The following is a 288,358-nucleotide window of genomic DNA, read 5'->3' on the forward strand; positions in this document are numbered from 1 at the left end:
ATTATGTTCTGATTCTTGATGCAGACATGCAGAGAAAAGTAGGCAGGCAGAATTCTAATCTATGCCTTAATTTCTGTGTGAGCATAGAAAGTTCCTTAAAGCATCACATTACGTTTTTCTTAGCATGCAGGTTGTATAAATGCTAGAGGACTAAGTGTTTTGCTGAGAAATGGCAGTAAGAACCTAGCTAAGGAATAGATTTTCAGGTTGTGCAGAACTGATACAGAAGAAGCAAAAACAAGGAGACATGGCAAAAGAGAAAGGGATTTTGGGGTTCTGGAGCACAAAAGCAGGAGGAGGAACCTCTGAAAAGCTGAATTAGCCTTTGCACCTTTCTAGATCAAGAATCATTATAATGGGGGGGGAGTAATAGGTAGAGAAAAGACATCTGTCTCTAAATGGGACTCTCTGAGACACCTATAAATTCAGAAGGGGCTCATGTTAATATGTGTCCATCCACAGACATTCTAAGTGACCAATCACTGTCATTAGAGCACCTTTAAGAATGGGAGGGAGGGGACAACATTCTTCTCTAATTTCCCTAACATTTATTTACATTCTTGAAAGAGAGAATAGTTAATTTTGCTTTTTAAATTTTTTGTATTGATATTGTTGATGATGATAATTATATTTTGAAAATATTTATGCTCATTGTTCAGAAGAAATTTTTATATAGCTTCTTGACATGAGAGTGGTTTGCTCAAATAAAAGGTGTGAGTTGGGGCTTCCCTGGTGGCGCAGTGGTTGAGAGTCCGCCTGCCGATGCAGGGGACACGGGTTCGTGCCCCGGTCCGGGAGGATCCCACATGCCGCGGAGCGGCTGGGCCCGTGAGCCATGGCCGCTGAGCCTGCACGTCTGGAGCCTGTGCTCCGCAACGGGAGACACCACAACAGTGAGAGGCCCGCGTACCACAAAAAAAAAAAGGTGTGAGTTGAATTGCTTTGCTTTACAAAATCAGGAGATATTTGATATTTGAAGAGGAAAATTCTGGAGGGAAAGTAGAACTGGAGAGGCTGGACTCTGTCAGGGGGAAGAGAAAGAAATTTCCAACTGCAATGCAGTCCAAGAGGACTAGGGGAACATAAAACGTTGAGGATATTTTGTGTGGAACCTTATGTTCTGTACAATGTGGCCTCTTACAAATTTGTAGCACAGGCTTCAGTGCCTGCTGTGTTTGGGTTTCTTGCAGAAACAAGTGAAAGTACAGAGTTGCCTCTGGTTATCAGTTGTTCTAGGATCAAAACAGATCCTGCACATGTGATTTTAGGAAGTCGCTGGCTGATGTTGTCTTATATACCCATCTGAGTGATAGCTGAACCCCAGCAAGCAGAAAATCAGACTTTTTTTCAGAATCATTACAAATCAATTAATTTCTTCTTGCGTTAGTGCAATGTTTGCTCATAAATAAGAATATTCAAAACTTCCAGCAAACGTATAATTGCTAGTATTTATTGCTTTCATAATGTCAAAATGTAGCACTCTTTGTTGGTGGAAGAAAATGCCAGACTTCAGAGAGGAAAGGGGAAAGGAATGGATCAACCGTGGGAATGTTAGTGATCAGAAAACTGGAGGAGGAAACGAGAAAAAAGCTTCAGAAAACCTTGAGGGAATGAATTTGGTCATTTTCCAGTTGAGCCTTGGACAAGAAAGTGGAAGGTGGGGAGAAATCTGAGAACAGAGTTCACACACTGAGGAGTCAGATAGGAATGGGGGATAAAGAGCGAATGGCGTCTTCTCTAGTCTGTAAAGAAAGGTGTGGGTATCGAAGGACTTCCCATGAATCCAGGTTGCAACCAGCCAGATAAGAGGGGTGGGGCTCTGTGAAGGAAGGGTCACTGTGACAGACTGAATAAACAAAATGTAGCTAGTTAATGTAAAAGAAAAATTGTCCCCAACCTCGTCTGCAGCAGAAATTTTGCCTAGTGAAAGGAAAGAGCTTAGCATTCTTGAAACATGCTTAAGTGGTTTTCTGATAAAATTTCATGGGTTTGGACTTGCTTGAGTCAACACCCTCATCGACTGTCCCCTATCAGCCAGGAGTTGAACAGTGGTTAGCTGACGTTCTCTTTCTATAGTGTTTCTAATCAGAGTAAATGTTTGAACTGACCTCCTAGAGGCTTTCCTGTTGCAATATTGTAATAAATCTTTGACTCATAAACACACCAGTCCCCCCCTTACCCATGGTTTCACTTTACGAAGTTTCAGTTACCCTCAGTCCACTGCGGTCTGAAAATGTTAAATGGAAAATTCCAGAAATGAACAATGTATACGTTTTAAAGTTCCTATTATTCTGAGTAGCGTGATGAAATCTAACGCCATCCGCTCCATCCCACCTGGGACGTGAACCACCCCTTTGTTCAGCGTAACCTGCCTGTTAGTCACTTAGTAGCCCTCTCGGTTATCAGATGGACTGGTGCTGTATCACAGTGCTTGTGTTCAAGTAACTCTTATGTTACTTCATGATGACCCCAAAGTGCAAGAGTAGTGATCCTGGCAAGATGCCAAAGAGAAGTCTTAAGGGTGAAAAGGTGAAAGTTCTTCACTTAATAAAGAAAGAAAAAAAAATCGTATGCTGAGGTTGCTAAGATCTGTGGTAAGAACAAATCTTCTGTCTGTGAAATTGTGCAGAATGAAAAATAAATTGGTGCTAGGTTTGCTGTCGTACCTCCGTCTGCAAAAGCTATGGCCAAGGTGCAGGATAAGTGCTTAGTTAAGATGGAAAAGGCATTAAATTTGCACAATAAGATTTTTTTTTGAGAGAGAGAGAGAGATCACTTTCACATAACTTTTATTACAGTATATTATTATCATTGTTCTGTTTTGTTATTTGTTTTTGTTATTAATCTCTTCTGGTGCCTACTGTATAAATTAAACTTTATCATAGGTATGTCTGTACAGGAAAAAACAAATATAGGGTTTGGTACTATCTGTCATTTTTAGCATCCACTGGGGGTCATGGAAGGTATCCCCTGCAGATAAGGGTGGTGTACTGTAGTCTAAAGATTTTTTCTTTAACATTAGAATCATTTAATAAACATGACTGCTGTATCTCAGAAGCTGAGAGGCTAGTGTTACTATGGTTCTGCTAGTGAGAAAGAGAACAACTACAAAATGAATGAATGCAAGACTCATCACCATCTATGCGCTACCTGCCCTGATACATTTCTGTGGCACCATAGCGACACTATGTAGTGGTCACTGTGTACATAGTGGACACTATGCATATGTAGTTGTCACTGCGTACATAGTGGCCGCTGTGTACGTAGTGGTCACTGCGTATGTGGTGGACACTGTGTATGTAGTGGTCATTGTGTACGTGGTGGACACTGTGTATGTGGTGGACACTGTGTATGTAGTGGACACTGTGTATTTAGTGGTCACTGTGTTGTGTCGCTCAGATTCTGTCAGGATGGGAGAACCTATGCGCTCCGCTTCTGGGAGTATCACCAGCTGCTTCAGGAATTGCCTTCAGCTAAAGAAGAGTTCCTCTCCAAGGTCACCCTCAGCTTTCCATTATCCTGAGGGCAGTCCACAACCAAAGGCATGTTGATATTGAGATCTGAAGGCCTGGACCTTCACCCCATCTTGGGGTAATTCTAAAGGGCCGCCTGGGTTCTCAGTATCCTCACGGGCCGAGTCTTTGGATGAGACTGCACCCCAACCCAATACTGCCCTCTGTCTGTCAGTTTCAACCCCTGGTGTTGATCCTGAGACTCTGTCCTAATATAGTCCTGTGCTGGTCTGTCTCTCTCTGAGTCTGTTTTCCAAAACCTCTTCTGTAACAGGCAGAAACAGCAGAACCTGGTGGGTAGATTTTATTCCAGACCAGGGCTTTTGTTGCTTCTCCAGGAACCAGCCTGGCCCAAACCGTCCACCCCCACCCCCAAAAGAAGTTTTTGAGTCTAAAATTCTCCCTTAGTGAACAGAGATAGCTGGGGGATAAGTTTGTGGGGATCCTTGTGCTTTCTGTCCTCAGAAATCTGGGTTCAGTGGCTAATCAGGAAATGAAATGTTGGAAAAGCCAGTGAATCAGAAACAGAGATGGAGAGTCTCAAATCTTGGCATGGGAAGTAGGGTCAGATCATGAGTATGAACTAAGGGTTAGCGTGGGATTGTGAATTTATAAGCCAGTGTATTCAAAACTCAAGTATGTATAAGTAATGCCAAGACTATTAAACAAGAAATGACAAAACTCTTGAATCTTTTCCTTCCTCTTGGAGATAATCAGAGCCATCTGTTCCACCATTTTTAAAGCTGCTTCAAAATAATTATATTCAGACCTTACCTAAAATTGTACTTTATTAAAAAAAAAGAGTTAAATGTAACAACACTCTCTATTGTTGGGTCACTCTGTTCATTCAACAGCATTTTATCGAATAAGCATTCCTGCCTGCCATGTCTGTATGTGTAAGCTGAGTGCTAGGTCAACACTATAAATTGGCTTTTTAGGAGAAAGGGAAACTAAAGGGAAAAGAAGTGCATTGTTTACATGTTAAAGAAAGACAGAATAAGAGGAAGAATTTGTGATTTAAGATATTTTTGGTCAGGTTCAGGGCCAGCATCTAAGGTGCCTCACTATTCACTCTGTGCCGATTAAACAATACTGACGGCAGACTCAGGTTTCAGGATATATATATATATTTACCATCACTGCTATCTTAGCTACAACCAGAATAGCTACCTTAATCAAGCAAGAAATGGCACATTTTACATTTTAATTGGGTAGAAGTAATACATCAACAGGCTAACACCTTAGTTGGGCCGAGCTTGTCTGATAAACTCATTTCTATTTACACCCTCTGCCAAAGGAGCAGAAGGTGCTCAAATGCAAAGAAAGGGAGAAGCCCCAGGCATTCTGACTGTCATATATTTACTGTTCACAAATTCATCCTCATAAACCTATACGGAAAGTAGTCTTATAACATTTTTCAGATGGGAAAGCCAAGACTAGCCTCCGAGCTAGTGAGGTAGCTCTGAGGTAGGCCAGGGTATAAAGCAGAGGCCCAACTGTCTCCATGGGGTGCCTCGGTTATGGGCAGCTCAAGGTAAAGAGAGGATCCCTAAAAATGGAGGCCAGAATGATTGAACAGATGTGGTAAGGGGTTAGCGAAAGAAAGCTCTGAGGAAGGCAAGATGGTACTGTGGAAGGAGGGATGAATGCACAGTGGAATGTACTAGCTGAATAATCACGGGCGCCCTGAAATTCTTTGAGTCTTGGTTTTCTTTATGTCTAAAGGACTAGTAATGCCTACATCAGAGGTAGGTTCTGAAGATTAAATAAAATGTGTGTGTAAAACATGAAGCAGTACCTGGCCCATGGCAGGTCCTCTCCATCCTTTTCAGTTTTCTTCCCTTCCTCTGCTTCACAATTTTGCCCAGAAGTGGTCTTAATTCTAACAGAAGGGGATAGGAAGTCAAAGTTAGTTAAGACAGAGCTCACGAGCAAGGGGAGAATAACAGCAGTCATTCTTTTCAGTTAAAGTTCTGATTCGAACCCAATCTACATTTTATGTCAAAAGGTTATGGGACATTTCAGGCCTGAATACTCAAACCTGCTTTTAGGAAATTCCCAATATTAGAAAAAAAATGTGTAAAATTCCTTTGACAATTTCCACAGTGGGACTTTCAAATGTTTCCCAATAACTAAAGCCTACAAGATGCCCTTTCCCCGGCACATTTTTTGCTTCCCAGGAGCTCACAAGATTGCAGCCATATTGGTGCCTGTTCTTAAATCCCTTCATTTTCACCCCACAATCTCATGTGGACTAGCCTCTTTTCTTTCTCCTTTCCAATGTCAACGCTTTTAGTCCTTTTAGGTCCATCTCTTTGAAGGAAGAGCCATCTCATTCACTTTTATAGCTCCAGCAGTCCAGACATAGTGCCATGGACACAATTTGCACTTAAAAGAAGTTACTGACAAAATAGGTGGACTTGGAGGTCTCAATCCAGTGTATTCATATTTTCAAAGTCAGAGCACGACTGGAAATCCCCTGGCGGTCCAGGGGTTAGGACTCCATGCTTTCACTGTTTTAGGGCCTGGGTTTAATCCCTGGCTGGGGAACTAAGATCCCACAGCCAAGCGGTCAAAAAAAAAAAAAAAAAGAAAAAAACGACAAAGTCAGAGCAGGAGAATTAGGACATAGATGTTGAAATGCAGGGAAATAGTCATTTTTCAAGTTTTGGTGACTTCCAAACATGCTCTTTAGATTCAAAAGAGAAGGCCTCAAGGGAAACAGGGACAGAATTCAAGCCCTAATCATAGACTAGAACGAGAACAGAGAAAGAGGCTGACAGCTTAGACCACCTGGTAGATGAGGGTCAACTGGGCTGAAGGGGAAGGCTTTGGAGTATGACCTGTCACCTAGAGTTTCATAACTCTTCCTTTAGAGACTCCAATATATCACGCTCTCCCTTTACTCCCTCTGGTCCTACTTCTGTATTTTTCTCTCTCCGTGTGTCTCACAATCAATATTTTCTGAAGAAAGATGATTAGGCTAGTTGCTATCTGTACTGAACACATTTCCACATCTGGATACCTCAAAGTATAAAGGCCACCCCATGATTCTTTTAGATCTGACTGTTAACCCTGGTCTAATTCGTGTAGCCAAGGTACATAAGATACTAACATTGGTAGCCAGTGTTGAAAGAAATATTTGTGGCTGATTTCTGGAGGGGACCATTGGTCAGCTAGAATTTAGTTGCCTTACCTGTATGCCTTATGAACCCCTGTGTTGAAATTAAACTAGAGTTACCAGATTTAACCAAAAAAAATATAGAATCCCAAGATAAATTTGAATTTCATATTAACAGCAAATAATACTGAATGCAATATGTGGGACATACTTATACGTGCTCCGATGGTTGCTTGAGTTCCAGGCATAGTGTCTATATTCTAAACAGCAGAAAAGAGGAAGGAAGCAAAGGGCCCGACCATTCCTGTTAAGGCCACTTCCCTGAAGTAACACCTGAAACTTAGCCTACTGGTGAGAATTCAGTTGCATGGTCACTTCTAACTACAAGGAAGGCTGGGAAAGCAGTCTTTATAATGGACAGCCATGGGCTCAGTTAAAAATCGAGGCCTGTTACTGAGAAGGAGGGGGAAGCAGACATGGAGGGTCAACTAGTCATCTCTGTCAGAGAAGTGATGGGAATAAAGGCATGTTTTGGAGGTAAAATAAATTGAACTGGATTGAATATCATGATGCTGATATTGGGCTACAAAAGCAAAAGAGGAATAAAAGAGGTCTTTAGATTTTATTTCAACCAGGTCAGTTTACAGCATGGAGCCCCCTTTTAGCAGAAGTGGAAAACACAAAAGAAACATATATTCAAAATTTATTAAGTGAATACCATAAAGCATTCTAGGTAAGATACCATAGGGAGATGACACAGTCGCTAACCAAATCTAGTAGGTGACAGTGTAGTATTCTTCCTTCCACCTACATAAGGCACTGTGATTAACTGCAGGTGTTTTCTGTTATTATTGTTATAAAATAAAATGTTTAGCATGGTGCTTGGCACATGGTAAATGTTCAACAAATTGATTAACGCTGAACATTTTAACCTCTGTTTTCAAAGAGGAGAGTCATCCAGGAGATCAAATGGAAAACTAAAGTATAAAAGTTGAGGATTCTCGTGAAAATTAGTGAGAGGCACTTTTTGCAGTGGGTACAGAAAGGCACGGCATGGATACCATCCTGCATGCTGGCTCTGCTGGCCAGGTAGTGATGGAAACCAATTTGCTTTTTCTTGGAGGAGACAGAATAGCTGTTGGCTCACTGTACCCTGATTTCCTGGAAAACTGAATCTATGACAGGAGAAAGGAAAGGCAGTAGAAAACCCTGGAATAAAAGTCAGATGAAGAAACTCATAAACATTAGAATTCTCATGCTTGCCCAGCCATTCACAGCTTTAAGGCCAAGGACAGCAACACAGCAGTAATTCAGTTCTGGAGCATGGACCAAGGGCCAGGCACATGCAAAGTACTTCCAACTACAGTACCTCAACTCCAGCGTCGGGGGCCAGGGTGACAGGAGGTGGAGAGTAGTTGCAGACAAAGTTGTCTAAGAGATGATTCTCACCTTCTATAGCAGGCCAGACAGACATAGACAGAAATAACTCAGATAGAGAGGGAAAATGTGATGGAGTCAAAAGCAGAGACAGTGTTAAAAGTACAGAGGAGGGAGAGATTAATTACAAGAGTAAGGAATAATTTCTAGAAGGAAGTGGTATTTGAACTGGGCATTGACAGGTAGGTAGCATTTTAGTATTTAGGGGAGAGAGGAAACTTTTTCAGGCAGAGAGAATGTCATAAGCCAAGGTGTGAAAGGGCTGATTGTGAGGGACACTGTGGCTCAAGCTTTCTTGTATATGGAACTGTCCTAGCCATGGGATGGAGACAAATTGTGGAGACTTCTCATCGCAGGATGAAGATTTATCTTTATCACAAAGGCAACCAGTAAGAGTTTCGAACAGGGTCAGAGCTGGATAGGTCTGTGCTTTAGGGACGTGGCAATGGAGAGGATGGGCTGGAAAACTCAAAGGTCGGAGGTACGGAGACCAGTTGTGAAGCTGCTGTAATAGTCTTGAGAACTGCGCAAATAAAATCTTGCATAAAGGAAAGAACACAGTGGCACTGGAATACCCTTGGTTAGAATGGTTTTGGGTTTTTTTTGTTTCTTTTTGCCGTACGTGGGCCTCTCAGGTTGCGGAGCACAGGCTCCCGGACGCGCAGGCTCAGCGGCCATGGCTCACGGGCCCAGCCGCTCCGCGGCATGTGGGGTCCTCCCAGACCGGGGCACGAACCCGTGTCCCCTGCATCGGCAGGCGGACTCTCAACCACTGCGCCACCAGGGAAGCCCTAGAATGTTTTTTAATTACTTATCAACCGAAGAACCAGGGTAAGTTACCTTAACCTGAGCCTCATTATATGTTCTCTAATACATTGCTAAAACTTACGTTCCAAGTTTGGTGTGGAGAGTAAATACACACGTGCGAAGTAATGTGAATGGTCATTACTCAGGAAAAGACATTTTCAAAGTTTCTCCCTCATCCTTTCTAAGGACAACCTGCGGGGCTTGTACCACTTATGTCGTAGTACCTTAGCGTCGTTTTGCAATAGCTCGTTTCCTCTGTCTTCTCTCTTCCTGGATGGTGTGTCCCATGGGGACTCCCGGAGGGTCCCGGCCCAGCTCTGGGCCCTGTCTTGCCGGCCTCTGGGACTGGCCTCGGCGACCAGCAGGCGCGGGGGCGAGCAAGGAAGCGCGGCGTGGAAGGGGGGGCGCGGGCGCGCGAAGGGCAGCGCGGGCGCGCGGGCAGCCCGCCGGCTGGGGGCGGGGAGGAAGGGGCTGCCGAAGAGGTCGCCGGGGCCAGGGCGCAGCGGGCACAGTCCCAACCCTCTTCGAGGGCCAGCGCGGTCGCGGGGCGCGGGCGAGGGGATGACGGACCCGAACGACTCATTTCCAACTCCGAACTGAAATCCCCTTCCCTCAGGCCTTCAGCGGCTCGAGCTCGGGAAATCCTAGCCCCTTTCCCCCTCTTCTCTAGCCCTTCTTCCTGCCCCGGGGGCGGGGGGGCGGGGGTGGGCGGCGCGCAGTTTTCCAGAGGCGGCCGGGCGGGAGGCGGTGGCCGAGCGGGGCGGTGCGCATGGGTGGGGGGGGGAGGGGTGGGCCGGGGGAGGGGAGTCCGGGAACTTTGAGACTCGGCCCCGGGGGCCCTCGGTGACATTTCAGGCGGCGCCTCGCCAGGCCAGCCTCCCGGGACCCTCTGCCGGCTGCAGACTCGCCGGCCGCGCAGCTCGGAGAGACACCCCGGGCCGCCCCCCGCGGCCGCGCGCTATCCGGACGGTGGAAGACGTGGCCGCGGGCATGGGCAGCTTCTCGCTGGGGCCGTGGCTGCCGCGGCCTCTCAGCCCCCCGGGCCTGGTCCTCGCTGCGGCCCTGCTGCTGCTGGTACTGTATCTGCACGCCCGGCGCACCAGGTAAGCGCCCAGCCGCCCGGCCGAGCAGCCTCGCGCCTGGGTCACGCATGCGTCGTGGGCCCCGCCACCGCGCGCGACCCAGATGGTCCAGGGAGCCCCTTCCATGATTGCGGGCGCCGGCGTCTCTGGGGGTCGTGTGTAAAGACAAAGGCTCCGTCTGCCTCTTTCCCAGGCACACGCACACGTATGCAAGCGTGGGGACCAATTCGATTTGCTGCTCGGGCTCGGTTGTAGTCTGCCCTAGGTTTGCATTATACGTTATGCATCACGCATGGCTTCCAGACACGCTTTGGTGCCTTGTTACCGTGAGTTGATGCTTTGTGGCCTAGCATTCATAGAGTATTTCAGGAGCGGAATTTTCTTTCTTTTCATTCCACTAAAAGTGAAATGTTTTAGGAAAATGCCAGTGTAAGGTATGAGCAGTACCCCTGGGTGCCTGTCAGTGCCTCAGTTTACCACTGGTCCGCATCTGGAAAAATGCACCTCATGGGATTTTTGTGAAGACTTAATAAACTTATAATGTGTATTTTATACATTTACTCCGTTATTTTCATTAGAACAGAATAAACAACATATTAACACCAAAACCCAGAAGTGTGTCACTTCATTATCTGATTTGAAATGTGGAAGGAGAAACAAGAGAAGTTCAACATAAAAGCACTCACTTTGAAATCACTCATTTGTCTTTTCTAACCGGGTCACTTTTCATACTATCAGGTTCTTCTTCATAGCTTTTTTTTCTTTTTTCCTCCCTTGTTTTTTGTTTTTGTCTGATCATCTGGGTGGAGTGTGTGGTGTCATTCCCTGAGGTAGGGCAGGTTTGGAGGGACGTGTTAGATAAATAGTGAAGTCTGTGTTTCTGGTGCTCAGTGGCGAGGTCCGGGGAGGATATTTAATTATGAAAGTCACAAATATGAAAATGGAACATAAAATCATGAGTATAGATTGGTCACCTTGTGAAAAAGTTTGATGGAAAAGTAAGGGGCCCGGGCCACTCTCCTTGTTGAAGAGTCTGGCAGAAGAAGAAGGACCACCAAAGGAGACTGAGAAGGAGGGGCCAGTGGCATGGGAAGAAAACCAAGTGAATGTGGTGTCCCAGAAGCTAGGTAAGGACATATTTAAACAAGTAGGGGGAGTTACCTGTGTCAGATGCTGCTGAGAAGTCTAGTGTGTTGAGGACAAAGGACCATCAGAGTTGACAAGATGCCGAATTGGTAAGAGTGAAGCTGAGAGTTAATGGGCATGGTAGCCTGTTTGAAGTGGATTGAAGTGCTGTCTGTCCTACAGTAGCTAAGATTTTATATTCAGACAAGAGTGCAATGTAGTATTGTTTCATATCTCTTAAGCCAGTAATTCCAGTAATTTTATTTAAAGAAATTGCTCCTGGTGAAATAATTGTGAAGGTCCTTAAAGATTTCACCAGCTCAGTGCTCATCGGGGCTGCTTATAATAGTGAAACATTAGAAAAAAACCCTAGATTTCTGAAAAATATTGGTTTAGTTAAAGAAATTCTAGCATATCCGAGTAGTAGAAAGTTATGTAGCCATAAAAAACTATAATGTAGACTATATGAAGACATAGAAAGCCATATTCAAGATACATTAAGTGAAAAAAATTTAAAAACACCGTTCGTATGCATGGTGTCCATGACCTCCAGCCAAAGACTGCTAGGAACACACCTGTAGTGGAACAAGTTGAGTTATTGTTTATGGCAACTAGAAGGAACACACGCCATTCATTCTGGGTAAAAGAGTGTAGAAAGGACCTATTTATGGCATTTGGGTTTGTGTTATGTGATTTGGGGGAAGGTTCCAAGAAGCAAGCTTTTGCTCTGTTGGTAAGAAACTCTCAGAAAGCTGGGGCTGGTCTATGACTGGAAACCTTAATCTCCTCTATGAGGCAAGAGGAATGCTTTGAGGCTGAATCAGCAATTAGTAAGTAAGCAACAGACTCTAGAATTAGTAAGGTTTGGGGGATATTTGGTCATTTTATTGACTTAGTATTCATGATTTTTGTCAGTATTTAGACATGATTATGGATTGATCTCGTTTTTGACTTTATAATAGTCACAGAGTGGCTTTCTTTGATCACTTAAATGTTTGTTATTAAGAATGGCTTAATGTTTGTGCAATTGTTTCTGTTCATCAGAAGAGCGAAGTGTGGTAGCTACTGTCAACTGAAGAGAAATACAGAACCTAAAAGTTGTGAGTTATGTTGTATCCCGGAACCTTACTGAAGACTATATAGCCCAGAAGACAGCCTCTCAGGTAGCTCTGAGGAACTGTTCCGAAGAGGCAAGGGAGGCGCCAGGATATATAGGAGTTTTTGCTGAAAAAAAAACATCATACAGTTGAACATCAAAAGATTACTGCTGATCACAAAAAAACAGACATTTCAAGTTAACGATTTTAGTGCTTTTCTACCTATGGGAAGGTGCAAGAGTCCAGGCTCATTGAAATGATTTCTTATATATGTATCTTCACTACCTGGGGCCAGCATCCTGTTTTTCTCCATCCTGAATTCCCCCCAGAGTGCCCCACACGGTCAGGGGTGGCTACAGTGGCGGGTGGCTAGACAGCATTTTGTTTACTAGAATGGCAGGCAACACTTTTTGTCCGCATTAGGAGTGCCAAGCAGGCATCTCGATGTCGGGGGTTGTGTTTATCTTTCTTAAAAATATAAAAGGCTGCAAGGATATACCACAGACATTTGAGGGGGGGGCAAATTTACATACAGTGAACTGTGTAGATTTTAAATGTACCATTCGATTAGTTTTCATACATGTAGACACCCGTGTAACCGTCACCCCAGTCAAGAAATAGAATATTTTCTCACACCTCTTTCTAGTTAGTCCCCACCCCTGAGCTCTGATTTAGTTTTGCCTGTTCTTGAACTTCTTATAAATGGGATTATGCAGTATCTTCTTTTGTGTATGGCTTTCTTCTGTCAACAAAATGATTTTGAGATTCACCCATGTTGTTGCATATATCAGTAATTCATTCATTCTGTTTCATTGCAGAGTAGTTTATGTTCTCTCTATATATAAACTGTGGTATATACATGTATATATCTACTATATATATATATATATACTACATTTATTATGTATGTGTGTGTGTATGTGTTCACTACAAGTTGGTCATCTTAAAAGTCCTTTTAATGGACTTTTAGTTATTTCCAGTCCGGGACCATTACAAATAAAGCATATGTAGACATTCTTTTACAAGACTCTTTGTGGACATATATTTAGTTCCTTCTTGGGTTAAAATCCTGAAACCTATGAGAAGGTTGATGGATCATAGGGTAAAGACTTACACTCACACCCATTTTGGAAAATGCCATGTTTCCAATGTAATTGTACTTTTGTAACACTTCCACCAGTACATACTATATGAGAGTTCCAGTTGCTCGCTATTTTCACCTATGTCTGATGTGGCCAGTCTGTTAGTTTATAAACCCTATCTTTCTAGATTCTGAATTTTATTGTCTTCCCCTGAAGAGTGTTGCATTTTGTTTTAGTGTGCAGATGTATTTCTGGCCGATTCTCTTGAACTTGGGGGAAGCTTAGTTTTATCCTTTATAAAGATGAGTCTATGGAAAGCTCAAGATATTTACCAAGCTTCTTCTCTTTGATGGGATTCAAACCCTAAACTCCTGTCTCCCCAGCAGTGGGCAGCAGCAGAAATCTCTGCTCAGTTCTTTGAATATTGCAGCTGATGCTTTCCACAGGGCTCTTTGAAGTCTCCTCCACAGATGCACACTTCCAGGTTTGGCCAACAATTTGAAGGGTGTCTATATGCATGTTTTTCTAGGTTTCTCTTCTTGACTTCCAGCCACTTCAGTATCTCAAACTCTGACACCTCAGTCAGTAATATTGTAGCTTTTTGCTTGAGTTCCAGCTGTCTCTCCCCCTTGCAGACGGGTCAGAGGAAATACTGTCTACCCTGGACTTAATTCATTATGGGTCTGTTCTTTAAGGGTTGACTCCCCTTCAGTATCTGCCTTCTTTTGCTTGTTCTCTAGTGCATTTAAATCATTTTTTGTTTGTTTGTTTTGTCTTTTGCTATCTGTGAAAACGTTAGGTTATTTCAAGCTACCTCACCATTACTGGAACCCAAACCCAGACTTCTAACAGTGATTATATCTAGGTGATATCTTTTTTGTGAAATGATTATTATTTCCTTTTTCATGCTTATATTTTTAAATTGTCATAATACATACGTATTTCTTTCATAAGACAAAAAGAATGATACATTTAAAATAAAACTTTGATAAATTCTTTTAAAATGTTTTTAATCATTTTTTTCTTTTTAGAAGAACCAGCATTCGGGGTCAGTGTAGTAATAGGATTCTAACTTAGAAGATAAGATTTGGGTGGTGCTAGGAAACCCAGTTCATTTCCAGAAAGTCATGATATATATATGATATATATATATGTGGATATATATATAAAATATGAAATATGTTTTTGTCCAATAATTAGATACATGTTTTTAAAAAATCACTGTTTACTAATAATAGACTTAAATACAGATACATACTTTCCAATTTATTTTAGAAGACAACATCATATAAAAGCAGAGTCTGTAGCAAGGCAGAGTTGAAAACAAACACATCTCTACTATTCTTTCCCTACCTCCCCATCCCCTGTAAAAAGGACAAAAATCAGCCCTACCAAAACAATAGAAAATAAATATAAAATAGTTAAATTATTTTAAATAAATGAAATAAAAATTGGCACTAAATATTATACTTCCTGAAGAGCACACTTAAAACAGAATTAAAAGTTTATAATGAATAGGGGAAAGTGTTTACAGAAAGTATCATGGGGAAAGGACAATAGCACACAGTTTTTAAGCTTACAGCTCGGGATATGAGAAGTCTGAAATGGGCCTTACTGGCTTCAGTTAAGGTGTTGGTAGGGTTGCATTCCTTTTGGTGGGTCCAGGAGCGAATCCATTTCCTTGCCTCTTCCAGCTTCTTGAGGTCACCAGAACTCCAATCTCTGTTTCAGACTGTGACACTCCTCTTTCTTTTTTTTTAAAGATGTTGGGGGTAGGAGTTTATTAATTTATTAATTTATTTTATTTATTTTTGCTGTGTTGGGTCTTTGTTTCTGTGCAAGGGCTTTCTCTAGTTGTGGCAAGCGGGGGCCACTCTTCATTGCGGTGCGCGGGCCTCTCACTATCACAGTCGTAGAGAATGGACTTGAGGACACGGGGAGGGGGAAGGGTAAGCTGGGATGAAGTAAGAGAGTGGTATTGACATATATACACTATCTAATGTAAAATAGATAGCTAGTGGGAAGCAGCTGCATAGCACAGGGAGATCAGCTCCATGCTTTGTGACCACCTAGAGGGGTGGGATAAGGCGGGTGGGAGGGAGACGCAAGAGGTAGGGCATATGGGAATATACGTATGCATATAGCTGATTCACTTTGTTATACAGCAGAAAGTAACACAACACTGTAAAGAAATTATACTCCAATAAAGTTGTTAAATAAATAAATAAATGATTTGAACCCAGGAGAGGACACCTCACAAATGACATCTTCTGGATGACATCAAAGAGAGTCCCCCTCCTTCGGAGATTCAGAGGGTCCACATTCTGTGACCTCTGAATAATCTCTCCGTCATCTTCCTTAATAGAAAATGGAATTAACAGCGACCATACAAGGTAGATACGAGAAGCAAAGTGCATGAGAAACGTGAACACGTTTTGTAAAGTGTGAAGTCACTTGAAAGACAGTTGGCTTGCACAATTAGGCTTCCTTGGTTCTTCCCAAAGATCCTTTTCTCTTAGTTGCTGTTTAGGGGGAAAAAAAGTGGGATGAGTTTCCTTCCCTCTTTCATCCTTCTCCCCCAACACACAAATCCCCACACCTCCAACATGCTGTAATTGGTAAGAAATAAGATTTACATGTTTTTAAGATGAATTTTAGTCAATGTAAAAATTCAATCAGTGATTTTTTTTGAGTTATGAATTGTCAGGGTTATGTAGGTAACACGTTGTTTTGAAATGTTGGTTTGTTGACATAACGGTATCACACAAGTCAATTTTCTTCTTTCTAATCACTTAATTACTCCCCAAGGCGGCCCCTGGTGCCCCAGGTCCCTCACATTGTTACCATTGCCTAGAAAGCGAGAGGAACTAGGTTGTCATCACTATTGGATGTTTTTCTTCTTTCTTCCCTTTTTCTTATAAGAAAATGTAGGATAAGGATGTGGGCAGCTGAAAGCAAAGTCATTATCTATTCAGAAGAATGCTGATTTAACAGGTGGATTTTTATGTTTTTACATAGGAGGTGATAGGGACATCTCCAGGCACATTTGTGACTCTTGATTAAATGACTGATCAATTCCTGCAGGGTGCTACACTTACCTTTACTAAGCTGCGGAGTTTGGATTGGTCTTGTTACCATTTGAGACATTTCAGGCTGCATCACTGTTTTATTTTGTAACTTAAAAAAAAAAAGTTCCTGAAGATAGAGAGTATTCCCACTATGTAATTAGTGGAACAGGTAAGTTTTGAAAAACACATACGTTGCTGTTTAGTTGTGTGTCATTCAAAGTGACGATCCTGGAGATTAAGTTTTTCACACTTAATCTCCAGAACCTGTGAATAAGTCACTCTGCAAAGTGGAATGAAGGTTGCTCATCAGCTAACCTTAAAATGGGGGGTGATACCAAACTATGGGGTGGACCCAATGTAATCACACACTAAACCTGGAAGAGGGAGGCAGGAGAGGAGGTCAGTTGACTGTTGCTGGCTCTGGAGATGGATTAAGGAGTGCCAAGGCCAAAGAATGCAGGCAGGCTCTCGAAGCTGGGTAAACAAGGAAACAGATTCCCCTCTAGAGCCTCCAGAAAGAAATCTCGCCCTGCTTACACCTTGATCTTAGCCTAGGGAGAGCCATTTTGGACTACTGGCCGACAGAACCACCCGATAGTAAACTAGTATTGTCTAAACCACAGATTTGTGGTAATTCGTTACAGTGGCCACAGAAAGCTAACACAACAGCCGGATCCCCCGTACTCTTTGCATTAAACTATACAGCCTCTTGCAAGAAGTTTCAGAGAGCAGAAAAGACTGGGACTGGAATCACTTTGCTGGTGGCCCACGAGGAGCAGGATAGAAGGCAAACATTTGTACATACTCAGTGTCTATGCTAATACATAATAATTGGAGAATTTTGGGTCCCAAGGTGCGCAGAGTACCACGAGCTATTCATTGATGTCTCTCTTCCTTAGCCATCAATTCACAAGTAAGGTTTGAATGTTTGTTATGTATCCATGTAACTCTGTGCATCTTTAAAATCTTTTGGAAAATGTGATGTGGGCTGCAGGCATTGAGGTGCATCCCTGCTTACTGCTACCCACAGCCTGGAGGAGAAAGCCCAGGGTGGCTCTGAGGAGTGCAAGGGGTCCGCGGTAACAGGACGCTGTACTTCACTGATTTCCCCAAAATCAGGTGAGCAGAGAGAATCATCAGCTGCAGAGGAAAGATTAACGGCTTCTTAGAGAAGAATATTTTTGTACTTTATCCAAAGTAAAACCCCACTGAAACGACTTCAGGTTACTGTTCTGTGAAAGACAAAGGACAAAGTTATAGAATGCCCCTTTGCTGAATAAGAGAAGGTGACATCTATTATATCGTGCATTTTTATAGCTGAAGCGCTCATTTTATGGCTTTGGCATTTTTTTTCAACATAGAAGGATTTGGGATGGGATCATTTTTTTGTCTATAGGAAAGTGGAAAGATTAATTAAGTCTGTAATTGCTTAATACAAAAATTAATAGAAATTTTAATAAAAGTACAATCATAACAGGATTTAAATCCATTGTCATTTCTCCTCATAACTTTATCCTAAATAGTTGATAATAATGAAGAAGAGACTATAAAAGCTTGACTTCAGTTTTAGCACTAGCACAATACCTGGCCCTGAGTAGGTCCTCAGTGAATACTTGTTATAAGAATGAAGGATGAATGAATGGGTTTGGTGCAGTAATTGTTATCTATTTCCAATATGAATATTTTAGAATTGTAGATATTGATATCAAAATATACAAACTGTATGCAAAAATGTCATACATATCAATTTTCTGCCACTTTGATTAGAAAGTGAAGATTTCATAAGCAAATGCTTACCTATCATGAATATTTACAAGTGGAGAGCATATATTGGTTCAATGATTATTCTTTAGTATAAACCTGACTGAAAACATAGCATCTGGAGTGCAGTCAATTCCTAAAATTCCTGCTTCTGAAAATTCAGAGTTTAAAAATACGTATTGTTAACTTTCAGCTTTAGGTTCTGGATTTGTATAACTGGGCTTACGTTTCTGCTCCCTGGTGTGGGTGGACAGTGTGCTTTGTTGAACAGATCAGAGCTCCTTTGTGAAAGGACTGAGCCTGGTATTGGTTAATCACATAGATTCACACACATTCGTCTTTGGTACCCTGAACACTAATAATGGTGGGATGATTACTGATAAATATTAGAGACCAGCATTGCTCTGGTGAAAGCATTGCTTTGTATTAGCTGTCCCTTAGGACTGTGGTCCCCCAACCCCTTTATCCCAGAAGACAGGTGGCTTGTTGTTTGGTCATGTCTAGTGGTGACACTGTGTTTTGGCAGTGCTGTACTTTGGGGGCAGGATGTGAAGGGATTAACATTTTTGGATGATGGATAGTTACCTGGATTAGCTACTACGATATTGTTGACTTTTCAGTCTATTTTTGTGTGTTGAGTATGAAGTCCTACAGAATTGTTTTTGACTTGTAATAATGGCGGCCAATACTTTTGAGCGCTTCCTATGTGCCCGCAAGACACTGAGGCAAGTACTTTATAGCCATTATTAGATTTAATTGATTGAATCCTCCCTCAAAATAACTTTCCTCATTTTACAGAGGTAAAAAAGTAAGTCTTGTTTAAATAATATTCCCAAAGTCATACAACTGGAATACTGTGCAGTTATGGTTCAGATCCACAGTGCTTGACTTCAAGTCCGGCCATTTAACATTTGTGTTTGTTGTTTTACTTTTTAAGTTTTCTTGCAATAATGTTCTGGCATATGCCCTTACCCTTGTCTGAAAACGAAAGTATTGAAATCTAATATGACTTTAAAGCATTTCTAGTAGAAATTTAACTAAGCTATGAATACGTACATTTGGGCTTTTAAAAGAAGGATATGTTAAGACCGAAAAAAGCAGGCAGTACTAGCCTGCTGTCGTCTCCTTCTGACACTAGATGGTACGAAAGTGATTTGTTGGGCAGTGTGAGAAAACACCTGTTTTTCCTCATTCCATTTACTGGCGCTTGCACCCACTCACTTTAATGGCTTAGCAGAGGATTTGAGGTTCACCATGTGTCCACACTGTCCTTTGTTCAGATACAGTAGAGAACAGGACGGATCATGCCGGACCCTGTCTGTTTCTCTCTCTCTTCCTCTTTTAACATACACAAAGCTGTATATGTTAATGTATACGATTTGATGAATTTGGAGATAAGTATACATGAATGAAACCATCACCACCACCTGTGCCGTAAACATATCCATCGCCCGCAAAAGTTTTCCCACCCTCTTTATTATTGTTATTAAGGACACTTCATATCTACCCTCTTAGCAAATCTGTAAGTGTGTAATACAGTATAAACTAGAGGCACTATGGTGTACAATAGATCAGTAGGACTTATTCATATGGTATTACTGAAATTTTGTTATCTTTTGACTAATACCTCTCTGTTTTCCTCTCCCCACCCCCTGTTAACCACTGTTCTACTCTCTTCTGTGACTGTTTGAGATTCTTCATATGAGTGATATGACATAGTATTTGTCCTCCCGTGTCTGGCTTATCTGACTTAGCATGATTTCTTCTAGGTTCATTCATGTTGTCACAAGGGCAGGATTTCCTTCTTAAGGCTGAATACTATTCCATTATAAGCATAAACCACATTTTCTTTATCCATTTGCCCATCGATGGACATTTAGGTGGCTTCTGTGTCTTGGGCTATTATGAATAATGCTTTAATGAGCATGGGAGTGCAGATATCTCTTTGGGACCCTTATTTCAATTTTTGGGGATATATACCCAGAAGTGGAATTGTGGGATCATATGGTAGCTCTATTTGTAGTCTTTGAGGAACTTCCATACTGTTTTTTATCATGGCTGCACCAGTTTACATCCCCACCAGCAGAGTACAAGAGTTCCCTTTTCTCTTTTCTCCACATCCTTGCCAACACTTGGCTTTTTTTTTTTTTAATATATATGTAATAGAGGTGTGAGGTTATATCTCATTCTGGTTTTGATTTGCATTGCTCTGATGATTAGTGATGTTGAGCACCTTTTCATATACCTGTTGGACATTTGTATGTCTTCTTTAGTAGAATGTCTATTCAGTTCCTTTGCCCATTTTTAAATCAAGTTATTTGGTGTTTTGCTATTGAGTTGTCAGAGTTCTTTATAGATTTTGAATATTAATTCTTTATCAGATGTATGGTTTGCAGATGTTTTCTCCCATTCTGTAGGTTGCTTCTTCATTTTATCAGTTGTTTCCTTTGCTGTGCAGAAGCTTTTTAGTTTGGCATAATCCCACTTGTTTATTTCTGCTTTTGTTGCCTGTGCTTTTGGTGTCCTATCCAAGAAATCATTGTCAAGAAGCTTTTCCTCTGTGTTTTCTTCTAGGGAAGACTACCTCTTGACACAAAGACTAATGAGCAGGTTGAGTGTCACACCTTAATCTTCTAGAAAACTTGTAAAAATTGATTCAAGATCACTGTTTTCCAAAGGAAAATCATGTTGAGGGAACCTGGAATCAAAGGGAAGGGATACTTTCACCCTCTGGGAATCAATTAAAGATAATTGAGTGTGTTTCCCATTTTAACAATTTTTCCTAAATGGATTCTGCAACTTGTGTGTCACTGCTGCAGTTATTATTGCACTTAGAGAAGCAGCATTAAATATTGTGTGAAAAAGTGTTACAGACAGTTCAAATATTACTTGATGTAGCAAAATGTAGGTGTTTCTGATATATCTCTTGAATGCTTTCAGGTCTATAGTGAACTTTCAATCTTGCTTTGGATTTTAGTGATGTTTTCCACACGGACAAAGAATCTCAGTCCTGTGTGCAGGATGTGTAACTTTGCCCTTATTTCTTTGTAGGCATACATGCAACTTCTTTCACTATGCATGCAGTGTATGTGTGTGTGAATATATAAATGTATAAATATATGTGTGTATATATGTGTATATATTTCAAACTAGTTCTACCCTTTTTGCTTGTCAGTGTGTTATACCATATGGTATAGAGCATCACGCCAAAAGATAAAAATATTCCTAGAACATATGAAATCACCAGTCAACTGAAGAAGGGTGAAGACGTTTGACCACAGCATTTGTGACTCTGATGCATTTGTGGGCCACAGCATAATGGCTTAATACCCCATTTCTAAAAACAGGACGTATTTTGAAGTTAAAGTGGCTCTTACTTTTTAAGGGAAGGAATCCAAAAGTAAAGTCTTTAAAATTTTTATTTTTCTAAAGGCATTGATTCAAATAAGTGTTTTCTTTCTATGTTGAAATTCTCCATATGTATTTACAGAACTTTCCCCTCTTATTTTAATCTCTAGATTTACCGTACAGGGAGACATTGGAGATGGAACCCACTCCATTGGTGGATGGAGTCCTTTGGTTGTAAATAACACAACCACTACACAGTTTTTTTTGGGTGGGATGTTTCAACCAAAAAAGAAAGGTACAGAAGATCAAATCCTACAGTATTCCTAGGGACCATGGAATAAAGTCATAATAACAATGTGACTCAAGGCTGTTTAAGCCCCAGCAGTAAGCAATAAAGGCTCTGCAGATGGTCTACGATAATGCCTTATTGTGCTACTCAGACTTTACTCATTTTACATCTCAAGTAGATTCAGGTTCCTTTGTGCCATATTGAATATTGTATTCAACTACTTAATTAAACAAAAATAGGGGAAAAACTTCAGCAGTTAATTTCCTAGCCAAGGATTGAATATATTTTTTACTAGAGAGATAAACTATCACATAAAATAGAGGAGGCGCCATTGCCATGAAATTTCTGGGTAGCAGTTCTGTAAATAGTTCTCATGTTATTTGATGAAGATCCAATCTTAATTTCTCATCTCTTCACTGATTATGATACTTATTCTTTTGTATTTAATCAGCTGTTCTAGTTGTCTTTTTTTTACAAAATGGCCCTACCTGGGCTTGATTTTTACAGGGGGATCTATAATAGAATAGTCTTGCTAGACTGCATCTTAGCAATGCCATTCTTCATTTTATGATTTATGTTTGCATTCTGCAGTATCGTAGTTAACTTCTTGGACAGTGGTTGCCTTACCTTGAGACAAACATAGATCTCGAAAATGTTCAAGCAAAAGTCTTATTGCTGAAACATCTACATATTTTATTTGTTCTTGTGCTTTTCCCTGTGTTCACTAGAGATCTACTATAGAGCAGTTTCTTTAGTCCCAAATATAAGTTAATAAATTTGAGTAGATAGGTACAGATGTTCTTAATTACATTGCTTTGGAAGATATATGAAAATTGCCTTCCACTTTATAGGCAACTATAATTTTTTTTTTTTTTTTGCGGTACGCGGGCCTCTCACTGTTGTGGCCTCTCACGTTACGGAGCACAGGCTGCAGACGCGCAGGCTCAGTGGCCATGGCTCACGGGCCCAGCCGCTGCGGCATGTGGGATCATCCCGGACCGGGGCACGAACCCATGTCCCCCTCATCGGCAGGTGGACTCTCAACCACTGCGCCACCAGGGAAGCCCCGGCAACTATAATATTTTTAAAGGGCTAGTCTTTGCTCTTCTAGAAGCCAAAGTGACCGATTCACGTCAGTTTTCTCAATCTGCTTTAGTGGGACTAAGATAACTCAATCCCTCTTTGAAACTCTATATTTGTACTCTTTTAAGACAGTCATATTTGAGAAGAAATTCTGGCCAAATAGAACCAAAAGCTTAAATAATGTCTGTTTTTGGACTTTAAAAATTGTTACTGTCTTATAAAAAAGAACACATAACTGGAGTCTCAAGCAGTGTGTTTCTATGATAGGGTAAGAGGGCCTTTAAGTATTTTAGGGTGACTCAGGTTTGTAGGACATCTCATGACCTGTGTAATAAATTCAGAATAATGCTAGGTTACTTAATCAGTTAAAATCGATCATTCTTTGTCAACAACTTTGAACAATGACAGTTTTCTAACTGTATTTGAGATATACATAGATTTATTTTCAAATACACCCCCTTCCTTAGAACTGATTATTATCAATAAAGGAAAAACCAGGGAAGAAACATGCAGGGGTGTTGTTTCCGTCTGTCACAGGATGACTTTATTTATTTATTTATTTGTAACATCTTTATTGGAGTGTAATTGGTTTACAATGGTGTGTTAGTTTCTGCTCTATAACAAAATGAATCAGCTATACGTATACCTATATCCCATATCGCCTCTCTCTTGCGTCTCCCTCCCACCCTCCCTATCCCGCCTCTCTAGGGGGGTCACAAAGCACTGAGCTGATCTCCCTGTAACAAGATGACTTTAGAAAATGACTAGAATTTTGGCTACGTCCAAAGCATGCTTTTCGCAGGGTCTCTGAAGCCCTGGTGGGATCAAGTGGAGAAGAATCCACAGCAGCGCGTGCTTTCCATTTTCAGCTGCTATTTCCAAACTTTCATTAGGATGGTACAGTTAGAACATGTACTAAGTATACGAAGTATGTAGTATGTACGTACTTACAATATGTATCCCTATTCAAAGAGAACAAGGACCATGATATTTATGAAATCAGCAATAAAAATGAAACTCACCCAGAAGAAGAAATGGCATGATAACATTCCTCACTGTCTCTGAGCCTCAGTATTCTCATCTATAAATAAGGAAATCAGACTAGATAATCCCTAAGGAAATGATGTGATTCTACCAGGACACTGACATTCTCAAATTAAGCCCCCAAACTACATATATTTCAGCTCTACAGAAGGTACCACTTCTCAAACACAGCGAGTCTCTTTCTGACTCCATGACCATACCCTTCTTTCTGCTCTTTTAGCCCCAGTGTAACACCTCCATCTCTCTGGAGATTTTCCAGATCTTTCCCACGCAGAGTTCACTGTCTCCTCCTTAGCCTCTCCCAGCACCTCAGAATTCACCTCACAATGTATCATAATTATCTGTGAATATGCATCGCTCCTCAGTCAGTGTGTCAGCAACTAGTATGAGAATCAGTCTGCTTTTCATTCATCTCTGTGTCCTTAGCACCTAGAAAAAAAAGTGTCTGGTGCATTGTAGGCAGCCAATAAGTAATACATTAATAATTTAAAAATAGGACTTAGAGGATCATTGCTCATCATAATATGGAATTAAAAGGCTGTGGACGATTTTCTTTGTAGTCATGACTGGTTCACAAAATGCTGAGAAACCTGACATACAGTGTTGACTATGAAGGGCATGACCCATGATTTCACCTGAGTCAGAGCTAAGCCAGTTACTGGGAATTCCCCTTTGACATTTATAAAGTATAAGAATAGTTTCAGGGCTCAACATAGAAGCATCACAAGACTCTGAATCCCAGAGTAAGTTCAGGGCCATGAAAACCATATCATTCCTGAAGACTCAAAGAAACACTGTGTCTGAAAATTAGAGCAAGAGAGTTGTTTGAATGGGATTGAATAAGGACATTTGGAAATTGAAGCATGTCCCCATAACCCAGAGCAGAGACAAGAAGGCCATCTCAAGAAAAGTCAGCTGAAACTCTTGGCACAAAAATGAAACAGAAGAGAGTGAGGTACTTGACCATTTATTTTTGTTCAGAATACTTCAGATTGGCAATATGGCAGAATGACTAGGGCTTTAGAACCAGAGAGATAAGGAGTTTAAATACTAGCTCTGCTACTTATTTGAGGTAAGACTTTTCACAAGTTATTTTACCTCTGGAGATAGGAGTAGTTTTGGAGGCAGGCAGATGAGTTTGGAAAGGTTTCATTGCTCAGACACTTGAAGGAAAGCAAGTGTTCACTATTCAGCCAATAGTTGTTGACCTCCTACAGTATGGAAAACCCTGAGTAGAAAGCAGAATAAGATACCATTTTGTCTCCAAGGAGTTTATAGTTGAGTTAGGAAGACATGTCCAAATAGGTCCCAGTCTTTAAATTTCACACTTTCCTACTCCATTAATTCCATATTACTTAACACCTATATTTGTCATTGTGTACACTCTTGTTTCTTCCACATGACCTTACGGCTGTGATTTGCACTGGGAGGAAAAGTTGACGCTGCTAGGGTCAACTGTGACTACTGATATGAATTTCTCAACAATCACCAAGGCAAAGAAATGGATTTTCCACCCAAATCCCTGTTCTTAACTCAGGAGTCTTCCCTTTCATGTGTTCTTTTCAGTTCAACTCAACAAAGATGTATTGGCTACGTACAGAGATGAAAGTTTCTGTCCTCAAGGAACCCAGAAATCTATAGAAATATACAAATAATCCAGCAGTTCCATTACACCGTGTGATAGGTAATCAGGATAGAACTAAGCCACAGAAAAGCAAGCGTTGATGATGGGGCTAGGTTAGAGAAATTCTTAGAGTAAAAACTACTGGACTTGGTATTGGATTGCACGTGGCTAGAAGGAAGGAGAAGGGGAGGGTGGAAGGATGACCCTTAGGGTGCTGGTCTGAGTGACTGTAACTGGGTCACTTGACAGGATAGAGACTGTTGAGGAGGACAGGGTTTGGGGCTAAGGGGAGGAGTCCACTGTATTGGACATTGTGGATGTGCAGTATCTGGGATACCGTGTGGTAGTATTATCTTTGGCAGTTGTATCCATGGACATGATTTTTTTCTTCAGTTCTACCTTCATGATTTTTATTGGTAGAAGGGACAGAATGACCGGTAGGTTAGTAGAAATAGCTGTCAGGTCAGGACAATTCTCCCAGCTGTCACATCTTCACCAGCATCTCATGTGACATATAAATGTTATCTGCGGGCAGTCAGATAGCTGAGTCTTAAGTTCAGGAGAGACGTCTGATTGTAGAGATAAATGTGCAGGTCACTGGCATATAGATAAGAGAATGAAGGCAATGTGAGTAGATGAGATTAAAGGGGGAGTGTAGAAATGAAAGAGCAGAGGACCAAGGACTGAGCTTGGGCACTCCCACATTCAGAATTTAGGCAAAAGAGGACTGAGAAGGGACAATGAGTGAGGTAGAGGAAGACCTTGAGTGTGGCATCCAAGTGAAGAACGCACAAGTGACGGGAAGACAGCCTGGCGAACTCTGTCGGATGCTGCTGACGAGTAAGATGAGGACCAAGAGGTGACTTGAATTTATTGATACTGAAATTGGTGCTGATCTCAGCGGGAGAAGTTTCTTTGGGGTGGTAGAGCTGAGAACTTGTTTGGAGGAGGCTTAGTGGAAAATGGAAGGAGTGAAATTGAAGGCAGTGACTGCAGATAATCTTCAAAAAGTTTTGTTGGGGAAGGAATCAAATGGGACAGTAGCTGGTGGGGCACATTCAATTAAGGGCAAGTTGTTTGGGGTTATTGTTTTAGATTTATATAAGAGAAATGACAACATGTTTGAATACAAATGGGAATGATCCTATAGAAAGAGAAAATGATGATATAGACCAGAAAGGTGAGAATTTCCAGAGAGAATTCCTTGTGTTAATGAGAGGGATAGTGTATTAGTCAGGGTTCTAGAGAGAAGCACAACCAGTAAGATGAGTGTGTGTGTGTGTGTGTGTGTGTATGTGTGTGGTGTATAATATATATTTTCTATGTAATATATAGAATATATACTATATATATATATAATATATATATGCAGAGGGGTCAAAGGGGAATGCTCTGAGGGCATCACGCCCCTGCTTCCTATCACTCCCGGGGCCAGTTTCACTCCTGACTTTAGTTATGTGAGCACATTCCCCTTTAGCCGAAGCAGGTTGGGTTTCTGTCACTTGAAGTTGAAAAAGTCCTGCCAGTTGAGCAGGAAACATAAAGGAAAAAGGGGAAGGACCCAACTGACAAAAATTCTACTCTCCAAACAAATGATTCTTAATTCCCAGTGTATCAGAATTATCAGAATTAAAGTGTATCAGTTTTTTTAAAAAATGATACTCAGATCCCATCCCTGAGATTCTGATTCATTTGGTTTTCAAAAGTGCCCATAAAATCCAATCTTCAAGCTGGGTAGAGAACGATAGTTCTAAATCCTCTCAACTAAGGTCTTTAGTGACAGCTTCAAATTATTTAGATGCTGCAAATTAATCTTTGAATTAAATGATCAATTAATTTTTGGATTACGTCTACCTGCCACTGGGAGATTTATGGGGGAAAGAAGAGGTGTTCAGATTTCCCCTGGATACATTTTATAGCTCTAGGACCCAGCCACGTGTGGAGCCCGAGGAGACCAGTGCTGGCCTGTGGGGTCCTGCACAGCATAGGAGTGACCCCAGGGGGCCGGGCACCGTGTGGACAAAGGTGTGGCCGCCCCTCTCCAGGAGCTCACCCTGGGGTTTTTATTTGTGTTATTGTTTCATGTTTATTGTGAGGAGTATATTGGTTTTAGATTTATGGTTCAGTAGTTTTATTCTTTATGGTAGTTGAACACTTTATTGCAAATTAAGGCTCCTTAAATAATTGCTGTGTAAAGTATGCGCTTTTAATAGACATTTACAACAGGGCAGTAGAATATACTAGAAAGAGCTTTGGTCTGTGTGTCAGCAGAGCTGTGCTCGAGTTCTCTTCCCATCCTATCTCAGCTCTGAAATTCAGGGCAAGTTTCTCACCCTTTTTGTGCCTGAGGGTCCCCATCTGTGAACTGAGGGGCTCTAAGATCCACTTCAACCCTAAAACTCTATGACCTAAGCCATAGTTTTTTTCCCCAATTTATACGTTGCGATACAGAAGTGTTATATTTTTTTTGGTTTTATGACACTGTTGGCCTCACCTGTGGCTTATTTTCACTCCTTGTGATTGGAGTATCGCATGGTGGCCAGTGGAAAACGTGAATGGTCTTGACGACAGTCTGCTTTCCAACTTTCCAATGTGGTTTTTAGGGATGCATTGTGGTGAAAAGGGAGGGCGTCTGTTCACAGAACAGTCATTGACCATACTAAACAATAAAGATGGGGTGAAGAAGAATGGGAGGAACACTGGTTCTTGCTGGACTTCTGAAAGGAAGGAGAGAGCACTGTTTCCGTGTTGTTCTGGGAAGACTTCAGGGAGGAGGTGGTGATTGGCCCAGTGTTACAGGATGAGCTGGATCTCAGTCTTCAGGGAGAACAAGACTTTCCCTTGTGTGCTAGGCTGGGGTGGTGGGATGACAGTGAAGGCATGGGCCAGCCAGGATGGATGATATTTGAGGGATGGAGGGAACAGATCAATTTGCCTTGGAGGAACAGAAGGAAAGACTGGAAATACAGAAAGTGCAAACTGCATGCCAGCAGTTGACACTATGGTGAAATGCAATGGATGGAACACATTCGAGTATTAACATTTAAATCTTTTTTTAATTTTTTATTTTACATCGGAGTATAGTTGATTAACAATGTTGTGTTAGTTTCATGTGTACAGCAAAGTGGTTCAGTTATACATATACATGTATCTATTCTTTTTCACATTCAGGTATTAATATTTAAATCTTTTTATGAAAGGTTGAACAATTAAAATGTAATGGGAAATGGAGACTTAGCAGGGGTTAAAATAGTCTTTAGAGAAAGGGAATGGCGTTTGTACGTCCCTCGGAGGACAGGCAGAGGATGATGTGAAGGTAGTCTGCTTCTGGGCTCTCTACTTTTGTATGTACGTCATAAACTTTTAATCTAACAGTGATATGCCTGAGAAGTGCTTGGGTGCCGAGAAGTCTATCCTCACTTCTCTTTTACAATCTTCCAACCCTTACTGAATCGTACCATTGTCTCAAGGTATAAAAACCTCTTTGGGGCTTCCCTGGTGGCGCAGTGGTTGAGAGTCCACCTGCCGATGCAGGGGACTCGGGTTCGTGCCCTGGTCCGGGAAGATCCCACATGCCGCGGAGCGGCTGGGCCCGTGAGCCATGGCCGCTGAGCCTGCGCGTCCGGAGCCTGTGCTCCGCGGCGGGAGAGGCCACAACGGTGAGAGGCCCGCGTACCGCAAAAAAAAAAAAAAAAAAAAACCTCTTTGGTGGAGCGAAGAAAGTGAAGATTCAAAGTGTTTGTATTTGTCAAGACTGCTTTAATCAAGGCGCCGTACCACCCCCTCCCATGCATTTCTTACGGGATTCGATTCCAATTTGACTTTTTAAATTTAATAATGTATTAAAATGTGCAAGGCATTTAATTTGTTTTGTTCAATTGAGTGCTGCTAAAGATTTTATAATTTAATGATAGTTTAACCCAGAAGAACATGTTTAACAGAGTATGATGGTCATGATCATTAAAAACAATATTTAAAATTTTAATATACATAATACTTTTTGCAGAAATGTATAATGGGGTGACATGAAAAAAACTGGTGTGTAGCTAATACTTCCGTGCAACTAACCTCATATAGTCTGTAGTCTGTTTTGGAAAATCCACCAGGCATTAGAACCAGTCAGAGGCAGGTGATTCTTTTATTGAGGAATTTGTTTTGATTTGGTTTGATTTTTCACATGGTCAAGTCAGGCATTTGGTTATATCTAAAGTCAAACAAATCTTTGAATTCAAGCATAGCCAATTATATAATCTTAGATAAATTACCTAACTTCTCTGGGCCTCAGTTTTCTCCTACATAAATTGGGGATAATAAGACATATCACAGTTTTGACTTGGGGAGTAAATGAGATATGGTGTTAAATGCTTAGTACAGTTTCAGGTACATGGAATAGTCTCAGTCAGTGGATTCGCTTTCGCTCTCTCATTATATGTAGGAAACTCAAGCTGATTGCAGATCAATCATTAATTTAAATATGGCTTTAAAAAGTAACCTCACTTGGAAAATTATCACAGAAAAAAAAGGTGAATCCATTAGTTTTTTTAAAAAATAAACTAAAGATTGGAAACGCATCAGAAGAGCAAATTACAAAATAATTGCTCCTGGAAATATAAATAATACCTCTACTTCTCCTCTGCTATTTTAGATTTTTGTACATTGTTAATATCTGTCTATCTATCTACTTGCCTATCTACCTACCAGTTTCTTAATGTAAGAAATACCCGAAAAACATTTATTATTCACTAGTAATTATAACAGTGAATAGTAAAGTGGGGAGGGAAGTTTTTGGAGGGAAGAATACTGTGGAGTCTTTTGGTTAATTTAGGCTCATAAGATTAATGCATACAACAGTTCTCTGAAAGATGATTGGAAGGATTTGCACTTTTACATGAATGACGGCCACCAAAACTAGTTTCCTCTCAAAAAGGATATGAACTATTAAAATAGATGCCTTTAATACTGTGCAAACTTGTGCTATAGTAAACAGTTGGTAGACCTGATCACTGCGTCATTTAACCAAGGTTTCAAATGCAGTATGAAAATAAGTGAAGTAATGTACTTTTTAACCTATTTGTGTTATCTTCTCGAGCTAATTCCACCCAAGTATTAGTAATTCATTGTCTTAACTTCCTGGCGTGTAAGTTATTATCAGTGTTACAGAAATTCTAGAAATTTGGGGGGAGGCTAATGATTTGGTTAATATAAGTAAAATTGACAATTAAACATGTAGCTGAAGAGGTGTCTGAAAAGAAAATCAATACGATCACTCATGAACAGGTAAGTTTATTCTCATATCGTATCGAAAATAATTGTAATACATCCCGAGTGACCCTTTCCAGACTTCTGTAGCTTTACAAATCATTCTTTAAATAGATAAAATTGCAACTATAATATTCTTCTTGATGCGCTAAAAAATCTACTGTGGTAGGTTTTTGAGCTGTAATTAGGATAACTACCATACTGTGTGACTCTCCATAAGCTGAATGTATATGTTCTGTGCTATCATTTATAACAGTTTGTGCAAACTAAAGAAATTTTCACATTTGAAAAATTTGGAAAGCAGTTCAGAATCTCAACTTTGGAACATGCCTGTCTTTCTCATTTCCCGCCTTCCTCATAAGCCCTGCATTTCTTCTCACCGTGGAAAATGCATAGGAACGAAAGGGTTGAAGACAGTACTGTACACAGTTCACACGAGGTCTTGTGAAGAAGATGGGACCACATCTTCAACCATATGGAGTGCTGGAATTTTTGGGAACAGCCCAAAATGGTAATCTGAAGTCTTATTTAGGAAACAAAACTTGTGTGACTAGAAATAGACCAATCTCTAAATATATTCTGGGTTATGTGCATTCGGGTAGAAACCACATGTCACTAAGTAGGGTTCTAGGTGGTCAACAGAGGGCAGGCATATTTTTTTACCTGAAAAAATGTGTCCACCAGTCCAGGAACTGATTCTACTCTTTTCTAATTTGATCATTTCAAGTCTTTTCTAACCTAGTGACAAATCTGTACTTATATATACATATTTTTAAATATTGTCAATCCCTTTGAGGAAGTGAGTGTTCATTTTAAGACAATTTTGATCATGAATTTTGACTTCAGAAATCTCGTTTCTACATTTTAATTTTTTAAATCATCATACCAAATATTCTGTGAAGTATTGATCCTCTCTTGGGCTTACACAGCTGAAAATAAAGTTGTAAACTATTGGGATTTTTATATTTTTTCCCCAAATAATCCATGTTACCTATGATATGTAGCTATGATAAGGTGGGTTCAGATCTCTAGACTTTCAGTCATTAGTATCTTTCTCATTTATTAGCTGCTTCCTCTTAAAGCAAATGATTGAACCACTCTGAAATTGTGTCCATGTTCATAAAATAAAGATTTTTGTATTTCATGATCTCTCAGACCTATTTCGGGTCTGAATTTCCATTTTCATAGAAGTCTGATATTCTTTACTCATATTATAGTTTGATCATTTTCCATATTTTTTCTTACAATTCATTGACCTGTCAGCCTCTGTTTGCTAGTTCTTATAATTTGGCATATGGTTGTTCTTTGTTGCTGACTTTTTTTTTTTTTCTAGTACATTTCTTGTGCAGTTGGTGGATAAAAAGGGAACCCACCGGGATTTATTTTTGTAAAATAATGTAAAAAGTATAGATATTTGGAGATGTAAATGATTGTAAACAGCATGAAGCCCATCCATCAGAAAGAAGAAAAGGAATAAAATATACTTTTTACAGCTGTAAAATATGGAGATGGGGTTTACTTGCCAAGTCTACACAGCGAGTCACTGTGTCTGTACTTCCCTGCTCATTGTATTTTAAGATAAAAGCAAGGAAGAACAGAATTACATTTATTGAGTATCAAATATGTGTCAAATGTATTCTTAGGTGCTTCCATATATTATGTTATTAAATATTAAAGAAGTAAAAATTCTTTATAACACTGTGAAAAGAAATTATTATGCCCATTTTATAGAGGAGAAAAATGAAATCCACAAAAGTTAGGAAAGTTATTTCAAGGCTACAGCAGAATTGTTCTGGATCTTGATTTTGGTTTAGAAGCAGGATCTATGAATTCAGAAATGAGCAGGTTGATGACCTCTCACATTTTATCACGTAGACCCCCTTTTAGCCGTGACATCAGCAGTAATGTTTGTATTCTGATTAATCACTCGTTGTGACATTTAAGAATAAATTTTGGGGGACTTCCCTGGTGGCGCAGTGGTTAAGAATCCGCCTGCCAGTGCAGGGGACACGGGGTCGAGCCCCGGTCCGGGAAGATCCCACATGCCGCGGAGCAACTAAGCCCGTGCACCACAACTACTGAGCCTGCGCTCTAAAGCCCACGAGCCACAACTACTGAAGCCCACAGGCCTAGAGCCCGTGCTCCGCAACAAGAGAAGCCACCACGATGAGAAGCCAGCACACCCCCGCTCACCGCAACTAGAGAAAAGCCTGTGCACAGCAACGAAGACCCAACACAGCCAAAAATAAAAAGAGAGAATAAATCTTTGATTCTGCTGAGCTACAGCAATTCCAGATTTCTGTAGTCAGGGCTCCAGTCCCTCCCTCCATCACTGGGTCTGCCCAGGCTGGGAGGTCACCCTAAGACTTACTGAACTTCCTCCACCTTCCCACCAAGGTGCTTTGGTGAATTCCTTGGTCAGCACTGGGGCTTGTCTTCCTAGAGATGGTCAGGATGGCCTGATGCCCCAGATGGGAGGCAACATAGTGTGACAGAGCAGGGACTGAGGGTTCTGCCTTTAATCTGGTAGGTGACATTGATCTCTTAGCCTCATTGTTTTAAAATGTGGGTTTGTTTTAGTATTATTCAGGTGTGGTGAATAATACCACACCGGGGTGGGGGTGGGCACACAGGGAAGCAACCAGCATTGGTCAGAGGTAGAGAGAGCAAGGGAAAAGCATGAGGAAGAGAGTTTATTGTGGTTTCAGAGGAAACAACAGCAAGGCAGGGCAAGCAGGCTTAGGATTGGCTAGTTTAGAATGATTTCAGCAGGCTCCGGGGCATAGGGGCTGTTGCTAGTTGTCTGGTGCCCAGCCCTGGAGTGATTAGGGCAGGGGGATAGTCACCCAGATTGTGAAAATCCAAGATAAAAGAGGTGGTTAGAGCTGTGGGCTCGAGTAATTGGTTTGCACATGAGAGTTATGCTTGCAGGTGAGCTGTCTATTATCTCTAGGAATTGGCTACCCCAGAGAGAGGCAGTCCCTTCAGTGTCAGCAAGTCCCTAGAAGTCAAAGCATCAAAAATACAGAGTAAAAAGACATGCTTTATACACTCACTAACCTTAGAATTCTTCATTTGAAATAAACACCAATATAAGTAATTATATCATTACTAATGTAATGTTTGTAATAATACTAATATTATTACTGGAAGCAGTACTGTGGTCTATTCATTATTTCATTGTATTCTCGCTACAATGAGGAATGATGTATAGATTATTATATACTTTTTACAGCTGTAAAATATGGAGATGGGGTTTGCTTGCCAAGTCTACACAGCGAGTCACTGTGTCTGTACTTCTCTGCTCATTGTATTTTAAGATAAAAGCAAGGAAGAACAGAATTACATTTATTGAGTATCGAATATGTGTCAAATGTATTCTTAGGTGCTTCCGTATATTATGTTACTAAATATTAAAGAAGTAAAAATTCTTTATAACACTGTGAAAAGAAATTATTATGCCCATTTTATAGGGGAGAAAAATGAAATCCACAAAAGTTAGGAAAGTTATTTCAAGGCTACATAACTAATACGTGGCAGAACTGAGATCTGCCCTGGCTGAGTCTGCAGGACCGAGGTAGCAAATGAATCTTCTCTCGAGCATCAGTTCCAATTAATTGATGGAGGCTACCTGAAGCGGTGTGGAGAAGGGTTTTGAAGCTGAGTCTGGGCTCCTTGGGAAAGAGCAGCACATTGAGTTAGTGACCTTTGTCACAGGAGTGTGGCGAGAGAGCAGCACCCAGCCATTTATTTCTCATCCTTGAAGTAAACTCTGCTTCATGTCCCTTTCAACTTCACGAACCTATTATTCTAGATAACCATGGAAATAGGTAATGTCAGCTTGCATTCCCCTGAAAGCAGAACCTGAGACAGAGGCTTGTGTGCAGGTAGTTAATTTAAGAGTGTGACCCAGGGGGCAGTTGCAAAGGGCGGGGAAGGAGGGAAAGCCAGGACAAGGGTGTGATTTGCAGCTGCCACCATTTGTACCGAACTTGGTGTGACCTCCTCAGAAGCATCATGAGGACTCTCCCCATGGGAGGATCATAGGGGCAAGAAGCATTCAGCATAGTCTCCCACGCTTTACTGGACCGGGGCAGTTCTGGGAGTGTTAGCTCCTCCGTACTGCCAGGTGGCACATGTGTGGGTGTTCAGGGGGCTTCTAGGATGTCCTCTGCTCTAGTCATGTAAGGTCAGGGGTAGAAAGCAAGAACGGGCAGTGCAGCTCGGTGAAATACTGTTGAGATGCACACCCAGTGAGGCGGGGAAAGCCTGCACTGAACTTGGTCAGCTCAGTCGTGGCTGGTGTGAGCAGAGGACTGAGAGGATGTTGAAGTGGTGCCGAGGTGAACACTGACCATGGTTGATGTCTGTAACTCCCTCGGGCCTGGGGAGACTCCAGGACCTTTATAAAGGCTATAATTATGCTAGGAAAGTACTAATACCCTGTTGTCTTAAGTACTTCCTGAATTTTCGCTCTCTCTATCCTTTTCCTGACTGATAGGAAGTTGGGCTTATAAATATCAGTCTGTTTATAAGAGAGCAAGTATGTTGAGCATTAGTAATTCTGTTTTGTTGACCTATCTATTATGTGTCAGCCTCTGTACTAGACTCCATAAGCCCACTCATCCTTTTTTTTTTTTTTAACATCTTAGTGGAGTATAACTGCTTTACAATGATGTGTTAGTTTCTGCTTTATAACAAGGTGAATCAGCTATACATATACATATATCCCCATATCTCCTCCCTCTTGCGTCTCCCTCCCACCCTCCCCATCCCACCCCTCTAGGTGGACACAAAGCACCGAGCTAATCTCCCTGTGCTATGCGGCTGCTTCCCCAAGCTGTCTGTTTTACATTTGGTAGTGTATACATGTCCATGCCACTCTCTCACTTCGTCCCAGCTTACCCTGCCCACTCTCCGTGTCGTCAAGTCCATTCTCTACATCTGCGGCTTTATTCCTGTCCTGCCCCTAGGTTCTTCAGAACCTTTTTTTTTTTTTTTTAGATTCCGTATATATGTGTTAGCATATGGTATTTGTTTTTCTCTTGACTTACGTCACTCTGTATGAGAGACTCTAGGTTCATCCACCTCACTACAAATAACTCATATTTGTTTCTTTCTATGGCTAATGTTCCATTGTATATATGTGCCACATCTTCTTTATCCATTCATCTGTCGATGGACACCCAGGTTGCTTCCATGTCCTGGCTATTGTAAATAGAGCTGCAATGAACATGGTGGTACATGACTCTTTTTGAATTATGGTTTTCTCAGGGTTTATGCCCAGTAGTGGTATTGCTGGGTCATATGGTAGTTCTCTTTTTAGTTTTCTAAGGAACCTCCATACTGTTCTCCATAGTGGCCGTATCAATTTACATTCCCACCAACAGTGCAAGAGGGTTCCCTTTTCTCTACACCCTCTCCAGCATTTAGAGTTTGTAGATTTTTTGGATGATGGCCATTCTGACCAGTGTGAGGTGATACCTCATTGTAACTTTGATTTGCATTTCTCTAATGATTAGTGATGTTGAGCATCCTTTCATGTGTTTGTTGGCAACCTGTATATCTTCCTTAGAGAAATGTCTATTTAGGTCTTCTGCCCATTTTTGGATTGGGTTTTTTGTTATTTTGTTATTGAGCTGCATGAGCTGCTTGTAAATTTTGGAGATTAATCCTTTGTCAGTTGCTTCGTTTGCAACCCTCCCATTCTGAGGGTTGTCTTTTCGTCTTGTTTATATTCTCCTTTGCTGAGCAAAAGCTTTTAAGTTTCATTAGATCACACATGTTTATTTTTGTGTTTATTTCCATTTCTCCAGGAGGTGGGTCAAAAAGGATCTTGCTGTGCTTTATGTCATAGACTGTTCTGCCTAAGTTTTCTTCTAAGAGTTTTATAGTGTCTGGCTTTACATTTAGGTCTTTAATCCATTTTGAGTTTATTTTTGTGTATGGTGTTAGGTAGTGTTCTAATTTCATTATTTTACATGCAACTGTCCAGTTTTCCCAGCACCACTTATTGAAGAGGCTGTCTTTTCTCCATTGTATATTCTTGCCTCCTTTATCAAAGATAAGGTGACCATATGTGTATGGGTTTATCTCATGGCTTTCTATCCTGTTCCATTGATCTATATTTCTGTTTTTGTGCCAGTAGCATACTGTCTTGATTACTGTAGCTTTGTAGTATACTCTGAAGGCAGGGAGCCTGATTTCCTCCAGCTCCGTTTTTCTTTCTCAAGATTGCTTTGGCTGTTCGGGATCTTTTGTGTTTCCATACAGATTGTGAAATTTTTTGTTCTAGTTCTGTGAAAAATGCCACTGGTAGTTCGATAGGGATTGCATTGAATCTGTAGATTGCTTTGGGTAGTATAGTCATTTTCACAATGTTGATTCTTCCTTTCCAAGAACATGGTATATCTCTCCATCTATTGGTATCATCTTCAATTTCTTTCATCAGTGTCTTATAGTTTTCTGTATATAGGTCTTTTGTCTCCTTAGGTAGGTTTATTCCTAGATATTTTATTATTTTTGTTGCAGTGGTAAATGGGAGTGTTTCCTTAATTTCACTCTCAGATTTTTCATCATTAGTGTATAGGAATGCAAGAGATTTCTGTGCATTAATTTTGTATCCTGCTACTTTACCAAATCTATTGATTAGCTCTGGTAGTTTTCTGGTAGCATCTTTAGGATTCTCTATGTATAGTATCATGTCATCTGCAAACAGTGACAGTTTTACTTCTTCTTTTCTGATTTGGATTCCTTTGATTTTTTTTCTGCTCTGATTGCTGTGACTAAAACTTCCAAAACTACGTTGGGTAATAGTGGTGAGAGCGGACAACGTTGTTTTGTTGCTGATCTTAGTGGAAATGGTTTCAGTTTTTCACCATTGAGAACGATGTTGCCTGTGGGTTTGTCATATATGGCCTTTATTATGTTGAGGTAAGTTCCCTCTATGCCTACTTTCTCGAGGGTTTTTATCATAAATCGGTATTGAATTATGTCAGAAGTTTTTCCTGCATGTATTGAGATGATCATATGGTTTTTCTCCTTCAGTTTGTTAATATGGTTTATCACATTGATTGACTTGCATATATTTACGAATCCTTGCATTCCTGGAGTAAATCTCACTTGATCGTGGTGTATGATCCTTTTAATGTGCTGTTGGATTCTGTTTGTTAGTATTTTGTTGAGGATTTTTGCATCTATGTTCATCAGAGATAGTGGCCTGCAGTTTTCTTTCTTAGTGACATCTTTGTCTGGTTTTGGTATCAAGGTGATGGTGGCCTCATAGAATGAGTTTGGGAGTGTTCCTCCACCTGCTCTATTTTGGAAGAGTTTGAGAAGGATAGGTGTTAGCTCTTCTCTAAATGTTTGACAGAACTCGCCTGTGAAGCCATCTGCTGCTGGGCTTTTGCTTGGTGGTAGATTTTTAATCACAGTTTCAATTTCAGTGCTTGTGATTGGTCTGTTTATATTTTCTATTTCTTCCTGGTTCAGTCTCGGAAGGTTGTGCTCTTCGAAGAATTTGTCCATTTCTTCCAGGTTGTCCATTTTATTGGCATATAGTTGCTTGTAGTAATCTCTCATGATCCTTTTTATTTCTGCAGGGTCAGTTGTTACTTCTCCTTTTTCACTTCTAATTCTGTCGGTTTGTGTCTTCTCCCTTTTTTTCTTGATGAGTCTGGCTAATGGTTTATCAATTTTGTTTATCTTCTCAAAGAACCAGCTTTTAGTTTTACTGATCTTTGGTATTGTTTCTTTCATTTCTTTTTCATTTATTTCTGATCTGATCTTTATGATTTCTTTCCTTCTGCTAACGTTGAGGTTTTTTTGTTCTTCTTTCTCTAACTGCTTTAGGTGTAAGGTTAGGTTGTTTATTGAGATAGGATTGTATTGCTGTAAACTTCCCTCTTAGAACTGCTTTTGCTGCATCCCATAGGTTTTGGGTCATTGTCATTTGTTTCTAGGTGTCTTTTGATTTCCTCTTTGATTTCTTCAGTGATCTCTTGGTTATTTATTAGTGTATTGTTTAGCCTCCATGTGTTTGTAGTTATTACAGTTTTTTCCCTGTAATCGATATCTAGTCTCATAGCATTGTGGTCAGAAAAGATACTTGATATGATTTCAATTTTCTTAAATTTACCAGGGCTTGATTTTTGACCCAAGATACGGTCTATCCTGGAGAATGTTCCATGAGCCCCTGAGAAGAAAGTGTATTCTGTTGTTTTTGGATGGAATGTACTATAAATATCAATTACATCCATCTTGTTTAATGTGTCATTTAAAGCTTGTGTTTCCTTATTGATTTTCAGTTTGGATGATCTGTCCATTGGTGAAAGTGGGGTGTTAAAGTCCCCTACTATGAATGTGTTACTGTTGATTTCCTCTTTTATGGCTGTTAGCATCTGCCTTATGTATTGAGGTGCTTCTGTGTTGGGTGCCTAAATTTTTCAATTGTTATATCTTCTTCTTGGATTGATCCCTTGATCATTATGTAGTGTCCTTCTTTGTCTCTTGTAATAGTCTTTGTGTTAAAGTCCATTTTGTCTGATAGGAGAATTGCTACTCCAGGGTTCTTTTGATTTCCATTTGCATGGAATATATTTTTCCATCCCCTCACTTTCAGTCTGTAGGTGTCCCTGGGTCTGAAGTGGGTGTCTTGTAGACAGCATATATACGGGTCTTGTTTTTGTACCCATACAGCCAATCTATGTCTTTTGGCTGGAACATTTAATCCATTCACATTTAAGGTAGTTATCGATATGTATGTTCCTATTACCATTTTCTTAATTGTTTTGGGTTTGTTATTGTAAGTCTTTTCCTTCTCTTGTGTTTCCTGCCTAGAGAAGTTCCTTTAGCATTTGTTGTAAGGCTGGTTTGGTGGTGCTGAATTCTCTTAGCTTTTGTTTGTCTGTAAAGGTTTTAATTTCTCCATTGAATCTGAAAGAGATTTTTGCTGGGTAGAGTAATCTTGGTTGTACGTTTTCCCTTTCATCACTTTAAATGTGTCCTGCAACTCACCTCTGGCTTGCAGAGTTTCTGCTGAAAGATCAGCTGTTAACCTTATGGGGATTCCCTTGTGTATTATTTGTTGCTTTTTCCTTGCTGCTTTTAATATTTTTTCTTTGTATTTAATTTTTGATAGTTTGATTAACATGTGTCTTGGCGTGTTTCTCCTTGGATTTATCCTGTATGGGACTCTCTGCACTTCCTGGACTTGATTGACTATTTCCTTTCCCATATTAGGGAAGTTTTCAACTATAATCTCTTCAAATATTTTCTCAGTCTGTTTCTTTTTCTCTTTTTCTTCTGGGACCCCTATAATTCTAATGTTGGCACGTTTAATGTTATCCCAGAAGTCTCTGAGACTGTCCTCACTTCTTTTCATTCTTTTTTCTTTATTCTGCTCTGCGGTAGTTATTTCTAGTGTTTTATCTTCCAGGTGACTTATGTGTTCTTCTGCCTCAGTTATTCTGCTGTGGATTCCTTCTACGGAATTTTTAATTTCATTTATTGTGTTGTTCATCATTGTTTGTTTGCTCTTTAGTTCTTCTAGGTGCTTGTTAAACATTTCTTATATTGTCTCCATACTATTTCCAAGATTTTGGATAATCTTAACTATCGTTACTCTGAATTCTTTTTCAGGTAGACTGCCTATTTCCTCTTCGTTTGTTTGGTCTGGTGGGTTTTTACCTTGCTCCTTCATCTGCTGTGTATTTCTCTGTCTTCTCATTTTGCTTAACTAACTATGTTTGGGGTCTCCTTTTCGCAGGCTGCAGGTTCGTAGTTCCCGTTGATTTTGGTGTCTGCCCCCAGTGGCTACTGTTGGTTCAGTGGGTTGTGTAGGCTTCCTGGTGGAGGGGACTGGTGTCTGTGTTCTGGTGGATGAGGCTGGATCTCGTCTTTGTGGTGGGCAGGACCACGTTGGGTGGTGTGTTTTGGGGTGTCTGTGACCTTATTCTGATTTAGGGCAGCCTCTCTGCTAATGGGTGGGGTTACATTCCTGTCTTGCTAGTTGTTTGGCATGGGGTGTCCAGCCCTGCAGCTTGCTGGTTGTTGAGTGGAGCTGGGTGTTGGCATTGCGATGGAGATCTCTGGGAGAGCTTTTGCCGTTTGATATTATATGGAGCCAGGATGTCTCTGGTGGACCAACGTCCTGAATTCGGCTCTCCTACCTCAGAGGCTCAGGCCTGACCCCCGGCCGGAGCACCAAGGCGCTGTTAGCCACGGGGCATCAGTTTTTAGCAGTTCTTGGACTCTCCATGCAGCCGTGGAGCACTACAAACCTGTTTTTCATAGGCAGCAATGGCACTTTGTGAGAAATACCCAAACTCCTTCACTGAGACCTGCTAGCGTTGGAGGGTCTCCTGCAGAGGCGGGGGGTGGCTGTGGCTCAGTGCGGGGACAAGGACACTGGCAGCAAAAGTTCTGGGAAGTATGCCTTGGTGTGAGCCCTCCCAGAGTCCAAGCCTACTCAATCTTACCCACCATATTGTGGAGTAGATATTAATCCCCTGCCTTGCACAGGAGGAAACTGAGCCTAAGAGCTGAGCTGAATTGCCTAAGGCCACTTCTACAGAGCTGAAATTCAGACCCACCTCCAGCTGATTCCTAATCCCATACTCATTTCACTCTGTGGGTTGTCTGATGGGCAAAAGCAGGAAGGTCTTGGCTCTCATTTGACCAGTTCTTGGGCTCTCATCATGGGACTCTACAAAATGAACTGACTTCTGGGACTTGGGCCTCTCAGCATCCTCCAGGTGAGTCAACTGGGGACCTGCCCGGTCTCCACGCTAAGTGCTGGAAATGCCCACTGCGTCTCTGACTCAGAGATGCCTTTCTGCGCCCGTGACTCTTTAAACCGCCTGGGTGAGCCCAAACTGAAGCTGAAAGTTCCTAGAAGCTGTACCTTTTTTCCCCAGAAGTGCTATAAGGCCACATTTTCTCTAGTACTCAAAACCATAACTTTAAATAGCATGTCAACACTTACCAAGAAAATTAGCATCAACCTCTCCGCATCTCAGTTTTCTCATTTATGAAAGAAGGATGTGCATTTCACGTTCTCTATGGTGGCTTCCAAGATAGATTTTATGGACTGCAGCTCCCCTGAAGCACATTACGAGGAGCTGGAAGCAGGGGTGTGGCTGCACCAGGAAACTGTTTCCTCGGTATGTGGTGCAGAGTAAATCCTGAACCTGCGCTTGCCAGATGACAGTGAAATGAAAAATGGACAGGCCACCTTTCCTCTGTGTTTCTTTCCTCTACTCCTGGATAGGTCTTCATGCTATCCCAGCATCTATCAATTCTGCTTCCAAAACAAACCTCGTGCTGAAAAAATGGTTGGACATTTAACTGTGCCTTCGTGTGCAGGATCTCCAGTCAGTGTATTCTCCTCCCCAGGTGCCTTTGCCTATCGAGAGTCATACTTAATTTTGAAATTAAAGAAATTTCATCCTTCAGCCAGTTTCATTGTTGAGGGACAGGGCTCTTCTGAGGCCCTAGAATCGCCCCATTGGACATAAAATCCAAATCGCCCCATTGGTACATATCATGGACCAGGAAAGAGTGCTTTCCATTAAGGGCAAGAGGGGAAAAATGAGGAAGAGGAGAGAAGAGTTGGACATGAAGCCACCACAGGTACCACTGGGAAGCCAGACACTCCTTGCTGTGGCTGCAGCTGGAAACGCACCAGGTTGAGGACTCGTTGGGCAGGCGGTGAGGCGACTGGTCAGAACAGGAGGTGCCCTGCAAGCCCGGTCCAGCCCAACCTCTGCCTCTTTGTTGTACGGTTTACGACCTCGGAATGGTGTTTACAGATGAACATGTGCAGCTGATCTGAGGATGAAGAAGGCTAACTTTGAAAATCAATTAAGTGAAATGTGACTCCCCCCCAAAAGAATTCCATTCCTTTCTTTAGTTGGCTTGTATTATGACAACAAAGCAACAAAAAGTGTACTAAATTATTATTATCATATTTTAAACTTCATCAATGAGAAATACGTGGAAATTCTGTCCCACTCTTAGCATATAAATACCTGCGTAATATAATTGATTGTGTCTCTTGACCCATGAAGCTTAAAATATTTACTCTCTGGCTCTTTACAGAAAATGTTTTCCAGCCCCTCTTTAACAAGAAAAGAAACCAGACAATAGGGAGATTAATAGATATGGGAGAGGATAAAAGGGAAACGGAGCAAAGTGAAACAATGTTACAAATAAAATGGAACAAGTAGAATGTTCCTTCTCTAATCATGTGAAGCACTTACATGGGATCTTAAGGAGTGGCCAGCTTCCCCTACCCCAGCAAAAAATTATCTTCTCTGTGTGTATCTTAAAACACAAACACGGCATGCATGTGTGCACTTACACACACATACACACACACACGGACACTATTGCAGTGGGCCTGCTGTGAAGGAGATGTGACCGTGAGCCTGGATCCCAGCTCTGCCACTGAAGTCACCCTGTGATCTGGTGAGCTATTTATCCCTCTCGCCTCATCACTGTTCCCTAAAGTTGCCAGTGGAACTTGCAATCATTGAAGCAGCGGCTCCTCCTACTTCTCAGTCCCCTGAAAGCCTCATCTCTGGTTTCCAGGATGCTGCTCTCATGATCCTTTCCTAAGTCCTCTTCTGTTCTGAAATCCTCTGCATAAAAACGGGCCTTGCACAAGATTCAGCGCTCAGCTGTCTGCCCTCCCTTCATTACACTTTCCCTCAAAGCTCTAGTTCCTTCTCGAATCTGATCATATCACTCCTTTCCTCACCCCAGCGACGGTCCGTGGCACACAGGGCGTTACATCTGCACGTCCAGCCCTGCAGCCCTGACAGATGCGTGCTGCCTGCCTGCCATGCACCAGCCTCCCAAACTACATGCCTCCTGGTCCAGGCCCCAGTCTGCTTGCAGCTTCGTCTGCCCAAATCCACAGCTCTCTCCTCTCACCTTTGCTGCGCTAACTTCTAGTCCTTCGGGGCCCCGTCTGCCTTGACCCTCTGCCTGTTCAATCGATTCTGTTAAGCATTTAAAGCATTGTTTTAAAGTTAATGTATCAGACCATCTTTTCAAGCACTTCAGGTGACCGTCAGGGCAGTCAGACTCTGGTGCTAAGACAGACGCTGAGACCTCTCGCGGATCGTAAACATTAAAAGGATCAGTACCTCAAGTCTGCGCAAGTATCCCAATCCTAAAAATATTCCAGTACTACAAAAGGGCTCCTGCGCTTTTCGCACAGGCTTTTTATAACTTAATCAGGCCATGCGTGTCAGGCCCCTGCTTCACTGTTCCTGGCTTCCTGGTTTTCTCCGAAGAGAGTGCACGTCCTAGCTGGGGTGGCAGGGCCCTCACAGAAGCCTCTTCCCATCCTTGGCGTCCCCCTCCTCCACAAAGCCCCAGGTCGTGCACGGGGCACCAGCCACACTGGTCCCTTGGCTGTCCCAAGCATTTGCCCCTTGCACCCTTGCTCTTTTTTTTTTGTTTGCGGTACGCGGGCCTCTCACTGCTGTGGCCTCTCCCGTTGCGGAGCACAGGCTCCGGACGCGCAGGCTCAGCGGCCATGGCTCACGGGCCCAGCCGCTCTGCGGCATGTGGGATCTTCCCGGACTGGGGCACGAACCCGTGTCCCCTGCATCGGCAGGCGAACTCCCAACCACTGCGCCACCAGGGAAGCCCCACCCTTGCTCTTTTGACTAGAGCTCGGCCCCCGCTTTCTCATGACGAGTTCAGGCTTGTCCTCCAACGTGCAGCTCAAATGTCATCTCCTCAGCAAGGCCTTTCCTTGTCACCCCATCTAAAGCTGTCCTCTCCCCCTGTTGAATGAATCCATTGGGTTTCCTTTATGGACTTATCACAGTCTGAAACCTTCTGGTTCGTGGATTCTTACTCCTGTCTCTTTATAGTGACTAGAATCTGAGCTTCGTGAGAGCAGGAATCGTATCGATTTTGCCATTACGAAGCCCCCCCTCAGTTGACATTTATTCCTTGAGAATGAACGTGCAACAGTCAGTGCAAAAGGTCTCATTCACAGGGAATGGGTTGCTTTCCCTCAAAGCAAATGTTAAGCTTTGGTGCGACAGGGTTACATGTTTGGGTTTCAGAGAAATTCTGTATATATTGGCTTAGGATCGAGAGGAAGCCAGGTTTGTTTGCAGAGCTGTGGGAGCTGATGCGAGGATGCTAAATAACTATTGGCGTAGTGCTTCAGACTTCAACAAAGCAAAATAAATATTTTGTAGGCCATCAATAGACTAAAATCAAGAACAGCTCTAAATAGTGGGTATTTGGCATTGATTTTTTTGTTGTTTTGAAAAATCGCTGCAATGTTTTTATGAGAAATTCCTGTCAGTCTTTCCAAATCTGAGTCCATCATCTTCATTTTTAAGAGTATTAACTATTTAAAGAGAACCCTTGAATTCTGGTACCTTCTGAACAAAAGTCTTCTCTTTAAATCTTCAATGGAAAATAACATTTCAAACACTGGAAGACCTTAGTAATTTGTATTTGACCTTTACTTTTTGTTCACTCTGTTAACTTTTCCAGATTATTAATTGTGCATGTGCTGTCTGTAGGTTCTCTCAGATTTCTGCTCATCTGTTTAACATGTAACAGAAGTAGCATATGCATAGTGAATTTTCCAGAGCTTTCATAATCCTTGGCTAGAAAACCTAAATCAAGGTTTTTGGTAAGAAGACATTGAGGGGTACATTTAAAATATAGAACTTTCTCAGATTTTACTTTCTTCCTACATTGCAAGAGGAACTATAACAAAAATTACACACACACACACACACACACACACACACATATATTTACATATAGGGTCAAAGTTTCTTACATATATATAGACTTATATATATAGACTTACATATATAGAAAAAGACATAAGGTTTTGCAGTTTCCCTTCAAACACTGTACTGTATAATTTCACACAGAGAACATTAGAAAAAACATTCTCTCCTTGAGTCCCATTCTGTATCTCTTACCACCTACCTCAGCTCTACATAATATCCCATATGTCTTTCCTCATTACCAGCATATTTTAAAGTCATTAGAACTCTGTGGGTGGCAGAGATACATTGGAGAACAGCTCATAATTAATATAAACCTCTTGAGGGAACTTTAGAGTTTATCTTGATATATACATATACGTATACTTACACACACAATTTGTTTTAACAGAAAGTTGGACATGACATTTAACTATGAAAATCGATTCAGAAGTATGTAGCCTTGCTTGGAAGTAAACTTCCTTTACATAGTTTTTACATAATCTCAGCTGTGTACCATGCGTGATCTAGCTAGAGCACTGATTTGCTTAAGGGACCTAGAACTTAATGATTTTTTTTTTTTTTTCTGGTATACATCATGGATCAGGTAGTGGCATCTGCTGGCAATGAGTGATATTGCTTTCTAATTCTATAGGCGGCCTGGCTTTTCATAACAGTACATCCCTGGAAAGCAGATCGTGGTGTTGTTTTTTTTAGAACAAACATATACATGAAAGGATAAGTAACAAAACAGAGTGGCGATGATCATTTACATATGGGCTGGTATGTGGCATATGGAAGGAAGAAAATGAACTTTTGTTGTGAATTTACTGTGCCCATGTGGTGGTGTGTTCTTCCCCGTGCTGTCAGAGAGGTTAAGAGATCAGAAAGGTCGAGGAGCATGCCCAAGTTCATAGGCTGGATTCTAGTAAAATCTATTCCTGTGGGAAATAGTTAAGATGACCTAGTTTTTGAGGCAAAAAAGAAAAGGCTATTCAGACAAGAAGGATTTGGATAGCAATGAACAGTCTCATATACTGCCAGTTGTAGTGTATATTGCTTCCATTTCTTTTGGAAGGACAGTTTTCCTGTATGTGTTGAAAGCCTAAAGAATGTCCATTCCGTTTGACTAAGCAATTCCAATTCTCGTCATTTATCCTAAGAAAATAATCACAGAGGTGCTTAAACATTTATTAATATACATGGTTATTGCATCTACATCTCTCTCTATATATAAATATATATACTACATATTATAGCATTTACTATAATCATGAAAAAGAAATGATCTAAATAACAACCAGTAACAAAGGGTTATTAACATAAATTATAGTATATCCCTATAAAAGAATTATATTCATCCATTAAAAGTGTGTTGTATAGGAATATTATTGACATGAAAAAGTGTTTATGTCGTATTATTAAGTAAAAAAGCTGGTTTATGAGGCTGTACGATGCCATTTTCCAAATAAAACTCTATATATGTACATGTGAGTTGTGCAGGCTTCTAAGGAAGATTTAGCAAAATACCGACGGTGGTTATCTCTGATAAGATGACAGATCACATTTATTTTCTTCTTTTCCTCATCTCTCTTTCATAAATTTTCTTCAATGAAAACACATCATTTTAAAAATTCAGAACAGTTAATATTTTAAGAGAATTAAGAATGCGGTAACAGGAAGCAACCAGGGGACTGAGAATACAGAGAGACCCAACTGGGATTAAACTGGAGAGGGACTCGTGCCTGCAGCAGGAAGTTAATGGGAAGTGAGGTTAGCAGCAAAGATATCCGGCATCGATAGGGGGATGGTTTCCTGGCTGTTGTAAAGGGAGGGGCAAGAGGTGCATGTACAGGTGCACAGGTAGCATTGGTGACGTTTAAATGGCAGCATGGTGGCTGGAGAGTAGCCCCGAGATAGAAATCACTTTTGTCCTAGAGAAGTTGGGGAACCAGCAAGAGAGCAAAAGACAAGAATTAGGGTTGGCTCTGGGAAGAGGAGGTAAAGCCAGGGCAGAGGGAGAGGCAGGTCCAACTCAGTATTAAGTTATTGAACAACTGTCCCAGGACTGTACACTTCCCCTTGATCATGCTCCGGGCAAGCTTTGTTCCCTCTTCGCGCCGCCCCCCCCCCCCCCCCCCCGCCCACGCTAAAGACTTAGAGAATCATTTGTCTGCAGATGGAAGAAGCATCATATCTAGTGTACTAAAGGTTGCTTAAGGCTATTAATGTACTTGGAAGGAGTTGGAAAACATACAAATAAAACTAAGCCAACAGATGGAACCAATATCTTTTTTTTCCCCACTTAATTTTTCCCGAGGAAGCAAAGGTGATTAAATTCATTCCTTTGACTTCAAACACGCCCTTAAATTGGGATCATTTGCAACATCTCGGTGTTTCAAACCTTGCAAAAGGTTTTGTTTGTGAAGTTTGGGAAAGAAAAAGACCATTGGATTTGGGTCAGTGGATCTCGATCCTGTTGTGTGACCATGCCTGACTGGGAACGTCACGTCAACCTTTTAGATCTCAGTCCTGCAAGGGGAGATAAAGGTGGAGGATCCTGGCAACCCCGAAACCCCAGGACTCTTTGACTTGAAACTTTGCTCTTCTTTCCATACCCATATCTTCTCTCATATCTACCCACCCCAGCCCCTAAATAAAAGAGCCATAAAAGAGAAACATCTATCACAGAAGGTCAGACTGAGGGGAAAGCTGGCTCTTTTCTCTTTTTCGGGAGTATCCTTAGCTAAAAACCCAGGAGCATCTTAGCATTGTTATTCATCTATTCATTCAAGAGATGCTGAACACCTGGTTTTGTCTCACATGGTGTGCTGGGTCTTAGGTAAACAAAAATTAAAAAGATACCCCTCCTGCTGTCAAGGAACTTTCTGTATTGTGGAGGATTTTCAAATTTTCCTGCTGTATATTCCCCTAGATATTTTGAACTTCCTCCCTCTTCTCCTCCCCCTTCCACCCACACTGCTTTTCTTAAGACGTATTATGATGGAAGTTGATTGCATTTACGGATAGTATGGAGGTAGAGAAATGTGGAAAACCAGTGGCCCGATGCAGGAGATAATCCCATATACAGGCAATTACAAATTGCCGTCATACGATCTCTGACAGGGTGATATTGTTTGGGCCGTAGAAACACAGCCGTATGAACATACTGACCTCCTGTCTCCAATCCTATTTCCAGGAGTTTCTTACGTAACCTGCTTCAGGGCTCAATTAACAAGTAATACAAATCTATTTAATAAATTGCTCTAAAATCCATTCTTTCAGTTCCCTACTGCCTCTACCTTAATCCTGTTTTCTATCATCGTTTACCTGGATTACTATAGCACCTCCTACCTCAGGTCCTTGCCCGCTTTGAACCCATTTTTCACATTATAGCCAGAGTGATCTTCATAAAACACAAATCTGATGACGTCTCTCTCCTGCTTTTATACATGTAAAGTCTAAACCCTCAGTGCAAGTTGGGTGAACCTCCTCTGTGCGTTCATCTCTGTACGTCATTCAGTGCTGTAATTGTGTATGTAGTTATCCTTGACCACACAGAAAACTCTCTGAAGGTGGAGACTAGTTTATTCATCAGTTAATGCATGCGCCAAGAACTGTGCCTGGCACAGAGTAAGTGCTGGACAGTATCTGTTAGGTGAATGGAGGATGTCATTGAAATCATTGGCGTAGATAACATCTGGATTAGGAGCTGCTCGGTAAGGGTTTTGTTGAATGAATAGATAGATAATGAAGGTTCGTAGACTAAGATCAAACGTAGACAGTAGAACCGGAAGAACACTAACATTTCACTGCAAGGCAGAGAAGGGTCAACTGTGAGAGTGATTGAAAAGACGGGAGGAAACCTAGGAGAGAACGTTGTGGGGAGGTGGGGCAGGGGGGAGTGCCGAGAAGCGAGAGTCTCAATAAACGCTTCGTTGTATTTCTAGGGCCCGACACAGGGGCAGGTGAAGGAACCGGTTAGATGAATGATGATCAACAGATTCAGATTCTGCAGCAAAGCTGAAAACCACAGGGGCTGAGAAGTGCTCACTGGATCCGGCAGTTAGGGGATCTTTGGTCATCGGTGGGATAATTACAGTTTCAGTGGAGTGTTTGGTGCAGAATCCCGGGGTGGCAGTGGAGCTGAGGAGGGAGAGATGGCAGGGAGAGACCACTCTTAGAAGGAAAGGGAAGGAGACATATGGGCAGTAGCTGCCTCAACTCTGGCTGCACTTCGGAGGCTCGAGAAACATCGCGTAGACCCCAGAAGAGTAGTTGGTGAGAGGGGGGCAAGCACAGATCCTGAGGTTACGGAGGTGCTGCTTCCACAGCAAAGCACAGAGGGTCACGGGCCAGGCCACGACCTAAATATTTCCTCTTTCAACTTATCAGCTTTGCTGTTGGGTGACTTAATAGCAGCAGGCTTTCTTCTGCTGTACGTTTTCTTTATATTTCTCTAGTCATGATAATGATGATGGTCGTGATAATAACAATAATGATAAGCCAGGAACCGTGTGAAGTGCTTCTATGAGTACTCTCTAATTTAATCCAGCTAATAGCTCAATGATATAGATAAAATTATTCTCCTCATTTTGAGGATTAGTAAATTTAGTTGAATAAAAGAATATTTTCTATGAACTTCCAGTCAGGTCAATGACAAAACAATTCTTTTTGTAAACTTGTTCTGTACTCAAATTTGAAGAACAAAATCTTTCATAAAGTGAAGATATGCTGTAATGTTGTAGATTTCTAGATGCAGATTGGGATTAAATACATTCCACAGAAAGCAGTTGATAACGAGTATGTCAGAAGGTCCTTTTAATCCCTTTTGTGTCCTTAGAGAGTTATCATATAAACAAATGACATTTAGAAAAAATAAATAGCATTGGGTATATCTTCTTAAGTAATGAAAAAAATTAATTTTAAATTATTTACTATCCTGTTTCTAGTAATTTACTAGAAACTAGGTCATCTTAACTATTTCCCACAGGAATAGATTTTACTTGAATCCAGCCTCTGAACTTTGAAATGAAAGTATTTCTCCTGGCTATTGGGTAAAAATTTTCTTGCTCTTAATCCTTACTATAAAAATACAGAAGGAAAATAGTATTGGGATGAGAGCTCACATATAAAATATAGTTATTGTTTCTTTCAAAGTACCAGAATCCAAATGCATTTAGAATCAATACTTGAGTCTTCACAGCCATTGCAACTAAGTGACTACAAAATATATTTTAATATATTCTATAAATGAGTGATGATAACACACAAGAATGACAGCGTCTCTTGTGTTTTTCCCTATGCAGTTCTCAGAATGGATTTTTCTTGTGGTAAAACAAAACCAGGGACAAAATGCATCGTTTTAAAGTAACCTTAAAGGCTTGTTTTAAATAGTCAGCAGAAGCTAGGGAGGTCAATGCTGGGGGATCTAAGCTACATTATTAATCTACCTTTTTGTGTTGCAAAATTACTACATATAACAGACATGAAGGTCTACACTGCAATTTTAACAAAAGACCTTGGCTATACTGCCTTAAGAAAGGGATTTCATTCTCACCTCGTAAATACCTACTTCTTTCTTTTTAATTCAACTGAGGTTCAGCAAGAGAATTTAAACATATTTGAAAATTTTAGTGGAGAGAAACACTCCTTCATATCAAATAGATTAAAAAACACGCAGGGGCTTTCACTAAACTGGCCATGAATGCTGAAACCATCTGTTTTTCTGGACGTTGTCAGGGTGAGTGTGGTAGAGGCAGCTGTTTGAAAAGCTCCGCTTTGGATGATGAACCAGCCCATTGTTTCTAAGCAATTCACTTGCATTCAGAGGCTCTACCCAAGCATACTGTAGAGCAATCAGAATCAAACTATTGTTTCTACCAATCATATTGATCTGAAAGGAACGTGGTGGGATGACCCCATTGTCGATGCAAATAGTTGTTCTGAACAGCTGTATGCTGGCCAATATGTACCTCAGCAGGAAACAGGCTTGGAGGCTAGAGGGCTCCCTGCACCCTACTGGGGAAGAAAAAAGATTATACCAGATTGAACTGCAGTTTAAGGGGACTGGGGGGAATGAAGACACAGGTCTGTTGGTATTAGTGGCAATTTTCTCTCACAAAAACATGGTTGACATTAACTCTATGGTGGTAAAGCTACTTGTGTATTAAAGCTTGCTGCACACTAGAAATCTAAAATCTCCATAAAATTAGGTAACGACTTAAAACTAGCACAAAAAGTGATTTGCTTTCGTTGCAAGTGTCAAGTCCTTTAGTTTTGCAAATTAGAACACTGCTTCAAATTTAATAATTGACTTACAACTCAGAAAAATGTAGAAACAATCTTGATATTGCAGTATTTGCATCAGTATTAAAAAGGACATTTTGATCAATGCAGAGAGCAAATGGAAGCACACAAAAGGAAAATTATACTGGCTAGTTTTTAAAAATAACCTGAATGCTATGTTTTATCCATTAACATTTCAGCTTTTTGATTGCCCTTGTCAGTTCATTGCATGCATGCTAATATCTTCTCATATAAAATTTAATCTGTTGAACTAAATGAAGGAATTAGTATCTGAAAGACATCTTTCATTAAGCAATTAACGAATCTCTCCAACAAATCTACAAAAGCATATGTGTTTATATTTAATAGTTATTTGTATGATCAGCCAGTTATAAGACATGCATATGTTTTGTCTTAGTCGTGATATTACTACACCTAAGCTTATTGTCATAGTACTGTGGAGTCCTAATAAAAATGTGGCTAGAGTTGGTTATTTGCTTAAAAAAAAAAAAAACATATATATACCTGTAGTTTATTGACCTTTAAAATTCCTCTGGGGTTCATTATAGAGCAGTGACAATTCCCTCAAGCAGAGCTATTTGATTGTGGATGAAATTTTGCTTTCTGTTGCAGCTAAAACCAGAAATAACAGGGTAAATTTAAGACAATTCATAGGTTTGTAGGATATGTTTGAAAAACGGCTCAACACCATATGTACCAAACAACTTCTATTGTCAAATATAGGGGCTGTTATAAGACTTTAATTTGAGTCTTTCTTAAGACGATAAAAGAAAATATCTGATTATCCATATTTTTAATTTAATTTTTTTTCTTTTTATAAGTTATTTTTATTTTTTTTAAATATCTTTATTGGAGTTTAATTGCTTTACAACGTTTTGTTAGTTTCTGCTGCATAACAAAGTGAATCAGCTATACGTATACATATATCACCATATCCCCTCCCTCTTGCGACTCCCTCCCACCCTCCCTATCGCAGCCCTCTAGGTTGTCACAAAGCACTGATGTGATCTCCCTGTGCTATGCAGTTGCTTCCCACTAGCTAGCTGTTTTACATTTGGTAGTGTATGTATGTCAATGCCGCTCTCTCACTTCATCCCAGCTTACCCCTACCCTTCCCCATGTCCTCAAGTCCATTCTCTACGTTGGTGTCTTTATTCCTGTCCTGCCCCTAGGTTCTTCAGAACCATTTTTTTTTTAGATTGGAAGAATCAACATTGTGAAAATGACTATACTACCCAAAGCAATCTACAGATTAAATGCAATCCCTATCAAATTACCAATGGCATTTTTCACAAAGCTAGAACAAAAAATTTCACAATTTGTATGGAAACACAAAAGACCCCAAATAGCCAAAGCAATCTTGAGAAAGAAAAACGGAGCTGGAGGAATCAGGCTCTGTGACTTCGGACTATACTACAAAGCTACAGTAATCAAGACAGTATGGTACTGGTACAAAAACAGAAATATAGATCAATGGAACAGGATAGAATACCCAGGGATAAACCCATGCACATATGGTCACCTTATCTTTGACAAAGGAGACAAGAATATACAATGGAGAAAAGACAGCCTCTTCAATAAGTGGTGCTGGGAAAACTGGACAGCTACATGTAAAAGAATGAAATTAGAACACTTTCTAACACCATCCACAAAAATAAACTCAAAATGGATTAAAGACCTAAATTTAACGCCAGAGACTATAAAACTCTTAGAGGAAAACATAGGCAGAACACTCTATGACATAAATCACAGCAAGATCCTTTTTGACCCACCTCCTGGAGAAATGGAAATAAAAGCAAAAATAAACAAATGGGACCTAATGAAACTTAAAAGCTTTTGCACAACAAAGGAAGCCATAAACAAGACGAAATGACAACCCTCAGAATGGGAGAAAATATTTACAAACGAAGCAACTGACAAAGGATTAATCTCCAAAATTTACAAGCAGCTCATGCAGTTCAACATCAAAAAAACAAACAATCCAATCCAAAAATGGGCAGAAGACCTAAATAGACATTTCTCCAAAGAAGATATACAGGTTGCCAACAAACACATGAAAGGATGCTCAACATCACTAATCATTAGAGAAATGCAAATCCAAACTACAATGAGGTATCACCTCACACTGGTCAGAATGGCCATCATCAAAAAATCTACAAACACTAAATACTGGAGAGGGTGTGGAGAAAAGGGAACCCTCTTGCACTGTTGGTGGGAATGTAAATGGATGCACCCACTATGGAGAACAGTATGGAGGTTCTTTAAAAAACTAAAAATAGAACCACCATATGACCCAGTAATACCACTACTGGGCACATACCTAAGAAAGCCATAATTCAAAAAGAGTCATGTACCACAATGTTCATTGCAGCTCTATTTACAATAGCCAGGACATGGAAGCAATCTAAATATCCATCGACAGATGAATAGATAAGAAGATGTGGCACATATACACAGTGGAATATTACTCAGCCATAAAAAGAACGAAATTGAGTTATTTGTAGTGAGGTGGATGGACCTAGAGTCTGTCATACAGAGTGAAGTAAGTCAGAAAGAGAAAAACATAATTTTAATTAAAACACTTTAATTGGCAGCCTACCCTGCTTCTCTTGAATCTATTTGGTTGTCTTGTCGTCACTGTGAGTATGATATGGGGTGGAGCCTACAGAACGTTCCATCATGGCAAATTCAGTCCACCACTAGGTTGGTAGGCCTGTGTATGTGAAAGAAAAATATTAAAAGCTATTTTTCAACTAAATCTCTGATATTTATTTGAATTGACCTATATGTGTGGGTGGAATGGCTATGAAATATCTGTAAAATAAACTTCATTGGTTCAAACTTCTTAAATGTTTTATATGTACAATTAATAGACCCAGACACTATTTCATTATTCTAACACTCAGCTGATTATATTTCCCATCTACTTTTAGGAGAATGAGACCAATTATAATTTTTTAAGCCAATAAAATGGGTTTATTCCAAAAAGCAATTTCCAACTTATATTCCTAGCATGAATAAACATTTGACTATTTTTCCCATGCATATCTGTAGAAATAACTATAACTGTGGTAGGTGATACTCTAAATGATGACCTGAAGTACCATAATGACATGTCAACTACCAAAAAATAATTACATAATATTCATGATACTGTACTTAATAGCTAATTATTATTGGATTTTACCATGGGGAAGTTCAGTTTCTTTATATGGAAAGAAACAACTTACTGCTCAAAACTAATAAAATGAAAAGGATTTTAGAATGTGCTGTGGGCTGAATTGTGTTGCCCCCACAAATTCATGTATTGAAGCCCTGACACCCAGTACCTTGGAATGTGATTATATTTGGAGATAGAGCCTTTAAAGAGGTCAAGTTAGATGGGGTCATATAGGTGGGCCCTAATCCAATCTGAGTGGTATTCTCATAAGAAAAGGAATTTGGACACACAAAGAGACACCAGGATGGGTATGCACAGAGCAAAGACCATGTGAGGACACAGCCAGAAGGCGGCCATCTGTAAACCAAGGAGAGAGGCCACAGATGAAAGCAAACCTGCCAACACCTTTGAGGTAGGTTTTTGTATTTTAGTACAGAAAGGAAGCAGAGGCTTAAAGAGGTTCAGATTTTCCAAGGGTCCCACAACTAATAACTGGGAAACTTGGGGAGATTTTTCTCTACTTTATTTGATTTTTTATTGAAGTACAGTTGACTTACAATGTTGTGTTATTTCTGGTGTACAACAAAGTGATTCAGTATATACATTCTTTTTCATATTCTTTTCCATTATAATTTATTACAAGATATTGAATATAATTCCCTATGCTATACAGTAGGACCTTGTTGTTTATCTATCTTATGTATAGTAGTTTGTATCTGCTAATCCCAAACTCCTAATTTATCCTTCTCCTACCTCCTTTTGCCTTTGGTAACCATAAGTTTGTTTTCTATGTCTGTGACTCTGTTTCTGTTTTGTAAGTAATTTCATTTGTATCATATTTTAGAGTCCACGTATAAGTGATATCATATGATACTTGTTTTTCTCTGTCTGATTTACTTCATTTAGGTTGATAGTCTCTAGGTCCATCCATGTTGCTGCAAATGGCATTATTTCATTCTTTTTTATGGCTGAGTAGTATTCCATTGTATATATGTACATTTCTTGTTTATCCATTCATCTGTCAGTGGACATTTAGGTTGCTTTCGTGTCTTGGCTATTGTGAATAGTGCTGCTATGAACATTGGGGTGCATGTATCTTTTTGTATGAGTCTTCTCTGGATATATGCCCAGGAGTGGGATTGCTGGATCATATGGTAACTCTATTTTCAGTTTTTTAAGGAACCTCCATACTGTTTCCCATAGTGGCTACACCAATTTATATTCCTACCAACAGTGTAGGAGGGGTCCCTTTTCTCTACATCTGTCCAGCATTTATTATTTGTAGACTTTTTAATGATGACCATTCTGACCAGAGTGAGGTGATACCTTGTTGTAGTTTTGATTTGCATTTCTCTAATAATTAGTGATGTTGAGCATCTTTTCATGGCCATCTGTATGTCTTCTTTGGAGAAGTATCTATTTGGTCTTCTGCCCATTTTTTGATTGGATGTTTCTTTTGTTAATTGAGTTGTATGAGCTATTTGTATATTTTGGAAATTAAGCCCTTGTTGGTCACATCGTTTGCAAATATTTTCTCCCAGTCTGTAGGTTGTCTTTCTGTTTTGTTTATGGTTTCCCTCGCTGTGCAAAAGTTTATAAGTTTAATTTGGTTCTATTTGTTTATTTTCACTTTTATTTCTATTACCTTGGGAGAATGACCTAAGAAAACATTGCTATGATTTATGTCAGAGAATAAAACTTGGTTTTGAACCCATGTTTATATGTCTTCAAAGCCTTTCTCTTAACCATCATGCAGCTTCCTCTCTCAAGCAAGTAAAGAAGTGTACCAATATCATTTAGAAAGAATTTCAGCAATAAATGTAGAAGTATGCTCTCTAAATTTTTAACCCTCATAAATAAAAAAGTTAGTTAACAAAAATGGTCTATTAGCCAAGAATTTCACTAATAGAAGTTAATAGTACATATTAAATAACTCATCTTTGGTAATTTTATTTCCATTAGTGAATTTACTGGAAAAAACTCCACGTGTATTGATTCTCTAGATCTTAACAAGATAAATAAAATTTCTCCAGGAGATGCTAACAGGAAGAGTTTAAGTTTATAAGAAATATGTGTTAGAGATAGAATATCACAAAATAAATAATTTAGAAATTAATAACATGATTTTAATGCACTCAGTGTGTTCATAGGGAAGTTCAACTTCTTTCTAGTGAAAAGAAACAGTTTACTGCTCCAAGCTAATAAAATGAAAAATATATTTTTATCTGAAACCATGCTATTTACTCTTGTTTTTCTTTTTTATTGGGCTGAACCGTATGATTCAGGGATTAGATAGAAGTTGAAGCTGAGAAAACAATAGAATGATCTACTTGATATTTGCTCATAAATTCTTGCAGGGGGGCAGTAATTTATTTTTAAAAACTGTGGACATAATGGTACATTTTCTTTTTGTCCTTTTCCATCCTGTCATAAGCTGGTATCTTAATACTTGTCGTAAAGAAAAACATCCAGTAAACCTATAGACCTGCTTTTTATTTTTGAAACATATAAAGAGTGCTTATTGTAAGTTGTGCAAAAGTGGTCTATTAAATTAAAGGTTTGAGAATAGATCATGGAAATGAGAAAGGATGCTTCCCACACTCGTGAGCACATAGAGCATTAAGAATAATACCAACAAAATTCCAGAACAAGTAGCCAAAGTTGGATTCCCCTCATCCGTTCCTATGGAATTCTTAGCTCCTTGATTATGGGTTCAGTGATTGGCTTTTCCTAAATGATCAGCTTCTGGGTTAAAAAGAGTTACAGAAGTCCAACCCTGTGTTACACCAGTTGTCCAGGTGATGTCAACTTGGAAGTTTGAACCCATATTCTGATAATTGAAATGTCAGTAGTTAAGAGTATCTGGTACTTTACATCACCGTTCTGAGTCTGTTCCTTGTTAAAGACAAATTTCAAGCCTTTGGTTTATAGCAGAACCTTCAGGCACACATGAGCAAAAAGCAGAAACTACCTGCTGCAGTGGACAGATTTGAATGGCTGTGGTTAATGATCACAGTAACTGATATAATATAGAAGGCAGGAGAGTAAATTCTTCTGTTAGAGTAGAAAACATAACAGTCTCATAAGGATTTGATTGTGTTCCTCCTGAAAGGAAGAACAACAGTAATGATATTGACAAATACTATCCCTGAGATATATCTATGTTAACAATATTTTATTATATAAAATTAACGTATAGCAAGCTGTTTTTCTCTTTTGATATGACTACTCTTCCCGTGCAGCTCTTACAACGAATTATTTTTTGTTTTTCATTTTTTTAACATCTTTATTGGAGTATAATTGCTTTACAATGGTGTGTTAGTTTCTGCTTTATAACAAAGTGTATCAGTTATACATATGTTCCCATATCTCTTCCCTCTTGCATCTCCCTCCCTCCCACCCTCTCTATCCCACCCCTCTAGGTGGGCAGAAAACACCAAGCTGATCTCCCTGTGCTATGCAGCTGCTTCCCACTAGCTATCAATTTTACGTTTGGTACTGTATATATGTCCATGCCACTCTCTCACTTTGTCACAGCTTACCCTTCCCCCTCCCCATGTCCTCAAGTCCATTCTCTAGTAGGTCTCTGTCGTTATTCAGTCTTACCCCTACGGTCTTCATAACCTTTTTTTTTTTCTTAGATTCCATATATATGTGTTAGCATATGGTATTTGTCTTTCTCTTTGTGACTTACTTCACTCTGTATGACAGACTCTAGGTCCATCCACCTCACTACAAATAACTCAATTTCGTTTCTTTTTATGGCTGAGTAATATTCCATTGTATATATGTGCCACATCTTCTTTATTCATTTATCCAATGATGGACACTTAGGTTGCTTCTGTGTCCTGGCTATTGTAAATAGAGCTGCAATGAACATTTTGGTACATGATTCTTTTTGAATTATGGTTGTCTCAGGGTATGTGCCCAGTAGTGGGATTGTGGGGTTGTATGGTAATTCTATTTTTAGTTTTTTAGGGAACCTCCATACTGTTCTCCATAGTGGCTGTATCAATTTACCTTCCCACCAACAGTGCAAGAGGGTTCCCTTTTCTCCACACCCTCTCCAGCATTTAGTGTTTGTAGATTTTTTGATGATGGCCATTCTGACTGGTGTGAGATAATATCTCATTGTAGTTTTGACTTGCATTTCTCTAATGATTAATGATGTTGAGCATCCTTTCATGTGTTTGTTGGCAACCTGTATATCTTCTTTGGAGAAATGTCTATTTAGGTCTTCTGCCCATTTTTGGATTGGGTTGTTTATTTTTTTGTTATTGAGCTGCATGAGCTGCTTGTAAATTTTGGAGATTAATCCTTTGTCAGTTGCTTCATTTGCAAATATTTCCTCCCATTCTGAGGGTTGTCTTTTGTCTTGTTTATGGTTTCCTTTGCTGTGCAAAAGCTTTGAAGTTTCATTAGGTCCCATTTGTTTATTTTTGTTTTTATTTCCATTTCTCCAGGAGGTGGGTCAAAAAGGATCTTGCTGTGATTTATGTCATAGAGTGTTCTGCCTATGTTTTCCTCTAAGAGTTTGATAGTGTCTGGCCTTACATTTAGGTCTTTAATCCATTTTGAGTTTATTTTTGTGTATGGTGTTAGGGAGTGTTCTAATTTCATACTTTTACATGTAGCTGTCCAGTTTTCCCAGCACCAATTATTGAAGAGGCTGTCTTTTCTACACTGTGTATTCTTGCCTCCTTTATCAAAGGTAAGGTGACCATATGTGCGTGGGTTTATCTCTAGGCTTTCTATCCTGTTCCACTGATCTATATTTCTGTTTTTGTGCCAGTACCATATTGTCTTGATTACTGTAGCTTTGTAGTATAATATGAAGTCAGGGAGCCAGATTCCTCCAGCTCCATTTTTTAATCTCAAGATTGCTTTGGATACTTGGGGTCTTTTGTGTTTCCATACAAATTGTGAAATTTTTTGTTCTAGTTCTGTGAAAAATGCCACTGGTAGTTTGATAGGGATTGCATTGAATCTGTAGATTGCTTTGGGTAGTAGAGTCATTTTCACAATGTTGATTCTTCCAATCCAAGAACATGGTATATCTCTCCATCTATTCGTATCATTTTTAATTTCTTTCATCAGTGTCTTATAATATTCTGTATACAGGTCTTTTGTCTCCTTAGGTAGGTTTATTCCTAGATTTTTATTTTTTTTGTTGCAATGGTAAGTGGTAGTGTTTGCTTAATTTCAGTTTCAGATTTTTCATCATTAGTGTATAGGAATGCAAGAGATTTCTGTGCAGTAATTTTGTATCCTGCTACTTTACCAAATTCATTGATTAGCTCTGGTAGTTTTCTGGTAGCATCTTTAGGATTCTCTATGTATAGTATCATGTCATCTGCAAACAGTGACAGCTTTACTTCTTTTCCAATTTGGATTCCTTTTATTTCTTTTTCTTCTCTGATTCCTGTGGCTAGAACTTCCAAAACTATGTTGAATAATAGAGGTGAGAGTGGGCAACCTTGTCTTTTTCCTGATCTTAGTGGAAATGGTTTCAGTTTTTCACCATTGAGGATGATGTTGGCTGTGGGTTTGTCATATGTGGCCTTTATTACGTTGAGGAAAGTTCCCTCTGTGACTATTTTCTGCAGGGTTTTTACCATAAATGGGTGTTGATTTTGTCGAAAGCTTTCTCTGCATCTATTGAGATGATCATATGGTTTCTCCCCCTCAGTTTGTTAATATGGTGTATTACTTTGATTGATTTGCATATATTGAAGAAACCTTGCATTCCTGGAATAATCCCCACTTGATCATGGTGTATGATCCTTTTAATGTGCTGTTGGATTCTGTTTGCTAGTATTTTGTTGAGGATTTTTGTATCTATGTTCATCAGTGATATTGGCCTGTAGTTTTCTTTCTTTGTGACATCTTCGTCTGGTTTTGGTATCAGGGTGATGGTGGCCTCCTAGAATGAGTTTGGGAGTGTTCCTCCGCCTGCTATATTTTGGAAGAGTTTGAGAAGGATAGGTGTTAGCTCTTCTCTAAATGTTTGATAGAATTCGCCTGTGAAGCCATCTGGTCCTGGGCTTTTGTTTGTTGGAAGATTTTTAATCACACTTTCAACTTCAGTGCTTGTGATTGGTCTGTTCATATTTTCTACTTCTTCCTGGTTCAGTCTCGGCAGGTTGTGCATTTCTAAGAATTTGTCCAATTCTTCCAGGTTGTCCATTTTATTGGCATAGAGTTGCTTGTAGTAATCTCTCATGATCCTTTGTATTTCTGCAGTGTCAGTTGTTATTTCTCCTTTTTCATTTCTGATTCTATTGATTTGAGTCTTCTCCCTTTTTTTCTTAATGAGTCTGGCTAATGGTTTATCAATTTCGTTTATCTTCTCAAAGAACCAGCTTTTAGATTTATTGGTCTTTGCTGTCGTTACCTTCATTTCTTTTTCATTTATTTCTGATCTGATCTTTGTGATTTCTTTCCTTCTTCTAACTTTGGGTTTTTTTTGTTTTTCTTTCTCTAATTGCTTTAGGTGCAAGGTTAGGTTGTTTATTTGAGATGTTTCCTGTTTCTAAAGGTAGGATTGTATTGCTATAACCTTCCCTCTTAGAACTGCTTTTGCTGCATCCCATAGGTTTTGGGTCATTGTGTTTTCATTGTCATTTGTTTCTAGGTATTTTTTGATTTCCTCTTTGATTTCTTCAGTGATCTCTTGGTTATTAAGTAGTGTATTGTTTAGCCTCCATGTGTTTGTATTTTTTACAGATCTTTCCCTGTAATTGATATCTAGTCTCATAGTGTTGTGTTCAGAAACGATACTTGATACGATTTCAATTTTCTTAAATTTACCAAGGCTTGATTTGTGACCCAAGATATGACCTATCCTGAAGAATGTTCCATGAGCACTTGAGAAAAATGTGTATTCTGTTGTTTTTGGGTGGAATGTCCTATATATATCAATTAAGTCCATCTTGTTTAATGTATCATTTAAAGCGTGTGTTTCCTTATTTATTTTCATTTTGGATGATCTGTCCATTGGTGAAAGTGGGGTGTTAAAGTCCCCTACTATGATTGTGTTACTGTCAATTTCCCCTTTTATGGATGTTAGTATTTGCCTTACGTATTGAGGTACTCCTATGTTGGGTGCATAAATATTTACAATTGTTATATCTTCTTATTGGATCGATCCCTTGATCATTATGCAGTGTCCTTCTTTATCTCTTGTAATAGTCATTATTTTAAAGTCTATTTTGTCTGATATCAGAATTGCTACTCCAGCTTTCTTTTGATTTCCATTTGCATGGAATATATTTTTCCATCCCCTCACTTTCAGTGTGTATGTGTCCCTAGGTCTGAAGTGGGTCTCTTGTAGACAGCATGAATACGGGTTTTGTTTTTGTATCCATTCAGCCAATCTTTGTCTTTTGGTGGGGGCATTTAATCCATTTACATTTAAGGTAATTATCGTATGTATGTTCCTATTCCCATTTTCTTAATTGCTTTGGGTTTGTTATTGTAGGTCTTTTCCTTGTCTTGTGTTTCCTGCCTAGAGAAGTTCCTTTAGCATTTGTTGTAAAGCTGGTTTGGTGGTGCTGAACTCTCTCAGCTTTTGCTTGTCTGTAAAGGTTTTAATTTCTCCATCGAATCTGAATGAGATCCTTGCTGGGTAGAGTAATCTTGGTTGTAGGTTTTTCTCCTTCATCACTTTAAATATGTCCTGCCACTCCCTTCTGGCTTGCAGAGTTTCTGCTGAAAGATCAGCTGTTAACCTTATGGGGATTCCCTTGTGTGTTCAACCAATTGTTTTTGAACCAAATAATAGATATAGAACCTACTAAGCAAGCCTAATTATTTCTAGCATCCTTCTTTTTATAAGGTGAAAGAACAAATCTTTGTGATTGCCCAAGAGCCATCTGAGAAGCCTCAGAGATAGTTCAGATGTAAAAAAATAACTTGAAAAAAGTTCTTTTGGGGTTAATCTAGGGTCTAATATTGGAAAAGCAGAATCCAGCGTTGTTAGTGGGAATTTGGTCACTTGATTGAAAGGTGCCTGGGAACAAAGAATGGTGTTAGCTTGGCTGCTTATTCATCAAGGTGGCAATACAATATTTTTTTTTTTTTTTTTTTTTTTTTGCGGTACACGGGCCTCTCACTGCCGTGGCCTCTCCCGTTGCGGAGCACAGGCTCCGGACGCGCAGGCTCAGCGGCCATGGCTCACGGGCCCAGCCGCTCTGCGCATGTGGGATCTTCCCGGACCGGGGCACGAACCCGTGTCCCCTGCATCGGCAGGCGGACTCTCAACCACTGCGCCACCAGAGAAGGCCGGCAATACAATATTTTTAAGGGAACATATGAGAAGGGAAGAAGATTATAATGAACCCTAGCATTTTTAAAAAAGAGAAACTTTTTTTTTAATAGTCAAGGATATGATAAAGTAAGCAAAAAGCATAGAAAGTTATTCTGATGGTATATAGAAGGTCAGAAAGGAAAATAACCCTTTGCTACCTTTGATAAAGAGTAGACTGAATTCTCTAAGACCATCTTGGCATTTTAACAAAAAAATTCTAATATAATATTTTCCAGTATTCATGAGTTCTTTCTTTATGAATAAACCCATCAAAATTGAGGTTTTGCCAAAATTTTAACATATTTCAGTGCTTCCTTCAGTCTTATTATTTGCAGTAGTTATAAACCAAGGCAAATGAATTTTATAAAATTTCTACAGTTTTCTTTATGCCTTCAAATTATTTCTTCATAATTTTTTACATAATCTTCATAATCTTTTACATTCTAGGAAAGCTGGATACTTTACTTGAGAGCAAAACCACTCTTTTTCCTTTATAAGCAAAACCTATCTCATTATGTTGCATAGACAACCTGTTTCTTTACTACTACTTCTAATATAGTGTTAATCACCTATATTAATTATGACTTTTAAGTAAAGTAACTTCTGTTTCTCAGAAAGAACTGAGAGGTAAGTAATAAAGAAATATCAGTCACATGCTAGCATTTTAGCAGACTAGCAAAGTTCACGAGGACACATGGTATGACCCCCTGCAGCCAGAAATATCTATTTTACACCTTCTTAAAGTGACAACTGTGAACACATTCATTAATATAACCCAGAGGTTAAAGCACTCCACAAATATAAGAATAGGAAGCAAAAATAAAAATACGTGGATTAACATCATGCTTGAGACCAATGGCTCAGTGTTCTATTGTACTTAGAAATATCCAAGTATTCGGGACTTCTCTGGCAGTCCAGTGGATAAGACTTCACCTTCCAATGCAGGGGTGTGATTCCATCCCTGATCGGGGAGCTAAGATCCCACATGTCTTGTGGCCAAAAACCAAATCATAAAACAGATGCCATTCAATAAAGACTTTTAAAAAATTGTCTTTGTTTAAAAATAAAAAAGAAATACCCAATTATTCAGTGATTACCTGTTAATTAACTCAGTGTAATGTTTATCCAGGGTCTTAATGTGAACTAAGCTTTTGCAAATTAGATTTAAATTGACGTAGTACGGCAGAAGGGGAGAGGCAGCATGTGGAAAGGAGGGCCTCTGGAGTGTGGAGTTCCGGAGTTTGGAGGACCCGCGTGGCTGGAGGGGGCCTCAGTGGGCAGAGGATCATGCCTGGAAGCTCATCAGGTTCCTGGAGATCCAAGTGAGCAGGGGAAACCTGTCCACACTCTCAGAGGGAATTTTTAAGTATTATTTTATGTGCTTTCTTAAGACTGGATTGAGAAAGAGACCGAAAAGGATCAGAAAGTTTCATGGCTGAGTTTTTTGAAATTGAAATATAATTTACTTATTGTGAAATGGACAGATCTTAAAACCCTACCAACATACGGAAAAGGACCATCACCTCAGAAGGTTCCCTTGCGCCTCTGCCAATGCATTCTCAGCACAAAGGGAGCTAAGAGAAATATTACAGCTACTTGAGGTCGAATCCATTCATTTTCTTATTTGGTGGGTTTACCATTATAATTTTAGACTGAGAAGACTCTCCTCACTCCAGAATTTTCGTATAACCACTGTCAACATTTTGGTGTACACAGATCAACTGTCAAACACTTGCTGGATACAATCAGTGGGCTGAAAAGTCCATTACAGGAGTCATGCTGCATGCTCAGCATGAAACAGGAATGAATTGGATGGACTTGGGAGATTTAGCCGTGTGGCTGACAGGGTCTTGGTGCTCCAGCCAGGTGTCAGGCCTGTGCATCTGATGTGGGAGAGCCAAGTTCAGGACAGTGGTCCATCAGAGACCTCCCAGCTCCACGTAATAACATATGGTGAAACGTCTCCCAGAGATCTCCATCTCAATGCCAAGACCCAGCCCCACTCAATGACCAGAAAGCTACACTGCTGGAAACCCTATGCCAAACAACTAGCAAGACAGGAACACAACCCCACCCATTAGCAGAGAGGCTGCCCAAAATCATAATAAGGTCACAGACACCCCTAAACACACCACCGGATGCAGTCCTGCCCACCAGAAAGACAAGATTCATCCTCAACCACCAGAGCACAGGCACCAGTCCCCTCCACCAGGAAGCCTACACAACCCACTCAATCAAGCTTAGCCACTGGGGGAAGACACCAAAAACGATGGGAACTACAAACCTGCAACCTGTGAAAAGGAGACCCCAAATACAGTAAGTTAAGCAAAATGAGAAGGCAAAGAAACACACAGCAGATTAAGGTGCAAGGCAAAAACCCACCAGACCAAACAAATGAGGAGGAAATAGGCAGTCTATCTGAAAAAGAATTCAGAGTACTGATAGCAAAGGTGATCCAAAAACTTGGAAATAGAATGGAGAAAATACAAGAATCGTTTAAAAAGGACCTAGAAGAACTAAAGAGCAAACAAACAATGATGAACAACACAATAAATGAAATTTAAAATTCTCTAGAAGGAATCAATAGCAGAATAACTGAGGCAGAGGAATGGATAAGTGACCTGGAAGATAAAATAGTGGAAATAACTACCGCAGAGCAGAATAAAGAAAAAAGAATGAAAAGAATTGAGGACACTCTCAGAGACCTCTGGGACAACATTAAATGCACCAACATTCGAATTATAGAGGTCCCAGAAGAAGAAGAGAAAAAGAAACAGGCTGAGAAAATATTTGAAGAGATTATAGTTGAAAAATTCCCTAATATGCGAAAGGAAAGAGTCAATCAAGTCCAGCAAGTGCACAGAGTCCCATATAGGATAAATCCAAGGAGAAACACGCCAAGACACATGTTAATCAAACTATCAAAAATTAAATACAAAGAAAAAATATTAAAAGCAGCAAGGGAAAAACAACAAATAACATACAAGGGAATCCCCATAAGATTAACAGCTGATCTTTCAGCAGAAACTCTGCAAGCCAGAAGGGAGTGGCAGGACATACTTAAAGTGATGAAAGGGAAAAACCTATAACCAAGATTACTCTACCCGGCAAGGATCTCATTCAGATTCAACAGAGAAATTAAAACCTTTACAGAAAAGCAAAAGCTGAGAGAGTTCAGCACCACCAAATGAGCTTTACAACAAATGCTAAAGGAACTTCTCTAGGCAGGAAACACAAGAGAAGGTTTGTTTGTTACAATAACAAACCCAAAACAATTAAGAAAATGGTAATAGGAACACATATCAATAACTACCTTAAATGTAAACGGATTAAATGCTCCAACCAAAAGACATAGACTGGCTGTATGGGTCCACAAACAAGACCCATATATATGCTGTCTACAAGACACCCACTTCAGACCCAGGGACACCTACAGAGTGAAAGTGAGGGGATGGAAAAATATATTCCATGCAAATGGAAATCAAAAGAAAGCTGGAGTAGCAATTCTCATATCAGACAACATAGCCTTTAAAATAAAGAGACAAAGAAGGACACTACATAATGATCAAAGGATTAATCCAAGAAGATATAACAATTGTAAATTGTAAATATTTATGCACCCAATAAATAATATAGGAGCACCTCAATATATAAGGCAAATGCTAATAGCCATAAAAGAGGAAATCGACAGTAACGCAATCATAGTGAGGGACTTTAACACACCACTTTCACCAATGGACGGGTCATCCAAAATGAAACTAAATACGGAAACACAACCTTTAAATGATACATTAAGCAAGATGGACTTAATCGATATTTATAGGACATTCCATCCAAAAACAACAGAATACTTTGTCTTCTCAAGTGCTCATGGAATATTCTCCAGGAGAGATCATATCCTGGGTCACAAATAAAGCCTTGTTAAATTCAAGAAAATTGAAATCATATCAAGTATCTTTTCCGACCACAATGCTATGAGATTAGATATCAATTACAGCAAAAATCCTGTAAAAAATACAAACACATGGAGGCTAAACAATGCACTTCTAAATAACCAAGAGATCACTGAAGAAATCAAAGAAGAAATCAAAAAATACCTAGCAACAAATGACAATGAAAACACGACAACCCAAAACCTATGGGTGCAGCCAAAGAAGTTCTAAGAGGGAAGTTTATAGCAATACAATCCTACCTCAAGAAACAAGAAACATCTCTAATAAACAACCTAACCTTACACTTAAAACAGTTAGAGAAAGATGAACAAAAGACCTCCAAAGTTAGCAGAAGGAAAGAAATCATAAAGGTCAGATAAGAAATAAATGAAAAAGAAATGAAGGAAACAATACCAAAGATCAGTAAAACTAAAAGCTGGTTCTTTTAGAAGATAAACAAAATTGATAAACCATTAGCCAGACTCATCAAGAAAAGAAGGGAGAAGACTCAAATCAACAGAATTAGAAATGAAAAAGGAGAAGTAACAACTGACACTGCAGAAATACAAGGAACATGAGAGATTACTGCAAGCAACTATATGCCAATAAAATGGACAACATGGAAGAAATGGACAAATTCTTAGAAATGCACAACCTTCTGAGACTGAACCAGGAATAAATAGAAAATATAAACAGACCAGTCACAAGCACTGAAATTGAAACTGTGATTAAAAATCTAGCACCAAGCAAAAGCCCAGCACCAGATGACTTCACAGGCGAGTTCTGTCAAACATTTAGAGAAGAGCTAACACCTATCCTCAAACTCTTCCAAAATAGAGCAGAGGGAAGAACACTCCCAAACTCATTCTATGAGGCCACCATCACCTTGTTACCAAAACCAGACACAGATGTCACAAAAAAAGAAAACTACAGGCCACTACCTCTGATGAACATAGTTGCAGAAATCCTCAACGAAATACCAACAAGCAGAATCCAACAGCTCATTAAAAGGATCATACACCATGATCAAGTGAGATTTATCCCAGGAATGCAAGGATTCTTCAATATATGCAAATAAATCAATGTCATAAACCATATTAACAAACTGAAGGAGAAAAACTGTATGATCATCTCAATAGATGCAGAAAAAGCTTTTGATAAAACTCAACACCCATTTATGATAAAAAACCCTCGAGAAAGTAGGCATAGAGGGAACTTACCTCAATATAATAAATGCCATTTATGACAAACCCATAGCCAACATCATTCTCAATGGTGAAAAACTGAAAGCATTTCCACTAAGATCAGGAACAAGACAAGGTTGTCCACGCTGACCACAGTTATTCAACATAGTTTTGGAAGTTTTAGCCACAGCAGTCAGAGAGGAAAAAGAAATAAAGGAATCCAAAAGGAAAAGAAGTGAAGCTGTCACTGTTTGTAGATGACATAATACTATACATAGGGAATCCTAAAGATGCTACCAGAAAACTACTAGAGGTAATCAATGAATTTGGTAAAGTAGCAGGATACAAAATTACTGCACAGAAATCTCTTGCATTCCTATACACTCATGATGAAAAATGTGAAAGCGAAATTAAGGAAACACTCCCATTTACCATTGCAACAAAAAGAATAAAATACCTAGGAATAAACCTACCTAAGGAGACAAAAGACCTGTATGCAGAAAACTATAAGACACTGATGAAAGATATTAAAGACGGTAGAAGCAGATGGAGAGATGTACCATGTTCTTGGATTGGAAGCATCAAAATTATGGAAATGACTCCATTACCCAAAGCAATCTACAGATTCAGTGCAATCCCTATCAAACTACCAGTGGCATTTTTCACAGAACTAGAACAAAAAAATTCACAATTTGTATGGAAACGCAAAAGATCCTGAATAGCCAGTGCAATCTTGAGAAAGAAAAACAGAGCTGGAGGAATCAGGCTCCTGGACTTCAGATTATACTGCAAAGCTACAGTAATCAAGACAGTATGATACTGGCACAAAAGCAGAAATAGAGATCAATGGAACAGGATTGAAAGCCCAGAGATAAACCCACGCACATATGGTCACCTTATTTTTGATAAAGGAGGCAACAATATACAATGGAGAAAAGACAGCCTCTTCAATAAGTGGTGCTGGGAAAACTGGACAGCTGCATGTAAAAGTATGAAATTAGAACACTCCCTAACACCACACACAAAAATAAACTCAAAATGGATTAAAGACCTAAATGTAAGGCCAGACACTATCAAACTCTTAGAGGAAACATAGGCAGAACACTCTATGACATAAATCACAGCAAGATCCTTTTTGACCCACCTCCTGGAGAAATGGAAATAAAAACAAAAATAAACAAATGGGACCTAATGAAACTTAAAAGCTTTTGCACAGTAAAGGAAGCCATAAACAAGATGAAATGACAACCCTCAGAATGGGAGGAAATATTTGCAAATGAAGCAACTGACAAAGGATTAATCTCCAAAATTTACAAACAGTTCATGCAGCTGAATATCAAAAGAACAAACAACCCAATCCAAAAATGGGCAGAAGACCTAAATAGACATTTCTCCAAAGAAGATATACAGGTTGCCAACAAACACATGAAAGGATGCTCAACATCACTAATCATTAGAGAAATACAAGTCAAAACTACAATGAGGTATCACCTCAAACTGGTCAGAATGGCTGTCATCCAAAAATCTACAAACACTAAATGCTGGAGAGGGTGTGGAGAAAAGGGAACCCTCTTGCACTGTTGGTGGGAAGGTAAATTGATACAGCCACTATGGAGTTTCATTAAAAAGCTAAAAATGGAACTGCCATATGACCCAGCCATCCCACTATTGGGCATATACCCTGAGAAAACCATAATTCAAAAAGAGTCATGTACCACAGTGTTCATTGCAGCTCTGTTTACAATAGCCAGGACATGGAAGTAACTCGAGTGTCTATCGACAGATGAATGGATAGCGAAGTTGTGGCACATGTATACAATGGAATATTACTCAGCTATAAAAAGAAACGAAATTGAGTTATTTGTAATGTGGATGGACCTAGAGTCTGTCGTACAGAGTGAAGTAAGTCAGAAAGGGAAAAACAAATGCCGTATGCTAACACATATATATGGTATCTAAAAAAAAAAAAAAGTGGTTCTGAAGAACCTAGGGGCAGGACAGGAATAAAGACCCAGACGTAGAGAATGGACTTGAGGATACAGGGAGGGGGAAGGGTAAGCTGGAATGAAGTGAGTGAGTGGCATGGACATATATACACCACCAAATGTAAAATAGATAGCTAGTGGGAAGCAGCCGCATAGAACAGGGCAATCAGCTCTGTGCTTTGTATCCACCTAGGGGGGTGAAATTGGGAGGGTGGGAGGGAGACACAAGAGGGAGAAGATAGGGGGATATATAGATTCATATAGCTGATTTGCTTTGTTATAAAGCAGAAACTAACACACCAATTAAAAGCAATTATACTCTGAAAAAGACGTTTAAAAAAATAAATAAATTGAAGTAGTACAAAACGTAATTTCTCGTCATAAGGTATTTTTTAGAATTACAATTCAATTTAGCCAAACACATAGTTTTGTAGTTTTCATCATCATAGATCTTCTATGGGAATAATGGTAATATCTGATCAGTAAATCAGTTTTAGAAGGTTAGAAAGTTTATATTAATTCATCTCTTAGTTGATATCTATCAATACAAAATAGATTGCTGGAATTTTAATTGGGATTGTGTTGAATATATAGATGAGTTGAAAAAGAATTGATGTCTTATAACAGTATTGAGTCTTCTAATCTACTATCATAGACTATATCTCCATTTATTTAAATCTTTAATTTCTTTTATCAGAGTTTTGTAGTTTTCTGCATGTAGATCCTGTACATATTTTGTTAGATTTATACCTAAATATTTCATTTTTGGTGCTATTGTAAATTGTATTGTGTTTTTGTTTCAATCTCCAGTTTTCATTGCTGGTATATTGGAAAGCATTTGCCCTTTGCATATTAATCTTATAATATGTAACCTTGCTATGAGTGATTATTTGTTCAGGATTTTTTTGTTTGATTCTGTGGGATTTGTGCATAAAAAATCATGTCATCTACAAAGAGTTTTATTTCTTCCTTCCTCTCTGACTGTCCCAGTCTGCATACCTGTTATTTTCTTCCATGGTCTTATCACACAGGCCAGGGTTTCCACCATGATATTACATGGAAGTGGTGAGGGGGATATCCTTGCCTTCTTCTCTGTCCTATGGAGAACATGCCAGTCCTTCACCATTAAGCTCTCCTCCTTTCTTTATGTAGGACCACGTTGTTGACCTATAACTTTTTCCTTTTCCCTGAAGAAATTCTTTTTTTTTTTAACTGGAGTATAATTGCTTTACAGTGTTGTGTTAGTTCCTGCTGTACACCTAAGTGAATCAGCTCTATGTATCCCCTGTATCTCCTCCCTCTTAGACCTCCCTCCCACCACCACCCTCATCCCTCCCATCTAGGTCATCACAGAGCGCCACGCTGAGCTCCCCGTGCTATACAACAGCTTCCCACTAGCTATCTGCCTTACACATGGTAGTGTATATATGCCAATCCTAATCTCCCAAGCCATCCCACCCTCCCCTTCCCCCGCTGTGTCCCCACGTCCATTCTCTACGTCTGTGTCTCTATTCCCTGGAGAAATTCTTTTAACATTTCTTGCAGGGCAGGTTGGCTGGTGATGAATTCCCTCAGTTTTTGTTTGTCTGAGAAAATCATTTTATCTCCTTTACTTTTGAGGGATAATTTTGGTGCATGTAGAATTCACCACATTTGGTGCATGAAGGTTTTTCTTCAACACTAAATATTTCAATCCACTCTTTTCCTGCTTGCATGAAGAGAATTCTGCTGCAATTCTTATCCTTGTTCACCTTTAGGTAAGAGTTTTTTCTCCTCTGATTTCTTTCAAGACTTTGGTTTTCTGCAGTTTGTATATGATATTCCTAGGTATGGAATTTTGATCACTGCTTGATGCTTTTTGAGCTTCCTGCATATGTGGCTTGGTGTCTGTCATTAATTTAGAAAATTCTTAGTCACTATTACATCAAATATTTTTTCTGTTTTGTTCTCTCTTTTCCTCTGTTATTCCAATTATGCATTTGTTACATATTTTGATATTGTCCCACAGATCTTGGATGCTTTATTCTGTTTGTTTGGTTTTTTTCGTTCTTTTCGTTTGCATCTCAGTCTCGTGAGTTCCACTGAACTATCTTTAAGCTCACTGATTCTTCCCTTGGCTGCATCCAGGCTATAGATGAGCCCATCAAAAGCATTCTTTGTTTTTGTTACACTATTTTTTTATTTCTAGTACTTCCTTTTGATTCTTCCTTAAAGTTTTCATCTCTCTGTCTACATTATGCATCTCTTCTTAAGTGCTGTATATTTTTCTATTAGAGTCGTTAATATATTCAGCACAGTAATTTTTAATTCCCTGTCTTATAATTAATTCCACAATCAGTGTAATATTGGAGTCTGCTTCTGAGGCTTGCTTTGTCTGTTCAGAATGTTTTTCCCATTGATTATTAAGACTGTTTTGTACAGTTTTGGTTATATAGTTATCTTTACAGTTCTGAACTACAGTGCAAAGTGAGGACTGCCTCTGTGTATGTGTGTGTGTGTGTGTGTGTGTGTGTGTGTGCGTGTGTTCTGGTCAAGTAATGAAGTACTTAGCACAGGAAGTTTTCCCTTTGCTTTGATGTACCAAGTAACATAAAGCCATCTGAGCATATATCTTTAAATTAGTTGTTATCTTTCAGCTTCCCTTTGACTAAGTTGTGTGGGTTTCTTTCCTCAGTCTGATTGCTGTTGAGCTAGAATTCCTATTGTGAAATTTTCTCTCTTAACAGACCTTTGCTACTATTGTATTTTGAAGAACTTGGGAAATAGCAGAAATTCCCTAAACATTTTGAAATTGAATTTCACTTGTTTTCCCGATTTTTCTAGAGTGTGTTGTAATTTTCTGGACTTTTTCTTAATGATAGTAATAATTGCAATAATAGCACCTAACATGTACTGAACATCTGGTATGTGTCAGTTTCTTTGCAGAGCACTTCCTATATATTATGAGAGAATATAATGCTTTTCTCCTACTCAACAAATAACTTAAAATTTGAATACAGCCGGAAGAAAAATGTCTTTTACACATCTAGATTGTTGATGTGAATTATATCTTAGACTTTTTCTCAACAGAGGCAAGGGGCTAACAGAGTGTGGGGAAGGATCTTTTTAAGATCTAAGCACTTTCCGCTCACTGCATGGGACCTAGTGGCTCCAATAGCCTACGACTTGCCCTCCAGAAAAGAGCTTCACGTGCTGGCCACCAAAAGCAGCAAGAGGATCTAAAATTTGTTTTCACATTCTACTTAGGAACAACATGCTTGGTAACTTGCTTGTATGATAGAAAAACTTAAGCATGGCCCTAGTTTAGAAAGGAACCAACCTACTGCCTGGAGATACTGGCAATGAATGATAATTATACTCTCCAAATCCTTCCATAGAAAACTCAAGGAGCTGTATTTACTTCTTTTCAGCATTATAAAAATTATGTATCCTTTTATGTGCAGAGACAGTTCCTTGAGGATGAAGAGTTATGCATGCTCATTAGCAGAAGAATATGTACCACAGCAGGTACTGCATGCTCAACCCAAGACTTATGACCCTCTTGTCTGCATGAGTGGCAAGCATAACTTCTGCGTTGTGGTGGTGAATGAGAGGATGAAGAGATAATGATGATAATGAAAGAGGATCATTTAAATGTTCTCGCTCCATACTTTGGTTAAATATTCAGATACATTTCAAATTAGCCATGCTTCTTCAAAAGTTAGAATCCAAGTGTGATTAAAGCAGTACATTCTTGCTTAATTTTCTGTGTTTTGAAATGGAAGATACCTTTGGAATTCTGTCTTAGCATTGGCAAATCACTTTGCCCTGGCCATGAACCTTGATTATTAGTTTTACATCTTTTAGTGCAAAAAGACTTGGCTTCATTGGTCTTTCTAGACTGACTTTCCCTGACTCTGTTGGCAAGTATATTAGCATAATCTTTGCCTGAAGATTTCTACTTGGTCAACTGTTTCCTGTGGTCCTTTTCAGTGTAGAAGAATGAACGAATGGGACAGAAGCAGTCACTTTGATGTTGGAATCTTCATAATTATTCTTTTCATGAATTCAGGTCCTTTGTGTCATTTACTCTTATGATCAATGTATGTATTGTGTGAAGACCTGATTCATGGGAATTATCATGAAAATTGGTTCATTGGTTATATATACATTAAAAGAGCTCAAGTGAACAGAAAATAATTTGTGAAGAACAAATAATTTAAGGAAAGCAGTGAAGGCTCAGAGTTATGTCATTAAGAAACCTAGTCAGCCAAAAGAAATGGTGAACTATTACATACATTATTTAAAAGAAATAAGAGGTATGAGAATTTAGGCTCCAAAATTGAGTAAAATAAATTACAAGAGACTTTGTAACAGCATATTTTCTTAGATCAGTGTCCTTAGAAGCAGAACTCCTGTGCAGGAACTCCCAGGGGAAACCTTAAGGGAAAGGGAAAACCAGACAGGGAGGGGAGGAAACCGAGGAAAGAGGCTGATCTCAGACAGAATCTCCCAGAGGGTGGGCTTCAGCCTAGTCCTACAGAAGATCTCTGGGATATGAATTATATGTGTTGAAGGTTCATAATCCATCACCCCCTCATCACTGGTTGACAGTCACAGGGTGCGTAAGAAGGTCACAGACCCACAGGTCCTTCCCACTTTTTTTTTTTTTTTTTTTTTTTTGCGGTACGCGGCCCTCTCACTGCCGTGGCCTCTCCTGTTGCGGAGCACAGGCTCCGGACGCGCAGGCTCAGCGGCCATGGCTCACGGGCCCAGCCGCTCCGCGGCATGTGGGATCCTCCCGGACCGGGGCACGAACCACATCCCCTGCATCGGCAGGCGGACTCCCAACCACTGCGCCACCAGGGAAGCCCCTTCCCACTTTTCACACCTGCAGTAAAGTGTTCCCGGCAGCCTCAGAGTTGTCCTCTGAAGAGCTGCAGGCCTGGCCATCGGAAACACCAGATTAAAATTCAGAAGGTGGGGTCCATGCAGAAATAGTAAAAAGGAATAAGAAGGGGTTCAACAGTGTCAACACTTAGATGATCCTAAGTTACAAAAGTGTAAAAATTCAAGGACGTTATTTCAAATCTGGATAATTTCTCAGATTGAGGAAAAAATCAAATTGGCTGTACTAGGAATCTTTGTTTCTTTGCTCTTAATCATGTAATAATCAAATGAAACCTGCCATTTTTTGAGCTCCTACTGTAAATCAGAACTGTACCTGCCACTGTAAGTTCATTTAAGTCTTTGATCCTCAGGGCAGTGAATATGGGTGTTATTTCCCCCATTTCAAAGAGAGCAGAAACTCTCCAGATGCAGTGGTGTGCCAAAAATGATGTTTGAATGAGCAGATGCATGGATACACCGCATTGAATCAAACACAGGCTGGCCGTATACTTTCATTCCATTTATCTCATTAAAATACAGCTAGTAAGTGAGTGGCTCACTCAAGACACAAGCGTACGTCTGTCTGACTCTAAAGCCGTAGGTGTTTTCATCTGTTCCTATGTACAGACAGTCTGTGTTTTACGATGGTTCAACCTATGATTTTTTGACTTGACAATGGTGCGAAAGTGATAACACATTCCGTAGAAACTCTACTTGAATTTTGAATTTTGACGTTTTCCTGGGCTAGCGATATGTGATAGGATCCTCCCTCCTGATGCTGGACAGCAGTAGCGAGCTGCAGGCTCCAGCCAGCGCCACAATCACGGGGGTAAACAACAGATACACTTATAGCCATTCTGTACCCGGACCACCATTCTGTTTTTCACTTTCAGTACAGTATTCAGTGAATTACATGAGATATTCAACATTTTATTACAAAATTGGCTTTATGTTAGAGGATTTTGCCCAACTGTAGGCTAATGTTAGTGTTCTGAGCACGTTTAAGGTGGGCTCAGCTAAGCTGTGATGACTGGTGGGTTAGATGTAAAAAATGCATTCTTATGATATTTTCAGTTGATGATGGGTTTATCAGAACATAATCCCATCGTAAATCAAGGAAGTTCTGTAAGAAAGATCTGCCTTTCCCAAAGAAAATTGTTTTTAAATACCCTTAACCTCTATTTCCCAAACAATAATGATAGCTCCCTGCATTCGTACAGCACCGCAAAGTTTACACAGCCTTCCACTTCCTCAGCCCGTTTTATCTTCACCACCGCCCTCCTTACAAACCAGGCAGCTGGTGTTCAGAGAAGTTAGGTAACTTACTCAAGGTCACAGAGCCAGGAAACAGTAAGGCTCGAGCCAAAGTCAGCTCTCCTGACTCCAAGGCCAGTGCTCTTTCCAAAATCAGAAGTTGTTTTATGTACATTTTTTTAGACTGTGAGCTTCCTCGTGGTATTCAAAGCGTTTTACGGAGCTTGTGTCATTATAGGGTCCGTGAATACATATTTTCTAAGCTGGTTTCTATGAAATTGCATTCAGATGCAGGACCTTCTGATCCCCCCAAATACATATTCAGTCTCCATAGTTTCTAAGATACATGGAATGTTATGGGGTTGATCTTTGGTTCATTTTAAATCACTTCTGAAACAACTTTGCTAATTGACAAGTGAAAAAGTTAAGGAATAAGAGAAACCATGGAGGTTTTTGGTTTTTCCTTTTCTTCTGAAGATCAGAGGACTGAAGGAAGGTTTCTTATCCTACATGTTTGTTCCGTAAAAGGGATCTGTTTTTTCTTTAGTTTCATCTCAAGAAGACAACACCTTAATTAAACTCCGGTGGGCCAGTTTAATTAAAAAATGTCAGTCAGATCGTCACAAGGGGACCAGATATCCATGAAACGTACCGTCTGTTTCCTTCGTGATTGCTCGGATCGCTTTGACCCGGCACCCACCAGGACAGCATGCAGTGGTGGTGAGCAGAGCTTGTGGGTTCCTGTTGCTGTAGGCAGAGGGGGCCCTTGGTGGGCCAGTGAGCGAAGGAGAGACGCCGGTAGACCTCAGGACCCAGGGTTGAACACTGAGAGGCTTTCCAGTCTATCGCTGTACTGAACTAAGGGATTCATGGTTTTCTATTCTCATCACCAAGAAGATACCTAAGAAGTTAGTCACTCTTCCATCCCTGCCCCACTTCCCTACCTTTCCTGCTCGCTCCCTGCTTTCCTTTCTCTGATCTGTGGGCCCTGAGCCTTCAGTTTTGTGTATACATGTCTGACAGCCACTTAGTAACTGCTTCAGCCTGAACCCAGACAGCCCTGTGAGCAAGGAGGCCACCTCCCTAAACCCCAGGGCCAGAGTGTGGTGAGGGGTTTCAGAATCACAAGGTGTTGAGGGTCTCCTGAGGTCATTCTCTCCTCTAAGTGTTTTAAATACATGATTTCATTTAATGCCCACTTGATCATTACCTCACTTTGCATAGAAGTGGAAAATGGAGGCTTGGAGTAATTCAGTAATTTCTCCCAAATTATAGAGCAAGCATAAGGAGAAGCTACGAATTGACCAGCAAAGCTATACATGACCTGAAAAGCTTCCAGCTACATTTGTTTCTCAGCCATCTCTTCTTTATTCATGAAAGTGGCTTTAATCTGATTATATACATATTACATGCTTATTTTTAAAATCCGATATATTGGAGTAATATGCTGTTTTCATTGAGGACCTTTTAAAAAATAATTCTTGTTATCAGCCAACTCTCCACCCCCATCTCCTACTTGTGCCCCCCCTCCTCCAGCACCCTTGCATACTCTATATAACAACTGGTGATGCAGGCTTTCGAACCTTGCTCCAAGAGCATATAATCAGAGGAAACCTGCGGGTGTGCACAGAAGCATGAATAGGGAGTTTGCTAGTGTTAGTTATTTTTTAAGTGTGTTCTCTGCATCTTTTCATTCAAGAGTACATCATGGAAAATTTTCCTGGCCCGCTGATATGACTCTAACACGTTCTTTTAAAGGTGTGTACTATTCCATAGGATGGATGATCTATAGTTTTCCTCCTTTTTTCAGTCTTTTTTTTTTAATAAGTTGTTTACATTTAACCTAGCATACCGAACTCTTTTTTTTTTTTAACATATTTATTGGAGTATAATTGCTTTACAATGGTGTGTTAGTTTCTGGTTTATAACAAAGTGAATCTGTTATACATATACATATGTTCCCATATCTCTTCCCTCTTGCGTCTCACTGCCTCTCACCCTCCCTATCCCACTCCTCTAGGTGGTCACAAAGCACTGAGCTGATCTCCCTGTGCTATGCGGCTGCTTCCCACTAGCTATCTATTTTATGTTTGGTAGTGTATATATGTCCATGCCACTCTCTCACTCTGTCACAGCTTACCTTCCCCCTCCCCATATCCTCAAGTCCATTCTCTAGTAGGTCTGTGTCTTTATTCCCGTCTTACCCCTAGGTTCTTCATGACCTTTTTTTCCCCCTTAGATTCCATATATACGTGTAGCATACAGTATTTGTTTTTCTCTTTCTGACTTACTTCACTCTGTATGACATACTCTAGGTCCATCCACCTCACTACAAATAACTCAATTTTGTTTCTTTTTATGGCTGAGTAATATTCCATTGTATATATGTGCCGCATCTTCTTTATCCATTCATCCGATGATGGACACTTAGGTTGCTTCCATGTCCTGGCTATTGTAAATAGAGCTGCAATGAACATTTTGGTACATGACTCTTTCTGAATTATGGTTTTCTCAGGGTATATGCCCAGGAGTGGGATTGCTGGGTCATATGGTAGTTCTATTTTTAGTTTTTTAAGGAACATCCATACTGTTCTCCATAGTGGCTGTACCAATTCACATTCCCACCAGCAGTGCCAGAGTGTTCCCTTTTCTCCACACCCTCTCCAGCATTTATTGTTTCTAGATTTTTTTTCAGTCTTTTTTTTCTTTTTTTCCCCGAAGAAACAATTCTGCACTAAATATCTTTGATTACATATGATTTCATATTGATGCTTTTATTTCTCTGGAATAGATTTTCCTAGAGGTGAGGCTTTTTAGGTTGAAGAGTTTATGCCTCTTTAAATTTTAATCGATATCTCCAGATTGCCTAAGCAGTTTCTAGGACATGTGAATATGCCTTTTATCAAAAACCCATCAGACGTACATAAGAATAGACACATGTATTCCCAACTATAATTTGACTATCTCAAACCCTGACTATCCCTTTTCAAATGTGTTATAAACATCTCAGCCCTGGATTCGGTACAGGCCAGAATCCACAGGATCAAATTGAAAACAAATCTCCAGAGATAGTATGTTCACTTATGTATACCTCTACTGAATTTCTGGGTTACTTAAAACTCACAAAAGTTCTACAAAGCTTACTTATTGGGCATTTGGATAGCAAATTGTTGCGTAGAAGATCAATTTGGGCATTTGTTTATAGAAACACCCCCTATGATGTATCATTATAGGATCATAGGAATTGAGAGCTGGAACCGTTAAATGAATGATTCCTTCACATACTGTATAGAATCTTCAAGAACGATGTCTTGATGGGATGTGCCTTTGGAACATGCTAAGATGTTATCTCATTTAGTGCTTTGCTGAAAGCTTATTTCTAATATGTTTTTCAAAATGTTCAAATTTTTAAAAAGATCAAGACATTTATTTAAAGTTACTTTAAAGACCACTGATTCAGGGCTAATGATTGTATAGTTTATTAATCAAATGTATTTAGCAGGGAAAAAACCCAGCTACAGTTCACTTACAATTGGGGTTTTACTCTATTTTAACGTTATTTTAATGAGCTGCAGATTTGAATGTGGCCTTTGTTCATCTGTTGCTTCCGCTCAATTGCAGTTTCACCCTAAGATGACACAAGACAGATTGATCAGGCTTCCAGTCATTGTGGGGCTTAAATGAAGTGAACAGGGCCTTATGTTTCTAAACCAAATGAGAGGATTAAGGCAAAAAGAAAAAGAAGGCAAAAAAAAATTTTTTTAAGTTACCCTCCCCCCTGCCCCAAACAGTCTATACATTCTTTAAATCATCTGTTTGCTGTTCTTAAATTTGCTACTGTGGTATCCCTGTTTTCCTAGGAGAGCATCAGAAGATGACATCATAAAAAGGGAAACTGAGAACATCCCAGACAAATATTAGCATGTGTAAGGGGAAAGGTGCTGTCTCATCTCATTTTTGACACACAACAATTTCAGTGCAAAAGTAAGAGCATTTAAATGACATTAGATCTTCCTTAGTAGATAATGTTCTTATGTCCAAAATTTTAAAGCTATTTATCATCTAATAACTTGTTAAATATTGTTCCTCATTTATATACTTTATTTAAATGAAAATAAAATTCCTTTGAGTTAGCAGTGATTTTTTGTGGTTAAGATTTTCAACACTGGTAAGTTTGGGGGAGCTTCTCCGGGGCCATGTGAAGTCTGGCACATACTGGACCAGTTTTGGCTGTTCTTGTTTTCTGTTTGCAACGATGGTCTAGAGAGGCTGTAGCTTCTAGCATGCAGTTTTCCATTGTATTTATACACTAGCTATGCTGCTTGAGATGACAAAAGAACTTCACATACAGAAAACAGAACTTACAGAGTGGCCTTCTTAAAGCTGTGGGAAGCTATGTGGCAGCTTTGACCAAGCTCATTCAACAAGAAATTAATCATAGTTTCTGAACTTTCATGACTCAACCTTCTGATAACAAGAAAGCATTGTATACCCCCATTTTGTTATTTTTTTAAATTGTAAATGGTTTGTATTGAATGCAAGTTTCATAAGTTAACCTTTTAGGTAAGAACAGCTTCTAATTAACAATAATCATATCTTTATGAATTAACATTCTTAGTGGAGCAATCCAGATTCTGTGGACTTATTTGAACAACACGATAAATGGAAGCATTTACAGGAAATAATACAATATAAATGTGAAGTGTTACTTTGTATATTAGATACACTCAAGGACGTTGTAAGTAACATATATTTTTAAAACTGCAAATTTCAACAAGTGAGTTCACTGCTGAAAAATTCCTGTTGCTAGTGCTGTGCGTTACAAATGTGAATCTCTTCATCATCCTTCACCTCCATTTACATGCTGGTTTTGCTTAAAGAGAGACAGACCTATTTTTCCCTGAGAGCTTGTTGCTTATTTTAATATGTTTCTTTCATATTGATGATAGGATAGATCTGGTAAGACCAAAACCATATAAAATAAAATATAGAAACTAAGGTATTTTTTAAAAGGAGTGGAGAAACATTATATCTATGTGGTCCTGGCTGAGCAAAGCCACAGAATTCACTTAGAGCTTTTTTAACAGCCAGAGCAGATGTTTTATCTTGTACTTGAGCCTGTTGTGTAACTGGGTGAATGACAGAGTTGTTTGTAATTTCAGTGAAGGTAGGTTTTGTTTCATTGTTGTTAGTTAAAAGTAATGTTGAAGTTTTAATGCATTCTCTATTAAAAGTAAACACAACCACAAAACAAATATATAAAAAAGTTTGAGATTGACATTACAGGTTGAGAACTCAGTAAGAATCAAGTGTTTTTCTGTAGTTTGTCATTTGTGATTATGTGTGTGTGTGACTTTGTACTATTTTAGATTTTAATTTTCTGTTTTGTTTTTAATAATTTTTGTTTAAAGAAAAAAATGTATTTATACATTTCATTTTCAATACATTTTTGCATAAAGGAAAAGACCTATTTGGAAGTAATTTACAAGTAGATTAAATTCAAAATATAATTGAGAGCCTTTTAGCAAACTCTGCTGAAAAATTTTGTTGAAAAAAATATATATAACACTTGCATTACACAGAGACCATTATAGTAGTTATTAATTATGATAAAATTTGAAATTCATCCACATATAGTTTTATAATTACATAATGTAAAGGAATATTTTTATCACAAGAGATTTATATTTATTTAACTAATATATCTTTTAAAATATGCCCATGACATACATTTTGGTCTCAGAGATGTATGAGTGAAAATTGTGTAATGACATACAACCGATCTTAAAGAGCTTAATTTCCTTTTGATGGCATGTGTGTACAACCATTGTGTGGATGCTTTTGCATTGCTTTGAGCATTAACATTCTCTGAATATTCTGCGCATCTAAGTAACCATGATTGTGGTTCACTTCATTTAATGGTCATTCATATAAAATTAAAGCTTTGAGAATATTATAATTTGCTTCAGCTAATACCGGTTATATTACTCCTTTATAGGACGGCTGATATTTTCACATAACAGAGGTTTTCCCACTCTCTTGACTTTTTCATTTTACTGTGTTGTTTCTTTCACTGAAAATAGGCTCATAATAAGTTCAAGGTGAAGTTTTCAGGCTCAGAGCTATTAGTCAGTTTTCATGTAAACAACCGTCTTTGACATCGTCCTTCTATTCATTCAGCTTTGCATTCTGTTATGTGAATAACCATACCTGTGTGTTTTTAAAAATCACTATTTCTAATGGGCACATTAAAAAATCCTTAGGTATTCAGTGCTTTTCTGCACATAAATGTAACGTGGGTGTATTGCACTTAAGATTAAAGGCCAGTAAGGCAGACAAAAGGGACACCATTGCAAATTAAACCGTAAAGGTCTGAAGTATTATTAAGAGGTTCACAGATACTGTGTTCCAATCAGGCTCAGTAAGGGCTGAATCCCTATTATGTTTCTAAAGCCTCCAAAAAGACATGGGAAGGGACCCAAAGTTAAAGTCGTCCAATAGAAAGCACTTAGGCCAAGAGCACATGAATGTATGACTGGGTAATGGGCCTTTCATCTTTGAAATAAAAACAGTTGAGTTCAATTGGAAGCGAAGTTTCCCCCTTTGAGAAAGTTTATTTTAATGAGTTTCCATTTTATGCGTGGGCTGCTCTTTAATCCAGGCAGTTCCATTGAAGTCTTACCCAATGAAGATGCAAGACAGATTGTCCAAGCTTGCGGCTATTGTTAGGGGTTGATGAAGTGTATGGGCCCTTATGGTTGATAACAGAAGTAGATGGTCAAAGCCAATAAATAAAACTTTAACTCTGATTGTTGGGTGCTTTATGCTGAAAAGGTTTCCATTAACATGGATCTTTGGTTTTGAAGGACTTGTGAACCCAAAGGCAGCTTGTAGCTCTGTCACACAAACTAAGTCACTTAGACAAGCAGCAATCTGTCCTAGCTGATCAACTCAGTTTGGCTTTTAAAATTCCGGACTTCTTTTTAGAAATCAACACTGTTAATATCTTGACAGACAATGAACAATATGTGAATCTGCTGCGCAGTTGATTTATCACGTACATGGTTTAAGGAGGAGGTACTTTGTGTTTTGCTTTATGGGGTCTTAATAATGAAAATTTTACAGTGAACAATTTATTATGTTTTAAGTGGTTGGTATTTGAGTGTGGGGACGGAGGAGGATATTTTACAGACAATGTGAGTCACGGGACCATCTCAAGTATCATAAATGTTCATAGCTCACCCATATGACATTTGTATGCTCTCTCCAAATTTTTATTCTTCTAAATCTCATTTCATCTAATTTTTTTTTTTTTTTTTTTTTTTTTTTTTTTTTTTTTTGCGGTATGTGAGCCTCTCACTGTTGTGGCCTCTCCCGTTGCGGAGCACAGGCTCCGGACGCACAGGCTCAGCGGCCATGGCTCACGGGCCCAGCCGCTCCGTGGCATGTGGGATCTTCCCGAACTGGGGCACGAACCCATGTCCCCTGCATCGGCAGGCAGACTCTCAACCACTGCGCCACCAGGGAAGCCCACATCTAATTTTTGAGTGATGGATATGATCAGTTGTGTACCCATAATTGTCCTACAATCTACCAAAACCATTTGTCCTGAGTTGCAGTTCCTTGAAAATCTGCCCCCGTGGCTTCAAAATTATACAACACTAATTTAGCAATTTAGAAGCCACTGCATCCCGTGACTATTCAGGGCATGATTATAGTAGCACAACAGATGGAACTGTAATGACGTTGAAGGAGTAATCCTGCCCTCACTGCCTCACCACTGGAAGTTTAGGTAGGCGCTTCAGGGAATATATCTCATATTTACCTTTACAGTTACCCAAGGAAAATCTACCTGTGATACTTTTGAGGCAGAGATACAAGTGGCCCTTAGCCCACACCCTGCATCTGCCATCCTACAAGGGACCTTGCGTGCCTAGAATGGACCACGCTGCTCACAGGAAGCCCCATGGAATTCCCCCCACCCCAAATAACCACTGACTAACTGCAGACCTAGATGGAACATGACGGCTACATTCTGGGAGAATGGAGGCAGGGTCCTGGGCTGAGGCAGAATGGAATATTCTCTTCTCTCCTCTGCATTTTGTGGTGAAATCTGTAAGAGTGAATGAAATGACCAGCAAGGATGACAATGTGAGAAGTCAGGGGCAGTGAGGAAATGAAAGAAAGAGGGTTAGGAAGCCTAAGGAGAGGGTAGCGTGGGTGTTGTTGCCTGATTTATGTCAATTGTCCACAGGGTGTCATTTTTTGTCCCTTTTTTCCTTTCAATAATAAAGTGTATAGTTTATAACCATGTTCACAGTTAGTGATTTCCTATCTCTTCCTCAATAAGATTACAGTTATTGTTGTCTCAATATATTTCCATGGTGTCAGACTTATTACAAATGTCATAAAAAATTTCCAGCATTTTTCTCTTCCAGACAGGACAGTCTAAGTGTTTAGATGCCCACTGTGTTTTACATAATGGTCTTTGAAAAGGAACACATATCCTAATTTCTACCAAATTTCAAGGTAGATATGTTGGAAAGGTACAAAGATGCTTCCAGAATTCTAGCCTGTGATTCATGAGTTGGGGGCCTTGAGAGCCATCAGGGTCTCAGGTCTTATACCCAAATCCCCTCCTTCCTTATTTCTACATTTGGTTGTTTAATGGTTTGCATTCCTAAACAAGGAGTATGACAGCTTTATTGGTACCTAGGGAAAAAGGATTCTACATCTTTTTACAAGGCAACCCTTCTCTCGGCATCATTAGATTAAATATTTGTTTAAAACATGCTTAAATGTTGAAATTATCCTGTTTTTTTTTTAACCTTTAAAAATTTCGTCATCCCTGTATGCAGCTATTCATCCTGAAAGTAGGGTGATGGGGACATCAGTTTTCATACGGTATGTGACACAGAACCAGAAATGGGATGATGTCATGTCCAGATCTGTCCGTCATGGAGGAATGACCTTAGACTTCCTGATCAATTCTGACAAGTCACTGACAGTTTGCAGGGGAAGCGCATATGTGACAAAGGACAAGCAGAGGCTACATGTGTCAGCAAGAACCCTCTGATTCCGACTAGGAGTCAAGCTGCTGACAACTCTGGTATTTGAAGGCCATTGGTTTTCTTTTTAAATATGACTTCAGAAAATCACAGGTGTTCACTCTTCCGGACACACGGTTTTTCTGCTGATTTGAGTCAATGGCTAAATGGCGGGTCACACTGATTTAAATGCTAACATGTTCATGGTCTTTTTGCCAGTTTGCGTATGAATTTGCACACATTTATTGACATAATTCTGGATCTTGAGTGATAAGGGGTAATTTGGTATTATTTATAAAAACCACAACTGAACTGAAGTGTTTTAAAACCATGTTTAGCATAAAAATGGGCAGTTCTGGCTCAGGCTTGAGGCTTAAAATGTTAATGTCTGTCCCTTGCACAGATGGAACAGAGGCCACATGGTGTAGTGGTTAAGAGCTTAGACACTGAAGCCAGACCTCAAGGGTTTGAGTCGTGGATCCACTTAAGAGTTGGGCGTGGTCTAGCACATTAACGAATATTTCTGGGGGTCAATGTCCTTACCTGTAAAACGGGGGTAACTAGAGCTCCTCCCTGCTCAGGCTGTGAGGATTATGTGGCTTACTACCTGTGAAGCTGTTAGAACAGGGTCTGGTGTGAGATAGACGCCATGTGAGTTCAATTGGTTTAAAATTACGTTGCTGAATTTTTAGATATCCAACATGCAGTTTCTGTGAGATGGCATAATGTAAAAAGAGAGGGTCCGTGAGTTTATCATTTTGATCAAATTTGGAAAAAATCGAGCCATTATTCCTTGAAAATGCTTTTGTCTGCTTCTCTCTCTCCTCTTCTTTTGGAATTCCAATTAGTTGCATTGCTTAGAGTGCTTTATACTGTCCTACAGGTCAATACAACTCTTTTATTTCTTTTAAGTTTTAAATATCTTTTTTATCTTCCTTTTGGATAGTTTCTGTTGCTATTTCTTCAAGTTGACTGATCTTTTCTTCTATAGTATCTAATGTAATCTACTGTTGATCTCATCCACTGTAGTTTCATTTCAGTTTGTTTTTCATCTCTAAAATTTCCATTTTTTAAATCTCCCATTTCTTTTTAAGTTCATGTTTTATTTGACGTTCTTAAACAAATAGAGCATGTTTAACATCCTTGTCTGCTAATTTTATTCTCTCTCTCATGTCTTTGTGGCAGCTTTTATTGATTGACTTTTTTCTGTATTTTCCTACTTCTTTGTATGCCTAATGGCTCTTTTGTGTGCTGGACATTGACGATTTTATTTTAGGGTGTTTTCGTTATTTTAATAGTGTTGGTCTTTGTTCTGGCATGCAGTTAAGCTTCTTGGTAGCAGTGTGATTAATTTGAAACTTGCTTTTACACTTTGTAAGTTTGGGTCCTAAAAAGATCATTTGACAAGTCTCATACAACACACTGACAACTTTTGTTTGATGGTGCTACTTATTCATTAATTTATTAATCAGCTCTCTATTTCATCCATTCATCCAGCTAATATTTTATGGGATTTCTCTGTTATGGTTAAGATGAATAAGAATCCTCAAGGAGCTTATCGTTCAGGAGAGAAGATCAACGTAGACATAAAATGTTATCAGGCAGGGCTTCCCTGGTGGCGCAGTGGTTGAGAGTCCACCTGCCGATGCAGGGGACACGGATTCGTGCCCCAGTCTGGGAGGATCCCACATGTTGCGGAGTGGCTGGGCCCGTGAGCCATGGCCGCTAAGCCTGTGCGTCCAGAGCCTGTGCTCCGCAACGGGAGAGGCCACAACAGTGAGAGGCCCACGTACTGCAAAAAAAAAAAAAAAAAAAATGTTATCAGGCAGTGATGTACGCAAAAAAAAAAAAAATGTTATCAGGCAGTGATATATGCAAAATGCTATAGCATCTGCTGGTGTCTTACTTTTCCCATGTGTGTACATGGATGTTCAGCCAGTCTACTCTTGTACTGAACTTTCTTTTTCTCTGTGATTATTCTCTCTTGGCCTCACGATGTTTAAGAAAATTTCAGTGTTATAAAAATATATATTTATATGTGTGTATAAATATATATACATATGTATGTATCATTAGGAGGAAAAAATTTATCTACTTTTATAACAATTCAAGCATTTATTCAATAAATTTATCTTGATTGGCTATAATGTGCCAGTCCAAAGCTGGAGCTACAATCATGAACAAAACCAAGTCCTTTCAAAATGCAAATTCAAAATGCACAATCAAGTGGTGATAATATATACCATATTATAAAATTATGACTCTGTCTTTATCATCCTGCTTTTAAAGTGACATGATGATTCTAGCATTGAGTTAATGGTAGACAATTGCCCTTGGACAGGCCAGCTTGTTCCCTGTTCTGAGCTCCAGATTATAAGTGCTACTGAAAATGGCTAGTTCCAGAGAAGTGTTTTTAAAAAGGATTGCTGATATATCTATATTTTTGTCTGTGAGAATGCTATTATTGTAGATACAAATTGGATTCCTTTTTTTAGAGTTCCAGGGTATGAATTTCAAGAAGATTCTTGATTGCAAAAGAACAGCCTGGCTAGGAGCTACTCCTACAAACGTTACTATCGCTGCTGGTGCTGCTGTGATTTCCTGAAATATCAACATCTGCTGGGGCTCTGTTAGGTGTTCTGTGAAGTTCTTTACTTTCTGTCTTTTCCTAATCCTAGGATGTATGGAATAATAAAGTGAGGGTGGCCGTAAAATCATGTTTTTTAAGTATTTATGAAAATGAGACATAGTCACCAAGACAGGAATAATTTTCAATCTGCATTATTGAAAGTGCAGCAATAAGACTGTTAGCACATGCGTATTGTAAATTGCAGTTAGCATTGTTGGTTTGATGACTGTTGGTAGGTGGCTTTCTGAGCAAGGCATATCTGGAAGATTCGAATCAAATTCTACGTTATTGTCTAGGAGGAAGGCATAGTATAGGAATATTGGGAATTTAAAATAACCCTCACGAGAGCACCTTCTAGTCTCTCTGCCTTACTGAACAGCATATGCCCCACTTAGCTAGCTTTCGCAAGAACTGACTAAAACTTGAGTGGGAGACAAGGGTAGAATGGTCAGTGGAGAGTCCTTTTCGCAGACCTTGGCTTCCTTCTCTAAGGCAGGGGCTCCTTTCAGAGAGTGACAGATGACAAGATCCACGCTGGGCGGACAGCCTTCCCTGATGCCTCACCTCTTCGTGGTGCCACGATGTGCCCCTTCCCAGAGAGCAGAGGGGATGCACTGACCTGCAGTGACTGCTCCCAGGGTGCTGGGGCTGCAGATCCAGAGAGACGCCAGTAGGCTTACGGTGCAGCTGCGAAATCATTTCCACTCAGCTGTGATGTGTGGGTTCCAGTGATTCTGCTGTTGAAGTTGTAGCAGATCTATGCCTCTGTGCTGAGAGGACAGAAAATATTACCAGTATTACTGGAGCTAAAGTTTCCTAGCACCTCTAGCTTTGTTTTCAGGTGGATTAAACTTTCAAAGATTTGAAAAATGAAACTTTTGCTCCACCGCTTCCTCCAGCCCCATCTCTCCCCTCCCCCTTCTAAAAATATGAAAAGGGGAATGAGCAATCTGCAATGTACTTATTTCTAGATGCGCTGTGTGTTATGCTGGTAGAGAAGGTATTTTTAAGTTGGAAAAGATGTGTGTAGTTTCATTCTTTAAGCTCTTGCAGCTTTCCTATTTTAAACTGCTACAAAGTAGGTATTTCCTTTTAAAATTAGGTTCCTTGAATATTTTATATAATTTTTAAATATTAAGCTTAATTTGAAGGTAAGGTATTTTACCTGTTTTTATAAGGTGCTTTATGCCTGCATATGTACATATTATATATAATTATATAAATATCTTACAAATAAATATATAAAAATATATATTACATATAGTATCTATATTTTGCAAGCTACTTTGTATTTATATAGTCATCTGTAACTAAACCAATGACTGATCCATTCATGAAATTTATTGAGTTCCTACTATGTGTCAGGTACTGTGGGCCTACAGTGATATATGAAGCGAGTCTCTGAGTCTGAATATGTCAGGGTCCTAACTGAGGGCAGAGTGCAAGCAGAATTCAGGGAGGAGCAAGATTGTTTCCAGCTAAGCTTAGAGGAATTGGGAACGTAAGAACAGTTTAAGAGAGAAAGTGCCAAACACAGTGCCTGGCATATAGGAACTGCTTAAACAGAATTCACTCCATGAATGAAGAACGAACGAACGACTGAAAGAGAAGTGGCCTTTGTCCTTGAAAAGTGGGTAGGTTGGACTTGAAACAATGCCAGTGCAAAGGCAACCATGTGAGCAAAGAAAGAGAGAAGAAAACTCAAGGCAAGATGAGGGAATGGTGAGCGGTTCTGTCTGACTGGACTTGGGGGATGAGTGATTATGTTTTCAAAGTAGGTTCGAGCAAGGTAGTGGGACCTCAGACTCCACTTAAAAGAATCTCGATTTTGTCTGTACTAGGGGAGCCATTGAAAGTTTCAGAGGGGAGCGTGACCTGCAGATCTGTGCTTCAGAAAGACTTAGCTGGAGACACTGGTAGATGAGGAGGGATGAAGAGATCCCAGAGTCACAGGGGCTGGTTCTGAGCCTAATGCAAGCGGTGAGATTGAATCTGCTGTGACTGTCTACTGCTTGAACAGCAAACACCCTCAGAAAAATGATCTGAGCCCCATTGTTGTTATCTGATAGCACAGGGTTTGATCCAGCCTACAGAAAAATGTCATCCAAGTACTGCGACCTGACATGATCAGTCATGAAATCAGACTCAAACAAATTAGTCCCCAATGGTGAAATGTGAGGCAGAATAGCTCATGGGAAATAAAAATCAACAAACATAGTGAAACTAACTCAGAATTGACTCCTTTACTATCTATCGTGCCTAATTTTAGACACTCAAGTGCTTTGGGGAGAGTACTTTCTAAGTTGATATTTTCTTTTTTCTTGTTTGAGAAAGCCACACGTTTAGACCATTTGTCCTTTTTCTTGTGCTGGTGACACAAATTATGGTTTCATCCAGATTAACCCTAAGGTATCTCACTTTTAATACCCTTGAAAATTGCTTCATTCTTTGTAAAAGACACAGTGAAAATAAGGAACACAGAAAACAGTCCAGGTGTTCATGAACAGCCTTATAAGTTCCAGAACTCTAGTTTCTTAATAATTTTCACTGGTCCACTAATCATTTACATACATTCTGGGTAGTAATGAAGGTATTACTTGAATGTATATGTATATTCAATTCTGCAGTCACGCACGCACACACACACACACACACACACCTGACACCATAGCTTTAGAGTTTTGGTGGGGAGGAGAGAGAAGTCCGTGTATAGTACCCCTTTCTTCTCCCTGCACCCACTTATCTTCAGAAACAGCTAATAAACAAGACATGAGATAGACAGATGGAAATCAAAATATCAGAGTTATTGTTGATCAAGCTGGTTGGAAAATGTGGCTTGACATTTGCAGGTAAAAGGGTTTGCATAACAGTCTACTTCTGGCTCTTCCAGCATGTGGGAGTGATGGGCCACCTAAGGAAATCATGATGTCCGCAGAGCACACATACCTTGCCAGGAGGATTGCTGTCTCCACTGGTCTGGAGCTGATAGGGAAGAAGAAGAGAATCTCCCACTGCTTGTGCTTTTTCAAGATGAGCTCCACCTACTCAAGTAACACAGACCAGTGCAGGTCAGATCATTGTCACCCACAGTTAGACACATTAGCATTCCTTCTGGGGAGGGAGGGGGAGGCAAAGGAGGATGGGCGTACAAAGCAGAGCGATTGTGTTATCTAGGGGCAATCCCTCCACCTAGCTACACAAAAGCAGTGCAAAATCAATGGAAGGGACTTTCCCGTAACACACACACACACACACACACACACACACACACACACACACACATTCACAAATATCTTCAGGCTTTATTTGAAGGGAAAACTAATGTAAATATTTTGACTATGCTTACGTGTGCTGTGATTTAAATGACTAATACCTGTAGTGTTGAATACTTACTAGATCAGAATGCATATATTACAGACACATATACTTTCAAGAATATGGAATACATTTAAGCTGTATTTTTAAAATAATGAACTTTTGTTTTTAAAAATATTTATTTATTTATTTTGGCTACACTGGGTCTTAGTTGCCACACATGGGATCTTTAGTTGCGGCATGCATGCTGGATCTAGTTCCCAATCAGGGATCGAACCAGGGCCCCCCTGTGTTGGGAGCGCAGAGTCTTACCCACTGGACCACCAGGGAAGTCCCATGAGTTTTGAATTAAACATTAATTCAGAAGAGTAACTGTAAGTTAAACTTTAAAAGTCATCCAAGTATTGAATATAAAAAGTATGGTATTGTTTCGGAAACCATAGTTGAGCCCATGATGATCAATGTGGTGGAGGTATCGTATTTCAATAACCACAAAATACTTTAGCTCTTTTAAACTTTGTTTACACATTTCACTCTTAATTCTGCTTTCATTATCTATTCTGGGAGCTTTTCATGTGTCTTTTAATTTTATTATTTGGCATCTCTCCAGTCACCTGCTAGAAACTCTTCAGTATTGGGCATCAAATGGTTAAATGGGAGGGTATCACACAGAACGTTAAGCAACAAGCTGAAAGGTCCAGGCTGCCTTGTAATCCTGATATTGACATTATACCTTTTAAAAATACTTTATTCATACCTTTCTGGTTTTTTATGGGAGACTTCCTTCCTTAAAGATTTCATGTGCATAGCACAGGGAGATCAGCTCGTGCTTTGTGACCACCTAGAGGGGTAGGATAGGGAGGGTGGGAGGGAGACACAAGAGGGAGGGGATATGGGGATATATGTATAGCTGATTCACTTTGTTATACAGCAGCAACTAACACAACAATGTAAAGCAATTATCTCCAATAAAGATGTTAAAAAAAAATTTCATGTACAACAGAATAGTGACAAATAAGTTTTCCAAAGTGCCAAAGGAAAGTTAGTGGCATATCAGCTCATCGTGAGAATGGGGTAAGGGTGACTTGTCCACAAGTAGGGTGAACTGGTGTCAGCAACGGGGGCAAATGAGAGAACAGAAGATGATATCATAGAACCTTCAGGCTCAGTAAATTTTAAGAGAGTTAAGCTAAGATTTCATTCAGATCTTTTGTAATCCTAAGCAAAATATGTAAAGTTTAGACTCAAGGTTGAGTTTAGATAAGATTTGTACTCTGCTGTCCAACATCTGTTGACTCAACCACGCGTATTTGGGTATTGCCAAAGAAACGACAGCACACCTGGCAGGATTAGAATTATGTCATCAGCACTTCTGAGGGTAGCTCCCCCCCTACCTTCCTTCCTCCCCTCCCTAACCATCGTACACTCAGAGTATATCTCCCTCTTTCCAGCTATACTTTGATAGTGAATTATAAAAAAAATAGCCACATCCAGTTTCCTGTATATATTTACCAGTGAAAACTTCTTCAGAAGTCCAGGGTTTGTCATGGGTCAGAGTAGAGAGAATTTTGCAATTGATTTTGGATTTTAAGTCTTTAGAAAAACAAGTTAGAGTCCAAGAAAAATGGAAAAAAACTAAGTTAATAAAATGTTCATGTTTTGGTGAAATCGTTTACTAGTATAACTTGGGAATAACTGACTCTCCAGCAGAGCATTGCATATCAGTGATGGGAGAGACTTTTGGTTTCCAATGACAGATGAATTCCATTACCAGTGATGAGCTTTTGGTTGCAAGTCATGCCTGCAGTAGAATCTATTAAGATTTTAAATAGCTTTACTAGTCCGATTGGGTTGGTGAGGTCTCTGTTCACTCAAAAGAGAGGAAGAGGTTACTCTTCAGTCCCAAATATACCCCCTTGCTTTATACCTTTGCCTAGAAAAAAACTTCCACCTGGAGATGACATCAGAAAGCTGATTGACTAGTCAGTTATCAGGGGAACGGGGACTTGAATCAGACAAATATGTTGAAACAGATAATAGACTCTGGAATTTGGGAAATAATGTTGGCTCGGATATTCACTTTGTTGGCCTCTAGGGACCCTCAAAACTAAATGAAAATGAACTCCATTAAGGATGAAAGCATTACCTTAGTAGAACTCTGAGGCTTTCATTTTCTCTCTTGAAGGCTTGTTTGGTACACACATATGTTGAGTAGCATATGCATTTTGAGTTATTCAGGTGTAGATTCTAAACGCATACTAATGCGTTCTGTTTAAAGCTGAATCATTCAGCGTTTCTAATACAAACTGTGGTTCTGTGAGCCACTCGATGGCATTAAAGAAATTGCTCAACTTTGCTTTGATGGTGATCTAAGTACCTTCTTTTAAGACGACACTTTTCTGATAATAGTCTTTGTTCTCGTTTCTAGGGGACTTCCTGTGTGTCAGTGAGGCATTACTATTACGGCACTACCTTAGAAATGCGATTCAAAGAGGTGAACCACTGCAATGTGAATAGCTAAGACAGGTGCAATCCAGGTGTTCCTTGAAAGCCCGTTCTTCGTGGTGGTGTTGGAAAGCCTGTCTATCAAGTAGCATCATTTTTTATTGGGGTTATTTTAATATTTTTAATACAGGACAAAATGGACCTGATTAAATCCAGTTGATGAGAATACTAGAGCAGTTATTTAGGACAAGAACTCACTTCCATTGCTCTGAAGCAACCAGGATTTCTTACTGCAACTTGTTTATCAGAAACCAAATAAGGGAAGGAAGCTTTCATAATTGCTAAACTTTTGACAACTATTTCTATTCCATTAAAATTAGGATCCTGATGACCAAAGTTAGAAACATCAGAAGTTACATACTTAAATGACTAATAGTTTAGTATGTTAGTCTATGAGAAATATATGGGAAGTTAATATATGAGAAGAAGGAGTGTTTTAGAATAACTATCTTTCTAGCTTAAGAGTATGAAAGAGCCCCGAAATTAAAATTTTTCCCTTATGTTCATTATTAGCACATGGTACTCAGTCTCATAGTCAATTTTACCATGAACTCTAACTTCAGCTTTGCCTTTGCACTGTAAAATTTCCTTGAGGGTCAAGTTTACAGCTGTATAAGGTATTCTTTTGTTTCAAAGACAATTCTACTGAATATATCTTCTGAGAAAATGTCAGCATAAGCTTGAAACCTGCTAGCATCTGATTAGAGGAGTTCTTAATACTGTTTTCGTTTTCCAGCAAAGTATTTTCAAGTAGATATTTAATAAAAAGTAGTTCTTATATAACTAAAAAAAATTAAGGCTGATTTTAGACCTCCTCAGTTATAATAACCCAGTGGAGTTCAGAAGGCTTATGTATATACCACAGTGTTAAATACTCCAAGTATCAAAGTGCCACATCCCTGAATTTTATTGCTCTCGCTGAGTCACTGTATTATCTTGATACTTTCTAGCATTTTCAGTACAATTATTAAAACGGTTTTAGTGACTCTAAAGGAATGTAATTGGAAAAGAAAGATGGCCTGTACTGGATGAAATTCTTAATTAATCTTTCACTGTTAAATTGTTCAAAATTAATCAAGTATATTGCCTATAAGAAGGCAACTACACTTTATATACCTCAGTATTATCATCACCAAGTCATATATTAAAAGTTAATTTCTGATTTAAAAGTGTACTTTAACTGCAAAACCATCAATCCTAAATAATTCCATTACCAAAAAAAACCTTATAACACCAAAGAACGTGACACAGTACTTTGTGCTTAACATTTTGAAGGGTTTTTTGGTGTGAGCTTTGCAACGTGACATTAGGATGTATGTTTTTATAAAATAACTAACCTGTGGGCTTCCCTGGTGGCGCAGTGGTTGAGAGTCCTCCTGCCGATGCAGGGGACATGGGTTCGTACCCCGGTCCGGGAAGATCACGGCTGGGCCCGTGAGCCATGGCCGCTGAGCCTGCGCGTCCGGAGCCTGTGTCCGCAACGGGAGAGGCCACAACAGTGAGAGGCCCGCGTACTGAAAAAAAAAAAGAAAAGAAAAACTAACCTGCGAGAATACCATTCATTCACTCATTGATTCATTCATTTATTCCACATGTATTCATTGAAAAAAGTTAGATTTCAGGCATTGAGAATAACGACTGTGAAATGCAATAGCAATTTTCTGGTGTATAAGGAGGCAATAAACAACTTGAGTTCTAATCATATTTGTGGATAAATATCCTTGGGGCTATTTGAGAAAATTATGAAACGGTGGTCTCCCTCCGCCCCAACTTGTTTTGAATTATACAGATTATACTCTCCACTGGTTCTCAATATTTTTTACCACCCTAACACACCAGAGTGACATGACACACCCCACCAGACACACTTGGCCCCTAGGGCAGTGCTTCTCCGCTGGAGAGAGAAAGTCACTTGTCCCTTTGCCGGAAATGGAGATGAGTGAGTCCCTTGGCTCTCTGCCCTGTTCCTAGGCTGAGAATCACCAGTAAATGAGATCTTGCTTAATTATGGAGCAGGCCACAGAGATAAATGCCTCAATACATCCAGTGAAAGGTCCATATGCTCGTAGTACAGTCAGTAGAACTACGTAACTTCAGTTGATTTTTTCCCCCATTAAATCAACTAGTTATTTGATTCAGTCAATTAACTAGATGTTTTTTGTGTCACACAGACATACCCTATATAACAACATAGAGTAAATACATTATTTGGTTGGACATTTTGTTAAGATGTGATTGTAAGCAGGACCATTTTAAGATAAACGTGTAACAGATGTTCCTCAAAGCCAGATTAGCATGAAGTACTCTGTTTAACTGAATGTGGAGTCAAGAGTCGAGTCTAAGATGCTTTGATGCTGGAGGACTCTTGATCTTACCAGAGGTGTCAACAGCTGCCACCTGGCTGGCAGAGGCTATAAGGAGCTATTTCAAAGACATTAAAGTGTAAAAAAATGTGCTGTTGTTCTTAAAATCAATGAAATAGGATACGAGCTTTTCTTGAAAATTTTCTCTGTGTTCTGATAAATACCGTATTCTTAAACCTACTTGGAAAGCACATATAATGCTACACATCAAGAAAGACTTAAGTTACTCAGGTAAGGAGTATCATATGAATTAAATGGGCAACCCACTGCAAGGATTAAGATCTATCTGTGGAACTTAAAGGCATTATTCATCTACTGGATATGCCTTTTGATAGGATATCCTGAAGTGCCTAGTTTGATTAAATGCCTTGAAATTGGGTAGAATCTTTTCTGTTTTGAGCTAGCCATACAATCAAGTGGGACGGTGCGTGAGTAGAATGGGCAGTTACTTAATGTCTTTTTATTTCTTCACCGTAAGGACTATCTCAGCCTTGCCTCCTCTTCAAATAGACGTGCTTCCCTGAGAGTTAATCTGTCATGTCCCTAACAACTAAGTATCAGTTAGTTTTTCTGCTTGCTTTCTCTCCTGTCTGGGAATTGGAAAGAAAAATGCAGAAAACAGAAGGACGCACTGAAGAAAAACTTGAGCTCTCTCTCTGCTTTGCCTTATCTCCTATCAAGATTTCATTTATCAACTACAGTATCAATTTTAGAAAACCACTTTGAAAAACCAGCAAACCAAAAGTTAACAAATGAAGATGGGGGTCCTTCCAAAGTTAAAATCACGCTTGTGATTTAAAATGTGACATTGGACGATCAATTAAAATGCTTCTTTAAAAAGGCAGACTTGGGGCTTCCCTGGTGGCGCAGTGGTTGAGAGTCCGCCTGCCGATGCAGGGGACACGGGTTCCTGCTCCAGTCCGGGAAGATCCCACATGCCGCAGAGCGGCTGGGCCCTTGAGCCGTGGCCGCTGAACCTGCGCGTCCGGAGCCTGTGCTCCACAACGGGAGAGGCCACAACAGTGAGAGGCCCGCGTACCACAAAAAAAAAAAAAAAAAAAAAGAGGCAGACTATTACATTAATTATTAGTTTAATCCCTCCCTAAAATTTCCAAAATATGCACTCTTGCTGTAAAGATCTGAGGACTAAATTAAAACAGTCAAGTGTGCCAATGCATTTTCTCAATATTCATATATTTCCTTCCTTTTCTGAATGACAGAGCTGGTTGACCAACAGCTGTTTCTGTTATGTAGTTTGAGCTACACTGCTTTCTCTTCACTTTGAGAATTGCGAGGGTTTCTAAGGCTTCATCCTTGAGACAAGGGGTTTATCCTGATGGCCTAGCCGTTACTTAAGATTTTCCTGGGTTCTTTTGTACGGTCTTAAACGTGGTTTAGAGGTGTCATCAAATTTCATTTGCATTAAAGGGACAAAATAACTAAGCATGCAAGAGTCAGACAGCTTTATACGAATAGTAGAGCGTCATGGTGGGGGAGATTTTTCCACGCTTCTGTTAAATCAAGATAATTTGTCTTCAAAACTAGATGATTCTTTTTCTCCTGTTGGTTAGGGGTATCTTTTGTTTTGCTCAAAAATAAATTTTAACCTTGTATTTTGGAACAGAATAGAAACATTGAATGAGATAGCATTGTGTTGAATAAGATAGAAGTATTGAAAGAAATGGAAGACAAAGCCCCCAACCCTTTCATAAGCCCACTTCAGCCCATTTCCAACATGGTGACATTGACAGGTTTGTCACCCATAAATTTACAGCTCATTCCAGCCTCTTCATAAACTGACTAAATTTTTTGAAAGAAAAAATATATATAGGTGTATAAAATACCCAATTACAGGTTGTGTTCTATTTAGCCCTTGATTAAAACGTATTGGTCCTCGGTATCTTTTAGCTATGAAAATTATAATATGGAACAGAGATTAGAATGCAATTATCATGGCTAGAAGGCATTTACTCAGTGGTGGCAGCCACATAAAACCGGGTCCTGAGAATGATGATAATACGTTAGGTTCTGCATGCCCGATGTTATTGCCGTACATTATGTATGTTTCATTTATACTATTTCGCACACACCAGCAACGCTGACAGATAGGTAATTACTCTCTGCGCCAATGAACAGTTATCAGCACCACCGCTGTTTATTGCTGAAATGAAGTGCGTTTGTCAGTCAAGGTCACTTGTTTGTGTGTCCTCTTTAATAGTTCCTTCACAGTTGTTGAACTTTGCACGCAGTTCTTACTGCAGGGTTCCTGGAGGTTGCTTTACTACATAATGCGTTTCTCAGGTTACCAAAGTCACTTGTATTTATCACTTTAATTGATAAACAACTAAGTTGCAGGAAGCAGAACTGAAGATAGGAAAGAACATATTTAGCTAGTCAGCTGATCCCACGAGGTATTCAGTAATGAATGACCGATCTCAGACAGATGTCTTCAGTACACACTCTCTTAGCCAGCCTGAGCTGGTGAAATTTCATTTTATAATGTTAACCTTAATTTCAGCCGCTGATGGATACTGACACAATTTCATAACTACTATTGACTTAACATTTGTACCCTCTAGAAGAATTTTTCTTTGTTCATTTCTTGTGCGGTGCAGAGGTGATTTTCATGCTTAGTATACTTATAGAATGGGCTAAATCCATTTGGTTTGACTTTAAACCAGTAATGTTTATTTTTTAGATATGTGCCATTAAAGCCTCTCCTTCCCATAAAAAAATGTTATCAGTCCAATGCTGGTTATCATCACTGTGTTAAAGTACCGGTCTTGTTCCAAAATGAACATCGCACGGTGCATTTTTGAGAGTAAAAATAAATTCAGTGCCATTGTGTCTATTCTGTGCAGCCTGTAATTTCATCTGTTATAAAATAAAGAAAACGGTTGATCTTTTTATTTTTGTGTTTGTTAGCCACAGTGCTTATTAGAAGCTGGAATAACCTCTAGGATATAATAATTTACCCAGTCAAGATAACTGGAGCTATCTCCTTAAGCCTGTGATCAGCCTGAGTTTGTGTGTGGGGAGATTTATACTGCCGTTGCTTATTACCAAAGAAACAGTTAAAAAGGATTTATGGGGGTGCACGTTATATGTGTGTCTGGAATTTTTGTGTATTTAACTTCTCTCCTTGCCCATCACTGTTTTTCCTCTGTTAACGTCATTGTCAAATAGAGAGAATACATATACCTACCATTAAATGCAAATTTTATTCTGGCATTTAAGCAGAATCACATTCATTCATTAAACCAAATGATGCTTTTATTTGAAAAAATATTTCAGCACATGGTAAGATCATACCCTGTTTACCAGGGACTTTAGTTCTCTGGCAGTGCAAAAGTTTACTATTTCATTATTAAAGGATTAAACTATGGTAAAAAGGTGCCTGGTGACCGTGAATGTTTTAGTTAATTTGATTATACCCATAAAAAAAGAATTTAATTCCATAGCAGCCACCGGGTCTTTTGCCTGACAGGGAAGTTGCAGCACATTTCGGGCCCATCTTGTCCTTTGGAGGGACTGATACTGCCGTTTGGGCGAGGCCAGGAGAGAGAGGAGAGCAATTCGGTTCACTTGTGAGCCCAGGTTAACACCATGCCTCTAAGTTTTCAAACCTCTTCCTTTTCTTAGTTCTTAGTTACCAGAGTGTTACAAAGAAAGGGTTTTGATCTCATGTAGCTAGCATAGCATTAATTACCCTGACACTAATTAAACTGCATCAAACAAATACCACCGTGTTCCTCAGGGGGACAACAGAAGGCAGTTTAAAATAATTACTGGAGCTTCACGCATGTGTGAAGTTTTTATTACTCTTAGGACACAAGCAAAAGAGATTTGATATCATTAAAATAGCCACCTTTTCATGATTGCAGCAACCACCAAAAAAGTGACTAAAATTTCCTCAGAGCATATTGATGTCTAAATAGTAGTGGCTTGCATCCTTGGGTATGGTAACTTTTCCTTAAGAATTGCAAGTCTGCAAAAGCAGGAACAGGTGTTCCGGTTCACATTCTGGTATGATTATGTATTAGCTTATGTTTGTCAGACTATTTCATTAACCACCCACTGCTATCACATATACATATACTTTGTTCTTTCTGAACCATGAAATGAAATGCATATATCTTCACTAATGCTTGCTATCAATGTAAATGAGAAAAAGAGGCTTATTACCGATCACGACTGCTGTGAAGCCCATACCTCTGTACACTTACAGGTAATAAACATCTTTTCGTAAGTAGGACCCAAGATATATTGAGTTCTGCCTATAATAAGAAATGGGGATCTTGTCCTACTTCTATATTAATGGATGATACTTCCCGTATGTATTTAGACAGAATGCAACGGGACCATGTTGAAGAGAGCGTCTTCTCTCCAAACTGGAGGTGGTCATTATTTTTGAGCTCTTTTGTCATTCTGGAGGTAAGCAAACCTTTCTGGTCACAGATAATGGATTTTTTTTTTCTGCCACTGGACAAGTGTACCAGATCGGTAGCCACTACTGTTAGGATTGTAGATCGGTCTCTGTAAGAGGAACTATGAGAAAGCACTGGTGTGAAATTGTTAAATCCTAGCTAAAGGGAAAGGTGGACGGAGAGTACAAGTGATCGACCGGATCGTGGACAGTTATGGTGACTGTGGAAGTTGCACATCTGATTCCTCTTTCAGGTGCATGTGCGTGTGCACATCTGTGTCCCTGCACATGTGTGCGTGCATGTGTTGTGTGGTGGATCAGGTGTACTTTCCCTCCTGTCTGCTCTGTATATGCACACACTGCGTAGTCCATGGCCCTGCTTCACAAGGTCGCTTCTCCTGTTTATTTCAGTGACACATGAGCAGGGGGAATCAAGTTGCCTGGGTTCCAGCACCAGGTGCCAGCCATCCTTCCTGAAAGGTGTTGGGAATTAAAACGAGAGAGTGGTCATTTCCAGATTTATGCAACTCATATTTCATTCGGTGAATGACGCTTTGAATGTGATTATGGAGTGGTTCTGCGTATGCAGTACTGCATGTTATAAGCTATTTTTTTTTTTTACTTCCTTCTGAAAGCAATAATTTAAGGGAATTATGCATTAGGAGAGTTTTGCAGTGGTTTTTAAAAAATTAATATCATGCCAGATATTTTAGGAAACCTGTTTAGGAAAGTAACACTGAATTCGTGTTTTAAAATTGTCACACTAAGCAAAAAATGGATCAGAACTGATTGTAGAAGAATAAAATTTAATCCAGTTGTAGAAATTTGATGGGTCCAAAAAAATGCAAAAAATATACTTTTGTTCCTTTATGGCCAGATGGTTTGTCCTATTTTAAGCCGATAGTATCTTCATACATCTCTCTTGAATGTCATTGGTTTTAACTGGCAGACAGTGTCTACTATTAGAATTTTCCATATTCCTGGATGATCTAAAGTATATTTTTGGAACATTTGGATGATCATACTGTACACCAGGAAAATTTTTTCATTACACTTAGCTCATGCTCAAAAAAGTGTTTATATAATTAAAAAAAAAAACTCTAAAAATGAACAGTTCTTTTGACATGATGTTGACAGAAGTCACTTTGATGTAGTTTAGAGTCATGAATTTTCTATCTGTTCCATTTTTCCTGGGGCTCCATCAACTCAGACATCCTGATCTGTCATTTTGCAACTCTTTGTGAAGGCCTTGACAGATAGAGGTTTTGACAAGTGCTGGACATCAGCGGCAGTGCAGAATAAGCAGTGTATATTTCTCCAGGTAAAGTGACAAAATGTCTAAAAGCGTCAGAAGAACTGTGTGGTCTTCAATCCTATCTGATATTATAAAGCAAGACTCTCTTTACTTTATGTGTTTTAGATTGTATGGTGGCTAAGATTTAAAATTCTGTCAGATCCTTTTTTTTATTTAGGAGTGTTTACAATAATGAGAACATTGGGGTCACTAGAAACATCCTTTCAATTCCGACTGAGTGACTGATGGGCATTAACACATAATGTGATTGGAGTCTTTAAAACTGTAACATGCCATTAGATATTCCTCGCAGTACTGACTTGAGAAATTCTGCTTGATTAAAAAATACTTTCTCCTCTTTCTTGAGAGTTAATGGCTTGATATAAGAGAACGTCCACTGGGCACTAATTAGACCTGTGGGCCAGGCCACTAACTCTTCAGATGTCAGTGTCTGTCTTAGTTCGATCTCCCGTTAATGACTAAGGGATAAATGTAAACATTGGCCCGCCGATTGAATACGCTGTTCTTTTCATATAATTATTTTGCGTCTGTACTCACTCAAGAAACAGCTGTTGAAAGCTGAGTGCGGTGCAAAATGGCACAGCCTGAGGATGGTCTTGTTCACGCATCCATCTCCTTTTTGATGTGATACCTACTGGCAGGGTGGTGTGGCGACTTCAACTTCTTTGACAGCCATCAGTGCTGCTGACCAGTGGTTTCAGGTTTTCCAGTGAAGGGAAAGGGTAGGGAAGGATTCCATAGTTGACTTTTTTTCCCCCTGCTGCTGGAGCTAAAGCTTCTGCCAACAACCATCTAAATCAACACCATGCCCATGTGCTCTGCAGACCGAAGTTCACCCCAACATCTGGCCTCACTGTCTGCTTCTTTCAGGTTTGTCACTGGGCAGCATCTGTTTATGGAGTCTGTCTCAACCTCTCTTTGATCTCTCTGACAGTAAAAAGAAGCTTCTATCACCCATAATGCGTTAGAATTAAAAAAAAAAAAATCCAAAGCATGGAACGTTGGAAAACTGGTGGGATTTTGTGTGTCTTCAGCTCTTTTTATTTTTTGAGCTGGGCATTCTGTTTGACACAGAGACATGGAGCAAGGTGATTCTACTCTTGATTTCCAAAATATTGTCACCATCGATAAGTGTAATATGTGAAGACATCTAGTCTAAGCCGGCACCGTCTTGTCCCTCTCGGTCAGCCTTTAAAGAATGAAAAGTGAATCGTGCAAACTGTTTTTGTTTTTGTGTGTGTTTGTTTCATACTAACTCTGAAGAATCAGTGTTGATATCTGTTGTCTGCTCTTCTGACATTTCTACCCATGGTTAAGAGCTCATGCATTTTTCATCCACCAGCTTGGGATGTAGGGGACAGTTGGGGGATGCTGCGTAATCGTTGGATAAGTACTGCTCATTGTGGTCCACGTTCACCCATCTGAAGAGTGAAGCCCCAAACTGAATGTCCTCCCACGGCTGCTGGTGGTTCGATCGCATGCATGCTGTTTACAAAGGCAGTGAAACCTCTCCATCCTCCTCTTTCAGCCTTTCAACCTTCACCCTCCAGGGGGACTCTGGTGATCTCCAGTCTGGAGTTCAAATTCAGCAAACACGTAAGGATGCCTACCCTGTGCCCGATTCCATCCTATGAGCTGGACGTACAGAAGTGGATTAGACAGACACACTCCCCTGGTCTCTCAGAGCTTACAACCTGGATTGATAAGGGCGCTTAGAAATGTTCATGTCAAGAAAAAACTCAAGGATTCAAACTGTGTTTGGCCTTCCCCAAGAATTGGCAACTCATTACTCTTTTTGTATGTGAATATAATTGTGATAGTTCACAGCTATGATTATAATAAGATTTTAATTCTAGTCCAAATCAAATGCCAAAACTCTCAGGAGGAAGTTATAGTGCAGTCTCCAGCACCTAGCACAGCTGCTCCGTACATGTTTGTGGAGAGAATTTGTGAATTTCTTCTATTTTTATTTATTTCCTAAAAGGATTGTTGATTTCCTCCTGTTTTTCTTCATCTTCCAGGAAACTATAGCCATAGATAAAATCATTTTTTTTTCTGTGTGATTTAACTTTGGCTAACTAAAACAAGAACTTGTTTTTATAGCATTTACCAAAATTTTCAAAGTACTTTTACTAATTTGGCATCATTTCTTCTTCCCAAAATCCCAGAAATTTATAGGAAACTCAGAGTTTAACTCTTAAGTCCATAGTAATGAAGAGATCATTTAGACCAGGAATCTGCATATATTTTACTGTTATTATTAATTACTTATTTTTCATTTTCATTCCATCAAAGAAATTCCCTACGAGTTTGTTCTGTCAGTTAGCAAATGCTTTTAAAAATGCTTAAATAGTCGATAAAATGTAAAAAACTGTAAGTGATATGTCCAAAGGAAAGAGACTCTGTCATGTGGGAATCTGTCTGCATACATTATAGTCACAAGTCTGTGCAAAGATGCAAACTTAAAGGAAGGATGCTGGTAAAACTAGGATTATTTCTCCTCAGTCATATGTGGTCTGAAAAGATAGAGTCGTGGTACCCGGATTCCAGCTCCCTCTTCTGCTTCACTAGTTCAGTGACCCAAGAGCAAGTCATTTGAGCTCTCTGGTTCCCAGGTTTCTGTAGTTCACCCATAAAACAAAGTCTTAGGATTAGATGGCAAAAATAATCATTTATATCCAAGTTCTTACTTTGCAGTTTATAGCATTTCCAAACATATTATCTCCTTTAATCAGAACTTTCAGTTCTAGTATTTTAGGAATCTGTAATTTCACCTTAAAGGGTACATGTTTGTTACGTAAAATAAAGCCTTCATTGAAGACATCAGATTATCATGATTCTGCTGAATGACCTGATATCTGCTTTGGAAATAATCTGTCTGTGGAAATTCAATCACCTAAATACTAAGCGCTGGTATTGGTAAAGAATAATCATGGCTTTATTAATAAATTTCGTAATGAGTCTTCTTTATGCTGAACATTTAACATTATAAATTCAGAAGGATGAATTCATGTCTAATCAATTATAAGAATGATAAGCTAAATATAGCATTTACCATATACACTTAATAATTTAAGAATAAAATCTACATTTTACATTTTCTTAGATTTATATATAACTACTTCATTTGAACTACTTCCAAAAGAAATTGTACAAAAGATTATTTTCTTTTGAAAACATACAGGTTTACAAAAGATAAACCTTTTTTGTCAGCAAACCTGTGCATTTACGTATATTACTTTGGCCACTAGGGGGAGTCCGCATTGTCACGAATGCCCAAGAAACCCATGAGAACAGGAAACACAGGCTTTATTAGAGGGTTGGTAATACATCCATTGTCTACCCAGAAATCTTATGCATGCAAAATGTCATACAAAATAATAAAAATACAAAATAATCGAACTCAGTGTCATCAGGTCCCTTATTTTACAGCCCCCCCCCCAACGGAAGTTTTCCTATTTTATTTTGCTCTTTAAAAGAAAGTACAACTTTCAAAGGTGATAACTTAAAATGCTTCCTCCAGATAACAGAGATTTAGAATCTGAAGGACCATGAGGGATTCAAGAACATATATTAGGAATAACGTGATCACTTGTTTTCTTAAGTCCATTCTAGTGCGGGTGAGAGAAGTCATATGGAAGTGAGAACCTTCTCTTTCCCCCTCAGGCCCTCCCCACAGAGCAGCAGCTGTGCTGGCATTTTTCATGCTGACCTACTGATATCCATCACCCCTAACCTGTGGGGACTTCCTTGGAGGGTGAGAGGGTAATTGTGTCTCATGTCCGGTCAGTCCTCAGCCCCTCTTCTGAGACCACCAAACACGTGGCTCTGTGTGTGTATTTTCGCTGAGCCGGTTTATAAATGAGGAACTGAGCTGAAACCACCTGCTTACTTCACCTCGGCTCCAGAGAGCAGAGGGAGGGCAGGGGCAGTGTTCCCTTCTCAGCGCGGCTGGTTTTAGTCAGCAGAGTTCAGATTTTTACAATTTCAGGCTTCCAGCAGGGCCCTTTGGCTTTTGCTTAAATATCCCACCTTACACCTTAGTGACCTTTGATTTGATTTATTGCAGGGTTATTTTGCTTCTCACTATCCGTGTATGCAGAAGGCAGAGGACCCACAACACCAGGGGTAATTGACAATGCAGGTGGTTATCACACGTATATATATGTAATGTGAGTTACATTTAACTTACGTTCTCATATTGAGATATAGGTATCATTTTTTTATTATATATTTATTGGAGTATAATTGCTTTACAGTGGTGTGTTAGTTTCTGCTTTATAACGAAGGGAATCGGCTATACATATACATATATCCCCATATCTCTTCCCTCTTGCGTCTCCCTCCCACCCTCCCTTTCCCAGCCCTCTAGGTGGTCACAAAGCACCGAGCTGATCTCCCTGTGCTATGCGGCTGCTTCCCACTAGCTATCTATTTTATGTTTGGTAGTGTATATATGTCCATGCCACTCTCTCGCTTTGTCCCAGCTTACCCTTCCCCCTCCCTGTGTCCTCAAGTCCATTCTGTAGTAGGTCTGTGTCTTTATTCCTGTCTTACCCCTAGGTTCTTCATGACATTTTTTTTTCTTAAATTCCATATATATGTGTTAGCATACGGTATTTGTCTTTCTCTTTCTGACCTACTTCACTCTGTATGACAGACTCTAGGTCCATCCACCTCACTACAAATAACTCAGTTTCATTTCTTTTTATGGTTGAGTAATATTCCATTGTATATATGTGCCACATCTTCTTTATCCATTCATCCGATGATGGACACTTAGGTTGCTTCCATGTCCTGGCTATTGTAAATAGAGCTGCAGTGAACATTTTGGTACATGACTCTTTTTGAATTATGGTTTTCTCAGGCTATATGCCTAGTAGTGGAATTGCTGGGTCATATGGTAGTTCTATTTGTAGTTTTTTAAGGAACCTCCATACTGTTCTCCATAGTGGCTGTATCAATTTACATTCCCACCAACAGTGCAGGAGGGTTCCCTTTTCTCCACACCCTCTCCAGCATTTATTGTTTCTAGATTTTTTGATGATGGCCATTCTGACTGGTGTGAGATGATATCTCATTGTAGTTTTGATTTGCATTTCTCTAATGATTAGTGATGTTGAGCGTTCTTTCATGTGTTTGTTGGCCATCTGTATATCTTCTTTGGAGAAATGTCTATTTAGGTCTTCTGCCCATTTTTGGATTGAGTTGTTTGTTTTTTTGTTATTGAGCTGCATGAGCTGCTTATAAATTTTGGAGATTAATCCTTTGTCAGTTGCTTCATTTGCAAATATTTTCTCCCATTCTGAGGGTTGTCTTTTGGTCTTGTTTATGGTTTCCTTTGCTGTGCAAAAGCTTTGAACTTTCATTAGGTCCCATTTGTTTATTTTTATTTCCGTTTCTCTAGGAGGTGGGTCAAAATGGATCTTGCTATGATTTATGTCATAGAGTGTTCTGCCTATGTTTTCCTCTAAGAGTTTGATAGGTATCTTTGATATTGTAGGAAATCATTAGATTCCTCTCAACTAAAACCTGACTCAGAAGGGCTGGCGGACTTGCCCAGCACAGTGCTTCTCAAACTCTCTGTGGCGGTGGACACATTCTTTTATTCCTTTTCCAGTTGGTCGTGGATCAGTACTTCTGTAAAATACAATAAAAATAAATGACCAGAAAAGTGAAATAAAAAGCATTTGAAATACTACCTAATTTTTTATTATTATAGTCATCAGACATAAAACTACTCTGTGAAATTGCTGTGAGAGTTTCTAAACGCTTCCCCTCATGTTCTGTGTCTCATCGTGGACCAGCACGGACAACAGTCTGTACCTAGGCCTAGTAGCATCCTCGTATTTTTCACTGCATCTCCATACCTTCCTGACAACCCAATCAGAGAACAGGCGGCATTGCCTTTCAAACTAACGTACAACAGCAACTTAACAGAACTCACTTATTCACCCTTATCCAGAGTAAGGGAGGAGTTGGAAGATTTTGCTTCTGAGCTGAATATAGGGTTGGGATAAATAGAAAAGGAGCTGTATTCAAAATTAAAAAGCAGAGTTGATGGCAGTACCAGTTTAATGAAAATAAGGTTTCAAATGTTTGACCCTAAGCATATAATTAAAAGTTTGTTGCAGATGATATTTTCTAATCAGCTCATACTACAAAAAGTTCAAAATTAAATTATTTTTGTCTTTGAATTTGGGGCAGGAATGAAGCAATTACAGGATGTCTTCATGTTCATGAAATATTCAATAGGTATAGAACCTGGAGAGCTTAGTAAAATAGTAGACTTGAACCCATTGCCTTATTCTCCCTTTCTTTTTAGTTGCCCTTTTGAAAGAGGGCTGATGGTAATTTTGTCTCCCAAGCCTCAATGCATATTGAGGAGAGATTAACTAAATAAACACGCTGGACTGGGGAGCAAAAGACCCAGTTATCATCTTGTCACTATTTCCTAGCCATCTGGCCTTAAGCAGGTCATTTTAGACCTCAGTTTTCTCTTCTTAAGATGGGAAGACTGTTACTATCTGTCTTCCTCACAGGATTCCTGGGAGGACCAGGTTAATTAGCTAGTGGGCTTAGGAGGCCATCAGGCATGTATGCACACACAACTGTGTGTGTGTGTATATATATGTGTGTATATATGTATATATATATGTAGGTGTGTGTGGCATTAGTCTTCATTTTTCTTAAACATTTATTTTCTTGAACTGTCTTGAAATATGCATTCTAAGCTCATTGTTAACCCATTCCATGTATATATTATGGTCCTTTCTCACCCCGCTCCCAGTTCACCCATAACTTTAAGTGTATAATGATTTTTATTCTTGTTTGGGTTTTTTGTTTTTTCTGTTTTGGGGTTATTTTTAATTGAAGTATAGTTTCTGTACAACATTATATGTTACAGGTGTACAATTCTTGTTTTCAATAGTAGGTGAAAGTATTATTTAAATGCCATCTCTGAGAATTAACCTCCTTGTCCAGTGGTGCTACGTAAGCATTGCTGTGGCCCTAAGCTTGAAGGGCTGGATAAAAGGAACCCCTGCCTCTGAAGGCTCTGGGCCAGCACACACACACACACACACACACACACACACGCATGCCCCCACACACATATACCCACACACACACATGCATGCAGGTACACCCATGCTGGGGGGGGGGGGGGGCCTTGACACTCCCGCTAGCCACACCCTCAGATTTCTGCATGACAGCACTTCATTGTCATGGTTATGCTCCACAAATGGTCGTAATGGGGCTTCCTTTGGAGAACAGTGATTGCAAATGAGAAGAGGTCATTGCCCTGAGAGCAAAGAAGCAGGTGGTCTCAAGACTGTGACACTTGGCAGAACCTAGATGGGTCTGGACAATTTGAATCTAAATATGAAGTGCTGGGGCTTCCCTGGTGGCGCAGTGGTTGGGGGTCCACCTGCCGATGCAGGAGACACGGGTTCGTGCCCTGGTCTGGGAAGATCCCACATGCCGCGGAGCGGCTGGGCCCGTGAGCCATGGCCGCTGAGCCTGCGCGTCCGGAGCCTGTGCTCCGCAATGGGAGAGGCCACAACAGTGAGAGGCCCGTGTACCGCAAAAAGAAAAAAAATTAAATAAATAAATAAATATGAAGTGCTGGAAATGGAAAAGCGCTTTTCACCCTACTAGACTGGAAGGGTCTGCATTAGCCCCTGGAGGAGTCATTTGTGGCTCGAGGACAGGTTAGGAGAATTAGGGACCCTCATTCATTTCTCATCGATCCATCCATTCACATATTTATTGAGCACCTGTCATGAACCAGCCCCAGTGCTTTGTGCTGCGCAGAGAGGCAGTGAAAAAATAGTCTGGGTCCCTGCTCGTGAAAATTACAGATAATTACAACGCACAGAATGGCTTCAGCAGACTTCCTCCCCTCTTCTGCTCTCTTTGAAGGCGTACGCAGTGTGGTAGTCAGAGAAAGTTGTAGAAAAGCAGCTTGAGTTTATTTTTACCTTTCCACGGCTATAGCTGTGATCCACTCAGTCCGCTGTGATGCAGCTTCTGCTCTCTCTGCGCTCCTCTGAGATGTTCTTTGAAATGTCTCTGGCCGGTTTCTGTTGCTGTTACAGACGACTGAGCTAGCAGGATTGAGGGAAGCAGCTGGCAGGCCAGAGCGAGGACCTGGCTCCATCCTCTGCTCCAGGGCCTCGTTCTCGCTGGAGCTGGACCCTTTCAGGGACACAAATACTAGCATGTCATGTTGGTCTTGCAAAGGCTGCTTCATGAGAATGGAATCAGGAGCAATGGAAGGTGGATAGCTGGGGCTGTTTTGGGCAGGCACCAATTGTCAGTGTACTGGATATTCATTTCCATGAGTCTGTCTCCTTAGTGCATCTGTGAATTTCTTTTCTAATAATGTTTTGCCCACAGAGGACACATGGTTAATGCTGATTGGTTTCAGCACTTTGAGATAGAATCTAGATATCAGCACTCTGCACCTTCCAGTATAAACACCTTTGTTAGAAAGAGCTGATCTCCCTGTGCTATGTGGCTGCTTCCCACTAGCTATCTATTTTACGTTTGGTAGTGTATATATGTCCATGCCACTCTCTCGCTTTGTCACAGCTTACCCTTCCCCTTCTCCGTGTCCTCAAGTCCATTCTCTAGTAGGTCTGTGTCTTTATTCCTGTCTTACCCCTAGGTTCTTCATGACATTTTTTTGTTCTTAAATTCCATATATATGTGTTAGCATACGGTATTTGTTTTTCTTTTTCTGACTTACTTCACTCTGTATGGCAGACTCTAGATCCATCCACCTCACTACAAATAACTCAATTTCGTTTCTTTTTATGGCTGAGTAATATTCCATAGTATATATGTGCCACACCTTCTTTATCCATTCATCTGTCCATGGACACTTAGGTTGCTTCCATGTCCTGGCTATTGTAAATAGAGCTGCAATGAACATGGTGGTACATGACTTTAAATCATGGTTTTCTCAGGGTATATGCCCAGTAGTGGGATTGCTGGGTCGTATGGTAATTCTATTTTTGGTTTCTTAAGGAACCTCCATACTGTTCTCCATAGTGGCTGTATCAATTTACCTTCCCACCAACAGTGTAAGAGGGTTCCCTTTTCTCCACACCCTCTCCAGCATTTATTGTTTGTAAATTTTTACATGATGGCCATTCTGACCAGTGTGAGGTGATACCTCATTGTAGTTTTGATTTGCGTTTCTCTAATGATTAATGATGTTGAGCATCCTTTCATGTGTTTGTTGGCCACCTGTATATCTTCTTTGGAGAAATGTCTATTTAGGTCTTCTGCCCATTTTTGGATTGGGTTGTTTGTTTTTTTGATATTGAGCTGCATGAACTGTTTGTAAATTTTGGAGATTAATCCTTTGTCAGTTGCTTCATTTGCAAATATTTTCTCCCATTCTGAGGGTTGTCTTTTCCTCTTGTTTATGGCTTCCTTTACTGTGCAAAAGCTTTTAAGTTTCATTAGGTCACATTTGTTTATTTTTGTTTTTATTTCCATTTCTCTAGAAGGTGAGTCAAAAAGGATCTTGCTGTGATTTATGTCATAGAGTGTTCTGCCTATGTTTTCCTCTAAGAGTTTTATAGTGTCTAGCCTTACATTTAGGTCTTTAATCCATTTGGAGTTTGTTTTTGTGTTTGGTGTTAGGGAGTGTTCTAATTTCATTCTTTTATGTATAGCTGTTCAGTTTTCCCAGCACCACTTATTGAAGAGGCTGTCTTTTCTCCATTGTATATTCTTGCCTCCTTTATCAAAAATAAGGTGACCGTATGTGCGTGGGTTTATCTCTAGGCTTTCTGTCCTGTTCCACTGATCTATATTTCTGTTTTGGGGCCAGTATCATACTCTCTTGATTACTGTAGCTTTGTAGTATAGTCTGAAGTCAGGGAGCTCATTTTTCTTTCTCAAGATTGCTTTGGCTATTCGGGGTCTTTTGTGTTTCCATACAAGTTGTGAAATTTTTTGTTCTAGTTCTGTGAAAAATGCCATTGGTAGTTTGATAGAGATTGCATTGAATCTGTAGATTACTTTGGGTAGTAGAGTCATTTTCACAATGTTGATTCTTCCAATCCAAGAACATGGTATATCTCTCCATCTGTTTGTATCATCTTTAATTTCTTTCATCAGTGTCAGTCCATTACTTTTTAAATAGAGCATTTTATCATAAAGATGGGAATCTTGATAGCGTCAAATAGGTGGTTTTATTTTCCAGAATATGTAGAGTTGGGCCATTCTTTTAGAGTTAGAAAAAAAGGGTATTACATCACAATGTATTTCTTCTTATTTATGAAGAGAAGATATATTTAATGTCATAAGTACACAGCTAAAATGTATTTGAGGCATTTTCCAGAGTGGAGATACCACTTGAAACCCAGAATAAGATAACTTTTTTGCTGGACTATTAGCCAATTTGGAGTTGTGTGTAATCAATACAGACAATGGATAGTTCAACACGGACTGATTTAATTAATAAATAATAGTGCAGAAAGGGGAAAGTACACTATTACGCTTTTTATGATTTGGGGGATACTAATGTCTCTGGATATATGTCCGCAAGTGTCAGTATAGAAGCCAAGTCCTTGTGGTTCCTGTCAAGAAAGTAGGGGCAATGTGTGTGGGTGCGTCGTGAAGGAATTCAGTTACTAATATGTCTAAGAAAAGCCTAGAAATAAAATTGAATTTACCATTCACTTATGAGTATTCTGAATTTATATAAGTGTTTACTTCATTATTTCTTTAAATAACGAGTACCAGGAAGACGTTATAAATATCTTATATTTTAAAGTTTGATGTTCATACATATTATAAAGCATTTATCTCAAAAAAGTATGTAATATATTTGGAGACAAATAAGAATACTTTTAAAGGTAAAAGCATTTGCACAGCTATTTTATAAAACCTAGTTGATACTAGGAAAGCAATGAAAGGCTGTTTCAACTTAATGACAGACGTCTCAAAATCTATTTTTAAGTTAACAGCTTTTTAGCACCCAGTGCCTAGAAAACCAGAACCCCAGAAACTTGCACTTCAGCAAAAGTTGGACTCCTGAGAGCTTCCTGGGAGCTGTGCATTGTATCGTAAAATGAAGTGTAAACTCGTCATAGGTCATAGGTGTGTCTTTTTCATTCCGTGTATCCTCAGCATCCAGCGTTACGTCTGACATGTAATCTATATGTAATCAATATTTATCGCTAAATAAATGGGTGAATTTTTTTAAAAAAAAGGACGGGAGGAAGGAAAGAAAGGTCCTAGAAAATGGAAAAGCTTCACAAAAAGCTAGTTTTCAGTGCTTTTTCCATATTAATTGTAGCCGTGATAGCCCCTATCTCTAAAGCTTTGCTTGGGGAGGTGCCAGAGGAGGGGCAGGGAGTGCTCCTGCAGGAGCTGCCATGACACTGTCACAGGTACCGTGATCCAGCTTGAATCTGGGGTTTTATGTGCAGGCATCTATGTTATCACCATGGCTGTCACTGAGTCGGGAAATGAGTTTTATGCTGATGATAGGAGCTGAGAGCATAGGAACAACAGCTGAGTATAATTATTTGGTACTGAATGCACTTGTCTGTGTTGTGATACAGGATGAGGGAACTCTGCAAACCCAGGAGATGGCTGGGAAGGGCAGCGTGACCTGCAGGGTGCCCTGTCTCCGTCCCCTGTGCTAGCAGCTTTAGTGAGCTCATACTGAAGAGAATCTTACAGGCAACCTAGGGTAAATCCACTGGGATGCAAGAGAGAGATTTTTATCTAGGGAAAAGACCTGCAGTGAACGAGTGTGGCTTTTATTATTTATTACTCCTTTCCACAGTGTTGAAAGCAGGTGGAGCTGTTTTCCCAGCTATACAGAGTGAAAATGGACACAAGAAAAATACTTGAAGAAACTTTGAATTATCCAAGGACTAATTTTTTTTAAGAAAAATTTACATTTGTTGAGCATCTGTTATGTGCCACATACCTTTAGATGCTATCGAATTTTGGGGGGGGGTGCGTTTTTTTTTTTTAAATTGAGATATAATTTACACACTGTAGCATTCACGTTTTAAAAGTGTACAGTTTTCAGTATATTCACAAGGCTGTGCCACCATCACCACTGCCTGATTCTGGAACATTTTCATTACCTCCAAAAAAGAGCTTGTTAGCTACTCCCCATTCTTCTCTCCCCTCATCCCTACGTAATCACTAATCTATTTTCTGTCTCTACGGATTTGCCTGTTCTGGAAACTTTGCCTCGTACAGTACATGGCCTTTTGTGTCTGGCTTCTTTCGCTTAGCATAATGTTTTCAAGGTCCATCTGTATCTTGGCGTATAACTGTACTTCATTCCTTTTTTATGGCGGAATAATATTGTGAACAATGGAATAATAATATGAACAATGGAATAATATTCCATTGTGTGGATATACCATATCTGTTTATCCATTCATCAGTTGATAGACATTTGGATTCCACTTTCTGGCGATTATGAATAATGCTGATATGACCATTTGTGTGCAGGTTTTTGTGTGGATCTATGTTTTTGTTTCCCGTGGTGGTACCTAGGAGTGGAACTGCTGGGTCATATGATAACTCTGTGTTTAACTTTTTGAGGACCTGCCAGGCTATTTCCCACAGTGGTTGTACATTTTACAGCCATTTTAGTTAAGTGTGAGGTGGCATCTCATTGTGGTTTCGATTTGCATTTCTCTAATGACCAGTGATGTTGAGCATCTTTCCATGTGCTTATTTTCCTGTGTGAATATCTTTTTTAGAGAAATGTCTGGGAAGCAGAGTTGTTTGGTATTTTTATGCATTTCTGAATTATTCAGGAGACAAAAATTAAGGCAGACTTTAATTCAAACCATCACCAGATATTTATTAAGCACTTTCTATGTGCCTGCTGGTCACTGCTTGGGAAGATGGCATTCGTAGATACTTTGGGGTGAGATCGTCTCTGAACTTGGAAGAAGTTTTTGAATGCTGATTATGACCTTACGTATTTTAAAAAATAAATCTCTTTATCTTCTCTGAATTCTGCAATAAATTACATCTTAGCATTATTTCTACTGCTTCGAGACTCTATTAAATTATGTATTTAAGGCCTTACAACATGTTTATTATGTACCAGGCATTTTGGTAAGCCCTTTATAAATGTGAATTCATTTAATTCTCATTACAATCAATAGTAGATATTCCCATCATCCCCATTTTACAGATGAGGAAGCTGAAGCAAAAGGAGATCGCAAGTAACTTGCTCAGCCTCACACAGCAAGTGAGGCCGTATGGTTCTGGACCACCTGTTTCGTTCTTTTGTTTGTTTTTTAGCGGCTTAAAACCATAGAAGTTTATTATTTCCTAAGATCCTATGAGATGACTGGCTCAACTGGGCAGTTCTGTCCCAGGTGACATGGACTGTTGCTGGGCTCACCTGGGCTTGAACATCCAAGATGGCGCACTCACGCTGCTGAAACTTGGGTGGGAGTTGATCTGGAGCTGTCAGTGTGAGCACCTCAGACCTCCTTCACGTGGCATCTTCACATGGCTTGGGCTCTCATAACATAGCGGCTTCCAAAAGGTTGCAAGTGGAAGCTGCCAGTACTCTTCAGGCTTGGGCTTAGATGTCTCAGAACAGCACTTGGGCTGCTTTCTACTGGTAAAGGCCCGTCCAGACTTAAGGTGAGGACAAAGAAACTCCGCCTTTTGTGAGAAGCAGCTCTCCCATACAGGGAGGAGAACAACACTGAGGACCATCTCCAGAGAGCAACTACCTCAGACACGAAGTGATCTTTGTCTAGTTTTAAGAATTTTCCAGAAATATAGCAAAGGTATAAACCAAGGGAAATTTGACCTTTGTTTTGTTTGCAATTTCATTCATTATATTTGAGTCACTAATATAACACACCCACATCAGTGTTTGTAGTTGTCCCATTCATGGTGAGTCAGCGTTTAGATTCACATATCTGATTGCTTCTCTTTTTTTTCTGGGCCACCTGTTTTACACCACCGTGTTCTTCTGTCTCTCTTATGCTGTGTTGTCTCTTGAATACCCAGTATTTGGAATGAGGAATGTATAAGTTCAATCGTGCATTTATTTGACAAAGGTTTGTTGAATGCTACCCTGTGCCAGTCACTGCTCTAGACTCTGAGGAAGCACCATTGAGGACATTGAATAGACCCCCCCCCCCCGTCCTCTTGGGATTTCCCTTTTAGTGGACCAAACAGACCATATCCTGTAACCAGGGGAGAGAGGCTGATGGTGGTGGAAGGAGTGTTTAAGTAGGAGTCAGGGGCAGCTTTTCTCAGTAGGTGATATTTAAACAGCAACGGGAATGAAGTGAACCACAGGGGTGTCTGGACGAACAGCATTCCAGACGGAAGAACCTGCAGGTGCAAAGGCCCTGAGGTCGGATACTGTTTGCTCCGTTCCTCATTCCAACCACTGAGAGCCGGGTGGGGTGGGGGGACTTATATCTGAAACAAGCTTATGCCTCACTGATTTCTCCTCAAACACTCTTCTCTTCCTGCTTCCTTGTTCAGCTCCTACTTCCTGGGCTGCTTCTTCTCAGTCTCCTTTCCTACGTCCCCACCTCTGGGTACCTCTGAACACTGGAACCCCTTGAGCTCGGTTTGAAGACCCTCCTCTTCTCTCCTCGTGCCCCAGCTTGGGGTCTTACCCAGCTCCATGGTAACCATGGATACCACCTACACCCTGAAAACCCCTAAGCTTGAATCTCCAGACTGGACCTCTCTCCCCCTGAACGCCAGGCTCGTAATCCTACTGCCCATTTTTTTTTTTTTTTTTTTTTTTTTTTGCGGTACGCGGGCCTCTCACTGCTGTGGCCTCTTCCATTGCGGAGCACAGGCTCCGGACGCGCAGGCTCAGCGGCCATGGCTCACGGGCCCAGCCGCTCCGCGGCATGTGGGATCCTCCCGGACCGGGGCACGAACCACGTCCCCTGCATCGGCAGGCGGACTCTCAACCACTGCGCCACCAGGGAAGCCCTCTACTGCCCATTTAACATCTCCAGTCAGAGGTCTAATAGCATCTTAAACTTAACCTATCCAAGTGCACTCAACTCTTCTACCCAAAATGAATTTGGGGTTTTATGTGCAGGTGGGTGCCTTTTGGTTAGTGCCCCTACTTTAAAAGCGTCCACTTGCTCACTTTGGCCTATAGGATGACTGTTGCTGCTTAGCCTCGCTTTCCAGACGCTTCACAACCTGGCTTATCCCACTTCTTCTCCAGCTTTGTCTTCCACCATCCACACCCACAATCCCAGACGGACTGGGCTCTGTCAATCTGGCACTGGTGAGCGACGTCTGCCATCCCCTCTGCCTGGCCTCTCATCTCTTCCCTTTCACTCCCTAACGGAAGCTTACCCATCCTCAAATGCACAGCTCAGACGTTATGTTCTGTAAAAAGCTTTCCTCTGCTACTCCAGTAAGGACTCTACTGGGCTTTTCTCTTAGTATTTGTATTATTCAGGGTCCTCCAGAGAAACAGAACCAATAGACCAATAGAATATATACATATATATATATATTTATAGAGAATATATATAGAGAATATAGAATATAATATTATAACATGTAATTGCTATATAGATAATATATATAATATTCTATATATATATACAGAATATATATATTTTATATACAGGGGTGTGTGTGTGTGTGTGTGTGTGTGTGTGTGTATACACACGTATCTGAGAGAAAGAACTTTTAAGGAATTTAAGACTCATGCAATCATGGAGCTGGCAAGTCTGAAATTTGCAGGGCTGTAAGAGTCGATGTCACAGCCTTAAGTCCAAAATCCATACAGCAGGCGAGTAGGCAGGAAACCCAGGCAGAGTTTCTGTGTTGCAGTCTTGAGGCAGCATTGCTTCTTCCTCAGGAAATCAGTTCTGATGTTAAAGCCTTCCACTGATTGGATGAGGCCCACCCACATTATGGCAGGTAATCTGCTTTACTTCAAATCAGCTTACTGTAAATGCTAATCACATCCATCAGTACCTTTACATCAACATCTGAACTAGTGTTTGGCCAAGCAACTGGACACCACATAGCCTAGCCAAATTATCCATTAGAATAAATTCATTACTTGCTCATGCTAGGCTTCTCCTTTGGCCACAACTCAGTGCTATACTTATACATCGGACCTTCTATTCCAAACGTGTATTAGTTATTCATTGTTGTATAATAAGTTCCCTCCCCCCCGCCCCATTCATTCTCTCAGTTTTGAGGTTTGGGATCTGGGAGTGGCTTAGCCAGCTGGTTCTCGCTCAGGGGCTCTAGCGAGGTGGCAGTCACAATATTGACTGGAGCTGCAGCCATCTCGAGATTTGACTGGGGCTGAAAAATCTGCTCACATGACTGTTAGCAGACCTTAATCCCTCGCTGGGTGTTGGCCAGAGACCAAGCTGCTCAGCCTGCAGGCCTGTGCAACATGGCGGCTGGCTTCCCAGAACAAGTGGTCTGAAGAGAGAGGGGAAGAGAGAGAACCCAAAACAGCAACCAGCCTCTTATGACCTATTCTGGAACGTCAAATACCTTCACTTCTCCCGTGTATTTGTCACACGAACCCATCCTAGCCTGGGGGTGTGTGGAGAGGACTACAGGAGGCTGTGAGCAGCCTTCCTTCGGCTACCTCAGAAGGAGAACCTTGTCACGTCAGCTTCTTTCCCCTACCACGAGGTATGGTGTATGGTACATACAAGACTTGCAGTCAGTGGACGTTTGTGGAGTGAATAACTGACCGAATGAGGAATCAGGCCCAGAGAATATGAAGTCGTGCTGAAATTATGATTGCATTTCGCACTGGAAAATAATGTGCAAAAAAGAAGAGTAAGAGTTTCTTCTCCTAGATTATTGGAGGTGTTTTCGTTGCTATTTTACCCTCTAATCATTTGGGTCCACAAATACTTTAAAAATCATATTTAAGGGAAAGACTGACCGAATCACTTTGCTTTTCTCCAAACAATTAGTTTCCACTGAAAAAAAAGTTGGGATTTTTTTTTTTCTCTTTTTGGTGGGGTGGATGTTGGGTGACCTCTGGGTCAACAGGGAAGGTAGTTTTGAAATGGAACCAGGTAGAGTGCACCTGGGTGGTACTGGTTACAACCATGCCGAGTTTAAATGGCTCAAGCACACTGGGCACTGAGATTCTTATGGAAAATAAGAATCTTATTTTTCTTAATAAGATGGGGGGATGATTAAGAAAACCTTACTTTCTCACAAATATAACACAGAATTGTTAAATGTTGCTTCAACTGTTCGTTTCAATTTTAAATGCTAGAGAAAAGTGAAAGCATGTAATGGTCAGTATCATCTGGGTCTTTTTACTGCCATATAATGTGCTTCATTGAAACCATATTTCTGGCTGAAATATCAGAAATTTGTGTTACTGGCGACAGTGTTGCCACCTTTCTTTATTTTCTGTTTTTAATTTTCGAGGGGCCCGTGCATTGGTTTATTGGGAATTCTTACAAATCGGAGAAACTTTTATTTTCTAAATGAAACAGTACCCCATTGCTACAGGATACATAAGTTTTGATTTCATATGTTTAATTTAAATAAAGTAGAAATATGGGGACTTCCCTCCTCACAGACCTGAGTGTGGCAGGAATTGTCATGTTCCCCTCTGATGAGAAGTTGAGGGACTAGTCTAGCTTCTCACTGGGAACAGCTGAAAGGAACATATCAGGAAAGAAAGAGTGTATTTAAAAGGAATGCTTAACTGGTTAGACAAACTAAAATAAGCACGTACAACATTGGAGAGAAAAATGAAGGTGTGATGAAAGAAAAAGTGTAGTTTCCCACAGAATGGCTGGGAAAAGAAGAGTTGGTTTTCTTAATGCTCCACTAAGCATAAAAATAAAACCCTCTATACTTGAAAAAAAAAAGTAAGGGGAAAAGGTTTTCCATTCCCTTTAACAGAAAGGGAAATTAGAAAGCAAGAAAAAAGTTGAAAAACACGTGACAATTTCTATAAAAAAGAATGAGCCATCTCTGCTAGAATTCACTGAATTGAGCCTTTTGCCCCAAATGTGTTTTTTTTTAAAGAATTGTATTTACCTGATAGCAACTGATTTGATTTTGAAATGTAAAAATATTTTCAAAAGCAAGAGAACGTGTTTAAAGGTTGTTTCCATCTATCGACATAGCACAGATCATAGGAAAGGACTCTTGCTTATTCTGTGGGTCTCAGGGAGCTGCCACCTGCAGAGGTCAAGGCTAATAGGTGTTTGCTCAAGGGTAAGCGTGAAGGCAGATGTCTTCCTTTAACAAAGGGCTTGCTCATTGTTTCCTGACCGTCAGCCCTAGTCACTGGCCAGTGAAGCCATGATGGTAGAAATCCCTGTCTACTTCCACAAGAAGTCAGTAAGGTCTATTGCAGAAGAGACTTCTTGATCAGCCCTTCCTCCTTCAAGCTGACTTTTGGATGAATGAATGAATGTGGGGAAAATGGGCATTCTAGTTGGACTATCTTAATGAAGTTGAATTTAAACAGGAAGGTTATGAAAGTTTTACAGGTCTATGAATCATCAATTCTACCTTTCCTGCCCCCTTGAAACTCAAAACACCCAAGACGGTCACAGATATGCAACAAATACATTCTTAAGAGTCTCTTGCCCAGTTGCCATTAGCTGTCTTGCTTTTCAGAAATTGGCACCACGATCTCCTTGCATCTCTCTCTCTCTGACTCCTCGATAGATAGATGATAGATAGATAGATAGATAGATAGTCAGATAGACAGATACACACGCACACAATGGCCTTGCATATATGGCATTGCTGTTTAACAAAAGCAGTTTCCTTAAGTTCTATAAGAGTCCTGATTTCTGATTTCTTGGGATATGAAAAGTCTCTGCAGACCTCATCACATATGGATAGGATCGCTTCTGAAACATTGCAGTCTTTGCACACAGACATGGCTGTCAGTGTATATTCTCTACCTCAAAGCTGTATTTTCCTCTTTATTTCTCTGTAGATGGTATAATCATCACTAGCAGCAGTCATGTTACCACACACTGATGGTAGACATTGTTTTGCTCTGCGTATCACTGCATGTACTCCCACCTCTTGGCTTGTCCAGAGTATTCCAGAGGAAAGCTCATCTTGGCTCATTGTAGGTGAAATGCCCACCCTGGGCCAATCTACTGAAACCAAGACTGGGTCATATTAGCACATATTAGCACATGGCAGCTCTGGATGGTGGGAGCAGCAGTTCCTGGATGACATGGGTGTCCACTGAGTCATCGTGGATGAGCCAGCATTTAATTTGTAACTAATAAATTGGCTTCGTTGTCACAAAAAGGAGCTTTTGGGAACACGATAGGTACCTTCTTTTGTTCTAATGACTTTTTTAGGGATAAAGGATTGATGCTAAATCAATTCTGCTGGATTAGTGACCCCAAGTACCCTGTAAGGTCTGATTCTTTTAAGGGCTTAGGGCAGGGCAGCCTTGGTGCAGGTGGACAGCAGTTCTTATTCACTCATAACATACCCGCACTCTGCCTCTCAACAGACAGGCATTGGAGCCTAACCCTGGGCTACATGTGCGGGAGGTTTTGTTCATATTCTCAGACATGGAGTGATACAAAGGCAAAGTCAGGGTGGAATGAGCCATAAAGGCAGGACATGCAAATCAGAGCCTCTGTCCTAAGCATTTAGGCAGAGGGGGAATTTAGGTAGGAGACAAGAGCTTGGAATTAATGTGCCAAAGAAGAGCAAAAATATCTAGACAGGAGGGTAGAAACACAATTAGCTAGAATTATGCCTTAGCCACAAGCAGTCCTTCTGGGATTCCTTTAAACCTTGGGAGGGAACCATGAAAGGCACTAAAGGAGCTGATTCTGACACCACAATAATAGTAACAATAATAAGAGCAGCTAATATTATCAGATGCTTTCTGTGTGCCGGCATGCGTGCTGACTGCTTTATAACAATGATCTCATTTGGCAAGACCAGGTTTTTATATTGAGTTTATTTTAAAATGGAGACCCTATGATCCATTTCTACGTGAAGAAATCCAGGACTGTGGCTCCTTCTTACGCATTCCTTTCAGCCTGTAACCTTTGGGAATATTTTGATGAATCCTTAATTTTCTGACATGCAATGATTTTAGATTAGATTTTTAATGTGATGGTGATAGAGCTTTTATGGCTTGTCCTCCTCAGTTGCTTGAGAACGTTCTGGTGAGCAGTTAGTTTGGTACTTCTCTGTAATTATCATTTCTCTGGCAATTGGCTAATATCATCATCAGGAAATCATTGCTTTCTTTAGCCCTTAAAAATGTGCTGTTTACCTCCTTTCTATGGGTTTTTGGTAAGAAACTTTTAGTTCTTATTTAGCTGTTATTTAAATGTTACTGTTATCTCTATGACAAGTCAGCATATTATTTTGAACAGTTCTAAAGGGTTTCCTTTCTTTCTTAGGGTTTTTGATTGTCCAGTGAGCACGAGACTGCTTTGTTCCGAATATTAATGACCAGTTAGGGCAGGAAGCACCAGTTTTTGTTTGGAATCTCTTTTGCCATGAGTGTGTATTTTTTTTCCCTGGAACTCAAAATATTGTATGAGTATTAGGCTTCTAACCATCTTAATTCAAATTGTACACGTAAATATATTTTGTCTAGTGGGCTTTTCTGTTAACATTTCTGAGTTTTTGTTTTCACAGCATAGTGTGTGCTGCCTTTTACATTAGAACAAAAGCCCCCAAATGTCGGCTCATCAGCTGACAATACCAGTTTTGTCTCTTAATTAGAGAAGAGAATAAAGCTGTTTAGGGGTGTCAATAAAATGACAGATGCATCATTAGCAGACGGTGATGGTGGATCAGTTCTGTGCAAATACTTGGAATGGAATTAATAGGAATTTCTGCGAGCATATTTAAATCACAAGCTTGAGGGGGGAGAAGGCAGTGTTTTAATGCGGTGAACTAGTAAAAAAAACGGGAGTGAACGACCATTTAAGACTGAATTAAAAGTGCAAGAGAAATCAAGTTGCAATAGAGACTGTATTCCTGAGAAATTTATATACTAGTAATAGATCACAAATGAGCCGTTGTGGATATTGTATGATTAATTCATTTAATAAATACTTATTGAGGGTCTACTACATGCCAGGTGGTAAATTTAATGAGAGTTTAAAGTGCAAAGCCAATGTGACTGCCCCTTGTAATTAGGAGGACAAAATTGCAATCCAACCATAAATCTCTGAAGAGATGCTTTGAAACCTCTTGCGTTGGATGGTCTCAAACTGTGTAAAATCCAGGTCACTCCGTGAGATTCAAGGGAGAATGCCATGTAGTCTGTATTTCCTGGATGGTTGGCAGGTGCCTGTGGGTGTGTCACGCACAAGATACTATGTCATGTTATTCTGTGATCAGGAAGCACTTAACTCACGAGACTAAACACTGTACTTGTCAATTATTATATTCCCAGGGCTTAAAATAGTGCCACCAAAAAGTAGGCACCAATAAATATTTACTAATGAATGGTTGAGCAAAGAATACATATGAAACTGAAGGCAAACCATAGACTAATCGGATACATTTTAAGAGATATATGAATTATTACTAATGAATGGTTGAGCAAAGAATACATATAAAACTGAAGACAAACCATAGACTAATTGGATACATTTTAAGAGATACATGAATTATTGTGGTAGAAGACCTTCATTTTATTTGAAATCTATTCGTTTGCTTATTCGTTCTGTGGACACACAGAACATCAGAGCTGTTCCATGCACTGTGCTAGGACTGAGAGTTAAGAAATGAAACAGAGTCCCTGACCTCAAGGAGCCCCCAGTGTTTTTTTTCAATGCGTTTCTTTTTCTTATTGGAGTAGAGTTGATTTACAATGTTGTGTTAGTTTCAGGTGTACAGCAAAGTGATTCAGTTGTACAGACATATGTATCTATTTTTTTCAGATTCCTTTCCCTTATAGGTTATTATAAAATATTGAGTAGAGTTCCCTGTGCTATACAGTAGGTCCTTGCTGGTTATCTGTTTTATATATAGTAATGTGTATCTGTTAATCCCAAACTCCTAATTTATCCTTTTCCCCTTTGATAACCATACGTTTGTTTTCTATGCCTGTGGGTTTATTTCTGTTTTGTATATAAGTTCATTTGTATCATTTTTTTAAGATTCCACGTATAAGCGATATCATACGGGATTCGTCTGTCTCTGTCTAAGAAGCCTCCCGTTTAGCCTTTATACGCTGAGTGATTTGGTAACTAGAGATCTACCTGTATCCCCCCATGATGTAGAAGAGTACAAGATGTCCCAGACCTCTGAGGGTTGGCCTTGGAGCTGTGTACAAAAGTCAGTTTTTTTGGTAAATCTCTGCAGGAAAAATGTGTCCGCCCTTAAGCAGGACCTGGATACATAATACTGTGGGTGACCCTGGGATTATGCCTGCATATCTCAGGGGCACCCTCTCAGGCTCTGCTCCCATACTCCCCATGTCAAGCGCCTTTGTCCCAGTGTTGGAGCTAGTGTATTTACCACTCAGAAGGGATTTTTACTACTCCTTCTTCTATATGACACAATCATTGGTTGATGAATTATGTAATAATCAGTCATAAGTATTTTCTTAATATTTTTAAAGTCTTTAAAATTACTAAAGAAGTAAATTTGATTTAATAGATATTATTCAAAATCAGTAAAATACTTCATGTATGAACTAAAATTTGCATTTACCAAACAAAAATATAACACTTTGCGGTTTGTACTATTTTGTCTTTTAAAATTTTGAGCTAAATAAAAATTCCAAGGGATTACGTAAAATGACAGAATTGTAACACTGGTTCTGTTGCTTCACCATTATAACCACTGTGCTATCATATTTATTTAGAATCTACTGTTTAAACACAGAACTATGTAGAACCCCCGGATTGGGAGACATGAATTATTCAAAATGAGTTTACATCCTTTTGAACAGTTAAGAACTTACTCTGGAAATAAAAGCATGGCACTGAGTCTGGGTGTGATAGGAGGGAAACCTGTATGATTGGTAGTTCTCCTGACTTAACTTTCAGGCGGGATACCATGTTTATGAAGGGAAATGTAAGAAAAATGTGCTATTCTGATTAAGCCCAACAATTGCTTAGAATTTAGATCAACAGAAGGTTTTCAGGGTGAGGAGTATATAATCAGGAACATTGTTTAGAATCGCTGGTGTGTGGTGATAAGAAAGGGTAGGCTGGGGCTTCCCTGGTGGCGCAGTGGTTGGGAGTCCACCTGCCGATGCAGGGGACACGGGTTCGTGCCCCTGTCCGGGAAGATCCTACATGCCGCAGAGCGGCTGGGCCCGTGAGCCATGGCCGCTGAGCCTGCGCGTCCGGAGCCTGTGCTCCGCAACGGGAGACGCCGCAACAGTGAGAGGCCCGCGTACCGCAAAAAAAAAAGGTCAAAGAAAGAAAGTTAGTGACAAAAACAACACTAGGGTGACTTTGTGAATTATTGCTCTTATTTACTTACCTAGAGATATGAATTGTCCCAGAGTTTGGAGTGCACATAGAAGTAAAGTGGCCCAAACAGCCAAGTTTAAAGGAATCAAAAAGAATACAGACAAGCAGCCCCAGGAAACTCAGTGGATTGAAACTACCCCTGTTGTGCAGAGCATCATCTCGTAGTTGCTATTCATGATTAAGACCTCCAGTCATAATTTTTTTTTAAGTTATGATTATGCATGATGATATTGAGTCAGGGAAATTTGTGATAAAATTTTCAAATATTGCTATCCTGAATATTTTGTAATAGCTACAGCTATACAAAGCTGGCGCATCAAAAATATTCCATTTCTCTATGATCCAAAACAAAGGTATTGCTGTATTTTTCATTAACTGGACTTCAGGTGTACATGAATTTTAATTGGTAGTGGCTCTGCTTAGAGCTAGGTTACTATGAAAGATTCTTGTCTTCTAAGAGATCATCATACTAAGTGAAGTAAGTCAGACAGAGAAAGACAAATATCATATGATACTGCTTATATGTGGAATCTAAAAAAAATTATACAAATGAACTTATATACAAAACAGAGGGCTTCCCTGGTAGCGCAATGGTTGAGAGTCCACCTGCCGATGCAGGGGACACGGGTTCGTGCCCCAGTCCGGGAAGATCCCACATGCCGCAGAGTGGCTGGGCCCGTGAGCCATGGCCGCTGAGCCTGCGCGTCCGGAACCTGTGCTCCGCAACGGGAGAGGCCACAACAGTGAGAGGCCCGCATACTGCAAAAAAAAAAAAAAAGTAGATAACCAACAAGGACCTACTGTATAGCAGCAGGAACTATACTCAATATTTTGTAATAATCTAAAAGGGAAAAGAATCTGAAAAAGAATATATATATATATATATGTGTATATATATATACACTCACACACATACACACATACATATAAAACTGAATCACTTTGCTGTACACCTGAAATTAACACATTGTAAATCAACTATACTTCAATAAAAAATTTAAAAAATAAAAATAAATGAATAAAAGAAAAATTTAAAAAGTTCTTCTCCATATTAGGTCATGTTGTAAACATCAGCTTGCTCAGTTTCTACAAGGAAGAACATAGCCAATTCACTATATCTTTGCTTCTTTTCACATAATAACCACATGGTGAGGAAAGTAAGCTGGACCTTCAGTGCTGTCCATTTTTTCAAGTTATAATTACTTACTCATTCACACATTCATTCTTTCAACAAACATGTATCAAACACTTGCCACATGCCAGACCCTTGCCAGGCTCTAGGCAAACCAGGTCCAACAAGGTGGAGGGTACACGGCGTGGACAGACGAGGAGATCTCCTCTCTGGTACAGCTTGGTCCACGCCAGTGGCAAAGGTGGACACGCTCAGCTCTGGGAACGTAGGCGCTTTTGAAAATGGAAACTCCAAAGCACACAAGAGAAAAGTGGAACTGCATTTAAAATATCTGTCTCTGAGTGCAATATAGCTAGAGTCAGTACTCAGCTGTGAAATCCAGCAAAAATTCCTTTGCTTCCATTAATTTCTTTGTGCCGATTCTTCCTAGTAAGGCTTAATTTTAACAAAGTTAATTAGGTTGAAGATTAAAAATCCCGTTAGTGTCGATCATTCACTTCGTGGCTCTGTCAACAAGGTGCTAAAACCTTGCTCGGTTCCGGAGGGGCAGAAGGAGGGAAGGGGCAGACAGAGCACTCAGGCTAGCTGTTTGGCATTTTTAGGAACCAGATATTTTACACCATTTTTAAGGCTTTAGATGGATATCATTTTAAAGCATATTTTTGTACTTTTCCAAACAGCGAGTTATCTCAAATCCTTTAGACCCGTGGCTATTAATTTTCTGAGAGGTCTGTGGCAATGGTGCATTTTTTGCTGAGAAACTCTATCCCATCTACTCTGATGATCTAATTTGCAGGTTTGCAGGGCATGGATTTTTAATCAAGGACCTGTTTCCACTGTCACCTTGTCTGCCTGTTTATTATGGTTAAAGACTCAATGGTGGCTAATATGTCACCCAGAGTAGGAAAGAACAAACAATTAATAGACTCATGAATTACCCGCAGTCATAATTCTGTTCAAAACACTGGTTTGTTTGAGTTATGCTTTCTGCTTTGGCCCTCACACCCGACTTACAGTGGCAAGTATTGCAGAAACTCAAGCGCGTACTGTTAACACTGGCTCCCAGGAAGTGGCTACAGTGCTAATGTGGCAGCCACGGGGACAGCAGGGGGGACAAGACCAGAGCAAGGGAGCGCCAGCCGCAAGCCTAAACCTATTATCTTGTTCATGATGGAAAGTCAGTAATAGGAAGGAACCCAAGAATGTGGAGGGGACGGGAAGCCATCCGAAATCAAGTTCAAACAGGGATAAGGCAAAGGCATTTCACTTCCTGGACAGACGTGAAGACCAGGGGGAATTTAATCAAGAGTTAGGATTATAAAACAGAGTAAACATTATACAGAACAGTATTTTCCAAGCAGATTCATTTAAACATAAGATGAGGGAAAATCAGAACAGAGTGCAGCCCCATAAAAATGTCCGGGACACCAGGGTCCACAAAAGATGGAGAAACTCCAAGAGACCAGAGCAAATGGGTGTCTAGATAGGTAACTTGAACCTTTAAGGTGTGGGAGGAGGGCAGGGGGAGAGAGGGGTTGCATAGTGGTGCATAGAATGTTCTGCATATAGTGAATCATCAGAAGTGTTGGGCTCACAGGAGAAAGTCTAATACCTTTCCTTGAGCTACTGCCTATAAATCCCTACCCTTGGCATTATTATTATTATGATTTTTAACGTCTTTATTGGAGTATGATTGCTTTACAATGGTGTGTTAGTTTCTGCTTTATAACAAAGTGACTCAGCTATACATATATCCCCATATCCCCTCCCTCTTGCGTTTCCCTCCCACCCTCCCTATCCCACCCCTCTAGGTGGTCACAAAGCACCGAGCTGATCTCCCTGTGCTGTGTGGCTGCTTCCCACTAGCCGTCTATTTTACGTTTGGTCGTGTATATGTGTCCATGCCTCTCTCTCACTTCGTCCCAGCTTACCCTTCCCCCCCCAGTGTCCTCAAGTCCATTCTCTATGTCTGCGTCTTTATTCCTGTCCTAACCCAAAAAAAAAAAAAAAGGTTATTATTATTATGTAATAGCTTGAATCAGTGTGAATAGGTGGGACCACAGCAGGCTGACAAATGAAATGCAAAAGAAACCCCCAAAACACACAAAAAAACGCCAGATTTTATTTATAAATGTTCTCTTGCTATAATATCATTGAGAACTAGGGCCTAGGGCAAGTGCTGTAGAGATGGTTTGCTGTCAAGAACCTGTTGGTAGGCTTGGGTAGTCTCTACCTACAGAATAGAAGTACCTACTCATGGCAGAAGAAAGGGATTTCTTCAAATGAAAGGTGTTTCTCTTTGGGCTTCAAGTTCACCACTGAAATAAGGACGGTGAGAAACTGAGTTATTTTTGTGGTCCATTTTAATTCTAAAAAATCTATGATTCTTGACTCTAAATGAGTGTTATTTTCTTTGTGTAACTTATCATGACCTTTCCCTTTCCCCTCTTCTTTGCTGAAGAAAACTCTTCAAATGCATATCCTATGACCTCACCCCAAAACATGGCCCTGCTACCATGGAAATCCTGTTCAAGCTGGGTGGGCAAAGTATCCTGTCTGATCTCAGAGCATAGATGTTAATTAAGTCTTCAGCACTGCCTCTTATCTCTTCACACACTACCTGTTCCGGTCAACCTCTACTGCCTATGAGAGTCTGCTTGAGAATGCTCCAAAGTACCTTCTATATTCAGAGCATCAACCTCTCCTCACACTTTCTGCATCACAGCTCCAGACAGGAAGGAAAGAGGTCTCAGCACAGTCCTAACTGGCTTAGTTAATCCCTCCCAATAGGTGGAATCATTGTTTTAAGACATGATTTCTCTACCTGAAACTTTTTGAACCTTTAAAGAAACCAGCAACTTACCTGACCCCATTCTCCATCATTCCAAGTATCCTTTTCTGTAATGGCTTCACTTGGCTTTATTTTGTCTAGACCCCCAGGTCTTGAGCTGGTGCACGACAGGTACAATGCCTCTTGAGATGGAACTAAAGAGACTCTGAATCTGACTTTCTTATGTCTAACTTCTGAAATGGATGCTGTAATTTTGCCACTGTAACTCATTTGCTTTTTCACTCTCTCCCTTAGCCCTGAACATGGCTACTGTCTTCACATTTGACCCCCATAAGACCCAGCTGAACAGAATGAGTATATTTTTAAGCATGGTTGACATCACTTCTCACATATCATCTGAAAACCTGCAATCCGTGAAGGACAGACAAAAGGGGGCGCACTAGCTGATGGTGGCCCTCGCTTTGCCTACACCTGGTCTTTAGCCAGAACCCACGCCTCATATGCTCACACTCAGAAGTCAGTTTGTATGAGCTAAGAAACAGAAACTTCAAGTCTGCGTTCCTTGAGAGGCACCCCTGGGTCTTGCTGCCTTACCTGAAATGGTTGTCAAGCCCAGATCTCCCCTAATTGATATGAGTTACAGCTCTGGGATGATAAGGACATCTCTTGGGCTAAGATTTGGAGGAGTAAACTTTCTCCCCATCATCTGCCCTCTCCCCTCACACACACACACACACACACACACACACACACACACACCATTCAGTAATAACGATAGTAAATGTGATTGGCTAGATAGTAAGAATCGTGGACAAGAAAGATGAAATACAGGATCTTTTCTCCATGATAAATAACGCATCAAGTCTTGTGCGTTCAGAGTGGGTGAGAGTTTATGTGCTTTGAAGAAAAGGAAGAGAAGAAGGAGGTAAGAAGAGGCAGAAGAGAGTCAGAAAGGGATGGTTGTTCTGCTTTGTTTTTGTTTTTCTTTTTTTCTGTACACGGGCCTCTCACTGTTGTGGCCTCTCCGTTGCGGAGCACAGGCTCCAGACGCGCAGGCTCAGCGGCCATGGCTCACGGGCCCAGCCGCTCAGTGGCATGTGGGATCCTCCCGGACCGGGGCACGAACTCGTGTCCCCTGCATCGGCAGGCAGACTCTCAACCACTGCACTACCAGGGAAGCCCGGTTGTTCTGCTTTGTACTTTGTCTGCCAACTGTGTTATATCTGTATTGTTTTCAAATCAGTGCAGGTAAAAGGAATTGCATACCCAGAACGACTTAATCAGTCACCTCCATTCATTAATCAAGCCAGAAACAAGAGCCTCTAGCTCCAAGTTGATGTAATTTCATCGTGGAGGAAAGACTGTCTTCTCATTAAGGTCCTAAACTCGGCTTGTTTTTAGTTACCTAAAATTAGAATAGCCAATCTTCTCTAAGACCATATTATTAATCTGCTCATTGTTTATTCAAAATAATATATTGAGTGCATACTATGTAAATCACTTTATACAAGCTCTGTGGAAGGAACAAAAAAAGTCAGGAGAGTATCAACTCCAGTTTCAGCTTAAATGTCACCGCTTCAGAGAAGCCTTCCTAGTTCACTCAGTCTGAGTGTAGCTCTCCAGCCACTTGCAAAAATATTTGTCTTGCTTTATTTTCTACACAACCTTGTCACTCACTATATTTCTTTTGAGTAGTGATGTGTTTAAGTGATTATTAGTTTGCCCCCTAGAAGAATGTACGTTCCATAACAAAACCTTAAATCTCGTTCAACTCTTATAATAGTCCGCTTTCCAGAGAAACAGAACCAATAGGAGATATATATATATATAAAATGTATATGATATATAACGTGTATATGTGATATATATAATACATGTATGTTTATAATGTGTATATATGATATTTATTTTAAGAAATTAGCTCATATGGGGCTTCCCTGGTGGCGCAGTGGTTGAGAGTCCGCCTGCCGATGCAGGGGACATGCGTTCGTGCCCCGGTCTGGGAAGATCCCACATGCCGCGGAGCAGCTGGGCCCATGAGCCATGGCCGCTGAGCCTGTGCGTCCGGAGCCTGTGCTCCGCAACGGGAGAGGCCACAGCAGTGAGAGGCCCACGTACCGCAAAAAAAAAAAAAAAAAGAAAAAAAAAAGAAATTAGCTCATATGATTTTAGGAGCCATCAAGTCTAAAATCCATAGTGTAGGATGGCAGCCTGAATATTTTAAGACAGGGGCTAAGATGATACTATCTTGAGACAGAAATTCCTACTTTCTCAGGGAAAACTCAGTTTTGCTTTTAAGGCCTTGGAGCTGATTGGACAAGGCCCACCCCCCTTATTAATGGTCATCTCCTTGACTTAGAGTCAACTGACTGTAGTAATTTGATACTTAGCCAAGTTGACACATAAAACTAACCATCACACTTCTGTGTCTCTAGTATTTAGAGCAGTGCCTGGCACATTGTGGGTAGTCAGTAATACTTTGGCCACCTAGTAATTAATTCATTGCATGGGCCTTACAAGAGGCCCTATAAGATACAGCCCTGCCCTCCAATGCTTATGATCTGGATGGGAAGACACTTTCCACACAAGGAAGCAATTAAGCCACAGCAATGGGCAGTGTATGATTCAGAGCTAAAATGAGTGATACTAAAACCAATTTTAAAGAAAAGACTAGGCATTCAGAGAAGGGGAGATCCTTGTTAGCGAGAAGAATGAGAAAAGATCTATTTGGGGGTCTGGTTGTCTATGTCAGGCTGTTTTTTCATTGCCATTTTCCACTGTGTGACTGTAACTGACACCCCAGTGGGGTGGGTTTCCCTCTGCCCTCTCTGGGTCTAGAGCTGGCTCTCTTCATCTCTGCAGATGAGGTTGGCAGTGAACTGTTTGCTTGGAAGGTTGCGCTGCTGAGGTTTGGTTCCTGCAGAATGAGTGGCCCCTGTGCCTCCTCTGAGCTGTTGTCTGTTTGGACCTTGTGGGTCAGCTCTTAACCGGGTGGGGGAGGTGACCGATTTAACCTGTTTAGTACTTAGTGTCTTTAGTGTTATATTTTACCGACGGTGATAAATGTCATTTTATGAATTCGTTTGTCAATCCTTTTATCTTGAGGAGAATAGTGGAAACCGACCTTTTTCTTACTTTGTGTACTTATTCAGACCATGTCCTACAAAAGTTCTCTCTCCTAAGGAAGTTAGAAGACATGAAGTGATTATACCTACCTAAGGTATTAAAGGGTAAATGTAAACATTTAAGGGGAAGTGCCTAGGAAAGCTGGTGTAGTTGAGGTCTGTTCATCACTTTGCCCCGGCTGCTGCCTGCTTTTGATTCCCAGTGTGCGGCTGTGTGATGTATGTATGAGGTGGGGGCTCCCTGGCGTTACGGAGAGGCCTTGGCTATGTGACACCAGGGAAGGTGAGACCCCTAATGTCCTCTGGGGTCTGCACTGGCATGTGGCTTTGGGCAAGTCGGGTTGTAGTCCTTGTGGGAACAAATTCAAGATGGAGCTGGAATAGCCCTTAAACGTTGTTAAGTCCTGAAACACTGCTCACACAAAACCTTACATTTAATTCTCATCTGTGAAACACAGAAAGGCAAAGCTGGAAGCCAGAGTTGGAAGGGAGTGGCGTGTGTGTGTGTGTGTGTGTGTGTGTGTGTGTGTGTTTGTGTGTGTGAGAAACCCACTAGTTGCAGCCTTTGTCCCCTCCCGCCATGGGACTCTAGAAAATCCCTGAAGCTTCAGAGTACAGTGTGCAAATCAAATTCAAAGAAATGGAATGATGCCGTTGCCTGCTTTGAAATTCTGTGACAAATTGTGAACGAGGTAATTCATCCACAGGTTTTTATAAAGACATGTTTTCTTTAAAATAATAATTACATAAGAAATATGAGGGCAGAACTTCCTATAAATAGTTGAACTGGTACAGGAGTGTCTGGAAAAGCCCCTTCATCTTGCACCCTCCTTCCACTCCCCCCATTCCTACCCCAAGCTCTGTTGGGAGTTTGGTTTCAAGCTTCCCAAATCTCTATTTTTGCATATATTTTATTGATGCACGAGGGAAGGACTCATTTATATAAATTGAACCATAGTAGTGTGTCACTATTGTATAACTTACCACTTTCATTCAATGGCATGCCTTAGAAATCTTTCTGTATCAGTAAGATATACTGAACTCAAAGGGCTAAGAGGGTATGAAAATTCCCATTTGCCCCATGCTATCAACAGCCCTGGAAATTTTCAGTGTATGAAACGTTTCCTATCAGAATGGCAAATTTGAAGTGTTCCTGTTGTTTTAATTTATTGTCTCTGATTTTTCATTCATTTGAGCTCTCTATATTGGCAAAGTAGCTTTTCCATTACCTGTTACATTGAAGATTGCCTAAGGTCTAAAAAGAGGTGAACGTTTTAACCATGGAATCTGTTTAACAGAGCTCTTGACTGTTACGGTTTATGTCTCTGATAAGAAATTGAGGACTTGGGAATTCCCTGATGGTCCAGTGGTTTGGACTCTGCGCTTCCACTGCAGGGGGCAGGGGTTCGATCCCTGGTCAGGGAAGTAAGATCCCGCGTGCCGCGAGGCATGGCCAAAAAAAAAGAAGAGAAATTTAGGCTTTGTAACCTGTAAAGCAATTTTCTTCTGGGATTCAAACATATTTTTATGGACTCATAGTCATTAGTGGCCTCGGGTAAAGAACATTTTATTAATTAGGGGAAACTTGTTCTCGTGATAAAATGTAAATAGAATTATCATTCCCACCTTGATTTAAATTGGCAGGTCTAGCAATTATGAAGTCCTAGTAATCTCTTTTTAAACCATTCTTTGGTCAATATACGTACTTGTCAGTTTAAAAGAGATTTTTTTCCTTTAAAAACAAGACAAAGCAAGACTGAGTATCAGGATCCAGCTTCTTATTTCATATACCAACCAGCATGTCAAGTAGGTTGCCAAACCAATCCATCATAAGGAGGCCCAGATCTCCTAAGTAAATGCCAGTAAAAAGGAATAGATTTAGTAAGATTAATAATCATTTTAATTTATAGCATTCTCTCTCCCAAAGACACTTGGGAAGCTTTGCAAACGTTTGAACCAAAGTGCAGTTTAAACCACTGGGAACCGGATATGTAAACTTGCTAAAAATATAAAATACGAACCTCACAGAGTGGTCCTTCATATTCAGAGATGACACATTCATACTATATAGCTATCAGTTCAACAAGTTTTTACCGCATTTTTTTTGTTCTCCCCAAAGCCTTATTTTTGATAGATGATGCCTAAGATATGCAGGGAGCGTCCTTTCAATATCGTATGAGTGATGAAAGGAAAAACAAAACAATTTATCAAATCACACTGCATACATCCCTATAAATTTGGAGAGTGATGAATCTGTAGACCCATAGAACTTGGCATGTCATGTATTCATCAAAAGGTAAAGCCCTAGGGCTTCCCTGGTGGCACAGTGGTTAAGAATACACCTGCCAATGGAGGGGACACGGGTTCGAGCCCTGGTCCAGGAAGATCCCACGTGCCGCGGAGCAACTAAGCCCGTGCACCACAATTACTGAGCCCGCTCTCTAGAGCCCGCGAGCCACAACTGCTGAGCCCGTGTACCACAACTACTGAAGCCCGCGAGCCTAGAGCCCATGCTCTGCAACAAGAGAAGCCACCCCAATGAGAAGCCCACGCACTGCAATGAAGAGTAGCCCCTGCTCACCACAGCTAGAGAAAGCCCATGCGCAGCAACGAAGACCCAATGCAGCCGTAAATAAATAAATAAATAGATAGATAAATTTTTTTTAAAAAAGGTAAAACCCCAAACATCTCAAATACTGCTGGCGACAGGAAGGCTGATCTTACTTGGGAAAAAAAGTAGTTACCCTCTGAAACTATTCCTATACTAGAAGAATCCTTTGAAAGATTGAACAGTTGTCTGTAGCATTTGAGTTGAGTTGTACAGAGGATTTGATATGATTGAACAGAGGATGATGTCATCATATTTTTTTCTATTTGGCAAAGTTAAGTGGGTTTACAAAAACAATCAAAAACACCTACTATATGTTATCCTGTATCTAATATTTATAACTGCTGATGGAGATCCAAATAAAACATTTCTTTAGGTTGTAAAAAAAAAAAAAAAAAAAGGACTAGATAATCATTTTTCCTCATCCTGTTCCAAGGCACCAAAACACAGTTATTTCTCCCATCACAGATATTTTGCAAATATGAATAAGAAACATATTGACCTAATTAGCACAACTTAGCACATAGTAGTAGGTTTTGGTTTTTTCCCTTCTATTTCCCCCAGTCATTCAAAGTACCCCTCCGCCTTTGAGAATGAATGGCTATATTTAATTAAGGAAAATATCTAAATCAAGCAGAAACTTTACCTTTGGTGGATAGCCCCTGAACCCATGAGAACCCTGGCTTTTTTCTATTATATCCAGTAACTTTGAGGTTGTTTGGGTGAGAAGCTGGATGGCAGTAAGGGAATTAGAGTGGAAGCCCTATCCTGTAGGGTTGTAAAGACTTCAGAAATAGAACAGATGAACATTCTAGGGTCCATATGTTTTCACCTGAATTTCCCAGGTTACATAAAAATACTACTGTAGGGCTTCCCTGGTGGCACAGTGGTTGAGAGTCCGCCTGCCGATGCAGGGGACACAGGTTCGTGCCCCTGTCCGGGAAGATCCCACGTGCCGCGGAGCGGCTAGGCCTGTGAGCCATGGCCGCTGAGCCTGCGCGTCCGGAGCCTGTGCTCCGCAACGGGAGAGGCCACAACAGTGAGAGGCCCACGTACCGCAAAAAAAAAAAAATAATAATAATACTGTAGCACAACTTTTTTCTAATAGCCAACAGCGTTTGTTATTTGGTGGTATGTGTAATATTTTTAAGGCAGATAATGGCTATAGCAAAGCAACTCACCATTATATTAAATAACAGGGATAACCAATAGGGTTGAAGGGGAAAAATCCAAACAAATAATTGGATAGTAGACTATTTCTCTCTTCAATTCAGAATTCTGGTGAGTTCTACTCATTCTCATTCACTAAATCAGTTAGTCATCAAAACTAACCATTCTGCAGAACGCAAACACACTCTCCTAGGTGGCCATTTCACATTTTTCTCCTTCTGTTTGCATTTCCTGGAAGATAAGCCTTTTGGGTGATATCCTTTCTAAAATGCATTTGTGATAACATGAAAATGTAGGCTGTCCAGGCAGTGTAAAATATATTTGTTTATTCTGAGCCCCAGTTAAATCGAATGATGCAAATCTAAAACAACGTTTTGAAAGAGAAAAATGGTATGTATGTGCATGTGTATTTGAGTGTATGTAGAATTACATTTAGACAAGCTTGTTCTTTTTCATCAAAAACTGATACCCTAAAAACAGGCTCTTTAATTATATACATCTCTTAGTTATGTAATGAATAGGTTTTTTTTCAAACTAACACATGTTACTTCTGGTTTCACCTCTAAAAAGAAGTGATGGAAAGGATTTTTGATACCCAAGATGTTGCTTGGAAGTCATCATAGTTAGTTTTTAAATTGATTATAATATTCTAGGCAGTGATCTTCAAACACATAATCTCACTTAATCTAACCACCACCTCACCCTCATGAGGGTGAGTTCTGTTTTACAGATGACTAAGGTTGGGTAGAGGTAGGCTGGGTAGGAACTTCCCCAAGGTGACGCCGGGATTTATGCCAAGTGTCTGAGCTGTTTGCCTGTCTCTCATTGCCTGAGTTCCTTCAGTCTTACCTGCTACACTACTTATTCTGGAGGACAGATTATAGTTGGTGGCGGAAGAGCGCCTACAAGTTCTCGCGAGATCTGGACCCTCTCTGTCTCTCCAGGTTCCTCCCATCCAGGGCATCCTCCGCCTCGGGTGCTCCAGACACAGCATCATTAGTCCAGCCCGTGTGGCCAGCTGTCTTCCCCTGCAGGCTTCAGGCAACTTGCTTCCCTCACCTGGACATTCCTCCTCTGCCCGTCCCTACTCACCTTTCAGATCTGGGCCGCCCATGTCACTTGCTCCGAGCCTGTCTCCCTAACCCCTCCTTGCCACCAGTTTAATAGTGTTTGTTCCCATGATCCTCTTTCACAGGACCCTGATCCTTTCTTTCAAATCAAAATGATATATTTTTAATTTATCTAAGTCATTTGATTTACTTCCCTCAGTAGACTGCGGACTCTGAGGGAACTCTGATTCACCTCAGTACCCTTAATGACAAGGACAGTGCCGGGCATGTGAGTGGGTTTTTATTTGTTAAATGTACTATTTTTTTGCTATTAAATGTGAGTTACTGAGTTATTAGCTCTGACACTTTTTCCAAAATAACACATTTAAAGGTCCACTTAAAGTAACTTTGGTGCTTTTAACTGTTTACCCAAGAAATACATCTTTATTACTGGAAATTTGAAAAACTCTGAAAAGTACAAACAAGAAAATGAAAATTAACCATAGTCCCAATACCCAGAAAAAAATCACAGTTAATTTAACATTGTGGTGTGTGTATAGCCCTCAGGTCTTTTCTTTGTCAGTGCATATATTTTATTAAGTAAATCATATTAAAAAGAGCATTAACATTTATTTGCAGAAAGAATACATTAACTTTCAAATGCTTAAAGTGTAACTTCTGCGTGTTAGTGAGAGCTAATATTTTAGGACCGGGCAGTCATTAAAAATAATTAAAGAAATAGTATTAATATTTTAAAGTTTTTTTAACTTTTTATTCTTTTTTAACATCTTTATTGGAATATAATTGCTTTACAATGGTGTAAAGCCCCAATTTTGTTTCTTTTTATGGCTGAGTAATGTTCCATTGTATATATGCAGTACATCTTTATCCATTCATCTGTCAACAGACACTTAGGTTGCTTCCATGTCCTGGCTATTGTAAATAGAGCTGCAATGAACATTTTGGTACATGACTCCTTCTGAATTATGGTTTTCTCAGGGTATATGCCCAGGAGTGGGATTGCTGGGTCGTATGGTAGCTCTATTTTTAGTTTTTTAAGGAACCTTCATACTGTTCTCCACAGTGGCTGTATCAATTTACATTCCCACCAACAGTGCAAGAGGGTTCCCTTTTCTCCACACCCTCTCCAGCATTTACTGTTTATAGATTTTTTGATGATGGCCATTCTGACTGGTGTGAGGTGATACCTCATTGTAGTTTTGATTTGCATTTCTCTAATGATTAGTGATGTTGAGCAAATTTTTTTAAGTTGCTCTAGAGGTGAAGCAGTTTGTCTGAGTTAAAACAATTTGCCTGAATGCAGTTTGCCTAGTCTGGTTTACATAGCTTCTTAAATATCAGCATTCCTTTTTCTTAGAATTCCTTCCTTCAGCATTTCTGCCTTTGATGTAAAATGCCACCTCCTCCTTGAAGCCTCTGCAGATCACCTCATAAGAACATGACCTCGATCTCCAAAAGTCAAGGATCCTTGATACTCCATATAGCCTTAATCTCCCCACCTTCATCATCTTGTAAGCCGATGGGGTAGGAGGTTCCCAGAGGAAGGGAACCAGACCTAAACTTTCTTAAAATAAGAGAAGCCATTTAGGCCTGAGCTATTTTGTGATCTAAGCTTGGCCCTTGCAGAAGAATAGTTCTCAGAAATCAATGATTTTAAGAGAACAGAAGAAGGTAAAAATAAACAGCTATTACCAGGCCAGGGAGATAACCCATATCAGAGTATCAGGAGACAATGTATCAGTTGTAAAGACTCCCAGTTCCCTTTCAAAGGCAAAGCTCAGCCTGAAGCATGTTCTTGAGCTGTCTGCGGAATTTAACCCCCCTGAACCCCTCAACCACCAGATCAGCTGGAACCTAAAGAATGATGATGCTGACCTTTCTGACCCTCATAACTTCCGTCATCTAGAGCCTGGACGCAAGGCCTCTAACACAGTAGGCACTGTCTGCTGATTTAACGAGCATTAACGTATGTCCCACTGGCAGTCTGGCAGTAGTGGCTAGTATCATTTTCATATACGACACCTAGAAAATAATTGTATGAGTTGCTAGAGTCCAGTTCATGGCCAGCCATGGTCTGGGTTTCTTTTTTATGATTATGCCAGTGTGATTGGCCGAGACAAATTTTAATTCCATGCATAATCTAGCCAGATTGCAGTTGGCTTGGGTTCCTTTGGACAAACGAATTATGCCATTGTTCTGTTGGCGTTTCAACTCTATATTCTGTCTCAGTGTTTCTCATGCTTCAGTGCCTTTAGGACAGACAAGAATTGATAGATAAAGGACAGGTGCAACCAAGGTAACTCCCCACCTAGGTGAAGGCTCCGCTCACAGCCTTGTCTTCATGCCAGGGTCTCTCACCCTTTGCACTCCGGCCCTTTAAGTCTGCCGTCATCAGCAAAGTCAGTGAAATTGGGTGAAAGAGCAGCGGCTTGATCCAATTCTGGGGCATGGCGTTCCTGTAGCATTCAGGCGGGAGGGCGGGGTGAGAGCCAAAACACACCTTCTGACTCAGGGGAGAGGAGGCATAGCCCCACTCAAATCCCAGCTTCCCTGCTATAGTGTGGGACAAGTTTCTTACCTCCCCAAGTCTTGGTTTCTCTCTCTGGAAAAAAAGAGTAAAGAAAAAATCTGCTTCAGAGGGTGATTGTAAAGATTAAATGAGGTAATCTATTCAAAGTTTTTCGCACAGTGTCTGACATAAAAGGGTTCTATTATTATTAACATTGAGCTGGAACCAGTAGCAGTGTGTGTGTGTGTGTGTGTGTGTGTGTGTGTGTGTAGGTAAATTTCTATTGTGTGGCCTGAAAAATAGTGAACTCCTGTTAGCTAGATTATTGAAATTTCAAATAGGTCAGATCTCCAACACTACCCCCCACAACAGACACTCACACCCCACAGCTGACCTTGGCCATGGACAGTGTGTGATCTGAGACACAGCAAAGAGAAACAGTACAAGCAACCTTTTCCCTTCCCTGGCCTGGGCGGAACCTGAAACTGCGCAGTTGCAGTCTGTATTTCCAGCCCTTCTAGAGGGGCCTGAGTGGGTCTGACCAAGGAGAACAGTGGCAGGGATGGAGCTGCTGAGAGCCAGGGAGAATTGGGCTACTTCAGGGGAAAGATTGGCCGTCCAGGGGGCGGACAGGAGCGGAGCATGGCGCTGCCAGCTTTAGTGGAAAGAAATGAAATTCTTGGTCCTCAGGATCTAGGATGAAGCTGAGTGCAACCTGGTCTCTTTGTGGTGAAACAGTGGCCGAAAAGAAAGCACTTGGAACTTAGCCGAGAAAGGATGACGAGGGCAGTCATCAACATATGAGTAGTTTGGAGTTGGGATGCTGGTTGAGGTGACAGAGCTAAAGAACCCAGGATGTGAAGGGTCGCCCTGTTGGAATTACCTAGCAAACGATTCCTATGTATTTGCAACTTTCAGGAGTTAGAAGGGTTCCTTGGCTATTTAAAGGCATCTTTTAAAACATGGTGTTTAGATCAAAAAGGCTATGTCCACAAAAGGAGAAGCCAAGTGAATCATGGCAAACTGTATTTCAGGAGCTTTACAGTCTGATTCAGAAGTGACTGCTGTTGCTTCCGCTCTTGCACACTCCTGAGTGGAGTCCCCATCTACTTAGTCATTCATTCGTACTGTCATTGTTTTGGACTATTTAAGTGTCAGGCACTGTGCTAAGAGCTGGGAAAACAGAGATAAATATAAGGCACGTCAGTAGGCATTCGAGAATAATTAGTGGTGTAAAATGAATCAGTATATGATTCCCCGTTGCTGTCTATTATAAATAAATATTTACAATAAAATAAGGTAGCAGCCTCTTCACAGCTATTTACAAAGCACCATTGAAAATAAAATAGTTATCATCTTCCAGGATGGGTAGAGGGAGGAAGATCGAAACAAATCATTCATAAGAAGTGGTTTGTTTAAGCTGGGTCTTAAGTGATATCTAGATGCTTACCAAGTGAACAAGAGAAGTAAATACATTCTTCATACAGGGAAGAGCATGTTTCATAATTGCCTGTGTTCCTGAATTACTTGAGTACAGGAGTGGAGTGAAAGGCAGGAAAAGGTAGAGGGGCAGGTGAAGTCATATAAGGTTGGAGGAAAAAGGCGAAGTGGCAGAGGGGAGAATACAGGATTGGGGTCTAACGGGCTGGGTTGGAATCCCATCTCTGCCAATGAATAACAGCTTTGTGACCTTGGAAATTGCCCCCAAGATTTCATGTCTTCATCTGCCACAATGGAGAGCACACACTCTCTTGTGGGGTTGTGGTGAGAATTCGTAGCCACCGGAGTGAAATTCTGGATACACAGAAAGCACTCCAAACTTGACTGTGATCGTTACGATTTAAACACCATGCTAAGGAACTTGTGCTTCATTTTGCTTGTTCCAAGGAGCCAATAAGGATTTTAATCAGCAAAGCGGCCTGGTGCGCGTTCACATTCTGGTTTACTGGGAAGAACAGAATTGACATGATTTGGGCAAGTTGCTTGACCTCTAAGTCTTTGTTCGTCTAGAAAATGGAGACAGTAGTAGAACTTACCTTCTCACCTTATTATGAAGATTAAAGGAGATCATGAACAGCATTGAGCACTGTGCCTAACCCAACAGTAATCTACCAATAGGTGTTAGTTATTATTTTTATCCTCTCTGTAGGGATGAGGCTGAGAGGAAAGAGACCAGTCAGCCAGGAGGCCTTCGTTAGGGTCCAGCTGGGAAGCGAGGTAGGGCCAACATCCTGTGAGGTGGGCTGAAGAGCCAGAAGTTGGATATTTAAAAATTAAAATCAACAGGCCTGGGATTCACTGAATGTGGAAGATAATCTTGCTTCACAACATGATTTTTCCTCTACAGAATAAAAACTATAGTTAAAAAATTTATTTTTCTAAGGTATGCATTTCCCAATCAGGTTCACATTCCCTGAATGTCCCTATTAATGAACCACTGCTTTTGAGTGTCACAGCTTAAAGGAAGGGGTTACTTAGAGTTCAACAAAATTGGAACTAGTACGAGAGACCACAGTTGGATTTAACAAATAAACAAAAGTCCAGCAGGAGCTGTGACTTCCAGTCTGTACCAGATCTGCCCCCCCGCCTTTACCCTGCACACAAACCTAAATGTATTAAAAGGATTATTAACAACATTAAACAGTTTCACAGAAATCAGCCTAAGCAATGCAAACCATCTGGATATAGCTAGAATCAACTGCTATGGCTCCACTATAAGAGAAAAATAGTTTAAATCATCTCTGGTTCTCAGAAAGAAAGGGGTTCAAAATAAAAAGTGGCTTCATTACAGACAAATGGCAATCAGTCAGAGCTGTTGAACTGGTAGGAACTAACTTTTAAGAACACTAAAGTGGCCTCACGTGGAAGGTTTGGCCGTCTTCTTCCAAACCTTTGCAGAGCCCAGTTTAATTCTTGTCAGAACTTTAATCTGGAAGAAACTTAACAACATTTGATCTAACCCCTCATGTTCAGGAAGGACCACCCTCACACCCCTAAGACCTGTGAGAATGTGTGCGAGTTTCCAAATCTCCTATTCTTATCCTTAGTAGCAATTCCCATTAAGGCTTTATCCTTTATGCTTATATGAAATTTAAAGCTAGTTTAGAGTTTTCCAGTTTAAAGCCACCGTGTTTCACTCTCATTTAATAAGTTAAGAGCTTCAAGTCATCATACATCTTCTTTCACAGCTGCAGGCCCCTATTAAGTTTCCCCTCCATTTTCTGAAAATTTCATGTTTTTCCAACCTCTCAATTATTAGCTTTGTGAGTTTTATTACTACATTTTCCAGGTTAAACTGTCTCCTCATAGCAGCACAAAGAACCAGAATGATGGCCTCGATTTTGGTATCGCTCAGGAAAGTGTTAGTACCCACTCCTTCGTTCCTTAGTCTGTCTGGTTAGCCTAATACTATACCCACAGGATGGTGTGACAAGTAGCCATCAAAACACCACTTAAGGGCTTCCCTGGTGGCGCAGTGGTTGAGAGTCCGCCTGCCGATGCAGGGGACTCGGGTTCGTGCCCCGGTCTGGGAAGATCCCACATGCCGTAGAGCGGCTGCGCCCGTGAGCCATGGCCACTGAGCCTGTGCGTCCGGAGCCTGTGCTCCGCAGCGGGAGAGGCCACAGCAGTGAGAGGCCCGCGTACCGCAAAAACAAACAAACAAAAACACCACTTAACAAGCACTGAAGTTAAATAATACGTTAATGATATGTGTTGAGAAAGGATGTGAACACATCCTGCAGGATTGTGAGTAAACTACTCTGGGAGTTGCATGCCCATGCGGGGATTTGAGCATAATTTTACGTGGCCAAGATGGATACAATCCTTAAATACCACCGTCTTTCTGTTGAGTAACCATATTCCTCTGGCGAGAGTGTATGGAGACCAGACACACAGGGAAGAGGAGCAGATGCATATGGTCTAGGGTTTTAAATTCAACAGAGTGGTGACAGGAAAAATGAAGTACAGAAAAAGTAAATCAAACTAAGAAGTGAGTTACACGGTAGAGCACATAATCCGTTGTCAGCCCTCTCATTATTGTCATGACGAAGTATCTCAGTTATCTTTGTGTTTGTACCTAACACCCACCTCCAACAACACTGAGTTCTCCTAGGGAAGATCCTGTGTCTCTTATTCTTCCTCGTGTCCTTGTCACCTAGAACAGCATCTGACACAAATTGAGTACCCAGTAATTGTTTGAATTAATGAATTGATTGATCCGTTGATGAATGGGTCACCCAGGTTAATTGAGATGGCTACACAGAGCCAAAATTCATTTGAAATCATTGGCATCTAAAAGGAGCTATATGACCAGATAAGAGGAATTTTAGGGTCTTCTGTGGCTCAAAGGCCAAATGAAGGTGACAGGTTTTCAGGAATGAAAGCAAGTGTATTCGCATAAAACAGATATATGTCCCAGTGATTTATATGGAAGTTGATAATTAAATGTATGTTACAACAATTCATTTTAAAGTTGTTCTATAGCTAGCTATAATTTGGATATAAAACAAAAGGTTAAAATCTTGCTGATTCTTCCAGGGACAGGCTCCTTCAGATGCATCATCACCAGGCCTTAGACACGCTTGGCAACAGTGGCTCTTCTTCTTGCCTTCTTCTGAGAAAGGAACCAAGGAATTCTCAAATGTTAAAATAATAATTTCCAGTCCATACCAAATAAATCACCATCTCTGAGGGTCAGGAGCAGTATATGAAAAAAAATATTCCTGGTGATTCTGTGGTGAATCCAGAGTCAAGTACTATTGGATTAAAATTTGGGAGAAAAAAAAATAATATGAATATACTTTTTGGGATAATCCAACAAGGTAAACACTGGGTAGAAATTAGGATAATGGGTTGTGACCCATTAACAGGACTTGAAATGGACTTAGTGGTTTCCAAAAACATTAAAAAAATAAAATAGGGGCTTCCCTGGTGGCACAGTGGTTGAGGGTCCGCCTGCCGATGCAGGGGACACAGGTTCATGCCCCGGTCCGGGAAGATCCCACATGCCGCAGAGCAGCTGGGCCCGTGAGCCATGGCCGCTGAGCCTGCGCGTCCGGAGCCTGTGCTCCACAACGGGAGAGGCCACAACAGTGAGAGGCCTGCGTACCACAAAAAAAAATAAAATAGAAGAGAAAATATCAGAGTACATCACACATAGTATTGTTTCATGACTTTTAGTTACATCTACATATTCATATATCTATAATGTATATGTATAGTCTATCACAATATATATACATTGGATCAAAAATGTTTGCAAAATATTGGTCTAGGGTGATGGGAATATATAGCAACACTTTTTCAAAAAAATTTTATTGGAGTATAGTTGATTTACAATGTTGTGTTAGTTTCAGGTGTACAGCAAAGTGAATCAGTTATACATATACATATATATATATACACACTCTTTTTTTTTTAATATTCTTTTCCCATATAGGCCATTACAGAGTATTGAGTAGCGTTCCCTGTGCTATACAGCAGGTTCTTATTAGTTATCTATTTTATATATAGTGGGCAGCACTCTTATTTTGCAATCAGCCTGAGGTCTCCAAAGTACTGTGTAGTTCATTAATCAAAACAAATCTCTTCTGTTTAACTCTTGCTTCAGTCATCTTTGGCTCAGTTACACTACAGTATCAGATAACTCAGTGGCTTACAACTGAAAGATTTATTTCTTTTTCACCCTATATGCTCACCATAAGTCATTGCCTTCATTCGAGTTTCCAGATTTAAGGAGAGTGTTCACTAGGGGACATTTTTTGACTTGTGTCAATGGGAAGAGAACATAGTGAGCCATGAATAAAGCTTCTGCGGGAAGTGGCATGTGTCACTGCTCACAGATCGTTGGCCAATGAGAGTCACATGGTTAAGCCAGGCATCCGCGGGGCATCAGTGAATAATGCTCCTACAGGAAGGAGCAGTGGGTAGTTTGAACACTACTGCAGTTTATCACAGCTCTTAAGCTCTTTCCTTAAAAATGTATGTTTAAGGAATATCAAGTTCTCATATTCTCTTTGTCCAGGGCTTTACTGAGATTTTGTTAAGAATGAGTTTTCCTGAGGCTTTTTGGATCAATACTGCTGTATATGGTCTCTGACAACTTAGGTGCCACAAATCCTTTAGTCTCCATCACTTTAGTACAAATAGTGCAGCTCTGAGTTGGTGATAGTAAAGGCTAAAACTTTCTGAGACACAGATATCCTCATCTTTTCTTTTGCTTCAGATGCCTATTGTACTTCCACCAACCAGAGGTGAGTTTTTTAAAACCCAGACATTAAACTAAACTAAGATTTAATTTGAGAAGTTTCTAGAGATAACTCTTCGAATCTGGAGGAAAGGTATGGATGGGATGGAGGATTTGAAACCCTTGGACTACCACACTGTGGCTGATATCAAGTGAGTCATTTTGTTTCCAGAGAATTAATGTTGTTTCCAAAAACTAGCTCTCATACGGCTCATTCATGTAACCTGTGTTGAATATGGAAGTGAGATTTTTGTTCACGCAAGTTTATTACATTCTAGTTTATGAAGCACAGTGGCTATATGTCAGACTTCCTTTGAAGCTGAGCAGGCCCTTTGCTCTGCTACTCCCGCTGAGTCTTTTATTTGAAGTGTTTCTTCATCTTGGCTCATTTGGCCACAAACAGAAGTTGCCCTATGGGAGATAACATCTTATGTTTATTTACTTTGTAGCATTATCAGCCCTGGGCTCATTGCAAGTGAAAAACATATCAGAAAAGAGAAAAATCTGATTTCAGAAAGTCAGTATTCCCTTAACCCTGACATGTGCCTGTCTTTCCTTGGATAGTGTAGTCAGAAAAAAAACAAGTTATTGGATTGGGAGTCAGGAGACCTAGTCCCTGGTCTTTTTTGTTACTATGTGATTTGGGGCAAATTATTTTACTTCTCTGATTCTGTTTCTTTATTTGTAAAACGTGATGAGCCTCCCAAAACTCTTCCAGTTTCAGGACCCTGTTTTACTTATGGAATTTTGCAGAAGTCATAGAGAGTGTTCAGCAAAATCATTACAGAAGAGATTTTTTGTTTAGAAAACATGAAAATAAAAATATATTTCTTCATATTTAGAAGTGGTACAAAAATTGCCCACAACATCTAAGTTTAAATGGAATGCTTAAGCTCTGTTAAGTGATCCTTGCTTTTTCTTTACCTAATAACAGAAATTTAAATATCAATATAATTTTTGGTGTGATATATTTCATTTAAAGACTTTTCTGACAATGGAAATACGAAATTCATCATATAAGATGCCTCCTTTTTTTTAGCAGGTTCATTGAGATATGCTTTACATATCATGAGATTCGTCCATTTTAAGTGTACAATTTGATAAGCTTTAGTAAATTGATAGTGTTGTGCAACCATCACCACAATCCAGTTTAGAACATTTTCATCATCTGGAAAGTTTCCCTATGTCTGTTTGCATTTAATCCCTGCTCCTACCGTCAACCACAAGGGAGAAGTGATCTGCCTTGTGCCTCTATTTTTATCTTTTCTAGAAATTTCCTATAAATAGAATCATGTGTCTGGCTTCTTTCTCCTAGCATAATGCTTTTGAGGTTTATCAATGTTGTTGCATACATCAGTAATTTGTTTCTTTTTCATTGCTGAATAATATTCCATTATATAGGTATACTACCTTTTGCTTATCCACTCACTAGTTGACTGACATTTGAATTGTTCTTAATTTGGGGCAATTATGATGAATGTGCCTACGGACATTCACATACAAGTCTTTGTGTGGACACATATTTTCATTTCTCTTAGGTAGAGAGAGATACCTAGGAGTAGAATTGCCGAATCGTATTGTTAGTGTGTATTTAACATTATAAGAAACTGCTCAGCGCTTTTCCAAAGTGATTATAGTATTTTATATTCCCACCAGCAGTGTATGAGCATTCCAGTTCTTCCTCATTCTTGCCAATGCTTGCTACCGTCATTCTTCTTGATTTTAGCCATTCTAGTGAGTGAGTAGTAGTATCTCATTTTAGTTTTTAATTTGCATTTCCCTAAAGATTAGTGATCTTGAGCATTTTTTCATGTGTTTATGGGACATTTGTATATTTTTTTGGTGAAATGTCTATTCACATCTTTTGCCCATTTTTTATTGGATTGTCTTCTTACTACAGAGTTATAAGATTTCTTAATATATTTGTTCCAAATCTTCAAGGGACTTTCCATGCCACAAGCATGTACATATGTATGTATACACACACACACACACACACACACACACACACACACATAAACTGCTTGTTTCTTTCATATTCATACTTTGAAATAAAATCCTTTGAAAATAATGGGGTAGAATTTTTAATTCTTGGAAAAAAGCAGAATGAATTTTAAATGGTCATTAACAATCATTAAATTAGTGTTTTGAGGAGTTACCTGTAAGCTCTTAAAGCAGTAGAGTGGTCTTTACAAATCTAATAGTGGCTTCTGTTTTTTTTCAGTTTGTTCCCTGTTTATAGAGGAGAAAAAAAAACATCTTCTATAGATGCATGAGCGTTCTGTCAAAATCCAAAATCCAGTTCTTTCTGAAGAGGGATAAGGAAGTATCTGAGGAACTAGAGAGATTGGAGTCTTTGCTTTTTTTTAATGCTTTTTACTCTACTGAGAGTTAACACATTTGCCTTCTGATGGGTGGTCTGTGGAAAGGATTAATGTATTACTGACATTGGCATCACTTTGGTCAGGTCCTAGTTCAAAATACAGTTACATGTGTGCGTGCACACCTACATACACACATGCACACACACACGCGCTTCCTCAAATGAAAAAGAAGAGTCTATCTGTACCTCAGTTCTCCCTGCCAATTCTCCCTAATCCTCGCAGCCCCGGAAACAAGATAATATAACCAACTTACGGGAGTGTTAGAGTAATTTTGGGAGCAATACAGTGAACTAATAAAATCGCTTATTTCACCCTGAAATTTCAACTGAAAACTTGCATAACTCTACACCTCATCATCTTTTCCTCTTTTCTAACTTTTTGATAATATTGTCTATTTATTCTCACCTCCATAAATAGAAATGAACTCTAAGATTTTTTATCTGCAAACATTACTCCAAATGACTTTGGCAATAATCTCCAAAAAAATTAGAATTAAGACAAATTCAAAATTGGTTAATGTTAACTATTTATAGGAAATGTATTTGCATATATTTGTACACTATGTCCTATTTCCGAAGTCCCTAAAGCAAAATTAGAATTCTTAAAAGATACAGCCTCATCCATGGAACTGGTAGAGAGAGGTAGCTCATTAAAATGATGAGGCCCCTTTCCAATCATGATATGGTGACGTCCACCAGCCTCACCAACACGCACACAGCCTTGTGTTCAAATGTGAGAGAAAGCTAAGATCATGAGACATTGAAGAAAGCTTCTATCATGAAAGAGAGAAACTATGACAAAGAAACAGAAAGAAAAGAAAGGAAACAGACAATTCGAGGACAGAAAAAAATCCTCAAAAAACTATGTTTAATCTTAGAAACAGAAGAAATTGCATTTATAAAACAAGAATGGAATGTAATTTGTATAAGGTAGAAGCAGAGAGCACAAAAGGCCTCTTGGAAATTAGAAATCTAAAGTAGAAATAAAATAATCTCTGGAAGGGAAAAAGTCAAGAAAGGCTCTTGTTGAGTAGAGCAAAATAAAAATTGATGGAAAATAAGAGAGGAGCTATATGAAAATTACAGGACCATATGTCTAACCATATTGTGAGTGATTTTAGAGAGGACTGAAAGAGATTGATAAGAATTAGTGATGGGTACACAGAAAACAAGGCAAACACAGAAACAAAGCAATTGAACACTACCTAAGTAATGATCATGGTAAAAACACTGAAAATTGATTTCAGAAAACAAGTGGAAGGGTGCACATAAGAGGGAGAAAAGTGAGCAAAGGACACTGCAATAATTATGTTTAAAATATGTGGAAGAGGGCTTCCCTGGTGGCGCAGTGGTTGAGAGTCCGCCTGCCGATGCAGGGGACACGGGTTCGTGCCCCGGTCCGGGAGGATCCCACATGTCGCAGAGCGGCTGGGCCCGTGAGCCATGGCCGCTGAGCCTGCGCATCCGGAGCCTGTGCTCCGCAACGGGAGAGGCCACAACAGTGAGAGGCCCGCGTACCAAAAAAAAAATATATATATATATATATATATATATATATATATATATATATATATATATATAGAAGGTTATCTTTAATAGAAATTCAGACTTTTCAAGACAACTTTAGAATTGTCTGTATTTAAATGATCTGTATATGCCTTCTGTGTCCCATGTTCTAACATTAGTGATGATGGAGTTCCTGGAATAGTCATACATTCCTTTTCTGCAGTGACTTAAAATCACCAGCCAAAGTCAGGAACCAGTATTTGGAAAAGAATGGTATTTTCCCTTTCTAAAAGCCCTCTAATTCATGACAAGAGCAAAATGTTGCCTTTCTCAGTGCTGTGTGCTGTATTACAAATGTAGAGATACTATTCGTTTTTGCTATGTTAATGTTTTACCCAATATTCGTATATGGTTCTGAATTATTGCATTATGTAGCATATGGTCCTCAGGCTTTTCATTAGCTTCCCACCTCAGCAAACCAGAATCCCCTTGAATTACCCTTCCTATGGTTCTGACATGCCGGGCTTGATTATTTTAGTGTTGGCCTTCAGAATTTGGAACTTGGTTTCTTCATAGGCTTGTACTGATGAAATTTCATTTGATAACTTGACTATGCATTTCTATATTGTTGGCATTGATCTCTATATTGTCATTCCCAAGGCTCTCTGGGCTAGTCCTCTGTTATAATTTAGTTTCCACAAAACTGTGGGTTCTGATTTTTTATTAAATGTTTCAAAATCAAATGATTTAATCAAATGTAAGAAATGATGAGTTAATGGAATTGATATCTCCTCCATGGAGTCCAATCAAATCCTGTCTGTAAAATAAATTAGCAACTGATCATCTCAGAAATTACAAATTCGGTTGCATGGTTTTCTATTTTAATTAAGGACTTGAAATAACTCTCCATTATGAATCGATTTCCCTCTTTTAGAATTGTCTAGGCCATTTAAACATTCTTGACCAGCTTCCTCCTAAGATTCAGGGCTCTTCTGAGCCACTTTTGTTCTTCTGAGTGTGTTCATTCAGAGAACATAAAGCCCGGAAAAATGTAGGAAGGTGATTCTGGCGCCCCATTTCCTTACCACCAAATCATATATGGCAGCCCTAAACTAAAATCCAAATCAGGCAAATAAAGGAAGTATGCTAGCAAATGAAAAAATCTCTTAAAAACTGGTACTCTATTGAAAACTTTTAGGAAAGAGAAATAAGGAGAGACCCGTGATTATATTTATATTTTAGATAATCCCCAGTAGTAATGTGAAGATGGTGATAGCAGCTAACACTTAGTGTTTACTATGTGAAGGCATTGTCTTCAGTTCTTTACATGCACTAACTTACTTAATTCTCATATGAGGAAAGTACAGTGGTAGAATGTCCATTCTACAGATGAGGAACCTGAGGCACAGATAAGTTAAGCAAATTGGCTAAAGTCACCAAATTGGTGGTAGTTTGCAGAGACCCAGATCTGAGCCACACAGTGTAGCGAGATTAATCAGGAGTTATTGTGTAGCAGCGAACACAAGAACAGATGAGGGGGCTTCCCTGGTGGCGCAGTGGTTGAGAGTCCGCCTGCCGATGCAGGGGACGCGGGTTCGTGCCCCAGTCCGGGAAGATCCCACATGCCGCGGAGCGGCTGGGCCCGTGAGCCATGGCCGCTGAACCTGCGCATCCGGAGCCTGTGCTCCGCAATGGGAGAGGCCACAACACTGAGAGGCCCGCGTACCGCAAAAAAAAAAAAAAAAAAAGAACAGATGAGGGCTGGACCTATGCCCTACTTAGCCCAAGGTCAAGTTTATAAAGAAATGATATTCCAGTATTGTGGTCATTATGAAGCCTGCTTGAGACTCAATTAAATTTTAAATTATAGTTTTATAAAATATGCCTTGACATTATTATTCCATGGTACCAACCTGGGCATTCCTCACAGCAAACAAACAAAAAAACCCTCAATCATAGACCTCTCAGAGTAAAATCCTACACGGATGTGGTTTGGCTTCTTAGCCAAAGAAGCATCTACAAATCACTCACTTGATCAAGGCATTAGTATAAATCTGCTAATGGAATCGAGTTTAGAAGGCACATCATACAGACAAAGCTTTGTTCAGATCCCACAATTGCATAGATGAACTGACAGTTAAAGATTCAACTGGAATATGGCTTGAAGAGTTATGCTCTACGGTGTAAAGATACATTTAGTTACGTTTGTATTAGTTTTGCTCTGATTCCATGCCAGTAATGGAGACATTTGTAACCATTAAGCATTGCTTGCTTTTACATTGCCATTACATTTAATGCTTTGATCAAAAGTGCTTGAATGGTGAATATCTTTGCTACTGGGAAATTAAGTCAAGTTTTAAGTCAGTTGCCATCCTGATAGAGCCAAAACATTTCAAGAGTAAAGGTCTTGTTTCTGCCAAAGTTAACAGATCTTCGTAGAGTGGTACAGAGGTTACCAACGAGCAGAGAATAGAATCATTGATAGACTGAAAAGTGGCATTTTTATCCAGGAATTTTTCGTGTATTTTTTTGTGAGGCACCAGGTGCCAATCACACAGCACTGGTGGATTTGCAAGATTATAGGACTGGGGAAAAGATGAAGATTAAGCACAGGGTACAGTGGAGATTATTCATGGTAATGAATTGTATAATTTCTCTAGACAGAGTTGGATTAATGCTCATCCTGAAAAGAGATTACAGGAGGTCTGATTCTTGCAGTTAACAAATAGTAAGCAGATCATACATGTACGGCATGTGAATCAGGAGTCCTAAAGCATATATAATTCATCATTTACAAGGGGAAACAACCTGTTCCCTAACTGTGCACATGAGATGCACTGGAGTCTTGTGAGGGGGGTAGAGACAGTGTCCTCTGTGCCGCAAGGCTTCTTCCTTCAAAGCCTTGAAGGGTCTATCAGGTTGTCACAGCCCAGCAGCTGCAACCCCAGTTGTGACGAGCACCCCGCCCTCCCGCGGCTGTCACGGAAACCAACGGTGCCTGCCCCATTGGCAGGTTGCCTGGACCCTGGAAAAAGTAATGGGGGATCCGGGTGGCACAGTGTGTCCATGCTTTGTACAGTTACAGAGTCTGACCCCCAGGGTCTGCTCTTCCTTTATGGGGTGTGGTCGTTTGTGGCATGGGGTGTGCGCATCCTCAGGGTGGACCTCAGGCTGCTGCCCCACTCCCCAACCTCGGAAACGGTGCGCTCAGTTTTAGAATCAGCGTTTGATTGATTTGTAGAGCTTTTGCCATCGACTGCTTTTTAGAACACAGTGCTCTCTGTACCTGCCTTTCGTGTTCACACTAAAATAGCATCTTCTTTAAATTTCCACACAATACACTGAGAAGGGCACACTTCGGTGAGATTCTTTCCAAAAATGTTAACAACCTCAGTCTAATCATGCGAAAACATCAGACAACCCAGGTTGAGAGACATCCTACAAAATCAATGACAAATAATCTTCAAAATCAGTATGTTTTTGTCATGCAGGTCAGATGACCAGAGGGCCAAACCCCTATAATTTCACCACCCCAAAGTAATGACCATTAACATCTTAAAGCATACTGGAGTCTTTGCATTTCTATTCCCATATTTTCTTTAAGGAAAATAATATTATTCTGTTGTGCCTGTGGTTACTTAACTGCTTTATTCACTTAAAGGTGTCCTGTGAACAAATTTCTCTGACAAATAAGTATTGGTGGACTCTGAGGTGAGTGTCTCTGTCTGTGGATAAGGACTCAGGGCGGAGACCTTCACATCGTGTCATTGCCGCTCACCCTTCTTCACAAGGTGGAGTCGTGGACGCCACCAGCTCAGCCCACCAGGGACTTTGTAGTCAGGGAGTCGCTCCATACAATTTAGCTCTTCCCCTTCTTGAGCTGCAGGCATCCAGGGAACTTCCGTGATTTGCTCTAAAAAGTGCCTCCCTTGCTGGAATTGAGGGTGAGAAATTTCTTGAGCAGGTTTTCACATTCAGTGGACAAGTAGAAGGAAATATGGTGGATTCCACTCAGTACCTGTTCCTCCTGTTCCTTTAAGCTCTGTCCATCAAAAGGCAGGGATCAGTGGCCAGTGTATTTATAGGATGACTCAGGCTCCCCACATCCACTGTGAGGCCATCTTACTTCTGGCCTTGACGGCACAAGGGGGCGGGGGGCTGGCACACAGGGTATCCCACTTACTGCCAAAGGTGAATTCGTGGCTGAAGCCAAGGTCTGCAACCTTGACGTTCAGGTCAGCACCCAGGGTGGATTTTCTGGCTGCAATACTGTACCGTGGACATTCTTTGCCAGAATTTGCCTGGAGCCTCTTTCTCTTTCATGCTGCCATGATCCACCAGGTAACGGAACATCTCACCTTCGCCAGCATACTCCACGACAAGATAGAGTGTTTCCTCCGTCTCCGTCACTTCATATAATTTCGTCGTGTTGGGGTGACCCAAGGCCTTCATTATCTTGACTTTGTGGGATCGTCTCTGGAGCCCCGAGGAGTTCTGCTGGCTCTTGTTAATGACCTTCACGGCCACCTGTCTCCCAGTCAGGATGTGCCGGGGCCACCTCACCTTGGTGAAGGTATACGTGTCGGTGGTCGTTGCCCGCGTGGGTCTCACCCTTCTCCTTGGCAGGCAAGAGGCCTTGCAGCAGGTTGCCCTTTACTGCATAGACAAAGTGCCCCAAGGTCAGCTTAAAATTGAGAAAAGCTGGTGAAGAACTTGATCCAAATCACCTCAAAAGAAAATCACCTCCAAAGCCCACCTGAAAAACTGATCTTTATAATAGAACCAAAGCACAGGGCCAGACAAAAATGACGATAAACAAACAACAGATATTAACAAACAGACTTTCTGAAGTGAGAAAAAAATGGGAAAAACAGTATAGAGAAAAAAGACAAATGAGAAAAAGAAATTTTAAAAAAATGAGAAAAATCAAAAAGAGTAAAGGAAAAGTGAAAAAAAATAATAGCAAACAAAACAGTCAGAAACCCTGCAATGCCAAGGAAGAAACTAACTGTGGTCAAAGTCCCTCAGGTCACTGAAAAACAGCTTCCTGAGCTAAAAGATACAAAAAAACTTAGTCCAGGCAGGGTCTTAAATAGGTGCTTGGAATTCCATTACAATGGCTCCTTGTGAGGTCATAGCAAGAAATGGACCTAACATGGTTGAGGACCATCCCCAGTAGATGTTCTCACTTTTTGGTGTCTAGAACTCTTCACTCGTAAAAAAAAAAAAGAAAAAGTTGCAGATTGTACCAGTTTACATACTGACCAATCCTAAAATGTAGAATTGCCTGTCTTTTGTAAAAATCTCTTTAACTTTTTTAAAAAAATGGAAACTGATCTATGTTTCCTGCTTAAAATTCATTATATATATGCTTTCTTTTTTACAGCAGTTTAAGGTTTACAAAAAAATGAGAGGAAATTGCAGAGTTCCCCACACCTCCTCCTGACCCTCCCAACAACATAGTTTTCCATCTTCTTAACATCTTGCCTCAGTGTGTACATTTGTTACAATTGACTCAACATTAATTCGTTACTATTCACTAGAGTCGTAAAGTTTACATTGGGGTTCACTTTTTGTGTTGTACATTATGTGGGTTTTGACAAATGTATAATGACATGTATCCACCATTACAGTGACATATAGAATAGTTTTACTGCCCTAAAGATCCTGTGTTCAACCTGTTCATTCTGCTTTCCTTCTCCCCTAACAACTTGCAGCTACTGATCTTTTAACGATCCCCATAGTTTTACTGTTTCCAGTTCATATGATTGTAATCATAATGTATGTAGCCTTTTCAGATTGGCTCCTTTCACTTAGCAATATGTAGTTAAGATTCCTCCAAGTCTTGTTAGGACATGATAGCTATTTCATTTTATAGCTAAATAATATTCCACTACGTGGACTTATATAGAAGTTTGCTTATTCATTCACCAGTTTAAAGACATCTTGGGACTTCCCTGGTGGCACAGTGGTTAAGAATCCACCTGCCACTGCAGGGGACTCCAGGTCGATCCCTGGTCCGGGAAGATTCCACATGCCAAGGAGCAACTAAGCCCGTACACCACAACTACCGAGCCCACATGCTGCAACTACTGAGCCCACGCACCGCAACTACTGAGCCCGCGTGCCGCAACTACTGAAGCAAGGCACCTAGAGCCCATGCTCCGCAGCAAGAGAAGCCACTGCAATGAGAAGCCCATGCACCACGGCGAAGAGTAGCCCCCGCTCGCCAGAACTAGAGAAAGCCCGTGTGCAGCAACGAAGACCCAGCACAGCCATAAATAAATAAAGTTTTTAAAATTGGATTATTAAAAAAAAAGGACATCTTTATTGCTCTCAAGTTTTGGCAGTTATGAAAAATCTGCTGAAAACATTTGCGTGCAGGTTTTTTGTGTAGACACAAAATTTCAACTCACTTGGGTAAATACCAAGTATCATAATTGCCGGGCTGTATGGTATCATGTTTAGTTTTACAAGAAACAGTCAACCGTCTTCCCAAGTGGCTGTACCATTTTACGTTCCCACCAACAAGGAGAGTTCCTGTGGCTCCACATCCATGTCTGGATTTGGGGCTGTCCATGTTTTGAGTTTAGCCATCTCATTGTTGTTTCAAGTTGCAGTTCCCTGATATCATACAATGTGGAGCATTTCATATGCTTAGTTTCCATCTGCATATCTTCCTTGATATGATGTCTGTTCAAACCTTTTGCCCATTTAAAATTTTTTTTCTTATTGTTGAGTTTTCAGGGTTCTTTGTACATGTGGGATACTGGTCCTTTATTAGAAGTGTGTTTTGCAAAGATTGTTCTTCCAGCCTGCAGCTTGGGTTTTCATTCTCCTTTTAATACCCAAAGGGTTCTTTGCAAAGCAGGAGGAGGAGCTGGTGCTCTCTGGCTCACAACCTTCCCACTGTGTTTGCCTCCTGCACATGCACTTGACCCTTTCCCCCCACCCAGTAGAGTCCCTCAGCCCGACGCTGCCCTAACTCCTCAACTTTTTCACCTGCCATTGACACAAGTTTATGTGGTGTGTCCAACAGACTCATAATGAATGTTTGCAGATGAAAAAGGCCATGTGGCTCCCAGGCCAGCAAACAACTTCCTAGAGTTGAAGATTGGTCACACCTGTTCCTGGAAGCAGCCTACCCTGCCATGCCGTGCATCCTGCCATGGTCCTTCCCAGAGTCCCAGCTTAGCATGATGTGGCCTGACTAGTTTTTCCCTGTCCTTCCACTTCCTTTCTTTCTCTTTCTCCTTAATGCCCACCCCCCAAATTCCTGTTTGCATCTTATGCAGAGACATTTCATTAACTCTTGGACCAGGTCACGTCCAGAGAACCTCATCATAAACAGACACACACCTGGTGAAGCTGTTCTGAATAATGATCATTCTTTCCTTGAGAAAGTCAGCTCTTTGCAGAGACTTCGGGCCTGTTCACCTGAAGTTATTGAGTCTTTGTATATCTGGGCGTTTAACAACTTCATTTAGCCAGTGATTGGAAGGATAGGGAAGTCCATGCTTCAACCCTGAGCAGCTCCATGAAAGGTATAGATAAGCAGGGAGGGTTGACAAACCAAAGAGTCCAGGCTGAGCAAAACCACTTCCAGGCACTGCTTGCAATATACAAATAACAAGAAAACTAACCCGGCTCTGTGTACCAGCTACTTTCAAATACTCTATCTCAGCCTGATTGGTAAATCTCTAAATTGAATATTATTATTCTCATTCAGGGGAAGAAACTGAGCATCTATCTACACATAGCTAGCATTGGGATTTAAAATTTCCCAGGACAAGTCAGATGTGCAGAAATGTAACTTTAATTCTTTATAACTGAACTCAAATTTCCAAGCCCCTATTTCTGCTGATGGCAGAAAACACTGAATATTTGCACTGAGAAGTTGCTCAGTCACTTCTTGTTTAAAACTGGGTCTCTTTTATACAAAGATTAAATGAGATTTGGGATTCTCTCTTCCCCTTCCTTTCTGTTGATCTGGTGAGTCCTGTTGTACAGATGTTCATGCTGTTCGTCTTTGCTTCCTGGGGGTGCCTCCTGGCTAGGGTTTGGGGAGTGGTCCTCCCCCTTTGTATCCCTTACTGAAGTGCTCCAGTTGGCTGTCCCTCACCTGGTTTCCAGAGAGAGCAAAGCATGGGTGTCTATTGCTGCACCTGGGCACTTGCTGAGGCTGCTAGGACGCCAAGGCTCAGACACTCCTCCATACACTCCTCCTCAGGGACCTTCCATCCACAGCCCTGCGGTGAGGCTCCCTCTCACCAGTATCCTGAAGAGCATGTGGATCCTTAACTCTCCAGAGTTGTGGGAACATTTCTAGGCATCCCGGTGCCCCCACTGGAGCCAAAACATAGTGGAGGAATAGAGGATGTTTCTAGAATACAGTTCTAAGAGACACTATAAGGCGAATGACATTTCCAGTCAAGTAGCTTCCAGAGTAAGTCAAGGAAGCATAAAACAGAGCAGCTTCAAAAGTGCCTTGCTGGGGCTTCCCTGGTGGCGCAGTGGTTGAGAGTCCGCCTGCTGATGCAGGGGACACGGGTTCGTGCCCCAGTCCAGGAAGATCCCACATGCCGCGTCCGTGAGCCACGGCCGCTGATCCTGCGCGTCCGGAGCCTGTGCTCTGCAACGGGAGAGGCCACAACAGTGAGAGGCCCGTGTACCAAAAAAAAAAAAAAAGTGCCTCGCTCAACAGCAAAGTTTGTTCCAAAGGTCAGTGTTATCTTCGGTTACTGCAACGCCCTTCAGTTGTGTAGTTTCTGAAATTTTAACCACCCACACAAAGAAAATCTTTATTAATTAGGAAAAATTAAAAAATTATTAAGGTAACATTGCAGATATTAGGTGACCTGATACGAATATATTAAGTCTTTATCAATTTTTAATCAACACGTAATTTTATTTTTCCTGGATTGCTGTGCATGTATTAAGGTTGCTCCCTACTTGCTTAGGAGGTTATTTCAATAACTGGGATTCCTAGCCTAGAATGATCATGGGAAAAATGGAAAAGAAATTACTTTGACAAGTATAGATTGCTTTGGAAAGTGTTGGCCTTTAAATGTCTAGGGGAACAATGTGTGACAGGTCAGATCTTCTACCTGTTTATTAAACTCAAGGTGTAGCAGAAAGACAAACTTCATATGTCATTGGAAACCAAGTATTCTGTGTTGGTCCACTCTTAAATTTTATGTGCTTCTTTTTCACCAAAGGAAAATGTCTAAAATGTCTTTTATATTTTATAGCTATCTTATGTATTTAGATTCTTCTCCACTTTTTGCTTCCAGACAAGTTTGGACCGTACTTGACACGTTGCATAAAGTTTAAGATGTGTCCTACAACTTGTAAGGAAGACCTTGCGAGCAGTGATGCAGTGGTCTATGCATAGAACATGGGTTTAATCATTGAGAACCTTTGTAAGCTTTAATTTGTATAATTTACAGGATATGTCCTTGTGGTCTGTTAAATAGTGAAGAGGATATTTGAGGAAGTGTATATTGTTTGAGTAGGAAAAAGAGGGATGTGGACCATTGATTTGGGGGGAGTTTTTTAGTTACCCTCCATTGTTTCATGACCTGCTTCTCTTAAGCTTTGGAACTGGAGCACCACCAATAAGTGTTAAGCATCCTATCCCTTCACTCAGCAGTGAGCACTCAGTATTTCATTTTCAAAGTCACAGAGCATGAGAGAGACAAATAGCAGTATTTGTGCTGTGCCAGGTGTCAGCAGGCCTTTCTGGTTCATTATGGTGATGTCTTTCCTCCCTAAATAATTTTTACAAATACACTGATGAAGACAGATTTCTGTTATTTGTCTTCGATGGGTCGTAAGTTGAACTAGTACTATATTTTTTCCTGAAAATATGCACAGCTGTGACATGGTGTTTAATAGTTTGAGGCTTATTTCTGCCAGAATGAGCACAGCTGAAAGGAATGATGACCCTTTCATCTTTGTAACAATAAAATGGTTTCCTAATGTGTTTCCCTCACTTTGAATGTTAAGTTCATATTCCCCTGGATTTCTGAGCTCCATCTTTTACCCCCTCGGAAACCCCGTGAAGAATACAACTTTGGACTGCGTGACAGAGCACAGAGGATGAAATGAGTTGCATTAAATAATGATATGACAAAAAGCCTTTCAAAATCTTTGTCACAATGCAACATTCAAGTAACATTAAACAAAACAGTATAAGTAGGCCACGGAAGAGAGTTCATATCTTGAAAGGAAATTTTGTGAACCAGATCGCTTGCAGATTTTGGAAGAGTCATTGGTGAAGAGCCTTCATGCTATGGCTGGGGATCTACTCTCCAGTCGCATGTGCAGTCTTTTCTCGTTTATCAATCTTTGGACCTAAAATTAACTGTTGCAGTGTTTTCTTGGTACCCTTGTATATTTCTCAAAAAAGCAAGTCTTCATTGCTCAAGTTACATTCAAGAAAATCATGGGGAGTGGGGTGAAGAATAAGATGCACATTTCTATGCAATGTTTCCTGTCTTCCTATTCTAAGTATATGTATTTAAACAACAGCATATATTTTGTAAATTAGTATAAAGATAAACTGTCCTCTAAAAACAGAAAGCAAAGTTTTGATACTGATTTCCTTTATTTCTAGCACACCTTGGATTTATTTTGTTTCAGTTTATTTTTCCCCTGAAAAGTCTGATATTTCTTTTTTTTTTTTTCTTTTAACTTTAATTCTACCATGTTGGGTTGTGGGAAAATAGAAGCTTCTGATAGGGCTAATCTAGCTACATAGAATTCCATGCTGAGTATGAACATAATCTTGATCTTTGATTAGATCTGAGCTTGTAATATCTTGTGATTAATCAAAATGGGTTGTACTGTGTGTAGTATAAGTCATCTTCACAGATGGGATAGAGTATCATCAGAGTTCTCTTGAATATTTGTTTTAATCCCTTCTAGGATAAAATGGCTTTGGATCTTTTTTTAAACTTTAAATCAGATTGAGTTCACCAAATAAATGACTAGGAAGAAATATTTTATTTTATTTTTTGGCTGCGTTGGGTCTTCGTTGCTGCACTCAGGCTTTTTCTAGCTGTGGCGAGCGGGGGCTACTCTTGGTTGCGGTGCACGGGCTTCTCATTGCGGTGGCGTCTCTTGTTGCGGAGCACGGGCTCTAGAGCACAGGCTCAGTAGTTGTGGTGCACAGGCTTAGCTGCTCTGCGGCATGTGGGATCTTCCCGGACCGGGGCTCGAACCCATGTCCCCTACATTGGAAGGCGGATTCTTAACCACTGCGCCACCGGGGAAGTCCCAAGGAAGAAATTTTGAAGTCCAGTTTTGCTAGGATTATAGGTCAAAAAAGAAGAAACTTGGTTTTTAATTCACAGTATTTCAGTGTTTCACTGAACACACTTCATATGTTAAAAAGAGCTATCTTGTAAAATTTAACAAATATTCCTATTTATTTGTAGTTTGAATAAAAATCTTCATAAAAGAATATAACAAAACACCCTTCATGGAAATAATGTTGAAGTTCTTGTTCTCAACAGCATAAAAGATTTTTCAAGATTAATAATCTCCCCTTTTCTAATTATGTAATTCCAGTCTAGTTGAAATCTGACAGCAAAGAGCTTTACTTTGGCAACTAAACTACCTGACATCTAACCCCCAGAGCACAGCAAGAGTGCTCAAACACAAAATGTTTACTGAATGTGTCTGTCATTTCAGCCAACCATTTGGGCCTCACAAGACACAATTTCTCACAAAAGTTGCTCGCCAAAAATTGTAAATTGAACTGTCTGCCTCAGAGCCACACACACTGGAGGGGCTCAATAAATACATGTTGATGATTATATATGAATCATTGAATAAAAGAACTGAAAAAAAACTGTACAATTCATCCAGTCTACTTCTAGACTGGATTAATGACCCACAGGTATTAATACAATAAGAATGATTTCATTTCTCTCCTTTTTTTTTTTTTCTATAGGAGACCTGGTGAACCTCCATTGATAAAAGGCTGGCTTCCTTACTTTGGAGAAGCCCTGAAATTACAAAAAGATCCCCTAGGTTTCATGACTACTCTTCAAAAGCAGTATGGTGACGTTTTCACTCTTTTCCTTGGGGGTAAGTGGCACTTAAGTTGGGGGTAAGTGGCACAATAAGTTCCTTACTTGTATCATAATTTCTCACTTGTTCTTTAATGTTGTTATATTTTTCTCCAGGCAAAATATGGAATATTTGTACATTATTGTTTTATTTGTAGGCTACTACAAAAGAAAACTATGTTTTTGAGTACAGTAATCCTCACATTAAAAAACAAATTATAGAATTCTCTTGAGGGTCCCTAGGGAACCCCGCTCTCCTGGTATCACCTGTCGTTTGGTTTAGTGTAGCTTACCTTTAAGAATTGTTTCTTGAAAAGCTAGAATACGTTAACGGACTTGATTTTGTAGAGCAGTTTTAGGTGTACAGAAAACTGATCAGACAGTACAGACAGTTCCCATATATCTCCTCTTTCCCCTGATCATAATTCCCCCTGTTATGAACATCTTATATTAGTGTGGCACATTTGTTGCAACTGATGAGCCAGTATGGATACAACATTAAAAGTCTGTGGTTTGGGCTTCCCTGGTGGCGCAGTGGTTGAGAGTCCGCCTGCCGATGCAGGGGACACGGGTTCATGCCCCGGTCCGGGAAGATCCCACATGCCGCGGAGCAGCTGGGCCCGTGAGCCATGGCCGCTAAGCCTGCGCGTCCGGAGCCTGTGCTCCACAACGGGAGAGGCCACAACAGTGAGAGGCCCACGTACCGCAAAAAAAAAAAAAAAAATCTGTGGTTTAAGGGCTTCCCTGGTGGGGCAGTGGTTGAGAATCCTCCTGCCAATGCAGGGGACACGGGTTCGAGCCCTGGTCCAGGAAGATCCCACATGCCACAGAGCAACTAAGCCCGTGCACCACAACTACTGAGCCTGCGCTCTAGAGCCCGAGAGACACAACTACTGAGCCCACATGCCACAACTACTGAAGCCCGCGTGCCTAGAGCCCATGCTCTGCAACAAGAGAAGCCACTGCAGTGAGAAGCCCGTGCACCGCAACAGAGCAGCCCCCGCTCGCCGCAACTAGAGAAATCCCGCCCACAGCAACAAAGACCCAACGCAGCCAAAAATAAATAAATAAAATAAATAAATTTATTTTTTAAAAAAAGTCTGGTTTACACTAGAGCCCACTCTTTGCGTTGTCCAGTTCCTTGGGTTTTAACCAATGCAACATGTCGGGTATCTTCCATTACAGTATCACACAGAATAGTTTCACTGGTCTAAAAAAATCCCCTGTGTTCCACATATTCATTCCTCTTCCCCTCCCCCTGAGCCCCTAACAGCCATGGATCTAGAATATATTTTTAATTTAAAAGTATTTGTTATGGTTCAGTGCACAGAGAGCAGTGTGGGTCTAGGAATGTTCCACAGCTTTCATTAGCACAGATGTAAATAAAGTAATAATCCTGCTGGTGAAAACAAATATATCTGTTATGGTTCTAACTTCAATAAAATGTTTACAAAACAAGGAAAAAGCACACAGCAGCATCACTACGTAACCCAACATCACCGGGCGCTGAGAAGCGGGAATGTGCTCAGCTCATCCTCCTTGAAGGCCCATGGTCTCCAGCTGTAGCAGCTATATCTCTGGCCACTTAACAAACCTCTCCCAAATGTCATGCCTCAAAACAACAGCTGGTCTGGCCCGGGTCACCTGTGTGGCTTGAGTCATCTGGCTGATTGACTGGGGCTTAAATGGCCCAAGGTGGCCTCATCACATGCCTGGCTGGGCCTCCTTCTCCACATGATGTTTTGTCCTCAAGAAGATGTCCTTATGTGGCAGCTAGTATTTCAAGAGGGTGAGAGGAAAATCTGTAAGGCCTCCTGAGGCCTTGGCTCACATGTTACAGAACCTCACTTCCAGACTTAGTACAAGCAAGTCACGGGCCAACCCAGGTTCAAGGCTAGGAAAAGAGATTTCCACTTCTTCCTGGGCAGAGTGGCAGAGTCACATTGCAAAGGAGCCCATGTAGAAAGAGAGAAGAAGTTTATCGTGGCCATGTTTGCTACAGTCTTCCACGTCAGCTTATCACCTGGGCTAGGCATTCCTTTTCTTCACTTGTGTCTGCCCTGTCCCGGAAGGCTAATCTCTACACAGTAGATCATCTCCACGCCTTTGCCCTCTGACTTCTGGTTGGGTGTGCAGGTGGAGGGCAGGAAAGCTGTGTTCTAGCTCTCCACCTCTTACTGGTCTCTGTAACACAGTTCACTTTCCTTCCCAAGAAAATTGAAGACATCAGGTATGCTCTCACTCAGATCCCCACGTATCTATCAAATGTTTCACAGTTATCCTTACCACCTCTGCTCCAGTTTCAGAGAATGTTCAAGACAATCCCTTTACCTGTCCCCGTGACCCTTACTGTCTCCTCTGGGTTGGCATTACATTATTTCTTCCTCCCATATATGTATCTTCATTATTTTCTCTCTTGGGTCCTTACCCTAAGCTTCTAACCATGCTTAATCTTTCCTGTATTTTCCTTCTAGTTAACTTTTCACTTCTGTTTTTTCTCTTTTGCATCTAGATTTTTAAAGAGAGTTACCTACCTTTGCTGCCCCCGGTTGTTTAGCTCCCAGAGACCTCCTAGCTGTAACCAACTTTCTGCCTTGCTGAGGTCATTAATGGGCCATCACCTGCCTGGACCTCTCTATCTGGTGGACAAAGCTGATCCCTCATTCCTTCTCAAAACACTCTGTTCCTTCACTGTCTTGACTCTGTACCTCCTGGGTCTTCCACCGATACTGAGCATTCCTTATCTGGGTCATATTTACACGTGCCTCTTTCTCTGCTCAACCCCCTTTATCTTTCTCTAACAGTCCTTGGAATTTTATGTTCTATTCCTAAAGAATTTAGATAATTTCTTCGTACTGTAATTATGTTGCCAAGTATCTGAAGCAACCTTTTGTACGTAGAGCAACTTCACTTTTGTGCTACTATTTCCATGTCATTGGGAGGAAAAAAATGATCCAACTGGATGAAATGGTCAGCATGGTCAGTTTCTCACAGGAATAGGTAGTATTTGTTTCATTGCATCTTACTCCCTTGGCTGGCAACTGGCAAGTCTCTTCCAACAGTAATTATGTGCACTCTGATTTCAGAAGAATGAAATGGAAAAAAAATCACGTGTCTTAGAAACAGAGACATTGTAGTGTATGTGGTGATCCTCATGAGGCTCTTCAGGGTCAAGGCTCCTCCTACCTCTCCAGCCCCGTCTCTTGCTACTATAATGCACCATTAACACAGCAAATTGTTGGAATTTCCTCCTCATATACCATGTCCTTTTGTGCTGCTTTTTTCTGTTGTGGTTCTTTCTGTCAGAATGCTGTTCTTCTGTTTCTCAGTCATCCTTGAAAGATGACTGACGTGGATACATCTTTTGAGGCCATCGTCACATATCACTTCCTCCCCAAATCCTTCACTGACCATTTCCGTCCCCATGGTATGTTTGATGCCTCTTCTCCAGGCTCCAATTACTCCTAGTATAACTTCTGTCATGGCATTTAATAAATTGTGAGTGTATTGCTAATTCACTTGTCTATTTCCCTTCATTATTTTCTAACTTCTTCACTGCCAACATTTAGTTCAGAGCTCAGCACTGATTGATTCACAATAAATATTTGATAAGGAAATTCCCAGTACCTTAGAGCTGATGAAATACTTACTATAATACAAATCAAGGCCATAGCTGGGGCTTCTATTCTAAGTGAGCTTTTGGCTTCATAATACAAAACTGTATTCTTCACTTAAAAAAGTCACTCTTGGGGGGAAATAAATTAGGAGTTTGGGATTAATATATATACACTACTATATATAAAATAGATAATCAACAAGGACCTACTGTATAGTACAGGGAACTCTACTAATTATTCTGTAATAACCTATGTGGGAAAAGAATCTAAAGAAGAATGGGATGACCCAGCAATCCCACTACTGGGCATATACCCTGAGAAAACCATAATTCAAAACGAGACATGTACCACAATGTTCATTGCAGCTCTATTTACAATAGCCAGGACATGGAAGCAAGCTAAGTGTCCATCGACAGATGAATGGATAAAGAAGATGTGGCACATATATACAATGGAATATTACTCAGCCATAAAAAGAAGCGAAATTGAGTTATTTGTAGTAAGGTGGATGGATCTAGAGTCTGTCATACAAAGTGAAGTAGGTCAGAAAGAGAAAAACAAATACCGTATGCTAACACATATGTATGGAATCTAAAAAAAAAAAAGGTTCTGAAAAACCTAGGGGCAGGACAAGAGTAAAGACACAGACGTAGAGAATGGACTTGGGGACACGGGGAGGGGGAAGTGTAAGCTGGGACGAAGTGAGAGAGTGGCCTGGACTTATAGATACTACCAAACGTAAAATAGATAGCTAGTGGGAAGCAGCTGCATAGCACAGGGAGATCAGCTCGGTGCTTTGTGACCACCTAGAGGGGTGGGATGGGGGGGGTGGGAGGGAGACGCAAGAGGGAGGAGATATGGGGATATATGTATATGTATAGCTGATTCACTTTGTTATAAAGCAGAAACTAACACACCATTGTAAAGCAATTATACTCCAATAAAGATGTTAAAGAAGAAAAAAGAAAACAAACAGAAAACCAGTTTCACTTGTTATCTTCATCTTAGATACTGAGAAGCTTGCTGAATTTCTCATGTCTAAATAATTTGGCCATGGCTATCTTTTTAAACTCAACAGTAGACAGCCATAGTTGAATACGAACTGCTACTTCCCTTTAGCTTCTTCCTAGAGTTTGAATAAATTCCTGTCAAAAATCCTTATTATGTATGTGGTTCTAATGATCAGTTTGCAAAATAGCTCATTTGGAAAATGTGAATGAGGAACAGCGTCTCCCACCGTTGTCCCATGATGTGAGTTCAGTGCGTGTATGTTTCTTGCGTGATGAGCAAATGATTGTCATCCCCAAAAGTCTCAAGGGACGTGGATGTCATCTTAATAAAGAAATTAAAAGGTACATCTTTTCATGAGAAACCACGTAAATTCGTGACCTGTCGCAGAAAATAGTTCTCTAATTGGTTTTGTGTGGTGGTGCAGCGGAATCGTTTTCCCTAGATGTCACCCCAGCGAAGCACCACTGTACATCACTGTCAACAGCTAGCGAAATCTCGCTGATAAGAGGGGGAGGATAACGTGGTCATCCTCATAAAATAAAAAGTTGGTTCACAGTCCACTCTTCCAGTGAATATTTTCAGCTTGACATTGAAAAAACGTCTATTGAAGAGCCAGCTAAACATGGAGATCAAAAGGTTATAGTTATGGAAAATTTCTTTAAAATTCCAATTTATCTCATATTTCTTGACTGGGCATTTCTATTTCAAATAGTCAAATAGTTGTTCTGAATTCTCTTGCATGTGTTTCTGCACCAAATATCTGAAATGAAAGCATCAAAATTCAGGTTATAATGACCCAGATGTCAAACTTCTTGTGTATAAGACATCAAAGTGAATGATGTGGTTTTTTTTTTTAACATTTAGTGACATACTTGGCATCACGTAGCTTCACCTTCCTAAAAGAAGTAATTTTGAAGGAAGTGAAAAGGCTGTTGAGTTAGTAAACCATCGTATGCAGGTTATTCAGGAATGCTGGGGTTAATATCTTAAGGCCCAGCCAGCTCCTAAAAAAGGAAGACAATGAAATTATTGGTAAAGAATACATTAAAAATTTTGACCCCATTTCAAATTTACTGCTCAAAAGGATGGTTTTATATATACGTATACTTTTTTGCAGAAGTGAGCCTCGTTTTCACATTTATATTTTAGACGAATGCAAACTCTGAAATTCTTTAAATCAATGTATCCCATCAGCTGCTGATAGCTTTCTTCTCCCTTCTGAAAACACAGCAAAGGATATTGTTTCTATCTTGTGATCTTTGTGAACTAGGCAACTTGCCTGTTGACACGTGGCATTCATTTACATAAAACCACACTGGAACAAAAGTTATTTTTGCTCAAGAATCCATGGCCTTTAGAATAACTTTTCAAATTTCCTTTGTTAAGAAATTTAAATTCATTTTATGAATGTATATGTGTTTTCCTAACTGTCTTATTAAAGATTACAAAGAAACTCTGGTTTTGCATCTCACGTTAGCAGATGGTGGACAGATGGTTTAAATTAATATTAATTTTGGAAAACTTAGCTTAAATTGTTTATACTGAAGATTAAAAGTTGGAAAGCCAGCTAGCATCTCCAGTGTTATTAGTACTTCCAAACCCACTCAAAAAGTAAAATCCAGAAAATCAAAAGGTCTTACTCAGCAATCCACATCTTATTCAGATGAGAGAGTCAGTAAAGCGTAATGCCTTGATGTTGAAGAAAATCAAAATAAGAATGAGAGAAAGAAAATACAGATCCCGGAGTGTAAAGAGTCTTGAAAAGAGTGAGAATTTTATCTACAAATTGCTTTAAACTCATCAGTAATGATTTTTTAAAAGAACCTGTGTGCAACAAACTGTTTATTAAAAAAATATTAAAATTGGTTGCTAACCAGACACAGTTTTCTACATTTAGCTTTTACTGTTTTTATTTGAAATTAACCTCATAGTTTCTTCCCATATCCTTACCCCCAAGGTGAGATAGAGAAAGAGAGAGAGAGGGAATATATGTGTAGTTTGGATGAATTCTAGATAAAAACTGTAAAGTCCATGAAGCCTCTACTTCAGTAGGCCAATAGCCAGTGGCTTCTGTTGCCATGGCTGGATAGTTTTGCCTTTCCACTTAGATTTTGATGAATATAGAAAATGGGTCAGAAAAAAATTCAAAATATTCTCTAGAAATTATGTTTTACAGACTGAGCCTTTTATATATTCTCTGAATTTTACTAATTTGAAATAACTCTGTAAAGACATTTATAAGCAAAATCCTTTTGTTTAGTGAAAGGAGAAAAGTATGAATCACCACCTGTGAAAATGCACAGCCTTGCCTAAAATTATATCTTTTGCAAAGTAAGAGAATTCGCTCTTTTTTCAATTATTTGTCAGGCAGATGCTGGCAGTTTTATTTAATTAAGCTGCCATGGTAAAGCAGGTGTCATAAAATATGCCCAAATCCAATTGATTCCTTTTTCTTTCTTCTCCGGGGGGGAAAAGAAAATCCAGTTTACTTTGTAGATACAGCTTTAGGGTCTGACCAGAATGAGTAGTCTCTTCTAGCTTTACGCTCACTCCTAGATTGGCCCACCTTATTAAATAAAAGGGGAAAGAGAGTGGATACAATTCAAGTCATACGATTTATTTTTAGAAAAAGAATTATAGCACATCTATTCATGTACACTAAAAACTTAAACTCTGTTTTACAATTGTAAAACAAAAAAACATGTATCCTGTTTCTAGGATTAGGTTGAAAATTATTCAAAACTTTATCCTAAATCTGGTACCAAATTGAATTTAATTTCTGTGATGCTGTTTGAGTTACTGTAAATAACAAGCAAGAAGTTGTTCATCTAAGAAAGCTTCACGCACACACACACACACACACAGGAATGATGAGGTGAAGAGCTAAGTATAGATGATTCGACAAACTCTCATGTCTAATTATTTACTGTTTTCTAGAAGACAAATAAGTGTTAAAGTTGTAGGATCGTCGAAATTTCATGTGTGTTCTTGGAAAGGGAAGACTTATTAATGCTAGCATTGAATACTGCCTACATATTACCTCTAATTAGCAGGAGTCTTAAAGCAGCCCTCCAGTGAGAAGGAATCAGCACCGGCTAAGGAAAAGAACAGTGCGTGGGGACTGTCTTCTTGTCTAGGCTCTGCCACTAAAAATGGTGGCATGATCTTGGCTCTTAACTTCTCCTGACTTTCTTTAGCTGATAAATGCTGGAGAGGCTGCAACTAGGAATCTCCAAGATCCGTGCCAGTTTGGAGAGATAGACCACAGTATGACTCTGTTCCTCAATGTGCCTTCTTACAAAATCACTTGAGGGACTTGTAGGTCCCACCTTCAATCCTTCTGAATCAGAATCAAGAAGGAATCTGTATTTTTAACCAGTACCCCAAGTCTGGACTGATGTATGAAAATGCCAAATGTCACCTCCTCAAAGAACCCTTGTTGATAACTCCAGGCAGACCGAAGCATATTTCACTTCCTGTTGCCCTTACATTGTGTTCCCACCTCTGCTCTATTACTGTCCATAACAATACAATGGTTCATTTACATCTTTATCTCAAAAGGAAAGAGATCCAACCAAGTATCTGGATGTCAATAAATGTTGAATGCATGCATGAATGAATGGATGAAAGCGTGATTGGATGGGTTCTAGTTCTGAAATCCTCTTTCGGTCACAAATCAATATGAGAGTTTGGACGTGTTACTAAATCTCCCTGAGCTACTATTTTCTCATCGATAAAACGAAAACCTTGGTATTTGTGATTTGTTGTTAGTGTTGAATTAGATGTTCATTTGTGAGTACCTGCTTCGTACCACATCTTCATTTATTTGAGTTAAAATTATTGTATCCAATCAAAGCTAAGATAACGCCAAGTATGAAAAAGCTCTTTATGCAGTGTAAGTGATCAGTAAAGGAGTAGCATCTTACCAATTTGAGTTGCTTGTTTGTTTTCTGATTGTATTATTGGGGAAAAATATAAGAAGTGTTTAAGTAATGAATTTTGAGACTATTTAAAAGATAATTTAAATATCTTGGTAGTTTGTTAAAATAAAAATTTGAAGAATAAACTATCTTTTTGAAAGTCTTTAAGAATTTCAGAACATTTAACTTCAAGCTTCTAGCGTTTTCCCACAATCTTCCATTTGAAAAGGAAACATGTAGTGGAATTTTGAATCAAATAGATTTTTATTGTACTTTACATCTTTTGAGATGTGAGTTATTAAGGTCTTTCTAATTTTGATTAAGATATTCTCAAATTTCAGATATCTTGTTTTGTTTTACTACCACATGAATTCATATTCTCATTTATTTCTTTTAGGAAATTACATAACGTTTATCCTGGACCCTTTCCAGTACCAGTCAGTGGTAAAAAATCAAAAATTAAGCTTTCAAATGTTTACTAGTAAATTCTTAATGAGAGTATTTTCTGTCAAAAAGATGATGACATATCAGGACCTGAACGACAAGATTCATACTAGCTATCAACTTTTACGAGGGAAGCATTTGGACACACTGATGGAAAACACAATGCAGACTCTAAAACAAGTTTTTGAACCACAGCTCTTAAAAACCACAAGTTGGGACACGGAATATTTGTTGACATTCTGCAGCTCAGTGATATTTGAGGTGACATTTACAGCCATACATGGAAATGTTCTCGCTGGCGATAGGAAAACATTCATGACTGAGTTAAGAGATGACTTTTTTAAATTTGATGGCAAATTCACACATTTAGCATCAGGCATACCCATTGAGCTTCTAGGAAACATCAAGTCTATTCGAACGAAACTTATAAAACAATTGACAACAGAAAACTTAGCCAAGTTACAAGGATGGTCAGAAGTTGTTCAAATGAGGCAAGATATCCTGGAGAAATACTATACGCCCAAGGACACTGAAATAGGAGGTAAGAAACTTCTGAATGATGCCTTGTCTAAAATAAAATAATTTACAGTAGACCTTTGAAATAAAAAGACAAAATGGTGACCTTGAGAATTTTTATGCTCTTTCTAATTGGCTAATGATAAAATGTTTTACTCTGAAACAACCCTTTGTGATAATTGATTTTTTTTTTTTTTTTTTGCTGAGATGGTAATGCAAGATACTTAACAGGGATAATGAGAAAGAGTATAACTAAGCTGCATTTACTCCTCTTATCTCATCCCCCCTCCCCTCCCCCACCACACACACATTACATTTTAAACTATTCTCATTAAGCAGAAAATTAGACTTCAGAAGCCTATTGGTCCTCATTAGCATGCACTGATCCTTGGCTGGGTCTGTGTCCTAACATCTTTTAATTAGCACACTGCAAATCTAATCAGTGTAATAAACGCTATTAATCTTCCTTTTCACTTATTTTCTCCCAGCACATCATTTAGGCTTGCTCTGGGCCTCTGTGTCAAACACTGTTCCAACTATGTTCTGGACGATGTATTACCTTCTACGGCACCCAGAAGCTATGGCAGTGCTGCGTGACGAAATTGACCATTTGCTGCAGTCAACAGGTCAAAAGAAAGGGCCTGGATTTTCCATCCACCTCACCAGAGAACAATTGAACAGCCTGGTCTACCTTGGTAATTTATTTTTATCTGTTATGAAGAAAAGAAGGTACCTCTCTGCAAAGTCAGTTTATCACTCAAAGCTGTTTACCAAGAGGTGGAGGACACAGCTGCCTAATTGACATAATAACACCCATTTACATCAATTATAAATTATGTAGTTTATAGCTGTAGATACTCTCATTGCATGTAAACATTAAGGCCTAGGTAATTAACTATGTAAGGTATGCAAAAGGCTAAACCAAAGCTTTGCAATTATTTGAAAAAAAAAAGGTTTATGCCTATTAAGTCACTAGACTCTGAGCATCTGTTAGTGTGTTAATGCTTTCCAAACGATGCTGGGCTATCTTAACAAGAAAGGTATTCGGGATTAAAAAAGAAAGTATTTCAGACAGACAACTTGTGTGCAAAACACACTTATTCTTCCCTCAAATGGTGTCTATATTTTCAGGCAGAGATTAAGATGTATTATACAGTTTGCAGCGTATGATTCGCAAAAATGTAGTAAGAGTGATTTCCACTGGAAGTTCATGATTTAAACACACTTGGGGAAGAAAAAAAAAAAGGAGGGAAGAAAGGGAGGGAGTGAGGGAGGGAAAAGAAAAAGCCACAGCTACAAATTACTTCATGTGAAATGTCAATATTTTATAAAATAGTCACTGGTTCATGAGATATGCATGGTCACTATTTCAAATACGTTTGAGGTCAGAAGTGACTAAGTTACTTTTCTTTTTCAATGTAGGCCTGTGTGCCTGTAACAGTGAGCTTTTGATAACAGTGGATTCGCCTTTTCCGGTTTTGATAAGACGACTCTCATTATGTGAATGAATTTTAATTCCCAAAGTTAAATTCCAGTCCAACGAGTTATTCTCTGCTTTGTCTGTGTTGACGTTTCATCCTGTGGTTTCTTTTACTATACGCTATTCCAGGGCCCTTTGGACAAATGCAGGAGCAAGTCTTTATATATCTCTGTTGCTCCCCTCGTTTGACAATGTAGGCAAGTATCTTAGCCCATGTTGGCCTCAATTTTCTCCCTTTTAAATATGTTCCAGGTTCTTTGATGGGAACTTCTGGGAGCAAAGGCTCTACAGGTCTTGATCAGTGTTGACCACCAGCTGACATGAAGAAGAATGGCCCCAAGTGTTCCGGAGGTTGTTCCCACTGGTTAGGATAAGACCCATCAAAGACAGTAGCAGGAAGCTTGCCTTGTAGTGACAGTTGGCTAGCTTGTTCAGTCATGCCGTTTTTAGCATACGTTATCAAAGTAATTTTATTTATTTTTTTTATTGGAGTATAATTGCTTTACAGTGTTGTGTTAGTTTCCGCTGTAGAACAAAGTGCATTATCAAAGTAATTTTATATTTGCTTGGAGAAGGAAAATAATCCCAGCATTATTAAAATACAAATATTATTTTATTTTGCTTTTCAGAATGACTGGGGACCAAATGCACAAACTTTGCGTAAAGTTCTGGGTAGTTGCTTTCACGCAGACACACAGTATTTTCTGGGTAGAAGATTTATGGTTCCTATGAATATCAAGGTTTCATCTCCCATTTATTCAAGTAATTTCAATTGCATTTTATGAGTCAGATAATGTATACAGGGACGTAAAGCAAATAAACTTTAAGGAATATGTGTTTGTATTCAGAACACAGTTATAAACTCTTAAAATTTAGTTGAAATTCATCAACTTACTTTTTACTCTTAACTTCTCACTATTGAAAGAAAAGACCATTTTAAAATTGTGGTATTAAAGCAGACACGTTTAAATTTATTCAAGCTGAAGAAATGGCAGGTTCCAGAGCCGTAATCCGGGTCCATTTAAGTCCATCACTAGAGTAGAGATTTTCATCCAGGAGCCCTCAGACATTTACAGCTCACTTATCATCAACAAATGACCATCACCAATCCCAAGTGCCTGGAGATCCACCTGAGTACAGGAAGCACCTTCAGCAATCTAGAAGGTAGACCCCGTTCATCACAACCTCGGGTAACAGCAGAGGCCAGTGTTATTCATTACGAGAACTGAATCTTCTAGATAATAGGGTCCACTTTTTTTCTTTCTCCAGATAGACAGTTTGAAGCAATGTCTATCAGATTGCATCTTCAATGCAGATTGAAGCAAATTTTTATACCAATCAGACTCACAACAGATAACCTCTGCATCTAGTCATAGCTCTATCGTATTTCTCTCTATCAAAAGGGTATGAACTATATGAGGAAAGGCAAGATTTACAGAATTAAATGTGTACAGTGCACTGCATGGGATGAGTGTATGTGCATCTCATCTCCTTAAAGAAAGAGTTCTATGTATTCTAAGTACAATTTCTTTAAAGAAAGATATCTTGAATTTTTATTATTATAAGAAAAAAGTTCACAAGGATGAAAGGAATGCTGCATTTTTTTTTAAACCAGGAAGGAGAATTTTGATATTGGTAGAGCAAACAAAGGGAAAGGAGTTTTTCTTACAGAGATTTTGCATGTCATCGCGCATCGATAATAAAGCGAAGTTGGAAAGGAAAGTTAGAATGCTGTAGAAACCAGTATGTTATTCCTAAACAAAAATGATTTCTCTTGTTTAGAGTGATCCTTGAAGACAGAGCCCGAGAGGGCATAGGCTTATCGTGATGTGATCATCGTGCACATGTTATTGACACTCGTGGCCCAATCCTATAGGCCTCGCGTGTGTCCGATTTACTCTGACATCAGTATACACACAACATCAGCAAAACTTAAAACGTGCAGCATCAAGTGGGCTTTTAAATATCAAGCCTGTTAACGCAATTCAACGCAGTCATCCGTTGCAAGAGGCTGTGACGGACTTATGCTTTTTTCCAGTGCTCCTGAGCATCTTTCTTTACAACCATCCTACCCGTTTCTTTTAGATAAAGAAAAACACAACTATATTGTTTTAGATATGGAACTTGTTATAAAGATTCTGCGTACCAGGTCCTCACTAAAATTGAATATCAGTGTTTAGTAAAGGTCTCTACAATTACATATAAATTTAGAATAAGATAGTATATACAGTGGGGTTCAGATAACTGTTACTTGGGACCTAAATTTCCATAGGAGAAGTTGCTGATAGAATGAAAGTTTGAGAAACTCTAAAAGAAAAGTAAGAATGTTTTTGTTTTCCCGGAAAGAAGAACCTGGGGTAGAGGTAGGACTTAGAACTACAGGTTTCCAATACAGGAAAAAGAAAAGTAGAAAAGTTGATTCAGAGAGAATATAAGAGAAAAAGATAATGTGAGAAGAGAAAGTTCTCAAAATTGAAGTTTTGATAAATGGATAACAAATAATCTCATTGAGTACTACTTCTTACTTCAAGATTTACCTGAAAAATGTATTTAAATAACTTAAAAAGTATGGGTTCAGTAAATGTTGTCTATCGTTATCACCAAGATGATGTTTAACCTCAGTGGCATCCCTGTGACGTTTATGTTGTTTTCTTTATTTTCAATGATTTACGAACCAAGCTGGTATTATCATTAGACATAGTTCATGTTAAATATATTCATGACTTCAATATTTCAAAGCAATTTTATGGACTTTTATTGTTTCATATGATCTTCTTTAAGATACTGGGGGACTGGGGGAGCTATTATTTTGTCATTTTTACAGATGAGAAAATTCTCAGGGTGCTAAATGACTTGGCTAATAAGGTCATGGAGGTAAAGGAGAGAAGCAGGATTTTAACTTGGGTTTTCTGGCCACACTCACGCTTTTCCCCTCAAACCTATCTGATAGCAGAATTTTTTGAGTCTTTTTTCATTGTCCAAACAGAGAGGGGAGAGGAGTTCTTTGTATCTTGATTCATCAGCGCCAGCTGTGATATGCACATGATTAGATCAGAAAATGTGGGCTAGATGGTACAGTGTTAACTGTATTCTTAATTTCAGGATGAGACATTATGATAATATTCATAATTATTATTTTACTATGTATCAGGCTTTTATTAGCTTATTTAATGATCAAGTACTAGCTTATATATATATATATATATATATATATATATATATGTAAGTACAAGTATAGCTTATCTAATCCTCAAGTATTATTATCTTCATTTAATTGTTACGTAACAAGGTGCAGAAAGATTAGTTAACCAACCCAAATCATACAACTAGATAGTGGCAGAGCCAGAAATTGATGCTGGCTCTACCTAACTTCAGCGCTAACGTATAAATGTTGTCAACTCGAGGGAAAATGCCCTAGAAATGTACCAGAGACCTTGCCCATTATATTTTACAAGGATACATATCACGAATTCTCAAATGCAGTTGGGTTTGAGGGTGAGGTTGGGGCTAGAGGTTCACATCAGAATTTTGAGGGTTTTTTTAAATAAACTTTTTATTTAGAATAGTTTTACAGAAAAGTTACAAAGAGAGTTCCAGTATATCCCCCCTCACACACACACACACACACAGTTTGCCTTACTATTAACGTCTTAGTGTGATGTATTTGTCATAACTGTGGGTGTTATTTTGAAAAAGCTCATTCAATATTATAAAATAATTGTGTATTTGAAAAATTAAAAGTGTCTATAATTTAGACAGCAGTAGTAAAGTTTAACAAAATCCTCTCTTCCAGTGGGGATATACAGGAGGTAAAAATTCTACTTCATGTTAGAAATTTCTAACTGGGGGAGGAGAGAGAGGTATCTCCCACAAAGCGTATACCAGAAATCAGGTAATGAGATTTTTATATGTAACATAAGGAGACATTGGTTAAAAAGTGAAAAATACTAATTTGGATGTTTGTCAAATTTTCAGCTCAGCACAAAACAAAGAGGGCTAGATAATATAATGAATGGCAGCAACAGGAGTTGAAAAGATTGAAAGGGAAATTTAATAAGAATTCAAATTATTGTACTTAGGTCTAAAAATCAACTGCGTAAGAATAGAATGAGGAAATGCAGCAGAATAGGGTGGTTCTCAACCTCCGTTGCTCATTGGAATCATCTCAGGAGCTTTAAAAAGTACTCAAACCACCCCCAGAGGTTCTGATTTCATTGGTCTGGGGTGCAGGCTGATGGCGTTACAAGCTTCCAAAGCGACTCTAATGTGTAACCAAGGTTCAAAACCACTAATTTAAAGGTTTTAGTTAATGCAGTGGTTCTGATGCTATTGGCCGGTTATGGAACATTTATTTTTTTAAAACCACCTCGGTGATTGCAATGAGCAGTCAGAGCTGATCACCTATAGGATATCAGAAAGCTTAACACAAGTCCATGGAGAGATATTACTTCAAAAATCTGTTGCTCATCTGCTTCCAACAAAATATTAATAGAAGTGTGGTATCTAGGGCAGAGAAAGTAGTTCCTCTCTACTTTTCCAACTGAAATAGCACACCCAGCTCTGCCACATTTTAAGAGGCATATTGACTAATTGAATTGAAGACTAAAGGCCATATCATCTCTGATGGACAATTAAAAAATGACATGATAGTTGTCTTTAAATATTTTTAAAGGGCTGTTATGTGGAAGAGAGATTCAATTTTTTTGCCTTTGTGTCTTCTAAAGGGTGGAAATTTAAGGGAGGAAAATTCAGCTCAGTACGAAAAATAACTTGCTACTAAAATGGACTTTCTGAATCCCATCATTGGAGTTATCCAATCAAAAATTGAACAGTATCTTCACTAGGATCCTGGAGAGCATTCCTGTATATATGTACCTTCCGACTTAACACCTAGATTGTAGTGTGTGTGAAGGCCACATCCATATTCTCTGTTCTCTTTTTCCACCAACAGCAGTGGCCCAGTGCCCTGAGCAGAGAAATTCCTTAATAGTGCATTTATTGACTCTGTGAATGTTGAATTTACGTTTGTGTATTTTAGCAGTAAACCAAAAGCCGTGCCTGCAGCGCAGAGTGAAAGGCATTTGTACCAATTCAGATTTGCTTTTAACTTTACTTAAAATACACAGTTGTTGAGCCAAAGAGTAATTATTTGGCTTCAAATTGTCTGATGACCACAGTGCCTTATTTACCTTCTCACCTGTCTCGAAAGTGGTTTTGTAAAAACTCGCCTACACATCTGGAGGCTCACTCTGTTTCCTCACCCTCACCCTTCTAGCGCACACTGCCTCCAGAGCCCCCTTTCCCTTTCCTGTCCGCCTGCCTTTTTCAGACCATCGGCGTGTTCAGCCCCAGTCGACTGCAGCAGGGTCTGGCTGCTCATTTCACTGCAGCCACTGCCGCTATCCACTGATCACCATGGCTAATCAGATGGTGTGACAGTCTGCACCAATCATTAAGATGACCCAAATTAACAGTCTGGCCATGTCACAGTACATTCATTCCACATATCCAGACATGGCCTAAGTGTGAGGCAGAAATTTGGATGTGCTTATTTGTGGTTGCGTTGTAACATGCATTATTGATTGTCATGAATGGCTTCAGCTCTTTAAATCTGCAAATGAGAATCATCTGTCAATTAGTACAGCCAGCATTGAGCTATGAGGGCAGAAGAGAGAGTGTATATATTCCTTTTTCTACCAGCATTTCCTCTCCTTTGCCATATTCCTTCCCCGTCACATTATAAAGCATCTTAGCTCAACATACTCCCCAGCTTTTTGCTTAGAAGGGATACTTAATCAGAATATTTTTATATCCTGCAAAGAGAAATCTCCCTGGCCAAGTGAAGAAGACAGGGCAGGCTTTGAATTGTAAGTTCACTGTGGGAATTCTGTAATCCAGTTCCCTGGTGATACTAGTCAGTAAAGTTCACTTCTTAATAAAACACAGGCAGCCTTATCTTAATCACAATTGCAATTGTTGGCACCTTGCAGTGCCTGGTGTAAATTACCCCCCAAATATTTGCATTCTTGATAGCCATTTTTCTACAATGCGTTTAGTAAGTAGAGGGTCCTATTACCTGCTAAATGTAAGTATAAATTAACAACCCATTATGCACAAGTTTTATAAAACATTTACAGATAGAGATCATGTTTAATTAAAATTAACTTGCATATGAAAGCCAAGTGCACTAATGATCACAATGACCTTTTATTACCTGCAGTCCCTTGTTTTGGCTGGAATGATTGACAGCTTGCTGTTTGGCTACCATGTTGAATTTCAGCTGACAAGACTTTTCATTTTAACTCAATTTGCCCGCCTATCACAAGCTGGTGGCAGGCCAGACCCAAGTCACCCAGCTTTGCCTCAGCAGCTTGCTCTAGTTCTCATTAGTACGCATTTATTCAGTGGAAATTGGAAGACAAATGCTTGAAGGCATGTGAACTAAGTATAGCAAATTAGGTTTAAAGACTGAATATTTATAAGTGTATGGAAAGTTGTTTTTTTTTTTTTTTAATTCTAGAGCGAATTGAGAACTGAGTGCTAGCTTTGGTATAAAAGAAATGAAGATAGAAGGGGGAAAGAAGATTCTAAGAATAACAATACTATCAGGTTTTTCTTTCCATTTTGGAAATATGTAAAATCTCTCTGACAACACCTTATCAAACCAACCTGGCCTCTCTTCCGTGGAGTGCTTGCACAATGAAGTTTAGCACCTCGAGTGTGAGAAGGGGGGAAAAATGCGGGTCATGTTCATCTGTTGCTTGGTTATCCCTTGGTATGTTTTCAATTGCCTTGTTTGTTCGGCACTAGCACAGAAACAGATGTTGCTCCGCCATGCAGGGTAATTTACTGTGCAGCATGGAAGGCCTCCCAGGGCCCAGCTGGTCTGTCAGTGGCACTGGCTGGTGTCTGCTCAACTATGACAACTACAAGTAGAGGCTGCAATTTTTTTTTTATTGTGCAGTTGTCATTCTTCTCAACGTATATATAGCCCTGCCTGCATTCTTCCTGGAGCTGGCGGCAAGGCTGTGGCTTTTGTGTCTGTACGTTGTAACGCAGAGCCACGGAAGCTCCCCTCTCCTTTGTGGATAATAATGCCACTCATTCCTTTTGTCCTCCGATGATTCTCAACATGATCGCTGCGATCCAGAGCCAACCTCGTCTCGCGCACGTAACCTGTCCTGGAAGGTAAAACAGATTTGTCATTTATGACCTGACCGCTAAGCCACACTTTGTGCTCCATTATTGTGATTAACTTCTGCATAAGATACGCTTGCCCAATTGTCATTTGTGATACCGCAGTGGGCGCAAGCTGCCACACTTCCCGCGAGCACGTCAGCCAATGGGATGTGACCGTGTTATTCGGATGCCTGCCCTGTCACAGTGGCCACCCCACAATTATTTTGCTTTTGTATTTCTTCTTCCCACACCACTCCTGGACCTGGTGGGTGCACAGCACTGCTGCATATGTCAGCTACCATTTCACACCACAAGCTAAAATGATGTTATGCTGCTGTTGATTCAACATGAGCCAGCAGCAGTACACGGGAAGCTGACCCTTGCTTTTCACCATAGAAATGTTGGTCGCTTGTGTCCTGCCAGCTGAAATCCGTCGTGTCAGGTGCCTTGTGGCTATCTGCAGTGGAGTCCATGTTCCAAAACCAAAGTTCTTTTCTGGCCCTGTCACCAACAAACCGATTTGACTCTTCCTGATTATAATAACGAAGGCAGTCCAGAAGAATATGCACAGCCTCACTGTACGTCATATCGAATCACCACACTGGCCACACAGAGCTGACCGCAGCCTCATTTCTTTAGACAAATGAATGCTTAGGGAGAAACCTCCTGGGAGAAGGTCCCCAAAGCTACTTGATAGCCCTATGCAAGCTGTGCATAGATTTCAATTTGGGGGAAATAGCATTTATTTTTATTTTTTGCCTGACGCAAGCCCTCACTGACCTGCCCGCCTCTATAATCTAATAATTGGTTATTCTACATTTCAGACCTTTGCTGAACACTAAGAAACTGGCCTCTGTGTGTGTGTGTGTGTGTGTGTGTGTGTGTGAGAGAGAGAGAGAGAGAGAGAGAGAGAGAGATTCTAAATTGCAAGCCATAAATACAACCATTTGTTACCATGTGAAGGGGGAAAGAACGCTCAATTTGGAGCTCTTTTTTCGCATTGCTGATTAGAGAGAATCAAGCTTTTTCTTCTAAGACCCATTCACGCTGGTGAAAACATAGTCAGTTTTGATTATGAAGGCAAAGATGCAGACCTAGACAGGAGCTGCATGCTGATATGCATGCTATCAGAATGATTTATGCAAATTATGCATATTATTCCCAAAGGAATTCCTCCTCAAACTGCCAGGATAAATTGCCGGAAATTAGCCATAAAATCTGTCGTGCTAGGAGCAAAAGGTGAAGGCCACTGGGAAAGCAAGGACGTTCAGCTTCTGGAATCTTCCAGGTTATGATGGTGGCTGTTATTTTCCCTGGATGCTGGGGGAAATATGGTTTTCTTCGGATTCCTATTAAAGTATTTTCCCTTTGAAATTTTTCCAGCAAATGCTGACTCACATTTTATTTACAACCAGCATAAAAGAAATTAAGTGTTAAGCTATCTCAGAAAGCACTACTACAATTACTTTACTATTAACTGCCTAAGTGGTTAGTAAATGCCTAAGCCTGGCTTTGAAGGCATCACTGTTCCGAAGGTTGGTGAAATAACCCACCAGTGGTGTACTTTAACTGGGATACGGTTTTAATTTCCAGTGCGTATGCCCCAACACAGACTTCCTCTCTTGCAGATCATTCTTGCCTACGAAGTTCCTGATTAATGACTTTCTGCCCCAGTACAGCGCTGTTGTCTCCTGCCTGTGAAATGCCCCGAGCTTTGGGGGCTGGGCCACAGCTGTCTCATCCCTCCCCTCCTCACTCCCATTCAGAGCCCCCATTGGCTCCTTCCTGGTGCTCAATGGATCTGATTGGGAAAGGATTTCCCTGTCAATCACAGCTATTGTTTATGCGCTTTAATGGCAAATTGAGAGCACTTTTCAGGAGCAGTCACATTTTAATAAAATGTTGCTTGCTTGTTTCTTTCAGAAAGCACCATTCTTGAGGTCTTGCGACTATGCTCCTTTTCTGGCATCTTTCGCGTCGTTCAAGAGGACTTGACACTACACTTAGAGAGCCAGGACTGCTGTCTGCGAAAGGGAGACTTTGTAGGCATCTTTCCTCCCGTCTTACATTATGACCCTGAAATCTTTGAAGCTCCAGAGGTAAATAAACATCACGCCGGTATTGCTCCCTCTTAGATACTGCACGCACATTCCTCTCCCTCGTGATCGCTCTTTCTCTTACCATCTTGTTCCAGAAAGAATTTGAGAGAGCTTAATGACTCCTGTTTTTCCTTCCAATGAGAACATTTTCCTATTTACTGAAAGGTTTCCTTAAGGATCTCTCTTTCAAAGGTTTCACGATCTATAAAGAGAAATACAGCGATGAGACTAAACTCCAGTTCCCTCAACTGAAAGGAACGTTGATACCTTGATGGACACTATTCACTTGAGGCCTAAATTAAGTTTTGCTTGGCAGAGAATTATTAAAACCCATGGAGGGCTAGCTATTGACAGGTGGCTTAGAGAATAAATAATGACTCTTCTGCTAAGTGTTTCCAGAGTGGGGTTGACTGTCCCAGAGTCAGATACTGTCCTTGCCAGAGTTAAGCTCATCTACTTTTTCACCTCTTACTAAAGGTATGTGCCCCTTCTTGATCAATTAGGATGGCATTATGAACTTGAGATTGTGAAGCTGCTGCTCACAGGTAAAGCTCTGAGGGTAATTGTGTCATCTCCTTGTATTTTTTTCTGAAGCTGGAGTTAATGAATATCAAAGACTGGAAATTAATCCACCTTGGCTCATCCCTTAATACCACTTCAGAGGTTCACCACCTGCATGCAAATTGAGCAGAGTCATCTTCTGCCTGTGCTTCTCAGGAAGTCACGTTGTTGCTGCAGTGGTTTTTGTGTATAAAATGCCATGTTTCAAAGGGAAACTTCTGTGCTCTTTTTGAGCAGTTTAGAGCTGAACCACTTTTAAACCCCGTTTCTAAGATGTTTTTCAGCCAGGCTGGATTAAATCTTGTTGAATTTTGGAAATTAATAAGAAAAGGACAAACTTCAAATACAATGAGATAATTAGCATTTATTTCATCAGCAAAGGCAAGATTGTTTAAGTGAGGGGAGAATGTACATATGGTTTCTGTGTATTTCAGAAGAGGCGTTATGTGAATAATGATAGCAGATAAGAAGTAGGGTATTGGTGAGTGAATGAACATTTTTGCAGACAACAGGCTTCATCTCCACGTTTGTAAATATCAAAAAAAAAAGAAATTCCCTACGGAACTAGGTGGTCAATAAGTAAAGCAAGTAAATAGCTAATATTTGAAAAATATTTTAAAATTTAAAAAGTTTCATTTCTATCTACAATTTTTAATTTCTGCTTAGTATTTTTATTATCTGATTATCCTGCTAGTCATCAAGTTTATTATTCATGTCACAATAGTAAAATCAACATTAAAGTTATCAAAAAATAATAAATGTTTACCAAACACCACCGTTGTTAAGGTCTTAGGGATCCTCCTGTTCTCTATCCCCAACCCTGCCGCCATGATGGAAAAGACCGTGAGTTAGACTTCTAGGAATTTAAATATCAAAGCTAAACATTTGAAAGTGTGTCGATTTATACTTTTCCTGTGGCATGCTAAATATCAATGCCCAAACTTTACATCATAAAGAGTAGTCGGACGGGTTTGCCTCATAGTAAATCTGTGGGAAGAACAAAATTGCAGTATTGGGAACTCTGACTTAGCATCATTAGGGCAGCTCTAGCTTGAGTTGAAGAGCATTCTCTATTATTTACTAGACTTAACATTAGCCAACTATGCCTGACTAGTGTTCAAATCAACTAGCTAATTTTTGCTATGGTATTGTTCCCTTGAAATTAGTTGCGGAATGCTGATAGTTACCGGCACAGAGAAAAAATGGTATAGTTCAGAACCAATTTTATATGATTTGGCAAGGCCTTTATGTAATCATTCATTCTATAAACATTTACTGAGCACTTACCACTCTCAGGCTTATGGATTGATTCCTTTTGTTCTTAATCACTTAGGATGGCAATAAGTAGATGGTATAGATGCTCGTGTAACAGATGCCCATCCCAAAACAATCATGCACTAACAGTAAGAAAAGAGAAGAAAGTTCTGGAAAATTCCATCCTTGGCCTTTGTCACGGACAGCACTATCCCAGGAGCTCATCCGAAGTTCATACTCCTCACTGCCTGACTTTTGTACCCTACAGATCTTGAATGAGAAGACCAGCCCTTAGATATAGAAAGTAGCCAATAGCTCTTAGGCTAAAATCATGAGGAAGACCAACTCCAGATATAAGTATAGTTATTCTCAGAGGACATGGAACCTGAGGTGCCTTCGTGGAACATTGGTTCCCCCCAACCCAATGAGGCATGGTTTCAGGATGTTCAAGCCCAAGAGACCCTAGAATATTTCATTGTATAAACAGGTTATATCTTCCTTCACCCATCTCTCTATTGTTGAATGCCTCTCTTGTCCACCGAGAGACTCCAGGTGACTCCACAGTAATCCCCCTTAATCACCTCTTCTTTGTCCCTGATTCCCACCTCATTCCTCAGAGAATCTGCCACTGCTCACTCTGTGGCCTGGGTGTACCTTTGTTTTGGGGCACACCCCACGGTATTTTGCAATTACTTGTTTGCCTGTGTGTCCATATACTGTAAGTTCCAGGAGGGGAGAGACCTTGTCCTTACCTTCTCTGAATTCTCAGTGCCTGGCATGCAGGAGACCCATAGAAGGAAATAAATAGGAGGTGCTGAGATGGATGAATGTTCTGAAAGTGAAAATATACTTAAGTTGAAACGTTAAATCACTACAGATATCGCACATTCAGATGTGTACGGGGCCTAATTAGATCCAGTAGATGAGGTGGCTTGTGTGTAAATATAGCAATACTATCAGGAGTGGTGAGAACTCTGGTGAAAGGACAGCCCAGGAGGCATCTAAGGGAGACCATGTGGCTACTTTGGAACCAACCCTCAGTCCTTAACAAGCATGTAGACCTGATGCGACCAAGTCATTTTTATTATTTTTTTTAAACTTCAGATTCCTGGGTGAAGCTTAGAATTTTTAAACGTTTGGAGAAATTAAGTTTAAAACGCAATGTAGGCTAAACAAAAAATGTTTGGGAACCTAATTGGGCCTGTAAGCTAGCAACACGTAAACTGTGTTAAGAAGTATTCTTTTCCTGAATATGGGTTCCTTAGCTTATTGTAATGTTAGCCAGTCGGGTGGCACGTGCTGATGTGGAAAAGAAAATTGGCACGTGAAATTAAAACAATGAGAGAGAGCAAAAGGAACCACCTGTTCCCAATTCTCTTTTCTTTCTTTATCGGTCTAAATGCTACCCAAGAAAATCTAGATGATCTCTTAATTAACTAGGAATGGATACTTTTTAAAAATTTTATGAAGGCTTCTTCAAATTTGTCAGTTGTCAGCCAGAATTCTAGCCACTGGCTCTCAAGTGATCAGTAAATGGTGATGATTACTTTTCTGCCAAAATGCAGCATCCAAAAATAGAGCTATGGAGAAGACCAGATCTATTGGTTGGTTTTTCTATGGAGGTGCTGAGGTATAAAGGGCTGGGCCATAGGGAAGAAACAGCCAACATTTAAGATGGTAACGCATTACCTTAACCATATAGCCTCCTAAAGTAAGGACACAGGGAAACAACAAAGTAATTACAAAGCCTCTGACGTACCCCCAACCCCCCGCCAAGGCTCTGAAGACGAAAAGCCTTATTTCACCTCATGCAAGTCTGCCCAACCTACTTCTCGGAGGTGTAAGGATTATAAAGTGATAAATTTGAAAGCCCTTGAAAAAATTCTAAATCACTATAAAAATTGTTGTATCAACATTCTTTTGATTATTTCCACTATTATTAGAATATACTAGTCATGACAAATGTGGAAATACTCTCAATAATTTTTTGTCTGTCTCTCAAACTGGAATAGAGATTGTGCCATTTAGTACATTTCAAGGATACAAACATAAACTGATCAACCACTGAGCAACCAAACTTCAATGCTGCACATACAGGAAGTGCTAAAAAGAAGCTGTTGAACCGAACTAAACAAAATTTGGAGGACACAGATTAGGGTGGTATGCAGTGTTCCTCAGTCACTCATACCCAAAATTCTTCTCTATCCAGGAAATTGTATCGTCTACCCAATCTTTATTTCTAGTACTAAATATTATACCATTTTCCATTTGTAAACATTTTCTATTTGAATATTCATCTACTCTTCATTCTCTCCATCTTTATTTATTCATTCAATATCTCTGTTTTCTTCAAAAGTTTGAAGATTGCTTTTAAAATATACTTTATTGTCATGTATTTATTCACTAATTCAACAGACATCTATGGAACCTCACTGTGCATAGCACTCTGGTGGGGCTTCGAAAATATGGAGATAAATAAGACAGTGTGACACCTCCCGTCTCCTGGGATTTCTTGGCTTGCCATCTCCTGAGGGCTAGCTTCAGCCTGGTGACAGCATAGCTGCAGCCTTGCAGGCATCATATTCACATATAACCAGGTCTAGAGGAGGAAGAGTGATGGACCATGTTGTCGTGTTTTTCTTTCTTCACAAGAAGAGAACTTCTCCCAGATGGCCCCATACACTCCTCCCCTGTAGCACCGAGAGACGGGTTCATACACCCTCTCCTAAATCAGTGAGAGGCCAGAGCAATGTGATTACCACAATTGGTGCCTCGAGAGATCTCATGCAGAAGAAAGATGTTGAGGAACAACCACAACAGTCAGTAGAGGAGTGATGGGGAATTTCAGTGTCTCATGCTTTTCTCTTATGATTTCTCTGTTCTTCTCCATTGAATAATATTGCATTTAATTGACCCTTTTTAATCATGAAGCACCCAGCTGTTGTGGTCACTGCAACATGACAAATCCTGTATTCAAGTTGTTCCAGATCAAAGATCAAAGCATCTTGAGCTTTCTAACTTTTTGTTCTATGTCACTGTGACCCCAGAATTTCTGGGGTGAGACTATTACACCCCTTCTTTTTTTCTAAAACCAGACTATATTCTTAGCAGCTGCCACAAGCCCATCCTAAAATTGGCTCCTGCTTGGGTTCTCCATGTCCTGGCAACGGAAAACAAACTGAGAAGAAATTTTGACTCAAAAAGCTATTTATGCCCATATGCCCTTTGAGCTTAATGGTAGCCACAGAGCAAAAGAAGTTGGCCTTTTCCCTTCTTGTTTCATAATATAAACAACTAAATAGGAATTTCTATGATATTTATTGTGAGGAAATCGAATGGAAGGTGATGGAAAACTAGAGGAGTGACATTACTGGTTGACTAGATGTTTGGGGGTATTGAACGTATGCTAACTGAACATGACAGGGCTGGGAGAGCACTTCGGCATTCTTTGTTGGTCACTGTGACTTCTCAGCTGCATATTCATGTACACAAAGAAATATAGAAAAGCCATGACAGTCTCTGGTTTATTTATGATATCAGCACACTATGAAGTCATAACCCAAGCTAAGTTTTCCTTTTGCATGTTCTGGCTTAAACCATAGGACTGACCACAGGGAGAGCTTTTCAGAATAGAAAACCATTTTGTGGCAAAATTGACATCAACTGGTTTGGCCTAGGGAACGAGCTCTTGGGAAGAGCGCTGGTCTCCTCAGATTGGTCAGTAAGAAGGAGGAAGTACCTGTACTGAACCCAGGCAAGCAGGCTTGGGCCCCAGTAATGGAAAAAGATTTACTGGGAGAGAGTACCGTATAGCCATCCTATCTCCAGTAACAAAGTGGATGTCCACAGAGAATGTCCTTATCCGTACTACAAGGATGGACAGATACTTTTAGGTTAGCACTGGTTAGATCCTATCCAGATACATCCCAGAACTATCTGTGGGAAAATATACTTGCACTCTGATGCAGATTAATTTTGCCATTATGATTTCATCAACTTGCAAGTTTAGGGGGTGGAATAGAAACCACACAAAATGTGTTCTCTAAGCTTGAATATTTATCAACATCAGTATCCTAGGTAATTGGGGATAAAACCAATACTTTTAAAGGAAATGATTTTGCTGACATGAATACTGGCATTGAGTGAGAAAATCAGATCATCTGTGACGGATTCAGGATTTATACGTGAACTGTAGGGTTTTCGCTATAACCTAAATGCTTTCAGTCTGACCTGCTTCTTTGCCTTTGGCTTCATAGTTCATAGCAAAGCTGTGAGCTGAGCAGGTCTGATGCTAATGAGCACCGCGTACGGGAAAGACTTGGTCATTGTCCTGCGTGCCATGTGCGTTAATGTAATCGATGGTTTAATTCACCATGGGCTAAAATAAGGTCCTTCAGTGTCCTCTCAGAGACTCACACGAGAGTAAATTAAGATGGAGGACCCAACACCCTCCATAAACCAGTCCCGTAATTTTCTGGAACAAGTACTATAACTTACTTGTGAAAACAACTCAGAAGCCAAGAGAGTTAACCCAAAGAACACTCATTCTAAATAGAGCTGTCATAGGAGAAAGTCGATACAACGTCAAAACACAAGCCAGACCGATTTTGTGGCTTAGTTCTTCTCTAGTGCCTAATGTGAATCTTATTATTTAATATCTATTTCATCCCAACACTAAATCCTAAACTCATCCTTCTCATCCCTCAGTAGCTGATGGGAAGGGATAGAGAAGGGCACACGAGGGATCCTTAGGTAGGCAGCCTCTGGGGCCAGTAGGATTCACTGTCCGCTAACCATGGTAGCTCTGCAGGAGCCCTTCCCTCTACCCAGCATTGGTATTTCAAGTGCCCGTATGTGGAGACCCACCTTAGAGAACAAAAACAGAAATACTGCCTCTATACTTAGGAAACTCAGTGTAGGAGAGAAATGTGAAGAAAAGTCATATAGAAAAGTTTGAATTTGTTTGATATGGGAGAAGTAATTTTCTAATAACACGGGTTTTTTTAAAGTTCATACGTAATTTGCACTTAGTTAAGTTTTACTTCCTGGTATTTTCTGGGTTAAAAGAAGCCTTTTAAGAGGGCAGGGAGGGGCTTCCCTGGTGGCGCAGTGGTTGAGGGTCCACCTGCCGATGCAGGGGACACGGGTTCGTGCCCTGGTCCGGGAAGATCCCACATGCCGCGGAGCGGCTGGGCCCGTGAGCCATGGCCGCTGAGCCTGCGCGTCCGGAGCCTGTGCTCCGCAACGGGAGAGGCCACAACAGTGAGAGGCCCGCGTAACGCAAAAAAAAAAAAAGATGGGCAGGGAGAGCGGGCAACTGTGTGAACCTGAACTCAAACTATTTCATGGAAATTTTTTATTTTAACACTCTGTTTTCTTCTTTACAGGAGTTTAGATTTGATCGTTTTACAGAAAGTGGTAAGAAGAAAACCGCCTTTTTTAAAAGAGGGAAAAAGTTGAAGTATTACCACATGCCATTTGGATTTGGAGTCAGCAAATGTCCAGGCCGATTTTTGGCAATAGTTGAGATAAAGCAATTGTTGGTTGTATTTTTAACTTATTTTGATTCAGAAATAATTGATGATAAGCCCTTAGAACTAAACTACAACCGCTTTTTGTTTGGTATACAGTATCCAGACTCTGATGTTTTATTTAGGTACAAAGTAAAATCTTAAAGAAGCTAAAAGGAAAGAAAGGAAATCTATCAAAGCTAACCTAAATGTCCTTAGCTCATCTATTTGTTTTTAATTTCTTCAAATGTAATTGCTTTGTTTGTTTTAAAAGTGCCAATTTCTGTTTGATCTAAGTCCAGTCTGTACTTCCTCACAAAACCCATCAAAAAAAAGAAAGAAAGAAAGAAACAGCATGGTGGCATGAAATTGACATCAAAATCAACATAATGATTAACTTAAAGTAGCTTTTTTTAAGTTTCTTCATACCTATTGTGATTTGCAATGTCATAGTCAATGTGCCGTCACAGCAGTAGACTTGACACTGTGGGATTTTTCTAAAGTCCCAAATTCTTCTCTAATATGTAAGAATACACTTTATGTACTAATGGAAATTTGTGCTGGAAATGGACACAGTCTAACAAATTCCAAGTTCTCAGAGAAGAAGGAAATTAAATTTCCATGAGATACACTGGATGAAAATGTTCCCTTCAAGTATAATATCAATAATATCTATATTGCCAGGGTACGTTTGCATTAAATGAGTTTTGCAGTAGATTAAATGCTTCAACTTCACTTCAATATTTTATCATCCGTAAATGTTCTTTATTACTTTGTATACTGTGGCTCAATAGAACAAAATTTCTGGTTATATAAGGCCACTCATGTTCAAGTGAGACACTGATAAGATTTATCAGTGTAAGAACACACAAAAACCTATTATATATTCAGCAATCGCCCTAGACATTAGTATTAGGTTTATTGTAGGAGTAAATATTGAGCTCAGTACAGGACTGATTGTAGCATTTGACTCCAGTGTAAACTATAAGGGTTATGCCAGTGTTGGAATTAACTTTCCTAAATGCTTCCATTTACACCAACTGAGAAACTAGATAGCAGTATTTGTTCTTGACGCCTCACCTCTTGGACTTGGAGTTTATTTGAATTACAACATTATGTAATACAGTATAATTCCATGTGCCACAATGCAGCATAGTGTGGAGGATTCAAAGATTGCTAGTATCAGATTGCCAAGTGATTGTCTGGCATCCTACCTAACTGCTGATGCCATATATAAACAGGCAAAGCAGGTCATTAAACCCAGTTAATTCATGCTGCATTCTTTGGAACTTCTGATATTTCGGAAATGTGCTATTGTTTTTGAAAAGGAAATTGATTTTAAAAATAACAGTATAAAATACTTAACCATACTTAGTAAGTAAATAGATTTTCTAGCATTTATTTTCTCCTTCCTGAAGTCCATACTCTTAAGTGCACCTTAGTGAAGGTCTACCAGTCTAAACTTTGTTTTTGACAGATTGAAGATGTTTTCCTTTTTGCCTTCATTCCTGAAAGGTGATTTCGCTAGATGCACAAGTCTAGATTGACAGTGATTTCCTCACAGGGCTTTGAGGATATCTCATGTTCTGAAAAGGTTAGCCTTTATTCGGTTTAATTATTCAGTAGGTACTCTGCCTCTCGGACAGCTTTAACGTGCTCTCCTTGTCTTTGATGTTCTTAGTTTCTGTTTATCATGCTTGCATGTCATGGTGTCTTTCATGAAGTGTAGAATGTTCACAGTCATTATCTCTTTGAATATTTCCTCCCTCAGGCTCCTGTATCTCTCTCTGTACTCCATGTTTGACCTTTTTGCCTCGTATTTTCCCCCTCTAATTTACATTCTCGGTAATTTCTTTTGATCTTCAGATTTCTCTGCCAGTTTATTCTACTCTTTAACCCGTCCATCGAGTTTGTTTCTTCCTTCTTTTTATTTTAACCTCAGGTTCATAGGACTGAGTGATCACATGCCTTATGCCCCTTAGCTCATGGTACACAATTATAATTGGCCCAAACAAGGCCCTCTGGCTTTATTTACTCGTTCTATTTTATCGCTAATGGCCACCATTATACCCCTCCCCATCAGAGGCAAATAGTCTGTGTTTGGTGTGTATCTTTTTATTTGTATGTGTTTTTATAAAACATATGTTATTATCTTGGGTGCATATGTGTTTAATTTTCATAAATGTATATTCTATAAATCATTATTCTTCTTAATGTTTAACTACACTCTATATTTTTAAAGATATATCCATATTACTTTATGTATATTTAATCTGTTGCTTCTAACTGCTGTATAGTAACCCATAATGTGCACCCACCATGTTTTAATGCTCTATTTACCCAGTGTTGGAAACTGTGTTGGTGGGACAGTTAATTTGGGGGGAGAGGCCAAAGGAGAACCTAGACGTCCTCCCACTACTGTGTGCTCCACCCTCCACCCTGAGCTGCAAACCCTGTCATCAGCAGCCTCACCACACGCGCACATACACACGCGCGCTCGCACACACGTGTGCGCAGATGCGTGCACACGCACGTGCAGACACACGCACGCACACACGCGCGCGCACATGGACGCGTGTGCACGCCCACATACACGCACGCACACACTGACGCGTGCGCACGCCCACATGCACGCACGCACATACACACACGCGTGCCCCGACACACACAGGCCGTGTCAGCCTTCATTCTCTGAGATGTTCCAGACTTGTGTTCCATTCTGTACCTGGTATTTCCACATCATCAGTGTTTTGTGGGTCTGATTCTGTAGTTTGCTTTTCTTTTAACTCTGCCTCAGGATGGCTTGTTTACTGGGCCCATGTTCCTTGGAATTTTATCTCTGGACATTTTTTTAAGACCTGAGTTTAAAGTTCACACCTCCAGAGAGAATTTGCGTTTGCTTTTGTCTGACTGCTGGTGTTACTATCAACTTCAGATCACTTTACATTTTCAACTTGAGTATTTTGAAAGGGGATTGGGAACAACATAGATAGTGTGGGTTCTAGCCCTAAATCAGCCAGACTGCAACCCTATGAGTAGGAATAGACAGGAGAGACTTTCTGGGTTTTTTTTCCCCTTTACCCAAAGTCAAGGCTGAGACAGGCAAGTACACCCACAGTCCTTCTCTGTGGAGCAAGGTTTCTTTCTAAGTCACTTACTGAGGGTGCTGTCTCTGCAAATTCTTGGCTTTGTGTACAGGTCTTGGATTACACGCGCGCACGCACACACACACACACACACACACACACACACACGCCCCGCTTGGGCCCCAAGCTTTATCTTCTGCCTGCCACAAAGTATAGCCCATTCGTTTTGTACTAGGACATGTATTCCACCATGTTGCCTGAAGTGGAAGCTTCCAGATTCTTAAATTCATCTTAGTAGTACACTTTTGTGCTGCTACAGCAGAGAGAGCACAGAAAAGTATTCCATTCTAATTTCTGCTTAATTTATAGCGAAAGGAATTTAGAGTAGAAGTATTATGTAAAGTATTACATAAAAGCAATGGGTGGCAGAACCAAAACAAGAGAGTCTTGTGACAGGCTTAAATCTGGTAATTAAAGATTGTTTATAAATAGAATAAATGTCGTGGAGAAATAAGTTAAAAGACATGGATTCTAGCTATGACATAACTGGTTTGTTTTCATCAACAAGTCACTTTGCCTCTCAGTGCTTCAGTTTCCATATTTGCAAAATAAAAATATTAAGGCCTTTTGACACCAGGGTTCATCATGAGTAGTGAACACAGTAAGATGTGCAAACTGACTTTGAAAAGTGTAATGCAATATACAAACTGAAAGTGTAAAAGAGATACTTTGACAATGTTGTGCCTTTTAAAAACTGTTCTTTTGTATTAGTTAAAGGGAACCATTTTTTGTCATTAGTTAATTCATTATTCATTTATTCAGTCAAACACTTATTGAGCATTTCCCCTATCCAAGATGTGATGCTATGCACTGGATTACCCTTCTTCAAGAACACATAATTTATTAGAGAACACAATACATACCCAACTAATTTATTATAAATGTAGTTGTAATAAATCATCTCCTTAAAACTATTTTAAAATTCTGATTCATCACCAGTTCTAACGAAACTTCCATCACTCATTCCAAATTAGTGTTCTCTAATGAGAAATTACTGTGAGCCTAATTACATACAATAAAACATATACATCAAGTATTGTGATTATATGTTAAAAATCATGAAAACCAAATACAATCATTGAGGCTTCAGACTTGTTTAAAAGCTGTATTTTACATATAGTAAAAACTCATCTTTTCATTTTTAAGCCTCTTCTAAATTTCAAATGAAAGAAAATGAATAACTAAAAATATTATTTTATATCAATGACCAACAGTAATGAAGCATTCAGTTAGCAAACACTAAATGCTCTGAAGATATTCAGGGAAAAGCTATTTATCACTGAGTAAGGAATGCTGATAAGCAACCTATTCGGGGACTTTTATCTGCCTTGTTTGGCTTTCGTGGCGTACTTCATTACATTTTCTCCATTTTCTCATTAACTTTTGGGTCACAAGTGTGAGGCAGAGGAGCTTCTGTACTCAAAATTTGCATGATTCTGTTTATTTTCTCATGAAAAATAATTTGGGTAGCATTTCCTGTAAGCTACTTCTTCAAATTTAACCGCAGAATCTTAAAAACAATTTCAAAGATCAAAGCACAAAAACTATCTAGACTTTGATCTTCGTATAAAACAATGTCAATAATTATAAAACAAGAATTATAGGCCTGAGAATGTACACTGCTTTAATCTATTAAATTTGCCAATATTGCAAACCATTATGTACTTGAACTGCATTATTAGGTATTCATATTCACATACTCAATTAGGAAAAAGTTAGCAAGCCAAGATTAAGTTCCCTGTAGCATTATTTTAAATTACAGTGGATGATCACATAAAGCTCTCTAATGTTTCTCTAAAGCAATTATTACTTAGTCTACTTCAGATTGTTAATCTAAATCAGTGATCATTGACGATGGAACTTTTTTGCTTAAATGTTTACTTTGTTTATAATGTCTTGAGTAAGATAAATGTAATTCGTGAAAATCTCTCCTGAACAATTTTTTAAAGGAGGTAATTTGGCAATACTTACATTTTAAAATATTTTTTAAGCAGAGGAGTGCTGTATATTAAAAAAATAATTGTCCTGAATGTTTGTTTAATACTCTTTTGATTTTAAAATGGTATATAGGTGGATTTATGAGGAAGCAAATTATCTTGAAAAGTCCTTAGGTAAGAAATGCAAGTGCTTTGTAACTCAATTAATGCTGTTTTTTAAGTTTACAACAAGCCAATAAATTAACTTTTAAAGCACAGGTGAATGACTGTGTCCCCTTATTTCCCTACTAGGAGCATGTTGGGTGACAGAAGATTTGATTACAAATAGTAAATTATTTGGGAAATAATTTTGCTGTCTGAAGATCCCCAAATCCCCATCTCCCCCCGACACATACATATACATATATTTTTATTTTCTCATACTTTCGATAAAAGTACATTAATTGTTATATTCAGAATATGTTTCAATGTATTTTCACTTAGTTATTTATGTGGGAAATAAAAACAGATCCAAGTAATATCAGTGACTAATAAGTTTTGAAACAAGCTTATTTTAACCAGGCTGACCTTGCTAGGCTGCAGTTCTTAATAATAGCTATTATTCTGTGGAGAGATGTATAAGAACAACAAGAATGGGAGAGAGATTCCATTTCTTTCCACATAAGAGAGATGTGGTCTTCGTCTTCTGCAGATCACTTTACCACAGATAATGAATGAGGCTGAGTAATATTTGGACACTATTCTGTGTATTCATAGAGCTGAAATGCAAGCTGTAAATAAAACATAACACAGAACATGCTGTTGGTGAAGTGTGGCTTCTTCAGTAACTGTACATACAGCATTTTACTGGGACACTTAGCTTTTCTAAGAAACACTCCATTAATGTTTTAAAGATCGCGCTAGACTCAAAGTGTTCCTGTTCATTTGAACTAGGCAGTTCAGTATTGCTGAACACTTAGTGTAAATTATGTCATTAAATGGACAATCTATGAAATAATTATCTTTGCATTCAATTTTACTCTAAAGAACACTGAGTAAACAATAATTTTGCAGAACTGTCTGGCATTATCCATGGTCATGTGAGTAATAATGTGCATTTTCTATTGAGGATATAGCTGAATAGAAAAAAAGATAGTGGCTATGCTGGTAATTTTAAGTGTGTTTGGTACAGTTTTTGTTAATTTTTTGAGGTATAGTTTATGTTCTTAATTCCTAAATGTATTCATTTTTATAAGGAGAGACATGATATACTCCAGACTACCTAGAAAGTAAATTTAGAAATAGACTCATGAGGTATTTCACTTCCCTTACAACTTACAAGTTTTGTGCTTATAGGAGAAACTAGGGCAATAGAAGTAACAGGTAAATGTAGTAATACCTAATGGTTTATCGTTGAGTCAAATTAAAACACTTATAAAGCACATATTAGCTGGAGATTCTTATTTGTTTGCAAGAGAACATTTATTTCATGTAACTTTTATTTCTAAGAACTAACCATTAAAGTTAACATATATGTCATTATTACCTGACAACCCACATTTTTAAGTAAGTGATTTTGTCTTTCATGTTCAAATTACTGTTTAAATGAAGTGTACTTTCATTCTATAACTTCTAAGAACTGGCCAGTATATTTAAAATTTTATAAATGCCTTTGTTTTATACTTTAAATGGAATAGTTTTTAAAGTATTTGAAATCACTTTTGAATTTTTTTAATCTAGAAGCATACAGGAAGTAGTACTTTCTCCATGTTTTAAAGTTCAGTATTTTTTTAACTTTATTTTAAACTAATTTTAGACTTACAAGAAAAGCTATAAAAATAGTATTCATTTTTAAAGAAGAAAGTCCTCAGACTAAACAATGCTTGTCAAAAGTTAAACTAAACAGTGATCATAGGACTTAGCCAGTTGCAGATCTTAGTTAATCCTTGACCTTTGGAGATGTTTATCCACAATAACTACCCAATAGGGCAACACACAGGAAGTAACACCTGAGTGGCAGAGATAATTTGCGTGTGTTCCACCCAGATCCTCCATAGTCCAAATCAGTATTTTGTTTTCATAAAAACACAATTTTCTAAGTTTTAAAAAGAGCTTACTTTGTTGAATAATTCCAGATTTTACTTAATTACACTCTTCTGAGAGATCTACACTTTAAAGATATATATGCCTGATGCTTCTGTAAAAGAAAATTAAAGTAAGTTATTCCCTGCCCCTGCGCCCTGATACATTCATAGATTTAATAGATAGATTTCCTTTCCTTTCATGGCTTTTCATGTTTCTGTGGAGGCCTGGTTAAGAAAATCTTTTGCTGTTTTTTTTTTTCATGGAAGTCTCAGATGGAGGGGACAGGCTCAGCTTAGCATCTGAATTTTGACCACAGCTCTGCAGAAAGAGACTGTGCATGGCAAATGTAGCTGCACTTGCTTCAACAGACAGTGCATGATTTAGTGTTTTAACCGGTTGGGTACATAATCTGACCCTCTCACATAATAAGAAATTATTTGTCTTCCATTTTCAGAGAGGAGATAAGGATATTTGACACAAATCCTTACACCAAGTTCTTCAGTAATTACCAGAGCAGAGTAAATGCATAAAATGAGGTTAGGCCATGAAGCATTTTTATGTTTAAAACTAAATTCTCATCTCTAAACATCCTTATTAACATAGAAGATTTGAGTGGCAACCATCCTCCTAATAAAATATGAAATCTTTAAGATTGGGAAGCATTGGTAAATAATGGGTCCTTTAAATATCCCTGAACTTTATTCTAAAACTTAGAAAGAGAAATAATAATTGCTTTATATAACCACTGATACCATTTTAGCATTTGATGAAGATGTTAATTTATGGTTAGTTAGCAGTTTATGGTTGTCATTAGTTTTTCAGTTTGGGCCACATTAGAAATCTATTTTTTCTTTTAATCTGAGACAATTATATAAAGATATGGTTATGTTTTATCTAAAATGTATCATTCTAGTATCACATTTCAAATTATTCACAGATCATAGTTCTTATATGTGCATATATGAATTTAAAAATACAGCAATAAAGTGCTTGAAACAGATCATAAATTTGCTTCATATTTTATTGCATCTCTGAATCAGGTTGAGAAGACAAGGGCAACTATCGTCTTTGGGAAAGAATTAACTCTTTCCCAAGCTGGGAAGGAAAACGACATCACCTTGTGCCTAATAAAAGCCAACTCCCCATCTTGAGCATCCTGGTGACTTCTAAGATAGGCTTGTCCATGATATATTGGGGGCTGGAGGGCTGGTAACCGCAAAACCCTCTTTCCCTTTGCAGTCTAACCTTCCCAGCCCAGTAATTTCTCTTCCAGAGCTCTCTAATCTGTATTTCTGTATCGTCGGAATTCGGGAACACAAGGGAGAGGAAAGAAAGAAAAGTCCCACAGGCACATGCACACGCACTCAGGGGGACCTGATAGTTCTGCAATAGTCCACAAGTCTCCTGGATTATGTTAAGACGAGTCATTTAGGAAAAGTGATAGAATTTAACCAAAATCGAGCCTCAAGGAAAGCGAGCACACTTTCTTTGCCTTGCTAGGAAGCGATGAGCTCTTTGGGGCTTAAAATTGGGACGCCTTCACAGAATTCCCGGGATTGGCTCGGCTGCGGGGTGCTTCTTACAAGCCTGTCATCTGCGGGTGAACTCTCCAGGCCACGGGGGTCAGGGGACAACCCCATCCTAGTGCCTCCCCTCGAAAGACAGTTTGAGGCAGAGCCCCCGAAGTTCGCGTTCTGTCCCTAGGCACTTAGAGGTTGAAGGGCCTTGCGCCCCGCAGAAGGGGCCCAGGACGTCAGTGCAGGGGAAGGACCAGGAGAAGGGGTGCTCTGCGGCTGCGGATCCCGAGTCCCTCCCGGGGCGCAGCCTGAGCAAAGTAGCGCGGTGGGCACTCGTGTTGTGGACGTCGTTCTGCCTGCAACCCTGGGCTGGCAGGCTGGCCTGTGGGAAAAGCCGCCCCCTCCTTCCTCCTGCCCTCCCGGGTCCCAGCACAAACACTGGCCCTGGCCCTGGGGCGAAACAGACACCTGGCTATTTTGCACAGTCTACAGAACCCTGGTTCTTGTAAACACTCATCAACCGATTCGAAGAGCCAGAGAGATCCGGCGGGGAGAGGAAAAGACTCTTACCCTGAGAATTGTTTTTACCCTTAAGTTGCTGTCTCCTGGTTTTCCCTCCCGTTTCCTTCGACTGTGCCCAATGTCTGATGTAAAAGGCCAGCTTTAAATCAACCCGCAGCTCATTGGCTTGGCGGATCCAGGGGCATCCAAGTTATAAGCGCCAACGCAGACCCTGAAGGAGATGGGCTCATGTATTTTGCCCACACAACAAAAAATGTTAATTCATGTAAAGTTGCTTGGCACGTGATTAATTCAGCCTGACCTGCATTTTAATTAAAAGAATACTTCTCTTTCTGACGTTTGTTTTGCAATTTAATTCTGTTTAGAGGCAGCACCGTATAGTGGGCCCTCCCCATCCCTCACTTCCCCATTGAATCGCATTTTCATGAAAGCTTTTACCAAGGAGCCTCTCCCGACCAGGATTCATCACCTCCCTCCTTCCACCGGCACACGTTCGGGTCTCCGCTCTGCCGCTCCGCCCGGCAGAGCCGCCACTGTGTGCTGCGAGCCGGGAAGTGAACTCTCATCATTATTTTTCAAAGTCTGGGAAGTGTGTTATCCTTTTTCCTAGTGGTAATTAGTTACCATAGCATCTAATACGTAAATGTGCCCAGAGCACACCATTAACAGTTAAACGGAGGATTCAATTTAACACATGATTATATCTTTCATAAGTCATTACATTGGAAAAGTCAATGCCACTCATGCTGGAGCAATCTCAGGGTCCCGGGCGCGTAGAAAGGTTGGGTTTCGGCATCCGGGCCGTGAGCGCGGAGACGGGAACCCTGTGGAGCCTTGACCCTCCCTAGAGAGCTGTTGGCAGGAAGGATGGGTGCCGGGTGCCATAGGAGGGAGCGGAATTTAAGCTCAACACAGGGTCTTGGAGGGGATGCCCAGCTACTGAGAGTGGAGAGCGCATTGCTGAGCGCGCGCTCACGCACACGCGCGCGCGCGCGCGCGCGCGCGCACACACACACACACACACACACACACACACACACACACACACACACACAGGCACCACGGGGAGGGAGGAGGGGTAACTAGTGAGCTCTTCGAAGGTGATCATTTGCTGGTCCTGTAGGAGTCCACGAAAAGCCTCAACGCGCTTCACTCCTGTAGGTACCCCATGTCAAGCTGGAGATGAGACCTAAATGGGAATTCGAAATTAGAGAAGGAAATTGAAATTAGACAGAAGTTAGAGAAGGAAACCGGTGGAATAAAAGCCCAGGTGGGACTCTGGCTCCTCGCTCGGCCTCCTCTGCCCAGTGTCAGTTTCCTAAGAAACCTGAGCAGCGGGGATCGTCCCCTGCTCCCGGGAGAAACGCCCCAAAGCGCGGTGGACGAAGGCTCTGGGGCTGACCGAGGTTCTCTGGCAGACGCCGCAGTTTTAGGGTCCAGGATTTCTGTTTTGGCCCAAGGGCACTTCAGCAAGACCACACTGATTCCCTGGTATTCAGTCACCTAGTCCCGAAGTAGATGGTGCACACTGGAAGGACATACTGGGGCCCACAAGTGTGTGGACCAACTTTCCATACTGGGCTGAAATCCAGGAGTCCAGGGGCCCCGGAAAGCGGCCGGGGGTTTTGCCGGGTGTGGGAAGAATTTTCTCTTCAATCATTGGTTTCCTTCCCTAAAAGCTGCTGCTAATGAAACTTTGGAAACATTGGGGTTAGCGCAGGGAAAGCCACCTAAGTAAATCACCGAAAAGTCCTCCCCTGCCCCTTTTAGATGTCCCACATTTATTCCTAGAACCCAACGCTGGTCAGCTCCTGGATTTGGAAAGAGAATTAATTTGTCTGAAATTAGCAAAATGAAAATAAATATTATTAACCCTGCTACTTTGCACAATTGTACATATTTGTCTGACATTCCGACTTATTCTCAACATCCTCTCCTTTCCCCGACCCCCAATCATTTCCAGTCTCCTTCAGGACTAAGGGCTGGAGACTGAGTTATTAAAGGGTGAAAGGAGGGTGAGCTTTCCTTTTTCTCCTGAAGTTCAAGATTTGTTATTTGTACTATTTCTAATACTAGTTGAACAGCACAGAGGTTACAGAGGGAATACATCAAGGAAGCCTTCTTAATAATGAGAAATATTAAGCAGTTGAATCTTGCAGCGAACGTGTCCCCTACAATGTTAACATGCAAAAAGAAAAAAAAACAATTCGACTGATGGCGGCTGTGGTTAATTCCTAATCAGAATGATGGACAGCAGGGCCAGAACAATACAAACTAATGGCTGTGTTGCTGATCACTTTACCCCTTGATTAAAGGCACCCAATTATGGCGCAGAACAGTGTCATAATTATGTTTCTTAATCACATCCAGGAGGTTTAATTGCCTTAACGATGTGTTTCATTAAATGAATTTAGGTATTATAGTAGACAGTTTTCATACAGAGTTGTTTTCAAATTAACATAATATTAGACATCGTCATGGAAATTGTTTTAATAATCATAATTAGACGCACCCAGGCTTTGTCTGGTAAATGCTGAGAGACAGGTCTCCTCCTGCCTGGGGGCTGCCCCGGTCTCTTCCCTCCCTCTACTCCCACTCCCAGACTGGGAGGGCTTCAGCTTCAAGGCCCTTTGCTGTTACATTTTCTGAAAAGTTACAGGTTCTGATTAATCTTTTTTGATGGCAAGTGGAGCAGAAAATACCCTCCCTCACCCCCCACTAAGTTTGATGGCATTTAGGGATATCATTATGGGCTGAGGCTACACAGACCAAAACGCATTTAGCAAACGGCCTACAGAGGAAACACTATAACTTCACCATCACTGTCTCTTTAACCTCCACCACAATAAAAATCAAACCTTCTAAATTTGAGGGCATTATTAAAGTCCAAATACAAGCCTATACAGACATTCTTTAATAGAATCAACGCCCAACCCAATCCACACATACTCCCTTACAAATCTCATTAACAAGCAACACTAGAACATTAAAAAAATCTCTATGGGCATTGTTTACGCATATAATTCAACCTGGTTGATTCTTCTGTCACAAAAAAAAAAGCAGGGGGAAGAAGCCACAATACAATCCTTCCTCAGAGAATCCAAATCCATTGCTTTTCCTTGGCTTTTAGGAAGTTGGAGATGGAAATTTTGATAAAAACTCTTTAAGAAACTTTACCCTCTCTGATGGGCCCTGGCATGGTAGTTAACAATGCCATACAGAGTGGGAGAAGAATTCCAGGGAGGGCAGGGCCTTCAAAGTTCGTGCCAGCAAACAGGAGCTCTGGACCTCCTCTGGGTCTCACCACTGACCCCATTTATCAATCCTCCAATGACCAGGCCCAGCCATCGTCCTTTAACAAGTAAACAAGTGAACTAGGGCTGCTCCTAATTGTGTATCCCTGACAAAACTTTAGTTCCACCTTCTCTGAAACTCCTTTCTTTTTTGTTACCTTTCAAGCAAAGAGTAACACAGAAGGGAGGTGATTGCTCCCTCCACAAAGCACAGCATAATGAAATGTTTGATCAAAATATTTTAATAAAGATTCTCTCTGACATAGATACACATACAAATGGTTGTACATAGCTGTCATAGTCTGATTGACCTATTTAATATATATATCATTCTTTACACATCCAAAACCCGCCAATAGATCCATCATAGCTCCCCACTCATCATCCAACCTGACAAACTGAATTAGTATTATCTGCAAGGAGTGGAAAATAGCAGGACTCCATTTTTAAAAAAGGTTTTCTTGATTTTCGTAGGATAGAAAGGCAGGCAAACAGCCATGCAAACTAAAACTGAAAGCTCGCTTTGGGTAAATAGCTTCTTGCTCTTCCTTAGTTTTATTTTATTTCTTTTAAAAATTTTTTTAGAAAAATAACAAAGGATTTCACACCATAGGCAAATCAAACCAGTCTTTCAACTTAAATAATTCTCCACAGTTAAAATAACTTATATATGTATACATATATTAAAAGCAATTAAATTAGACCTTTTAAAAATGCACAGCACAGCCTGGAAAAATATTTGCTTAGCATGTTCTTACTTATAGGATCTATTGCTGTGATGTCTTTCCTTTTTAGAATGCAAAGGAGTCCCCTTTCAAAAAAAGAGATCAATTCATTCATCAATTAAGAATACACCTTTCCTGTAATTTTTGGACTGAAGCAATTTATTAAAGCTCAATTTAAATACAGGGATGATGCAGCTGAAGATATCCAGGTGACCTTTGATAAACCTAAGCAGCTCAGATACATCAGTATGTCTCTTCATATTTGTTGGCAAATAAACCCTTTTAAACACTTGGCACACAATATAAGTTAATCTATAAAACAGAATTTTAGAGGCATTAAAAAAAAATCTGCACATAAGACCCCATGACCTTAACACAGAATAAATACTGTTGATGTGGAAGGGTCATTGAAGAATAACAAATAAATACCATGAATCGTTAATACATCATTGCAGAGTGGAAAGTAACAAGGTGCACATAAATATTTTTAAATGCAATTCTGTCAGCCATAGTCAGTTTTTTTTTTTAATATCACTCTTGCCAAAACTTTTGAGCATTTTCACAGGATTAAAGTTCAGAGACAATAAAAAATACAAGTCTTTCATAGCAACGTGTCTCTTCCTGTTTTTGTTTTTTGTTTTTCTTTTCTTCATTTAAATAAATCTACATTTCAAGTTTTTCTCCTGGCTCAGAATCAAAATTTATTTTCAAGTGCCCTTTCTGATTTGTCTGAATGAATATTCCGTGCCACAAGCCACCCAACCCCGGACGACTCCTCTCCCCCTCAGCACTGGCCAAATTCACAATTATTAGTAGGATTACTATTTTGCCACGTAATACTCTCCACGCTTAATAACACCTACTTCTCAACTTATTTTTTACCCTTAAAGGAAAACTCTGCTTCCTCGCGGTCTAGGCTGCCACCAAAGTTGCCACTTTTCCGAGAAAAAAAGACATCCATACTCTATCCCAACTCCACCTCCCTCCTCCCTCCCTCCCCACCCCGAAGACCGAGATTCTGGGGATGTCGAGGCCAGAAGTCCCGTTTGTCTCTGATAGTTCTCCGCAGTTCTCGCCTCTGCTTTTGTTTTCTCTGCAAATGTTTCACGACTACGAGAGGACCAAATAAAGGGGGGTGGGGAGCAGCTTTTCACTCTCCTCTAGCTTTGGGGTCGGTCTTATGTTTTTCGGGGGGTGGGGGGTGTTTAAGGCTTCTCCGTGCACTGTTTGCAGAGGCTGGAGGAGACGCTATTGAACAGGGCGCACTTCTCCGGGCAGGTGGCGGCCGGGGGCAGCCCGGCGCTGAACGGGTAGCCGGCAGCCTGCTCGTAGGCGCCGAGCGCCGGGTGCAGGGCAGCGGCCGCCGCCGCCGCCGCCGCGGAGCTGGGCAGGGAGGCGGCCGAGATGGCCTGGCCCTGGTTGAGGTAGGCGACGAGGCGCCGCATCTCCTCCAGGGCCTGCGCCTGCATGAGGATATAGTTCTTGGCGAGCAGCAGCGTAGCGATCTTGGAGAGCTTCCGCACCGAGGGGCTGTGCGCGTAGGGGATCACCGCGCGCAGCTCGTCCAGCGCGTCGTTCAGGTCGTGCATCCGCCGGCGCTCCCGGGCGTTGATGTTGAGCCGCAGCGCCTTTTGCTCTTTGGATTTCTTGCTGCTGCTGCCGCCGCCGCTGCCGCCGCCGCCGCCGCCACTGCCCCCGCCGCTGCTGCCCCCGCCGCCGCTGCCGGCCGGGCCCCCCGGGGGGGCGCTGGCGCCGCCGTGGAGGTGGGCGTTGGAGCAGCCTTCGGCCGCCTTGACGCCGCCGCCTCCCGCGCCCGGGGAGGCCCGCGGGTCGGCGCCGCCGGCCCGCAGAACCAGCTCGCAGCGGCCGTCGCTGTCGTCGTCGGGGCTCTGCTCGCCGCCGCTGCTCTCGGCCACCGAGCCCCGGCTGGCGCTCTCGCCGTATTTGAGGCACAGAGCGGCCCCAGCCGGCAGGCTGCTCAGGCTAGGTTCGCCCCCAACGCCGGCGGTGCCCACGAGCAGCCCGGGGACGCCCACCCCGCCGCCGCCGCCGCCGCCGCCTCCCCCGGGCGGCGGCAACAGCAGCCCTGCCCCTTCGGGGTCAGCCGGCTCGAAGCAGCCCAGAGGCGACGAGGAGGAGGACGCCGGGCGCTCCCGAGGCGGCGGCGCCAGGGACAGGTCCATGCTCGGGGGCGGGGAGCGGAAAGCCGCCTCCAAGCGCTTGGCGGCGGAGGCGCTCAGGCTCTTGTGCAGGAAGAGGTCGTCTTCGCCCGCGGCGGCCGCGCCGAGGTGCAGCCCGCGCTCCATGGTCCAGCGCCGGCCGCCGCCGCCTGGGCTCGGGAGTCGGGCGGCGCCGCAGCCGCGCCCGAGCCGGGCTCTGGGGCTGGTGCGCGCGTCGGTCCCGGTGCTGCTGGCAGCCCTCTCCCCTTCTTTTTCTTTTTCGCCTTCCCCCGCGCTCGCCGCCTCCTCTTCTTCTTCTTCTTCGTCTCCAGCCGATGGTGCTGCCTGCTGGGGCTCACCATGGGCCGCGGCCCCGCATGGTGGGAGGGTGGGCGCGGAGGGAGTGGAGCCGCCGCCGCCGCCGCCGCTCTGAGCCCAGCCCCGCGCCTTCTCTCCGCACCGTTTATCTTGCTTGGATTCACCTTCAAGAGATTTCCGGACCCATCAACCAGCCGCCGCCACAGACGGGGGAGTCTTTTACATCATTATCTCTGAGTAGGTTATTATGAAGAAGAGTCGCCTGTTGGGACAGAGCTTTCTACCCAATCAGGTTAACGTTTTAATTAATAGGATTAAAACGGTAACAAACAATCGCAGGCGCTATCTGGCCGCGAGTCTGAATAGTTTCATTTCCCAGGTCTGAAGACAGGCAGCAGCTAGAGCTTTATAAAAGGCGCCTGCTCCATTATTCTGCCTGCCATCTGTATACACAGCTTAGCGCATATGTTTGCAAGGCGCTGGGTCCTGTTAGTAACCCAACAACTGCCTTTAGCTTGACATGTGTGGCGACTTTCACTCATCAATGAGCACACTAAAAGCCCTACTTAGAGCCGAGGATGTTCTTTGCTCCTTCAGCAAATTGTAGATCGGCGGCGAAGCCTGGGAGTCCCGTGGAAAGCAGACGCCTCCCCCCACTGCACCCCCCTCCCCACTGCCCTTCCCTCGCCACTACTGTCTCATCCTGTGCTACATGACCCTTTCCGGGGGAGGCTGATACTCCACCCCTGTTCCTAGGATGACTCTGGTCTGGATGTGGAGATGGGATTTTCGGGGGGAAGTGGTGTCTCCGCTGGCTTGCCCCAAATTCACCCAAGATTCTTAGTAAGACAGCAAAGCGATCGCCCCCCCCCGCCCCCCCCCCGAACACACTGCCTTATTCCGCCCCCGCTCACCCACTCCCTGCCCATTTCCTACCCGGACTGAGGCGGTGCTGGGGGAGAGGGGAGAGGAGGGGTGGAGGAGGAGAGAAAGAAAATGAAGATCGAGTTGCGTATGCAGCCCATTAGATTTTTTTAAAGGGAGGGGGGTGCTTTTGCAGCCGTCTCCAAAGAACGGCTACAGTGATGGTGATTAATGAAGCACAGGATTTCCTAAACAGGAAGAAACTGATTGCTCAAACTTTCCTCAAGATGAAAATCCAGCTGTTTCGGAAGAGTCAACTTCACCGGTAGTCAGATCGTCTCACACACCAAGGAGGACATTTGTGCACATTTATTTACCCAGAAACGTAGCCGCCATAGCTAGGAAGCCATTCAGGGACATCTGGGTCTGCCTCGGTTCTTAGAGGGAGAGGAAGGCGAAGTGTGAAAACAAGTGCTCCTCTTCGGATGGGAAGTGGTACACGCGGTCTTCCAGCTCCTGTGTCCCGTATCTGGGAGCACATGGTATTTAGCGGCTGGTTTTCATCCTTATGACATAAGTAAAAACAATATTTCCCAACACCCTCCAGTAAATCTCTCTTATGTGGCAGAATTACTGAAGCTTATGAAATTTTTGGTTTCTCTGGTTTCATTAAAAACCTTTTAATTGTGGCTTTCAGAGTTGGCCCCAGGTGTTGGACTCTTTTCATTACATTTTGCTCTAATGTGATGAAATTCTAATTCTCTCCTTACCATATGGTTAAATTTCCCCACTGAGAATTAGTTGAAAAAGGAGAAATAATCTATTAATCTCTGTAATAGATTCACAAATGAGGTTCGCCACAGAACCTGTTTTTGAATGGTAGTATCAGAACAGTTGGGCGCCTTATTTCATAAAGGAGGGGTGAGGACGGCATAGAAACGTCTGCATTTTCACCTGAGGAAAACGGGCCCAGCGGTATCTTTTCAAAATAATTGCCTGAGATTCAGTCTCACCGGGACAGAAGTGCTACGCAGTCATCAGCTACCTTCGTGCCTTGGGATTGACTGGATCCCAAAGATTGAGAAAGAGCAGGCGAGCTGCGGGACGTTTTCCAGCCTGGGACCCGGGCCGCCGGCTCTGGAAGGCTCGAGCCGGCCCACGTGTCTCGCCTGGGGACCCCAAAGCACGTAGACGTGCGGGGCGGCCCTTCGCTCACCGCTTCCCTCCCGCCTCCGTCCCCCGGCGCGCGCAGCTATTAACCTCCAGCTTTAGGAAGCTAACGACACGCTCCTGTTACTGTTTTTCAATTAGCAGCTTTGTTGTCACCGGGCTCATAAACAAAGGTTCTCTGTAAACATAGGTGAGTCGTGTGTGCCTGATACTAACTGACCAAAGAACTCTGGCCACTTAGGGGAGGACCGAGGCTGGCACCGTCGTGCCTCTGGGCGGAGTGGAGACACGTTTCCAGTGTCTGACTCGATTCTCCCTCCGGCTCCCCTTTCTAGAGCGCTGGCACTTTCCGCAGGACGCCTGTATTCCTGCCGGCCACTCAGTGGGCACTAGAAGGGTGAAGGAGCTACCATGTCCGGGCCGGGTGGGAGCTATAGGGTTTAGCTACGAGCGCCACATGGGGCTATGCCCTGCGGGACAGGACTGGCCAAGCTGGGGCCACCGCCGAAAGCGGCCAAGATGCCGCTAGATCCGCGACCCCCGACAGACTCCGGTCCTGCGCCGCTGTCAGATAACTCAGCCCCGAAGAGCACCTCCTGGCCCTTCCCGGACCCCACTTCCACGCCCTCCTTCCTCTTCCCCCGCTCCCCGCTTCCGCCATCGAAACTTCCGGAACAAACTTTTGCGCAGCTTTATTTCACTCAGTAGGAGCCCCAAACCTCTTTCCTTGGCGGTTCAAGAAAATCCCCCTGGTCTCCTCGGAGGAGGTGACTGCTTAATAGTCCCTGGAAACTTAGATTTTGGAAAGTGCCGAAGAATTTATAGGAGCTTTAAATGTGGGCCTTATAACAACCTTCGGGGAATGGTCTTTGAGGTTTATGCACTCGTAAACTTTTGCTGATTGCTTCTGGGAAGTTGTCAGGCACTTAACGCTGCATTTATCTCACAGGGCAATGAAAACACATCTGCCCGGTGTCTCGTTACCTGGTTTAATCGTCGCCAGCCCTAAGTCACGGCCTAGGCTCTTTCTCCTCACTTGAGTGATCCCGCCGCCTGGTTTCGGGCCAGTGAAGGGCTAACGTCACCTGCTCACTTAGCACCCTCTGGCCGTAAGAGCTCCAGAAAGCTCTGCGCTTGAACTTTGCTCTGTCAAGAAGAGGGGAAAGGGCCTGGGTTCCTGCTATAACTAGCAAGTTGTAAGGAGAGCAGAGGAAAAGCCAAAATAAAAAATTTCTGGTTGCCTGGGAAGAAAGGGTGGGAAATTAGCCCGCGGCCAAAACTTCTGACCCACAGATGACCCCTGGAAATGAAACATTGGAAGCGAAATCCCCTGAGTCTGTGCAGTTTCAGAGAAGGTCAGGGTGAGTTACCGAAGCGATTGGGGGACAGGAAACGCAGGGGACTGTTTCCTCTGCCCAGTCATGGTGGGGCAGCTCAGGCCACTCCGTGGTCCAGACGGTGGGGTGGGCGCCATCGAGGGACACCCAGCAGGGCGCTCTTGGTACTGGGCTGGTTGGCGCATTGAGGCTGGTTGGTAGACACATATCAGGATAGGGAGCATTCTTGGCCGAGTGTTGAGTACCAAATTTACAGACGCCAGCGCATGTTGTGCAAAGATGAATACAGTTTTGTTACAGCAGGAAGGAACACACCTACGGCTTTGAAAGGACTCTTAAATACTCAGCAAGCCGCACCGCATTGAAATTACAGAGCTATTGAGTTTTAGACCAAACTAATTTTTTAGGTCACTTACATTTCTTAGTGATCGTCTTCCTTAATATTTGCTTGAAATTTGAAGTAGGAACCCACGTAAAATCAGAACGGAACACGATCTAATTCGTCATTAAAGAGCAAAGCCAGGAGTTCCTCTCTGTTATTTTTATAGCCCTGATAAACAGCTTATTACTTATCTAGATTTAAAAGTTAGGAGAACCCCAAAAGACTGGGATTTGAGTATCTGTGTTTTCTGAAAGGGAGAATTTTCCTTGTGTGTCTGCATTTCAATTTATCTATCTGAGAACATTCTAAAAAGTAAAAAGCAAAGTTTGGTAAAAATGACATGAACTTTCGCTTGGGAGCTGCTCAGGAAAAGCACATTCCCTGAGAGTGACGGAAACCCTCTGGGGGCTGCGCATACCCTGAGGCGGCGGAGTCCAGCCTGGGAGGTCGCGTCAGGCAGGGACTGCGGCGACCCAGAGGGACTTTCTGTCGCAAAACCGCGGAGGAGTACTGGCTCCGAGCCCTCCTCCGCCGCGTCCAGCGCGCGCAAGCAGGGCGCGCCCCCAGTGCTCAAGGCCCGTGCACCCTTGGCCGCTCTCCAGCCCCAGTCAGAGGCACGGTGACCTTGAAGTTGCATTTGCCTACCCCCCGCCCTTCGCCCGCCCCACGCCGACTGGTGGCTCTTGGGTCAGCTTGAAGCCCGCACAGCTGAGGTTCATCATCCTGCGCCCCCGCCGGGTTTGGGAACGCAGGATCTACTTGGTGGCGGAGAGCTTCAACCCCATTAAGGTGAAGTCAAGGCTTTCGGCCTCGTTTAGTCATCAATATTTTCTTACCCTCTTGGCTAGGTCCCTCAAAGCTCACTGCAGAGAGATGCTATGGGTCCACGTGTGTGTTGGGGATTGGCGGGCCTAATGAGGAGGAGGGCAGCGAGGGTGCCGGGGCCCTGGGAGCTGGACCATCACTGGCAGTGCGCCAAGGGCCCCAGCCTTACGATTGATCTGAAGTTCTTGGCAATTCCAAGTACTTCGACCTTGGAAAAGCAGGAACCTGTTGATATAAAGTTATTTCGGGAAGATTTTCCCTTTGTGTATTTTAAAGGAAAGAGGTTGATCCTCAAGACTGTTTGGCGGCAAGTTGTTTGAAGTTTGAACAAACGTTGAAGGGAACCGCTCAGCCCCCAGACAAGCAGCTTTTTCGGCGAGACGGCGCGCCCCACGCGGGCGCGCAGGCGGGTGCCCGGGCTCGCAGCGAAGGGCTCACCTGGCTCCCGAGGGATCTTCCCATTGCCGCCACTTTTAAGGGGAGGGGCACGGTATAGCGAGAGAAGACTTTGGCGCCCGTCTATCACTGCTGGGACCCCAGCGATCGGGTAGTATGCACGGATAGAGGAAAACTTGTGAAAAGAGTTTCTGAAGAATTCACTCCCTCCTTCGTACCTGGACGTACTCCTGCGTTCAGTGACACTCCCTAGGGACTGATAATACTTGTGTTACACGTGTTTCTCCTTTCGAAGCTTATCTTTATCGAATCTTGAAAAACATTCGATTTTTTTTTTTTTTTTGGAGAAAGAAAAATTGTTGGGATAAAAAAGTGAACACGTTTAGGGCTTGTCTGCTGTCCACGAATTAAGGAAGAAACAAACTAAAAAGGGCTCAGTTCTGCTTTGGGATTTTAGCTCTGAGATTTAAAACCCATAGCGCCATCTCCTGGCAATGAGGAGAATGTAGCGGTGGATGACAACAGCATACTTAAATGCTGAATATGAAATATTCAAATATGGGAGACACACTTTATTTTACGCCTCAAAAATTATTTTAGTGATAAAGTGATTGCGATGACAAAAGATGAGCTGGAAGTTTATGGTCATTAAAGGTTGCTAGACACAATCCTGGAAGCTAATTATTTGTGAATAGAAGTTTGTGTGTTACATTTACACACACATTGTTTTTATAGATTGGGATATAGTTATTATTCTAGGGACTTGTGATAAAATATGATTCTTTAACTTATCATAAATACATAATTTGATGGAAGAAATTAAGTCTCAGATTAATTTCTAAATCAGGATCTGAACTAGTTATTTTACACAAAAAAATACTGTAACTTTATAAATAACTCAGTGCTCTCAGGCATTAATTGACTAGTGAAAAGCAATTGCTGAATTACTGTTCGGATACTTTAATCACCAAGACATTTCTCGTTCAAGTATGTGTTTATTCAGTAAAAGCAGTTCTCTTGGTTTACTTTTTGTGGACGATGCTTATGCTTACCATATATGATAGAAAGGAGATTACTGTGAACTGATGGTGTGTTGAGACATAAATTTTCCTCCTAGTTCCTCATTGAATTTTGCTATTCAACATTAGTAAAGAATCTGCCCCATTTTTCTCAATAGCCCTTCACTTTAACAGTCTTATCATCTCACAATCTTTCAGAATGTCTAATTTAGGCTTTCTGAGCCTGAAATTTCATCTGAAGCTAAATCTTTTTCCAAAAATTTAATGCACGTAATAGAACCATGGATACCTAACACTTTCGTGAATTAAAATATTTCTAAAGTATGAGTATTTTTGCAAGCTTTGCTCCCTTTTGTAAGATTGAAATCCAGTATAGAGATGATACCCCAATTAAGAACATTTCTCATCTATGATGATATGCCCAGGCCAGCTGCTTGAAATACAAATAAAAGTAGATATGCCTTTTGTAGTGTACAAAATATTATGAATATCCTTCAAAAATATTGTAGATCAAACAGACAAATGTAAACTTCACTTCAGTTGAAAGATTAATTTTATTTGATTAATTAAAGTGAAGCCAAATATTTGGACTCATTTACTCTGTCAATGTAAGCCTTCCTGTTTGAAAGAAATTTGATTATATATAGGAGGAACTAGATAAACAGATGGTTAGCTAGAGAGCTTTTCACAGTTGAAATTTTTAAACTTAACATGGATAAGTTTGACACCTTCTCAAACATCTTCGATGAGGTCATTTGATCTATTCTAGCAATGCAGTATTGCTGCACATAATCATTTTAACTTATGTTTAAGAAACATTTGACTTGGTTTTCCTATTAATGTATTTGGATTAAAACTGTACTGTTTTGAGTTGTCCACTTGGAAATACATACACACACATTTGTGCTGTATTTTCACAGTGGTAAGCAAATGTTAAAAAAGGAAATCAATAGCGGCAAGGCATCATAAGAGTGCCTCAACATAAAAATAACATTCCTCTGATGAAATGTTTCACTGAGACTACCTGAAGGGGGCCATCGTTTGCTTACAGTGACATTGGCAGGCAAACCAGGATATCTGTCTGTTGTCCTGAAATGCCTGTGTGGAGAATGGATGATGTTACCGTGTGGCAGAGAGAGATGAAAGGTAATCCTCAAAGTGACTTAAGAGTCTCCTAGGCCTTAGGTACTTATGAAAAAAAAAAATCTGCCATTGCCTTCCCAGATAAGAAGTTGAGGTTTTCCTAGGAAGGTTGTTTTGTGATACGTGTACATACTTAAATATCCTTACTCCCTTGAGTTACCTCCCATATTCCCATTGTTTTTGAGAACAAGGGTCATGGGGACAGAAAGGAAGAAAAAGGAAGGAAGGATAGAAAGAAGGAAGGCTGAGGAAAAGTAGGTATGCAGAATAGAGGACAAAGGATGCAGTTAGGGTGTTTGGTGTATGTGGAAAGTGCTTGTCTCATGAAGATGAAGTCTGCTTTTCTTTTCTTTTTTCTTTTTTTTTGCGGTACGCGGGCCTCTCACTGCTGTGGCCTCTCCCGTTGCGGAGCACAGGCTCCGGACACGCAGGCTCAGCGGCCACGGCTCACGGGCCCAGCCGCTTCGCGGCATGTGGTATCCTCCCGGACTGGGGCACGAACCCGTGTCCCCTGCATCGGCAGGCAGACTCTCAACCACTGCGCCACCAGGGAAGCCCTGCTTTTCTTTTAAAAAGAAGTTTTTCAATCTCTGGTCGGGGAACTAAGATCCTGCAAGCCACGTGGCATGGCCATAAATAAATAAATAAATAAAAATAAAAAGAAATTTTTGAATTATGATTTTTACACATGTCCAAACCTGATTGCACTTGTCTGTGATGACTTTAAAAGACATGAGTAGGTGTAGTAGAAATAGCAGATGCCGGGCAGAGTAACTATGTAATTTTTGGCAATTTCCTTGATCCTACTTAGCTTCCAGAGGAAAATGGATCCATTCATCTTCCTTTCCTGACCACCCCTGGGTGTTACTCCAAGGAGACCTTGTGGAAGCATTTTGTAATCACTAAAACGTTATGTGAATTGAATGTTAGCACTTTATTATGCTTCTTTGACTGTTTCATCTAAACCAGTTCCATCACCTTGAATTATCATTATGGGTTTGTATTTGCTCTCAGGTGCTGGCAGATTTTAGAGCATCTTTCACTGCTGGGGCCACGTTGGAGGGTCCTGGGAGTAAGAGCGATAGGTACTGGACCTTTTGTGTTCCCACCGTCAGAGCCCATCTCCTCCACTGCTCTCCCCTCTCCTGAATATCCCTACGCCCTGCTTGGGGAGCACTTGCTCTCTTTCTGCGGTCTTGGATGAATGAATTTGCCTCTAGCCAGTTACAAAGTGGTCACCATAGTGTGATTTGACTGAACTAACTGGTGTATGGATGGAGAAAGGGCCGTGGATTTGGTGCAAAGTCAATTCTGACTTGGACATCCCCCTGTGCTTCTATCCTCTACCACAAGCTTCTATTATAACGCTTCCAAAGGTGTGGACCACGCTTTTCAACTTAGTGACATTTGTTAAATTAATGATTGCATCATTTTTCTTTCTTCCGTCTAGATCATTAATATAAAAGCTTTGTGAACCCAGATCTATCACTGGTCTTAGTATGGTACTTGTTTCTTCCTTCCCACCGCTGGATACATCAATGCTATTATTATCTCTGTTGTTTATGGTCCATCAGGCAGTTTTCAATTCAGTTGAGGGTGCTCACTTCAAAGCCAATTTGAATTAATTTTTTATGAAAGATTTATGGAGACAATGTATGTCAAAGGTCTAAATTTATTACACACCTTGCTTTCCCTTACCCACTAATTTAGTTATTTTTCTCAAGAAAGGAAATCAGGTTTGTCCGAATTATTTTTCTTTTTATTCCTCAGCTGCTGTTTATTGCCTCCTAGGCAATATTCATTATTCTGTAACGGTTGAAGATAATTTCTACTTAAATTTTGTTTTATTATTTTACTAGAATCAGAGTTACATCAATTCTTTGTGGATTGAGAAATGCATTTAAGTTAATGTGATGGTAACATTATTTATAGAGATGCATTTTATAGATTAAGGGTGGAAAGGCTGTCCTAAACAAGGCAAAAATCCAGAGACTCACACAGAAAAAGGTTGACCCATTTAACTACACATTTAAAAATTAGAATTCCTGTTCTGCAAAGAATTTCACCATAAACAAAGTTAAAAGACAAATAGCAGACTAGAAGGAGAAAATAAATACATTAAGTATACAAAGAGCTTCTACAAACAAGAAGCTATATAATAGAAAAATAAGAAAATAATTTAATCTGGCAACAAGTAGAAAAAATATAAATGTCCAAAAAAAGATATTAAAAGATGTTCAGAATCCTTAGTCAAAAGAAAATATAAATTAAAACATTTTAAAATAGGCGAAATTTAAAAAAAGTAATAATATATAGAGCTGTGAGGAAAACGGTTGTAGTGAAAATCAGTACAATCTTTTTGCGAAGGTGATTTTGGGTCTGACACCTAAGACTCTATCCTATAGAAATAATGGCAAGAGTCCTATAGATACAGGTATAAGGGTTCTCCGAAAAGGCAAAAAATATGAAACAGTGTTCTTTAGTAATCAAATTATTAAATAAATGACGGTGTCTCCATTCTATAAAATAGTATGTTATAAAAAGTAAATGAAGTCAATCTATCTATATACACTGACCTGGAAAGACACTTCTGACACATGATTAAGTTGAAAAAGCAAGATGTAGAATCTAACAAGGTCATTTCTGTTATTAAAAAAGAGGTATGTGGGTGGACACATTCAGGAAAAAGTTTGAAAGAAGTTTACAGAACAGTTACCCCTGGTTCTCTCTGGGAACTGAGGTTTGAGGGTCAATGGTAGGGTTTTTCAAGAGTTATTTTAAATAGTTTGATAAAGATTATGGGTGACAGACAGATATTTACTGTCTGTTATGCATGTAGATTTTTTTTTTACAATTAAAAAAACTTAAGAATAAATGATTAAATAAATGAAAGTGTTAATATTTCCTGTAGGTTCTTTGCATCATTATTCATTCTCTTCTCTTTTTAAAAATATTAAGAGTAATCTTCCTAATTTTAAGCACTTGCTTTCCGTAATTTTGCTTCTCACATTTTATTACCTAAAACCATTTTCTTTCATGTTGTTTGGATCAAGAATGCATTTAAAAATAATAATATGTAGGATATAATGATATATCTTTGCTTAACAACAGATACCTGCCCTTTATTACTAGTAATTAAAGTTTTGAAGAAAATTTATGATAATAAAATATATTATATATAATATGCTATATAATATGTATTATCATATATTATATATGATTATATTGCAACATTAGTGACTTTATTGATTTTCAATAGGAATAATTCAGTTTTACTCTGTGAATTGAGCCATTTTATAACTTCTATCTTAGCTTGATCACAAAACTGTTTTTTAAGGAGCAGAACAAATATAGATTTTTGTGTAGCAAGAATTCTCACTTTCAGCTTTGACAAAGTGATTTTGGGGTATGGCTTCACCCTTTGATCTCCTTACTGTGTTTGGACCATCATTGGCCCATTCTATTTCCTGGTTCAAAAGTGGAAGAACGATGGTTTTTGCCTTCGAGGTTACTAAAATTCACACTTTAATCTTTCAGGGACTGCTATCTTCCAGTCATACTCAGATGTCTGACTGTCAGCTTTATGTCTTGGAAAGAATTCCTCGCAATTCAGGTACACTAAAGTATGTAACTCCAGCTAGCCTCTGTGTACTATATAACTTTTATAGTCATGATAAAAAATAATTTATTGAAAAAACTTAAACCTTTTCCAACTCAGGTGACTTTTGATTTAAATGTCTGTGATCCTGGCTGTGGTATTCAGTGATGGCAGGTTTCTTTTTTTTTTTTTTCTGAATTAAGTTTGCTGTTTATATTACAAAGTTTAGAAAACACGAAAGTAACATCATCTCAAAGATAACTGGTTAGAAGAAATGGGAAGTCCATAGTGCCCATTTTACCATTACTTGCTTTGGAATCACATTTAATACAAGGCCTAGAGAAATTTCCTATTCTTTGTGTCGTATTTTTCCTCTTCTATATATTTTTACTTTTGGGGGGCTGCTGTGTAGTAAAGTCTAAAATATAGCAAGCTTCAGTCTGCTGTGACTATTGTTTGAAAAAAACTTGTTAGGTGAAATTATGAGAAGCAACTTAAGCTATTAACAGTAACAGCAGATATTTAGAATAATAATTAATTATTAAAAGGTTTTTAGGAGGTTATGTAAAGGTGATGGTACAGGCAACAAATCTCTGTGAATGCTTAAGTGCTTAACCTCTGAAGACATAAACTCTCAGTATATTGTGATCTGAATTTGGAGGCGCTGTGCTGACAGCGGTATTTCCTATGCACACGGAGGGAGCTGACAAGATCAAGGTGTCCTCTGCAGCCTTAGACAGTCTGGTCAGGGATTGTAGCTGTTACTTGCAAGGAGTGTTTCACTACCTGTGGGCTGCTTTGTTACTTAGACTTTTGGCATTGAAATGAAATCACTCCTTACTCAAATGCAAATGCAAATAGCACCAAGCTATTTTTATATTTGCCAACTGAGCTCTTCTGACTCGGACTGTGGTCAAAGCAATTAAGTCATCTTTCATCTGTGGGTAGTTTGATGTGCCAAGACCCAAAAATATCATTTGTGTTCATCATGCTACCATTTCAAAGAAAGCAGTTTGCATATGACTTAAAGTCAGGGCAGCTCTTCACTGTTTTTTCGTTACTATCAACCCCCCTTATATTTTCTAGTTGCTGATGCTGTTATAGCTTTTATTTTTCTTTTGAAATGCATGGGACTTTTTTTTCGTTTTAAAAATATGCTACGATACAGAAATAGACATGTTGAATACAATCTCAGACTACAGTTATGAGGAAAGCTTTTGTTCCTTGTTTAATGAATACAGACACTTTTTGTGGAACTTGATGTTAAAATATGAAGACATGATAGTTGTCTATAGAAGCTTTAAAATCAATCTCTTCCATCTACACTCAAAATATACTGATGGATAATGAAAGATAAGAGAGCAAAACTTTTTTAAGGAGGGACTTGAAGAGATTTGAATAGTGCTAACTTACTTAATAAGATCTCTTAAATGAATGCATGGAAAAAAAAAAAAGAACCTCCACTATTAAATGAAGTGTCAGAAGAGGAAGTATATTAGAGAGGTTGACAGATGACAGTGTTTCTAAGAAGCACTGATTCTCAGTGAGTGCGACTTATAACAGAGGTGACAGTTTTGAACCATGGGTAGGTTTGAGAGGTAAAAGAAAGAGCAGAGGGCTTCAGCAGGAATTTCTTCAGCCTATTTTTGAAGAGTAACCGTCCTGCAAGGAGAAACTATGCTTCAAAGCTCATTAGCAGGATCAAATGTGATCTTCATCTTGATAAGAGTAAGCAGGGAGTTTAAAACTCACCTGAAGGTGCAGAATCAAGAAAGCCCCTGCCTCTGGGAAGCATGTCAGAGTAATTTTGTAAAACCTAAATTAAGGTAAGTGGTGACAAAACCTATTTAAACATCCCAGCGATGCCTCTATCTGTACAAACCGGATTCAATTCATGCAGTGCAATTCAACTCAAATGGACCCAGAGCAACACAGCAAATATTCTGTGGTCGTGTACAGGGCTTTCTTTAAATCTTGTTTCTAAGAAGATTGCTTTTGGAAATAGATATCTAATTAATTTTTTGTTAATTAAATTCTATTTTAACAACAGCAAAAGAATTCTGAAGGAGACACGTGTGAATTGTGGGCAGGCTCTAGATGCTGTAGGGGAGAGAAGGTGTGCATTAATCAGGATGAAGCTGTTGTATGAGGTCAATGCCACCTATGGCCTAGTGGCCTAGATGGCGCCACTGCCACCTAGTGGCATGAGTTTGTGGACACGGTACATGTACGTGGAGTGTCTAGTTAATTCAATGTAATTTCAGTAGCGGCAACCGTTATACTAGATATCCTAAAAATAAATTTTCTACTTGTGATTGAAAATATCAAAATTTACTTTTTTCTTTACTTCGAGGAAAGACACCCCTTTTAGCACAATCTCTTCTTAGCTCTATGTACACTCCATGGCCCTTATAATTGCATGTACATAGTTTACTTTAGAAAAGGGATAGAACATAATCATAGCATGCTAGGCTTGTGAATTTATTTGGCGGTTACAAAGGCACGTATTGCAAAATAGGCCATTAGATAGGCAAACAGATACTTCCTAAAATCTCATTTTATAATATAAAAATGGATTTTATGGATTTGCTCAAATGCATAACATAATTTCAACACTTCACAGGCTTATAATTACTTAAGATTTTTAAGGGTAGCTGGTGAATGCTTTCATACATTTTAGCTTTCTCTCTTTCACTGATTCTCATCTTCATTTGTTTCTAACACATCTGTAAACACATATTTGATATTTCATATTCATCATATTCAGGTTTCATCTTCTCTTCATTGTGCTTTCAGTTTAATTTGTGACTGTGAATAGTTACACACTTTATCTTATGTCTTAAAGGGAAAAAAAATACTTGCCACGTTATTCTATGAATCATGTACAGGAAGGCAGGTTGCTCCATTACTTGGAGTGTGAACTCCAGCGCAGCAGGTGAAATAAGTGAGGAATGGCCATCTTCTGAGACACATTCAAGCATGATGTTCATGGGGGCAATAGCGTCCATAGCTGGCTACGCTTAGCGTTTTCTTGACCTTCTATTATGAACTTCAAGGAGTCAAGGGACCTGGAGTCTGGTTCCAGTTTTCTGGTTAATTAAATTGTATGACACTTAACCTCTCTGATCCTCAGTTTCTTAATCTATAAAATGAGTCTATGTAGTGTTTTCCTATCTGGCACCTATCAGGGGAAAGACTGGCTGGCTCCTGATTTCTTCATAGCAACATCCAATGCCCAAAGGCAGGGCAGCAAAAGAAGCCTGATTCTGAGGCCAACTGTGACCCAGGAATGTTACACCCATCCAAGCTGTCCATTAAGTCTGACGGCAAGAGGCAGCTTACTATTCAGCATTGTTGAGTCCTTCCTAGAAAGACACCTTGATGTTGAAATTTGGCCAGCTAGGCAATTAACTAAAATAAAGAACTCAGGAAGGAAGACAACTTGATGAAAGGAATGGAGACGAGCATTTCATTTCAGTATAAAACTAAGACAAAGCATCTATGGGGATTATTAGAGTTGGGACAGAATGTAAACCTTGACAGACCAAAGATAAAAAAAAATGAAAGATAGGAGAAAGTGTTCGTGTGAGAATCTCCTCAGTTTACTATATTATCAGTCAGTAGTACTTAAAAGTGAACTGCAGTTTAAAAAGTAGCCATAATTAATTCCAACCCCTCAATCTTTTTCACTGTGATTTTTATTAATTTTAGTGGGAAGACTTTATCTATAATTAGAATGTTTTATGCTTCAATTCTGTTTTGCTGTTAAGTGCAAAAATTAAATAATTTAAAAACGTGCATAGAACGATCCCTATTTTATAGTCATTTATGTCTCTGTCTTTATCTGTATTTATTCCTATGAGGATGTCTAGGCTGATGATGACTTATGTTTCATAAGAATAACTTCTAGCTAGTTCAATTTGAAATCATTATTTCTTTGGTTTTTTGGTTTTTTTTTTTTTTTGGCTGGAATGTCATAAAAAAGCCATTTTAAATAAAGAATAAAATCTGGTGTTTTAGCTTTAGCTCGTACCATCCCCTTTTCCTATGGTTTTTGGTTTGGGACTTTGTTGATTATAGACTTGGAGTGAAGCATTTAAATATTTTGTTAATTTGGGTGACTAAAATAACTGGTACTATTTGACATGCTGAGTGCATAACCCAAAGATGGTATTCAAATTAAATATTCTACTGGATGTATCCTTGCTCCATACATGTAGTTTGCAAATGTTGCTTATTGTGTATTATGCATAGTATGATTTCCTTTGCTACCTAAAACTGTGAACTTTTGTTAAAATATGCATTATTTTGCTTCCAAACTCTCAACTCCATGTTCTTGAAATTGTATATATTAAAGTCTGGTCCTTAAAAGGAGGGCTTTTGGGCTTCTCACATGGAGTCTTAAAAAGGGTTAAACTCTCATCTTCAGCAAAAATCATTATTTGCAGTGTGAACATGGAAATGTAATTTTGAAATCCAATCTATGTTTTGGGAAAAACAAAGCGTTTTTGGAATATTTGATAGTGATTAATTGACAACAATATGCTGTTTAGACTTTTTGAGGGCCCCTACTTAAAAATACTAGGGTCTGGCCTAGAGCAGGAATGTGTTCTTATCCACTGACAGTGGTAGAACTTCCACCGTTATCAATGCAGATCACTCGGACAGCCCTTGGCAATTATGTCTACGGTTCTGTGTGATCTACACCTTCTATTGCTTTTCCATCTTCATTCTTTCTTGATTATCTCATTACACATTTTTCTTTAAAATTGTTTTCTCTCTTTCACTTGTCTTTTGTGTAATAATTCTATTTAATCCTGCTGGTAATATTAAAATAGACATAAGGATTTAATCCTGCTGGTAATATTAAAATAGACATAAGGGAATTAAACTTAATACTATGCTCACTCACTGGATCCCTTCCATATACTTAACCACTGTGCTACGCTTTAAGTGGTACAAAGGTGAAAAAAACACAGACCGTGTTCTCAGAAACTGACAATGTAGGAAGTAAGATGTGGAAATAATAGATCAGTTCTGGTTTATTTGTCTCCAAAGGCAATGCTCTTTCATTGCTAAAGCAATAGCAGTTTTGAGTATAATGAGAACATGAGTTTTAAGTCACAGGCATCAGTTTGAACCCTAGCTCTGTTGCTTAATAACTCTGAATCATATGTCAGTTTATTCAAGTTAAAAAAAATGGAAATGATACTTCATGCAATTGTGATACAGAATAAATGAGAAAATATTTGTAAAACTAGCTCACTGCCTGGTGCATAGTTTCCCTTGATAATAATTAGTTTTCTTCTTCTTCACTTAACTCAGAATATTTGCAAAATAACTAGCAAATATATTGCCGGTATCTATATATTATTTTACTATATTTCACACTTGTATCCTTATAGTATGTGAATCTAGCTCTATATCTATCCTTGCAGTTTTCCCCCTTATTATGTTTTATATATTTTTAAATTTTTTTATTGGAGTATAGTTGATTTACAATGTTGTGTTAGTTTACAGCAAAGTGAATCAGTTATACGTACATATGTATCCACTCTTTTTCTTTTTTAGATTCTATTCTCATACAGGTCATTCCAGAGTATTGAGTAAAGTTCCCTGTGCCATTCAGTAGGTTCTTATTAGTTATCTATTCTGTATATAATAGTGTGTATATGTCAATCCTAATCTCCCAATTTATCCCTCCCCCTTCCCCCTTGGTAACCATAAGTTTGTTTCCTACATCTGTGACTCAACTTCTGTTTTGTAAATAGGTTCATTTGTACCATTTCTTTAGATTCTGCATATAAGCGATATCATATGATAGTTGTCTTTCTCTGTCTCTGACTTACTTCACTCAGTATGACAGTCTCTGGGTCTATCCATGTTGCTGCAAATGGCATTATTTCACTCTTTTTTTATGGCTGAGTAATATTTGGTTTTATATATTTTTATTTGTATCGGATTGTACATTGTCTTGAATTATTGCCATTTCTTTTATTATTATCATTATTGATTGATTGAAACATTAGTGCCCGTGTCTCTAATTTTCTGCAGTCCCCATGGTGAGAGCAGGCAGCCATTCCTCCTCCAATTTGCGGCAGGACCTGTTCTTGCTTCTTGCTTGTGGAGGAAGGGGTGCCTTTCCTGCCATCACGTCCCTCCCCATTTGTTCCATGCTGTCCCATTTTCCAGGGAACTCTCCTGTATCTCACACCACTCCCTTTCTGCGGTAGCATTTCCTGCAATATCCACCAGTCACTCCAATCCTAAAACAAAACAAAACGAAACAAGATTGTCCCTCCTCCTTACAGCTTCCTCTAGCTACCTTTCTACATCTTTCTTTCCCTTTCATGCCAAGTTTCTTAAAGAAGAACCGTACCTCACTTCTACTGCAATCCTCAAACAGCTACAGTGTGACTTATCCTACTGACACTCAGTGAAAATTGCTTTCACTAAAGACAATTTATGACATCCGGGTTCCAAAATCCAATTCACTTTACAGTAAGTCCCCTACATATGAACCTTCAAGTTGTGAACTTTCAAAGATGTGAATATGAGATCACACGTCCAATCACGTGAGTTAGTTCATGTGTCTGGCATACTTTTCAAGGTACTGTACTGTAAGATTAAAAACGTTTTCTTTATTTTTTTGTGTTTGTTTTTTATGTACTACTTGTGTGAAAAGTATTATAAACCTATTACAGTACAGTACTGTATAGCTGATTGTGTTAGTTGGGTACCTAGGCTAACTTTGTTGGACTTACGAATAAATTGGACTTACCAACGTGCTCTCAGAACAGAACGCGTTCGTATTTAGGGGACTTACTGTAAAGAAACTTTTCTTCTCTTACTTGACCTCTGTACCATGTTTAAGAGTGGACCCTTCCCCGTCTCTTCATCCAGCCATACTGACCAAGTGCTGTACTCTCCACTTTGCATAGAGATTCTTTCAACGACAGCTTTTGTTTCTTGCTCGGCCCCTTCACTCCATTTTTTATACGATCTGTGATAAATATTTATTCTAATAAATAGGTGTTTAGGTCAAAAATCAACTTTAGAAATAAAAATATATTACTAGTGATGGTAATATATTACTAGGCATGATAACCAACAGCTCTAACGTATCAGTGGTTTAGCAAATACAGCTTTGTTTCTCACCCATGCTGAGTCAAGGTGGACGTTCCTACTTGGGCAGCTCTCCTGGGTTGCTTTCCTTCATGTGGGGACTCTGGGATTCAGCTTTTTCTGGTTTTTTTTTTTTTTTGATGCCACTCTCTTCAATATACAGGGCACTGTGGGAAGGAAAATGATTATGGCAAGAGCACAATTACTAATTATCCTCCTTAGTCTGGAAATGACACACATCACTTCTGTTCATGTTCCATCAGCTGGAGTAGGGGAAATGGAGTTCCTGGCTGGGCAGGTGACTCTAAAATACTTAAGGGGAGCCCGGATCTTCAGTGTTAGCCAGCTACAATTTATTATATTTTTCAACTTTTATATGACTTCAACAATTCTCAGTAATGATTGCATTTACTCTCCCAAAGGGTAATTAACTGCTCTTTTGTGTCGCACCAGTGATGGCCATTAACATTCACTGTTATTTGAGATGCTGATGCATTTAATGTTATAATGAGGTCCCAGGGAATGTAGCAGATTGGCTAAGGAGAGACCTTGTCTGTAGCTTCTCTCAAGTAACACAACTTTCCAGTGCCTCTCTGCCTCACTGATTCACACTCTTTTTTCAAATCTCATCTGAAAACATGCCTTTCTCCCTGGACTATGCCTCTTAATTTATTTCTTCCTCTGCTCTTTATTATTTAACTTTGTATTGTTTAATTAAATTAGGTTACATTATTGTGTGTTGAAGATGCTAATGCAAAGGAAAGCACTTATACAATATTTAGCATTTTAACTTCACTTGATGTTTCCAAAGCACTTTACAGTATTAATTAGTAAATTGTCACAACATTCAAGGGAGGCAAATTAATTATATCCTGGGTTTTTTTTGGGTTTTTTTTTTTGAGAAATAGCCCATCTCAGTGAAGGACAAAAGGGTGTACTTTTCTTCACAGATACCTCTGTGCTAAAGTCCTTCCCCTTGGCCTAATACCAATGGAAGTTTATAATGATAGAAGTGTTAGAATGATTTCTTGAAGTCCTACAATGCATCAGAAACTATGCTAAACACCTTACACGGGTGAACTCTTTAATTTTCACAATATCCCTGGTAGGTACTTTGAGGTATTATGCCTGAGATCACCCACCTCACGACCTGAGTTGCCTCATTAGCATTGTTGGAAGAAGATAGTCTAGTGCGGCACGAGGCCAGTAACGTGCACTTGATCCTGGGCCTGTACCGTCAGCCTGTGTCATAACTCTTCATTAGTTACCCAAAACTCTCTTATCCGGATCTTCTATGGAAAAGACCTCTTTGTTGATGAGTTTCTCTGCATCATAAGGACAACTTCAGTAGAATTTAATCCAAACTGCATTTTCTATTGCCGAGCGTAATTAGAGTTTAAAACTTGGCAAGCTAGCAGTTTAGGTACCCAGTGGGTGGCCTCAGACTGGATCATAGGATATATGCCTTGGGTCTCTTAAGGAAATTTTGGTAGAAATCCCTAACTGATGATAAGGCAAAATTCATGCAAAATTTTGAAGTGTTATTTGATGCCACCTTTCTGTTTAGCTTTTTCTGTGCTTCCCCTGCCCCCAACCAATGATGAGCTCATCCTGTTTTGAGAGACTCCTTTCTGAACGTGCTCTCTGTTCGTGTCCTCTTGGACTAGGTAGTGATGCGATTACACAACCTCAGGCTAGGTAAGGTGGCTTCCAATTATACCAACCCCCTCGGCGATTCTGCAGGGGAAACGCCACAGTCACAAACCCATTCAGAGGGGCGCCTCCCTTAAACCTTGCTCGGCTCGTCCCACATGACCCTACTATTTTTAAAGCTAGCTTTAATACTTTACGTAATAGAGAACCAACAGATACTGTCTTACTATAGGAGTGACTAAAGGATTATATAAAGGTATTACTTAGTATAAATGTAAGGGCTGGAACACATATACAAACTTTCCTAAAACTGAAAGAAAAGAAATAACAAGGAAAAGAGACCACCTAGTATATAGTAAATGTAACACACAGCAATATGACAGTACTGAGAACAAACGTATCAGTAATATCCATAAAAGTGATGGCTTCCTTCCAGGCCATGGTGCGGCGAGTACTGGGCTGGTGCTGTAGTGCCTTAGTGCTAACCTCAGGACGAAGTGAGGGCCTCGCCCCAATCAGGCCTTAGGTCTCCTGGAAGGACCAAGCACTTTAGCAGCAGTTGAGGGAAAAAAAAAAAAAAATCTTAAAATAGTAGCAAATGGTATCCATCAGCACATTAAAAATCAACGTAATAGTCAAGTGGAGTTCACTGAAGAAATGCAAATATGTTCAGTGAAAAGACACCTGAAAAGACAAAGTTGAATACATTCCTCAGTTTTAAAAATTCAAGAAAATAAGAATGGATAGATCCTTTCTTAACACAAAATATATATTTCTCTGGGGGGAAGTCAGCTTCTTACTAAATGAGACATTAAGTTCCACTAAAGTCAGTTGTTGTCATGGTATTAAAGTATAAGAAGGAAACATGGATGAATCATTTTATAATCTAGAAGTGGAAAAAACCTAACTGTGATTCAAAATTCAGAAGTAATACAAGAAGAGATTATTATATGCTAAAAATCTTCTGCATGGCAAGAAAAATCAAAGACAAATAATAAAAGGGAAGCATATATTTGCAATTTACATTAAAAAATATAAATATAAAAGTTTCCTAAAGCAGGAAAAAAAATGAGCAAAAAAATGAACAAATATTTCATATAAGACATGAAAATCACTCAAAAGTACAAAAAATTGCTTAAATATACTCAATATAAGAGCAATGCAAGCTAAAATTATCCAAGATACACTTCTCAGATTGCAGATTGACAAAATCCCAAATTTCATCCATTCTCTGTTGATAAGGTTGTGAGGAAACAGACACTCTCGCATATTTGCTGGTGGGAATGCAAAATGAAACTCCATGGAGAGGAATTTAGCAGCATTCCGTATAAATTTATCCTTGACTCAGCAATTCCATTTCTAGAAATCTATCTCATCAGACATTGGTACGATGTATGATGTGCTTTATGCACAAGATTATTCCCTATGGCATCATGTGTAATAGCAAAATTTGAGAAACAATTCTAATGTCTATCCAGAGGGAACTGATTGAATAGATTACTATCCATCTATACAGTTGAATATGATGCAGATCTCAAAGGCAAATCTGTGGAGACAGAAAGTGGATCAGTGGTTACCTGGGGTTGGGGATAGAACATGGATTAACTATAAGAGGGCATGAGGGATCTCACTGGGCTGATGAAAATGTCCAAAAAATGGATTGTGGTGATGGTTGCACAACTCAGTAAATTTACAAAAATCATTGAATTGTATACTAAAAACTGGGTAAAATTTATAGCACGTAAATCATATCCTAACAGAATATCTACAGGCTAAACTAGAGTGAGCTTTTGCATATATTGTTAATTGAGAAAAAGCAAGGTACAGAGTAGGATATAGAGTATGTAGTTTTCATTTCTTTCAGACATTTTTAGTGAACAGAGCAAAAAAATGTATGTTTTTGAAAAAACATCAAGAATTTCTACTATTTTCAATGCAAATTTACATTGCACAATTTGTACTTATTTTACACTTTTATCTATTTTATTTTACACTGAAGTGAAACTAGCACAGGCAGGGGACACGGGTTCGTACCCCGGTCCGGGAAGATCATGGCTGGGCCCGTGAGCCATGGCCGCTGAGCCTGCACGTCCGGAGCCTGTGCTCCACAACGGCAGAGGCCACAACAGTGAGAGGCCCGCGTACCGCAAAAAAAAAAAAAAAAAAAAAAAAGAAAGAAAGAAAGAAAGAAAGAGAAGAAATTCTTAAGTTAAAAGAGATCTAAGAGACATGAAATCCAAAGTAGTGTGTGGGCCTGGTTTATAAATGATTCAAACCAACTAGCAATAAAAAGACCCGTTTTAGTCAGCTGGGGAAATTTGATAGTGGTTGAGGTATATGATCCCAAGGAATTGTTGTTAATTCTGTTAGATGTAAAACTGTAGCTGTGGATTTGTAACAAAATTGTTTTTAGAGATTCATAATGAATGATACAGGAGTGATATGATACCAGGGATTTACATTACTTTTGCAAAAAAAAACCCATAAAAAACAAAAACAACAAACCTGGTGAAACAGATATAAAGATAACATACAGCAACAGTTGCAAATGCTTGATAACTGTTGACTTTGTGATGTGTTTCTGTGTTATTCTCTCCATTTTATATATGTTTAAAATTTTTCCTAATGGAACATTCTTAAAATAGTAAAGGCACTGAATATTTTTTCACTTATGCTGGGTGGGAAGGACTTTCGGAAAATGACACTAAGTAATGAAACAATAAAGGAAAAGTTTAACGGCATAACCATGTAGAAATTTTAAAATTTTGTACTGAAAAAATTAACATAAATGTCAAAAACAACTATATTTGTTGAAACTATTTGCAGTGCACATGTAGACAAAGTTAATATTTTTAATATAATAGAAAAATAGGCAAATTCATGTTCCATATGCAAAAAAAGAATTACCAAATAAAGCAATGAGATATTATTTTTTACCTATAAGAAAGGTAATATTTAGAAAGATTATTAACGTTCTCTGAGGCAAGGGTATGGAAAAATGGCACCTGTATTACTGATGGGAATAAATTGCTACAAGTTTTTACAACTATGTATTTATACTTTAGATGGGCACACTTTGCCTCTGTAATTCTACATCTGGGAATTGTATCTTAAGGAACTAATTGGAGACATGTGCAAAGATGTACTTAGTAGTATGTTCTCTGAAGCATTTTTAACATAAACAAAATCTTGAGATGGCCTCAGTGTCTATTAGCATGGATACATAAGTTATCACATATCCACACAATGCAATTAGGAAGTCATTAAAATTGATTATATAGATTTATATTTATTGACAGAAATACGCTACAAGGGAGCTGGAATGGAAGTGAATGAGCCAGTCTGCTCTGTGATTCTCAGATACATATTAATATATTGCCATTTACGTTTATTAGGTAAGGAATATTTCCAGAAGTGGGAGTCTTGGGAAAAGGGGAAAGAACAATTCAATTCTTTTCATACATATCACCCAACTGACTTCTGGAAGATATATATTAATTTATGCTTCTCTGAGAGACCATTTTTCTGAACACTTGCCAATTCCTAGAACTTTAGCTTTAAAAAATCTTTGGCAATTTGGTGGATGAAAACAGCATCTCATAATTGTTTTAATGTGCATTTCCTTGATGACTAGTACTTCGTACATTTTTTCATATGCTTAAGGACTGATTGATTTCATCTTTGTAAAGTGCTTTTTAAGTTTATTTGTAATCTTTTCTACTGGTGTTTTCATTTTTCTAATTTGTTTCTGACAGACTTTCAATATCTCAATTATTTTCTCATCATATATTGCAAATATATTTTCTGGAGTTTTTGCATTGCTTTAATTTTTCTTCACAATGGATCTTTGAAATATACGAGTTCTAATTTATATGATTAAATTTAATCCTTTTTAAAATGGTTTTTGCTTTTGACACAATTCTTACAAAGGCCATTTCCACACCATGATTACGTAAATCATCACTCCTACATTCTGTTAGTATTTTATGGTTTTGCTTTTATATCTAAATCTGTAATCTATATGGAATTCATTTTGGTGCATTATAATATATGAACTACTGTAATTTGTTGTACAAATGATTGGTAGTGTGTTCCAAAACCATTTAGTGAATAATACATTGTTTCCTCAGTGGTTGGAAGTTCCAGCTTTATCAGAAAATATTATTTTTTAATGTAGTCTTTATACTCAATGAATGATAACATGTGACATGTATTTTTCCCTTTTCCCTTAATGATGTGGCCTTCCTAGTCCCACTTTTAGTTCCATAATTTTTCTTAATATCAATCTAAATTAACTATGTGAGATAGAGGAAAGGAATATTTATTTTTTTGGATGTGTCAAGGCTCTGAAGAAAAGTTTTGTAATTAGCATTATTTTGTCACACACACACACACACACACACACACACACAGCACCATGAAAGACACACACTGAAGACATAATTTAACTCTAGGTAGTTATGGAGTTGCTGAAAACCTTTGGACCCACTTAACCTTGAATGCTGCCTTGAGTTTTGGTAATGCTTTCCTTTTTTGTGGGGAAGGGGTTATTTGTATTAAATTCCTTTTGGAGTAACTTAGGGTCCTCATGTTTTCTCTCCTTTAATTGTGAGACACGTACAGTTGCTCCCTAACTGGGCACATCTGTTCTTGAAGGAAGGAAATATTTGGATAATCTGAGAAAGGCAAATGAGTAACATTTGTCAAGAACTAATGGAGAGGTTTAAAGGTCCCCCAAGGAGAAATGATTGATAAAAATGTGGAGGAATACAGAATCTTATAGCAATATAATTTCTCCCTATTTTCATAGTCTTGCCCAGGGTAGAACTATGTCCGGTCTTGGGAAGTTTCGCTTTGGGAGTATCAGAGGGCTTTTTCTTTTCCTGCTCTAAGGAGAGCTACCTTATACCACCCATCTCTTCCACATAACCAAGAAAGTTCGCAAAGATGATTCATTCCGTGACTCTGATCCCAGAGCTGGCTGTGGAAGATGCTTTCTCAGCTGAAACTAAATGATACTTTATGTGTCTTCCCTAAATAGAGAGATTAGAAAGTTATATTAAAAAGGTGGTAGGGAAGCACATTAAATATGTGATAAAGTAAGTGGTTTGGTAACTGATTTTATTACTTAAGTTCAAACATTCTTTTCTCGCTAGTCTTTGTCAACTATAAATTGAGATAGAAGAAGTTGGACAGGGGGCAACCAGAGCAGTGCAGAATGCTTCAGAGATCACGTCTTTAAGGGTTATTAAACACAATTTGTTTTTGTCAGATTCCAATTTATCTGTATCTTAGCAAATCCAGGGAACGTGAGTTCTGACATCTTGTACATCCTTATTAATTATTCATGCTTGAGGTTCTGTACTTGCTTGACCTTAAGGGATATGTGCTGTTTACCCCAGTGAAAAGGGAGCAGAATATTCTGCCCATTTTGAATGCACACGGCTGGCCCCCCGCGCCCTGTGATTTCAGACACATTGAATGTCTGGTACACACCTCCCTCACCCCAATTCCTCCTTTGGAGGAGAAAATAAGTGGAAGTGGTCTTAAAGGGATAATATTAATGTCCAGGGGATTTTTAAAAAATCTTAAAATTCAATGTTACAAGCCCCAAAGGATTTTATTGTCAGAAATCATTACTCTACACACCTGAGTTCTGCAATGATGCTTTTTGAATGCCCTGTTATTTCTGAGAGTTCTTCTGATGTGCAAAGATAATGTAACTGCCTTCATGGCTTATAACTGATAATATCTGGCACCAGGGCTCTCCTTCCCACTGATGAAGGAGGGGCAGGGCGAAGGGGAAGAAAGTGAAATTTTCTATGAAAATATAAATCAGAATCCTCCTGATTTATAATATACCTTCTGATAAATATTTATAATATACTTTATTTACGTTTAATATAATATAAATATATATTTATATTAAATTATTTATATTTATAAATATATATTTATAATAAAATATAAATATAATATAAATATTTATAATATATCTTCTGATAAATATTTAACCCATTCACAGGTCACAGGTCTTTCAGGAGTGATCCCTCTGTCTTAAAGAGTTCCCTCCGCTCTTTGCCTTCCCAAGTTGGTACCTCCGTGCAGGGAAGATCATAGGTAAATCCATTGTGGGGATGAGAGCGCGTGGCTCTGGTCTGCGTGCTATTTTCCAGATAATGTACAACTTCCTCTGAAATCCCCTCATTCTGCAGATCCTGTGGGTGATTGGTACTGGTGCCTGCTACGTTTGGTCCTGTCCCAGTCTCTCTGCTGACAGCCCCAGATGTAGGCTGCAGTATCTGCAAAGCTCAGCCCTCAGTGTGCTGCACCATGGGCATTCTTGTCTCCAAGAATCTCCTGGTTCCCCCCATTCTCTCAGAATTCTTTGCACCACTCTCCCCACACCTGGGCCCCTCCACCCCTGCCAAGCTGGTGTTTCTGGATTCCCTGCTCAGAGCTGGGGGCTCCGTCTCACTTCTCTCTGTTCACGGATACTGTGCTCCCCGCTGGAGCAATACTGGGACTGAACCGAATGCTTCTCAGAGAGACTTTCACCTCACCTGTGCTGTGCCCAAGGGAACTGAGGCCCTGGCTGCTATGTTCTTAGATGCCCTCAGACCCATCTGGAGCACCCATCTTGGGGTTATACACCTCTCCAATCTCAGTCTCCCATTCCTTTGTTTGATGGGAGTTGGAATTAAGGATGCTGGCAGCTAATCTCTTGCTTTTCTTTTTTCCCCCTCCCTCATTCTCCCAGCACCTTTGCGGCCTGGATGATGACGGTGGTGGTGGTGATGGTGAATAGCTGCTACGCTAATATAGCTCTTACCACGTATCAGGCACTCTTCTGCTAATTAGCTCATTCAGTCCTCACAACAGCCCTGTGAAGCAGGTTCTATTATCACTCTGTTTTTACAATTTAGAAAAGTATGTATTCAGAGCTGGATAACTTGCCCAAGGTCACCCAGCTAGTAAGGGTTGGAACCAGAATTTGAATCCAGGCAGTCTGGCTCCAGAGTCTATGTTTTCATCCTATGATTCTGTCTCTCACTTCTTTTTCCCATCTGGCTAGATCTCTTATTTCATCTCCTCCTTCTTCCAAGGACGGACTCTGGGGATTATGGTGTCAGCCTAGCCCACCCTGAGAAAGCAGAGCCTGAGGCCACACTGACGTTTGATTTGGGAAATGCAATCCCAAAGAAGCAGGAGTAGGGGAAGGACAAGTGACACAGAGAAGGAGGGTAAGAAAATGTAAGGGGAATGTGTTGTTGAGCATAATGGCAAGACCATTGCTCAGTCTCCCGGGATGTCTTTAGGGGGGATAAATGAAGGGACTGTATGTCCAGTCGGGGAGAGGAAGGGAGAAGCATCGTGCCCTGCCTCCCATATCCTATGGGTCACGGTCAGGCCCATGGAGCTTTAACGCTAACAGGAATGCCAAACGAGCCCCAGCGTACCCTCACCTCAGTGCAACGGGAGAGAAGGGGGTGGCGCTGTCTGTAGCTGCAGAGACAACTGGCTGTGTGACCTGTGGAAGAGGATGAGGCCCACTGGGGGCTTCACAGGCCAGTAAGCAAAGCCTGCGTGTGGATCTGGGATGGTGCCTAGGCAGAGTCTGGTCCATGCTGCTTTCCCCTTCCCTGTAGGGATAAATGTCATCACAGAGAGGAAGCAGAAAAGAAAAAAGTAAACTTACATTAGGAGGTTTAAAACCATTACTCCCATTACATAAGGAAATACAGCACAGAGAAAACTGCCCCGGTGGAGGCCCAGGCCCCGAGCGTCCAGCTGAGTTTGTTCTGCCTCGTCGCAGCTGGTCTTCACGGGGCGGCAGCAGTTCAGTGCCTGGCCTACCTCTCCACATGCTGCCAGGGTCTCCAGACCACATAGCTCGGATACAGCCCGCACCTCGTAACACCCAAGGTAATACCTCTCCCAGAGTCTTCATTTCCTGCCGTAGAATGGATCATTCCCTAGAGTAACTGACGTTGGAAATGTTTCTTCTCTCTAGGGAAATCTTTTCTCTACCCCAGGGAGAGACTGGCCCTACAGAGCCAAGGAGATTGTCACGTGATCATATGACATCAGAACCTTCTGAAATCTGAAGAAAATCGATCTCAGAAAGAATGTGTAGAATGTCCATAACTTAGCCCGATCTCAGTCCACTTTTGCTTTCTTAAATGTCTCTACGGAGGGTTAAAAAAAAAATCTTGAGGTCCAGATTCACCTAAGCACATTCTATTAAGTGATTTTTTTTTAAGATGTTGGGGGCAGGAGTTTATTAATTAATGAATTTATTTTTGCTGTGTTAGGTCTTCGTTTCTGTGCGAGGGCTTTCTCTAGTTGTGGCAAGCGGGGGCCACTCTTCATCGCGGTGCGCGGGCCTCTCACTATCGCGGCCTCTCTTGTTGCAGAGCACGGGCTCCAGACGTGCAGGCTCAGTATAAGTGGTATGTTTTAATAAACATTTAGAAAAGAGATTTCCATTATTACTCTTACCATAAAATTTGGATTTTGAAATGTTCATACAATAGGAAAAACTGGCACCAAATATTTTCTGGTTTTTTTTTAGAACAAGGAGGCTTATGGACCTAATCCACGTCTTGTTAAAGCACAGACATTTTCATTCTGTCATAGTCCAGTAAGTGGTAGCCATTGGTCAAAGTGGGTTTATTTACCCACCTATTAGGTGAAGGTGGGGCGTGGCAGGTATTCAGACATTCTGTTCCCCTGGTGGTGTTTCCATGGGGATTACACAACCCAGAACCCTTATCCCTACAGCTGCCCACCTGTGTATGCTCATACTCTGTGTCCCCCTGTCGTCTTCTATTTTGAGGACAAATTCTGCACACAGCTGTGAAGCATCATCAAGGAGAAGCTTGGGGCACTGTCTGCAAATGTCCCTTTATTTCTCCCGAACTCCGATAGCTCTCTGGACATACCTCGTTTTTTTTTGTTTGTTTGTTTTTTGTGGTACGCGGGCCTCTCACTCTTGTGGCCTCTCCCGTTGCAGAGCACAGGCTCCGGACGCGCAGGCTCAGCGGCCATGGCTCACGGGCCCAGCCGCTCCGCGGCATGTAGGATCCTCCCGGACCGGGGCACGAACCCGTGTCCCCTGCATCGGCAGGCGGACTCCCAACCACTGCGCCACCAGGGAAGCCCAGGGTAAGGCTTTTATCTGACTTGTTCCCTGGAGGTAGATTTTTCTGCCAGTTGGAATTCTTTCTGTCGCTAAAGATCGATTATTTCTCCCAGATGATTAGAAGGCATAAAAAGTCCCTTATAGCTGTTTTTCCTGAAATTATGTTTAACCATCTTCAGTCTCAGTATCATTTCACTGGCCTTCCTGTTTTCAAGACCTCTGTCCATTTACAACTACCAGTTAACTTGGTTAATGATTTTCCCCTAAATAATGGGTGTGGTGTTAAACAAAATAGAAGAGCACAGTAGTTAAAAAATACCGGATAACTGCTAAAAGTAGCTGCAAAACCTGCTGAAAATGCCTGGGGTTGGTAATGCTGAATTTCATTCAAGCTAAGACTCCGCTGATTGCAAGATTTCACCGTTATTTTATATTCCACTAAGGAGAAAAGCTGCTGCCAATTGAACTATGGCATAATGATTCCTTATCACTTAGATCATTCATTTTCCACTTGTTGAAAAGAGTATTAGCCTTGATTAGACCCAGATATCTTTTATCGTGTATCCCTCTCTATGCATACGTAAGAAGGAAACCATCAGCAGAATGAATGGACGAAGATATCATTAAAACTTTGTCCCTCTATCGAGTCCAACTGTTCTGTATCACTAGTTCAGTCGAAGTCATCGATGATTGTGAATGATGCAGTGGTTTGAGGATAGCTGTGTGTGTGTGCTCTCTTTGTCTGGTTTATTTTTCTTTTCATCGTGTACAGTCTGAACCCAGCATTCGCTTCTCACATCTTCCACGAGGATCTCCAACAGAATTTTTACGTCCCAGCGTGTGTTGAATTAGCAGTAAAATCTTAAGGAGATTAGATTTAAGGGAACCTTGGGCAACTTTTTAAAAAAAGCATGTGTTCTCCACCGTTTCATTGATTAAGAGGAGATGCTGTTGTGATTCTTGATTTAGCAGCAATCAGTCTTTTGTTTACATGGTTGTGGTTTTATTTGTTGTTTTGCTGTACACTGGAAACAGAAAGTGTTCTACATGATTTTCAGTCAAGGGTTGTGGTAGTTTCTCTGTGTTTGTAGTGACATCTACGTTGTCTTTCTAGGATTTTTTTCTGTGCAAACAATCTTTATTTATGAAGAAAAACTTCTTTGTTTTGTTATAAAACCAGCGCTGGGTGAAGGCACTTGACTGGGGAGAGATGGGGCCGGGATCCTAGTGGAAACTAATGTGCCTGACTCGGCCTCTGAAGGCTGCTCGCAGCGAGTAGGGGCGGTTGTTTTTAGAATTTTCTTCAAGCCACTGACGCCCCTTCTGCAAGTTTCAGGGAACCAAGAGGCAGTGGCAGCCGTGGCATTTCTGGTGACCCGCAAACAGTGACCACGCGGTGCAGCTCTGATTTCAGAGCTCTTAAAGTGTGCCTCAGGGCCCATTTTAAAATTGGTTTAATTTTAAATGGGTTTATATTTTCATATTTTTATGAGGAATTTAACCTTATTACAGAAAGTTTTGAAAATAGAGAAAAGGAAAATAGTTCCCCAAATCTAACTCGACTGTTGGCAGTTTTGCGTATGCCTTAAAGTACGTGTGGATGTAACTAACCATTGATGGCATGAAATTTGGTAATACATTTTCTAGTGTTCTTATATATGTAACATCATATAATAATAGCTTATTATTTTTTATTATTTTTTTATTATTATTTTTAGGTTACTGCAGTATGTTTATAACCATCATTTACAATTTTACTGAAGTGATTCTAAAATGGAATTCAGTCTTTTTCATCTAATACCTAAAAGTGTTGATGCCTTTTTTTTCAACTGTGGGTTTTGTGTGTTTCCCTTCCCGTAAGCTTTAAGTAGCTTATTATCATAGGCCCTGAGTTAGGATTCTTTATAGAGTTTTTAACCATCTTTTGTTCCCCAGATTGGTTGGGAATTGATCTTCTTTTCCTATGGCAGCCTTCCTTTCTAAGTCATCTCAGTCATAAATTTATTTTTCAGAAAAATCCAGTTGTCTCAGTCATTCATTAAAAACCTAAATCTATTAGCCAGGGGTAAAATACAGCCGTTCCGACTCTTCGTGCAGCTGAAATAGCTGTTGGAGGCGTCGGATGTTCTGCTTTTCACCTGGCTGCTTCAGCATCACATGGGCTGCGCCACGCCGTAAGCTGGGACGTGAGGTGATTCTGTTATCCCTGAGGCCCTAGAGTTGCTTCTCTTGCTGGCATGAAAATGGCTATGTTGTCTCATTCTAGGTACTCGGGTTTGAAAGTCTGGACCGATAAGGACATTAGTCAAAATAAAGATTATTTGATATTTGAAAGATGATTAAACCATTCAGATTTTAGTCATTAGAACAGCAAAACAACATAAACAGATGCTTTCTAAATATATGATGTGGAGCAGTTGGTAACATTCATTTTAGGATCATTGTGTCAATCCTTTCCCTAAACTAGTTTCTTACAGCTATTTTGGGTCTAAAGATGTTTAATATTCAGGCAGAGGGATGCACTAACTCTAAGAGTTCAGGTTTTTATTTTTTCTAACGAGAATTTCCTTCTGTAGCTTGAATAAATGAGCTGAACTGAGATAGCCATGCTGTGAAAAATATTTGGTTGCTCAAAAGGCTACTCATCCTAGTGTTCAGAGACTTTACTTTTCTCTGGAAATTTCAGGAGTTTTGACTTCCCTCACACCCTACGGATCCTGTCCAACTCAGGATGAGAGAGTCAAAGAGGGATCTGGTAGCACAGAGTCCTATTTAGAGGGGCCTTTATCTGCCACTCAAAAGAGAATAGTGGCGGAAGTCACTTTGGGGAAACTTCCTTCTCAAAGTGTTGACCAGTGAGAACCAATGAGTAAAAAGCAAGCTAACAATAAACAAAAGTGAGAAAAGCAACTGTGATACTGAGTCACGTGGTAGAATATTTTGGAAATATTAACTGGTGTCACCCCATCAACTTCTCCCCTTTTCCCCTCCTCCCATTTGAGCAGCTGTTTCATTCACTGCCCTGGGAGGAGATGTGGCAGTTACCAAGCACGTGTGCCACAGTCTACGCCTGGCCTGCCCTCCACCTCCAGCAGCCCCGGTGCCTTGGGCCTTTTCTTCAGCTGAAAGGCAAGGGAAAAAATGTTGACTATCAGTGTGAGAGTCTAGAACTCCATCACAACCTAAACTAGAATGTGGTGCTGGGCTTGGGGAGAAGGAAAGACCAAGGGGAATCTATGATTGTCTGTGTTGGTGGGTCCCAGATAGAAGGGCACTGCTCTCAGACTTTGGGGGGAAATCCTAGAGGTTAGGTTAGAGCAGATCTTAAGTGGAAGATTCCTGTGCAACATATTACGGAAGGGCTCCCAGGAGAGACTGATGGGAGAGCGAGCAAGGTGGAAAGGGGGAAAAGCCACGCAAGGGTGTGATCTCAGGCTGAAGCCTAGAGTCCTGACCCTGCAGAGGAGCTCTGCAGAGTAGCTTATGCCTCAGAATTGTCCCAACCTGAGCCAGGAGGGCCTCCCCTCCCTCCCTAACCCCCCAGGTAAACCTCTGAGGACAAAGCAACTTCAGCTGCCCCAGGGCAGCCTTCAGAAGGACCTGAAGGTGCTGGTTGTTGGAAATAAAGCCACTGAGGCTGTGGGGAACGAGGTTTCCAATATAGCATTGTAAATCAACTGTACCAATTTTTTAAAAAATGGTAGAAACTGGATCCACGTTGTTCTAGATAGAGCACTGAAGTCTTCTCCACCCAGGAATAAGAAACAGAATACTATAGGAATATGTGTAGGACATGCGTGTATATAACAGTCTACCATTATCTCTTCTGATCTTCATTACAACCTTAGAAGATACAGGTACATGCTATGACACCCTTCTCAGATGTGTGAAGTTGAGGTACAGCACCATCAAGCAACTTGCTCTAAAGATGACAGCCTATGTCTTTACCTCCAAACCCACCAGTCTTTCTCTCTTCTGCAGCCACAATATAGAGACTGTTTCCGGAATCTTCTCCTACAAATCCAGAATCCAGGGGTTATTGTGGAGTAGGTGGTAGACTGGGGCTGCTGTCAGAATTCCTTGGCTCACATCTGAGAGCCTCTGAATCAGCGTCTCCCAGGGTGAAGCCAGTGGTTTCTGTTTCTTTCTGGGATCCTCAGGGGACTCCTGTACCGCCAAGGAAGTGCTATTGTCCAGACCTGATTCTGGAGACCACTGGTTCAGAGCAGTTCTGGGTTTCAGGCAGGACAGGATATGAATCCTGGTTCTGCCATTTACCATCAGCGTGAGTTTAGGTGAGGTCACTGAAGCTCTCAGAGCCCCCCTTCTGTCATCCGCAAAACTGGGTAATGTGAGTGTTTATTTACCTCCAAGCGTTGTGTTGAGAATTCAACAAGATGATATTGGGAAGTGCTAAACCTAGGGCCAGGAAGGAGTAAGTTCCCAGTAAGCAGGATCTACTATGATTTTATTATTTTTAATCTTCGTACTGTCCTGCAAATTACTCAAACTCAGATCACCCTGTCTCTAAAATGATGTTTTTCCCCCTATGCCACACTGAATGTCAGCGTGGACAACTTTTCAGGACTTGAAAATGATTCATCAAAGTGAACCTTTCGGTTAATGTTGTTTACTGGAGTGGGATTTGAGCTGTAGCAATTTAGACACTTGGCTGGCACATGGTGGATGGCCTTAGGAGGCTATACCATTTGCCTAGAATACAGAGTTTGTAGTCTCTCTTCACCAGCCATTTAAAAAGTGAGTCTCACTTAGAATTTCACAGAAGCAAATGAGCCTGTAGTTAAAACCCTGGTGAAATAACCACTTGTTTAGTATTTATTTACAGCCCAGACACCCAAGCAGGTACAATCCCAGATGTACTTTAGCTTAAAAACAAATTCTACAGTGCCCTTCGATTTCCTGTTTTCTGGGCATGAAGAAAGACATTTGAAGACCAGCTTACTCCCAGCCCCCAGCCCCATGACAGAAATAAAAAATGAGGAAAGAATTTTTCTCTCTAATTTGTAAAGCAAATAAGAGAAATAAAAAGACCAGGAGGAAGCCAGCTGCTGGAATGATACACAAATAGAACAGTTCTCAATAGGTGAGAAATCACAGCATGAATGAAGACAGAATAAGGGTGGCATCCAGGCCCTCAGACCTTGCAGCACATATGTAAGTGGAAGCATCAAGGGATGACTGAGGGGCACTGATGACAGGATGAGATGAAAAATAATGGTTCATCTTTGCAGAGACAGAGCACAAGAGCAAAGCTTGCTGAGAAGGCTTTTCTATTAATCACGGCCATCCTACAGGACAATCCCAGAACTGCAGGGCCAGAGAGGATTAAGCGCAGCCCCTCATTCTCAGCATGGCCAGAGATGCTGAGGGAGTTGCCTTCTTTCAACCAGTAAGGCCAGTGGGCACGAGAATACACACCTCCATGTAATGTGCTAGCCTGTGTCAAACAACCCGTTAAAAACTTTCGGTGAATGGTAAGCACTCAATGAAGATGGGATAGAGGGAGAACAGAGCTAATAAAAAGAGCTCTTCACCTTCACTGTCCCTTTCCTATGTGCTAGGTTCACGGACGTTATCTCAACTAATCCTCCAGATGGCCCTGTCAGAGGTGTACTTTCCCCATTTTACAGGGAAAGATACTAACTTCGCAAAACTACAGTGTGTAGCAAAACTCGCCTTTAATCCCAGGAATTGTTTCCACAGCCTATGATCTAAACTTCTAGCTATACTGTCTTATAGTAAAGAAAACCCCTTCATTGCAAGTAATTTAATGAGGCCCTCCTATGTCATGGAAGGGAGAACACAAAGAAACGTATACAACTCAAATGCTTCTCTGGTTAGATTTGCTTGGTTTCTTTAGGATCGCACTACAACATGCTGAGAAGCAGGATTTAGCTTTTGTAAACGAGTGCAGTGAGTAGGCCTGTGTTCACACTGTGACCGTGGAAGGGGTAGGAATAAGGCCCAGCTGTTCAGACCCCTATCGCCATTTATTTCTCCAAGACACCCTTGTCAAGTCCCTATCATGTGCCAAACACTTGTGGTCAGAGATGGAAACACAGGGAGATGAATGGAGTGATTTCTTCTCATGAGAATCTTCTGCCAAACAGATAACTGCAAAGCAGTGTGTAATAGTTATATTTGTGGTAATAGTTGTAACTTTCGGCCAAGTCCTTATAAGTCCCAAAAGAGATACCAAGTAGGAAGCAAGGAAGTTTTTAACTGAAATATCTGGATGAAGATGGCTTTCTGAATTAAAAGCAGTGATAGAGTGAAAACAATTAGATCTTAATAAATGCCAGAGAAATTTAAAAACTCATGTTTTTTTTTCAAGGAAACTAGAAAACCAAAAAGAAAAAAAAAAAAAGAAATTTAAGAGATTCCCTAATCTCTCTAAGAGGAAACACTTAAAAATACAAGTTACGGGAATTCAGGAGCAGACTTCCGGGAAGATGGCGGAAGAGTAAGACGCGTAGATCACCTTCCTCCCCACAGATACACCAGAAATACATATACACGTGGAACAACTCCTACAGAACACCTACTGAACGCTGGCAGAAGACCTCAGACCTCCCAAAAGGCAAGAAACCCCCCCACGTACCTGGGTAGGGCAAAAGAAAAAACAGAGACAAAAGGATAGGGATGGGACCTGCACCAGTGGGAGGAAGCTGTGAAGGAGGAAGGGTTTCCACACAGTAGAAGCCCCTTCGCGGGCGGAGACTGCGGGTGGCGGAGGGGGGGAGCTTCGGCGCCGCGGAGGAGAGCACAGCCACTGGGGTGCGGAGGGCAAAGCGGAGAAATTCCCGCACAGAGGATCAGGGCCGACCGGCACTCACCAGCCCGAGGCTTGTCTGCTCACCCGCCGGGGCGGGCGGGGCTGGGAGCTGAGGCTCGGGCTTCGGTCGGAGCGCAGGGAGAGGACTGGGGTTGGCGGCGTGAGCACAGCCTGCAGGGGGTTAGTGCGCCACGGCTGGCCGGGAGGGAGTCCGGGGGAAACTCTGGACCTGCCGAAGAGGCAAGAGACTTTTTCTTCCCTCTTTGTTTCCTGGTGCGCGAGGAGCGGGGATTGAGAGCGCTGCTTAAAGGAGCTCCAGAGACGGGCGCGAGCCGCGGCTAAAAGCCCGGACCCCAGAGACGGGCGGGAGACACTAAGGCTGCTGCTGCCGCCACCAAGAAGCCTGTGTGCGAGCACAGGTCACTCTCCACACCCCCCTTTCCGGGGAGCCTGTGCAGCCCGCCACTGCCAGGGTCCCGGGATCCAGGGACAACTCTCCCGGAAGAACGCACGGCGCGCCTCAGGCTGGTGCAACGTCACGCTGGCCTCTGCCGCCGCAGGCCCGCCCCGCACTCCGCGCCCCTCCCTCCCCCCCCGACCTGAGTGCGCCAGAGCCCCCGAATCAGCGGCTCCTTTAACCCCGTCCTGTCTGCGCGGAGAGCAGACGCCCTCAGGCAACCTACACGCAGAGGCGGGGCCAGATCCAAAGCTGAGCCCCTGGGAGCTGTGAGAACAAAGAAGAGAAAGGGAAATCTCTCCCAGCTGAGCTTCAGAAGCAGCGGATTAAAATCTCCACAATCATCCTGATGTACCTGCATCTGTGGAATACATGAATAGACAGCGAATCATCCCAAATTAAGGAGGTGGACTCTGAGAGGAAGATTTATGATTTTTTCCCCTTTTCCTCTTTTTGTGAGTGTGTATGTGTATGCTTCTGTGTGAGATTCTGTCTGTATAGCTTTGCTTCCACCATTTGTGCCAGGGCTCTATCTGTCCGTTTTTTTGTTTTTTTCTCTTAATAATCTTTTTTATTTTAATAACTTTATTATATTTTATCTTACTTTATTTTACTTTATCTTCTTTCTTTTTTCCTTCCTTCCCTCCTTCCTTCCTTCCTCCCTCCCTCCCTCCCTCCTTTCTTTCTTTCTTTCTTTCTTTCTTTCTTTCTTTCTTTCTTTCTTTCTTTCTTCCTTTCTTTCTTCTTCTACTAATTCTTTCTTTCTACTTTTTCTCCCTTTTCTTCTGAGCCGTGTGGATGAAAGGCTCTTGGTGCTGCAGCCAGGAGTTAGTGTTGTGCTTCTGAGGTGGGAGAGCCAACTTCAGGACATGGGTCCACAAGAGACCTCCCAGCTCCACATAATGTCAAACGGCGAAAATCTCCCAGAGATCTCCATCTCAACACCAGCACCCAGCTTCACTCAACGACCAGCAAGCTACAGTGCTGGACATCCTATGCCAAACAACTAGCAAGACAGGAACACAACCCTACCCATTAGCAGAGAGGCTGCCCTAAATCAGAATAAGTCCACAGACACCCCAAAACACACCACCCGACATGGTCCTGCCCACCACAAAGACGAGATCCAGCCTCATCCACCAGAACACAGACACCAGTCCCCTCCACCAGGAAGCCTACACAACCCACTGAACCAACCTTAGCCACTGGGGACAGACATCAAAAACAATGGGAACTACGAACCTGCAGCCTGCAAAAAGGAGACCCCAAACACAGTAAGATAAGCAAAATGAGAAGACAGAAAAACACACAGCAGATGAAGGAGCAAGATAAAAACCCACAGACCTAACAAATGAAGAGGAAATAGGCAGTCTACCTGAAAAAGAATTCAGAATAATGATAGTAAAGATGATCCAAAATCTTGGAAATAGAATAGACAAAATGCAAGAAACATTTAACAAGGACCTAGAAGAACTAAAGATGAAACAAACAATGATGAACAACACAATAAATGAAATGAAAAATACTCTAGATGGGATCAAGAGCAGAATAACTGAGGCAGAAGAACAGATAAGTCACCTGGAAGATAAAATAGTGGAAATAACTACTGCAGAGCAGAATAAAGAAAAAAGAATGAAAAGAACTGAAGACAGTCTCAGAGACCTCTGGGACAACATTAAACGCACCAACGTTCGAATTATAGGGGTTCCAGAAGAAGAAGAGAAAAAGAAAGGGACTGAGAAAATATTTGAAGAGATTATAGTTGAAAACTTCCCTAATATGGGAAAGGAAATAGTTAATCAAGTCCAGGAGGCACAGAGAGTCCCATACAGGATAAGTCCAAGGAGAAAATGCCAAGACACATATTAATCAAACTGTCAAAAACTAAATACGAAGAAAGCATATTAAAAGCAGCAAGGGAAAAACAACAAATAACACACAAGGGAATCCCCATAAGGTTAACAGCTGATCTTTCAGCAGAAACTCTGCAAGCCAGAAGGGACTGGCAGGACATATTTAAAGTGATGAAGGAGAAAAACCTGCAACCAAGATTACTCTACCCAGCAAGGATCTCATTCAGATTTGATGGAGAAATTAAAACCTTTACAGACAAGCAAAAGCTGAGAGAGTTCAGCACCACCACACGAGCTTTACAACTGCTAAAGGAACTTCTCTAGGCAGGAAACACAAGAGAAGGAAAAGACCTACAATAATGAACCCAAAACAATTAAGAAAATGGGAATAGGAGCATACATATCGATAATTACCTTAAATGTAAATGGACTAAATGCTCCCACCAAAAGACACAGATTGGCTGAATGGATACAAAAACAAGACCCATATATTTGCTGTCTACAAGAGACCCACTTCAGACCTAGAGACACATACAGACTGAAAGTAAGGGGATGGAAAAATATATTTCATGCAAATGGAAACCAAAAGAAAGCTGGAGTAGCAATTCTCATATCAGACAAAATAGACTTTAAAATAAAGACTATTAGAAGAGACAAAGAAGGACACTACATAATGATCAAGGGATTGATCCAAGAAAAAGGTATAACAATTGTAAATATTTATGCACCCAGCATAGGAGCACCTCAATATATAAGGCAAATACTAACAGCCATAAAAGGGGAAATCGACAATAACACATTCATAGTAGGGGACTTTAACACCCCACTTTCACCAATGGATAGATCATCCAAAATGAAAATAAATAAGGAAACACAGCTTTAAATGATACATTAAACAAGATGGACTTAATTGATATTTATAGGACATTCCATCCAAAAACAACAGAATACACATTTTTCTCTAGTGCTCATGGAACATTCTCCAGGATAGATCATATCTTGGGTCATAAATCAAGCCTTGGTAAATTTAAGAAAATTGAAATTGTATCAAGTATCTTTTCCAACCACGACGCTGTGAGACTAGATATCAATTACAGGAAAAGATCTGTAAAAAATACAAACACATGGAGGCTAAACAATACACTACTTAATAACGAGGTGATCACTGAAGAAATCAAAGAGGAAATATTCTGCTCTACTCTTAGCTTTCAGCACAGTGTGTGCCTTCAGCATAAAGAGGGTCTCTTCTCATGCTTGTTCTTCCTTCAGTGGGAAACTGACTTTGCTTGTACCTCAGTGTGAGGCTCGTGGTGGGCATCTTGCTGGAGGGTGCTGCTTCAGTCTTGACCAACTGTAGCAGAGTTTTGCTTTGTATCAGAGCAAGAGCCTGTGCTCGGATGTCTTTCCTCTCCTTCAGATGGTTTTTGCTTTTACTCCTCTCTCAGCCACAATTAACCTTGTAATCTCAGCCTACCGATGAGCTTAAGAAAAGCCGTGATTCTGTTGATTATCTACAAAATCTCCACCCCACTTTAGGAAAACTCTATTCTCTGTCATAAGGTTTAGTTGTCTCCTGGTTCCATCTTCTTCTCCATATCAGAGTATCTCCTGAGATGTAATTTCCCAAAGTCTAGTTTATCAGTCGAACTGACTATAGTAATATTTTGTTGTATTTGAAGTGTAGGAAGTATACGCGGAGTGGGGTTGGGAGATTCGGTAGGACAATTCAGAAGGGACCTTGTGCTTTTTGCTTGAGTCTTCTTCTTTGGTCCAGCCACAGTGGTGTGAAGGAGCCAATGCTGTGCATCTCTTCCCAACTCTTCTTTCACGTGTCTTGTTGGTAGTTTGCAGTCAGTCATAGTAGGAGTGTTTACACCATGGCAGTCAGCAATTGCGACAAATCAGGGCTTTTTTCGTACTTGAGAGAACCAACTCTTAAACATCTACGAGCACACCCCTGTCCCAGCATCCTTTTATGGGACCCAATTCTTAGCCCAGGTGGTCCAGATGAGGTTGACCCTATTCTTTGGCTCCAAGAGTAGGGAGAGTGAAATATCCTTCCTGGTTTTGGTGATTGGTACAAAAATGGGTACAATTTTTGAGATGGACCCATCAGATCCCCCTCCAGGACTTTTCCTGAAATGATTGGAAAAGAGGTACCCTCTCCTTTTGGGATTTTGGACACTAAGGTCCCTGAAAATCTGGAGCTGGTGAGGGCCACGTGGACAGGTATATGGAGAAAGCCTGCTTGAGAATGAAGCCAGCCAGCACAGTGGAAAAGAAAGTCTAAACAAGGAGCAAGAAAATGATAGGGCTTGTGCTCCTTGTTTTAATTCCTGGATCGAGCCCATAAGTTTCAGTTACTGGCACCAACAAATCTTATTATTGCCTCAGCTATTTCGAGTTCAGTTTCTGTCACATGTGACCATGTAAAATTTGACTTATATAATTGTGAACAGAACACACATGCACATACACATCACCCAATGGCAGATGGTACTTTTTAGATAATAAGGAAGAAGAGACTTTTCCTACAGATAATGTAGAGAATTACATTATCACGCAGAGCAATGTCCATTCTTCTTTTCTCATCCTTCTGCTTCCAGATCATCCCTAGGGCCTTACCAAACAACAGACTCAGCAACTTTTGTTATTCCAACACCAGGCAGAAGTTTGGGAATTAAAGTCCCTCCCTACGCCCCCTTTAGACCAGGTCACAATGTTAGGAAGTAGCACTCCTTTCCACTCTTTAGCCTGTAGATAGAAGCAATGCAGAAATTGATATTCTCCTTGACAGAGCACCCTTTCCAAAAGAAGAGGGGTGTTACTACTCACAATGACCAAATGACGACTATTTGATATTAGGAAGAAAAAGTTCAAAGAGATAACAATTCAAAATGATGCTATTTCAGCTCAATGACATTAGCAAGTTTTGATAAAATTAATACCCCAAAGTGGAAATGGTTAAGTGAAACAAGCACTCTCTTGCATAGGTGAATGGAAAGTCAGATGATGTAAGCTTTTCTGGAAAGCAATTTATTGATACACATCCAGAAGGTCATATACTTCCATTCCCCTTTGCCGAGTATTTCCACTTCTGGGAATGCACTCTAAATCAGTTATCAAAAAGTCAGATGGAAATTTATACACATTGATATTCTTTGGAGCCTTGCTTGTAATACAGAAAGGTTGGGAAAAACCTAACTGCCCACAATGAAGGAATGATTAAATAAATTGGGACCCACTCTGTGTGAGAGAATACCATTTTATAAATGGTATTTCAAGAATTTAAAATATAATCCTGATATAACATTTAAGAAAAAGCCCTACACAACCTGATAAATAGATGATTTCACATACAAATGCATGTACACCTCACAGCTCATCTCGACAAAGGCTGAGAACATCCTAGTGCCTTTATGTTTTTGCATCTGCTGGGCCTTCACCCACTTTGCCACCTGGTGAATTCTTATTTTTCCTTGAACATCTAGCTCATATATTATACCTTCTGTGGAAACTTTTCTTGAGAAGGTCGTGCCTAAAGGGAGTTAATTATTCGGTCCTAAAAAAAATACTAAAGAATAGGCCACGTGCCCTGAGAATTTATAAAATTTATAAGTCCCTTTCTTCCATGAGTTCATTGCTCTCTGCAGCCTCTACCACCCACTGTCACTGACACCTGAGGTGAGACCGATTGCCACTCTGCCTCTGTGGTGTCCCAGGGGACCTCTGTGAGCCCTCAGCCAGCAAGGACCAGTGAGGACACCCTGGCTCCCATCAGCAGCACGGGTCTACAGCTGGATGCTCTGAGCCAGACTGTCACAGATGCATATCATTTTAAAAAGACCTTTCTACTCTGGAATGCAATACTTCATAACTGTGAGATGTTGATACACATTACAAAATATGGACTTATGCCACTTGTAATGTGTCAACTATTGGGTGGAATCCGTGAATAAAATCAGCCAAGCTTAAAAAAAAAATATATATATATATATATATATATATAAATATAATTGTCTCTAGAAACCATAAGGGAACTATAGAAATGAATTTTCTGTTACTAACACAGGTCACAGCAGAGGGTTTGCTGCCTCAGTATGAAACCACTGCCTGGTGTGACAAGCGGAGAGAAGGTGAGTCCTTACCTACTCTTGGTTGTCTGCTAAACAAAGGAGCAATGCAGTCAATACAGTCCCCGAACTTGCATTTGGTAGGGGTCTCCTCCACCAAGGATCACTTCTCTTTCTGCCCAGGCTGTCCCATTTTCAGGCACACTGCTATGACTGTTACTATTACTACTGTTTTGTCAATAATTTGTTGCTAATGGCACTAAAACTTCCTATCATTATCATAACAATTTCCTAAAGGATTGGAAGCTTTCAGATTGGCATACCTCTGCCTTTTCTGGCTCTATCTCTTCGGACAGATTACTTGACAATCTTGAGGGTGAGTTGGGAAACTTTCCAGGAAATATGGGGGGAAATAATGAGACCTGAATTTTTTTTTATTTTACTTTTTTCTTTGTTTTAATACATGATGTTCAAGATATATTGATTTCTTAGAAATATTATAAGAGCATCTCTGACTTTGAATTTACAGAAAAACCCAATATAATACACACTTTCAATTGGTGTTATTGTCCTAGGGCTTAGATTCAAAGGATTTTGTCATTTGATTTTAAAGTCTATTTTGTCTGATATGAGTATTGCTACTCCAGCTTTCTTTTGATTTCCATTTGCATGGGATACCTTTTTCCCTCCCTTCACTTTCAGTTTGTATGTGTCCCTAGATCTGAAGTGGGTGAGACCTGATGTTTAATGGAGAGTCTGTAAGGATTACATGAGATACCACATGCGAATTTTTATATACGTATCACTTATATAGTAAGTGCTCAATATTTGCTAGTCATTGTCACTAGTTTTGGTATATCATTGTTATTGTTGGGTAACTGTGATAAGTGATCCGCCTCTACATTGTAGTCAAGGCAGGTCCCCACTACTGGAAGTGGGGATGCAGGGAAATCTCTCTGGAGGGGCCCTTGCATGCACAGAGCTTCCGGGGATTGGTCAAGGTGGGGCTCAAGGTGATGTCTGGCGATGAGCTGATGATGTCTCTCCACTGCCACACTGGGGGAAGTGGACATTGTCTGGCCAGTACTGGAATATCTTCTGGGGGGTGGTCTCATCTTGACAAGTAAGCGTATTTTCTTTACGTCTTTACCTTGTGAAGGTGCAGGAATGGTAGTAGTCTGGAAATGTTTAAGTGGCAAGTCATCAGATGAAGTGACAGTGTTCTGATATACCATGGAATAAACCAGGGGACGACCTTTTGTTGGATATCTCGGCTAGTATTCCCATAGCCCTTTATTACTCTAATATCATTTATCACCTCGTGGCTGTGTCTTTCTCTTTCCTTATTCTGTAAGCTTTCAAGGGCAAGAATAGAGCCTATTATTCACTCATTCAGTAAATACCTACTAAGCAATTACAGTGGGCCTACCATGTCTATTGTATTTCCAGTCCCTAGCAGAGTAGCTGGCAAATAATTGGTGTATGACAAATGTCTAAGGCGTAAATGGGAAAAATATGTAACTTTATGACATGTGAAGAAGGGGATTGCTAGAACCATAGTGGGAGAAGCCCTATGTGTACAAAAGGAAGAGACCAGTTAGAAAATTCATCTAGAATTTGGACACACTACAAGCAAATATTTAAAGTTGTGGTTTAGCAAGAGAATATTTCTTTACTGAACAAACATAGTGGTTACAGCAGACAAGAAAAGGGATGGAGGAAGAGAAAAAAGAGAATATGGATAGATACTAAATTTAGGATAGAGGTAGCCTGTGGTCAAGAGGGAGGGATTGGGTTTGGGGAAGAGCATATAGTGGGCTTCAATTATATTTGTAGCATTTTATATCTTAAGCTGGGTGGTAGGTGAATGGATACTCACATTTTTCTCTATACTTTTCTTATTTTGTTAAAAATATTCATTGCCTCTAAGCTTTTTTATAATGTTGTTAGAAATTTATAAATTTATAAGACTAGTCACTAAGTTTAGTCAAGTCCATCTCTGTAATGCCCCCTCCATTAGATCCACCTTTTCAGGCCCTCAGTAACCTCTTCCCAAGGGCTCAGTGATTATCTCCTAACTGTCCTGACCACCAGGCTCAGATCTCTCCAGAGAGGTCTTCCTAAGAGGTAGATCATGTCATTTTTCTGCTTTAAAACCGTTAGTGAGAGAAACTTGCCAACCTAGCATTCAAAGAACCCTACAGTTTAGCTCTTATTTACCTCTCTGGTCTTTTCCCCACTGTAGGACATTGGGTTCCAGTCATGATGGCTCACTTGACCCCAGCCCACCTCGTGTGCTTTCATCAGTCTTTAATTCTGTCCATTACACTTGAAAGGTGAGTGCAAAACCAGATGACTTTTCTTGTTCAGTTTGGGAAGATGCCTTCAAATAAACCAAAGCTCTTGGTATCTGAGAGCCTCAGATAAGAATAAGACTAACATCAAGTGAATCAGTAAGCAGGTGTTGGGGCTACACTAGCATCCATGTGCCTAGAATAGTCCCTTTGCTCTTGTAATAGTTGGCCTTCAATATAATACCTGTTCAGTGAGAATGAGGTATAAGACAGATATTGAAATTATGATGATAACTGCACACAATGAAAAAGATTAAACATTACGCAAGAGCTGAGGATTTGACTGGTGTTTGTTTTCAACATTTCTTGTGTGTGATTGGTAGGTAGACTAGAAATATAGGAGATAAAATACTGGTCGGCAAGTTTTGATTTTAATCCTAATTTGGCATGACTTTTATTTTTTATTAAATGCTTAAATTCTTGGAGTTTCAATTACCTTTCCTGTTGATGAGAAATCATCACCTAACTTTAACTCCAGTATCTAATCTGTCATGTGTTTGCAAGCCTTTTGTCCAGTGTTACTGAAACTGAGTAGGAAGTACCTATCTGGTACCTGTTGTACCAGAGGGGTAAGTTTGCTTCTGGTATTCTGTGAATCCCTTGTAGTTATATGAGTTTGAGGAAATAGGTTAATTTGTTACAAAAGCTGTTGACTTAACAATCATGGTTTGAGCAAGTGAGATCATGGCATACTGTACCAGCTAAATTAAACTCGTCCTTCACCACGCTGTCATCAGTAATACCTGCTGCTGTTGAATCCTACTGGTGGTGGATATGTAAAGAGGAATGACATTTACTGCCTTTCTGGTTTAGTTTTAGAGAACCCTTGGAGGTCACACTGGCTTCTTTTCACTCAACTTTAACCCTGAAATGCCATTTTGGGATTTTCTTTTTATTTTAAAGACTTTCATAAATACTGCCAATATTGAAACTTTAGCTGGCATGGAATATCTGAGAAAATACTTTAATGGGAGAAGGGGAAAGTAATAAGAAAATCTGCAAAGTAAGGAAGGAGAAATTGTGTCCATAAGAGATAGAAAAAGAAAAACGCTGTGGAGTTTGGTCCATTGAAATTTTTACTTTTTTCTCAATCCTGCCAAGACTCATCACTTATATATTATTGTTTTCCCAGTAAAATTCATGTAATATTCGAAATGAGAAGAAATGTTAAATAGGTACAGGTTGTTACTCAGAAAATATTCACTTCCTACCTTCCCTTCTGCCCTCCTTCCATGGGAGAATTATACTTCCTCCTCCCATTGATGTTGGGCTTGGCTGTGTGACTTGCTTTGCTTCTGATGGTCAGGAACTATAATAGGTCTGATATTTAACCCTATTTGCAAGCTAAAAATTATTCTGCCACAGTTTCATGGATGCTGGCAGAAGACATAAGGCTCCCACATCAGACAAAGAGCTTTATTACAGCAATTACAGAGTATCAGCCTTTTCTTGTGTTGTTTTCCCAAGCCCCAGTTCCCACAGGGTGATATGAAGAGGACCAGCTGACACCTGCACTTGTAGTGAGTTGCATTACAAGAGAGAAACCCTGAGCTTAGGGAACCCAAATCTTTTATAATGGGCAGTCAGTATGTTTCCCTTTTATTCTGTAGGAGAACCTATTTCTATCTTCTAAGTCTGTTTACCATACGTCTTTGAAAAAAATAGTCCACAGTAAAGGCTGTCAGTGCCTTTGCTTATAAGATGTGCAGACACATGAGTGATGCGTGGAGCATTGTCTCCCAGCCCCAGCCTCTACCAGGAGAACATTTCCTAGATATCTGATGCCACATGGGGCCAGGCTCGGTCAAGCTACAGCCGAATATAAAGCCACCGCAGCTAAATTCATCCTGAATCAGCTCAACAGTAGTCAGCATGAAAATACATACGTATGGAAATAAATGTAGCATTGCTGTAGCCATAACTGACTGGTATGTAAGTTGGTAAGAAAATGAGATGCTGCCGTATCAAAACCTCAAATCTTTGGCTTGGGTTTGGCTTTGGGACCACACAGGGGGTAATGGGGAAACTATTATGGGAGGCTGTAAAAATGGTCATTTGTGTTCTAAAATGACAAAATATTTGATAAAACTGTTGCTTCGCAGTAACCGAGAAGTCAGAAAATGTACCTAATATACTTGTAGCATTTAGTTAGGAGATTTCAAAAGCACGAGCTTTTGAAACAAAGTGCTACAGGAAAAAGATAAGCTCAGTAAACGCTGGTTGATTAGCAAGGAGGATTTAGAGGGACTATAAAGAGACCAGAAATCTCAAGTTTGAAAAATAAAAGTTTTTTAAAATTAAAACAAAGATGTGGTGTTTTTAAAGACCAAATTAACATTGGGTCTAACATCCTTTGTTAAGACGTATGCATAGAATGTGTGGGTTAGTAGATAGTCTCAGCTAGACAAAAGGGCTTCTAGAAAAATTGAGAGCAAGTTCCCACAGAAGACTAATGTACCCAAAGTACCTGAAATTAAGTCTAGAGAGAGACATGCCTTGGAATGTATTATGAGTGTGACTCTTGGCACTTGGATTTAACTAGAATTAATTACATAGAAAACAAACCACTCTTTTGAGAGACCAGTATTAGCAAAAGTGCTACCAGCCTAGACTGAAAGACACCGACACAGAGATGTAAAAAAAAATCTCTTGTGGTGAAATCAGAAAGAGAAAAACAAATATCGTATATTAACGCATATATGTGGAATCTAGAAAAATGATATAGATGATCTTTTTGGCAAAGCAGAAGTAGAGACACAGACATAGAGAACAAACATGTGGATACCAAGGGGGAAAGAGGGGTGGGTGAGATGAACTGGGAGATTGGGATTGACATATATACACTACTATGTATAAAATAGATAACTAATGAGAACCTACTGTATAGCACAGGGAACTCTACTCGGTGCTCTGTGGTGACCTAAATGGGAAGGAAATCCAAAAAAGATGGGCTTTATGTATACGTATGGCTGATTCACTTTGCTGCACAGCAGAAACTGACACAGCAGTGTAAAGCAACTATACTCCAATTTAAAAAAATGAAATTTCTACACCAAAAAAATTGTTTTTAATTAAAAAATTAAAAAAAAAAGAAAAATGCAAAAAAAGAAATCTCTTGCTTCCCAACTTTATATAGTCAGGAATTGATCTTAAAAAAAAAAAAGGCAAAACAGCCCCACCCCACCCCCCAAAAAATCCCTGCTCAGAGGCCAAGAAAGACTTATTTTCAAATGCCCTCTTCAGAATTAGTCAAGCAGGATGATGGCAATGGCAGAAGCCCCAAGAGGGCCAACTCGAAGTCTATGGGGACAGTGGACTAAGAACCACTACCAGGAAACAGAGCCAGGGTCTTATCAGGAACCATAACCCATGACTCTGTTATTTATGGGTTCCATATTCACTGAGAACGAAGCAAATCACCTTTTCTCAACTCACATGATTACACAGGTAAAGGTTTCCATTGAGTATTCTTGTGCAGGAAGGCTCATCTTCCTCCTATGGGGTGTGCACAGGTATCGTTCACTATTGCTTTTATTCCCACTAGTTACATGATATCGTTATATATATCTTATTTCGGTCTATCTGTAGGGAAAGAGCAGTTAGCAAGCAATCATTTAAGTTCCCTATCCAGTTTGAAGACCTGACAGCGTTTGCTCTGCAGGACTCCTGATTTGTTATGGACAAGTGAACTATCATATACTCCTTTAAAAAATAGGAGTATTTATTGTGGTACTCTATCCAAGTTTCATCATTTTGTATTGGGTGTGTGGGGATGGGCAAATTGTGCTTTTAGTTCATGGCCCGGTGAATCAAACGGAGCTGCATTCAGACCAGATGTAGATCATGAGGTCGTGGTGTTGAGCCTGATGCTGTGACTTGAGGAGTGTAGTGCGATGAGTATATTTCGCGTGTGGGAAGATGGAGAATACATGAGAACAAAAAGGTGCACTGTGGTACATTGGCTTATTATATGCTATTCTCTACCTCCATGAGAATAGCATATGCCACTTCTCCTTGACGTTGGGCTTGACTCTGCAAATTACTCGGCCAATGTGATGTTAGCAGATGAGATGCAAGAAGAGGCTTAAAACATGTTTGCGTGGTTGGGCTTATTCTCTTGCACTTTGGCTATAGCCATGGAAAGACCTGCTGGAGTAGCTGCTGGCCCTCCGGCCTGGGGTCTGGTGTCAAATGCATGGAGCAGAGCTGTCCTCAACCCACAGACCTGGAGTCCAAAGCAGAACTGCCTCAGCCAACTTGCCGTTGCATAAAAAAGTAATAGATGCTTTTTCTTATCACTGAACTTTTGCGATTGTTTTCTTTGTAGAAAAAGCTGATTTATATTTAGAGACATAGAAAATGCTCACTTTTAGAAGGGAATAATGCCAATATTATGGACTGTGGGTGGTGGAGAGAGGGCAAGAACTGAATCTCAGGGCAGTTTGAGTTTCAGAGAGACAATCAGCAGTGAGTTTTCAAAGACGCCTACGACCTTCTGAAACCAACTATTGCTCTGTTTCTCAAGTTGAATGATTTTAGTGAACGTCTATCCTATCCCATGCGTCTTTATTGGAGGGTTCTTAAAATTAGATCCTAAGCATTGTTTGTTTGTTTGCAGTATGTATAGTGTTGGCATCTAGTACCCCTGGGAACAGTGAGCAATTGTGGAATTCAGGCTTCCTCGGAGTGCAGTGACTTAGCAGTTGATCACATTTTGCAGAATTCTATTTGCAAGCTTAGAAAATTACCACACACAGTTCACCATATGGCACGACTTATTTTGCTAAGCGGACTATTGTATTTGAAAAATCAAAAACACTCACTAAATCCCCAAATCTCTCTTTTTTTCTCTACCATCATGGTCTCCATGACTACACTTCACAGCTCCATATTACATCTTACATGTAAATGATTTCTTCTGAAAAACACTATGTAGAATTTTCAAAAGGAAGCAGTGAGAGAGATGTTTACTCTTCTAGGCAAATAGTACGTGCTGATTTCCACAGCTCTGTCTGGGATTGGGTACAGCACCAATGAGAAGTACATTTTCAAAGCGTGATTTCTCAGATTTTTAAGATGGGTCCTGAGACAGGCTAGAGATTGGAGATACAGAACTTCGATTGGCAGATAGGGGTTGGTGACAGTAAACTTGTGTGTAATGAGTTGGATTCTTATACCTTCTAACAGCTCTTAAATATTCTGCTTCTCTTTTATCTTTGTGGTTTAAGGTGCGCTCTTAACATTTTTTGGGGGGTGGTGGAAGAAAGTATAGTCACATAAATTTTCCCCTCATGAATTTCTTAGAATAACAAAGACACATAAACATTCCTAGGTTTTTTTTTGTTCTGTTTTTTGTTTTGAATTAGGAGAAGAATGTTGAATTTAATTCCATGCCTACTTTTTCTTTTTTTTTCCATGCCTATTTCTTAAAAGTATTCTTCAGAGCTGCCCTTTCCTAGTGTACCTTTCATTTTATTGAAGACCGTATGTTGTTTTCAGTTGCATGAATGTTGTCTAGTCCACAAAGTTATTATTGTGTTTAACGTGAACACTCCTCAGCTTCTGGCAGGCCGCATCCGGAGCCAGGGATCTTCATTGGTATGTTTTATACGTGCTGGTACAAGGGCCTTCTAGAGTTGTTACTCAAAAAGGAAACCCCAAATGTGCCTCATCTTACAAACAGACAGCACTGCTTTGATGCTTCCCACCCCTTGTTGTAGAATAACATCATGCTGCTTCAAGAGGAATAACATTTGAAAGGTAAATTTGATGCAAATAGACTTTACTTTTTTTCACCTGCATATTTTGAGGTTTAACACCTTTTCTTGTTAGTAATTAGCACACCTGAAACTGGCCCAACATTAGCAACGCAATCTCTACCTTGTACAATGGAAGTTTTCCCAGGTTTGCAGTAAAGTCTATAAGTTGAAGAATCCACATTGGACGGGTCAAGAATTGGATGACCTGAATGTGCCACATAGAAGCATAGGCCACACCAGAAGCTGCTCTGGATATCATAAAGTCTTAGATCTTTGTCTTCTGTTTCTCACCAGAGAGAGATGTGAAGAGAGCCTTATTGCATTTCAAGTTTCTTTTCTCTTCGACTACTGAAGGCCAGAGTTTCTGATGAAGATTGAAGGGTGGTGGCATGAGGTGGTAGGGTCATTATTCTTACAGAAATTACAGCTTCTACCACATTTTAGCTTCTACTTGTTTCTTCTGCATTATTCGAGGCAAACTAGTTGATAAGCATGTAGGAACAGAAATTAGTGAACACTGAGGGCACAATAGCCGTTGTGTGTGCGTGAGGGATGTTTTCATTTGTGTGTGTGCACATGACTATTATGGGATTTTGTGACTAAAATGCTTCCTTTTGTAAAATGCTACTTGACCAAAATTACATGTGTTCATAGGTTTAAATAAAATTTTTATTAGTAATGTATATTAAATGAAGTCCTAAGGAAAACAAGATTCCCAAATTGAGCAAAATTTTTGCTCAAATAAATGAATAAAAACAATATGCATTGCATTGGGGAATGGGGATGGGACTTCAGCAAAAATGGGGTAGTAAGTACCTCCAAACAATCTTTCTTCCATTAAAGCAATGAAAACACTGGCAAAAAAGTCAAAGTCAACTTTTTCAGAAATCTGGCAATTAGCAAAGAGCTTGGAGCGATCTGGGGAAGTTTATTCAAGAAAAATGACTCCATCTTAGTAAGAACAGTGACATTGTAACCTGCCCTATTCCCACTCCCCCTCCCCAGTTCTGTGGTAGCCTCTGAGAAAGAACCACTTGTAATTACAGCTCTCCTGGTGCAGACAGCCTTTTCCCCGGGGGTATTTGTCAAAATAATCAGAGGCAATTGTTTAACATTGTGCCTGCCTGAGGTGGTAAATAACAACTGGGGCAAATAGGTTAACCAAAAAGCTTCAAAGGAAAAGCTGGGGAATGAGATGTCCATTGGGAACTTGGAAAAGCTGCAACATACATCTGGAAATCTAGAAGTTAATGTATATGTGTGGGGCTGTGCACATGCCCAGAGCTGTGCGCATACTCAGGAAAGATCAGCCAGAGCCCTAAGTTCTCACCTCTGGGCTCTATACAGTGGGAAGTGAAGGCTAAGGTGGAATTATAAACTGCCTGACTGCGAGTTGAAGGCATTCACCAACATGTGCAGTGTACCTTGGCAAAAACTGGGAAACTTATTGGCCCAGACACTTCGGGAAATCTCTGTCCAATTATTAGGTGACCACTAAGCTAAACGAGGAGAGACTTCAGTGGCCACAAATGACAAACACGGGTTTTACAGAATCAGTTCGGAAAAGTCAGTAAGACAACAAATGACAACAAATAGTAACAAAAATAAACCTTAGGAAGGGAGTAGAATCTAATTTGCAGAGTTGCCATTTTTTTAAGCAATAATATAAGTATGGAAAGAAAAGTATGGCCCATACACTGGAAAAAGCAGTCAGTAGAAATTGTGCCTGAGGAAGGAACGAAAAGTAAGGAAAAGAAAAGTATGGCCCATACACTGGAAAAAGCAGTCAGTAGAAATTGTTCCTGAGGAAGTCCAGATGTTGGGCTTATTAAACAGGCTTTAATTCAGTTATTTTTTATATTATCAAAGGATTAGAGGAAGCCACATATGAGAATGATGTCTCACCAAATAGAGAATATCAAAAAAGAAACAGATTTTAAAACTAAAAACTCCATAGAAAAATATAATAATTGTAATAAAAAATTCACTAGAGGTGCTCAACAGAGGATTTGAGCAAGCAGAAAACAGAATTTGAGAACTTGAAGATTGGCCAGTTGAGGTTATCTCATCCAAGGAACAGAAAGAAAAGAAGAACAAAGAAAACTGAACAGAGTCTCAGAGACCTGTGAGACACTACTGTCTTAGTCTATTCAGGCTGCTATAACAAAATACCAGAGACTAGGTGGCTAATAAACAACAAACATCTATTTCTCATAGTTCTGGAGGCTGGCAAGTCCAGAATCATGGTGTCAGCAGATTCAGTGTTTGGTGAGGGCTTCATTATTCACAGATGGCCATTTTTCCCCCTATATCCTCACATAGTGGAAGGGGTGAGGGATGTCTCTGGGATCTCTTTTATCAAGGCATAAATCTCATTCATGGGGGCTCCACTCTCATGACTTAATGACCACTGAAAAGCCAGAAGGAGAAGAGAGATTATAAAGAGGCAGAAAGAATATTTGAAGAAATAATGGTTGAAAACTTTCAAATTTGATTGAAAATATTAGTCTTTATTCATCTACCTGTCTTATCTTATCACATCTGAGCTCAACAAACTCCATGTAGATTAAATTCAGAGATTCACACATAGACACATTATACTCAAACTGTTAGAAACCAGAAACAAAGAGAAAATCGTGGGAAAGAGCTACAGCACGCAAACAACAACCAAAATGAGGTTGGAGTGGCTATATGATATGAGACTAATTTTTTATATATAGATGTTATATCATCCAATATTGTTGAACTAGTTTATTAGCTCTGATAGTGTTTTGTGGGTTCTTTAGGATTTTCTTTATATAAGACCTTGTCAACTGCAAATAGAAATAGTTTTACTTCTTACTTTCCAATTTGAATGCCTTTTATTTCATTTTTCTTGCCTAATTGCCCTGGCTAGAACATCTAGCATAGGGGTTTGATCCACTGAACAAGAATAAAGATCATATCTTTATTCATGTTTATACAATCAAACATGGAATGTCAAATCTCACTCTGGAGAGATGTGGTAGACTGAAAGTGCCAGAACTTAAAAGTCTGCCCACTGAGAACATTTCCCGTCTTTAGTTGTCCTGTAATCTTCAAGATGTCTAAGGATATCTCTTCCTTAGTGTGCAGTTAAATTCCAAATTGGAATGTAAATTAATACAGCCGCTATGGAAAACAGTATGGAGGTTCCTTAAAAAACTGAAAATAGAACTACCATATGACCCAGCAATCCCACTACTGGGCATATACCCTGAGAAAACCATAATTCAAAGAGAGTCATGTACCAAAATGTTCATTGCAGCTCTATTTACAATAGCCAGGACATGGAAGCAACCTAAGTGTCCATCATCGGATGAATGGATAAAGAAGACGTGGGACATATATACAATGGAATATTACTCAGCCATAAAAAGGAATGAAATTGGGTCATTTGTAGAGACGTGGATGGACCTAGAGAGTGTCATACAGAGTGAAGTAAGTCAGAAAGAGAAAAGCAAATATCATATAATAACGCATATATGTGGAATCTAGAAAAATAGTATAGAAGATCTTGGTTTCAAAGCAGAAGAGACACAGACATAGAGAACAAATGATGGATATCAAGGGGGAAAGGGGTGGGGTGGGAGGAAATGGGAGAATAGGATTGACACATATACATTATTGATACTATGTATAAAATGGACAACTGATGGGATCATGCTGTATAGCACAGGGAACTCACCTAGTGCACTGTGGTAACCTAAATGGAATGGGAGGGAAGTCCAAAAGGGAGGGGATATCTGTATGTGTATGGCTGATTTATTTTGTTGTACAGTGGAGGCTAACACAACATTGTAAAGCAACCATACTCCAATAAAAATTAATTTAAAAAAAAGCAAAAAACACACACACACACAAAATTTAAAAAATAAATTCTAAGTTGGGCAAAGCTAGTAGCAAGATTCCCTGACACTTGTGATACCATTGCAGAAAGGTCTCAAAGTTACTAGGCCACCCTCTCATTATTTAATTTTAATTTTGGAAGGATATGAAGTTAAATTCTAAACTACTAGGGGTGCAGTAGAGAAATTGCTCTAGAGATCATATATATAGTCATAATGTTGCTTAGTTTATTTAACGTTCTCTTTCAGATAAGCATTATTTTGGCAATAATCTTAAATATTCTCTGAACAAAGGTTAAAGCAGGGTGCGGTGGGTTGTGCAACACGTAGCTCTGGATTGAACTCTATTTCCAGGCTGATGAGCAGGGAATTGGGGGAGGGGTGGGATGCAGAGCTTGGGAACTTGCTTGAGTGCTGCTGAAACTTGTCCTCAATATTTAATATTTAATGTTTTAACTGCAGTGGTAGAAGGTTAAGAACAGAGTCAGTAGTTTCAAACTGCAAGAATGTTACATTCTGTGTTGGAAGATATGAGATTTGGGACAGTCTGTCCTTTGATTTGGAAGAGCCCCTTAAAGGGAATTATTTAACCCTTCAATTGTGGAGCAGAATTGCCCCCAGGAAAGCTGCTTAAGTTAATGTCACTCTAAATGACTAACCTGATACTCAAGATAATCAATAATTTTTCTGAGGAGTGAGCAGAATTGTATTTCCTCTGTGTTCAGGTCCCCTGAGAGAGTTTATTTTGTTTCTTCTCTGAAGATTTAGGGGAAATCTTTTTTCTTTTCCCCCCGGTGATATTTCTGTTTTGTTGGATTGGGAGCTGGGAGAAAGACACCGAAGGAGCTGACTTCCTGAGAGACTTGGTGAGACACCAGGACCCAGGGGTGATACTTTGAGGGGAGGTCAGTTTTTTCTACTGAGGCATAGGACCCTGGGAGAGTCCAGCAGAGCTGGGAGTAAAAGCTGGGGATGCTAAGGAGAGAGCCCTAGTCAGGACGGGGGACAGGGTGGGGTGATGGAGCTGGGGCCTACAGAAAGTACTGGCAGCAGTGGGAGAGCACAGATGGACTTGAGACAACACCCCTGGGTACCCAGAAAGCGACCAAGGACCCTTTGTGGATGGCTCAGCATCTGCCTTGAAAGATGGAGCTCCAAATACGCATCATTTTGGCACTAAAATAAATGTGACCTCAATTGCATCCACAGGCTGGTGAAATCCAGCCCATTCAAGTTTCTTCTAGATGGTACTTCCCTGTGTAAGGTTAGCAAGAGAAGTGCTGATCTAACCTTCATTTCTAGAAAACGGGAAACAATAAGAGACCAAAGATAATCAAATGGCTTAATAAGTAGGGCAGTGAGAACATCTCAGGATTGACCTATACCATTTGGTCTCACTGAATGCAATGTGATGATCAAATGCATCTCTTTTTAAAGGGGTACTCTACCACAAATTCATTATCCTAGTTATTGGACTGCGTTTCCTTCAAAGGAGAGCATTTAATGTGCTAGTTAGTAGACCATTTCTTCACGACAAGAACTCTGCATTCTTTATTTACTTATTTATTTATTGGCTGTGTTGGGTTTTTGTTGCTGGGCGTGGGCTTTCTCTAGTTGCAGCCAGCGGGGCTGCTCTTCGTTGTGGTGTGCGGGCTTCTCATTGCGGTGGCTTCTCGTGTTGCGGAGCACAGGCTCTAGGCGCGCAGGCTTCAGTAGTTGTGGCGTGGGCTCAGTAGTTGTGGCTCATGGGCTTAGTTGCTCTGTGGCGTGTGGGATCTTCCTGGACCAGGGCTCGAACCCGTGTCCCCTGCATTGGCAGGTGGATTCTTAACCACTGTGCCACCAGGGAAGCCCAAGGCCTCTATTTTAAAATAAAAGATTTGTTACCATGAAGTTTACTACACACAGAGCAGTGTCACAATTAGATTAGTTTCTGTACATCTATTATCTAATTGGAAAGATGACAAGTGAAAGATAATGCTGCCTCTGTTATGATGACAGTTATGCTTTCAAGGGTTTATAGTTCTTAAAATCGAGGGTGAGTCAGATCAGTAAATTAAGTGTATAAAAATATAAAGCAATATGAATAAAACATTTTAGAAATGAAAAGCTTTTAAACCATTCTTCCCTCATTTTTATATTCACTGAATTCCCTTATTAATAAGAATTATGTTTTTACTAACATTCAAAGGAACCAAAAAGCAATTATCCACCAGTAAACTACATTTTTACGGCAATGCATAAACTTTCAAGTGTATGTACAAGAAGTTCCTCTGAACGCAGGAAAATCAAAGCCAGAAATTGGAGTTTTTGTAAAGGTATTTCAATAGTAAGTTTAGGCAAGCAGGGGAAGGAGTTTCTTGCGTCTTTCCCAGTTTGATATATTTCAGAAGGGACATGTAAAGGAAGCGGCTTCATGTGATGATTTATAATTTTACAGGAAATGATGGAGTATGAAGACCTTTAGGAAGCATTGTATGTTCACTTAGTTTGCTGGCTGACCAAACTTTTACTTGGGCCCCAAATCTTTGCATTAAATAGATCATTATGTTAAGACGTGTTAGAGATGTTTATTTCCTACAACAGAAAATTTTCCTACAATCATTAACATTGTGAGCAAGGTTTTGTTCGACATTCTTGCATCCTGGGAAAATTCTGTAGGATTTGTGACATAGGAGAAGTTAAGAAACTTTCCATACAAACAACCTGATGACAAATGTGTGCGATTATTTTTCGTACTTTTTTGGTGAATTATTATTTTCCTTCTAACCGATTCAGACATCTTTGGAGTGAAAGTATCAAGAGGATAGGCATTTGGGGGGTTGAGTCCTGCCAACAGCAGATCCTGCAAGAAGGATTCGGCTACATGGTTTATTTGGGAGGAGATGACCGGAGGCAAGAGGGAAGGTGAGACAGGGAAAGGAGAAAGGCCAGTCAGCCTGTCAGTGACCGGGTTACCGCTGGGGCAACTTGGTCTAGATGGGCTTGGGGAGTCAATCTCTGAAAAGCCGTGAGGGAATCCCCCTCCGAATTCTCCAATTAAGGATGAGGTGACTGGGCGTTTATCGTCCTACTCCCATCCTCCTTCGTTTGAGAGCTACCCCCAGGCATGTCATTCCTCTGTCTTGTGGGTTGCACTGAGGGACATGCAGCAAGCTCCCTTGATCCCAGAAAAAGCCCTCAGGCAGGGAAGACCAGCGGCGATGCGGGTCCCGAGGGGCAAAGCTGGCAGCGTGCTGGCAATTGTCTGTGGCAGCTGTAGGTGAACTTGTGGACCCGGGGCCAGCAACAGTGGGAGCCACCAGGGCAATTCTGATCGGTCTCCTTTGTATTGGGGATGAGGTTGTGGCATAGTTTCTATCCTGGACACTCCTACCCCCTGGCACGTTAATCAGTGCAGATGTAGTAGCATAGTGTTAGCCCTCTTGAAATGAAGAGAGATGATGTCTTAAAATACAAGTTTGGCTTCTGTGAAAGAGACTGAAAATAGAAGTAGCTTATAAAGAGAGAGCTGTTTTTTACTCATATATGTTCAAGCTCACAGACTGAATAACCAGAGGTCCAGGTGCCTTGTATCGCGTTTCACCGTCCCTGGGGGATTGTTCTTTTCACACAGACGAAGATGCTCTACACCTCCCCGTCTGCACTCCAGCCACCAGGAAGTGAGAAAGGGAAGAGAAGGGCACATGCTTTTCCTTCAAGGGCACAGCTTAGAAATCGTATGCATAATTTTCTCTCTTATAGCGTTGGCCACAACTGAGTCCTGACTCCAAGGAGAGCTTGGAAATGTTGCCTTTATCTTGGGCAGTCATTTGCCCAGCAAAAAATTAGTTTACCAGGGGAGAAGGGGAAAACAGATCTTGGAGAACACATAGCAAGTTCTGCTACAGACCCTACCTAGGGTGCATCTTCTAGAGAAGATGTGCCTGGATTATCTAAGTTTCAAAACGGAATCTTTGAAATATATATATATATATATATATATATATATATATATATATATATATATATAAAATCATTTAAAATTATTTAATGCCACTGTAAAAAGCTTTAAAACATTGTGAAAATGTGTGTATGTTTGTGTTGGTATTCATAAAGTTATAGATGGTTTTTACTCTGTTAAGATATTTTACAGTTGTAGGAAGGATTTTATGCTATCGTGGTAACATATATGTATATATTTTATCTACCATAGCTAGTTGCTTCTATCCTATGTTCTAGACTTTATTTCTTTTATACTTTCTTTCTCTCTCTCCCTCTCACACACACACCCTTAAATACCCTCCTTTTTATTGGTACTCTGCTAATAATTAGCCAGCAAGATAATAAAATTGGTCTTGATGGTACTTTTTTCCTTTCCCTTAACTTTTTTTCTTTTTTTTTCTTTTGCGGTACGCGGGCCTCTCACCGCCGCGGCGCCTCCCGCCGCGGAGCACAGGCTCCGGACGCGCAGGCTCAGCGGCTACGGCTCACGGGCCCAGCCGCTCCGCGGCATGTGGGATCTTCCCGGACCGGGGCACGAACCCGTGTACCCTGCATCGGCAGGCGGACTCTCAACCACTGCGCCACCAGGGAAGCCCCTCCCTTAATTTTGACATCGTTTTCTTGACAGTGTCACAATTAGACTTTATAACACCTCGCTTTCTGCCTCAGTTGCCACACCTGATCAGCCAAACTTCCCTTTCTGTCAGCTTTGCACTTTTGCTGCTTTGCGTACCCTCCCAAAGGGGGCATTCCCATCCTCATGTCTTAAAACTGGAATAGTCTCCCATCATCGATTGAAGGACTATGTATGTCTCCTTCAAAACTTGAAAAACTTTTCCCCATTTTGTAATTTACAGCTCTCACACACTGAACCTGGACCTTAGGATGCTATTGGTGAGTGTTGGAAAGAGAATTAGAGGAGAATCAGGGACAGGTTCTGTGTTCCTAAAGGACAGGAAATGTGTCTAATCTGTGTTTGTATCTGTATGTGTGTCTAACATGTATATAGGCGATGAATTTACTATCATCCTTAATATTGGGACAGTGATTTTGCTTAAATTCTTTGTGTGCTTAGAAAACTGCTGGCTTTCGCTGTGTGGCGGAGCTGGAATTTGAGTCCAGAGCCCGCGTCCAGAAGCATGTGCCACTGTTCTTAGGTTGATGGTCATCCAGGAAAGCTGAGGATGTGGCCCAGGGTGAGTCACGGGCAAAGCTTCCAGGCCAGCTTTCTGGAGACCCTGGCTTAGGTTCCTACACTGGGAGCATTTCCAATCAATAGAAAGCCTGTGATCACTCAGATTCCTGGAGATCTCTAACACTTGACAAGAAGAATCACCTTCCCTTTGGGGAAGAAGATCTGTTATGAGTAGGCGCCAGAAAATGGCGATTTAAGAAATGAAATTTCTGTAGAAAAAAGAAAAGCTGTCCAAGTACTACCTTCACATATGTTTTCTCTTTGATCATCCCCATATCTAGTTTTCTTATTCTTTTTATGATTACTAGTCCCATTTTATGGATGAGAAAATGAGAGCTAAAGGGTTTAAATAACTGACTGATCCCAGCCAGTAAGTTTCAGAAGAAGTACTGGGCTCTATTTCCTGAATGCATTTCATCTTTGAAACCCAGCACTGATGTGGGCTGGCGCCCAAATGTAGCACAGATTATAACAAATAGGAAAATTAGAAGGATTCAGTTATCTGTGCCCAGGTCCTTTTGTTTTCTCTCTGATTTATCTTCCTGATTCTTAACTGCAAGCCATAACCATGTTGCTCAGCACTCTTGAAACTGGGGACACAAAATACTTTCATTTGGGTTCAGAAAGCACCAGCCAGTGGTTCAGGCTCAGCTGGAATTCCAGGCAGACTCCATATCCCAGAGGGTGCACTTCCTGAGGAGCCCTGATCTCCAGGGTCAGCCTCCTCCTTGGTCCTCTCAAGATGATGACACAGCCCACACGAGGTGCTAAGTATGTGGTTAAGCTCATTTCATATTTGATGGTATTTAATCCTCATATTCACGATGGGATATTGGTTATATCGCTGCCCCATTTCATAGCCAAGAGACTTGGAACTTAGGGGGTAAACTCACCTGCCCAAGGTCACAGGGTTGATGCAGGGACCTGGATCAGTCTGTCTCTAAAGCCCCCACTCTTGGCCACCTGGACAGGTGTTGTCTCTCTCACTGAGAACCTTGGGTCCCTGGGACACTGCCTTCCAGCCAACTGAATGACATGAACTTCATATAAGAAAATGCCACGAATATCCAAACAGAGATACCCACATTCCTTGTTTGTCACTTCTGCTGTCACCAGCCAAGAAGGGAGACTTCTCCTTTCAATACTGAGTTCTTTTTCCTAATCAATGCTATTTACCTACATAGGCATTTCTACTATCTTAACTTCTCAAACTGTCCTCCACATGTCCCTAGTCATAATTCATTCTAAGTTTTCCTTGCCTCTGCTGCATCCCTACTTCTCCTCTGAAAATCATATATATCACTTCTCCCAAAGTGGAATTCCAGGCTGATACTAACCTATTGTTGTATATTTCATGAATCAATCTTTATAGTGTCCTTAAATTAATATAGGCTCATGGGAGATAATATTCACAAGAGTTGCACAGAAAATGCAATTTAAGGCAGAATTATTCCTCAAACAGCTAAATGATACTAACTGAATTTTATGTGAGGCACTAATTAAAATTTCTGATCTCAGTGACCTATTACTTTAATTTTCTTGTATTTTGCTCTCCATTCAGGCTTATTTACATTGCTTCTGATCTGCAGTCTCTCACATTTCAGGTGCTCAAAAATTGTTAAATCATGGAGTCATAAATGTGTACCTAGAAATAGTTCATGGAAACAGTTTCTTCTCAAAACCTAAACTTATTGATTAACTGGGAGGCCCAGTACAGATGTATACGTATAGAGATATATGACAAAATGTATACATGACGTTACATGTAGATTATGGAAAATCATGCAAAATGCATGAAATCACATATAGAACATATATGTGAAAATCATATATATGCGGTAAATCCATCAAATATAAAAATCATATGTTTATAAAATAATAAATACGACATGATTTGTACATATATGATTATATATGAGATATGTCTATCTCATATGTATGATTTTACATATATGTATATGGTATTAACATTTTAAGCAAACCTAGGGCCCCCTGCCGTCTGGAAGTCTCGTCTCTGAAGGGTGGGCTGAGCATCCCGGGTCTCCTCTCCTGACACTGCCTGGGAAGTTCTCCAGCTGCTAAGCCGAGAGTGGCTCCAGGAGGGGTTCAGTGTGGCCTCGGGGCGGTGAGGCCTGAGCAGTCACCCGGGTGCTTAACGAGTCTTCCCCCCACAGGCCAGGCAGATCAGGGACCCTGTCTGCTGGGTGAGGGCTAGGAGAGTGTCGCTCGTTTGTCTTGTGGTTCCTGAGCTTCAATGTGCAGTTTCAGACGGACCTGGTTTGCTTCTTACAGGAACCTGCTCAGGCATCATCAGAGGCATTGTGGGCTCTATATTAAAGATGGAGAAATGGACATCTCCTTATGCAAATTGTAAAGTGACTTACGATGTGGCTAAGAAATGGCAGAAACAGGATCAGGGCTCAGTTCTCTTTCCTACTTGACAGCTTTTCCTATCACATCTTCTCTACCTTATTTTCCCTCCAGTTGTTGAATGTACCCTCCCACCTCCCACCGGCAGGATACGCTAGCCTGTTGGTACTGCACTCATCGTTTAGATGACGTTTGTGCTACCTGTTTTGAATAGTATAAACATGGAATGTAAATGAATTCTTTTTCCCTTTGATGTCATGGTCCAAAAGTCCTATGCTGGTTGGCAACCTGCTTTCAGCCTCATGTCATTTTACACGTTGACATATGAGCCCATCTCTTTTTCCTGTCCTCTCCCCCAGCCCCTTCAGTAAATTGGGTTTATAATAGAAACACTAACTCAACGTTAACCAAAGTGATACTGTCAAGTGATATGATAAGACTGCTGGGTGATGTTTTATGGTAATAGATTCTCTTTGGACTTCATTTCCAAGATCATGAGATGGTGCCTTAAGGGCAAACAGAAAATGTGAAAGCCATAGCAGGGGGAAATCTATGGCACATATGTCGCCAGTGTGTTTCCGTTCCCAGCTTTGTTATGCAAACAAACAAACAACAAAACCAAACAAAACCCCGTCTTTCAATTATACTCCAATAAAAACGTTAAAACAACAACAACAAAAAAAACCCCTGTCTTTTGTTAATACAAAACATGGACAAGAGTTTTTAGAAAAAGAATCCCTATGTAAGGAGATGAAGCTTATAAAATGAATCATAATGTCCAGCCTACCCCATTTTACCCTCCCATAAGGGCATTTAACATAGTTTGGCCACATTCATATGAACCTCTTTATTTAAACCCCTGAGCACTAAAGTGTTATAAATCCCTTCCTTGGTTTCTCTTACCTGATTTAAGACAGACGAAATATTCAAAGGGAAAAAGAAGGAAATCAATGCACAAAGACTGTGAAGAAATATAAGGGGCATTAAAATAGTGAACCTTGAAAAGATTTATGCTCCTGTCTTAGTAACTTTTAGTGCCAGAGGACTGATAGAATGCTCTAGGTAACTTGCCAGGCTGTGGGCTTTCTAAATCCATCCCTACGCCTGGCACCATCTTAAAACTTGGCTTTAGCACCTGTGATCTGTGTGATGGGTTGCAAGTTACGAAACCTCAGTTATTTAATCTGAAAAATGAGAATAATGAGAGCCCCTACTCCATTGGATTGTTGGGAGGATTAAGTATTTTTAAGTACTTTGCATAGTGCCTGGCATAGAATGAATACTCATTAAATGTTAGCTATCGTTATTATCATATATCTTGATGGACAAAACCAGGCTCCTGAGAATCTAGTCATCTCCTGAGATAATGCCAGAAAAGAGAGGGTTCCAGATTCTCCACCCCTCGAGGACCAACCCGTTTAGCTTTTGCTCTTGCTTAGAGGGACATATTCCTTTCTTAGTAGCTGGGTGATGCAGTGGATGATTTTCCCCCATCAACTGAAGCCTCTCCCTTCTAGACACAGAACACGGGAGCTTGTCTTATACTTTACCCATCTTCCTGTACGACACCTTAAGAAACCAAAGGCCATAGGAGCGAGGCAGGAAAGAATGCACAAATTCAACAAACAAAATTCTAATTTGGAGGAATAGAGTAACTCTTAAAAAGTTCAGTCCTAAAGTTATATTGCTGGGTTCGTTGGACAGCACCTCAAACAGTGGCTTGCACATTTTTACACACCCAAGTGCTAAAGACCCAGAGACACTGGCCAGAAAATAAAGCTGAGTGTTCACAACCTTGCAGAATTTCAGAAAAACACAAGACTATGCCGTGTAGATAGATATCCAAGCTACTGGATCACCCACTGGGCTTTCTGTGTGTACTTAACTGCATGAGAGTTCTGGAGAATTATTTTTCTGACCTAAAGTTTTTGGACATATATCATTTCTTGGCAAGAAGCAAAAAATATTTCAAATTCCCTTGGTTTGGTTATTTTTTGTGATGAGCACAGAGTAGATGCCACTGTAGGAAACAGCTACATTGTGAGCAGAGGGGCCTGAAATTTGTGAGTTTGGAGAGTGCAGTAAGTATAATGGTTATATGTCCATTCCTGGGCCAAGGACCATTCTGTTTGCACATGTTAAGTCCGGGAAATAAGGGTCAGTGAATTGTGTTAGAAAGAGGGCAGATGGCTGGATTTTTCCCAGGGAGCAGATTGCTCCTCCCACGAAGGCTCGCACCTGGTTGCCCTGCGGCCTGGCTCTCTGGCCGCCTCTTGGGTGACTTGGTCACGCCTACCTCACAAAGATGGGTGTGCATTTGTGCACTGTCTTTTCAATCTGGAAAATAACGTGGATACTGCCAGTGGATTTGCATCTCATCTGAGGAGAAGCTATTCTTTTAACGAAATGCTGCCTGGCTGGTGTGTGTATCTCTGTACAAACCAAATGGCCAAGATTCTTCTACAGATTTTCAGAAGAAAATGTGAACGCTAACCAGATCCACCTTTAAGTGAATCATATCAGAGAACTGTTTCCTTCTTTTCCCTGCACAGAGTCTTTGCAAAGGAAAACAATACTTGGAAGGACTTGGCCCGCCCCAGGCAAGAAGGAACTCAGTTCAGACAAAGCCACTGTGACCAACTTCACCTTCACAAGCTGCTCTGGTGGGAACTGTGCTCCTGGGGCTTGAGCCTGGAACATTCTCTCCTTGCTCAGCTACTCATTACAATCTCTCGAAGGAACAGGAAGTCCAGCAGGAATTATTAATGGTGTGAGGATGACGGATTTAAGAGTGAAGATTGTATAGCTTTGTGGTTCTATGCCTTTCGCTGAAGTAGAACAACAAAGTTTAAGGATGGGGCCCAAAGTGTGAGGTCTGTGATATAACAACTTGTCCCAGTAGAAAATAAGACTGGACATCACTCTATGACCTGTATGGGACCGCAGCTTAATTAGAATATCCCAGTGGGATAGTGCCTCAGAGGTGCTAAAGTGCAGCCCTGAACAAAGCACACCGATCTTGGATACCGTGGTTCTGGAGAAAGCTGGGTTGGGGGCCGAACACAGGGATGGGCGTGGTGCCCATGCCTGCCTTTATGCCACAGACCAGAAACCTTATCCTGGCTAAGGCTGCCTGGCAAGTAATTGCCCGAATGAAGTGCTAAAGCAAGCAGCCGCCGTGTCAGAGAATCTGACCTTGGGAAGATAATGAGACAAGGAGAATTCAGAACAGATGAAAGCCAAGAGCACCTACTTTATCTACTGACAGCCAGAGACACCTTCATGCTCAATCAGTTTCTGCTAATGAGACAAGATGGGGCAAGATGGTGAAACAGCAGTAACAGGCAAACTTTTTTTTTTTCAGCTTAATGATCTATAACTTAGCTAGATAAAATCCTCTTTTAGGTCAGGCAGCAACATGAGTCTGAGGGTAAAAAATACAAAACCACCCCCTGAATTGTTTTGGTTTTGTTTACTTTGTAAGGGGAGTGATGAGGTTGAAAGAAATAATAAAGACCGTGCCATTTCCTGGCGGACTCAACCAGAGGGACAGCGTTTAATACGGCTGTGCCTTGGCCAGTGAATCCCTTAAATCATTCTCTCTTACAGACCCTGTCACTAGCTGTTTTAACATCCAACAAGAAATTTAAGTTGCGCCTGTCGCTTTTAATTAATCAGTTCTTTAGTCTCTCTCTTCTGTGCTGCAAGTTATTACATGCCTCCTGGAGATGACACTGCAATTTCCATAAAGTTTTGAATATCTATCAACAGGGGAGTTTTTGGATACCTCCTACTTTCTTTGCAGTTGCAGAAATGATGCCCAGGTCACGGGAGAGGGAACCACTGGCTGGCTAACTTTCGTGCGCTTGACATGGCAGGAGGAGCACCGTTTAACCTTCCCTCCAACTCTGGGTGGCAATTCCTTTTTTTTTTTTTGGCCGCGCTGTGCAGCATGCGGGATCTTAGTTCCCTGACCAGGGATCGAACCTGTGCCCCCTGCAGTGGGAATGCCGAGTCTTAACCACTGGACCTCCAGGGAAGTCCCTGGGTAGCAATTCTTATTCAGCTTCCTTTATTGATGAGAAAACTGAGGGCACAGAGAAATTATGAAGTCCCCCAGTATTCCATGGTGGGTATGTCATTATTTATATTTATCTTTTTATTGCCAAAGTTCCTGGCCTTTTCACTGCATCTTGATGCTAATAGATAACTTTTCAAGATAGATACATGGGAAGGGGTGAAAATTATAGTCCCGAAAAACAAAGTCAACGTATTTAAGACAAGAAAAGCTGTCTCTGAATTAACTTTTTGGAGAAATACACAATGTGTTTGAAGTAGTGTGATGAGAGATTAGTGGATTGTCATCGGCCTTTATCAGTGCTACCTCGGCTGGGTCCGAAACAGTTTTGTGGGTCCTTGAGCTGCTGAAGACAATTTCTTATCTGATGCCACTGGTGTCTGCACGGGAGTTTTCTTGCCTTCTGAAGAGGGGAAAGGCTATAGCACTGTCTTTAGTCTCTCTACCTGCACCGCTCATCCCCCAAACACACACACACACACACACACACACACACACACACACACACACACACACACACACACACACACACCCCTGTGAAATCACAGGTAGCCGAAGGCTGCTCTCAGGAATGGTAGATGAAGGAACTCAGCGCTGCCACGGATACTTGGGAAATGGAGCTCTCTGCATGGGTTGTCCTCTAAAACTCGAGCCGACGCTCACCTCGGCCAATCTCAGAAAGACTGAGCCATTGCAAGCAAGCAGTGGTTTCTGTATGTCAGTGAAATATGTTACCTGAGGACATGCTTCTCGTGTTGGGAAAGTGGACACTTGCTCAGTGTGACTCCTGATGACTCTGCTCAGGGGTCCTGCAGGGTCAGCTTTCATAATCAAACGACACAGCCTTGGCGACCGTGCTGGAAACACCATTTATTTTCCTCATTTGCTTAAAGAACCTGCCCAAGCAGCCCCTGTATGGATGGGGGAGGGCTGAGGTCAGGGGAAGGAAAGGGCCAGAAAGGAGAATGAGGCTTTTACTGGTTTATTAGGTACCCTGGGTCAAAAAATTATTCCTCTTTCTGAAGGTGCATGCCACAAACCCATAAGCCTCTAAGACAACAGCCAACTTTTTTTCTGCCTTAAATTACTCATTCCGACATGTTAGGATTTTCATCTCTCCTCCCTTTCATTAAAATGAAATAGATTTTATTGTACAAAATCTACATTCATTGTTGAAAAAATGGAAAAAACAGATAAGCAAAAAGAAAACTATTTAATCATAATTATGCTTCTAATGATAATATTATTAAAGTCTGATGTATAGTCCTCTTCTCCATTTCTATTTCTATTCATACATATACTTTACCAACACACATATAAGCAAAATGAGACAATAACGCAAAGTTCTTTTTGGTAAACTGTTTTTTTTTTTTTTTTTGCCACTTTATGTAAATGAACATCTTCCATATCAATAAATCTATTTCGATGTTAACATTTAAAATTTTTACATGATATTTCATAGTATGGTAGTATCATACTTTATTTAATCAATGTAGAAATTTTAGGCTGTTTGCAAATTTTTTGATATTTTGCATTAAGTTAGAGTTTATGTTTTTGTACAGCTATCTTTTAATACTTGTACAATTAATTCCTTAGTATAAATGTCCTTAAATGGAATTTCTGGGTCAAAGCATATATATTTTAAAAAGCAATTTCTGTTTTTCTCAAAAAATTAGGTTAAAAATGGTTTTCCTTTGCCAGTCCTGAAAAGTGCCGACCGCATAGGCATTTGGTGTCTGTTTCTCTTCCTTTGAACCAATAGCCTTGGTCTAAGTCATTACTCTCCACATTAGAAATACCCTAGGGAATTGTTCCCTGAATGAGACATGGGTGCTCATGGTTGTTCTCTCTCCCTCACTGTACACAGACTTGAGTGACAGGGAGCTAAAGGATGATGAGGAAGAGAAGTGCTAAATCCTACAATGGGCAAAACAAAACAAAACACAGACACTTCAAATGACTTAAGCTCCAAAATTTTGGCAATTTATATTCACAGTTGCTGAGAAGGCTTGAAAAGGTGATCCTAGAAAAATAATAAATAATCGTAAAAATAAAACCACGTGAAATTTCTAGGAAATTGGCAGTGAGGAAATTATTTTCTTAATTTAAAAAAAAAGTAAAAAATTCTGGAAACCACATACTGATGAAATTGGCAAATTGGCAAAACAAAACGAAAAACATAAATAAGAACCAAATGAACTGAGCCAAAGTTGAATTCAACAATGTGTCTGGTCAACATCACCTAAAAGGAGAAACCAACATTCAGTGTGCTGTGAGGGCAGAGTTAGGAGAGGAAGGAGGGCCAGTGACTGCTATTCACATTTCACAAAGCGGAACCAAAAATCTCTGTGTGGAGTTTCCAAAACCCTACTCCACAGACAAGTACAGGAACCAAGGAACACAACCAAATACGTGGTTAAGCACCAGGGAAATAGAGAGTTTAATTCTGCTGTACCTTTCCCTGGTGCCCTTAGGATGTTGATTTGTATTATATATTACATTATACTGTATTACATTATATTATATTATTGATATATTAAGACATTGGAAAGTATAGTGGGTTTTGCCCTTGTGACAGCCAGACTGCTTTACTCAGTCTCTAAAGATTTCACATTTCCATTGTTTTCCTCTAAACTTTTTATTTTATGTTTACCCACCTTAAAACATCCCTGCTTCTATATGGCCACTTACTTAGCTGTGTAAGTCCTTCCATAGTTTGACTTAAAGAAAGTTTGGCGTTTTTATAGTGGTCACGAAATCCACTTCTTCCAGATTCTCCTTTGGAGTGTTAATATTTCTGGGAAACTAAGGGCTTAACTTGACTCTCCTAGTGCAGCATGCTCTCCAGCACCATGATAATTCGATTTTTGTAATAATTTTTGATGTGATGCTTTGTCAATACTTTTCTAGTGGCCTTTATAAATTGTTCCCTTGGTCTTCTGTCTGTCCATACACTTACTGTCTTTCCTTTGCCCTCCTCCCGTCCTTCAAAAGGATGATGCCTTCTCCACTTGTCCCCTTAAGAGGTTGCAATGAAAGGATTGATGGGAGGAGTCAAGATGGTGGTGTGAGAAGATGTGGAGTTAATGTCTCCCCACAACTAGGGCACCTGCCGGCTGCTGGTGGGGGACTGACCCCCAAGGGGATGGGAGGAACCCCAGAGTGAACTGGTAGGATGTAGGAGGATCAAGGGGGGAGGAGAAGTGGAGGCCAGATAAGATCAGCACCCCTGAGACCGGGGAGATCAGGAGAGGCAGGTAGGAGCGATTGCCTAGCCCACTATGGCTGGGGAGCTTGCTGAGCTCCCAAGCCGGTTCTCCCCCTTCCAAAGCCCCATGCAGGCTGCATGGGTCCTGGGGCCATAGGAGGGAGGCCAAGGAAATCAGGAGAGGCAGGCGGGAGGGGTCCTCACAGACCCCTGACCAGAGGAGCAGGAGAGGAGAGGAGGACGTTTGCTCCACCCACTCAAGCCCAGGAAGCCTGCTGGGCTCCCAAGTGAGGTCCCCAGCCCTCTGAGATCAGGGATGGGTGGCACGCCTGGCCCCTTCTTTTCCTTGAGCCTAAGCCCCACCCCCCCCATGGTCCCCAGGGCCTTTTCCAGCCCTGTGGGTCCTGAGCATTGGCCCCACCCAGCCCCCAAACCTCACCCTTGCTTAGGCCCCACCCTCACAGCCAAGGCCTCCCCCCACCACCCTTTTATTTTTTCTTTTCCCTCCTCCTCTTTTTTACTATTGTGGTACTGATGTACTTTCTGGTTGTTGATTCATCTATATTTGTAGTTTTACATTCTTTCTAACATATCTGTTAGTTTCTGAGTCTGAACCACTGGACTAACAGAGAACCTCAGATGCCAGGGAATATTCATTGGAGCAAGGTCTCACAGAGGTCCTCATCTCAGCACCAAGACCCAGCTCTACCCAATAGCCTACAAACTCCAGTGCTGGAAGCCTCAGGCCAAACAACCAGTAAAACAGGAACACAATCCCATTCATATAAAAAAAAAAAAAGTGAGATGGCAAAAAAATATGTCACAGATGAAGGAGCAAGGTAAAAGCCTACAAGACCAAATAAATGAAGAGGAAATAGGCAATCTACTTGAAAAAGAATTCAGAGTAATGATAGTAAAGATGATCCAGAATCTCAGAAATAGAATGGAAGCACAGATTGAGAAAATACAAGAAATGTTTAACAAAGATCTAGAAGAACTACAAAATAAACTAACAGACATGAACAAGACAATAACTGAAATGAAAAATACACTAGAAGGAATCAATAACAGAATAACGGAGGCAGAAGAACGAGTAAAGGAGCTGGTAGACAAAATGCTGGAAATAATTGCCAAGGAGCAGAATAAATAAAAGAGAACGGAAAGAATTGAAGACAATCTCAGAGACCTCTGGGACTACACTAAACACACCAACAATTGAATTATAGTGGTTCCAGAAAAAAAGAAAAAGAAAGGGTCTGAGAAAATATTTGAAGAGATTAGCATTGAAAATTTCCCTAACATGTGAAAGGAAATAGTCACCCAAGTCCAGGAAGCACAGAGAGTCCCATACAGGATAAACCCTAGGAGAAAACACACCAAGACACATGTTAATCAAACTAACAAAAATTAATTTCAAAGAAAAAATATTAAAAGCAGCAAGGGAGAAACAAAAAAATAACATACAAAGGAATCCCCATAAGGTTATCAGCTGATTTTTCAGTGGAAACTCTGCAGGCCAGAAGGGAGTGGCAGGATATACTTAAAGTGTTGAAAGAGAAAAACCGACAGCCAAGATTACTCTACCCAGCAAGGATCTCATTCAGATTTGATGGAGAAGTCAAAAGCTTTTCAGACAAACAAAAGCTAAGAGAATTCAGCACCACCAAACCAGCTTTTCAACCAATGATAAAGAAACTTCTCTAAGCGGGAAACACAAGTGAAGAAAAAGACCCACAAAAACAAACCCAAAACAATTAAGAAAATGGTAATAGGAACATACATATTGATAATAACCTTGAATGTAAATGGATTAAATGCCCCAACCAAAAGACACAGACTGGCTGAATGGATACAAAACAAGACCCATATATATGCCGTCTACAAGAGACCCACTTCAGACCTAGGGACACATACAGACTGAAAGTGAAGGAATGGAAAAAGATATTCCATGAAGATGGAAATCAAAAGAAAGCTGGAGTAGCAATACTCATATCAGATAAAATAGACTTTAAAATAAAGACTGTTACAAGAGATGTGGAGGGACACTACATAATGATCAAAGGATCGATCTAAGAGGAAGATATAACAATTATAAATGTTCATGCACCCAACATAGGAGCACCTCAATTCATAAGGCAAATGCTAGCAACCATGAAAGGAGAAATGGACGATAACACAATAATAGTAGGGGACTTTAACACCCCACTTACACCAATGGACAGATCATCCAAACAGAAAATGAATAAGGAAACACAAGCTGTAAATGACACAATAGACCAGATAGATCTAATTGATATTTTTAGAACATTCCACCCAAAAGTGGCAGAATACGCTTTCTTCTCAAGTGCATATGGAACATTCTCCAAGATAGATCACATCTTGGATCACAAATCAAGCCTCAGGAAATTTAAGAAAATTGAAATCTTATCAAGCATCTTTTCTGAGCACAACGCTATGAGACTGGAAATCAATTACAGGAAAAAAAATGTAAAAAATACAAATACATGGAGGCTAAACAGTTTGCTACTAAATAACCAAGAGATCACTGAAGAAACAACCTAAGTGTCCATCGACAGATGAATGGATAAAGAAGATGTGGCACATATATACAATGGAATATTACTCAGCCATAAAAAGAAATGAAATTGAGTTATTTGTAGTGAGGTGGATGGATCTAGAGTCTGTCCTACAGAGTGAAGTAAGTCAGAAAGAGAAAAACAAATACTGTATGTTAACACATATATATAGAATCTAAAAAAATGGTACTGATGAACCTAGTGGCAGGGCGGGAATAAAGAGGTAAACGTAGAGAATGGACTTGATGACATGGGGTGGAGGGCAAAGCTGGGCTGAAATGAGAGTAGCATGGACATATACACGCTACCGAACGTAAAATAGTTGGCTGGTGGGAAGCAGCAGCACAGCACAGGGAGATCGGCTCGGTGCTTTGTGATGACCTAGAGGGGTGGGATAGGGAGGGTGGGAGGGAGATACAAGAGGGAGGGGATATGGGGCCATGTGTATGCATATGGCTGAATTCAATTTGTTGTGCAACAGAAACTAAGATGGTATTGTGAAGCAATTATACTCCAAAAAATCTATTAAAAAAGGGGGGGGGGCTTCCCTGGTGGTGCAGTGGTTGAGAGTTCGCCTGCCGATGCAGGGGATACGGGTTCGTGCCCCGGTCCGGGAAGATCCCACATGCCGCGGAGCGGCTGGGCCCGTGAGCCATGGCCGCTGAGCCTGCGCGTCCGGAGCCTGTACTCCGCAACGGGAGAGGCCACAACAGTGAGAGGCCCGCGTATCGCAAAAAAAAAAAAAAAGAAAAAAAAGGATTGATGAACTTGATCTTTATCCTAGTTTCCTCTAGGTGGTCAGATATGGAAAAGCCTCTCAGAATGTTTACTTCCTAGGACTCTGCTGAAGCTCAGACTTTCAGCTTGGCTCCCCTTGGACTTTACCTTGGAGGAACTCCCCAGGAACGAAAGCCAAGAGGTAGAATCTTCTATTCCTGAGTCACACACACACACACACGCACACACACACACACACACACACACACGCATACACAGCCCTGACCCAACCTGTACCGCCTTTACATTCTGTGCTGCCTCGCCCACTATAGTCCTCCAGACCCTACAATTCTCATATCAGAACGTGGAGGGGCGGGGGAAGCGAAACATGTTTCCTGCTTCAACTACTCACGAACACGTCTGCATTTGAAAATAGTCTGTTCTTTCAGTCATGAATGACAGCCGTTTGAAACAACACATTTCCACCTAACAGTCCCACAATGTGTCTAAATTTTACTCCTTGGCCTGTTCACAGGTAGTTTCAGGACAGAAGGGGCCTTAGCATCTCGGTGTAGGGCACTAGTGACAAACTGAGAGGAAATAAGGAAGTGCAGCCTTTCTATAGACTATGTCAATTTCCTTTCCCTTTGTGTCTTTTAAGAGACATGTCCCTTAATTTTTAAATAGTAATTAGAAACAGAAGATATCTCACACCTGAAACTAATATAATACTGTAAGTCAACTATATTTTGATACAATTTTTTAATTAAAAAAATAGTCAAGCTGATTTTATCCCCTCATCTTATGATCTATGGAAGCATTTTAAAATTTATTGTAGTTATTAATCAGATAACGTATTGCTTTCGTTACATTAGACAATGGGTATTTTGAAGGCAAGAGCTCTATTTTACCAAACTCCTGGTACATAGTAGGCCCTTACTGAGAATTTATTGAACAGGTGATTGAATTTTGTTAATTTACTTGTGTTCTGGGTATGTGGCAGAATAGACCCTAGGCTGGGAGGCAGTGGATCTCTAGATCTAAATGATGGGTCTACAGACGTTATGCTTCCAGTAATTGCCATGTAGTCCTCAGGAATTTACATAACTTTTCTATCCGTTTCCTCACTGGCATAATAAAGGAGTTGGAGTAGCTCTTCTCTTCTAGATCAATTCCATGGCCTATTTTTCTTGGTGACATTTAAATTCATTCCCCAATCACCTATGACAAATGGCTCTTTAACAAAGAAAAAGGACAGGTAGGAGGAGACAGAACTGAGAAGTGGTTCTAATAAATCTGGGACCGCAGACGATCCCCAAACCTTAGTCCTCACTCATAATTCAGCAGGTGACTTCGCCTCCTTTCCAAGTTTTCCTTTCCTAATTGCTTCGACAAATACTTAAAGGATCTTATTTTTCATTCTTTGAGGACCTGTCACTAATGTCAGGGGAAGGTGACTCAGAGTTGTGCCGGGTGGCCAGCAGAGAGAAGCTAGGTGAGGATGAAAACGGGACCACTATTCAGACATTGATTTCTAAGCCTTTGTTTCGGTAAAGTGATTTTAGCCACCTGGATAGGAGCTATTTTCTAAAATCCCTCTTTGTAAATGCATCTTTTTATGGGCATGATGGATGGTCAGGGTGACAGGCAACACCTGCCCCTGACGGCATGTTATGTTGTCCTGCAGCGAGGTGGTGGGCCCAGTGGGCCTCTCAGGGTGGGGCTCGTCACAGAGTACGAGTCCTGACCATGGCTCCGTCCTTCAAACTTGTGGGATGACCTTTGAGAAGACACTTCACTAATCTGCGGCTCTGTTTTTTATCATCCATAAACATGGAGGAAATAACAACTTTTCAGCCTTTAGTGGAGAACTAGCTAATAAATCATTGAAACGTGCTTGGCAATAAAATACTCTGCGGAAAAGTGGAAGACTAACTGCATGCAAATGGACTAGAAATGGCAATTGTCCGGAAAAAGTAAACTTTGCTCAAGCCTGCATGAGGGAAAATGAACATATTCTCAGCAGAACACCTTTGAAATGATGAACGAAAGTTTTATTTGATCTGTCCGGCTCCCTGGACGGAATGCACTGGATGGTCATGGGTCTCGGTGTAGCTTGAGTTGAGGAATGTGGTCCCTTAGGTAGCATATGGGTCTTACTGGAGTTCTAATTCTGCCCCCAAAGAAGAGAGTCTGAACTGGTATGCCTGTTCCCAAAAGTCAGAGTAGAGCCAGGGGGCAGATAGTTTGAAAGGAAGCAGGAGAAAGGAGGCCTTTGAAGGAGAGAGCATCCTGTTACAGGGATCTTTTTTTTTATGTTATTGTCCTTCTGCTGGTTTATTGAAGTCTTGAAGGCAAAAGCCCAGAGTTTCCCAAACTTCAGTAGGTTTTCACAATCTAGTTAATGACCTCACCTTGAACTTCAATGTTTAAATTTCTTTCCACCCCAGTACAAGATCGCTTCCCGTCTGTCCACTTCTCCAGTATAAATCCTGTTCATCCCTCAAGACCCCTGCGTCTAGCAGTTTCTCCCAACTGTGCGTCTTTACCTTTGATGACTTTGGACTCCAAAGCCCCATCACGTTTGGCCTCAGCTCATCTCGCAATCTTGGCTGCAGCTAGCACATAGAGCACCTTTGTGCAAATTACATGAGGCTCCCTATCCGGAGGATGGATAAATTACGCGAAACTCCACCTGCCCTACTCTGACCCCCTTTCTGTCCTGTCCACCGCACTTCCTCTCCTTGTCTTCTCCAGTGCCCCTTTTCAGTGCACAGACTTTAGGTTCTGTGCGGGGCTCTGGATGAATTATTTTGTCCTCTCTGGTCCTGTAGTGAGTGGCTCTCTGTGTCCTCTGTGTGTTCATGCTGAAGATCACCTCTCAGCAAGCTCGGCTTCTCAATGTGCCTCAGCCAGTGCTGACCAAACCTGCTGGACTCGCTTAGGAGCTTGTAGCTGCAGGGCTGACCTGGCACGAATCCCACCTTCTTGCCATCATGCCTGTCAGCCCATGTCTTGAATCTCCACTGGTCCTGTTAGTTCTCAGGATTGAACTGTAGCTTTGTTATCCTTTTATTCCCCCGAAACCATTTTGCTTTCATTATAGAAACAATGCATGCTCTTGCAGAAATAATTGGAAAAAGATGGTGCAAAACAGAAAATATAAATTACACATAGCCTCAACTCCCAACCCATTTTGTGTGGCTGTGTAGACTTTTTAGTGTTGTAGATCCTTGCACACACTCGCACAGGTTTATCAAAAATGGAGTCATCCGGGCTTCCCTGGTGGTGCAGTGGTCGAGAGTCCGCCTGCCGATGCAGGGGACATTGGGTTCGTGTCCCAGTCTGGGAAGATCCCACATGCCGCGGAGCGGCTAGGCCCGTGAGCCATGGCCGCTGAGCCTGCGCGTCCGGAGCCTGTGCTCCGCAACGGGAGAGGCCAGAACAGTGAGAGGCCCGCGTACCACAAAATAAATAAATAAACAAAAATGGAGTCATCCAAAATACGCATTTTATATGCTTATGTTTTTCATTTAGCATGATGTTCTCAGTCAAGAATAAACGGTGCCCTTCCTGCTTGTTATTATTAAATATAATGAGAAAAAGTGATTTTTGAATAGCTACACGGTGTACCTTTATATAAATATTTGAAAATTTATTGTCAACCTCCTAGTGTAGGACATTAGCATTGTTTCCCACTTTCCACTCTGACAGATGAATATAAACATAGATGTGTCTCCGGTCAGTCAGCTTCTCTCCATCTCCATTGCCCCTCCCTGGTCCAAGTGACCACTGTCTCTCTCATGCAGGACTGTGGTCCGGCCCAGTGGTCCAGGATGGGCTGGAATCAGAATGCTGAAGTTTGGATCCTGGATCTAAGTCTTATAACTGTGATCTTGGGGGAGTGATTTGGTCTCCCTTTGCCTAGGTTTTATCATCTGTTATATGGAGGTATAACTGGTAAGGATACCTGTTTCAAGAGGTATTAAGAGAAACAATAAAACACTATATATCAGGCACTTGGAATATTGACAAGCGTGTAAGACATTCTCAATAAATGCTCCTTTTTCCACAACTCACTCATCACTTGCACCCACTCTTGCCCTAATGTGCTCCATTTTCCACATGGTAACTAACATTCCATCAATGCGTTTTTCCAAACAAAGTTTACAAATATGTGCATGTATATTGAATAGATGCAGTATAGCCTCTATCTAGATTTAAAAGGGGAACCCAAGTATACATATTATTGAGAAGGGTTCTTCATTTCCCTGTGCTTTCAGAGAAAAACGTGTTATGATTTGAAGCACTTTCCTGACATTCATTAGGCCTTTAGAATGAAGCAGTAAATTTGTGTGTTCTACATTTCCCCAATATTATGCCACATATCACCACAATTTGTCCCCAAATTCATCCCCACCTCAAACAGAGGTTTCCTGATGAAGTCATTAGGAGTCTGTAGTAATTCACGGAGAACTTCGTGGGAGAAAGCAGCCAAGATTTTTTTTTTTTTTTTTTGCGGTACGCGGGCCTCTCACTGTTGCGGCCTCTCCCGTTGCGGAGCACAGGCTCCGGACGCGCAGGCTCAGCGGCCATGGCTCACGGGCCCAGCCGCTCCGCGGCATGTGGCATCTTCCCGGACCGGAGCACAAACCCGTGTCCCCTGCATCGGCAGGCGGACTCTCAACCACTGCGCCACCAGGGAAGCCCCAAGATTATTTTTGATAAATTCTTCAGAACATTAATTTAACATCTTGTTCTCTAAAATATGTTCTCTTTGGTGGTGATAATTACTGCAGATGTGAGTGAAGCTGAGGTTGAATCATTTAAGAACTCAACATTCACAAATATGCCCAGTGGAGCTTATTCCTGATACTGATGCTTAGGCAGTGATTTGAATAATGAAGTCTTACTGTGTTTCAAGAAAATCAACCACGTATGGAGATGGTTAAGTTTAGGTATTCTCTAAAAATAAACATTCTTTCACTCAGTTAAGAAGGGCCCTTATGCAAGCATTTGGGGGCTTATAAAGGTATGATCCTTGGAAGAAGTGTGTGTTTGCGATTAGTAGGATCATGGGAGAAGTTAGAGTCAAATTATAAAACGTGCCAGCAATAATAATCCTATGAAACTAGTCTAACTGAAGGGCGTGGATAATTGTCAATTTTTACTGAGGAACTGACCCTGATTCATGCTTGTAACAGAGCCTCTTCCCTCAGGAGTGATTTTTGTCTAATTTTTGGCAAGTTTCTTTCCAATAACCTTCATCTCTTGTAGGGGTATGATATCATTCTTTGGGTTTTGAAAAGTTGACAGTTTTCTAAAAACAAATCAAACTGTTAGAAAAATAGGGCAATTATGAAGATTAAGCATAGCCTATATTTTATTTTTTTGTCAGGATCTGCATGTGTGTGTGTGTATAAAGAGGCTGTCTTTTGGGTGGGCATGAGATGAACACTCCAGGAAATGTGACACAAGCTTTTTTGGTGAAGTGTAGATTAGATCATTTTAGAGCAGGAAGAGGTACGTTTCAGATCAATGGGGCCAATTTTTTCAGTTTACAAGTGGAAAAACAGCTACAAAGAACCTAAAGACTACTCCAAAGACACAGCGTGTTTGTGACTCGGGGTAAAGGGCAAAACAGGACAGCTCACCAAATTTAGGTGTAGTCAATGAGATCATAACTTCTGATTTTTTTGATAAAAGTTTTTTTAAAAAAGAAAAAGAGACCATAATAAAACTACTACTAGTATGAGCTACTTAGACTAGTTTCAGGCCCATCAGATTTTATGTTTTCCAAGGCAGCAGTAGCCTCTGTTGAAAGCACTAGGGCAGGGATTATATCCCTAACTCACCTTGGCAAGGAACAGAAATCGTGTTTCCAGGAAGAAAAATGGAGGGAAAGTCTATACGCAGGTAGCCAGATATGAATGTTCAGACTTATTTTCATATGAAAGTTTTGTCCTCCTTTCCTTGGTACATTAGAGGGAGTTGTTGTTTAAATCCCCCCTACCTTTGAGGAAGAGAGACTTAGTTTTAGATTGTTTCGGGAGCTTTAGATTCAAGGGCCATCAAAGCCTATTGGGAAGGAATGAAGGAGTGGGGTGTATGGGAAGCAGATGACTGAGAAAAAAGGGGAATTAAGTGACAGAGACACAATGTCTCAGGGAAGCCGCGGGGAGAGCTAGGTTTTACCCTCCCCTTGCAGACTAAAAAGCTTTCCCTGGACTTGGGGAAGGGATGTTGGAGAGAAGCCTGTGAGTCTGTGGTCCTGAGAGCACTGGGGCCCGGTTCCAGCAGCACCGTCCAGAGGAGGGGAGCTCCAAGACGGGAAGGGTTGCAGGGTTCAGCTGGGTAGATCAGACCAGAGTCTCCGAGCAGATTCGAGCAACAGAGAAGTGCAGAGGCGTGTAAAGCTTTCAGCTGAGCGCCCACTGTCCTCACCGAGGACTTTGCTGGCGTCCCTTCTCTTGGTTCACTGAGGAGCTGAGCTCATCCACACCCAGGGTCTTTCCAGGGGATGTTGTGTGACTCTCTGTGGACAATGGAACTCGCTAGGGTACCCTAAGCCCAAGAAGGGGTAGGGACCCCAGACACATACTGGAGTTAGGGTGGGATCTGGAAGGAGCAGAAGACTTTTCCTTTGGATTTGTAGAGGCTGAGCTGAACGACCTTAGACCACCCCGCCCCAAGATGGAAGAGAGGTTAGTGACATCCTGCCAATGCAGAGGAACCCCAACTCTGCGAATGCCTCAAAAAGCCCGATATAAGTACCGACTGCTTCTTTAAGTCACTTTGATATTTAAGTTCACTGACTCTCAGGACTGAAAAAGTGGCATTTCTCAAACCAGGAATGAAGGTGAAAATCTCATTATTGCATCACAGTGAGGCAGGCCTCCTCCCCAAGCTCCAGCTGTGCCTATGCCCTTGTTTAAACCTCTTTTGAGCATCCACACTAAAAAGGTAGAAATAGGGAATGGAGACACACCTGCGAACAAAACAGACTTCGGTCTTTCTGACTTGTAGCTACTCTAGTTCTTGACCATCCTTCTGCCATCAGTCAGTGTGGGACTTGCCTAAGGCTGCCCATTGACAGCTCCTAATCTGTGAGCTTCCGTGATCACTACATTTTGGTGAGATTGTTTATAATCTTTCTAGACAGTGTGTTTCGTTCACCTGCAGCAGAAACAGGGGGGTGAGCTTACAAAGACCCCTCAGAAATACCTGATTGAACTTCTTGGGCTATAACAAATAACCAAAATGATGAGTGTAGGTCAGCAGATGTCTCTGTGAGTAATAAGTGGTAAAAATACACGGATACAACACGTTTAGAATTTGGAATATTCTACAGGGCAACTGATCTGGTTTTCTTAAGAAGACCATGGCATGAAAAGGGGGCGGGGCAGCTCTAAACTTAAAATGACCTTAAAAACATAACAAACAAATGCAATGTGTGGACCTTTTTTTGACATTGATTCAAACGAACTAGCTGGAAAAGGACAGTTGTAGGACAGTCAGAGGAATTTGAATATGGTTTAGTGTTAGGAGATATTAAGGAATTATTACTTTTATTATAGTAATAATATCGTGTTTCTATAAGAACGCTGTTTTCAGAGATGTTTATAAGAGTCCTTCTAGATCACGTTTGAGATTTGCTTTAAACTACTTCACCAGATAAAAAGATGCAAATCTGGAAAAACGTTCATCATTCTTCAGTGTAGATGATGGCTTTATGGAGATTAACTCTATCATTCCATTTTTACTTCCATGTTAAAAATTTTAAATAAAAAGTTTACAAAGTGTGTAGACCCTGATTCTCGATGCCAGTTAATGTGAAGACCCAGGGATGCACTTGATTTCTTCAGCTGTTCCTGCCTGATGAATTAATCGATAAATGTTATTTTTGTCTGATCCACCTGAGTGCTATTTAAATTGTTATTTATTTATCCAACGATCCAGTAACCATTATTCACTTGTTCATTTATTCAACCAACCTGCAGAATCTGATGCCAACTACACTCATGTGAAGAATGCTCTTTCTTTTCCTCCTTCCTGTTCTGGAACTCAGACAGTGATATTCTTCCCTCTGTGCTGCCATCAACCACCTCCTCTCCTAGGTTTCCTTCTGTTCAAATCAACTACAACAAGGAATTTATTCCCTCCACATATTCTGTTTGAGTGGGGAAGGAGGCATGACAAAATAAAAAAGATAATGAACTTTAGAGGTAGATCTGAATTCAACTTCTGACTCTGCCAATTGCCTGCTATGTGACCTGGGGTACATGCCGTGCCCTGTGAGACCCTCATCAGTAAAATAAAGGCAAAGCATGCTTAATGCCTGGTGTGGCAGGTACTGCAGGGCGCCCACCGCTATTCCATCGGTGCTCATGTTTTTATCCAGGCCCACAGCTTCCCATTGCAAGTATCTATGACTCTGCCTGAAGAAGTTTCTCTCTGGACACAAAGGCTTTGCTGTCTTGTGCTTCAGTTTCCCTTGCCTTGTCTCAAAATACTGAGTAAAGTTTTATTAAATGTTTGTGATCTGAATGTATGATTCAGTGAGAAAGTGGGAAGAAGAGATCGGGAAAGAAAACCTAGCAATGGTCCAGAGCAAGTGGTGATAACTGACAACTAGGACTGGAGACACCAGTCCCTAGGAATTCTTAAAAATATTTCAGGAAGGAGTCTGAACTCCTGCAGCTGCATAAGATCGGAGTAGGGTTGTTTTCCTTTGGGATCGATGACTCTATTCCCGGAAAACTTGGAGACATAGGTCATGAAAGGTTTCCCAAATCAACACATTTCTCATAACTCAGAGGACCTCGCTATGGAAATTCTGGAACGTTTCCCCAGTGGATCAGTGAGGTACACCCATGTTTAGAGATAATGACTCAACTGTAGTAGGTGGCCAGCAATCCCAATTACAGGGTGGAAGGGAGTATGATGTCATGGGTAGGACAGAGTAATAAGCATTTCTAGAAAGTGGGAACATTCCTAAGAAGAACATCCATGCGGTTCCAGGCACCACACGCGATTTGAAACAGAACTCCAGTAAGCAACAGTATTCTTCCTTTGTAAATTGGAGATAATACGATTACTACTTCCCAAGGCGGTGGTGACAATCTAATAAGTTTATATGCGTGAAGCACTTATAACAATGCTTGGCACAGAGCACGTGCAATATAAGCTTTGCTGTTGTTATCATCAGCCTGCTAGCAGAGGGGTGTGGGGAAAAGCAGGACAGTTTCTCAAGGTCAGACTCTGGTCCCAAGGAGGGGACTGATACATTTATCAGGAACAGAGACAGAAATCCCAGTGGGTAAACTAGGAGCCAAGTGGCCAGGATTGAGAGAAACTCTGTAACATAAGGACCCTGTGATTCCCAACTATATAGTAAGTTTTGTGAGGACAGGCACCATGTCTTTATAACTTTATCCTTAGCACCTAGTACTGACACATAGCAGGTACTCAGTACATGTTTGTCCAGTGAATGAATGAATGAATGAACGAAAGTGTAGGTACAATGGATCTTATACAACACAGCAGACTCTTTCCAAACCTCATTCCTAGTATATCTACTTCAATCTCACGGGATTGTTTGGAGGATTACTGCTAAATCTTACAGTTAAAGGTGTAACTACCTCCAGGTGACACTTGTGGAAGGTGTAGAAAACAAAAGTTCTCTCCTTTTTAGCTTTCTGCAGGTCACCACTCTTTCGGGTTTTGGAAATCTCTGCTATTAGTCTTGCTTTAGGAGTAAGGTTTTTATTTCTCTTCTCTGAAACCAGCTGACTCAACCCCATGTGGATTAGATGCCACATTGAGCTGCTCGCGTAGCCTTCGTTTGTTTTTGGTTTAGCATTGCTTCTGGTACATCCAGAAAAATGTCTTTACATATTTCGATATATCCTCTTGTCTTCTAAGTCATCTTTTTTTTAGTGAAGAGGGTGCATTCGTTTGCCCCCCCCCAAATTTGACACATTTTTATTCTCTTCCCAGCCTCAATGCCCTTCTCTCAGCACTGTGTCATTTCTGCCCCATGGGACATTCACTCTAGGGTTTTTTTCCCCTGAAAGCATTTTCCAGTTTCAGCACAGGGCGATCAGGTCTCAGCAGAAAGCAGTAGTTCCTTTGGGCCAAACAACAGAGATCTGAAATTCTAAAGCAGATAAGACTGGGGGAGCAAATCTTTGAGGGGAGAAAACCACAAAGAATTGAGCTAAAGAATCTGTTCACAATTTCCCCTTAAGCTATGTAGAGGAAGTCTCCAAGCAACTCAGCAGAAAACAGCAACTGAAAACCTAAATTGCTGAATAACTATCTCAATAGCCATGTCTTGCCTGAGAGACAGGGGTTGATGTCCAATTCCTGCCCTGGTGGGTTGGCTTTGGCAAACACACTAGATTTCCAGCAGAGACCTCATGCCAAGGAATAAGGGAAAACTGAAACAGACTAGCCACCAACAAAGCCAAAAAATAATCCTGTCAAGATCAACTATCTGCCCATGCTCTCTATACCTGCCAGGGAAAACGTAACCCTCTTGGGAAGAGTACATCATTCAGCACCTGCATAATTTTTCATATGGAATGTGTGGCATTTAATACAAAATTATTTGTCATGTTAATAAAATAAAAGGACCAAGTGACCCCATATTGAAAGAAAAATCAAGGAAATAGCCCCATGGATGATTCAACTATTAGCCTTATCATAGAGGAACCTTAACATAACTTTGATTAACATGACCAAGAAAATAGAACCAAAGATGGAGAATTACAAAAGACTTGAAACCTATAAAACCAAATGGAAATTCTAGAATGAAAATATACAACAACTGAAACTAAGAATCCAATAAATGGGTTTAATTAGAAAATTAGAGTAGAATTGAGGATTAGAAAACTGGAAATCAGGTTATTAGGAAGAGAAGGATGGAAAATACAGTAAAGAGCATAAAATACACATGGGATATT

The 288,358-nt window shown here is 40.4% G+C and overlaps 2 protein-coding genes and 2 long non-coding RNA genes across 8 annotated transcripts; 2 read left to right on the forward strand and 2 right to left on the reverse strand.

Annotated features, from left to right (window-relative positions):
• Positions 1-9,717: 9,717 nt before the first annotated feature.
• Positions 9,718-195,105, forward strand: CYP7B1 (cytochrome P450 family 7 subfamily B member 1). 5 transcript variants are annotated; one of them, XM_067712210.1, is made up of 6 exons: positions 9,718-9,980; positions 162,059-162,195; positions 171,122-171,709; positions 172,173-172,379; positions 182,267-182,442; positions 189,645-195,105. In XM_067712210.1, exons 1-6 carry the CDS (start codon positions 9,868-9,870, stop codon positions 189,930-189,932), a joined length of 1,509 nt encoding a protein of 502 aa, XP_067568311.1. In that variant the 5' UTR covers positions 9,718-9,867; the 3' UTR covers positions 189,933-195,105. The 5 variants fall into 5 exon arrangements, with proteins under 5 accessions (XP_067568311.1, XP_067568312.1, XP_067568315.1 ...); XM_067712211.1 differs by lacking the exon at positions 9,718-9,980 and adding an exon at positions 11,031-11,086; XM_067712214.1 differs by lacking the exon at positions 9,718-9,980 and adding an exon at positions 11,169-11,194.
• LOC137210390 (uncharacterized) lies at positions 86,992-91,280 on the reverse strand. The gene is made up of 3 exons (XR_010936496.1): positions 91,119-91,280; positions 88,792-88,942; positions 86,992-87,335 (listed from the first exon to the last, which is right to left on the reverse strand). It is a non-coding gene; the product is annotated as an uncharacterized lncRNA (long non-coding RNA).
• A 7,367-nt stretch (positions 195,106-202,472) lies between the features above and the next one.
• On the reverse strand, positions 202,473-206,318 carry BHLHE22 (basic helix-loop-helix family member e22). Its single transcript, XM_067712216.1, has one exon. The coding sequence runs from the start codon at positions 205,275-205,277 to the stop codon at positions 204,177-204,179; it is 1,101 nt and encodes a 366-aa protein (XP_067568317.1). The 5' UTR covers positions 205,278-206,318; the 3' UTR covers positions 202,473-204,176.
• Positions 206,319-230,892: 24,574 nt separating this feature from the next.
• LOC137209854 (uncharacterized) lies at positions 230,893-233,407 on the forward strand. Its single transcript, XR_010936136.1, has 4 exons — positions 230,893-231,080; positions 232,067-232,204; positions 232,777-232,886; positions 232,975-233,407. It is a non-coding gene; the product is annotated as an uncharacterized lncRNA (long non-coding RNA).
• The last annotated feature ends 54,951 nt before the right edge of the window (positions 233,408-288,358 follow it).

The sequence above is a fragment of the Pseudorca crassidens genome, chromosome 17 (genome assembly GCF_039906515.1).
Source record: "Pseudorca crassidens isolate mPseCra1 chromosome 17, mPseCra1.hap1, whole genome shotgun sequence".
In the NCBI taxonomy this organism is placed as follows: Eukaryota; Metazoa; Chordata; class Mammalia; order Artiodactyla; family Delphinidae; genus Pseudorca; species Pseudorca crassidens.

What these genes read in the sequence shown, in the direction of transcription:
- CYP7B1 (XM_067712210.1), top strand. Translation starts at nt 9,868, where the DNA reads ATGGGCAGCTTCTCGCTGGGGCCGTGGCTGCCGCGGCCTCTCAGCCCC. An exon ending in GAACAGCCTGGTCTACCTTG is followed by an intron (nt 172,380 to 182,266) that starts GTAATTTATTTT and finishes TGTTTCTTTCAG; the next exon opens with AAAGCACCATTCTTGAGGTC. An exon ending in AAATCTTTGAAGCTCCAGAG is followed by an intron (nt 182,443 to 189,644) that starts GTAAATAAACAT and finishes TCTTCTTTACAG; the next exon opens with GAGTTTAGATTTGATCGTTT.
- BHLHE22 (XM_067712216.1), bottom strand. Translation starts at nt 205,277, where the DNA reads ATGGAGCGCGGGCTGCACCTCGGCGCGGCCGCCGCGGGCGAAGACGAC.